General features: G+C 35.9%; 5 protein-coding genes and 1 non-coding gene across 6 annotated transcripts; 3 read left to right on the plus strand and 3 right to left on the minus strand.

Moving 5' to 3' along the window:
• Window positions 1-60,936: 60,936 nt before the first annotated feature.
• LOC120631027 (neuropeptide CCHamide-1 receptor-like) lies at window positions 60,937-174,060 on the plus strand. The gene is made up of 8 exons (XM_039900418.1): window positions 60,937-61,112; window positions 66,917-67,143; window positions 144,775-144,905; window positions 158,225-158,413; window positions 160,995-161,098; window positions 162,791-162,928; window positions 168,855-168,968; window positions 173,724-174,060. Exons 1-8 carry the CDS (start codon window positions 60,937-60,939, stop codon window positions 173,779-173,781), a joined length of 1,137 nt encoding a protein of 378 aa, XP_039756352.1. The 3' UTR covers window positions 173,782-174,060.
• Window positions 122,960-123,031, minus strand: Trnae-uuc. Its single transcript has one exon. It is a non-coding gene; the product is annotated as a tRNA-Glu (tRNA).
• Window positions 174,061-183,174: 9,114 nt separating the features above from the next.
• Window positions 183,175-186,863, plus strand: LOC120631293 (general transcription factor IIH subunit 5). The gene is made up of 2 exons (XM_039900778.1): window positions 183,175-183,372; window positions 186,660-186,863. Exons 1-2 carry the CDS (start codon window positions 183,338-183,340, stop codon window positions 186,844-186,846), a joined length of 222 nt encoding a protein of 73 aa, XP_039756712.1. The 5' UTR covers window positions 183,175-183,337; the 3' UTR covers window positions 186,847-186,863.
• LOC120630914 (meiotic nuclear division protein 1 homolog) lies at window positions 184,059-186,443 on the minus strand. The gene is made up of 5 exons (XM_039900256.1): window positions 186,333-186,443; window positions 186,001-186,137; window positions 185,461-185,566; window positions 185,111-185,257; window positions 184,059-184,199 (listed from the first exon to the last, which is right to left on the minus strand). Exons 1-5 carry the CDS (start codon window positions 186,420-186,422, stop codon window positions 184,059-184,061), a joined length of 621 nt encoding a protein of 206 aa, XP_039756190.1. The 5' UTR covers window positions 186,423-186,443.
• Window positions 186,864-186,936: 73 nt separating the features above from the next.
• Window positions 186,937-188,154, plus strand: LOC120630915 (zinc finger HIT domain-containing protein 1). The gene is made up of 2 exons (XM_039900257.1): window positions 186,937-187,275; window positions 187,945-188,154. Exons 1-2 carry the CDS (start codon window positions 186,950-186,952, stop codon window positions 188,078-188,080), a joined length of 462 nt encoding a protein of 153 aa, XP_039756191.1. The 5' UTR covers window positions 186,937-186,949; the 3' UTR covers window positions 188,081-188,154.
• A 5,608-nt stretch (window positions 188,155-193,762) lies between these two features.
• LOC120631307 (protein atonal homolog 8) lies at window positions 193,763-227,913 on the minus strand. The gene is made up of 2 exons (XM_039900808.1): window positions 227,652-227,913; window positions 193,763-196,556 (listed from the first exon to the last, which is right to left on the minus strand). Exons 1-2 carry the CDS (start codon window positions 227,707-227,709, stop codon window positions 195,847-195,849), a joined length of 768 nt encoding a protein of 255 aa, XP_039756742.1. The 5' UTR covers window positions 227,710-227,913; the 3' UTR covers window positions 193,763-195,846.
• Between the last annotated feature and the right edge of the window lie 60,445 nt (window positions 227,914-288,358).

The following is a 288,358-nucleotide window of genomic DNA, read 5'->3' on the forward strand; positions in this document are numbered from 1 at the left end:
GCATGGTTAAGCAACGAGAAAAACGGTGAAAGAGGCTGTTCCCAACCACATCGACTCCGTCCTTCACCTTCCTCTCACTCTCTTTGACTCATCATGGTGATGTAGTGACGGCATCATATTATGTACAAAGTTTATTGATTAAGGTATGTTAGATGAAATAGTTATGGATGGTTGAGGGAACACAGGGAAGAAAGTTCTCGTCATCAGACGATGAATCATGCTAGAAAATCCATCTCTTCTCTATCGGCATATTGCACGCTTTTTATGATTTTTATAATAACTGCCATATAAATACGTACAACGTTAATAATGAAAGGCTTATTGAAGCTGTAAATAATAAGTAATATATAAAAGCAAAATATAGCCTTTTAGCACCGTCCCATTCAACGTGGGGTTAAAAACGCCCGGGACCCACTTTTAGCACGTATACCGACAAACGTAACATTCGCAGTACTGATCCAATGCTACAAATTGACGCAGCAATATTTAAGCTCCAGTTAATGTAAAGTTCAACATAATTACGGGCATTTCACAAGCTATTTAATGTAATTTTAAAGACTTAGAGTTAAAATGACCCCACTTAGTATGCGAAAGGTTAAATGCAATATACTTATGTAAAAATAGAGTACAGAACTAAAAGGATAGATCCATAATATGACGCGGAAGTGCTACGCAGATAAGCAGGCTGTCGGCGTAGCGAAATGCATTTTGTGGCGTACGTTTTGATTTTTCATAAAAAGATTCAAATTTGACATCACTTTTGACGTTAGGAGTCTGATAAAAGACCTATTAAACGTATAGGTATGAACGCTTCTTAAGTGTCTGTGATAGGCCTACATGAGTAATGAATTGTGTACTACATCTGAGATAAAAGTTATACAATTCAAATTTAATAGCGAAAAATACCCTCAATGCTAGTGACTTGACTTTCATCTCCACGTCAAAATCTGATGAGATTACAGTGAAACTTAGCTGACGTATGCTATCTAGCTTAAGCTAAGCCATGAAAATATAGCGATCCTGTTGGCTGGACCTAAATCCATCCAGAATAAAACAGTCACACAGCTGCGTGCATAAAACAGACTTAAAAGCTACCGCTTTAAACCGAGCTAAAGCTTTAAATCGACTTAAAAATCCCCACAAAAGGCTATCATAGTTAGTCTTCGAAATTTCGCTTTTCCACGAATCGTAAGGTTTACCAAATATGCCATGTAAACAGATCGCTGATGAATACAAACATACAAATAAATTCGAATGAATAACGAATATTTATAATGATTTTCGTGTAGTAAACACAGTCGCTAAATTGTATTCATGTTAATAAATTAATATGAGCATAACGTTGATTTGCTTAATAGTATAAATTATAATACAATAGTACATTTTTATACTTTAAATTATAATAAAACACTGAAAGCTCAAAAATTTCATTAATTTTTGGTTTGTCCAAGTTGCGCAAATTAAATAAAAAACCCATTTTGTCATGGGTACGAAATCATAATCTAAATATCAAAAAAAAAAATATTTAATAATCGCATTACTGACGGCCGATTGGCAGCTCAGTAGTGACCCTGCTTTCTGTGTCTAAGGCCGTGGGTTCGATTCCCACAACTGGAAGATGTTTGTGTTATGAACATGAATGTTTTTCAGTGGTTGGCAGTTTATTTGAATATTATAAATATTATTTCTAAATTTTTATCAGTATCTCAGTATCCATGGCACAAGCTACGGCTACTTTGGGGCTAGAAGGCGATGTGTCTATTTTCGAAATAGTAGTAATCTATTTAATAGTTTATTACTGGTCTTGTGAAGAATTGTTGTCTATGTTACAAAATACATCTATTATAGTTTAAAGTAATAATGCACGGTTTCCCCTGACATATTATGAAATACGTCAGTGACTATTTCGCAGTAATTCCTATCGCTCTTTTTACGTGAGCCAACTTACACCGTTATAGCACTTGACATAACCTTACTGAGGTGCCATATTCCGAATTTATAGCACCACAGTTCTATTTAGATCTATTCGAGAATATTGCTTAGCGCTATTGCAATCACAATTGTTTTCATTTATATGGACATTTTATTTTCAGAGAAAATTGCAAATATTTTCAGTATTTTCTATGTGAGAAAATATCTAAACACATTTCAGATAAGGATTATTAGGGAAAAAGGTTTAATTATAAATAAATAAATATATATAAATAAACTACGAAAATACACACATCGCCATCTAGCCCCAATGTGAGCGTAGCTTGTGTTATGGGTACTAAGATAGCTATTGAAAATTTTGATGAATATAATACACATAAATACTTTGATGAATATAAAATACACAAATACTTTGATGAATAGAAAATTTTGATGAATATAATACACATAAATACTTATAATATACAGATAAACACCCAGACACTGAAAAACAATCATGTTCATTACACAAGCATTTTCCAGTTGTAGGAATCGACCCCACGGCCAAGGATTCAAAAAGCAGGGTCGCTGCTCACTGCGCCAGTCGGCCGTCTAAGTTAGACGTCAGAGTGAAAATTGAAGATATTTATTTATTTATTTATTTATTCCCATCTTACATTTTTATCATTACAGGAAAAAGTTATCCTAATACGACAATGCAGCATGTTATGTAAATTTTAATAATATATATAACTATAGTGTATATGATAAAATCCAAATCGCTATATTTCTGAGTTCACTCAGAGTGCAACAAAATAAATCCGTCTTCTCGGCTATCACATTGAGGGTATGGAGTGCGCGCGTCAGTGGCGCCTCCTTCAGTAGCTTAGTGAAGATTATATATTATTTTAGGGTCAACAATTTTAAATATTATTCCACAGGGCTCAATTGAGAACCCCTTTCTATTTTTTGTGTGTATTTAAAATAATCCATCACACTCTGGTGACATTGTAACAACTGATTGCAGATAATACATCTCCGTTTTTATTTAAGATGCTATTTAACATGTATCTCACTGGTTTTGCTATTCTACGAATCATCTGGTTTATAATAACTCACAGCCGTGTGGCGACGGATCAGAATACAATTGTCACAACTATATTTATACAAAATGGAGAGCGGGCAGCTGAACGGCTATTTGTTATTAAACATCACACACACAAGAAACACCTAAATTATCTAAATTTGAACTTCTAATTGTTCTACGTAAAGGTAATACATATGTTTTCGTATATCCACTTTGATGGATATATTCATATATCTACTTAAATGGTTAATAAGGGTCTTCCCTTATTAACATTATCTATCAACAATATGTTTTATTTTTCTAATGTTTAAAAGTTTCATAATCCCTACAAATATTATAAATGTGAATGTAAGTTTGTTTGTTACGATTTCCCGAGAAAATTACTGAACCGATCTTCATGAAACTATATAGAGAAATAATATAGTATACTTTTCAATGAAAAAAAAGTTACGTAAGATAAAAAAAATGTTTGGGAAAAAATCTCAAAATCTCATATATGACTATAGGAGTAGACTATGTAGCAGTACGCTGCCTCCCAAAATTACGCGGGCGAAGCCACAGGGCACATCTAGTTAAGTTATAAGTTTGTTGACAATTTTGCATTCGTATGATTTTTAGCGGCTACTTAATTGGTGTATGTGTTATTTTCTTTGTACTAATTTTAAGTATTGAGTAAAATGTTTGGGCCTTAATAAATAAAAAAAAACATTGTTCATGAGATACTATTCCACATAATCTTTAGGGAAATCATATATATATTATTTTTTAAGTGTTTCTTTTTCGTTTCAACTTTAATTTTATCTTTACTTTCTGTTTAATTTAATTCCAAGTTGTGTACACATACTTTGGGTTGTAGCTTAGAACAAAACTTGTTATTACTTATATTTAGATCTACTTTTAGTTATAACCTGTTTTGTGTACCTAATAACAATAAATAAACAATAAATAAAAACAGCCTAGTGGCAGACGGACAGACAGACGGACAGACAGCATTGTCTTAGAATGGGTTCCCGTTTTACCCTTTAGGTACAGAATTCTAAAAACCTTCGTGGTAATGAGTATATGCTTTTGTAACATGCTACCGCAGGAAATAATAGGGTTTTCCTTTGCAAACATTTAAACAATGTATCAAAACACATTTAATACAACGAGGTTACTGTGTAATTGAAGAATTTTCTTTTGATGAAATGACAAGGTTGCTTGAAGGCAGACCGTTTGTTTGGCTTTCATTTCACACAAGATAGAAATATGGTTGTTAAATTTTAAAATGAATTGGAAAAGAGCAAGTGCTGAGTTTTTTTGTCAGCTTCTTCTTGGTGGAGGCTGCCTTTCGAACTTTAAAATTAATAGTTTTTGAATTTTAGTTCACTATCAGACTGTCGATTCGGAGAAGCTTATCCCTACAATTAAAAGTAATTAATCCGGCTCGGATTAATTATTTATATTAGACGGGATAAGGTTTCTTTAAGTATATCAAAAGTCTATTCTACTTTGGATTAATCTATTTCCAACTGGTAAACCTAGACTTCAACTGATTGCAAGTGGTCGATGATGCGCAATTTCTCCCTACCTCCCATTTTGCGTCAGTTTAGGTTTGATTCTGACAGTTGACGGCCAAACGATTTGAAAAGCCCCAATTTCGTGGCAATCGCTAGTACCAAATTCATCTAGCTGTAGGTGTATCATCATTGTAGTATGAATTACTGCTTTACAGTGTTCAAAGTATTCTTTGAATTTGATTCGCCGATTGGCGCAGTGGCCAGCGAACCTGCTCTCGGAGCCCAAGGCTGTGGGTTCAATTTCCACAACTGGAAAATAATTGCTTGATATTTTTCAGTGTTTATCTGTAAATTATATGTAGTTATGTATATAAAAATATTCATCAGTTAGCTTCGTACCCATAACACAAGTTGACCCATAACGTTACTTAAAGTAAGTAAGACCTTGGGGCTAGATGGCGATGTATTGTATTGTAGTAGTATATATATTTTATGTTTTTTTTATTTTTATTAAAACGCTGTTATAATTAATACGAAGCTAACTAGGGATAGCCTAGTATTTAGGACTGAGTTGCAAGCACATCTTACTTTTATACTGAGTTATATGCCTTTTAAACAATTAAATATGACTTGCTTTAATGGCGAAGAAAACAATTATTATTATTAATTAAACTAAGTTATTATGAATTACGGGAAAACCTACATGCTTTAAAGGTCTCCAAAATGCCGTTAATTTTACCAAACCACACTCGCTCAGCGTGCGAAGTCCTTCTGACAAAAAGTCTGATGCAAAGAGGAACTTCTCCTAAAGATTCTCGAATGATCTCAATCAAATCTACAACTATCCTAACGGAGATTTATTGATTTTGCTACTGAAAGAAGATACAAAGCTAACTCCTTTACATCGAAAGGTGGCGGCCACCAACAATAAAATTTCCAAGGAAGGTTGACGTCACACAAGCAGTCACACAACATGGAAGGAGACAAGGGTACAATACTAATTTCCTTACTAACTAAAGGAGAATAATGAAACCTGTGCCGATATTTTGACAGTTATTGAATAATATTACCAAAAACATTCTGCATCGAAAGGATAATCTCCTCTCAAAAGGGTTAAAAACCTTTATAATTTAAGGTGCGTTGCGCAAATGCCTTCCTTATTACTGATCGCTCAAAGAAAATGATAATAATTACATAATTAAACATTTTAATACTCTTCCCGATAGATAAAGATAACACTGTGCTACACTACCAATTGATTGGTAGCATAGCATACGTACTTCTGAAAAAAAGTTCTAAAAAGAAGTTTTTATAACAAGTGCGTAAGAGCCTAGAATTAAAAACATGCAGAACAAAAACGTGATAAACGCCCCGCGCAGGTCTTAATTCACACTCGCGGAATCATGGTAGCCCATTGACTTTTCCCATTTTTCGCATTTCATGGTAAACATTTAGAACTTTAGAGGCAAAATATAATATCGATATGCTGCGTGAAAGTAAAACAAACATTAACATTAATTTATAAATTTTTTTTTTATCTTAAAATTCCGTGCAAAAGTAACAGCCGTTTAAATGAAATTCTCCGATAGGGATTCCGTGATATTCGAAATATGTGCATAGTTTTATAGATGAGAAGATGTTTTATAAATTAAAACTGGAAGAAGCAATGGCGTTTTTCTTTGGCGCCAAAACCGTTCAAGCATAAAATTCCTTTGCAATATTGTTTTCGCTAAAACATCTTCGTAGAAATTTTAATAATTGTATCGTCCTGTGGGAGACTTCAACCCTATTGAATTGGAGACCACCCAACCGATAAAGAAGTGCTGCCGCCAAGAAATTCGAGGGTCCAGTACGATGCCGCGTAGAAATCGATGTATTGTGATAGCAGTTCTTGATAGTGATATTCTGTGTATCTCTTGACAGTCGACAAACATATAAAAATAAATCGTCATGACCTTTTGTCGCCACAACATAGACTTATTATAATACAGCGTTGGGGTCGTATAAAGGGGGAGAGGTAAATTTATGACTTTGTGAATTTTTGAATTTCTGAGTTTGTTATACTCTCGAGGTTAATCTGGATCTACTGAACCGATTTTGATAATTCTTTCACAAATATAAAGCCACATTAATTGTGGTTGCTATAAGCTTTATATTAACCTGAAAACTAAAAAAAGTAAGTTAAAGAAAAAACGGTCTAAAGAAAACTTTTCTTACTAACGCTGGCATAACGGTGAGGTTATGTATGACGGAATTTTTTTCTTAACAGTCCGCTACAGCATATGACTGTCTTTTAAAATTGACTTATACGCGGACAAAGTCTCGAGGGACCGCTAGATGATCAAATAAAATGGAATTGATATATTAGTGCACCAGGCGGGTGCAGGAGATAACTTTATATTGCTGACTTGGCAGTTTAGAGATTTGACTGCATACAACAAGCGATCCCTGTCTTCTTCTTTTTCTTGCAGTGCCGACTCCTATCGGAGGTTGGCAACCATTGAGGCTATCTGGACTTTGGACGCAGCTGCACGGAACAACAATCGGGTACTTTTCCTGAACCATTGGCGTAAATTTTTTTTAGGCACGATTTTCTTCTCCGGATAAGGTGGTCTTTTACGGGCTATTTTTCCCTGAATAATTTGCTGAAGGAGGTCATATTCATTGTTTCTCATAAAATGACCAAAATACTCAGTGGCGTGCATAGAGGGTATGCACAGGGTATGCAGATGATATAAAATGAAGAAAAGCTCCGGTACGAGTTATAAAAAACTTAAGGATAGCCATTGTAAGAGTTATAAATGCCTATGTATTTCTTCTTTTTAGGGTGCCCTCTCCTTACGAAGGTTGGCAATAATTAGGGCTATCTCTACTTTGGACACCGCTAATCTAAATAATGATTTCATCTACATTTCACTATATATATTTATTTTGTACACGGGCGTAAGAGTAAATCTAGATGATTTATTTTCAGGCCACAGTCCCATGGAATTCTTTTTAAAGTAGGCATAATAATAATAAAGATAATGCAGGTGTAAAAAATTAAATTTACTTAAACCCTAATATTATTGTTCTCGCACCGGTGGACACAAGACCAACATTTGACTTCTCTGTTCTATGTGTACCTATATGTCTGACGTATTCTAACGTCCTCATTTAAAGTGCAAAGGATGGTATGGGTGCTGCATCTACGCCTTTCTCAGAACGAGGCTGTCCTCGTTCTGAGAATGGCAAAGAAATTGGGAATAAACATAATCTATGTTTGCACTACAAAAACGAGACAGCTTCATTAGGCTGCGAAAAGCGTTATTAGATATATTATATTCTTAGCACGATATAGCTTCGCTTGGTAAACCTTATCCACAGCTGACACGAAAAACATTAATATCTAGTTATAGCCAATAGAATTTATTTGAACCAATAAAATCTATTTGTATCTGTGGGGAGTCATAAATCACTTCGAATACAAACACATTGGAGCAATTTCGAGCAAATAAAACACTATTTTGGTATAAAGTAATTTCATTTTTATAACAATTCACTTTACATCACACGACATAGTGTTTATTTTGTCTACAACCGCGACATGTCAGCAGTGTGTATGAAGACTGTGCGGGAACGATATACTCGTAAGTCGTATGTAATGCACGGGAGGAGATGCGCGGGTAGCCAGGCGAGTCGTCGGGTACATCGCACAATTGTGGCATCGAACAGCACTCGCAAACGGACCAACGACGACGCGATCAACGATTTTGTAGACAATTTAGTTTCCAACGGAAGTTCGTGCGCACACACACGAACACATGAACATACATTTGACGGCCCATTGGCGCAGTTTGCAGCGACCCTGCTTTCTGAGTCAAAGGCCGTGGGTTCGATTCCCACGACTGGAAAGTGTTTGTGTGATAAACATGAAAGTTTTTCAGTGTCTGGGTGTTTATCTGTATATTATAAGTATTTTATGTATATTATTTATAAAAATATTCATCAGTTATCTTAGTACCCATAACACAAGCTACGCTTACTTTGGGACTAGATGGCGGTGTGTGGATTGTCGTAGTATATTTATTTATTTCCACAAAATAACGCCTGCTTCTATCCAAGATTTTATTTAGTTTTACATAGTGTATTGCAGGTTATATTTATAATTAAAAAAATAATTAAATACTAATTAATAAGTAACATGCCCCACTATTAATTTAGATTTTTTTCTATACTACAATATTTTCTATACTTTTATATAATAGCATCAGTGTGATATTTTTGCTATTGTAATTGCCTATTACAATCTAACTTAACTAATGAGTAACTGGATTTTAACTTACACTTCTGGTTTTATTAAGTTACAACAAAAATATCATAGTCCAGTGACTTGACTAAGTCTCTAACTATTATTAACGTTCAGTTTGTTCAAAATTAAAAAAAATCAAAATTCATTTATTTTTAGTAGGCCTAACATAAGCACTTTTGAAACGTCAAGTCTGTCTGTTTGTAGTGACTCTACCGCCGGTTTGTAAGGCAGATTCTACCGAGAAGAAGCCGGCAAGAAACTCAGCAGTTGCTCTTTTCCAACATCAACAATTTTCATTTAACATTTTAACATTCATTTTTCTATCTTGTGAGAGATGAAAGCGGAGCCGGATGCTTCCAAGCAACCTTGTCATTACCGTGACCACTTGTTCACGTGACCTTTATTCAATACAAACAATTTTACTCACTGCACTGATCGCCAATGCACTTTACTAGCTCAAAGGGTCTTTTCCTTTTACTATTCTCACTCCGTTATTGAGAAGCTTCAGAGCTTCTCAATTTAAAATGTGAAACAAATAAACTAGCTATAGAGTAGACTTCATTTCAGCTAGTTTAAATGAAATTTTGCACAAATAGATCCTTTCCTTGATAGAAAATTATTTTCATCTTGCGAAATGACAGGAAATTCTCGCAGGATTTTCGTACCTACAAAGATTTGAACCTACAATCTTTGATGGCGTCCTCACGGCTACTCTGGTGTGTATATAAATAAAACTAAGTGGACTGTATATAAAGCTGACTATAATAAAAATAACAATGCTGGAAACATTGGATAGAAGCAGGCGTTACTTTGCGGAAATCCATGATATATTATCAAAATTAAGCTTAATTTGCTATACTCCGCGAAAAGCAGGAGAATCTGTGTGGTGTAATTTAAAATTTCTTCAATCCTTATACCCCACACCAAACAGATCTTCGGCAATATACCCTCTACGCACGTTTCGCTCCGAAACCGGAGCATCATCAGGAGATGTTGACTTTAAAATGAATAATTGTTAAGACAATTGTAACACATTATAAATTACACCATACAGATTCTCCTGTTTTTCGCGGACTGTAGCAAATAAAGCTAAATTTTTCAAAATAAAATCTAAAACGTTGGCAAGTAACTATATTAGTAAATTAATTATTTAGTGATTCAGTGAATTTTGTCAGTAATATAAAAATTTACATAAAAAACTTAATAATATTCCAAAGGTCTTGGTTCTGGAAGAAATATCTTTTGAGATAAGTAGTCCTTTTTCATGATAATTTAAAAATAAATGACTTTAATGTGGATAATGTAATAACTATGCATAAAATAAGACTTTAGGAAGCACACACATTGAAAATACACACATTGAAATATTTCCCATAGAATTCTTTTGTTCTCTTGTTTCCAAATTCAAAATTAAAAATTCGTAAGTAGGCCTGATATAAGCACTTTTGAAACGTCAAGTCTGTCTGTTTGTAGTGTCTCTATCACCGGTTCGGAAGGCAGATTCTACCGAGAAGAGGCCGGCAAGAAACTCAGCAGTTGCTCTTTTCCAATATCAACAATTTACATTTTACATTTTAACATTCGTTTTTCTGTCTTGTGAGATACGAAAGCGTAGCCGGATGCTTCCAAGCAACTTGTCATTATGATATTTACAACCTTATAGTTTTATTGGCATTTAGGTGTGCAAAATCAGTACATTTTACTTTATCACGTATATTGGAAGATTCACAAAGGGGATTGTGAAAAAAAATGTATATACAAACAAACCCACAATATTATTTAGATTATGTTGTTTGGTCTTAATTGTTTTACACTTTCAATTGATAATGTGATGGGTCGGGCGGAAAGCGAAATAACGAAAAGTCCGGACGGTCCCATATCGTGTAGCGTAAGAGGCCCACTCATAAGTACGGTATGGGTTTAGCCACGCTCGTTACTCTGAGAGCCCATTCACAATGATAATGTACGCATCAAAATATAATGCGTAATTAAACCCATAATACGGCTATTAACAGGTACGCGATTTTGTTGCTATTCCCTTTTATTTTAAAGGTCAATTTGCTGCAACATAGCTTTTTATTTTTATTCCCCATACTTTTATGTGATTACCCTTTATTATAATATTATATTTGCCAACTGGCAATTTATGTGTTCTCCTTTTTTATATTTAATTAATAAAACCGTAAATGTAAAAGGATGTCCTTGTGTTTTAAAAATACACGCCTAACATGCCTATAATAGGATGGTAATAATATGATTGTTCAACTATTTATCTTTTTCTACTTTGAAGAGTGGGAATAGGATGGCACTACTAAATTCAATCTGCCATCGAAACATTATTTGACTGTCAATTTTTTGAGATCACGTCTCGCGGTCAGTTACAGTCAGATAAGTACAGATAGATTTATTTGATAAGTTCTTGTTGTTCATAAGTTCAAAGTTTATATAAAACGTTACCTAATAGAAAAATGATTACATGTTTGATAAAAATGCTTCGGTATGTACTGCTCTAACTTCATAGCTAAACACTCGACTGTGAGATGGTGATAACAAAAAAAAACCTATCTAAGTTTGTTGTTGGCTCCTAGCTTTAGTTTTAAGTTAACGAATGCAGTTATCACCATCACCTAACATTAATAGTAACATGTTAAATGTTTGAATGTTTCATAAGTGCCCGTGATAAGGTCTACATGAATCAAACATTTTTGTTTTTTTTTGTTCAAAATGTAGTTGAACATTATTAAATAAACCGTTAACCTATTTAACTTTTTCATTCAGGAAGTTAAATAGGTATGCAGTAAAACTACACGTAGGTAGCAGGAAACTTTTACTATTAGAATAATATTATGGTATCTGTTTTCAGTCTTGGCCAGTTTATATGTAAATAAATGGGTATCGGTTATACATACATACCGCGTGCGTCAGATGGTTACTGGAAGGTCACTTAGAATCTGTATAAAGGTATTCGCTCATTCGACGATTCGACCATAAAACGGTCCCCCCGAGCTTTTTGTGACAAACTCGTCCAGGGATGTTACCACCATGCTCATTTTTGCCGCTAAGCAGTATTGTTACAACGCTGTGTACTGGTCTGAAGAGCGTGGTTGCCGGTGTCTTTACAAGCACGTGAGGTTTAACACCGACGCCTCAGGTTGATGGACAAAATTCAAAATTCATTTATTTCAAGTAGGCCTAATATAAGCACTTTTGAAACGTCAAGTCTGTCTGTTTGTATTGACTCTACCACCGGTTCGGAAGGCAGATTCTACCGAGAACAAGCCGGCAAGAAACTTAGCAGTTGCTCTTTTCCAACATCAACAAGGGACACTAAGTGGCACATTGCAGGACGTGTTTCTTGCATGTCCTGCGAAGTGTCGCTGTATTTATAGGCGATTGCTACATACCATCAGGTCAACCTTCAGCTTTGTCCGTAAATTATAAGAAAAAAAAAGTTTACAGCTCAAACTATCACCACTACCATATCACCTCACGGACAACGTAGTTTCGACGAGTTGGCAATCCATCGGCAACAAATTGGCATCGCGTCGTCCACGAGATAACATCGCGTAGGTGTAACAAGTGGCGTACACTTCATAAAAGTACTGCCTAACCTAAAATTATATATGCCCTATTTACACCTACAATGCGTGGTGTAAATATATTTTAGGGTTTTGGGAATATTTTATATCAAGCCATCTTGCTTCTTAATCAAAAAAAGCATAAACACTCCATGAAATGACTCGTTGGCCAGGGGAAAGTGGAAGGCAAACGGTCACGTGGTCGATCACCCGCGCGTTGGACAGACATAACAAAAGCTGCAACACAAACCTCCATAATCCAATGTTCCCGAAACTCTGTAGGCCGTAACAAGTGGGCTCGCGGGGGCTGCTGTAGCCAAAGAAAATGGATCATCGTCAAACACGACCATTCTGTCAAGAGTGGACGACTAAGGAGAATTTGAGTGGTGTAGATTGGCGTGCAGTCTCTATGGGAAGATCTAGATGAGAAGATAACAGACAGGTTACTTAACTATGCGACCGTTTTCTTTAAAGCTAAGTGGTGTAGCAGGGGCTAAGATGATCCACTTATCCCCCATCCGTAACCCTCAGCCGTAATTTCCATCCCTAGCTCTTGACCAAAACCTAGCTTCGTTTAACGCATTTCCTGGCATGAAAATAAAAGGTAATTTTTATAGATATTGTAACAATGATTCTTATCACTAGGAGCTTGAAATTCATAATGGACCACCCTGGCCCAACGGTGACCGCTGGGTTCGCAGGTGCCCGACAGTGGCAATTCGGGATTCATAATTTCGAAATTTTCGCTGGTCTGGTGGGAGGCTTTGCCCGTTGCTAGTTTCCATCCTACCGAAAAAGACGTTCCGCTAAGCGATTTAGTGTTCCGGTGCGATTTCGCGTATAAACTAATTAGGGGTATGACTTCTATATTCCGTACCAGGCTAGCCCGCTTACATCTCAGACTACGTCATCACTTACCAGCAGGTGAGATTGCAAACAAGGGCTAACTTGTAGTCTAATAAAAATAAAAATAAATCTCGTATGACATCGCAAAGTGTATACTAAAATTTATATCTACGAAACAACAAAGTAAATCCGAGAATAGTTTTTAATGACGATTTTTCGGGATCATAACTTTCGTTTGCGTTTTCTGAAGGCTTCAGTTACATAAAATGAAGCGTACATCTCGTCTCAATCACTCAACTCTGAGAGCGAAGTGAAGCAAAATCTTAGTGAATCAAGTGATCAAGTGTTATACCTTTTAACGCAAACGATTAACATGCAATTGGAAGTATATCATAGAACTTTGGGATATGAAGCTGATTAAAGTCTTATCAGGGTCATCAGGTGTTCTTATTTCTAATCCTTGAACCCTAGCATGTAACAGTTTCAAACTTATAGAGAAGGCTTTTGCATGCAGTGGGACATAGTATTAGAATAAATAAATAAATAAATATACTACGACAATACACACATCGCCATCTAGCCCCAAAGTAAGCGTAGCTTGTGTTATGGGTACTAAGATGACTGATGAATATTTTTATGAATAACATACATAAATACTTAGAATATAAACACCCAGACACTGAAAAACATTCGTACTCATCACACAAACATTTTCCAGTAGTGGGAATCGAACCCACGGCCTTGGGCTCAGAAAGCAGGGTCGCTGCCCACTGCGCCAATCGGCAGTCAGAATGATGATAACTTTGATAATAAATCACGATAATAGTATTCTAAAATCAGGCTAACTGCTAGTTTGGCTAGTACACGGAGGGTGAAATATGAAACACCACACATAAAATTATTAATATGAGCAAATGAACTAAAACAAACATGATTCTGTTATGATGCACCCCGTTTAATAAAATAAAAACGTGTGAGCCGTCACGGGACGCCTGGCAGATGTGAAACATCGAAATTGTTTTCTGTAAGTTGTTGCAGATATTGCATAATGAAAGGATAAATCATTACAACAAAAAAAAAAATACAACCAAATAAACCACTCCTTTTTGTAAGTCGGTTTATAATGACTTTTTTACTACAAAATTAAAATTAATTTTTATTGTTACATACGAAATACTAAAATTCAATCATATAGCCGCAGCGTGGCGATGCGTCGCCACGGCCTGTGTCGCCACGCCAAAAATCAGGTTTACCCTCCGCCTATATATGTTACACATCAATATGTATATTCTAAGTATTTATGTTTATAATTCATAAAAATATTCTTCAGTCATCTTAGTACCCATAACACAAGCTACGCTTACTTTGGGGCTAGATGGCGATGTGTGTATTGTCGTAGTATAAAAAAAAAAAAAATTGTTGATCGGTGCTCTAATCCACATTAGAGCAACTTGATGGGACTAAGCTCTCGCCCTCTCTTCTTTGACAGAGGTGGTCAATACTAATGTCTTTAAAACATTTTCTAGAGTCGATAAGCTTTTACATTTTAAAGTTGATTGAAAATGAAAGCACTCCTATAAATGCATGATAATATATTCATTGAGTTTCTTTAAGCTTCTCGTGCACTTTAACTTAAGAGTTACTGACCGAATGGGAAATCTATACGTACTTCTAATGAAGCGAACCTGCATAGTGATTACTCTGCACTATGGTCCAATAACGAACCTACCGGTAAAGCCTTACCGCAAATCGCTTTACATTGCGGTGACATGTAATATAGAAAATTGCTAGGGGTAGATATTAATAAAACCTTTCCAGGTTTACTCACCTGACTCCATTTTGGGCGGTCTGGTGATCCTTACTGATATTATAAATGCGAAAACGTGTTGGTTCGTCCTTGCTTTACGCCCTTTTTAATCAAAGAATCAACTTGACTTTTGGCATAGAGTAAGTTGAAAGGACATAGAGAAACATATATTACTTTTTATCCCAGAAGTACAATCGGTTTCCGAGGGATATGTAAAAAGCCGTAATAAACGCGGACTAAGAAAGCGGGCACCAGCTAGTTTACCATATCGTTAAATAGCAGTCGAGTGTTAATAATCTACAATTAAAAACAATAGAGTACGACACGCGTTTGACTGAAAAAATAGATTATTTTTTCAGTACGTCGCAATGCAGGCATAGAATTGAGAACATACAGAATCCATTCCTTTTCCTCATTCAGTCATTATTGCATGAAATGCATTGTGTCCAAAAACGCCCCGCGAACGTCTGACTTGTGTATTATTGTTAAGTCTAAGTCTAATCTTAACAATTATTCATTGTCAACATCACCTGAGGATGCTCCGGTTTCGGAGCGAAACGTGCGTAGAGGGTACATTGTCGAGGATTTTTGGTGTGGAGTAGGTATACATATTGAAGTAATTATAAATTACACCATATAGATTCTACTGCTGTTCGCGGAGTATAGCAAATTAAGCTTAATTTTCATAATATATTATGGATTTCCGCATAGTAACGCCTGCTATTACCCAATACAAAAAGCTACTAAAGCTACTACTGACAAGAAGCCTTTCTTTAATACCCTGCTGTTATTTTATCCGCGATAAATTACGGATAACGAGTAGGTATTTCCGTCGTAATAAACATTCCACAACAGATATTGTCTTTCTCAAAGTGTGTGTATTTCAAAATTGAACGCCTTTGTACATACTCGTAATTCGACGACTCAACGCTTATGTTATAACAAGCCTTTGTACGCGGCTTCTATCAGTTTCTATTTTGATAGATTTGGCACTGAGTTTAATTTGCATCCTGGATAAGGCACAGCGAATCTTAATACCGGAAAATCATCAGTAGGGTTCTATGCGCGCTATGAGAGAGTTATTCCTATATCTCGTCTGTCTCTATAGAAAAAATAACGGTTAGATATAATGATCTCGTGGTGAAACATAAGAAGTAAGAATAAACTTACAGTGCAATATACTAGGTTACATAAAATTCATAAATAATAAAGGAAATCGCATGCAATTCTATAATAAACTACCCATAGACATCTTGGAGAGAACTCTTAAAAATTTTGTATTAAATGTAAGCTTGTAGAAAAGTCCTACTATACGAGTAGTATAAAGGACTACGTAATCGATAAAAAAGCTTTAGTGTGAATTATTGCTCTAACCAGGTTTCTCTTGTAATAATTTTAAATGACAATGTGAGATGGTGATAACTAAAAAAAACACCCGGCTAAGGTAGTTATAGGCTTCTTCTTAGACCAGGACGCGTTTGGAACCCTCGTAGCTTTAGTTTTAAGTTTACGAATGTGGTTATCGCCATCATCTCACTACCGTGTAATTCTCATGTAATGTACGCATCAAAAGTGCCACCTATGGGCCTACTTGAATAAAGATATTTATGACTTTGACTTTTGACTTGCCCCACTGAGCACTGATTTGCAACTGACTGTTTACGAGACATTTGTATCTATACCTACTAATATTATAAAGCTAAATAGTTTGTTCGGTTGGCCGCGCTAATCTCGGGAACGAAACGGTTCGATTTGAGAAATCTTTTTGTGTTGGATAGTCCATTTATAAAACGTAACGCTTAGACTAATAGCGAGCAGACCGGACCGTCAATGAAAAATGTTACAAAACGGGAAAAAAGTATTCGATTTCAGAGCTTTCGATGCATGCTATTACGCAAAAATAATACAGTACGAAATAAATAATCTTCGATGCATGGCATAACCATTATACATCATGGGATATTCATGACGGTTTCCGCGTGATTTTTTAAAATCCGAGAATTAAACAAACTATATGTAGTTTAGGGATCGACTTGTGATTATTACCTCTCGTTAATTTCCCTTCGGAAATGTAAGCAATTACTTTCCTCCAAAACCTTTTCCCAATGCCTATTTTCAATTAATGAAGTAAAGGCCCACTAACTTCGGAGTGAAGTAGCAAAGCTATTATTAAAAGTTAGGTTCAGTTTGCCTCTGGAACTTTACATATTAATTTATTAATCACTATTAACAACTGTTTTCACTGTTATAGATCACCCTGTTTTATTTTTTGGAAAAGTGATACTATTGCATAGAAGCAGGCGTTACTTTGCGGAAATCCATGATATATTATGAAAATTAAGCTTAATTTGCTATATTCCGCGAAAAGCAGGAGCAGCACTATGGTGTCATCTATTATTTTTTCAAAATTGTTAAAATTGTTATCAATTATTCATTGTACAGTCAACATCTCCTGAAGATGCTCCGGTTTTGGAGCAAACGTGCGTAGAGGGCACATTGCCGTAGATCTGTTTGGTGTTGAGTATATGAATTGAAGAAATTTTAAATTACACCATACAGATTCTTCTGCTTTTCGCAAAGTATAGCAAAGTAAGCTTAATTTTCATTATAAAGTGATACTATATTAGTAGTATAGCTTAATATACATTAGTAGTATAGCTATAGTAGTATAGCTTAGTATAGTTCATGATTATGAAAAAGATTTGTTCCATTAGAAATAGCAATGGATTTTATTTGCTGGAATATGAGTACAAAATAGATAATGGAAAACATAGCATCAAAATATTCTGCCATTTCAGCGTTTCAGAATCTGTATGGTGTAATTTGTAATTTCTTCAATATTTATACCAAACAGATCTCCGGCAATGTTTGTATGTGTATATAAAAAAAATACGCGAGAAATATTTATTCAAAGTTGTCATAATAAAAACACAACATTCACAGTGTTCACATTCCAAGTAGTAGAAAAAAGAATTGCTTGATAATGACAATATTCAAACATTCACACACGTACACGCACACGCATGCACACAACAACACACAATGGCCTGTACGTCTTATATCCCGTTGTATGCACACATGTGTAAAATAATATAATGTCAACTTACAGCAATTAATTTGGATTGTCAGTACTAAAATGATCATAATCATAATCATAATCATTTATTTGCAAAAAAAATGTCAAATTATAGATGTTACAAAAAGTTATACGGGTCAATGTTTAGCCCATTTAAATGCATGCAAATCTTAACTTAAAAATAATTAATAACATTCAGAATTTGATTAATGACAATTAATTTCATTAAAGCTATATAATTACAATTAATATTTAATTAGTTATGTTTTAGGTTATTTAGCTTAGTTTATTTTGTTTATGAACTGTAGCAAAATATGACAGATTTTCATATGATAACAAATTCATTATTTAATAAATTAATTAATGAAAATTCAACACAAATACACAAAATATATAAAATGCTTATTTAATGTAATATATTCGGTATTAATATGTCAGTCATTTAAGCTCATAAGCATTGGAACAGCGTTGTGGGTTGTGGCTATATACTTTAAAACCCTCTTTCCATTGAAGAGACGATTGATAAAACAAATTCAAATTCAAATTCAAAATTTCTTTATTCATGTAGGCCTATCACAGGCACTTATGAAGCGTTGATACATGTTTGTTTACATAATTGTAACGGGATGGTGATAACTTCGTTCGCCAACTTAAATCTAAAGCTACGAGGGTTCCAAACGCGCCCTGGTCTTAGACCAGGGCGCGTTTGGAACCCTGGAGCCCACAACAAACTTAGCCGGGTAAATTTATTTTTTTGTTATCACCATCTTCCAGTAAATTTAAATTAAGCTATGTAGCTAGAGCAATTCACACCCAAGCTTTTTTATCGTTTAAATAATCCTTAATATTATAATAGGATTTTTCTGTAAGCTTACGTTTTATATAAACTTTGAACTTATTGAGAGACATCTCAGAGATTTCATTCGGTAATTTGAAACCTAAATAAAATGTTCTAGATTGTCATTGATGATGTCGTCGATAGCTAACTGAACAAATATTAGTTTATTATTGAAAATGGCTGTGAGAGAAAATAATGATCAAGCAATAGAAATTGTGATGAATTTGGCAAAACGAAATTCGACCATTAACTTTGGGCCCGACCTTCAATTCAGTCACGTAAAGCTCTCAGCGATTATTAACTTGAAAACAATTTTTCAAATACTAAAGTTTCAGCTTAATTGACTAACAAAATTTTGAAAGTGATGAATGTAAGTCTTTCATTTCAAATCTTTTGAAACTAATTCAAACCCATGTCTAAATTTAATGACTTTAATAAAAGAGTTAGTTTTCGTAAACAAGCGTTTAACAGTGTTATTTTTCAACATTATGGTGAACACCATTCTTTTCTAAAAAAAAACGTGTGTGTGCACTTGTATGTAGACGCGTTAGAAGTTATACTTCTTTGGCGTAATGAGACAGAAATCTTTTCAAAAATTTTATCTTACGCCTCATACTACGTTTGTGGAGAAAACGACACTGACAATAGAAAAGGTATTTGGTATTGAAAGTTTTATTATAACGCATTATCTAGTTATCTCGTTGTCAGACCACCAGGTTTAACTGAACATTAAAATTTGAGATTTTTGTACACTTGAAACAATTAAATCACCGGAATGAGTCCGAAGACTTTGACAATTGAAAGTGTACACTGTCAAATTTTTAAAAACTTATAGCTAACTTCACGGTGTCGGTTTTTTGTGACGGGGTGCACGCGCATCGTAAAAATGTACTCTCATCGTTTTTCCCTAATGCGCCAAAAGAAGTGTAACTTCAAAAATATTTTCATTGTTAAAAACGCTTTTTAAATTACTGAAAAATGTGAAGACGCTTATAATTTTTAAACGCAAAATAATAAATCGCATACCTACAATCTCAATTATTATAAAACCGCTTATAGTTACTATGGCAACCAATATCGAAGATTCTGAGGGTAGACTTTTAATAATTTATATGTTTACCCATGTGAGTTTAATATGATTGCTGAAACTAATATAAGATCAATATGATTTCTGTAAGTGAATTTATAAAATTATTCTTTGAGAGAAATAAATGATTCTTTAACCTGAAATGTTACACACGTACGCGGAATATTGCTAGCTCTCAATTTTTTTCTTATTTTCCCATTTAATGGTGAAGGTTTAGAACATTAGAAGTAAAATAATTACTGTCAACTGCTAAATAGTAACTAACCGTTTGTTCGAGAAACCACTCTAAAGTGGAGTGGTTTTTGATGCATGAACATTAGTCATGTACACGGTTTTTGTATGTTCTTAATTCTGTGGTAATTAGTGCTACCGTAGGTACCCTTTATTTTGCTGGGAAGTAAAATGAATCTGTGTCCGTCTCCAGGATGCTAACAATCTCTGTGCCGAATTTAATTGCAATTGGCGAAGCGGTGTTAGCGCATTGGGCAAGAGCTCGAATTCCCTCTCTGAGGGCCTAGTTCGAATCCCAGCACGCACCTCTTACTTTTCCAAGTCATGTGCATTTTAATTAATTAAGACAACAATTGCTTCAACAGTGAAGGAAAACCTGAGAGTTCTACAGAATGTTCTCAAAGGTGTGTGGAGTTCACCAATCCGATCAGACGTTCACCTCCTTCTCTAAATTGGACGTACATTTAGCATAGGAGATGAAAAGTAACAAGGTTTCCCTTAATGAATCTGATAAAGGCAATATTAGAGTGTTGTTAAGTAAAAACAAGTCTTATGAAAAAGTAACATTGCTTTATTTATGCATAATTTGGTATTCAAAGACGAGCGTGAACATTAATGTAATTTTTGTGTGAAATTATTTCCGCCTTTCACAAATATGATTACTTTTACGGACCGTGAAGCGTCAAATGTTTTTTTCACTTTCTGCCACTCAGTGTCATCACGTTAATGGAAAAGGTTTAGTTTTTCTAAGTAACGTTTAACATTTCTGTGCAAGCTTTTGCTTGACTATAATCTAAAGTAATGGAATTTTTTTTTTTTTTATTCTACTACAATTAGTAAGTGTCTATAGACATTCACATAACACACATGCATATACACACTCAAACACACACACACTCACACACACTTGCACACACACACACACACACACACACACCCGCACTAAATAAGTCGCTGCATGTTTTTAATGTTTTTTTTTCTTGTATTTGAAACTTAATCATTGTTTATATTTATCTTTGTTTAATTGACTCTTATTCTCTTTTTTTTTATTGGCATTTACTATGTTCTACTTTTGTTTTATTGGTACTATACATTTATTGATGGAGGTGGGCGTTAATTGTTGCGACACAGTTTTTAATACTGCAACAGTTATCGTGGCATCATGTTTATTGTGTCAATTCTGTACCCTTACCAATATTCTGAATAAATGAAATAAATAGGAGTAAGCCCTTGACTTCAACATCACCAGATGGTAAGGGATGATGTAGTCTAAGAAAGTAACGGGCCGTTAAATTTAATCTAGGCGACATCGTACCGGAACACTGAATCGCATAGCGGCACGTCTTTGTCGGTACGGTAAGCCGAAGTCTCCCATAAGCCAAAGAAAATACAGAAATACATAAAATATTCCCGTATTGCCCAGGCCAGGAATCGAACCCGGGTTCTCCCGCTTAATTTCACAGTGCTAACCGCTGCGCCAGGGAGGAGTAATGGACCAAACAAAAGTGAGCATAAAATTTAATGAAGTAAAATAATGAATAAACTTTTATTGTTACGTGTGACGGCTGCGATGACCTCGAGCTAGTGGGGTTCTCGTTTTGGTTGCGGCAGAATATCAGCGCTTATTCAAATATGTTGAGTTGCGACTATTTTTTTCTACGGCTTAAGTTAAATTTCTTTTTTTTTTTACCTTCATCCTCTTTATATTACTTTTGTTTAATATGTATTGTGTAAAATATGTTTTATCTTTCTTTTTTGTACACCGCAGAGGCAAATTCGCAAAAATTTTAATGCAATACAGCGATAAGGTGGAAGGTACTATTTGTCGTCTTATCGCTAAATAGTAGTCTCTTCCAAAGGTGTGTAAGAAATGCCATAGATGTCTGGTAGGTGGTACATTGTTTATATTACTAGTTTCCCGGCAGAGTTTCTGCAGATTAAATAATAGAACAATGGACATTTTAGTATACACACAAAATTTCAATTAAATCGGTCCAGCGGTTTGAAGAGGGGTGGGCTGACAGACACACGTATATACTACACGTGACTCAGAAAGCAGGTTCGCTGCCCACTGCGCCAGTAGGCTGTCCAATGTATATGTAGGTATATGGATAAACAATTCAAATCAAGAGAGAAAAAAAACTTGGTTACTTTGATATAATTCGCAAATACGGTCGTTTTATAGCCGCAATCATCTTTGTACTCCAGCGGGTGTTAACGTCACGTCATATCACGTCATCGTAAGTACGTGTCATAAAATTTCAAACCGCCAAATCGTGAATGGTGTCTTTTACTTTGGCTTAACATGTTAATTTTATTTACATTTAGATACGAAATATATTTCGTTGGTTTTCCTTTGTCTGCCTAGCAATTTTTTTTAAGTATACGTAATCATAGTATATTACGACAATACACACAACGCCATCATGACGGATGAATATTTATATTAATGATATACTTACAAATAAACACCCAGACACTGAAAAGCGTTAAAGTTCATCACACACACAGCTGTTAAACGATATTTTTAGCACATGATATGTTTAACGCGAGACCTGTCAAACTACAGATAATTTAAGCACATATTTAAGATTATAACGGTCGTTAAGTTAAGTGATATAACATAGTTAATATATAGTAAACATAAGGTATATATACATCATATTCATAATCATATTATCCTACCACCGGCCCACTACAGGGCACGCGTGTCCTTCCACAATGAGAAGGGGTTAAGGCCGTAGTCCACCACGCTGGCCCAGTGCTGATTGGTGGAATCCACACACCTTTAAGAACATTACGGAGAACTCTCAGGTATGCAGGTGTAACTTTTTAAAACGCTCATAACTAACAAAAGTTGTGAAAGAGTTGTGTTCTTGGATTCGAACCGGGCCCCCCGAAAATAAAGTCGAAGCCCTACCCACTTAGCTATCACCGCTTCGCGTAAATAATATTTCCAATAAACTTATACTAAGTTGAACGTTAATTGCCGTTTATTCTGCCAATATAAAAGATAATAAAGGTGATATCGAATTTCTGTTATCTACGTGAAACAATTAAAGCCAGATACAAATATATCAGCGGTAACCATTATTGTCTTAACGCTCGACGAATTTAAATCAGCGATGGCGTTAAAGTACTACAATTATTTCAAGTACTCACAGGACGTTCATGGCCAGAGGGTAACACTTTGCAGCATGGTGTCCTCGGAAGTGTTGCTCTGTTTATGCAATTGTTTTCCACTCACCATCAGGTGGGCTATCTCTTTGATGCGTCAATGAATAATAATATTTAAAAAAAAGCCGTGTAGGGTACGACTACACTTTCGTATGCGTGCCTGAGAGTTAGTGGTAAAACCTGTAAGAGGTATAGTTGCAGTATATTGAGCCCATACCCGAAGTTGATGGCATTACACACACACACACACACACACACACACACACACATATATATATATATACACATACACACACACAGATATACACACACAAACACACACGAGCACGAAATATACAGACACACACAGATACACACATACACACACACACACAAACATACACGAGCACGAAATACACACTTATACATACACACATAAACACACACAGCAATGTCAATATAGGTACATTTAACACCGCATCATTTTATAGTCGTGGTTTAAGAAATAAATCAAAATGTCAAGAATTCTATCGATTGACTTCTCACGCCGGCCTGGTTTAGGAATACTTTTGTTACGTTTGTAAACAATGTCTTTGATACGGACTGGAATTTTGTAGAAGAATTTATATCATAATAATTCATTAACTAATGATATTCTATTGCAAACAATAACGTTTGCAAGTTAATCGCTGATTGGCATAAAAACTGCATGAACTAACATGTAGCAAAGTCATCCTTATTCGAATTATATTATAGATTATACGATAAAGTTCCTTGAACTTAATACTCATGATAGAAGGAAACGGCGGCTTCGAAAAATGCTTTTAGTAGGACAAGATAATAAGAGTCTAGGTAAATTAAGTTCGCTTTCGCATGTACAGAAAAAACGTTGTTAAAGTTCTGAGACAACATAAACAAAACGAGTGTAGAATCTCATTTGCGCTCATTCTGTTTACATCGTGCGAATACGGTCGTTTTATAACCGTAATCATCTTTGTACTCCAGCGGTTGTTAACGCGACGTCATATCGTCACCGTAAGCACGCTTCATAAAATACCATTCGACCAAAAAGTAATTGGTCGATTTTATTTTTTTACACCAGGTTTTTATCTACTTCGTTTGTTACTTCTGATAAGCTAAGCGCTTTTGTAGAATTTCATGATCAATCAATAAATTTTTTTTTTTAATGTTTATATATAAATAAATATACTACGACAATACACAAATCGCCACCTAGCCCCAAAGTAAGCATAGCTTGTGTTATGGGTACTAAGATGACTGATAAATATATTTTAATGAATAATATACATAAATACTTAGAATATACATATAAACACCCAGACACTGAAAAACATTCATGCACATCACACAAACAGTTTCCACGGCGTTGGACTCAGAAAGCAGAGTCGCTGCAAACTGCGCCAATCGGCCGTCAAATTAATCTGTTTACACAATTTATATGTTTGTAGTAGTAGATCTTTTTGAGATAGAGCTCGTCCGTGGAAGTACTATCGCCATGCTTATTTCTGCCGCCAAGCAGCATTTTTGCAATGTTGTGTTCAAATCAAATCAAATCGTTTATTTGCAGATTGGTATTACATTGTTGGTAGGTACACAAAATATAGGGACAAACAATCCGCCTTAGATGGCATGCAATCGTACATTACTCTGTTTATTAGCAATGTTTTTCCACTTACATCAAATAGGCCATCTGTCTTCTGGCCATCCGTCAATTAAAACTATAACAAAAAAAAATAAAGACTGAAGAAGTTATAAATCACCGTACAGATTTGCCTCATTTATTTATTTATTAGTAATCCAACAGCGTTAAAATTTATTTTGGTTAAGGGTTTATATTATTACTAAAATAAAACCAAATCTAGATTACATATAAAAACTGTGACAATAAAGCAATAGGTGCAACATATACAAAACAATCAGTTACGATATTCACAACAGCATGAATGAGTGTGAGTGGGTGTGAGTGTGCGTGAGTGTGTGCGTGTATTCATAAGTGTGCAAATGTATGTGCTTGGGTGCGTGTGTATGTCTTCATTTATGTAGAAGTGCAATCTTAAATGAATGATTTCACATCATTTATAATCTCTCTCTCATTATGACAGATTATCGCAAATTGAGCTTAGTATTCGTTGTACAATATAAATAAATAAAAATACCACGACAATGCACACATCGCCATCTAGCCCCAAAGTAAGCGTAGCTTGTGTTATGGGTACTAAGATGACTGTGAATATTTTTATGAATAATATACATAAATACTTAAATGTTCATAACACAAAAAAATTCCATTAGTGGGAATCGAACCCACGGCCTTGGACTCAGAAAGCAGGTTCGCTGCCTACTGCGCCAGTCGGCCGTACAATGTACATGTAGGTATATGGATAAATAATTCAAATCAAGAGAGAAAAATAACTTGGTTACTTTGATATAATTCGCAAATACAGTCGTTTTATAGCCGCAATCATCTTTGTACTCCAGCGGGTGTTAACGTCACGTCATATCACGTCATCGTAAGCACGTGTCATAAAATTTCATTCCGCCAAATCGTGAATGGTGTCTTTTACTTTGGCGTAACGTGTTAATTTTATTTACATTTAGATACGAAATATATTTCGTTGGTTTTCCTTTGTCTGCCTAACAATTTTTTTTAAGTATACCTTACTACGACAATACACACAACGCCATCATGACGGATGAATATTTATATTAATGATATACTTACAAATAAACACCCAGATACTGAAAAGCGTTAATGTTCATCACACAAACATCTTCCAGTTGTGGGAATAGAACCCACGGCCTTGGACTCAGAAATCAGGGTCGCATGCCACTGCGCTGTTATAAAAATTCAATTTCGCATTAAATTTAAGTGTTTTGCTTCACGCGTTTATTGTGAAGTCTAACAATCCGCTCTTGGTTAACGTGTTGGACTACGGCCTAAACTTTTCTCATTGCGAGAACTGTGCTGAGCAGAAGCAGCTAACTGGTTGATACTGATGATGATGAATACATATTTCACAAACATACCAGCTTATATACATACCAATTAAATTTCTATTATTTCTGTGAAATTTAACATCTTAATATATATAAATCTCCTGTCACGATGTTTGTCCGCGATGGACTCCTAAACTGCTTAACCGATTTTAAATTAAATTGGCACACCGTGAGCAGTCTGGACCAACTTAAGAGATAGCATAGCTTAGATCTTTAATTATAGTCGCAATTTCATTTTATTGCAAATTATTTGTCTATAATTAATTGACAGTCACATGTTATATATATATATATACTACTATGGCTATGATATAATATGAGGATTAGCGATACTGAATACATTAAAAACAAAATCAAACGCAGACGAAGTCGCGGGCAACAGCTAGTAACGTATAAATCTCGAGTATCACATTAGCGAAATGATAAACTCAAAAGGTTATTTAGACAGGCCCTGAAATTGCAGTATACGATGCTAAGGTAATTTTGTTGTCACGAGGTTGAACCAATTTCATTTTGCAATTAAGTAAAACTGTTTCAAAAGATAGGTTACTAACCTAAACCAGAAATTTCAGTTGTTTATCTGACAAATGTCTTAAAAGTTTTTCTAAAATTTAACCTTCTTAGTCCCATTCGTGTTAAGCTCGGAATCTTTTTTCATTGAACAGAAATTTTTGAAACTTTCGCCTCAGTTATCTTATCTTCTAACTAACTATGTACCTCAGTTTTACCTGCGTTAACTATATTTAGTAGAATGAATATCGTAGATTCATTATACCTGTCATAGTCCGCCGGTAAATATATTTGTCTGTTTCCTATGTTTAGCTTAAGCACTGTACTTTATGACATTTGGGTACAAAAACAACACATTGGATACTATTAATTACATTTACTTTTTTGCACTAAAATAACTGGTTTTCTAAGTAAACTCCGGATATTCGTTTTGAAACAATATGGATTCATTTATTTGGTCAGGCAGTACGGAACTTCGTTATTATTACGATCTCAGCACTTGAAATGGTTTTGGTTAAGATGACTCTTTATACATTGAAATAAAGAAAGAAAGTAAACTATATTACATATCAAGAACAGAGAAATACATATAACAACAACTTAAAACGACTTCATTAAACTACTAGTACAATTTGCGGCCTTATCGCTCAAAAGCGATCTGTGCCAGGCAACCAAACTGCAGAGGGTAAATAAGTAATAACAAATACAACGTATTAAAAACATACACTTTTAGCTTTTCACAAATTTAATACAAACATGCCCCGGATATACGGAAAATATGTTATACTTAGTACAGACCCGACCGACGTCGTCCTGCCCATTAAAGCAGCGCCAGCGCCAGCGCCATCCAGGTACACATTGAAAAGTAAACCCAAAGTTGCATCAAAATTGTTCCAGCTGTTTGTGAGGAGTTCGGGAACAAACACAAGAAGAACTACGTAGGTTTTCGCCGTTTCAAGTATTTTTCTCATCGTTTAAAGTCTTCCCCAAATATTTCAAAATAAAACTTTATGAGACTAACGAACATCATGTCGTTTTTATAAATACAGATTAATATTAAACCAGCATAAACATTTATTTAAAGTGTCACCAATTTGTTATGAAAATTTATTTTAACATGTTGAATTTTATGGAGGCTTCTCCGCAGAGTGACCACTAAGTTAAAATTGTACAACTAAAATCAAATTTACACACTTAACGCTTAATTTCAAAAGCAATATTTATAATTCACGATATTAATAGGATTTCGAAATAATTTTATTTTTTATTCGTTTTCACATTTGGGTAGATCAGTTTTTCAAGCTCTAAATATGAAACAAAAAAGCATTTTTCAAGGGTAGTTTTTTCGGGGCTTATAAGTATCCTATATCAGTTTCCAGAATGAAACAAGCTACAAGCTAATTTAAAAAAAAATAATGGAACTCGATGGTTTTAAATGGAGAACAATTTAAAAGCTAGACTGTAACCTTCGCCTAAAAGTATTTCAGTATGCCTACATACTCTGAATCTCAACACATACGCTCAATCTGTCTGTGTTCAAATATGCTTATTTCAGTGTTATTTACAAACATCTTTAAAACGTTCATACTACGGATAATAAATACATTCTGAAATTGAACAACGAGTGACGTCATCCTTCAGTTTGAGTATCTCGTGAGTATCGCTAGCAATGCTTTTGTTAATATTGTGAATACATAGTATAATTCATAATTTTAGAATGCAGATGTCCAGTGCTGTACATGAATGCCTTTCTGATAGAGCCTCACTATTTCCGTCCTCATTCTTCTTCACAGATTCAGTTGCTCTCTTGTGATCAATTAAGTGAGTATGCATATAAAATAAACGGCAAACGTTTACGTCCAACTAAATGTCGATTTAAGGGAGATATAAGGCAAAGGTGACTGACTGACTGACTAACTGATCTATCAACGCACAGCTCTAACCACTTGACGGATCGGGCTGAAATTTTGCACACAGATAGATATTACAATGTAGGCATCCGCTAATGTAGGATTTTTTATTTTTCAAGTTAATTCCAAGAAACTTTGATTTTTGGTTTTCGATTAAAAATAAAGAAATACGTGTTTCACATATTTTAAAAATTCCAACTCCAAAGGCATCAAATAGGGGATGAAAATTTATATGAAAGTTTCTGTTTTTTAAATAATTTAAGTTCATATTTTTCTATTAGCAGCAAGACATTTTTTTGTAAACTTTTGTAGTTAAAATTTACCGAATCAAAAATTTAACTTAACGTGAGCGAAGCCGCGGGCTAAAGCTAATGTCCTATGTAACATAAACACGTCCTAAAATAATTTATTTAGCTGGATGACATATAATCATACCTACATTTTCAATAATATTATAAAAACACTTGAAACATTAGATAATATCGTACCTATTCGTATCTGAAGAATATTTCAAAGTTACCAAACGAAACTTTCCCCTTACAAGTATGTAACTTTACTTAGGATGTCGATTGTTTTAGAAGTCCTTTGGTGACCAAAATAAACAGCAATATTTTACTCTTTGTTTAAGGTCTCTTGGCCCGGTTCGAATCAAGTGTTATTGAAGAGCAAGAGGTATAATATTTTGCTAGAGATATCATCATACACATCATCGATGTATATACTCAGTAATGGATGATAATATAAGGGACAATCGAAATCGAATACACTTTATTATACACCAATACAAAGCAATAAATGAAAACACAAAAACAAACACAATTGAAATAAAGAAAGAAAAGCGGCCCTATAAACAATAGGAACAACAATAGGCGGCCTTATCGCTTATCTACCAGGCAACCTACCAAAGAACATGAAGTTAGGAAGGTTTAGGATGTACACAAAATAGTACTTAAATAATAAAAATAAGTTACAAAAATAAATAAATAAAATAAAATATACTTACTTCATATACGTACACATATAATATATTAAAAAGAAGAATGGGTATATAAAATATTTACAATACTACACTAAGTTTGTTGATGTTTGTTGTGTTGTTTCAGAAACCTTTATAGAGGATATATATTATGGGTGCAGATACAGCCTTGTATGCAACTGTTGATAATCAGGTATAAAAACACTCACACTTAGGTACATGTGATAACAATGATATAATAAATAAATCCACCCAAACCATTGTAATAAAACAGTTGCATAAATAACTATTAAATTGTATAGACATCTCTTAAAAACCCCATTAAGCAATACCTATTATTATTATTAATTTATTGCCAAACTGGATAGCTTTTCTGGTAAATGCCACTAGTTTACTGTTCGCACGACGTGCTGTCAAGAGAATTTGCGTTTTATTGGTAAATACCGATCCGACCGATATAATGTTATTGAGTGCGTTGATATATCAATTACTCAGATAGATCGGAATGACTGGTGCATTGGTGAGTTCCGTGGTCTAATGAGTGGGTGGTCCCAGATTAATAGTGGTCCCGGTGTAATGCAAGAGCAATTTTTAATTTCAGAAAGTTCATACAAAAATATATGAACAACTGAATTGATAACCCCCCTCCTTTTTGAAGTCGGTTTAAAAATACACTAACTAAATAGTAACGAAAATTAAGCTTATGTCACCATAAGCTTAATTTTCGTAAATTTATAATTTCTTCAATCCTTATACTCCACACCAAACAGATCTTCGGCAATGTACCCTCTACGCACGTTTCGCTCCGAAACCGGAGCATCCTCAGTTGACTTTATAATTAATAAATGTTAAGTGACTAAATAGTTGAAAAAATCTGAAATTCGCAAAGTAGCTTCCTTGTACAAATCGCCAAAAAAAGTACCCGCTTAACAGAACAAAAAACCGTAACATCATCAATCTTCGGCAAGCGAGCTGTGCATAAACAATGAACGCTTTAAGAATATTCAATGACATTAACTGATTAATTAAAGAGCCCATTTGGATATTACAGGATTTTCACGGGATTTACAAAAATAATAATTTCATCATTAGCCTATAACAGTCCACCGCTGGACCTCTTCCAACGGGAGAGTTTGCGAATAATTACCACGCTGGGCAGACGGTTGTAGTAGCCCGAAGGACGCTGCTTTGGGCTACTACCAATAAAGTCCGCAGCTGAACTAAAGGCCTCTTCCAACGCGAGGGTTTACCAATAATCAGCACGCTGGGCAGACGGTTGTAGTAGCCCGAAGGATGCTGCTTTGGGCTACTACCAATACAGTCCACAGCTGGACTAATGGCCTCTTCCAACGGGAGAGTTTGCGAATAATTACCACGCTGGGCAGACGGTTGTAATAGCCCGAAGGACGCTGCTTTGGGCTACTACAACCGTTTGCTTTTTGGTTTGATTTCTAGGGCGGATTTTATGTTATAGTTTTCTTGCAGACTTTCATTATTTTAATTAACTTTTCGAACAAGTGGTAACCTCGGTATTGATAAACAGGACTTCCTAAGACCACAGTGATACTAATTACAGGAAAATATTGAAGCCGGTAAATAAGATCATCCGATAAGAAGAATAACCTTAAAGGTAATGGCCATACAGCAACTTTACGCTAGCGGTAATAGATTGGTATTTAGAATCAAAATAGAGGGTAGATGGTACTCTACTCTACTTTTCCCACAATTGTATTCGAAAGAGGGGAAGAGGACAACGAAGTCTGATATTCATGGTAAATTCATAATTTCATCATGATTACTGAAGCCACGCAAAGCCAGGAAAGCTTCATCAGACAAAATATAATTGTTTAACAACGTGTCATAATAATCTGATCCATGCACGTGGTGATTCAAGAGCCGGCGTGTATTTTGGTAGTAGTAGAGCTTTTTGTGACAGAGCTCGACCGGGGAAGTGCTACCACCATGCTTATTTCTGCCGCTCAGCAGCATTGTCGCAATGCTGCTAAGCGGCAGGCTTAGTCTGAAGGGCGTGGTTGCTGGTGTACTTCATGCACATGAGGTTTAATATCTACGCCTCAAGTCTATAAACAAAAAAAAATGATTATTAAGCTATACTACGACAATTCACACATCGCCATCTAGCCCCAAAGTAAGCGTAGCTTGTGTTATTGGTAAGTACCAAGATGACTGATGAATATTTTTATTAATAATATACATATAAACACCCAGACACTGGAAAATATTCAAAAAAAAAGTTAAGTGATTATTAAGTTATACTACGACAATTCACACATCGCCATCTAGCCCCAAAGTAAGCGTAGCTTGTGTTATTGGTACTTAGATGACTGATGAATATTTTTATTAATAATATACATATAAACACCCAGACACTGGAAAATATTCAAAAAAAAAGTTAAGTGGTTATTAAGTTATACTACGACAATTCACACATCGCCATCTAGCCCCAAAGTAAGCGTAGCTTGTGTTATTGGTAAGTACCAAGATGACTGATGAATATTTTTATTAATAATATACATATAAACACCCAGACACTGGAAAATACTCAAAAAAAAAGTTAAGTGATTATTAAGTTATACTACGACAATTCACACATCGCCATCTAGCCCCAAAGTAAGCGTAGCTTGTGTTATTGGTACTTAGATGACTGATGAATATTTTTATTAATAATATACATATAAACACCCAGACACTGGAAAATATTCAAAAAAAAAGTTAAGTGGTTATTAAGTTATACTACGACAATTCACACATCGCCATCTAGCCCCAAAGTAAGCGTAGCTTGTGTTATTGGATGACTGATGAATATTTTTATTAATAATATACATATAAACACCCAGACACTGGAAAATATTCATGTTCATCACACGAGCATTTTCCAGTCGTGGGAATCGAACCCAAGTTAAACTATTATGATACATAAATATATAACACTATTATTATAACAGCTTCTTTATTTCCATAACAAACATCAATTATTAATACATTAGAAGTGCATGCATAAAAAAGATATTTATATATGTTATATTAAATTCTTAGTAATAAATAAATTAAAAGTTTTCAATTCTTAAAATACATAATCATGTTTCATTATGGACTCCCATACCCGAATGGATACGGGTGAAGGCCTCCTCCATTTTTCCCCACGACTATCTGTCTGCCTTTTGTTTAATTAACAAAAATTCACTGTCTTTTCTTATTATTTCGTCAAGCCAAATAATGGGTTGACAAAATAACACTATTGAAAAAATTGCTAACAGCGTATTTAGGGATACCGCATTGTATTTTATGCTATAGTTACTGGCCCAAAAAGTAATTTCAACGAACAGCGCTAACCCTTTTTTAACCTTCAATTAGAAAGTGCTTTCTGAAAATCAAATTGTTAGTGAAATTTCACGGGCTTATCGCATATTTTGTTATACATCACGGCAATAAATCTCGAAGGTATCTACTTGCTACATGTAGGAATGTTTGGAACACGTGTTCGGGCTAGGAATGGCTGTTAGAAGTACTCGCATAAATCACGACTCGTAATAATTTATTCGAGTTTCTCAGACAATAGTTTTTTAGAGCCCTTGTTTGTGAAGACGGCGCATTTAGGATCGCTTAGTTATAAAAATAAAGGTAAGGTAACTTTAGTAATAAAAATGTGGAGTTTTAGTTTCTATAATATAAAAAATATAAAGAAAATTAGTTTTAAGATCTCTGTTTGTTTCTCTTTCTCTTCTAGATCGAAGCGGTGATAGCCCAGTGGGCTTGGACTTTACTTTACTTTCGGGGGCCCGAGTTCGAGTCCCAGCACGCACCTCTAACTTTTATAAGTTATGTGCGTTTTAAGCAATTAAAATATCACTTGTTTTAACGGTGAAGGAAAACATCGTGAGGGAACCTGCATAATATTCTCAAAAGTGTGTGGAGTCCACCAATCCGCACTGGGCCAGCGTGGCGGACTACTGCCTTAACCCCTTCTAATTGTGGGAGGAGATCCATCTCCTGTAGTGGTCCAGTAAAGGGCTGATCTGATGATGATGATGACTAGAACGAAGCTAAGAACCTTTATAGTTATAGAGTTTACTTTTAATCTTCGATCCAAGGATTTCGGATTAGATTGACTAACTAATAATACTTAATAGACTAAAATAAAAAAATTTGAGGTCAAATGGTGTCGCGGATTAGTATGGCAGCTTAAAAGTATGAACCTAACATAGGTTTTAAACAAGCAGACACACTTCGCATTTATAATTTTAGTATTCATTTCTCTAAGTTTTTACACACTTCTCAGCGGACATTTTTTTGTTCACTACAAGTTAGCCCTTGGCCGCAATCACACCTGCTGTAAGTGATGATATAGCCTAAGATGGTACCGGGCGAATCTGTTAGGTGTGTGGCAGTTATATTAAACCTAAAACTCTAATCGGTTTCTGCGCAACATCGTACCGGAACGCTAGATATTATTTATCGCTTAGCGGCACGTCTTTTTTGGTAGGATGGTAGCCACGGCCGAAGCCTTCCACCAGACCAGACTCACAAAACTTAAAACCATCATTGCGCCACAGAGGTAGTCTTTAGTTGTGATTCACGTTTGTTTGTTCCGTTTCTGAACTGTGCTTTTGATTCTCAGAAGGGAAGTCATCAAACTTATTAAAAACATTTATATGCTGCCCTAATATGAATCCAAATGTGCTTGGATCCAAATGTAATGCAATAGTAGAGTTTACAAGCTTGCTTGAATATGCTTTGTCCGTCTGCCCTCTGGCTATCAGGGTCCAATAACTTCTGAGTAATGGCAAGTAGTTCGAATTCCTAAAAATTATAGATTTCTTTCGCTCAAAGCAGAAAATATCATTATAAGTTATAAAAGTTTAAATAGTTTTGTACTCTTTTTGAGATATTCTTTTCAGCGATTCACCGCAAGCCACAGTATAAGAAATATGTACCGCTTTTTGCTTCAAACATTTCAAAATTTTATATTTATGTAATACTAGCTGTCCCGGCGAACTTCGTACCGCGCATCATATTTTTTTTGATGAATGTTATTATTTTAATACTTATTATCCTATTCCGGTCTAAGAGGAATCAAAAAAATCAAATATCATAAAAATTGGTCCAGCCGTTCTTGAGTTATAAATGGTGTAACTGACTTTTTATGACAACTCAGACGGGAACGCTGTCGAACGGGATAAACAGTATCCTATGTCCGTCTCCTGGCTCTAAGCTACCCACCTACAAATTTTCAGCCATATCGGTACAGCCGTTCTTGAGTTATAAGTAGTGTAACTAACACGACTTTCTTTTATATATATAGATATATATTAGAAGCGGTGATAGCGCAGTCGGTGGGAGCTCGACTTAACTTTCCCACCCGAAAATGAAGTCGAGCGAGTTCGAATCCCAGCACGTACCTCTCAACTTAAGTTATGTGCGTTAATCAATTAAAATATCACTCGCAACGGTGAATGAAAACATCGTACCGAAACATGCATACCTTAGAGTTCTCCATAATGTTCTCAAAGGTGTGTGATGTCCACCAATGCGCACTGAGCCAGCGTGGTGGACTACGGCCTTAAACCCTGCTCATTGCGGCAGGAGACCTGTGTTCTGTAGTGGGCCAATAATGGTTTGATACGATGATTATGAATATACATGTTATTATAATAACAAAAGTCCGTGGAATAATATACGTAACATTTTTATACGACATACAAAAGGCGAACACCAATTAACAGATTGTCGCGCGCCAAAGTATCCACTCGGGATGCCGTGAGTGTTGTCAAGTTGTAAAATCTGTGTCGAGCACTTCGGTGGAAAACTGTGCATTCAGATTGTGACGTAGCTTTCAGAAGTTCAAAGTAGCTCCAGGAAAAGCTTCAATAACTACTGGTTTTCGTGCAACAAACACGCAAGTGATAAATTATCGATATGAAATAATAGTAGTAGTTACAGTTTCGGCCACCTTTCTAACTTTTCGAAGTTATATATTTATTTAAACAACTTAGTTGCATAATATAGGAAACACACACAGGACACTTACTTAATCATAATTATGTGCAAAAGGCGGCCTTATCACTAAAAGTGATCTCTTCCATGCTACCTTAACTAATGGAATAAGGCAATGCGTGACGGGAAATCGCTATTCTACACAGATTTACACACTAAAAAAATACATAAATAATTGAATTAAATAATATATGTAAATATAAATATTTATATACAATAATAAATACACATACATACACATATAGTATTAACATGTTTATAGTGACAAATAGTGCCTCCTTACACGACTTTTAAAAATCGCAGAAGGCTTAGAGCGTCGAATGTCATCAGGGTGTGCATTCAAAATTCATTTATTTCAAGTAGGCCTAATATAAGCACTTATGAAATGTCAAGTCTGTCTGTTTGTAGTGATTCTACCACCTTTATTTATTATTATCAATAATATAACGTCACTGGCTGTATAAATTCTTCATTAAATAATCCTATATTAACATAAATTATATTTGCTCATAGTTTCCTTTTTGCTCTCGGTTAATGTACACAAACTTCAAAAATTTCCAAAATGGCGGTTTGACGTTTCACGTTGACCGTTTTTCTTACGGCATTCCAGACCAGACCAGAGAAAATTCGGATTTTATTAATTCCCAAATTGCACTTGCCGGGAATCGAACCCGGGACCTCCTACTTAAATTGACAGCGCTCACCGTTGCGCCAGGGAGGTCGTCGAAACCCGTGACTTATAAAGGGCCAGTAGTGGGTTATAATTGATGACGATAATTCGTCCAAAATTCTGACTACCAGTATCCTTTTGTCAATGCATTGAACATTCGCAACCTTATCTATGTTAGAGAAATATCATCAAAGAACATTTAAATACATCCGGTTAGGTGGTACTTCTAAGGTTTGTTTCACTTCGCGTGAGTTATTAAGGCCGAGATATGTGGTGGAAACTTTGACTTTGCTCAGCTAAAGTTAATGGTAAAGCGAGATAGATTTATGTCGGACACTTATGTAATTTTGTCTTGTTTTAACTGTTTTCTATGTCGAAGGTATAGCTTAGCACGATTTCTTAGCCTAAGATCTAGAAGGGTTAAAAAGGCCTATCTAAATTTAAGGCTGATCTTTATTGTCCTGAATTGAAGACGGGTGGACTACCTAACATATGCTAAATATGTTTCTTGACCATATTTAGCACATGTTTCAGTAATCCAGCGGTAGGGTCAAAGAGGCCCGTCTAGATTTAAGACTGATCTTTATTCTTCGGAACTGAAGACAAATGGACCAACTTTAGCAAATGTTTCAGTAATCCAGCGGTAGGGTCAAAGAGACCCTTCTAGATTTAAGACTGATCTTTAGTCTCCTGAACTGAAGACGAGTGGACCAACTTTAGCACATGTTTTAGTAATACAGCGGTAGGGTCACAGAGACCCTTCTAGATTTAAGACTGATCTTTACTCTGCGTATGTGTTTGTGTGTGTGTATGTGTGTTTACAAATTTAAACTAAAGTTCGTAAGGATTCTTCCATCTTCTTGTGATAATGCTAAACAGAATTTTTTTTTTAACCCCAAAAATCAAGTCTCGGAGTCTACTGATGAGCACAGGGCTTTCAATAAGGTAAGCAAGGCGGGTTATAAAAAGCCTACCCTTAAGTGTTTATAACTCTTACTATACTTTTTTTTTAATTTCATACTATCTGCTAGCTGCATAACCTGTGCGTTTTCTGTATGAACACCACAGACATACCAGCACCAAACATGGGCTACCTACCTACCTAATTTAACATAAAACACAAACGCTGGCAACTGGTGTTATCTGAAAAATTAAAGAAAAATCCACGACATAACAACGCAACGGCTGCAATACCAAGTATCCATTAATCTCGCTCCAAACTCCAGACACCTTCATAAAACATTTATTGTTCTATGCAATAACTTGTTGAGGAAGTTAACAACTTATGTAGCGTAGAAGCCCCCGTCTTCCAGGTCCTAGATTCGACGATGTGAGTTCTTTGCATCAGACCACCAACAGGTCTTCTCTTTATTTCTCTACAAGTTAACTCTTGGCTGCAATCCCAAGTGATGATGCAGTCTAAGAAAATAACGGGCTGTAAGGTGTATGGCAGTTATAATAAAGACATCCTCTTAATTGGGTGACATCGTATGGAAACGCTACATTGCTACGCAGTGCGTCTTCGTTGGTAGGGTGGTAAAAAGCCACAGCCGAGGTCTCCACCCAGACCGGACCATAGAAAATTCTGAAATTTTAAATTCCCTTATTGCCTCTGCCAGAGGTCTAACCTGAGATTCCATTCGTAGGTCCACAGCCCTCACTTTTATGCCAGGGAGATAGTTAAAAGGCAAAGGTCAAAAAAACGCTATTCTTTTTTAAATATTATATGCAGTTGATATTTGGCTATTATAACTTAGAAATAATTGCTAAAACTAAAATTCGGGGGAAAAAAAAGATTGAAAAAAAAACCGACTTTCTAAAACAATTTTATACAACATTTCTAAGTCGCTGCTAAGTAAAATGTACAAAATTACAAGATAATTTCAATGTTTTACAAAGCAGGTTTCCTTTTATGAGAGTAGGTTTGAGAGCGTTCAAAAGTCTGTGAGACAAACTGTTACTGGTGAAAATTATTAAATGAAATATCTTTTACGCCCAAAGTTTTCTTTCATATAACATTGAATACTCTGTTCAATAGTCGGTTGTTTGAACTTTAGTACTGGTTAACTGCCTTTTGATGATTACATTCCGTGTAAAGTTAACACTAAAAGCGGTTTTATTAGTGCCTCGAAAATTCAGAAGGAGTTTTATGTTCGAAATTAGGTAAATTTAGATTAAGCTTAAGTGGCTCTCAAACGGGCGATAAAAGTTCATGTAATCAAGTAATAAACTTTTTTTATCAAAATTAAGCTTAATTTGCTATACTCCGCGAAAAGCAGGAGAATCTGTGTGGTGTAATTTATAATTTCTTCAATCCTTATACCCCACACCAAACAGATCTTCGGCAATATACCCTCTACGCACGTTTCGCTCCGAAACCGGAGCATCATCAGGAGATGTTGACTTTACAATGAATAATTGTTAAGACATCATCTTAACAATTATTCATTCAGAGAGTATATTGCCGAAGATCTGTTTGGTGTGGGGTATAAGGATTGAAGAAATTATAAATTACACCACACTGATTCTCCTGCTTTTCGCGGAGTATAGCAAATTAAGCTTAATTTTGATAATATATCATGGATTTCCGCAAAGTAACGCCTGCTTCTATCCAATATAAACTTTTTTGCTTTAATAAACTGAGTACAGAAATACAGACGGCAGCATGTTGCCTACGTAATTATATTCAATAATGTAATATTTGTAAAATGTACCTTATATATATACATTTAACGGCTAGGAGTTATATGTCCCGGTAAGTACTACAGCCATGCTTGTTTCTGCCACAAAGCAGCATTGCTCTGTTCCTGTCTAAAGGGTGTAATATAAGGTTTAATTATATGCACATGAGGCTTTTTACCTACGCCTCAGATGGATGGACACAGACCGACACCTAGTAGGACATGTTTTACTTGCATGCTCTATGAAGTTTTACTCTGTTCTTGGGCGATAGTTTTCCTTTCCTTTCACATTTGGTGCTTTATATATAAGTATATATCGTATGTTATAGTATATATTAGTTTATTATTTTATATATAAATATACTACGACAATACACATATCGCCATGTAGTCCCAAAGTAAGCGTAGCTTGTGTTATGAGTACTACGATGACTGATGAACATTTTTATGAATAATATACATAAAATACTTATAATATACAGATAAACACCCAGACACTGAAAAACATTCATGTTCATTACACAAAGCATTTTCCAGTCGTGGGAATTGAACCCACGGCCTTTGACTTAGAAAGCAGGGTCGCTGCAAACTTCTATTTTACACCTCAGAGAAATTTAACAACGTACATATACAACAGCACAATAAGGTAGAATGGCGTCCTTATCGCTATATAGCGATCTCTTCCAGGAAACCAAAGGCATACGAGAAATTTCTATACGAAATTGTTAGATGGTACAACACACATTGGTGAAATATTAGGATTTAAACTAAATTTACATAAAATAAACATATAACTACAAATTAAAAAAAACATATTATTAAAGATAAGTACAAAAATAAAATATTTATTCTATACTTATATAGATACAAACATAAACTATATAATTATCTACTATAAATGCATAATAAAAAAAATGTATAATCGAATAAATAAATAAATAAAAATAAAAGAACCCTCAAAAAGATATAGAATACGAAATAAACAAAAAAGATTACAGTGATCATTTCCATCAATGCCCGGCCGACACATGCATGTTATAATAATACACCCCACCAATCGGTTTCTCTTGGTTTTCCTAATCCTAAGATTGCCTGTAAGAGATTGCTACTAAACGATAAGGCCACCTTTTGAATCCTTCTTTTAAAATTTCCTCTTATTGTGTCCATTGTTATTTTTCTTTTTGTGGTGTACGAATAAAGTGTAAATAAATAAAATAAATGAAAATTCGTCCTTTATTACTGAAACTCTTCTTATTCTACAGCTAAAAACAGAAAAACTTGTTTATTGTTAAGAGATATTTTTACCCCTGACCGAAAAAGAATAATCGTCAGTTTTAGAAGCTGAGCGAGCGAGCGGATCGCACTAAATCGCGTGCCACTTCGGTACCATTAAATTCCTCCATTTAAACAGCATTTAACTCTACCGGCACGCTTAACACACCAGATCAGCAGGCAGGTTGTACTCGTATTAAAAAGAAACATTAAGTGACTCAGCGTTTCGAACATCATAATTTTACAATTTAACAATCAGTGTTCTATATTGTAAAATATTTCGTCAGTTTTAAGTGTAAATTCAACATCCAAATAATATTTATTTATATATTATATATTCTTGATTTAATAGCAAAGCTATTGTTCATTGATCATTTATAACTTGACTTTACGAAGAAAAGTATTATAACAGAATAACGCATTACAACTTAAACGAAATTAGAATAAGCCCACACAATTTTGTTTCTAGTAATAATTATCAGAATTCAAAACTCAATCCAAAATTCATTTATTTCAAGAAGACCTAAGTATTATGTATTTATGAAGGGGTACAGACTATAAATAAACATAGATGTAGCACTCGCAAAATAACATTTGCATAAATGTGCAATCATGTAGGCTCATCACACACACTAGGTTATGAATGATAGTTTTAATGTGCAAGCCAGCCCCTCAAAGCAAGCGCAATCTGAGTGCGTAATACAATTACTCATACGGACGGAGTATAATAACATCAATCGCCAACCACAGATAATATCATTGTCTATAATTCTAGAAATTATGTCCATGAATGCAATTAGGTAAAGATCCAAATGAAGAATCTTAACACAGACCACGGATGATATGCGTAGATGTATCGCACTACACCGAAAATTATGAGATAGCTGTTGCCAACATTCTTCGTCCGCATTTAGTACAGTTGCTTAAAAATCCCGTGGGAACTGTTTATTTTCTTGGGATAAAAAGTAGCCAAAATTCAAGTTGATTGATAGCTTTAAATAGAGCGCAAAGGTAGGACAAGCAAACAAACAAACATACTTTCACATTTATAAGATTTGTAAAAATAAGAAATTCAATATAAAAACTGTCTATATTTTTCCTATAATGTACGGTTAGAGGATGATACAACCAAGTTAACAAGTTTTGGTAGAGGGTCCATTATCTTCAGCAAAATAGCGGTCCTCCAAGAATTTTCAGTAAAGTTAGATACGTTAAGTTTATTATTTCTGAAAGTTAGGCCTTTACGCAAGGTCATAGAGCCATGATCGGATATAAGTTTCTACCGTTTTTGCTTCAAAACATGAGGTTTGTCATGACAATTTTTTATTTACTTTATTATGCACAACCAAAAAAAACGGTTTAAAAAAGGCGGACTCAATGCTAAAGCATTTTGTACCAGCCAACCTTCGGACGTGTGAGAAAACCGAGGGAGGGTGTAGCCATAAAACTTTAAGAAGTAAAAAAATATATATTTATATATATATATATATATACATGTAAAATATATAAATTTATGTATAATAAACATATTCATATAAACAATATGTTATACCATCTAATATATACAACTATCAGTTGCCAGCACTTCGTCCGCGATGAAATTTAGATTTGGCCCAAAATCAAAAGAATATGCCGCACCCACACCTTTTTCTAGCACCCAAAATCTGTTCCTTGAATAATTTGTTATCAACTCCCAGTCAGAAAGAAGCACATACTGTATAACTCTCTATACTTTAATATTATATCTGATTATTAAAAGCGAAGTTTCGAAAAGTACTGCTTGTTAAAAACCTCTTAACAGGACTTGGCAGGTCTTTGAGAACCTTACGGAATGTCTCGGGTACGCAGGTTTCCATAATGTTGACTGTTGTAAGAAGTGATATTATAATAGCGAAAAACGCACATACCAGTAAAGTTAGAGGTGCGTGCTGGGATTCGATCTCCGCCCTGCGAAAGTGGAGCTAAAGTGCATAACCACTGGGCTATCACCGCTTCAGATAACAATATATTAATTTATGGTCATTACTATGCGTACACATGGCCCAGAGGATAGGAGCCCAACTAGTTTCTATAGGTACGAGTCCTTACACCAGAAGTAATGGTAGTACAGCCTAATCGATTAATTGTTAAAGAATATAACCTTTACTCTAAAGTCATAAAAAACGATACCAGCTCGAAAGTGAATTTATAGTTATAAGATTGCTATTTGCTCGAAATTCTATTAAGCAGAAATCGCTGCAAATTCAATAGAGATTTCAAAATTGTTTGTTCAAAGAAATTGGATTTTCGTTTGCTGTTTGAAACAAAAACATGATCACTGATTGGAAAGGGCTAAACTCAAAGGGCTGATAATGAAGGAGACAGCTTACCGTGCTATTCGAGGTACGGAGAAAATTAAAGTTAAGGCCAAATGGGGTTTTAATTTCCGATCCGTTATTTTACCGGCATTGACCCAAGTCACCTTTACACCACTTAGTTGACCCTGGTCTAAATAAGGCGTGCTAAATAATGCAATTTTCACTGTCGCCACTATGCGATAGACTCCAAATCTACATGCCCATTATAAAAAGTAAAGTAAATCCGTTCAGAACATTTTAATCTCCGAATCGAAAATAAAGTGTAATTATATGCCTTAGTAGTAATATATATCTTATTATATATATTATCCTATTAAAATTTTAGGGATTACTTACACGACAAAAAAGCTTGGGTGTGAATTGCTCTTACTTCATAGCTTAATATTAATTTACTGTGAGATGGTTATAACAAAAAAAAAACCCGGCTAAGGTTGTTGTGGGCTCTTCTTAGACCAGGTCACGTTTGAAACCCTCGTAGCTTTAGGTTTAAGTTGGCGCACGAAGTTATCATCCTACGCTTCAAATTATGTCAAAATAAATGTATGAACGCTTCATAAGTGCCTGTATAGGCCTACGTTTTTTTTTCACAGATTAAAGTTCTGTTATGAAATTTAACGTAATTTGTTAAATATTGATATAATAGCACATTAATTATTACAATTCTGACCACCCCTCCTCTTCCGGCGGGTGTCTCTACGCTACGACTACCATCTACTGATATCACCACCCGTCTGCCCAGCATGGTGATTATGGGCAAACACTCCTGTTGTGTCTGGAAGAAGCCAGTAATCCTTATTACACTGCAATAACGTGGTAAACGGTGTTGACGGCAGAAGATAATACGATTCTGACCACCCCTACTCTTCCGGCGGGTGTCTCTAGTTACGACTACCATCTTCTGACATCACCACCCGTCTGCCCAGCGTGGTGATTATGGACAAACACTCCTGTTGGGTATGGGAGAGGCCCAGCAACGGACTGTTATAGGCTATTTACGATGATGATATTTACGCGCTGCCTAATCGATCATTTATATATGTTGACTAGCGGACCCGCGCGACTTCGTCCGCGAATAAGTCGACTTAAAAAAACCACGTCTATTATTCAAAAAACCACATCAAGTCGTCTAAAACTCCGTTGCGCGGATATTGAAAGACAATTGGGGAAAAAATAGCGAAGCCATCCTGTAGAAGCTGTTCGCTTTCCGGGATAAAAAGAAGCCTATGAGCTATGCCAGACTGTATCGTAGGTATTTCTGCCAAATTTTAGCCAAATCGGTTTATTCGTTGTGGCGTTAAAGCGTAAAAAACATCCATCCATACATAAATCCATCCATCCATACATCTATTCTCACATACTTTCGTATTTATAATATTAGTAGGATGGCACGCATACATTCGATCGTTGTCCCGACTTGATGTTATCTCTGAAGAATTATGTCCTTGATCTCCGACAATATTCATCAGATCTTTATTAAAATTAGACAATACATGCTTGGTAGTACACACTGTCAAATAAAAAATGAATGAATAAAATCGGTCCAAATTTAACGGAGATATGAAGTAAACTTGATAAAAAATTTCATCCCATATCTCGGGGGAAACTTATTGTTTATCGGGATAAAAAGTATCCTATATGTTGATCCGGGATATCAGCTACCACTGTACCAAATTTTATTTAAATCCGTTCAGTAGTTTTCACGTGATGCCCGGACAGACAGACAGACAAAAATTAAATAAAAATCTGTTTCGGACTCATTATCGATTATAAAGCTTCCCCCGGTCAAAATTTTCAAAATATATTTAATGTACAGAAATCTTCCAGTTACAGTTTTTTTATAAGTATAGATGTACCAAGTTTTCAAACAGATATATAATGTCAATGTCCACCGGTCGATACTGAACGTTCAAATCGCTAACGTCATTCGCCCGACGTCATATCACGTCCAATTTTTCCGTACGTGATCAAGACCGATCTCTCGTACAGCGCCCTCGGCGGTAGATTGTGCAGATGTAATTTTTTAATATTTTTTTTACAATACTCGCTTTTACAATGCCTTAGTATAAGACTTTTAATAGTATATATTCACTCTGACGCTAATATTTATTATATGTTAAAAGTATTTAAATTTTAATTATAAATATTTATTTTTATAAAAATTTATTATTTTATGTATTAGTATGTAATTATTCGCTTGTATGTACCTATTTCGAGAAATGTTACCCCCTGTTCTTTCATTTTTTCCTAATTCTAATGTTGCCTGGCAGAGATCGCTATTAAGCGATGAGGGCGTCTTTTGTTTTCTATTTGATTCTCAATTTTGCTGGTTTTATATGTATATTGATGATGTGGTGTACAAATAAAGAGTAATAAATAATTGTTACTATAGGTAGAGTATACCACTACAATAATAAGGCTTATTTATTTATTTATTTAATCCACTTTATTGCATAATAAAGGAAACACACACAGGAACACTTACTTTATCATAAATTATTTGCAAAAGGCGGCCTTATCCCTAAAGGGATCTCTTCCAGGCTACCTTAACTAATGAAATAAGGCAATGAGAGACGGGAAGTCGCTATTCGAATTTTCTCTGGTCTGGTCTGGTGGAAGGTTTTGGCCATGGCTAGTCACAGACCAAAGACGTGCCGATAATCAATTTAGTGTTCCGGTGCGATCTCGTATAGAAACCGATTAGGGGGTATGAGTACCAAACTCTTTAACAGGTAAGCCCCCTACCATCTTAGACTGCTTCATCACTTGCTACCAGGTGAGATTGCAGACAAGGCCTTACCTGTAGTGGAATTTAAATAAAAGGAGTAACTCTGTCAGAGAAAAAGCTCTGCTACTACTAAATTTTAATATAACCATATTCCATATTAATATTGCTTATGGAAAAAAGAAATGCCCTTTTTGGCCAGCAACGGGAATCGATCCCAGTACCTCGTGTTCCGATGACGATACCGTGAATTATTCTCGCTAGGAGCAACATTCCAAGCGAGTGGTACTCGTACAGTTCGAAGGTTCAAAGGTGCTTCAAAAAGTATATACGAATGTACTCGTATATTCCGGGATCAAGGGCAATATTTGTTCTGAATAGAGTATTTGATTTCCACGTCCTTTCTGACACAGTCGAGAGCGATTAAATATTCTTTTACACCCCTACCGTACGCGTTGCTTAGCAACAATGGGTAAATTGGTAGGTATGAAATCACCCAGAGACACCCGTATGACGTACTTCATTAACATACAGCATTTTATATGCCGCCCACCTTGCAGGTTTTATTTTCCCCATTCCTTTGTTAAGTGCAAAATGAAGCATCGATTAAAAAAATGTGTGTGTGTGCCTTCACAAGTTATATGCATAATCCTTGTACACCTTGCTCTGTATTTATATCTCTGTAACTACTTTTTTTTCTTTAGTACAATAAAAGTGTATTCATTCATTCATTCATACAAACCGTCGACCTCTATTATCGCCTTTAAGCAAAGCAACACTGTGTTGCCCTGTTTTGAGGCGACGGTTTCCCACTTAAAAACATCCACCTGCTTTGTCCATCAAGAGAGAGGGGCTAGTTGTAACATTGTTTTCTTTTTTCGATGGGGTGACTAAACTATAGAGTATTTTAATTGAAAAGAGGTTTAAAATCGTCTGCGTTTCTTTTTGTTTTTGATGTGGCATTAAATTTAATTTTAGTTCTAAAAAAATTAAAGTAATCAGTATCGCTAAGCCTTAAATGAGGGGTTTGCTGCTGTCCACTGAGGAGTTCTGTCCTTTATCTCTAACCATAGTTTGGGCAAAATTAAACGCATTTTTTAACCTCTATAGTACAAAAATAATTATTTAAATCGGTTATAATTTGTCGGAGTTATGGTGTAAAATCGTCAAACACTTATCCCCTCTCCCAAAGGAACCGAGCTTATTGTCGGGATAAAAAGTATCCTATATTACTTTTAACACTTCCAAGAAAATGTGTACAAAGTTTTATGAGGATCGGTTAAGTAGTTTTTACAAACAAACTTACATTGACATTTATAATATTAGTAGGGATTATGGTTTTATTAGTTTCATAAAGCGGATATTTTATTTCTTGCGCCTATTTAACTAATAACTAGCTAGCAAGTACTTATCTGATTAAAATTCTAGTTAAAATTGACTAGCTAGATTCGCGCGCGGGCGTTCGTGACAAACTTCTTAACTTGTAAGTGCGCCGATGGCTAAAACAGGGTGAGAACCCCTGATCTATAGAGTGAGAATGGTACCTTGCTATCTAAACTAAGTGTGTCGGCATCATTACACCACAGCGTCTTAAACCATCGCAATCATATAAACGAGTAAACAATAATGAGAGATGTCAAACACGGGATGACTTTTCAAAACGTTCGCCCGGGGCTTCTGTAAAGAATTGCTTTCCTCTCTCATGCCGTGGTATCTTTTATTCATGTTTACGCTCGATGTGGGGAAAATGACAAAGAAATCGGTATACAGTTTCATAAACATCGTCGACATTGAATTTAAAGCATTAAGACCGATGTTTGTCTTCTGAAGCGACTTCTGACTATATCAGTATATATTTATAAATTTAAAATGCACGAACGAACTCAACTCGAAATTAATGTGAATCTGAAAACAACATTAGCAATTTTCTCGTTAGTAGGTAGGTCCCACTGTTTGGCTGTGTCAAGTGTCAGTGCCTCAGACAAACTGAACGAATGTGAATTAAAGTATGGTGGATTTACGACGAAATATAATAAAAATAGAATTGAAATATGCATCTCTATCTGGATATACACTTTCCTTATTTTAAAATCTTTAAATTTATCTCTCAATGTCTCTCTCGGACCCCTTTTTTACATCGAATGAACAGCCCTCTTTTGCAGCATGAAAATAGTGCTTATATCAGCAGCATTATCCCATAGTATTCCATATGACATAATGCTGTGAACGTTACTAAAATAGACCAGCCTAGCAGTTTCTACGTCAGCCATATGACGTATCTTCTTTATCGCATAGGCAGCAGAACTAAGCCTGTTTCATAAATTATTCACTTGAGGGCCCAATTGAAGTTTAATATCTAACGTTATTCCTAGAATTAATGTTGTATCCTCCAGGTTCAGTTCCTCATTATTAAGTAGTACAATAGTTTTTAACATTTGGTATTTTTATTTTATTATTTGTGTATATTTTATTTATGTATTCGTATGTAGTTATTTGAATGTAGGTTTATAATAATTTTACACCACCTATTTGTTCTCGCGTTTTTTGTCGTAATCCTAAGGTTGCCTGGCCTAATCCTAAGAGATCGCTTTTAAGCGATAAGACCGCCTTTTGTATTCTACTCCAGTTTTTGTGTCTCTCTCTATGCGTCCTTTATTCTCCTAACTGTGTAGTGGTGTAAAAAAAAAGTTTAAATAAATAAAGTGGATTTTATACACTTGGTTTTTTGATGATAGTAGATATATATGTTCTACTATGTGTTGCTTAGTTAAGGCGTGAAGGAAGGACTAATAAACAAACAAAGTTTCGCATTCATAATCTGTTTTTAACAGATGATGGTGCCTTCAGTTTCGAAAATTCAGATATGCTTAACTACGGAGGCAGTTTCTCTCCTTATAATGTCATACAGCCTATGACGCCAAACATACTAAACCGTAGTCCCGTAATGAAAGATGGAGATATCCGCTGCACTAAATGATATGTTGGCAAAGTCTCTAGTTAGTTTGCTTGAAGAGACTTTTCAGCGGAACCATGTCGAGTGTGTCATACGATGAATGCGTTATACGAACCGCGTATAAATGATGTCATCCAGAATTGCTTCAGAGAGTGTTCAAAGTAAAACATTTGAATGTGGGTCTTTTTATAAGCCCAAAACAAAACGCTAGGTGTTATAAGTTTAAAGCTTTGTGTGTGTGCTCCTAAGGATGTGCTGTTTTGCTTTTCTGTTTTTAATATGCTGAATATTCCAAAATGAAATCCAAACAAGAACAAGAAGATATTATACCATTATATTAAATCTATCATAGTTAATCCAAAAAAAAATTTTTTGAGTTTCCGTTGATTTCGATTACAGTTTAGTTTGAGTCACAGCCATTATTAAATGCACTGCATAGTGTCAAAGAATAGAGAAAACGCCTCTCGCACGTCTCACTTTTGATTGTCACGTTCTCACACTCGTGGAATGTTGCTGGATCAGATTTTTTCCAGTTTATGGTAAATGCTCAACTGTTAAATGGAATGAAGTGACTAACCGCCTGTTCGAGAAACAGGCGGTTAGAGTTGTTTTGATGCTTCAATATTAGTCGTGTACACGGTTTCTGTATGTTCTTAATTCTGTGGTTTGGGTAAAATTTATATAATTTTTTAGTATTAATTACAAAAATTGGTAAGTTCATTTGCAGTAAGTTTTCGTAAAATTGAAAATAGAGCGACAGGAGCGGTAACGTCGCTTACTTTATTTTAATGATTGACGCAGTGGGGAAAGACTCTGCTTTCGGAGTCCAAGGCTGTGGGTTCGATTCCCACAACTGGAAAATGTTTGTGTGGTGAACAGTAATGTTTTTTAGTGGGTCTGGTCTGGTCTAACATTAATAATTTTATTACACATGTCTGGGTGTATATCTTTGTATTAAAATTATTAATGTTTATTACTCATTAAAATATTCATCAGTTATCTTAGTACCCATATCACAAGTTGCGCTTACTTTAGGGGTCGTAATATTTTTATTTATTTATTTCTAGGTCGCCTTTGGTTTTCGACGTACTGAAATCGAATCCAGTCATATACGCACTTATGCAGCGATTTTACACTTTTTGGACGAAATTTCGCTACATGAGTGAGAAAATTGATATAGCGTACAAAGTAGAAAAGAGGGGGCTATACATTGTTAGCGACTACCACACGTTTGTTTGTATGTAAAACTCCGAAACCTCGGGAGTGGAGCAAAAGAAAGCTACGTATAATAATAATAAAAAACTTTATTTAAATCCATACAAAATGATGACAGATCATTAAAACTAATAATAATGAGAATCTATAAAACATTTGTGATTAAATTTGTCAAATGTATGATAATGTTAAATTGTTATTCTTGTATGGACCCTCTTCGGGTAAAAGCCTTCTCCAAGGCATTCCAATGGTCTCTATTCGAAGCTGTGGCTAGCTATATCCGACCCGCTGTCACTATTATTTCATCTATCCATCTCCCACATAGTCGGTCTCTCGCTCTAGTGCCTCTTATATGCCACGTGACCTGCCCATTTCCATTTCCTTTGTAGCGAAAAAGTTAGTGCGTCTGTTACTTTTGTTTTCTTGCGAATATCCACATCCACATTCTAGCTACTAATACACTCAGCAAAAAGAGTGAATAAAAAGAAAAAGGATGCTTAAGTTTGGCCTTGAAAATAACTATAAAAGTCATCTAGCTCTGAAGTTACGAACTTGAAAACCCTGACCTTGACATGTCGAGAGACGATACGACTTCGCAGGTAATTTCAATCACACCAGCCACGGTGGCGAAGTTATAAACAACTGCAATAAATCAAACGTTGGTGATAGGGATCTATCAATTAATTGATTCCGGTATCAGGTTGATTGATGACCTGTTGCCGCTGCGCTGTCGCTTAGATTAAATTATTCGCGTTATGCTAGTTTCGCATCATTAGAAAAGCTAAGCTTCGAAGTTCGAACCATTGATATCAAGCATCATATTAAAAAACGTTGCCAGAATAGAATAAAGTATTGAAGTGTTTTTGTACCAGAACAACACTAATAGACTTACTTCGGAATAACTTGTCGTTTAACCTAATTATTAATAAGATGTGTCTAGACTGAGCTGAATGTTGAGGATACTAATGTATCCACAACGCTGTCATTCTGTCAGAAATGATATATTAGGGGATAAACAGAATATTTTGAAATGTTAAAGAATGTAGAGCTAGCCTAATAAAATTCTAAATTCTAATTCAAAAGTTCCTTAGGCCTATAATAAGCACAAAAAAATCGTTAATTCATAATAAATAATGGTTCATAGAGCATCGGTTTCCCGTTTTATAATTAATTTTGGGTTTAAATTATCGAGACAGAGAGATCGTGTGGTAAGTACGAGGAGAGAAACGGACCCAAATAGGAGTAGGTAAAAAACTAAATAAAAAATTATTTGATTAAAATAATCTTGTAACATTACAATAAAACGCAATATTGACCCGCTAACACTAGATGGCGTTAGTTGTAGTTGCGTGAAATGTAAATCGCGCTAAAGAGATTTTTTCCCATTAGTATAAGACAGTGCCGCGGCCAACCGGTGTCAATCACTAGCGAGACTTCCCTGTAATGCTTCAGCAAACGCTTTCTTCTCAGAGACACTTGCCGGACGCTGTAGTTAGGAACCTTGCTAGTGAAGCCTACATGACGTGCTTCCAGTTTTTGCTTACACTGCGTGGGAATTTAACCAGGGACACTGTTCTAGACTGTCAAGTAATTCTGTGTGCACTCTAAATATGACTCTGTTCTTCACACTTGTCTCATAATTCCGTCGCCCCGTCGCTTTTGCTCCGTCACGTAGAATTGATTACAATCTTATATTATCTTTTTAATAAGATTGTTTAGAGGTTGCATCAAGGGCATTTCCCGTCTTCGCTTCATCAAATCCAGGGTCTCGGTAGCGATATTGGCCAAAGAACCTTTCTCGCTTTTTGCAAAAAGTTTGCCTCGTGAATCGGCGAGGGAGTGAGGGACGACCTCCAGCCCGATGGACAGATGACCTTAAAAAGGTGGCTGGCAGAGGCTGGATGAGAACGGCGGAAAACAGTGTGTGGTGGCGCGCTCTTGGAAAGGCCTATGTTCAGCAGTGGACGCTTGAGGGCTGTTGATGAATGATGATGATGATGAATTAAAATAATAATGAAAATATCTTAATCCGCTCTCATAATACTCCTTAAACAGTACAGTTATCCATATTTCCGATATAGGTATCGTTTCAAAGTTTGTATTAAACGTAAGCTTATAGAAAAGTCTTATTATAGTATAAAGGACTACGTAATCGATAAAAAAGCTTGGGTGTGAATTATTGATTTAACCAGGTTGCTCTTCTAATAATTTAAAATGACATTGTGAGAGATTGGTGTTAACAAAAAAGACACACCCGGCTAAGTTTATTGTGGGCTTCTTCTTAGACCAGGACGCGGAACCCTCGTAGCTTTAGTTTTAAGTTTACGAATGTGGTTATCGTCATCATCTCACTACCGTGTAATTCTTATGTACGCATCAAAAGTGTCATCTATGGGCCTACTTGAATAAAGATATTTTTGACTTTGACTTTGACTTTGTTTGTGCCATCTGAATACATACGACATATTACTAGCAGTTGCTGCGACTTCATCCGCATTCAAGATCTGAGTGGTATACAAACATTGAAGAATATATTCAAAATGCTAAATTCATTTATTTCAAGTAGGCCTAATATAAGCACTTTTGAAACGTAAAGTCTGTCTGTGTGTAGTGACTCTACCACTTCGGAAGGCAGATTCTACTGAGAAGAAGCCGGCATAAAACTCAGCAGTTGCTCTTTTCCAATATCAACAATTTAGATTTTACATTTTAAAATTTATTTTTCTATCTTGTGAGAGATGAAAGCGGAGCCGGATGCTTGTATAGTAACCTCGCTGTAATCAATGTGTTTTAACACATTTTTTAAACTTATGCATTGTAGGTAGAGCCTATAACTAACGTAGTAGAATAGAATAGAATAGAAAAGAATAGAAGAAGTATTTATTGCACATACAAATAGAAAGCTAGGCTAGCTAGCTAGTAGGTATATGAGCTCACAGAAAGTTTCCCTGCTTGCTGTTTAAGAGTTCATCGGGTTGAGTGCAAAGCCAATCTGAAAAGCCCTTAAGTGAAATACGCTGCCTATGAAAATCGAGTAGAGGCATACAGCTCTCTAAAACTGCCACACTTCTTCCATTCCAGAGTTTCCATCTCGGATTGCATCATTGCTTAGCATCAAATAAGATTACAGGTACCATTTATTCTCCTGAATTGCCCGAGAATAGTATTTTCTCTTAAATTATTTGGCATATATAAGCCAGTGGGAGCGCGTTCGCTTATCTAAAATTCAAATAGGCACGCCTTTTTAATAAGCATTATTCTTCTTACAATTCCAATGCTTGCGTACATCTTCATATGTTTCATTGTTTCGCATTACCACGTTTTAGCATAATATGAAGCGGTGATAGCCCAGTTGGTCGGAATTCGACTTCACTTTCGGAGACGAGTTCGAATCCCAGCACGCACTTCTAACTTTTCAAAGTTATGCGCGTTTTAATCAATTCAAATATCACTTTCTTCAACGGTGAAGGTAAACATCGTGATGGTGTGAAGTCCACCAATCCGCACTGGGCCAGCCACCAACAGGCTACGTTTGTAACCCCTTTGATTACTTTGGCACATGATTATTACACACGGAGACCATATGTTATTATATAAGTATCTATATATAAAAGAGAAAGTGTGTGGGTATGTTCCGTATAGGCTCCGAAACGGCTGGACCGATTTTAATGAAACTTTCAGGGAATTTCCGGATTGACCTGGCGAGTAATCCTGTAAAGTTTGGTGACGTTCGAAGCACTCCTATTTTTTTACTGTCAAATACAGCTTTTATTTAATATGATGATATTCTATTGTTGGGTGTACATGGGTGTAGATAATAATCTTCACCCGCTCGAGAAGAGAATAGAAGAGAATGAATACGGAGAGAAATAAATGATTTAATATATTATGAGACTTAAATAAAAAATTTAATGATGTAAGTTTATTGTTTAAATAAAATAAAGCAAAATCTAGCCCGGCGAAGCGGGCTGGGTACGCTTGTATTATATAAAAAAGCGGTGTTGTTATTGTATTAAGTTACTTTGTTTGAATAAGCAAGTTTGTTAAATTAATCAGTTTTTGTTTAAATAACGATAGATTTTCGGTTAAATATTTTGTGTTCAGTGTTCATTTAACAACAGAAATTTCTGTTGTTAAATGATGCGATACTCTATACGAACTACCGATTGTGAACTTAATTAGCTATACTGATTTGTATTATATGCTAAAGTCAATGTTTGACAACGTAAACTTTCATAATTTAATATTAAACCAGTAATGACCAACTACAGGGCACGGCTCTCGTTTAACGAAGGGCTTAGGACGTACTACTACTGAGAATATTAATATAATTTTTCAGTGTCTGGTTATTTATCTGTATATCAATAGATATGTAATTAATCTTAGTACTCATACCACAAGCTACGCTTACTTGGGTGCTTGATGACGATGTGTTTATTGTCGTAGTATATTTATAATTTTTCCTACATCCTCTTTGGGACACGAGAGGCCTAAACAGGGTGGGAAAATTGGAGGGGCGTAGAGGCCGAGGACGACTTAGGGGTCGGTGGGGTGATAGAGTTGAGAGGGATATGAGGGTTCTCGCCAGCTCCGAACTCTCATAGAGTTCGGAGCTGGCAAGAAGCAGCTTCTGACCTCCTAAAAAGGAGAAATTTGCTTAACCAAGCCAAGGCCCACCCAGGGTTGTAGTATCGCGATCTAGCCCCAAAGTCGTGCCAAGTCAAAAAAAAACATGTTAATCACACACACATTTACAGTTATGGGAATCGAACCCTCAGAAAGTAGGGTCGCTGCCCACTGCGCCAACTATCAGTGTTGTGGAGATGTGTGTACTGTCGTAGAATATTAATTCAATATTATGGAGAACTCTCAGGCATGCAGGTTTCCTCACGATATTTTTCTTCACCGTTAATCATAAATTTAATGTCTTAAAACTCACATAATTCGTAAAAGCTGCGTTCCGGGGATCAAACGCGGGACCCCCGAAAGATAAGCTGAGGCTTATCCACTAGGCCAATCAACGCTTCTTATAATGTAAATAAGCTTTATTTAATATCAAACGAAAAAAATGGCAAAAGCCTAATGAGTATGTAAAAGGACAAGAAAAAAGGAAAATAATATTACATACATTGTATATGAGAATATAAGATTGTAAAAGGGAATGTGTATTCATTTGGTTTCGGTATCTTCTTTTGATCTAGGCAGTATAAGCACGTACTAAGCTATTTAGGTCCGAATGCGTGGGCGATATCTTTCGCATTTAATATCACGTTTATTATTACTATCTTTTTTGCGCATTAGGTATAAGACATTCGTTTAAATCTCGAATACTAAGATATCTGTAAGGTATATTATCCAGACATCTTAAAGTCCAGACTTAGCGAACTCGGGGTCACGAAAATGGTCAAATATGTCAGGGCGATAATGTCTGTTATTTGTCTTTATGTATATCAAGTAAATAGTCGTTATTGCTAGCCAGTGTTTTTGATTTTTTTTCAGAGCTTTACATTCAAATGATGCGTTTCGAGACTGCAAAGATACAGATAAAGACAAATATATGAAATATTTTTCTGTGATATTATATAATAACAAGTATCTCCGGTCTTACTACCATCGTTTAAAGCAGTATTGCTTTAAAATGATCGATAGTTATTCCTTGAGGCAATTTTTAGAAATCTTAAAACTCGAATTCTGCTATATAAAAGGTCAAGCTAAACACCAATTTTAAACCATATAACTTGAAAACTACAGACTTTCATATCAAGTTTCATCCGCATTTAACGGTTAACGAACGACGAAAAGTACTTTTAGTACTTTTTTAAAGTCATAAAGCCTGTAATCTTTCGCAGAAAAAAAATTAATTCCAATAATAATGTTCCAGATACTAGCGCGTTTAAACGAACAACAAAAACACAAAAACTTCAGCTTCATAGAAGTACAGAATGAATAAAGTCATATATTTATAGTCATATATAATAGCGAAAAACAATGATTGCACTAAATGATTGTTTAAAAGAGACCATACTGTTTTTCTAACAGTGTTTCTCGTGCTATGGATAGCACTTATTATATACCTAGACAATTAGGTTTAATTAAGAGATGTGTGTACAGCATAATTGGCTCCAATATCTCTTAAACCCGGCCGAATTTAAATGTAGAAGTGCTACATTTACGTTAAAAGTGGAGTGTGTTGTGAGCAACCTTTATCCCTCTATTTGATTTACGTATCGCCTCAAGACCTAAGCGCGTACTTAGGGCCCTGAGGCTTTTACATTGAAAACGAGAGACTCGCGGTTAAAACGCTTTATTTGGGCTCCATTTGCATTTATTTCTGAGAAGATACCATAATGCTCGCGCTAGGTTGGTTCTTATTTGGTTGTAAACAAATATATGTATATCCTCAATAATCGGTTAGACCAAGGGCCTTATACTGTTGGATGTAGGTCTGTGTGTAAGTGATTTTGCAGTGAGATAAGATACTGCAGTCTAAGATGGTAGGGTCTTACCAGTTAGGGGTATGACATGTTGCTAGCTCACGAACTTTTCCCATTTTCCCGATTTTACGGTAAACGTTTATAACATTTCAGGACTGTCAACTGCTGAACATAAATGAAGTGACTAACAGACACTACTAAAGTGGAGTGGTTTCTGTTGCTTCGATATTAATCGTGTACACGGTTTTTGTATGTCTCAATTCTGTGATAGTTACATTGGTATAAACATACCCTACGTTAAAAAAAATAACCTTTATTACAGATAATAATATAGTAAAGGTATTATCTGTAATCTTAACTTAAAAAAAAATATGAATTCAAAAAGAGCGAATCATCATATCAACCCATTAACGGCCCAATATAGGGCACGGGTCTCCTCCCACACTGAGAAATGTGCAGGCCGCAGTCCAACACGCTGGCCCAGTGCGGATTGGTGGACTTTACACGCCTTTGAGAACATTATGGAGGATTCTCAGGGATGCAAGTTTCCTCACGATGTTTTCCTTCACCATCGAAGCAAATGATATTTTAATTACTTAAATACACATAACTTAGAAAAGTTTGAGGTGCGTGCTGTGTTTTGAACTCGGCCCCCCGAAAGCGAAGCCGAAATCCTACCCACTGGGCTATCACAGCTTGAAACATAAACGTAGCTAAATATACAAAAAAAAACAATTTTCATTTCATTATAACACATTTTGTTTGCATTCCATTAAAACAGAGCATTATAACCCAAGAGTTTTCAATTATTTTTTTGCAGTTTTAGGTAGACATTGTGTGTGGTGGCATACGCATGCCAGATTAGACTACTGGATGGTATTTTGTTTATGAAAAGGTTTATATAAGTTAACATAAAATATAGCTTGAAACTACACCTCATATTCAATTATATCAGGCTTCAATTTGTTTCGATATCTTAGACTGCTTCGCTGGTCTAGTCACGTCTTTTTTTAATCTATAGACTACACTTGACCGTAATCACGCCCGGAAATAAGTGATGATGCCGCTTAAGAGCGCGCTTGCCTAGGAAATGCCTATTCACTCTTGACGGACGGACTCTAGATGGAAGCCGGAAGGGCATTCAGATCTTTTTGGTTCGAATTAGGAACGAGAAAGCAAAACGCTTCGTACGAGTCCAAGGGACATCAACTACATGTTGGTGCAGATCCTTACGATGCCTTGCAGTTTGATGGGAAAAATGTGAAGAAGGAACCAAATTAGTTAGACCTAGTTACACCTGGAATCTATTGGTTAGCATGTTTAATTACAGTGTTTGTGTTAAAAAAATAAATCTTTGGTGGTTTTCCGCCTAGCCCTTGAATGGGAAAAGGAAGATGGCCGTCTTCCTTAGTTGGGGTTCTCCAAGCGGTAATCCATAGGGACCAACTTCTGGGACGACCAGAAAGGCCGCCAGCGGAAGACAGACGGTTATTTTTAATTCTACTACAAGTTTGCCAAGTTGGCATTGATGATGCAGTCTAAGATTGCACCAGGCTATTAATAAATTCTTTAAGGGGTGTATATATATATATATATATATATATATTCTTTAACCTCTGATCAGCTAGCATGCCCTGATAAGGCCTAGGTGCCTGATCCCTTGTTTACGGCTCTCTCCTGTGGAGTAGAGTCGGCGGAGTGATTATCTTTGTCAACGCCTAGAAGATGCCTATGAACGCCTGGAAGTCTTCGAGAAGTTCCTCTTCCCATCATACTTATTTAAATTAGAAGGGAATAGTGAGCTCATCTGCTATGATATAATGCTATTCCAGTTCCACTAATACCGCGCATAATAAGTTTAACATGCAAAAATAAAAAGAGGTTTGTATAAATTTTATGATGAAAAGTCAACAGCTGTCGACAGCATGGAATTAAAATTCTGCCCCAATTTATTAGACTAGATTGTTTCGATCAATACAAATTCCGTGAAATAAATTTAGCCGCATACATGGTACAAACACAGAAAATGCAATTATTTTACGATCAAAACAGCTTCAGCCCGAAATGGATTTGTCCCGAGCACCACACGTATGCACCGCGATGATTTTTAATTGAATTACTGAAATTCGATTGCAGATTCTGGGCACTGATTCCCCTGGCGCTAAAATCATAAACTGAGCACTAAATGCAATTTGAGATGTAAATTTTGACAAACTTTAAATAATGAAATTACTTCCAGCTAATATGAATATTAAAGACCTAATGGAGAACTCTCAGGCATGCAAAGCCGAATTTAGAGAGCTCTTGTAACAGAGCTCGTCCGGGGAAGTATTACGGCTATGCGTATTTCGACATTTTCCAAAGTAAAATTAGTTACTCAAAGCTATATAATTAGGAACATACAGAAAACGCGTACACGACTAATATTGAAGCATCAAAAACCACTCCACTTTAGTATGGTTTCTCGAACACGAAGTCACTTCTTTCCATTTGAAATGAAATGAAATGAAATGAAATGAAATATTTATTTTGCTAAATATGGGTAATATATTACATATTCTGTTAATACATTAACATGCAAAATTTAGACATTAAGATTTGGTTTAGACATTAAGTCATCTTAATATTAATCTTATTTGTTTTCAATTATATAAAATAATGTTCTGAGATTTATAGTGTCATATTAAATCATTGTATTAGTTATTTAATCACAATTCTAAGTTTGAATGTCAAATAAATGCAATTAAAATTAAATTAAATTAAATTAAATAACATGTCAGAAAATTGAGGTCACGCACACATGCAAAATTAAGCAGGAACCACAGATATTTCATGATAACCATAGCAGTTAAGGTATTCTGCGATGGTATAAAATGATTTGTCACACAACCAAAGAAACAGTTTCCTTTTAAAGGTTTTCAAGGGTAGTTTTTTTACATTTATTTCAATTTTATTATATATTTGGCAGCTCATTGCATAAGGCGATTTTAAAGTCAGTGCAAGTCGGTATTTTGGTATTACTAATTTATTTGGATATCGCGTGATACTTTTTGGGTTTAAATCAGTCTTCTTTTCAAAATACTCAATATTTCTATGTACGAATACACATACCTCATATATGTATAAGGAAGGGAAAGTTAGGATTTTATGTTTTTTAAATACAGATCTGCATGATTCAGTAGGATTCATTAGGAGAATGCTTCTGATACATTTTTTCTGTACTATAAAAAGTTTATTTAAATGAATGGATGAGCCCCATATAACTATACCGTAGCGTAAGTTTGACATAACATAACCATGGTATGCAGCAAACGCCGCTTCTACAGAGACGATCTGTCTTAATCGTCGAAGTGGGTATACAAATTTGTTAATTTTATTACAAATGTAGCAGTTGACAGTAATTATTTTACCTCTAATGTTCTAAACGTTTACTACAAAATAGGAAAAATGGGAAATGGTTGTTATCAAAAGTGTGCCGTACCGTTTTCACTGTTTTTGGGCATAATGGCGGAATGAGGTTTCTGTATGTTGTTAATTCTGTGCAAAAGTGTGCGTTCCGGGAATTTAACTTGACCCCTCCGCAATGCACACCAAAGTATAACGAGGCTTTTTTAATGCACCACAAGTTGCCTTTTGACTGCAATGTTATCTGGTGTTATAATGATGAAGTCTTTTTCTTTTTTAAACTTTATTTATTTGGGACTTTTATCCAATGCGTATATGCCACCATTATCCCTTAAGTAAGTAGGTAAAAAACTAAAAACTTAATTATTGCAATAATACCTACTATGAGAGAAATTTAACAGATACAATATGTTATTGCTGCCTACGCAAAAAAATCTCAACAACAGACATTATTATTATGATTAAACTCTTTATTTCTATACCACAACAGTAACATATACAAAATATAATAAAAAACAGAAACATAAAGAAAAGTAGAATACAAAGGGCGGTCTTATCGCTTAACAGCGATCTCTGCCAGGCAACCTTTGAATTAGGAAAAAAACAAGAGGAGAATAGACTGCCGGTGGTACAAATTTTTTAAATATTAAAATACATAAATGCGAATTAATACATAATGCATATTCATACATAAACTAGTGTACACAAATACCTTCCTTCTGTGGTCGGTTGAGAGAGAAGGCTCGTTCGAGCACGTACGTCAAATCTGTTGATGTTTTACCTCCGCAAAACATCTAGATGCCGTCTTAGAATAGAATAACTTAATTGCACTTAGTTGCAATAAAAACTTTATTGCAACACAACACAATAGGAAAAATACAAGGAAGACAATAATAGTACTTACTGCTAGGGTGCAAAGGCGGCCTTATTACTAAAAGTGATCTTTTAAAGGCAACCTGAGCGTACGAAGCCGATAAAAAAGTGAAAAGATAACCGGATAATCCGGAGCATCCTCAGGAGATGTTGACTTTCCAATTTATTAATTATTAACAATTATTCATTGGTTTCAGAGCGAAACGTGCGTAAAGGGTGCATTGCCGAGGATCTGTTTGGTGTGGAGTATACGGATTGAAGTAATTATAAATTACACCATACAGATTCTCCTGCTGTTCGGGTCGTACAGCAAATTAAGCTTCATTTTCATAATATATTATGGATTTCCGCAAAGTGCTGCTTCTGTCCAATAGCCATATCATGGGAATCTCCAGGAACAGACTATCGCCACTTCTCACCGGCCGAATCCTCCAAAAACAAACTAGCACCACTCCTCACTTTTTGTGATACCTTCTCAATAATGATAACTCATTTTCTTGTTCCAGTGAACATGCGCCATGGATTATAACGACACCCTCAACATCTCGGAGACTTACAAGCCCTACTACGAACGCCCGGAGACCTACATCGTACCGCTGTTGTTCGCACTCATTTTCGTCATCGGCGTGGTCGGCAATGGGACCTTGGTGGCAGTGTTTGTGAGGCATAAAGCTATGAGGAATGTGCCTAATACGTGAGTTAATATTTCATTTTAATTTATAAATAACTATGTATTGGCCGAAATTTTACGGCTCTAAACAAATACCTTTTTTTCTGGACGACCTTCCTGGCGCAACGGGTTCGATTTTGGCAGGGGAAATTTGGTAATTTATTCTTGAATTTTCTCTGGTCTGTTCTGGTGGGAGGTTTTGTCCGTAACCACCCTACAGACAAAGACGTACCGCTAAGCGATTTAGTGTTCCGGTGCGATGTCGCGAAGAAACCGATAAGGGCTATGACTACCAAACTCTCTAACAGGTTAACCCGCTATCATCATAGACTGCATCATCACTTACCACCAGGTTCGATTACAATCATGTGGCGTGCATACAGGGTATGCACAGGGTATGCACTAAGCGGAAAGATTTTTTTTTGTATTATGACTATACACACATCGCCATCTAGCCCCAAAGTAAGCGCAGCTTGTGTTATGGGTACTAAGATGACTGTTGAATATTTTTATAAATAATATACATAAATACTTAGAATATACATATAAATACCAAAACACTGAAAAACATTCATGATCATCACCCGAACACTTTCCAGTTGTGGGAATCGAACCCACGGCCTTGGACTCAGAAAGCAGGATCGCTGCAAACTGCGCCAATCGGCCATCGAATGATATAAAATGAAAAAAATCTCCAGTTCGAATTGTAAAAAATTTAGAAAGGCATTGTTAGAGTTATAAGAATTTGATTCCCAACACACGCCATTAGTATGTGCAAAACATCTATCATCACATACATCACAATTGGAAGAATCAAATTTCCTCATTAGATGTTTGAACTTACCTAAATGCATGTACCCAGGTCTAAGTCTAAATGCTAAAACTAAGTTATTCCTACTACTGTTGCCTTTTATGGCGCTTTCAAACTAGACTTGTAAAGCGTGAGCTAACAAGATGCAATATAATTTAACAATTTACAGTCCACGTAGCTGTTAATCGAAGAGAATGCAACGTCGCACAATCTTATTCGCATTTTAACGCCATCGAATAGCGTTGCCACCAAAATAACGCTGTGTAAAACCCTTAAGTTTTTATAACTCGTAATAGAGATTTTCTTGATTTTATAAATTCAAAATTTAAAATTAATTTATTTCAAGCAGACCTAATATAAGCACTTTTGAAACGTCAAGTTTGTCTGTGTGTAGTTACTCTACCACCGGTTCGGAAGTCAAATTCTACCGAGAAGAAGCCGGCAAGAAACTCAGCAGTTGCTCTTTTCCAATATCAACAATTTACATTTTACATTTTAAAATTAATTTTTCTATCTCGTGAGAGATGAAAGCGGAGCCGGATGCATCCAAGCAACCTTGTCATTAAGGAATTCATCAATTGTATAATAACCTCGCTGTAATAAATGTTTTTTAACACATTCTTTAAACTTATTTATTGGCATACGCTGTGCATACCCTCTACACACGCCGCTACAGTCAAGAGCAAACTTGTAGTGGAATAAAAAAATATATATTAAAATAATAAATTTAAAAATATATATTTCAACACGCTACCATTTTGTGCTGCTTGAATCCAAAGACTTCCTGCGACTCGTATATTGCGTGCCTGGTACTATCTACTAATTTAAATTTGTGCCCGCCATCCGTACTTAATAATTTAATTCCACTTTTGTACTTTCCTTGTGGAAAGTTTCTTTGCATCATGGTAACCGTTTTTATGAAATGTTGAAATGTAGGTTAATAGCATTGAAATTAAGTTCGCTTTGAAGAGTCAAGTCTCAGTTAAATAGAAAGATTTTCTAATTAATTTAGAATAGAAAAAGGTTGATAAAACTATTTTGAAGTCATTATAAAAGCACTAGAATGACTTAACTTTCTAGATTGGTGGCCGTAAATAAACTCTAGTAACAAAGTAGATACAAGTTGATTCGGTTTAAATTGTGTAACCTCTTGACAGTGTTCTTGACGCTCCCAGGTTTGAGTCCCTACGAATAAGGTGAGTCACATCTTGCCCGTTTCAAAGCCATAAAGGACCTCGTTCGTTCTACTAAGTAAGCAAAATGCACTAAATGGAAAATCGCGTGCAAGCAGCACATGACCGTTAAAAATAGTACACATACAATATAAATAAAGATTTAGTCACAGAATGAAGAACCTACAGAAACCGCGTACAATACTATTATTGTAGCATCAAAAACCACTCCACTTTAATAGTTTCCCGAACAAGCGGTTACAGTCACTTCACACCATTTAGCATTTTACAGTAATTATTTTACCTTTTATGTTCTAAACGTTTACCATAAAATGGTAAAATGGAAAAAAAGTTTGTGAGCTAGCTTTGGATTGAGAAGTGCGCCAGGCGTTCTTACTTTTTTGGACACAACGCGCTGCATAAAAAAATGGCCTAATGAGGGTTCTGAATGTTCTTAACTCTGTGGATTTAGTTATGATTTATTACTCTATTATTTTATGCGGCTATTTATATTGAAGTTGATTTAATTTCTGTATTCCTTTGGTAATAAGCATTCACGAAGTTACAGTTTACAGTGAATATACAAATACCCAGTCTTTACGAAATAACTGCATATCAAACAACTATCACGTCCAAACGAGAAAACTTAGTTAAAAGCAACATCATATTCTCTCTGTACATTAAACTTGTTTTCATCTTTGTGTTGTGTATCAAAGAGATTCTTTAAGCAAACAGAAGTCTTCGAATAAACTAAGTTTTGTATTTCTAGATAGTTATGATAATATTCGCGACACGTTTACGAGTTCTGTCTGCTACTCGCTTTCTTAAGGCTAGTAGTAATTCTTGTGGACAAATAACTCTACAATGTTGTCGTGAAGAGAATAAAGTATAGTTTTTGTAGTATTAGGTTTTGGCCTGGTGGGAGGCTTTGGCCGTGGCTACCACCCTACCGACAAAGGCTTGCCGCTAAGCGATTTAGTGTTCCGGTGCGAGCGTACCTATAGTAGTCATACTAATACCCCCTAACAAGTTAGCTCGCGACCATCGTAGACTGCATCATCACTTACCACCAGGTGAGTTTGCAGTCAAAGGCTAACTTGTAGTGGAATAAAAAATTAAAAAATTACCGTTTATGTCTGCTTTCCTACGGCCTCCTCCCAATGAAAAGGGGTTAAGGCCGTGGTCCACCATGCTGGCCCAGTGCGGATTGGTGGGTCTCTTGAGAACATTATGTAGAACTCACATGCATGCAGGTTTTCTCACGATGTTTTCCTTCACCGTTGAAGCAAGTGGTATTTTAATTACTTAAAACGCACATAACTTTTAAAGTAGTGCGTGCTGGGATTCTACGAGTAACTCGGCCCCGGAAAAGTGAAGGCGAGCTCCTACCCAATGCGTTATCACCGCTTTAACTTACGTGCTGTGGTTCTCAGTCGAGCCCCCGAGTTTGATCTCCAAAGGGGCAATTTCGGAATTTATTATTGCTGAATTTCTCTGGTCTGATCGTGTAGGAGGCTTCGGCCATCTCTAGTCACCACCCTACCGAAACAGAGTCTTACCAGCTATGCAGCCCTTATATGGAAGCCCGCTACCTTAGACGGCGTCATCGTTTTCCACCAGGAAAGATCAAAGACGAACTTGTAGTAGAAAGTTAATCATCAAATTTTATTATTTATCTTACAAGTCAATAATCGTAATTCACTTATAACAGGGCTCTTTTTCTTGAAGGGCTTTTATAATATATAGATTTTGAAAAGCAAACCGAATTCTTCCTATAAACCATACCGATTTACCCACTTTATCCGATCCGTTAGTCATTTATTTACTTATGGAGTTAAATATTGTACATGTTTATCTGTTATGTTGTATTAATGGAAATGCTATGGCAAACTAACTATAAATAGCCGAGTATCACAATTGAACTATTGTACAGTTAGCAGTGGCGTGCACTTTATACATGCACAAAAGCACTGCATACCCAAATTATTTTATATAACTCGTATTGGAGGGTAATTTTTCCATTTTATGCCATGTACCAGCTTTGCATAACCTGGTCAAAAACCCTGTGCACGCCACTGACAGTTAGGTTGCAGTCCAAACATGAACGATTTTATTTCTACTGTCGCTTCCTGAATTGTACTTAAATTTAAATGATACAACTTTTTATATAAAACATATTAAAAGTAGGTATATCCAAACTCCTTAAGTAAGTTACTATATAAAGTTTTTTATCTCTAATTCAATATTTTATGACATTCATTACTTTTATCGCAAGCAGTGATAGCGCACTGGGTAGAAACTCGACTTCAGTTTCGGGAGCCAACTTATCGCAGCTTTTCTAAGTTATGTACGTTTTAAGTAATTAAAATATCACTTGCTTCAACGGTGAAGGAAACCTGCATGCCTTAGAGTCCTACATAATTTTCTCAAAGGTGTGTGGAGTCCACCAATCCGCACTGGGCCAGCGTGGTGGACTGCGGCCTTCACCCCTTCTCATTGTTGGAGGAGACCCGTGACGGTAATGGTTTGATGTGAAGATGATGATTACTTTTATCGAGGTTACTTCCCATGCGGTGTGACCCATGACGCCAGTTTCCCCGCAAGGCTTACTGTTTTTTGATCTTTGTTAAATTGAAGTTAAATTAAACCATTGATTTTTTTTACAATAATTACCTGATGGGAAATAAAATCATGGAAACACACAATCTCTTTAATAAACAAATCTCACAAAGGTAGTTGGCGTGTCCGCACCCTGGAATAACTATTAATTAATTTGGGATCTAACATACAGTACCTATATACCTACGCGTTTTTTTGTGCTAGTTTATTTAAACAGCATGCTTGCTTAGTTATAGTTGAATTGTACCATACTGTATATAATATATATACATTCTAATCAAAACGATGTGTGGTAGAAGAAAATTTGAAAACACACGCAATCGTGTGAAAACCCTATAACTTTCAGATGTGGTTATCGTGCCCACACACTTGACAAACTAAGCTGCTCTGTGGGACGTGAATAACTGCGTTCTGCCTACTTCGGTAGGATAATAGGGTTTATAGAACTGTATGTTTGTTAAACTGTGCAATGGGTTAATGTTTATAGAAGCTATTTATCAATGCCTGGTTAGGAAGTTAATGTATACTCATCTGAGCCCTGTGATTTAATCCTAGATGTAGTGACGCGGATTCAATTATTAATTAGTTGGTATAACTATCTGATTGCAATATATTATATAACCGACTTCAACAAACGATGATAATCAAGTAAATAATGTTTGTTATGTTATTGGAATTATATACTATTCACTAAAGAATATAAGTGTAGTGCTTCCAAATATATTATGTTCTGTGTGTGTAGTGCTATTAGGCTTACATATTTTTCACAAATATGATACAAACTATTTGAGCTCTCAAACATACATGCAATGTTAGAAGGCCGATTGGCGCAGCGGGCAGTGATCCTGCTTTCTGAGTCTACGGCCGTGAGTTCGATGGAAAATGTTTGGTGTAATGAACATGAATATTTTTCAGTGTCTGGGTGTATATATGTATATTATTCATTAAATATTCATCAGTAATCTTAGTACCCATAACACAAGCTACGCTTACTTTGCGGCTAGATAGCAATGTGTGTATTGTGGTTGTATATTTATTTATTTTATTCTATTTTATACCACACTGGGATGGGATTCGAACTCGGCCCCCCGAAAGGGAAGTCTGCTCAATGCGCTATCGCCGCTTCAAAGTTCTTTACTTAAAAAAACTATAAAACCTCATTTGTGTTTTATCAAAACTGTTTGGCGCGATTTTCAACTATAGCTAACTCAGTCAATCTTTTTCAGATACATTCTCTCGCTCGCACTCGCAGACCTGCTCGTGATCATCACGTGTGTACCATTCACCTCCATCGTGTATACGGTCGAGTCTTGGCCGTGGGGTGAATCTGTGTGCAAGATATCGGAGGCAGCGAAGGACGTCAGTATAGGAGTATCGGTATTCACATTAACTGCGCTGTCTGCAGATCGGTACTTCGCGATCGTTGATCCGTTGAGGAAGCTGCATGCTACTGGTGAGTTACTTTTTTTTTTTTCAGGCCTACGTGACAGATATTTTAACTAATACATTGTGGCATATATTCAAAAAAACATTCGTTATAGCTATCTTTTCGGTGAATGACGAATTATTGTTTACATGATTTGCGCTGCTAGCAGTTCGTTAGTTACTTTGTTACGTGAGTTGACTTCTTTTTTCTCACACTTATGGGACAGATATTAAAACGAATACATTTTGATATTTTTATTGCACTAAAGCACACAGTTTTTGCACAGAGTACAATATTTGCCAAAGACAATTAACAATATGTACTACAGGGTATAGTGTTCATTGTCTATGGCAAATATTTCAATAATTATTCTAAATAATTATTCATTCAATGACATTAGTATATGTGTGTTGGCGTTTACATTAACGGCGTTGGTAGCAGATTCAAACTTTGCGATCCTTGATCCGTAGGACTGACTACTGGTGAAATACCTTAATTTATTATTAACGGTCTTATGTGTCAGAGTCGACGACTTATAAACTTTGAACTGGTCTATACGCTTGAAATCAATATGGCAAAAGCTCAATTTAAACAACTTTTCTGTAATTATTCTACGAAAAACATATTTTATCGGTGTTTAAACTGAACGCGCCATCAGGCTTCATTTGTATCCATTGCTCAACCAACAGTGGTAATGAACTGAACCAATCGTCTCAAATACATCGTCCACAGGCCAGCAATTTTTTCGATTTTTGGATGGACACTTGTCGATAACCACCTGAGGGGTTTACGGTGTCACCGGGGAGTGGGGCCATGACAAGAACCCCAGGGCTCGCCGACATCGGGGGGAGTTCAATGAGGTTAATCCGAGGTGCGATTATTGCTTGAAACTTTATAAACACACCGCCATGTGGACGTGAAACACGACCCTCTTTTATAGGGATTTCCAAACGCTACGGTTTGCTACAAGCTACTGTTACTACGCTACGGTTTTCTTCAAGCTACAGTTGCTACGCTACGGTTTGTCAATAACAACAAAGTTTATTAATAGTGCAATTGTAACTGAATAAAGACTATTGGCTCGTCCAGGAAATTGAACCCTCATTGCCTTCAGTTGTATTCTAGAAAACCAACATCGGGAGTCAAAATAAATTTCATTTTTTTTTTAAAGAGTGTCGCTATACACCGATTGGTAGGTAGCAAAATCCCTCACGAGCAGTATATTCGGTAAAGCTGGGGTTTATCTGACAATGACACGCGTGTCGGCGAAATACGTATGAGTGATTATAGCTGAGTGATAATCTTGATTAATTTTACCCCTAACATTATTATTTTTAAAAACCGTTTTGTCCAAAAATATATATAAACAACAAGTCATTCTCCCGTAATTAGAGGGGTTCTAAATAGGATTCATTTTGAAGCTTTAATTCTCCTCATCTGCTGCATTTAACAAATAAATACGATCTTTTGGATACCTAATTGAGTTTTTGCGGAATTTAGGCCAGGATATGGTGGTCTGAAAATACTAACCACTTAACCAGCAAGTCAGTTGGAATAATGATAATAATTAGCTTCAATGACCACAATGAATTCTTGCAACGACATACAAATAAATATTAAGAAAGAGAAAAAGAAAACTAAATAATTAAAAAATACGTTGCGTCGTTGAGGTAATATAATATATTGGAAAAGTTTATCAAAAAAAATCGTTTATTTCAAGTAGGCCTACTTTATAAGCACTTTTGAATCGTCAAGTATGTATGTTTGAGCAGCAAGCAAGAAACTCAGTAGTTGATCTTTTCATCTTGTATAGAAGAAAATGTGGGTTTCTTGTATAGAATATGCAAACATTGGATAAGATGTTGCCCAAAAAAACTTGTAGCCTATACGCAAAAAACTGTGTTGCTATGCTGATATATCATATCGTAGGCGTGAACAGATCTAATAATATAAGGCTGAAGATGGCCTCATAAAATTTATAGGTAATTTTCTCTTATTAGGTTTTTATATTCATTCGGCCTTCGTTAAACACCAACATAATGAAATATGCTTCCTACTATTTGATAGTCCAATTAATTGTACGCGTAATCTCTCGTATTTTTTAAATTGATAATGAGAAATGTGTTTTTTATAAGGCTCAAAAAAATTAAAATTTTTTGACCAATAAAATGTCTTGCTTTCATCAAAGTATTCACGCTACTTTCAATTTGGATTGGCTCGTTCGTTTCCATTAAAAATAAAAAAGAAGACACCATGTTTTAATATTCGGAAAACCGGGAAGTATTTGGTGATAACATAGAAACTCATTAAGTTTTTTTAATGTATTTAATTTATACGTCCGTGACTTTAAGATGTATGTTACTCAATCATCAATAAACTGCTCAAACGATTTTAATGAAAACTAGAGACAAAGACATACCGCAATAACTGAATCAATACTTTTATCCCAAAGACATTTTTTGAGTCGTGCAGAAAAATGTAGATTTCACGTAGATTACATGTCAAGCAATGGACTCTTTTGCAAGGAGTTCCAAATGTCACATTCTTGCGCTGTTTGGGTCGAGCGACTCCCTGCGACTCGTTTGATGTCATCTTATGACCTCGTCGGGGGTCTACCAATGCTGTGTTTACCGCTGGTCACAATTCCAGGACTTTGGGACCCAAACGTCCATCCACTATAGCTTTGCGATTTGAGCTATATCGGTAACTCTGGTTCTTCTAGGCATCTCCGCATTCCTCAGTTTGACGGCCGATTGACGCAGTTGGCAGCGACCCTGCTTTCTGAGCCCAAGACCGTGGGTTCGATTCCCATTACTGGAAAATGTTTGGGTGATGAGCATGAATGTTTTTCAGTGTCTGGGTGTTTATACGTATATTCTAAGTATTTATTTATATTATTCATAAAAAAATATTCATCAGTCATCTTAGTACCCATAACACAAGCAACGCTTACTTTGGGGCTAGGTGGCGATGTGTGTATTGTGTTAGTATATTTATTTATATTCTTGATTCGATGACGAATAGATACTCCAAGCATAAGTTGCACGCAGTATTATTAATAGTTTATTAATATTGGATAGAAGCAGACGTTACTTTGCGGAAATCCATGATATATTATCAAAATTAACCTTCCGCTTTTCGCGGAGTATAGCAAATTAAGCTTAATTTTGATAAGTTTATTAATAATAATCATGCATCATGAAGCGGTGCTAGCCCCGTGAGTAGTACTTCGATTAAACTTTAACTTTTGTAAGTTACGTGCGTTTCAAGTAATTAAAATATCAATTGCTTCAATGGTGAAGGAAAACAATGTGCGGAAACCTGCTGTTCTCAAAGGTGTGTGGAGTCCACCTATCCGCGCTAGGCCAGTGAAGTTGACTGCAGCCTTAGCCCTTTCTCATTGTGAGAGGAGACCCGTGCCCTGTAGTAAGCCGGTAATGGGTTGATGCGATGATAATAATGATAAATAAACATCATCATAGTCACTTTGACTTTGACTTTGACTTTGACTTTGAAAATTTGAAGAACGCTTTTCTTAGTAACTTATTAAAATATTGGGATAAAATAATAAATACTATAATTATTAATAGATTAACGTAGGTAGGTACTTGGTAAAATAAAACCTAAAATTACTGTAAAATCTAATATTTCGATATCACTGTTTCCACTTTGAGGTTAGGAATGGTTTATCATGAAGTGTGTAGTTTTAAAGTATTTTTCTTCAAAATTATTACCATTGTAGTATAGGCTAATAATAATATTATTATAATGAAACTATTTGTAGACCAGATGGGTTATAATGTCAAATTAGTTGCATCGTTGGTCCGGAAATTCAGTGAAGCGAGTGTCAGTGCCAGATGACTGGTTGGTTTCCTGCCTACATTATCGCTACGTTGGACATTCAATATTTAAAATAATTGCCATTTAATAACTTACGGATAATTAATTTATATACTGGGTGTAGACCGAATTGACGGAAAGAAGGAAATGAAAATTAGTTTTTTCTCAAAATGGGCTGCGATATTCAGATTACATTCGAAAGAAGATAATCTAAATATCACTACTCACGCATTACTGACTGGGAAATAAGAAACAATATTTCGAAAAAAAACCACGACAGAAAATTATAAAAATCCTATAGGAATAGTCTAAAGTCCATTTTTCAAACTTAAACAATATATTAATTACTTTTTAGTTACTAAAATAAGTGGAAATTAATTAAACAAATATTCTTTATGAAAAAAATAGTTTTATTCATTTTTAATTTTCACAAAATTGTCTTTACAATAAAAAATAATGGAAAATTTGTTTACATAATAAGACGCTTAAAAAAATGATGGCCTAGTTTCGAACATACTGGACAACAATGCTGTATGAAAATCTATTTATATCTTCCACCTCTTTTTTGTAATTACTGACCAAACCAGGTTAAAAAAAACGAAAACCTGCTTTTGAATCCTGGTCTGCAAAAGATCGTCCATTGACCATCACCAAACACGCCTTCATGTACTCTCTACAGATTTTGACTTTACTCACAATGAACAATAGTTAAGACCAAAATACCAGATTGGAAGACCTGTTTGGTTGAGTATAAGATTGAAAAAATTATATATTGCACTGTACAGATTCTCCTGTTCTTGCGGAATATAGCAAATTGAGCCAAGTGTTTATTGTTTATCAATAAATTCCGCGAAGTGCGCCTGCCATGATCTCTATATCCCATGATTAAAAAATGTCCTTTTATTACCGGAACATATTTTAGTTACTCGCTCGGTTTTCTTGAATATTGAAATGTAAATTGCGGATAAGGTCAAGTGCCTCCGTCGTTCAGATCATCATGTTCCCTAATTACGTATTCCCTCCAAGCAATTTTCAACGCCCACTTATAATAGCTAGATAGTGAACGGTGTAATTTATATTTTCAAAGAACTCTATTTTTATAAGTTCCGGAAATAATGGATAAAATGAGTTATAGACCCTACCTTTTTCATACTGCTCTTAACTGATATTCGGCAGTTATTAAAATAACATAAATTGACGGGTTAAATAAAATGTTAATAAACACTGCCCCCACCTGGAGTAAAAGTAATTCCAACATAATATAACAGAATAATTAAAATATCTTACATATTTCAACGGTGCGAAAACTTGCATGCCGGAATGCCTGAGTAGCACAATTTTATCAAAGGCGTGTGAAGTCCACCAATCTGCACGGGGCCAGCGTGGTTGACTACGGCTCATTGTGGGAGGAGACCAATACAGGGCACGGGTCTCCTCGGGCGTTAAATGGGTTGAATGCCCAGTGGCTAGGACTTCGGCTTCGCTTTCGGGGGCCGAGTTCTAATCGAGTTCCCAGCACGCACCTCTAACTTTTATAAGTAACGTGCGTTTTAAGTATAGTCGACGTCGCCATCAAATAATGTGTATAACATCATAATGTATTTTTAAAGAAGACGAAACGTAACGTAACAACAACGTAAGTGATAAACACGGATTAGAAAATTGTCAAATTTTATACAAAGCTACTTAGATATGATAACTAAATACTAACTGATGTAGTTTAAATTTATTATCTTCAAGGTTCAAACCATAATTATTACAGAAGAATATGATCTCTTAATATTCTCCTAATGCTTATCTCTATCAATGTCTCAAGAAAAAATACCTTAAGACTCGAAGCTTCCAATTCCTATTTCAGAAATACCAGCTGTGTTAATCTTACACAATCTTCTTGGATTGACGTTTCGTCTTCTTTAAAAATACATTATGAAACTAAAAACACAGTGCTTATATCTTCTGTGCTATAAGCTAAGTTGGAAGCGCCACTACTGCAGACGAATCTAATGTAGTGTTGGTATACTCTTCGGATACGAGGTTATTCTCATGGGAAACAAACTTTGCCATTGCTGTGCCATTTGCGCGCGTAACTTTTGTTTCACTCTTATCTGATTTTCTATACGCGCCAAAAGTTACTATATTTTTAAAAAGCTTTGCGCAAATAAAATAGAATTGTACTCTTTTTATTTTTCAAAAAATATGAAATTGAGTTCGTCGAGAAATTCGAACGACACGAAGTTATCGCCCGATTCAAAAATAGTATTTCTATCGAATCAGGTAACTTGATTTTTACTACCATAGCAGCAGACGATGTAAATGTAATGCCTAACGTTTCAAAGGTACCAAACGTTAGTGTATTTTAGTATTAGTAGCTTTTTTCTGCATTGGTGTATTCCAGACACATGAGGCTTAACAACTACGCCTCTTGTTGATGGACACAGGGACCGTACTTTGTAGGATGTGTTCCTTACATGCTTTGCGACGTGTTGCTCTGTTTATAGACGAAGCTTTTCCAGTAACCATCAGGTGAGCAATCTGCTTAGTATATTAATTACTACTATAAAAAAAAGCCACGTTATAAATAAAATATTATGAATAAATAAGAATATTTATCGTATTCAGAATAAACATTAAATATTTAGTACATTTTAATCTCTAGTATGTATTCTTGCATAAGTCTAAAGGCACACTATAGGGCACGGTGCCCACGATGAGAATGAGTGCGGATTGGTGGACTCCACGCAACTTTGAGAACATTATGGAGAACTCTCAGGCATGCAGTTCCCTCACGATTTTCTTTCACCGTTGAAGCAAGTGATATTTTAAGTACTTAAAACGCATATAACTTTAAAAAGTTAGCACATGCTTTGTTAAGGTGGATAGCCAACACAGCACATCGAAAGTGAAGTCGAGCTTCTACCCCATAGACTATCACCGCTACAATATAATAAAAATCTCAGTTAACTGCCACACGATCGAATAAGAAAACGTAGGTAGAAAATCTCACACTACACACTCGAAGCCGTGCATTATAATTATATAAGAGCACTTCATTGACATGCTTTGTTCGTTTCGAGCTTAATTAATTACTCTACAATTCGTCTACGTCAGTTCAAGTATTGAATTTTAATATATTCACTGATTAATTGAGTAAACCATAAGAGGATTGTTTTCGACGTGAAAAGCCGTTCAAAAGCCAATCAAATTAAATAAGGGGTACCCTTTTGGTACAATTCAGTTAGCCTGATTGTGTGATATTTAAATAACTTCGACTTCGTAATTTGAATAAACACCAAATCTTACAATATATTTATTAAAGATTTTAAACTAAGACTTTCGTGGTTAATCAACATTTCATGAGTGCCGTCGTGACCACGATCCATGCAACTGGTTATATCGACAAATCAAAAAACATTAGCGTGGTATGTACCCGTTGAACTATATTTAAGAAATATATATATTTTTTGAGCCAACAATAACCCGCCAGAATTCACCCAGATCGCGAACTGCGAGGTCGTACAATGATACATATACCTTGGTGCTTTAATTTCGAACAATGGAGGTTGCGTAGAAGAAGTAAAGCGACGTATGGCAATAGCTAGAACTGCGATGGACAGGCTGAAGATAATTTGGAAAAACAGGAACATAACTAAAGCTACTAAGATCCGGCTTGTTCAAACACTTGTTTTCCCCATATGCTGCAGGGACGTGGACTTTGCGACTAGTCGAGAAGAAGAAAATTGATGCTCTGGAGATGTGGTGCTGGAGACGAATGCTTGGAGTGTCATGGACCGAATTTCGTACCAAAATCTCTATACTCCAAGAAATCGGAATTAAAAACGTCTTTCGGCGTTAGTACAGAGTCGTATCTTAAAATTCTTCGGGCACGTCTCCCGGCGTGAGTGTGACTCCATAGAGCGCCTTGTCGTGCAGGGCAAGGTGGAGGGCACTAGAGGGCGAGGAAGGTCACCCATGCGATGGACCGATCAGATTAAGTCTGCTGTGGGTGGACCTTTGCACGAGTGCACCAGGCTTTCGGCCAGCTGAGAGAAGTGGCGTATGCTCGTGGGGCGTGTGACATCTGCCCTCAAAGACGCTTCATGATGACCACGACCACTCTGTCAAGAGTGTAACGACAAAGAAGATATTTTTTTATCTGTCTATCTATTTAGTACTGAAAGTAAAGCTGCAGATTGCTTTTGTTTCTTTGTCGGCGTTGAAACTTCAGAACTACCAAACAAATTTGAAAAATCTTGCTTTTATTTTATAGCTCATTTCTTTTGGAAGGCTTTTATATAACTTTAAGTAAGTCAAATCCCTAAAAGGGATGAAATTTTTTGTGAAAGTCATTTCTCAAGGTGTATCGATAAAAAATCATACATATCAATGTTTTACGTACATACATACATACAATTATGTACATACGTAATTGACTATTTATAGTAGTAAAACATGTTAAAGGATTTAAAAAAAAATCACCCCCATAGGAGCTACATGGGTGAAAGGGTGAAAGTTTATAAGATAGCGAGCGCTAAACTCAGGATTTGTTATGGTTATTAGAGGTTCACTAAAGGGAACAGGCCACCTATCAAATAAATTTTGAAGCATAGACCCACTACGTTGCTCCAACGGATAAGTGGGCTTTTATCACATGTTAGTGATCATTAGTGTTTCCTTAGCACGTGGATTGACACAACTAGCCCCGAGCTAAAGTAAGTAATGAGTATTTCAAAACAGCAAAACATTTTTATACGAGAATTTATTAATAGAAGTAGGTCCTGCAATCAAATGCTGCAATCTAACAACTTCATAGTGATTTAAACAGACTCGCTGTGATCTATTTGTCACGTTCATCCATTAATTTGCCTTTAATGAGTAAATTAAATTATGAGCGTCTGAATAATACACAGGAAACAATAATAAACTTGAATTGAATGAGGAACGTGTTTCGGTTTATACCAAAAATTTGTATAAAAGTACCTATCAAGTAGGTACCGGAAGTCAGAACTTTTTCATTTTTCTCTTGCATTCTTAAACATTGCTTGTTATTAAGTTCCGAAGGAAAGCTCCTGTTGACTTTTCATCGTTCGGAAGAAAAAATACCAACTTCGGGACTCATCGAGCATTACTTGACGAGCCGAGACTTATTGTACCGATTTCCAAAAGGAGTTAAATAAAACACGGTAAACATATATAAACATATATTGTCCTACTATTGTAGATTTGAGTTTAAGTAAATCAATTAGATTATTTGACTTTCTGGACATCTTTAGACTCAAAATGGGAGTTCATTTAACGCGAATTAACTTTTTTTTAAGTGCGTGCGTGTGTGTGTGTGTGTGTGTGTGCGTGAGTGCGTGCATGTTTGTGTGCGAAATGACGGAAAAACCACACACACTACACTGTGTGTCGATGTGCCGCCACCAAAAAAGGGTAGATTTATTTTTCACAACTCCAAACACATAGATGACCGCCATCACAAAACTCCCTCAATATTTATATCAAATGAAAGGCCTTGACTAGCAGAATAATGTTGTAAAAGTTTGTAAATACTGCCTTTTTTGCGATGTTATATATCCAAATCCGTGTTTACTCTAGCCGCATGGATACTATATGCCTTAGTTGTCAAAACATTTCCTTCTCTCAATACCACTACAAATAATCATCACATACCTATCATGCCAATTCGTTGTTTTGCCAGTACATCAAAGTAGTTTAAATTAATGTCAATTGTGTTGAGACGGAAATCGTAAACTTCTCCTATTCCATGTTTAGCAGGTGCTTTAGTGGACACGTTCAGTATATCCCTTGCCAGGGGATATAATCGAGGGATATAACTTTTGTCTCCTGAATGTGTTAGCCCCGCTGGACCAAAAGCCTCTCCCAACGAGAGGTTGTACCCATAATCACCACGCTGGGCAGATGGGTTGCTGATCAGGGCTCAATTATAGTTAAATAAAACAAACTATTAGGTTTACGCATCATTGTTAGCTTTATTACAAATACCTCCAATATCGTAAGAGAGAAAAAGATAGACTATAGATATAGATAAAAACGAAAACAGGGTTGTTACAATTTCATACGAATGGCTTGTTTGAACTACGTGTTTGAAAATTCATATAGATAAATGTTGTTTGCAACTTATATATATGCCAGTGAATGACATATTATATTTCGTATTGAAATTCGTTGGAAATCCGAGGCGAGCTAAATCTGGCTTTAGTAACTTTAAACTGAAATGTTTGCGGATTGCTCTATTAATATACATGTCACAACCTGTATACGGTTTGGTTTGGCTATTTGCGACATTGAAATTCAATGATTTAACGTTGGCTGAGGAACGTTAAATCATTGAATTCGGAACATCTAAGTCGGTAAATCGATATATGTACGACTTAATGGTTTTAGATATGAACTCACCTTTTCCTTCATGAATAAATCGAAAAATGAATGAATGAAAGCCGTACTTATAAACTTAGAGACACGGTGACTTTTGCGAGCCTTCCAACACTGACCCTGTTAATCTGTCAAATGTCTACTATTAATTAGATTAAAAGATTGTTTGGTGTAAAAGAAGCATCATATATCGAGTGTAAGCGGTGCGATGCGGCAGTGGTATCAAATCAATCAATTTCGGTCATTTAATGCAACAGAAAAAAATATTCGAATGAGTAGTTAATTTGATCAACTGCTACCAAATTTCTTAATGCAACGCAAAAGTAAAGTAAAGTCGGTGATAACTAGCCACGGACGAAGCCTCTTAGCAAAAAAATGTAAAAAAATGTGGAAATAAAAAAAACCGAGAGAGCTTCAGAGCATACACCCACCATTCTGTTTCAATGTCGACTGATGGGTTTCAACGATCATCATCGCCATGACAGTGATATAACCGGAACGGCGGATGTGAAGCACGGTATTTATTAAATCACGGTAAAGCAGAAGTGAAGCTTCCGATACCTTCCGCTTCAGTGTGCAAGATAATGGAATCGCAACGGAAGTATAAAGGATGCTTTGTGCAGATATTTTTACTTTTCGCGGGCCCGGAGTAAACACAGATAAGATTTAATTTATTTAGCCTGAGTAAACAAAGCATTCCTCTCTTTAAAACGTCTAAAGACCTTAACAGCTTTGACGGCCGACTGGCGCAGTGGGCACCGACCCTGCTTTCTGAGTCCAAAGCCGTGGGTTCGATTCCCACAACTGGAAAGTGTTTGTGTGATGAACATAAGTGTTTTCCAGTGTCTGGGTGTTTATCTGTATATTATAAGTATTTATCTTAGTACCCATAATACAAGCTACGCTTACGACGGCTAGACGACGATGTGTGTATTGTCGTAATGTATTTATTTATTAATTTAAAAGCTCTCTCTCTGGTCGTTCCTTCATCACTGAAGTTCGTGGTCCTGGTGAGATCTTAACTTCGTGCTGGTAAACTGTCTCCATCGGTTTCTGTTGGAGGGATTTTGGCGATTTGATAGAAGCGGCACGACTTTGATTTTTTCAGCTGGTCTGCCCATCTTGTTGGGGTCCGGCCTGTAGGTCTTTTACCTTTGGTGTTACCCGTAACTATATTTTTTTCCAAGCTATCATTCCCCCGCCTGGTAAGTGATGATGCGAGTCTAAGATGGTATACCTATAACAGGTTAGCCCGTTACCATCTTATATTAAACTCAAGATCTAATCGGTTTATACGCGGCATCGTACTTAGCGGCACGTCTTTGTGGGTAGAGTTGTAACTAGCCATTATGTGCCCGAAATACGAAAGCAAACGTTGCTAACATACAGAGGAAAGTAGAATACCAGCTCCTAGCTGCGCCAGGATAGACACATTTAAAAGCTAGTATTTTTCATAAATTAGCAACAATTTAATATCCAAACGAAGCACAAAATAAGGGGAATTCTTGAGCAATAAATTATATCATGTACCACGCCTCTACGTATTCGCATTTAACCCTACAATGATTTATGGGTCTACGTTTTGTTTGTCACTGACATTAAATATCAAAAGATTCCAGAATATTCTCGATAATTCTAATTGTTCCGTCAGTGTAGTGTGCCTTTCGGTGTAAAGACCTTTTGTCCCCCTTTGATGGAATGCTTTTTTCAAGAGCCATCATAAGGCTAAGAGGGAGGCCTACTCGTTGGACAGATACGGTGAAATCGTTGACTCAGACCGCGGCCCAGATAGCGACCAACCGCAAAAAGTGAAGAAGACTCGCGCGGGAAACTGTGCAATCCAATGATGCCTAACGCCATGCAATTTTTCTCAGCAGCCACGACCACTCTGCCAAGAGTGCAAAACTAAGAATGTCTTAACTAGCCTGAGAATAAATGTCACTACTAGTCACTTGGGATGCTAGGGGGTACGAAGATGTTTTAGGATAAATTTTATTTATTAAAGATGGATACATAGAAGATAGAGTGGTAGCTAAGCTAGTGTTAAGGAGTGGATCTCCCTTTTGGGGAACTCCGAAACCTCGATCCCTTTTTTCGTAGTTATGTTTTCAGCACAGTTCGTGAGGAAACCTCCAAGCCTGGGATTTCTCAAAGTCAAAGTCAAATATATCTTTATTCAAATAGGCACATAGATGGCACTTTTGATGCGTTATTATATACAAAATGTGTACATAGCAGTGAGTAGTGATGGCGATAACTACAATCGTAAACTTAAAACTAAAGCTACGAGGGTTCCAATCGCGCCCTGGTCTAAGAAGAAGCCCACAACAAACTTAGCCGGGTGTTCTTTTTGTTATCACCATCTCACATTGTCATTAGAAAATATTTAAGAAGCAACCTGGTTAGAGCAATTGTTTACACCCAAGCTTTTTTATCGTTTACGTAATCCTTTATACTATAATAGGACTTTTCTATAAGCTTTCGCTTAATACAAACTTTGAACTTCTTTAGTGACATCCCCAAGATATCAACCGGTAATTTATTGTAAAATTGTATACAATTTCCTTTAAATGAATTGCTTATTTTGTGTAGTCTAGTGTACTGCACTGCAAGTTTATTTTTGCTTCTAACGTTCAAATTATTGCAGTCACATTTTCTTTTAAATTTTGATATATTTTTGTGAACATACATTAAATTTTCAAATATGTATTGGCTATAGAGTGTCATTATTTTAACATCTTTAAATTTATCTTTCAATGACTCTCTCGGACCCATTTTATAGATCGCACGAATAGCCTTCTTCTGCAGCACGAAAATAGTGCCAATATCAGCAGCATTACCCCATAGTAAAATTCCATATGACATAATGCTGTGAAAGTAACTAAAATAGACTAGCCTAGCAGTTTCTATGTCTGTCAGGTGGCGTATCTTCTTTACTGCATAGGCAGCAGAACTAAGCCTGTTCGATAAATTATTTACATGAGGGCCCCATTGAAGTTTAGCATCTAACGTTATTCCTAGAACTACTGTTGTATCCACCGGGTTCAATTCCTCATTATTAAGTAGTATAGTGGTTTTTACATGTTTAACATTTGGTAATGTGAATTTTATGCACTTAGTTTTATTTTCATTTAAAACCAAATTATTAGCTTCAAACCATTGTACTACTTTAGCGAGATAGTTGTTTACATCGTCTAAAGCTAATTCACGTCTCTTAATTTTGAACATAAGTGATGTATCATCAGCAAACAATACTATCCCGTGATTGTCCTTAACAAGGTAAGGCAGGTCATTAATGTAAATAAGGAATAGAAAAGGTCCTAATATAGAACCCTGTGGAACACCAATTTTCACAAATGACCCATTAGACCGCTTTCCATTAACGTCTACCATTTGCACCCTATCACGCAAGTAGTAACTAATCAAGTCGAGAGCTACACCCTGAATTCCATAGTGGTGTAGTTTTCTGACTAACGTTTCATGTACAACACAATCAAACGCCTTAGACAAATCACAGAACACACCAAGTGCATCATGTGACTCCTCCCAAGCTTCAAATATATTATGTATTAGCTCAACACCAGCGTCGATAGTTGAGCGACCCCGTGTAAAACCAAATTGTTTAACGTGGAGTAAATCATACTTATGAAAATAGGCAAGTAACTGATTTAAAATAAGTTTTTCAAAAATTTTACTGAAAGTGGGCAGTACTGATATTGGTCTGAAGTTAGTGGGGTCAGAAGTACTACCCGATTTAAACAAAGGAACTATTTTACTATGTTTCATTAAGTCAGTAAACACACCACAATCTATACAGTTATTAAATATTAATGCTAAATCGGGTGCAACGATATCAATTAGTGATTTGAGAACTTCAACGGAAATGCCCCACAAGTCACTTGTTTTTTTATTATTTAATAATTTAAAGGCTTTAATAACGTCAGAGCCACTAACATGGCTGAATTTAAAAGCGTTTTTACACTCGGGCACGTTATTCTTCAATAGAGAGAGAGCAATATCTGGTGAAGAGTTCAATGATTTAGTGGTGGAGATAGGAATGTTAGTAAAAAAGATTTCAAAAGCAGTAGCCACTTCGAAATCAGATGTTAAGTCTTTATTATATACATTAAGTTTAAAGTTATTATGCCGCGGTGGTACTCTTCCCGTCTCCTCATTAATTATTTTCCAAGTAGTTTTGATTACGTTATTGCTATTTTTTATTTTATTCTGTATGTATCGGGACTTTTCCAAGAAGCAATCGCGTTTAAAACTACTGGAACATAATTTAACACAATCTCTAAACTCAGCATCAGTATTGTATTGACGTTCTGCATAAAGTTCGTACATTTTTTGCCTACTCTTATGCAGTTCAATTGATGCCCACTCACTAAAAACTAAAGCATCAGTCACCACAACCGACTTACTAGTGAATATAGAATTAAATAGTCGTTGAAACGTGTTGAAAAAACAGCTGTACATCTCATTCGGACTTGTCCCCGATTGTAAGAACGGGAGGTCTTTGACGAGGCTAGTTCTCATTTTCTCTATGCGGTTTGATGTCACTGGTACAAAAGTAATTTTATGTTTGGAGACATTTTTTCTTCACATTTTCAAATTGAATTAATTGACCACAATGATCAGAATCTAATTTATTAATTATGTGTTTACTTATTGGAATTATATTCGTAAAAATGTTATCCAAACATGTGGCGCTAGTGGCAGTAATTCTTGTTGGTTCCATGAACATATTTGTAAGATTGTATGTTTTAAATAAATTTAATAAATTAACACTTAAACAATTACGTTCTAAGATGTTTACATTAAAGTCTAGTCTCCATAAAGTTATCTAGGAGATATAAAGTCCACAAATCTAAGTACTTTCTTCTTATCTTTTACTGGGCTCGGTTTGTTGTGGGCTTCTTCTTAGACTAGGGCACATTTGGAACCTTCTTAGCTTTAGTTTTAAGTTTACGAATGTGGTCATCGCCATCACTACCCACAACTATGTACACATTTTGTATGTAATGGACGAAGCAAAAGTGCCATCTATATGCTTATTTGAATTAAGACATATTGGACTTTGACTTGTGACTTTGACTTAATCCACACTTGATCACTGCACAGCACTGAGAGGAAGCTACTACCCTGTAGTGAACCGGTAATGGGTTGACAATTTTAATGAATTGAATCGAATCAAAATAGAATCGAATCGAATCTTTAGCACCGAGTTTTGATGTTAACTAACGTAATACTAAGTTCATAATCATAATTTAAACCGGTAGACGTACATTCACAAAAGCACTGCCTACCCTAAAATTGATATATAAAGTAGGAAGATTTTTGGCATTTTCAGCAATCTTCTCACTGTATGCATACCCTGGTAAGAAGCCCAGTGCACGCCACTGACATCCACTGCAAGCCATAGGTCTGTTGTAGATATTTCGATACATACACCACGTGTCTTTATTTATTTATTGAGGACACTAACCGTATACATATTATATACGATACACAGTAATAAACTTATAAAATATTTTACAAATTGACTTATACGTACTCGTATATAGATAGAAAGTGACCACGACATTCACAAAAAAAGTAATAATAATATTGACAAAAAATAACCATAAAGAGTTATATCTTAGGTAATAATATATATAGATAGGTAAGCAATGAGCTTATTTTTAAATACTGGGTAAGTGTTGTGACATATGTTGATGCGATGATGCGCGGTAATAATCGTGTTATTATTGTTTCCCAAGATGCGTCCTAGCGAACGGTAACTGAAAGATTTTTCGTGCTGGAATTGTACAATAACGGGTATATCTACAGTCTGTCTATCTGTGTTTTGTATCTATTGTTGGTATACCTTGTAGAGGTCTACCTATAATGCGTTTTCCAGTCTCTATTCTAACACCTGTTACGGAGTGAGTTTAATCTACTTTTGTGTGTAGTTATAACCGGTTTCCTCGGATTACATGCTCTTAGTAACATGGCGAATGGACGAAACGGGCTCGTTTTCAAGTGAGAAAACTTATTAAACACTAAAACTTTGCAAATTCATGTTTAGTTTCGTAGTTTGTCCCAATCACGAACATAAGGAGTAAGTGAAACTTGAACAATTTAATTTTAGATACGAAGTTTTAGATTCAAAAGATGAATATCACACACAAGACGCACAGAAGTAATAACATACGGAACCCTCATTCAGTCGGCATCGCATGCACTGCGTTGTGTCCGAAAACAGTGATAACGCCCGCGCACGTCTCACTTCACACCCGCTTAATGATGCTAGCTCACAAACTTTTCCCATTATTTCTATTTTATGGTAAACGATTAAAACATCATCATCATCATCATCAACAGCCTATTACAGTCCACTGCTGGACCAAAAGCCTCTCCCAACTGGAGGATTTGCCCATAATCGCCACGCTGGGCAGGCGGGTTGGTGATCGCAGCAGATAGTAGTAGCAGCCCAGAGGACGCTACTACCCACTCTCCGTTTTATTCTCTTAGTCGCCTCGTACGACACCGGGACGCGGGAAGAAGAGGGGTGGTGACAACTGTATTCTAAAATGCCGTCACCACACGGCTTAGAACCTTACAGGTAAATAATTACTGTCAACTGCTAAATGGCTTGAAGAAACTAACTGCCTGTTCAAGAAACACTACTAATATGGAGTTGTTTTTAATGCTGCAGTATTAGTCGTGTACACGGTTTCTGTATGTTCTTAACTCTGGGAATAAACGTTTGTTAACCCAATTAGTTTTGACGAAAGTCCGAAATTTCGGTTGATACAAGTTTGATTCCAAATGTAGGCATAGGTACTGGTAACAATGGAACTGAAGGCCATCGGGATAGCCCAAAAACTTGTCAATTACGTAAATGATTTTATACATAAGAACAAAGTACTTTTGAACTAAGTCTGTACACTTAATCGAAAAATCAACGACGATAGTTATGCACGGAGTATCTCTTAGTTTTAACGAACTCACTGGCAGAGCGATGAGCAGTGCTCTTTTAATAATAATCCCCAGCTGGGGCAATTTAAGAATTTATAACTTCTAAATTTTCTCTGGTTTGGTAGGCCGTAGTACCATCAAAATTCAAAATTCATTTATTTCAAGTAGGCCCAGTTTCTAAGCACTTTTGAAACGTCAAGTCAGTCTGTTTGTAGTGACTCTACCACCGGTTCGGAAGGCAGATTCCACCGAGAAGAGCCGGCAAGCAGCTCAGCAGATCGCTCTTTTTTAACATCATTTTACAGTTACCAATCTTTTAAATTGAGTATCTTGTTATAGATGAGAGCTGAGCCTGCTTCCAAGCAGCCTTGTCGTTAAGAAATTCATCAATAGTAACCACGATTTATTAATTGTGTTTTAACACCGTGTTTAAACTTATGCATTGGCAGGTCCAAAATTACCTTTGGAATCATATTATAAAAGCATAGGTAGGGGTAGGGCATCCCACCGCCAAAGACGTGTCGCCAAGCGATTTAGCGTTTCGATAGAATGTTGCGTAGAAATCAACTAGGTACATGTGCAATATATCCGACATACCCCGTAACAGATAATTCAGTTGCCATCTTATCCTGTATCATCTTTTACCACCAGCATTTCGGACCCTCATAGCTTTTGAGTTCATGATATCAGCGTGACCGGACGGCAAAACAAAAAAAAATAATAAGTTTAAAAATCGCAATAATCTGAACCTTCGAGAAACAATCTATTAAAAGGAAAGCAACGAGATCATAACATTAGTGACTGAACAAAATGAATGAACGAATAAATTATTATACGTTCATTGCACACCACAAAAAGCATAAAAAAGAAAAGTATAAGAATACAACGTATACAATTTGGCGGCCTAATCGCTTCATAGCGATTTCCTTCAGAAATTGGCGAAAAACAAATAAAGCAAATAGGTAGGTGCATATACCCATGAAAATAGATCATTACGTAAATAAATATATATAATAAATATACAACAATACTTACAAAATAATCAAGAAAACTTGTCAAAAATCACAGTACTTAATTATTTTTTTTACTTCGACAATACACACATCGCCATCCAGCCCCAAAGTTAGCGTAGCTCGTGTTATGGGTACTAAGATTACTGATGAATATTTTAATTAATAATATACATAAATACTTATAATAAACAGATAAACACCCAGACACTGAAACACATTCATGTCCATCACACAAACATATTCCAGTTGTGGGAATCGAAACCCACGGCCTTGGACTCAGAAAGCGGGGTCGCTGCCCACTGCGCCAATCGGCCGTCCGAAGTTTTTCCATTTTGTATCACAAATTGAAAAACTTGGTTAAAACAAGCAAACTTATGACGGAAGAGACATCAAATACTAAATTCCAAATACAGAACAATCGGCTGGATAAAATGATTGAGAAAACTTGCCCGTAAGTAGGTACTTTAGTTTAAATAACATAAATTCTAAAACTTGGCCAAGACAAGCAAACTTTTGAAGATATCAAAGCGTAAACTGTACAAATTATCTGTGAATTAGAATTACCATTATTCTGTAATTAAATAATGTAATATAAATGACGAATGTCCAATAATTGACTTACGTCCAACTTATTCCATCTAGATCTTTCTGGAGGTGACCTCCACCTCTTTTTTCCTCTACAAGTTAGCCCCTTTACTGCAATTTCACTTGATGTGAGTGACGATGCAGGGTTTGGCAGTTTTAATAAACCCATGCCACTAATTGATTTCCACGCGGCATCGTTCCTACTGGAACACTGAATCACTTGGTGGCATAGCTTTGATAGTAGAATGACTACAACCCACGTCAAAAGTCTACCAAACCAGACCAGAGAAAATTCAGAGAAAGTTGAAATGGATCTGAGAGTTCATATAAAAAAAAAGTTCATTCCGTCTCCATTGCTGTCTTAGATAGATTGTCCTGAAAGGTACTTATATATTTATTTATTACTATCAGAAATTTCAAAATTAACATAAATAGGACAAGACGTGCACAAGGACAACTTATCTCTTTACTAGCGCTGTAGTCCTGGTACTTTTGAAACTTTTATTTTTATTTTATTTACCTATTTTTTAATTATTTTATACATTTTAATATTATTTTATGTTTAATTATAAATTTAATTTATAGGTTCTGAAATAAGACATTGGTCCTTTGTATTAATATTTAAGTCATGGTCTAGAGGCGTTATGTGCCTAAACATGATTATTATACCTATACCTACCTTATAACGCATTCTCCCATTACTTATAAAAAAAAAAGTATTCTCCCATTATTTTGCCTGTATAGAGTTACCATTAAGACTGAATAATTTAAGCAGGAAATCTTGCTGAAAACAAGCTTAATATCAGATATTGGAACAATCTGGATCGGACGAAGTAAACCCGAAAAGTTGGTTTTTACAATTCCGGTAGAGAACAATCTGAGATTAAATAAATCGAGTTAACAAACTAAGCAAAAGAGAGGTACTATTTCACTGTTTACAACAGTGTCTAAATACTGTTTATCGTCCATTTAATCTAAAACTTAAATCCTATATTATATTGCTATAGGTATTAATCAATATTAATATTATAATTTTTATTAGTGTTTTTACCTACACTCGGAGGAATTATCAATTTTATAATTTTAAAAAGCGTATAAAAAAATTCGGAACCGACACTATTTGAACCTGCGATTCTCTGGCAATCGCGGCCTGAGAGCTTTTTCCAATTAAACTACGGCTCTTCTACCATCGATGCCGAAATTAGTATATGCCTTTTTACATCAGTCTTATAGCGACTGTAGCTTCAATTAGTAGGAAACGTTGCAGATTCGATCCACATTTTCAAAGGTTCATATTACAATGAGACACGTTTGAAACCAGAGATGACACATTGCTTTATTATAATTTTACCTACACTTGGATGAATTATTAATATCTTATTAATTTCGGTCGTTAGTTTAGTTAAGAGATTTATGTGTAACGGAGTAGGCACTATTATCTCAAACTTAACGTTTATTTAACTGAAACAACAGTATTGATATACTCACTATTGTTTTGAATTAACTCGGAGTTGGTATCAGTTGTAAAACTGATTGTTATCACTTGCGGTACGTAATGAATCAGCCTTTGCTACTATGTTATCTCGAACAGTACAGACTTTTCTGCCTAATATTATTTATTATAGAAGTAGTAGTAAAGCTTTTTGTGAAAGAGCTCGTCCGCGGAAGTCCTACCGCGTATATATTACTTTATTCTTTTATATTTACTTATTATGCTATTTTCATTTGTGCAATTACGTTTATGTATTCGTATTTAGCTATTTTAACGTAGTTTTGTAATGATTTTACACCACCTGTTCGTTCTCGCTCATATTTCCCTAATTCAAAGAGCCTGTCAGTGACCGCTACTAAGCGATAAGGAAGCCTTTTCTAATTCCATCTTTATATTTCAATTCTTCTTTTATTTTCCAAAATTCATAGTGGCGTACAAATAAAGAGTTTAAATAAAATAAGAAAATAAATACTGCGATGCTTGTTTCTGCCGCCAAGTAGCATGCAGCCCTGTTTATGACTAGTGCAATAACTAGGTTCAATTTGTGACTATGTATAATCGAATGCCTAACTATTCGGTTTAAGCAACCGTTACTTTGCGGTATTTTGTATATTAGGGATATACAATTAATATTATGCTTAATACATTAGCTATGCAGTTTAATTGCCAGGGATTGCTTTTTAGCGATAAGGCTGCCAATTGTACAGCTTAAATTCAACGTGACGTTTTATACAGTTGTTGTATCTTGGTGCGCAATAAAGTATATTTTCTTTCCTTCTTAATTTGCTATACACCGCAAAAAGCAGTGTGGAGTTGTTAAATCAATTCTTGATCTAACTCCTCTTCTAGCCATCTCAACACTTTTTCCTCTATTCTGTGATCCATATTAGCAACCTGAAACAAAATATCAACGAACACTAAGTTTACAGTACATAAACATAATATTTAATACAAAAATTAATAAAAAAATATAAATTCTTACATCAATTAAAAAAATATATTCCACTCCGCCAGTGCACGCATGGGCTAGAAAGGTAGCCCAACAATTTTAAATCCTTATTTTTCACGCGTGCGCCATCGATCATACGATGTCAGTGGCTCAAATTGGAGCTTAACTAGAGACTCGAAGTTAAATCACGCGATTTCACCAAGTTGTGAACAAAACCAATACCCTGGGTTATATATGTAGCCCACGCGTAAACTCTAGTGTTAATACTGCGCACGTTTCGCTCCGATACCGGAGCATTTTCAGGAGATTTTGACTTTGCAATGAACAATTGCTATTAGTAATTAGAAGCAGTAGGTAGTCTTCAGGTACTATGTTCTTGTTTGTTTGTTTGAAATCTTTATTGCAGACACACATTATATACAAAGTAAACAAATATACAGAAGAAACTTAGAAAAGAAAATAGAGCGTGCCAAGGCGGTCTTATCACTAAAGCTATCTTTTCCAGACAACCTTTGACGTTAGGAAAGACGAAGGAACGGGTTGGTGTAGCAATTTAGGTTTTATATATATATAAATATATTATTTACAATATATATGTATATATAAAAAAAAGATATATAATAAACTACTTACTCATAAATTCTATCCATCAGTTCTTCGAGTTTTACATTATCGGCGGAGCGCATTGTTTTATGGGCGTCTTCACAGAAGTCACTGTTACAAAGCGATTTTGTTGACTGTGGTTTTCCTGCAGATCTTCTAATTACTGATTTGATAACCATAGTAAAGTATGTTTATCGCCCGATGAGCTTGCCAAGAGTCAGTGGGTAATACCGCTTACTAAAAATAGAACTCCCAAAACTCGGTTTACAGTTACTCTTACTAATTGTAAATATAAACGAAGATAAAGCTGTAGAATGCGTTGAAAGGCGTAAGGGTCGAAGGGTCTTCGGCCACTTTGTACCTAAATATTATGATCGTATTACGAATTAGGACGGAGTGGACTGCTATAAGGTATGAGGGATGGATGGATAGCAGATGCTAATTGCTGTAAAAGACCGGTTTTACAAAGCTTGAGGTATAATATAGCATTACAGAATCTCTAACTACAATTAAATGTTTGGAAATATAAAATTATTTACTAATTACTATCATCAATTTTAAGCTTAATAACAAAAACAGAGAGGCAGTGCGGGTGGACAATAAGATTTGTTTATTCACGAGACGAAGAAGGTGATAGCCCAGTGGGTAGGACGTCGACTTTACTTTCGGGGGGCAGAGTTCGAATCCCAGCACGCACCTGTAACTTTTATATTTTAAGTTATATGCGTTTTAAGCAATTAAAATATCATATGGATTTGACGGCCGACTGGCGCAGTGGGCAGCGACCCTGCTTTCTGAGTCCAAGGCCGTGGGTTCGATTCCCACAACTGGAAAATGTTTGTGTGATGAGCATTAGTGTTTTTCAGTGTCTGGGTGCTTATATGTATTTTCTAAGTATTTATGTATATATAATTCATAAAAATATTCATCATCATCGTCATCTTAGTACCCATAACACAAGCTACGCTCACTTTGGGGCTAGGGGGCGATGTGGGTATTGTCGTAGTAAAAAAAAAAAAAAAATATGGAGGAAATCTGAATGCCTGAGAGTTCTTCATAATGATCTCAAAGGTGTGTGGAGTCCACCAATATATAGTATATAGTGGGGCGGTAATGGGTTGATATGATGATGATGACAAATGCTGACTATATATTATAATCTCAATTGATATGAAGGTCGATTGGCGCAGTGGTCAGCGACCATGCTTTCTGAGTCAAAGCTGTCGGTTCGATTCCAACAACTGAAAAATGCTCGTGTGATGAACATGATTGTTCATGATGAGTGTTGTTATTATATATATTAGTTTATTTTTATATTTATTTATTTATTATATTATTTACTTTTTATCTATTTGTGCACACTAGTTTATGTATTGGCATGTAGTTATTTGCATGTATGTATTTTAATATTTGTACCACCAGCAGTCTATTCTCCTCTTCTTTTTTTTTCCTAATTCTAAGGTTGCCTGGCAGAGATCGCTATTAAGCGATAAGGCCGCCTTTTGTATTACTACTTCTTTCAATGTTTCTGTTTTTGTTATATTTTAAATGTTGTGGTATACAAATAAAGAGTTTAATAATAATAATAATGATTTTTTTTCAGTGTCTGGCTGTTTATTTGTATATTATAAGTATTTATGTATGTTATTCATAACAATATTCATCATTTATCTTAGTACCCATAACACAAGCTCCGCTTACTTTGGGTCTAGATGGCGGTGTGTGTATTGTCGTAGTATATTTACGATTTTACTGTACAATTTTAGTACATATTAAGTACATACTTCCACTTGTCTAATCGATTTAATACTTCGAACACTAAAAAGCCTTGAACATCAGACTATGATTGATACATTAAACCTCTTCAGTCATGAAAGAAGGTTATTTAAAGCTTAAACCTTCCACTCTGCTAGAAAGAGAACGGAATATTAATTGGAATAACATACAAAAATAGTTTTCCCTTCGCGTGCTGTTCAAAGACTTGTCCATGCTAGGTGAAAGCGGATTAAAACTGCCTTTTGCTCTTCTACATTTATTTATTTATTGCGTTCAAATATTGAAGATTCAATGACGCCCCCGCACCGAAACATTGTGAAGAGGATAAAGATATTATTTTTTAATTCTATAAAATGATTCCATTGAAAAGAAAAAACCATTTGCAAGAGTTTTATACATCACTAGTAAATATTTCGTGATGTAACCGATATCTGTCTCTACAAATTCTTTGAAATAAATGTGTCTGTTTGTTTTATTATGTGATTGTAAGCCATATTCTTCTCAACAACTGCAAAGACCTGGATGACTAAGTCAAAGTTAAAATTCGCCTCGCATTTTAGGCCCCGCAACCAGTGCATAGAGGGTATGCACAGGGCATGCAGATCATTTAAAATGAAGACAATCTCCAGTACGAGTTTTAATACTTAAGGGTAGGCTTTATATAACGCTTACAATGCCTATCCTTAAGATTTTTATAACTTCATTTTATATCATCTGCATACCCTGTGCATACCCTCTATGCACGCCACTGCTCGCAGCTTACTCCTAGAGACGGGCATAAGATACTTTTCTCCCGGAACAGTAAATGGTACCCGCGGATTTTTAAAATACCAGATAAATGAAGATGAAGAACATAGATGAAGTCAACATTAGTAATGAATACAATAACTTAAAATATCACAGTTTCATTTCCTGACGATTAAAGTGAAAAGCATAGTACTTAAAAAGGTCACAAAACTTACTCACTCTTCGTAAAATGTATTATTATATCCCGGAAAATGATTTTTCCCGCAGAAATTCCTCCTGATAGAGATAGTGGATCAGTTTAAATTCACTTAGAGGCTGGCAAAATGTCTTGCTAGATATAAATCTAGGTAGATATAATACATCCTACTATGTTTCTCGAGGGGTCGGTAAGTCGTAACGACTAGACCGGAGACTTTTCAATTTACGATCCTGCGACCAGGGATTAAACGTGATAGCTAAATTGAATACCAAACCGTCGAGTTTATCAAATTTATCATTATTTATTATGCTGAGAAATCCCAGCGGAAGATATAACAAAATTTAAGAGTTGATGTATAAAAAATGTATGAAACTTGGCATTCCTCGAAATACTTTTGCCCCTTTGCGATTTTGTAAACTTGGCGAGTTTTGATTTAAACACAATATTTTTATAAAGAGTTTTGTGAGTACGATTTTTAATACTTTTATAAGTTATGCAAATACAGTACGCGGGCTTCCTCTCAGAATTAAAATGGTACAGACCATAGTCCAGCATACTGGCCAAATGCGGATTAGCAGACTTCACACACCCTTAAGAAAACTCTGAGGCTTGAAGATTTTCTCACAATAATTTCCTTTACCGTAATAGCAGGTGATATTAATTGCTTAACACGTACAAAGCTCCAAACAGTCAGAGATGCGTGCCGGAGATCCCACTGAAAGAGTAGCCAAATCCTTACCGACTGTGCTATCACCGCTTCGGTGCGTAACAAGATACTTGATCTTGAACATAGTATAGTCGCAGCATAATGCTGTAGTAATCGTTGATTGTTCACTGCTACAGTGCTAATTTCCAGGCAACCTCACTCTCTCCTGGACCGGCCAAGAACTGCTATTTTTATTGTTCCCTGTTCCCTGTATCTCCTCACTACAAATAATTATTGGATAGAAGCAGGCGTTACTTAGCGGAATTCCATGATATATTATGAAAATTAAGCTTAATTTGCTATACTCCGCAAAAAGTAGGAGAATCTGTATGGTGTTATTAACACCAAACAGATTCTTCGGCAATGTACCCCTTTACGCACGTTTCGCTCCGAAACCGGAGTATACTCAGGAGATGTTGACTTTATAATGACAAATTGTTATTCTTAACAATTATTAAGCTTACTATTCAATACAATTAGTTACATAGTTCCAACAGCTAAACTTCATCAAATACAGAAACATCTACAGAATTATTTTATCTATCCTTCAAGAGACAATTTACGACAGGAAATCACCGTAATATATAGTTCACATACATAGATCTCAAATAGCGCATTCATGTAAATAAGATCCGTGACGCAAAGGGTTCATCGGTGCAGACTTTAGTAATCGTACAGTTAAGCAATGATCAGGTAAACATGCGGTACTTGCAGTGCTGCTTCTGCAGATTTCATCATTTTGAAATACTTCTGCATATAATTGATATTTTATGTATTTTAACAATATGTGTATTGATTATGTGTATTGCAGAATTTTCACAGTTACATTTTACTTACATTCAGAGGGTACAATGATAAATATCGATTGGAAAGTAAATCTGTAGAATAACCAGATTTACCTAGCAACATAGCAGCATGTGGTTAAAATAAACTGGTGTGTTCATATCACTACCTAGAAAAGCAGAAAAATTTATAAGCGTGTATGAGGAGGATTTCCCATCTTATGCCACATTCCTGTCTACGCTGGTTGGAAGCTCTGTATTCGCCACTGTGTTATAGTGATCCCTCAAATTGGATGCCACACAACAGCGATACACAAGCCTCACAAGATCTTTGGTTATGAACTTACCAAGTTCGTAACCAAAGATCGATTCGTCTATTTGAAAATCGACGTCTTATTAATATATATGTCTTATATTAATATTGAAAAGGCTGTTTTAATTTCAATTCACCTAAATAATAATTCAATATTATTTAGATGACTTTAATATTATTGCACTTGATTATAAATAAACTGATGATAAGTAATATATGCAATGCATGCGTTAAAAGTGAATTGAGATTACACAGCCTTCGGTCTGCTAACCAATTCTTTACTGTGCTGCCCGCAAGTACTTGCATAGCTCAACTGTATTATTGCTAAACCAACATCAATGTCTGTATTAAGGCAATTCTAAAGATAAAATGACCGTTATCAATACTATCGCGTTACGTTATCGTAGTGAGATTAGGATTTATTGTTATGGCGATACGTTTTGGACGTGATTTGCATTAATTTCTACTACTTGTGACATCAGACAGGTTTTCGATCGAATACTTTCAACCCGCAGGTCGATACCTTATGTCTATCTCTAATCTAAACCTTTATCTAGTTAGTTAGTCTAGCTCTCATCTAGTTCCGTATTCCATAAATCCGAGATAAATTATAATAAGTAGTAATAATAATCTTTAGTCATCAATTTAAAGACCAATACAATAATAAAATAATATAAAATTATTACTTAAAAAATACCTACAAGCTATGTCAGTACTCATACTATTTATAGAAAGTATATCCATACTCAACTCCCTTGAAAGCATTTAAAAGATAACTTAGCAGCTGTTTTCAGAAGCGAGCAAAAAAAATCCTTACAAATAAAAGTTTATTTTTCTTTGTTTAGTGTTATTGTCGAAGTTATTCACACGTAGGTGGGGTAAATGGAAGCTGCTCTAAAACTTTTTAACAACACCTATAAGAGCTCTTTGAAATCCTTCTTTTTAAGCCCCGACGCAAAAACGGGGTGTTACAAGCAATTTAAAGCGTGTGTGTGTGTGTGTTTGTGTGTGTGTGTGTGGTGTGTGTGTGTGTATGTGCGTGTCAGTGGCATCGTACTTCCCGTACGGAAGATCCGATTTTGATTATTTTTGAAAGGTGATTTCAATTTTCTAATCTGTTAAATGCGTACAATTTAAATATTATTATTAGTTGTATGTAGGTTTGTTTTGGCACACATGTATTTTGCATTATCCCGGAAAAGCTGCTGGTTATAGTTACCCGCTGGATTTTAAGAAAGTGCATTTATTACCTGTGGATACCATACGTTACTTTGTCAGGTGGGAGGCTTCGGCTGTGCCTAGTTACAACCCTACCGACATAGACGTGCGACTAAGCTATTTAGCGTTCCGGTACAATGTCGCGTTGAAACTGATTAGGTGGATGGGTTAAAAACCGGCAAACTTCCAAACAGACTAGCCCTCTCTCATCTTAAACTTTATCATCAGTTACCATCTAGTGAGATTGCAGTATAGGGCTAACTTGTAGTGGAATAAAATATAGAAAAATTGCAAGGCCTGAGAAGTGTCTCTGTATATGTTGATGGTTTTATTTTAATATTTTTATTATTATATTTAGTGTAGTGCTTTATCCACAGATTAATTCTATTCGGCTAAGCTAACTTCTTTGAGAAGTGAAGGATTTATTTCGTGTAAATGCCTGCACTTAGACGATAGCTTCTACCACAACAATGTGAGCGACAAGGCATGCTTCATTTTATATTTACCGACGCGACGGAGCAAACTGAAAGAGAAAAACTAAAATCAACCAATAGTGCTATTTTGCCCAATAAGTTGATTATTTAAATCACGATATAGTTAACTAGAACGAAACTCATTATTTTTCTCACACTTACATTAAGTTTAATTCACCCTTGGAGACAAACTTAAGAGGACAGTAGGTTTAGGCGGGATTTTCCATACAATTGCGTTCCCCTACTTCTTCCCCGTATAATCCGTAAACAAATAAGAAAACAAACACTTTAGCTTAACTATTATTACTTATAGTGGCAATAAAATACACATTCTGTAAATATTGCGACTCTCTAACTATAACGGTCAGCAGTACCGCATAGTCGTAATATCTACCCAATACTGGCCCACACCAGGGCACGGGTCTCCTCCCACAATGAGAACGGGTTAAGGCCGTAGTCCACCACGCTGGCTCAGTGCGGATTTGTGGACTCCACACTCTCGAACTGGAACTCTCGAAATGCACGTTACGATGTTTTCTTTAACCGTTGAAGCGAGTGATATAAAAGGTAGGTAGGTAAAAAAATAAGAGGTTCGTGCTGGGATTCGAACGCGGCCCCCCGAACGTAAATTCCAGCTCCTACCCACATCACCATTCACCGCAAACAGACAGTACAGAACCCAAAAATTTAAATAAATATAAAAAAAAAAAATTGCGGTCTCAATCTTATACATATATATTATCACTATCTTATGAAAATTCTCACCAAAGCCCAGCAACCAGCCTAAGAGTAGCGTGCAGGTGGCTATGTTCTAAAACACTTTCTCCTATTAAATTCTTTGTCATTCAATTAAAAGGCTGGTGTTGATGACTTTTAGTTTATAGTTTATTGCAAATATACTTAAGTTTAATTTGAATATTTGATACTCGGATCGGATAAAAAAAAATTGTAAATTACCGAGCTATCTGACATCTTCTCGTACAAAATATCCGAATGGTCGAAGATCAAAATCTTCGCGCAGTGCGTGCGACAGTGATAATTTATAAGTCGAACACGTTCGTGATGCTAACTCCGGGTCTGCTAACGATACCCAGATTCACTCAAAGGTTATCGAGAGTAGCAAATCATGGGTTGTACCAATAAACGATGGATTTATTTATTTATTTATTAACTCATTACACATAATATACATCACAGGTCTTAATTTAAAGGCATAAACTCAAAAGAATTTTTCCGTACACCTAGCCGTTGACAAATTTTGCTTTGTTAGTCTAATAGATTAATATATTAACATTCATAATTAATGCTACAAAATCGTTACTTATTCACATTACCATTTAGAATGTGGGTAGGTAGACAATGATAAATGTAAAAACCTTTTGTTTACGTTCCATAATTTATATAACTCAGTATAGGTAGGAACGAAGTGCGTTCATATTCCTACATGTACAGGATGTTTTTAATTTTTTCTCATATTTTGTCATTATTCCCAAGGTTGAATAGATCTCCAACTATATCTACTAGATAACGAATAGAATGCAATGACGAATGGAGAAAAGCCGTGATTCCAGAGGATTGAATTCGGTCCATCGCATGCAGCCGTCTCTTTTTAGATTTATGTGCGTTTTAAGCAATGAAATATCACTTGCTTTTTTTTTGAAATGAAATGAAATATTTATTTTGCTAAATATGGGTTAATTATTGGTGTTTAGGATATAAAGTTCCAACATATTCTGTTAATACATTAACATGCAAAATTTAGACATTAAGATTTGGTTTAGACATTTTTAAATACTACGACAATACACACATCGCCATCTAGCCCCAAACTAAGCGTAGCTTGTGTTATGGGTACCTAGAGGACTGATGCATATTTTTATGAATAATATACATAAATTCCGTTTAATAAAATAACATCATTCGTGCAACAAAAAATACTAGTCAATAAATATAACCTAAAATAAACTATTTAAAACTAAATTGCGACGTTTTAGATTTTAAAACGTCCTCAAAACCACCGCAGCGAGGCACAGTTCCTAAGATGCTGGCAGCATTGCCCCTTTGGATGGCCAAACTAATCCGTTGGCCAAGGTAACTGCCCGCTCTAGGATCACCGGTAGACTCGATAACCCTTTTCGATAATTCTTTGAAAAGAGCTCTTGCCTCCGGACCCCACGGTCCCAAAGTCTCTACTCCAAAAGGCACAAAAATGAAGCTGCTATCCAAGTTTTCATATTTACGCCTCTTGGCCTGCTCGGCACATAAATACTTAGAATATACATCAACGTACAAAACATACAAAACCTTCAAAGAGCAGCGGCCCTGAAATGGAACTGGGCGGGTCACATATGTCGAAGGGATGACGGGCGGTGGAGCCGAGTGATTCTGGATTGGCAACCGCGCACTGGACACAGAAGTATTGGCCGACCACCAGCTCGATGGAGGGATGATATTGTAAAGGCAGTTTTTTTTTTTTTTGCATGAAGAGTCCTTAGTCCAGCAGTGGACTGAGATAGGCTGATGATGAATTATGATGACATATAAACACCTAGACACTGAAAAACATTCATGCTCATCACACAAACATATTCCAGTAGTGGGAATCGAACCCACGGTCTTGGACTCAGAAAGCTGGGTCCCTGCAAACTGCGCCAATCGGCCGTCAATTTTTTTGGCCTTTAGCGATATAGTAAAATTTTGTGAGGAAATCTACATACTTGAAAGTTCTCCATAATGGGCGCGTGAAAACTTCGGTGCATTTCATTTCGTCAAAGTTTCAGACTATGGCATTAGCTCTTCCTATTCAGAGAAAAGACCCATGCCCGGGTTAATTGAGTTAATAAGAAAGATAAAAGAATAGCAGCCGTTAATTGAGTTAATAATAAAAATAGAGAAAAGATTGGCAAAACATTAACGTCATTCATACTAACTCTAAAGAACGAGGAGACTGGGTAAGTACGTAAGTAGAAATCTATTCTTGAAACAAACAAATCCCTCTAACACTGCTAACGGCGTCTCAATTACTGGCGACGACCAAAGCAAGCACTAAACTGGATTAAGTAAAATAGCTAATTAGGTTAGACGGAATAAAGCTAGTGGATTAGAATCTTAATATAACGAATGCATCGGACTAATATAGTGCTTGAAATGTTTATTCTGTTAAAAGACCTAGAAAGCGCTGAAGAGAAACTTATATAGAGTATGCATAGATCTCCTAATAACTAACTAATATCCTGTATTTCCAAATATATTGTTGTATTTTTATTATGTACATTCTATAAGCTTCATGTCATCTGTCAAACTAAGTCTCTGCTCTCCGCCCAAAAACAAATTGTTCATTTATCTAATTGGCAGTAAGCCTTACATTTTATTAGCAAGATGGAGGGGTTCCATGCGATCTTTTCAAATATATCGAAGATACGAATTGAAGGTTAATCAACGTTGATCCAAGTTGGCAGCTGGGTATATATGGCTTTGGTACATTTGCTCTATGAGTCGGAGAGTACATAAATGCTTCAGGTCATTATAACTAACCTGAATATTCAGACTACGATGATGAAGATGATGATGTGTTATGATATTAAGGCTTAGTAAAACTATATAGCAGTTTCAAAATCAAAGTCAAAGTCAAATATTTCTTTATTCAAGTGGGCCACCCTAATTAGTTTATTTGCTTCTGAGTCATTTTCCTTTGTGTTGTAGGATTATAAATATGATATATAACATTATTTGGTAACGGCTTCTTGTGTACAACCTAACCCTAAAGTCTTAAGTGTTTTTCCCCCTATTCCTTTGTTGGGTTGCCAAGCAGAGATGAGATGTATTTTTGGCGATAAGGCCGTCCATAGTGCCTGAGTTTTATTTTGTGTTTTAATTTCTGTTAGGTATACAATAAAGTGTATTTTCATTTCAGTCACATAGATGGCACTTTTGATGCGTTCATTACATGTAAAATATTACATAGAAGTGAGCGGATGGCGATAGCTAAATTCGTCAACTTAAAACTACAGCTACGAGGGTGCCACTGATATAATTATTGTTTCGCGGAGGTGTGCAAACGTTTGGAAAGTTTCAGTGCCAACATGCTATTTTTTGCGAAAATAAATAAAACATTATCACATACATCATACGAAATTTATACGAGGGGCTAAGCGTAGAGAGGCGTGACAAAAATAATTTATATGTCTGGGATAGTCTTTAACCCTTGTTTGTTCGTGTGGTTATGATAGATTTGGGTACGCTTACTCTCAAAACTAAACCTATTATTTCTTTAATAGACTTATTTTTATATCTAAAAAGGAGGTAAGGTTATATTTATGTTATAGGTACTAACTCAGGCCTGCCACTTCGTCAGAGTAGTAATTACAGTATAGGATCCAAAGAGATGAAAATTCATAGAATAGTAAAAAAATATGATGCAGCAGCGTGAGTAATTCGGCTGAAATACTGCACCGATCTTGATAAAACTTGGCACATATATAGCTTACGTCCCGGACATTGGCATAAAATACTCTTATTACGGAAAAAAACAGGGTAGCGGCATATATTAGCGGCAGAAATAAGCATGGCGATAGTACACCCCGGACGAGCTCTGTCATAAACAGCTCTATTACACAGACAGGTTACATAGGTTGACAGATGATATCAAATGAGTCGCAGAGCAGCTGGACACAAGCGGCGCAAAACTTTCGAAATTGGAACTACAAAAGACCTATGTCCAGCAGTGGGCGTCTTTACTATCATCTTTTCAAGTAAGACAACACCGATTTCTATTAAAAAATTTGATAGAAATAAATCTTCAACTTTAAGACGAGATTCTTTCCAAATCAACACTTAATAAAAACCATTACTTATTCGTTTTATTGTAACGTTTGTGTAAAATAAATTCGGCTGTTTGAGGCGATGTGATGCTAGGCGCGATGTTATCGAATCTGACGGTAATTGCATTCCTCAGAGCTTGCTCACTGATTCGCTGAAATTGGAAATATAACTAGAATAGACTTTGTGAAGTAATTAAATAACACTTGCTTTTACCAGGAAACCAGCATGCTTTAGAGTTCTCCGTTATGTTCTCAACGGCGTGTAAATTCTACCAATCCACACTTGATCAGTGTGGTGGACTACGGTCTATACTCTTCTCATTTATAAGAGTTTACCCGTGCTCTGAGGTGGATCGGTAATGGTGGACAATGGTGATGATGATACTAAGAGACATGCGGGAATACTATTTTGTAGTGGTCACCTACAGATTGTGAAGTCCTGGGCTGGATTCCATTGTTAAGCTGGGGGTTTATTCCGCAAATAAATTCTCAGTTTCAGGGCGGAGTTCTTAAGAGTACTAGCGCTGTAACTACCTTGGCGAGCCCGTTAAACTTTCCGAGCCACTAAACTAACTGAGGCTAACCTAACATATTTATAATATGTAACAAAGTCCCCCGCTACGCCGGGTCTGTCTAACGGTCTGGGCGCGAAAAACTGAAATACAACCAAACGTATTTTTATACAGTTTTCACTAATAAACAGAGTAACTCATAAGGAAGGCTTTAGTGTATAATTTATCGTGGTTTTCTGTAAATTGGCTGAATTATAGCCAAATTTGGAAATGATGTCGGAAAAAATGTTGGACTTGGAAGTTTACTGGCGTGCACTGCGAAAATTATTGATGAACCATCAAAATAATGTACTACATGTTTAAAGTACTCATCATTACCTACAAAAAAATCCGCGAGGTTGTATATCTTACTGTTGACTTGACTGTTATAGTTACGTCACAATAACCGTCTTTTGTTAGAATTTGTCACTTAAAACACGGTTTCAATCGAAAGATGGTGACATTCCTATCATGATAGAAGTAATACTCTCATATTTCGTTAGTAGTAAATACAAATACAAAGAAAATAAATATAATAACATTTTTCATTATGACTTAAGTTTAAATGACTGATTTGCACATAAATCGGCGTCGAAAATTTTTTAATTTCCCGTCTCTTAGTGCTCCAATACATCAGAAACGTGCTGACTGGTTCTATGAATAATTTTCAATAATTTATTTCTTGAAAGAACTTTGGCAAAATTATCTGAGGATTTATTAATTTGTTGCCTTTAAGTACAAGATAAGTAGAAGTTTTTTTATAACCGAATAAACGAGCAGGTCACTTGATGATAACCTTGGGAGATCCGCAAGCTGTCCAAGACGGGCCGAGGGGGGCAACTGTACGTGCGAACTATAAAATGGGTCCGAGAGAGTCGACGGCCAATTGGTGATGTGAGCAGCGACTTGGCTTCGATTCCCACAACTGGAAATTGTTTGTGCGATGAACATGAATGTTTTCAGTGTCTCGTTTTTATCTGTAGGTATATTATATGTATTAATGTATATTATTCATTAAAATATTCATCAGTCATCTTAGTGCCTATAACACAAGCTTACTTTGGGGTAAGATAGCGATGTGTGTATTGTCGTAGTATATTTAATTATTTATTAATTTTATTTTTGAACAATAAATTTAAAAATTTTGAAAATAATGACAACCAGTACATATTTGAAAATTTTGTGTATGTTCACATAAATTAATCTAAATTTAATAGAAAATGTGTCTGCAATCATTTCTACTTTAGAAGCAAAAATAAACTTGCAGTGCAATATATGAGAAAAAATAACATAAGTAATTCATTTAAAGGATCGGTAATTTATTGTATAATTGTCTACAATTATACAATAAATTACCGATTGATATCTTGGAGATGTTTCTTAAAAAGTTCAAAGTTCGTATCAATCTAAAGCTTATAGATAAGTCCTATTATAGTATAAAAGATTACGTTAACGATAAAAAAGCTTGGGTGTGAATTATTGCTCTAACCAGGCTTCTCAAATATTTTCAAATGACAGTGTGAGATGGTGATAAACAAAAATAGCACCCGGCTAAGTTTACTGTGGGCTTCTACTTAGACCAGGGCGCGTTTAGAACCCCCGAAGCTTTAGTTTTAAGTTTACCAATTTAGTTATCACACATTTTGTATTTAATGAACGCGTCACAAATGCCATCTACGTGCTTATTTTAATAAAGAAATATTTGACTTTGACAACAGAGAGGGGTATAGTGGGTAAATATCCCACACGACCCAAGCTTTCAGGCACAGTTTACATGGGCCGGGGACATTTTTCTCCCCGGGGGATGGATACAAATGTATCTTTTCGAGCTTTATCAACTCTCCGGACATTAACGCACGTGTGGAAATAATATCCAAATAATGTACGAGTACGTGTAGTAATAAACGGGGGTGAACTTCTCCTATTCCTTGTTACAGTGATTTGGTAGTGTACATGTATATTTTGACGGGCGACTGGTGCAGTCTGCCCACTGCTTTCTGAGTTCATGGCCGTGGGTTCCATTTCCACAACTGGAACATGTTTCTGTGATGAACATAAATGTTTTTCAGTGTCTGGGTGTTTATCTGTATATTATAAGTATTTATGTATATTATTCATACAAATATTCATCAGTCATCTTAGTATCATCCCATAACATAAGCTAAGCTTAATTTGGGGCTACATGGCGATGTGTGCATTGTCGTAGTATATTTAATATTTATTTATTTTATACCTTGCTAAGGGATCTAGGGTATATGTGGCAGGACCCTGGTTCGATCCGTGCCAGGGACAATTTGGGATTTTATAATTTCCGAATTTTCTCTGGTCTGGTGTTGTGGAAGACTTCGGCTGACCGTAGGAATTAGGCGTGGCAGAATGAAACAATTTTATGGCTTCATCGCTTGATACGTACTGATAGCATATATTAGCCAAATTAACTCAAAGTCAAAGTAAAAAATATCTTTATTTAAGTAGGCCCATAGGTGGCACTTTTGATGCGTACATAAGAATTACACGGTAGTGAGATGATGGCGATAACCACATTCGTAAACTTAAAACTAAAGCTACGAGGGTTCCAAACGCGTCCTGGTCTAAGAAGAAGCCCACAACAAACTTAGCCGGGCGTTTTTTTGTTTTTTTGTTATCACCATCTGTCATTTTAAATTATTAGAAGAGCAACCTCGTTAGAGCAATAATTTACACCCAAGCTTTTTTATCGATTACGTAGTCCTTTATACCATAATTGGACTTTTCTATAATACGTCTTGTTATAATACGTCAGTATCTTAGCAACTTAGAAACTTAGAAAAGAGATGGCCATGTATTGTTACTTTCTAATAATAATACATTTTTTTCAAATAATATTAAAGTTGTTGTCCTAATCCTAAGGCTGCGTGGCAGAGATCGCTTTTAAGCGATAAGGCCGCCTTTTGTATTCTACTTCAGTTTTTGTGTTTCTCTCTATTCGTCCTTTATTTTAATAACTGTGTAGTGTGTTCAAATAAAGAGTTTAAATAAAAAATAAAGTTTAGTCTGCCAAGTCACTCCTACCAACAGGGATGTGCCGCCAAGTCACTCCCACCAACAAAAATGTACCACCAAGTCACTCCTACCAACAAAGATGTACCGCCAAGTCACTTCTACCAACAAGGATGTACCGCAAAGTCACTCCCACCAACAAAAATGTACCGCCAAGTCACTCTCCCCAACAAAAATGTACCGCCAAGTCACTCATACCAACAAAGATGTACCGTCAAGTCACTTAGCGTTCCGGTAAGATGCTGCGTAGAAACCGATTAGGGGCATCTACCACCTTGGAATGTATCATGACTTACCACACGGTGATATTGCACTCAGAGGCCAATTTATAGTCGATTTAAAAAAAACTGTTATTTTATTACTTTCAGTTCAAGTCGAGTGTTCAGCCGCTTAGGGATATGGCCCGACACGTAGACTCTTCTTGAGAAATGAAACTTATCCTTTCAGTTCCACCGGATATTCCAGCAACGTTATAAGTATAAGTCCGTTGGGAGCAATACTTTTGCTACACACACTAACACATCGATATAAATGAATTGATAGACATCATGAATTAATGAATATTTTTTTACTTGTAAAGAGAGCGTTTTTTAGAATTTTAAAGAAGAACAAATTTGTGATACATGATTTTATAGAAACTTTACGCAGCGCGAGCAGCGAAAGCTCTCAAAAGGAAAAAAACCCGATTTTCTCTTCTGAAACATTCTTCATTGATGCTATGCTACGACGAATAATGACGATTACGAAAAATAAATATCCTGTATATGCGTTACCTTTTCGAGTGTACAAGCGTGATATTATGTTGCGGGATTGCGTAAACAATGCTTATTTATTTAGGCGATAGCAGATAGCAGAATCGCGGTTTATTTGCTATAATTTTTTGAAGAGTTCCGTTATCAGTCTCCGAACACTTTATCAGATCTATATGAAAATTAATTGCACTATCGTAGATGGGGTATCTTTTTCAAACAAAAAAATAATTTTACTAATTCGTCTATAAGTATATATGACATTGTTATCTAAGAACATACCTAAAAATAAACAACCAAATTGATAGCCACTTCATTTTATAAGAAAGTCGGTTAAGAAGTCTGAAGCACTAGCGCGAAAAATCCAACTTTCCACACGACATACAAAATAATACCATATAAAAGTCCAAAAAGTAACTAAACTTTTTGTCCAACTTTATTAACTTACAATTACTTGTGAAACCATTACGGCCCACTACAGAGCATAGGTCTCCCCCGACAAAAGTCCACCACGCTGGCCCAGTGCAGATTGGTGGATTCCACACAGCTTTGAGAACATTGTAGAAAAGTCTCAGGCATGCAGGTTTCCTCACGATGTTTTCCTTCGACGATGAAGCAAGAGATATTTACATTGCTTGAAAAGCACATAACTTAGAAAAGTTCGAGTTGCGTAGTTAGATGCTGGGATTTGAACTCGGACCCCCGAAAGTGAAGTCGAACTCACCCACTGGGCTACTTTTCATTGGGCACTGGGAAACATTATTGTATTCAACTGTCGCAAAAAAGAAGTAGGTAAATTGTAATTTTGATAACACGCTTTTTACCGCCTTAAAACTTACCCGTTTCTTACTATAATTGGATGTTATATTTGAACTAGGTAAGTACTTTAATAATTTCCAGTCTGCGCGTGTTCCGAGGAAGCACGTGCAACATCCAATTCATTATGCTTTGTTTAAACAAGCTGTTCAAGTTTGAACTGTCGGAAATCAGTTTGTAAAAAACAACTATGATACGAAATGTTTACGTTTATAAATTAGTTGGCCAAGCGAAGCGGAATCTTCGAGTTTACTTAGTTGAAATTGCACCTTGTCAGGTTGCCTGCATCTTCGTCTCAGATCTATAACGATTCAATAAAGTAACATGAACAATTACGATAATCGAATTTCAACAGTCAATAATTAAATAGTATGGTCAAATAATCACTTAATAAGGCAAGAAAATGGAAGTTAAAGCTTCAGCCAAATCGGTTCAATCATTTTGGGCTAAATAAGTAACAAACATCCAAATGTTTTTCAGTGTATGGGTGTTTATATGTATATTATAAGTATTTATGTGTATTATATTCATAAAAATATTCATCAGCTATCTTAGTGCCCATAACACAAGCTACGCTTACTTTGGGGCTAGATAGCGATGTGTGTCTTGTCGTAGTATATTTATTTATTTATAAAAAAAAACAAATAAACTTTCTGGTCATCATCATCGAAGCTCTACAGCCCTGGGTGGGCCTTGGCTTGGTCAAGCATATTTCTCCATTTGAGGCACTCAGAAGTTGCTTCTTTCCAGCTCTGAACTCCCAAAACCATCATATGCGTCTCAACTCCTTCACTACACCGACCTCTAGGTCGTGCTCGGCCTCTACGCCCCTCTAATGTGCCCTCCATCAACCTCTTTGGGGCTCTCGTGCCTTTCATGCATTGCACATGCCCTGCTCATTGCATTCTTAACAGTTTATTAGTTTTGACGACATTTGGTTCTTTAAATAGTTAGTATAGTTCGTGGTAGTACCGATTGCGCCAAAATCCTGTATAGCAACAAACACTCGTCTCAACATCCTTCGTTCGAAAATGAGCAAACGGTTTTCACCTTTCTTGCTTAAGCACCAACACTCTGCGCCATATGTAAGTATTGGCTGGAATATGGTCTAAACTTTCTGATCAACGTAACTCTTTACTACTTATTACTAAAGCTGAGGAGTTTTTTATAACAATAATTGACGGACCAGCAGGGGGTTTATTTTCCCTGTTGGTAAGTGGAAAATCATCGACTTTAAACATTTTATGCAAGGAGGACGTCCTCCAACATGCCGCCTTTGTCCATCGATTAGAGGCGTAGATGTTAAGTCTCATGGGCCTGTAATTTCACCGGCAACCACACCTCTTAAGACCGGAACAATGCAATGCTGCTTAGCGGCAGAAATAATGCCACAAAAAGCTCTACTGCTGCTAATGGATACAAATTTATTTATTCATAGTGGTAAAAACATTACAAATACCAATTTTACATAATTTATCTAAGATACAGTTTTCTTTTTCAAATGATGCAAAATATAATAAAATAATTTTAAATGGTTGAACCAAAAACTAAGCTAAAATCCTGCGATTTTTTGGTGTAGCTTTTGGATCTCTTCCTGATAGAAGGTATTCGTTATTACATATAATAATTTATAACTAGTAAGTGTTACAATTTCAAATAATATAATTTTATGAAAATTACAAACTATTTTATTTATTTAATCAATTTTTTTTTTTTATTTGAGTTAAGAGAATTGAGATATAATGTATAGATTATTTAATAAGTGTGGCGAACTGGGTGTGTGTAGGTGTGTGTGTGTGTATGTGTGCGGGTGTTTGTGAGTGTGTGTGTTGTGTCTGTGCATGTGTGTGTTTTGCGTGCGTGTGTAAGGATAGGTTTAAATATTGATACGGTTAAATTTTATCTGGTAATTCTTAATAGCTTTTCCGTTTTATCGTAATCTAGTGTCTGAAGCCAGGCCTTAACCTTTATTTTACAATTATGCTTTGACAAGGAATTTATTTTTATTTCCTTGCTGGCTGCATCATATAAGAATCTGCCAAGTATGATATGATATGAATATGATTTGGAACAAATTTACTTATCAGAATTTGTAAACGGACGATAACGCGGACTGGTGCTTGCTTATAATAATTTATAGAAACCGAGAAACGATAGTTTAAAATAATTAAAGACAGAATCAATGAAAAATGAATTAAATTAATGAAAATAACAAAAAAATTGAAAAAGCAACCTAATTTGCTACGGGCCGCTTTGTGCAATTTGCCATTTCCACTTTTGTTTTTTTAACTGTCTGAAGAATAAATATAACAACCATAGTAAATCAGTATTTAATGTAAATAACTTAAAAAACTTAATTGTGTAATTGCGGTAAATTTTTAATTTTTTCCACTCCCGAAAAAGATAATTAATCGTGTTCAACGTATAACCTTTTAATAAGAAAGAAAACAAAGAAAGAAATTTTTTATTTAGAAAAAAATATAGTCAAGAACAATATACCTAAATTTTTTTCGCTGTGAAAACATAATGCTTTTTACAGCAATTTAATGTTGTTGGAACCTCTTTCTAACCCCCCCCCCACGCAAAAACAACGTGAGGCTATGTAATGAGCACAGAATAATTAAGAATCTATGTTTGACATGTCTGTATGACATTCACATTTTCAAATCCAAGATGGCGGCCCCCACAAAATGGCGAATACAATTTTATCTTACAACTCCCTCATTATGGGTATGAAATAAAAACGCTTGATGAGTATACCTACACTATATTGAAACTCGGGATTTTCAATTTTTGTATCGAAATACTCAGCATCTTAATACTTTACTCTAACTAGAATTAAAAACTTCCATTTTAGGTTAGAATATCCACTCGAATCTTATCACGTAACTCACTATAATATTTAAAGGTAAATCTGGCAAACTTTTCAATCATCCAGAATAAGTGTAATCCGCCCTTCGCTCGCAAAACTTATTATCCAAAGGTAGCCTCAGTCCATACCAAATACAGGTGACTCATTCGAGAGAGGTGAACATAATTATATGCTTAGGTCATTTAGAAGTTTCCAAGTTTATATTAAATAATGATACTTTATTAATGATGTCCGAGTTGGATTCGGATCCAACATGGGCTCGGCAACGATCGGGATACTTTTCTTCAAAATTCCTCAGTGGGTACAGACAAAAGTCTTCGAACAGTACGTTATGCCATTGATGACTTGCTGGGTCTCTACACAGAAGGCACAGCGAGCGATAGAGACAGCTATCCGAGATTTAACCAGCGTGGATGTGGACTATCTGTTTCTTTTTTTACTTCTTTTAAATTACCCTTATTTGTGCCGCCAGTTCATCGCTCGTTGAGCATCACCCAGGGGGAACGTGCAGGGAGTTCAAAGGTGTTTAAATAATAATATACAATAAATATACTACGACAGTACACACATCGCCACCTAGCCCCAAAGTAAGCGTAGCTTGTGTTATGGGTACTAAGATGACTGATGAATATTTTTAGGAATTATATATAAATAAATACTTAGAAAATACATATAAACACCCAGACACTGAAAAACAATTATGCTCATCACACAAACATTTTCCAGTTGTGGGAATCGAACCCACGGCCTTGGACTCAGAAAGCAGGGTCGCTGCCCACTGCGCCAGTCGGCCGTCCTGCAGACGTGAGCGATGCGTCACCCAATCAAATCAGGGATGAGGAGATCTTTAGCAGAACAAGAGTTGCCGGCATAGCTGAACGAGCCGTGTAGCTGAAGTGGCAATGGACGGGACACATAGCTCAAAGAACCGATGGACGTTTGGGTCCCAAGGTGCTGGAAACGGGCGCTCTAATAGACCCTCGACGAGGGGCTGAAACGATTCATAGGAAGTTTCTGGACCTAAGAGACACAAGACCGTGGTATTTGCCTACAAAAGACCTGTGTCCAGTCTATCGGTTTATATGATGATGATGATTGCACTGGCTTTTAGCCAGCTAGCCATGGCCGAAGCCCAGACAGACGAAAATTCATATGCTAACTTCGGCGTTGGCAGAGGGAGAGCCGTAGCTTAGTGGTCAAAGCGCTCAGGCCTCAATTGCAAGAGAGTCTCAGGTTCAAATCCTGTCGGCTTCGAAAACGGTTATACGAATGCATGCTTTTCAAATTTCAGTTTTTATATGCATTTTAAATTTATAAAACGGATATAACTTATTAAAATCGACAGAAAGTGTTGAAAGATAAGCTTTGTTATTACAAAAACTAACTGAAATAATTGGATTTTTTATTGTACACAAACACAAAACTTGAGGAAAGAGGATAACAAGCAAAAAGACTTTCTCCTTTTTTGTTGTAGTTTGCTCGCGTAACAGGCAAATTTCTCGGGAATTTCTGAATGGTTAGAATTTTCTCGATAAGCTCGTTGCCTTTTATCGATGAAACGAGAATAAAACTGTCGATAAACAGCGCGCCAACAACTCTGTTATGTTTGGCTTTCATTCAAAGATCGTTTGGTGCCTGTAGGTATTCTATTTTTGATATAATTGCACTGTCAATACAGTCAGCATCAGATTTTTTTTTTCATTTGTTACAACTTAGCAAAGTTGCGATTGCAGTTGTATTTGCTCACGTTTTCATACAAATTGGTAACACCATCTTTGCCTCCCTATATTCTATTCTATATATTACGAATGATACCTTGAAATAGAGCTTTCAGGATGAAAAGTATTTATACTGTAGTCCACCACGCTCGCCAACTTCGTTCAAATTTTCAAAGGCGAGTGAAGCCTTTGAGAATCTTATGGAGAAGTCTCAGGCATGCAGGTTTACTCACGATGTTTTCCTACGCAACATTATTGCTTAAAACACACATAGCTCCAAAAAGTTAGAGGTGCTGTAGGTTCGTAGACATCGTAGAGGCAAGGTAGGTTAGCTTGCCTCTACGATGTCAATAGCTGTAGATAATGTCTTATGAATTTGCCGCGACCTAACCTTGCCTTTGAAGTAAACACACATAACTACTGCATAGTAATTATATTCCGCCAATTTGAACCCTAGTCCTTAGTTGAGACCACAGAATTGAGAACATATTTGACGGCCGATTGGCGCAGTTTGCAGCGACCATGCTTTCTCGGCCAAGGCCGTCGGTTCGATTCCCACTACTGGAAAAAGTTTGTGTGATGACCAGGAATGTTTTTCAGTATCTGGGTGTCTATATGCATATTTTAAGTATTTGTGTATTAGGATTTATAAAAATGTTCATCAGTCATCTTAGTAGCCATATCATAAGTGACGCTTACTTTGGGGCTGGATGGCGATGTGTATATTGTCGTAGTATATTTATTTATTATTTATACAGAATGTAGTAGAAGTACGCGGTGTACACGACTAATATTGAAGCATAAAAACCACTCAACTTTAGCAGTGTTTCTCAAACAGGCGGTGTGGAATGAAGTGACTGACACACTTCATTCCATTTAGCAATTGACAGTCATTATTTTACCTCTAATGTTCATGTTTACCATAAAATGGGAAAAATGGGAAATTTTATGAGCTAGCAATATTCCACATTTGTGACGTGTGACGCGCGCTTTTTCACGGATTTTGGATAATGCACTGCATAAAAAATGAATGCATGAATGAGGGTTCTGTCTGTTCTTAATTCTGTGGTTGACTTCGTGAAATTGTAATTTAATTTGATATGACTTTGGCAGACTGTTTATTTAGGTCCACGACATATTATGTTGCTAAAGGGTAGTTCAAGAATAGTACAAGATTTCGGTAGCACTATCAACTTAGCAGTAGTGGGTAGCCCTATAGAAGCAGTATAAGCCTAGAGTTCATACACCGGGGAGCACCTCTAACTTTTGATATGAGTTTAAAGCGATTAAATAACGTTTGCTTTAACGGAGAAGGAAAACATCGTGGATATCTCATAATCATGATGACAAAGGTACGTAGAGATATTAAAATTTTACTAAAGTGAAATGTTTTTGCTGACGGTACTGAGAACCGTTAGCTACCTTGTGTAAAGCAAGCCAATAATTGTAAGGTATAGAGTTACTCGGTCTAGAAATTTACAGTACGCGCCCGCAGTTAAGAAATTGGCGGTTTCCAGCCTCCTGCCTCGGATATGCCAAGTAAAAAGCAAGATACAAATATTTCTCACAACATTTCTAAAATCTAACTAATACGTAAAATACAAGGTACCATCCTTGCTATTATAATATAATAAAATAATTTAATTAGATATCCATTTCGAAAATATTGTGTTAGCTAAGTATAGTATGTTGATAGATACAAAGACAGTACATAGTACAACTGGAAAATTTTTGTGTGATGAGCATGAATGTTTTTCAGTGTCTGGGTGTTTATATGTATTTTCTAAGTATTTATGTATATATAATCCATAAAAATATTCATCACAGTCATCTTAGTACCCATAACACAAGCTACGCTTACTTTGGGGCTAGGTGGCGATGTGTGTATCGTCGTAGTATATTTATTATTTATTATTATTATAGTGTTAAGGTGCAAAGGCAGCCTTATAGGCAGACAGAACAGGGGATATATATTTTGCTCATATGGTTACGTCTGATGATGAACAGATTTCATTCTTGCACAAAGGTTGATTAAAACTATTGTAAGCTTTTAGTACCTATCTAAGTTGACTTTGATACCCGGGTCGGACCAGTGATACGCCACCTGACAGACATAGAAACTGATAGGCTAGTCTATTTTAGTTACTTTCACAGCATTATGTCATATGGAATTTTACTATGGGGTAATGCTGCTGATATTGGCACTATTTTCGTGCTGCAGAAGAAGGCTGTTCGTGCGATCTATAAAATGGGTCCATACATTAAATTTTCAAATATGTATTGGCTATAGAGTGTCATTATTTTAACATCTTTAAATTTATCTTTCAATGACTCTATTGAAAGATAAATTTAAAGATGTTAAAATAATGACACTCTATAGCCAATACATATTTGAAAATTTAATGTATGTTCACAAAAATATATCAAAATTTAAAAGAAAATGTGACTGCAATAATTTGAACGTTAGAAGCAAAAATAAACTTGCAGTGCAGTACACTAGACTACACAAAATAAGCAATTCATTTAAAGGAAATTGTATACAATTTTACAATAAATTACCGGTTGATATCTTGGGGATGTCACTAAAGAAGTTCAAAGTTTGTATTAAGCGAAAGCTTATAGAAAAGTCCTATTATAGTATAAAGGATTACGTAAACGATAAAAAAGCTTGGGTGTAAACAATTGCTCTAACCAGGTTGCTTCTTAAATATTTTCTAATGACAATGTGAGATGGTGATAACAAAAAGAACACCCGGCTAAGTTTGTTGTGGGCTTCTTCTTAGACCAGGGCGCGATTGGAACCCTCGTAGCTTTAGTTTTAAGTTTACGATTGTAGTTATCGCCATCACTACTCACTGCTATGTACACATTTTGTATATAATAACGCATCAAAAGTGCCATCTATGTGCCTATTTGAATAAAGAAATATTTGACTTTGACTTTGAGTGAATAAGTATTGGGTTATTCTATCAAGAAATTCATAGTTCCGAAGTTTAGAATTGGCTGTGATTCAACCCCGTGCCTCGGAGAGCACGATAAGTTGTCGGTCCTGCGCCTGATACTTACGCGCGGTTTATTCAGATCTGCCGGCCCATCCGACCATGTACACATTTCTCATGTGATATACGCATCTAACTTGCCATGTATGGGCCTACTTCATTAAAGATATTTTTGGCTTTGACTTTAAATGAGAGAGAGAATAGAGTGCACCTGTGTTGCACTTGTGCACGTTGTTGGTAAATGTCTCTGGAGATTGATCACCGTGGCCGAAATCGGTCAGGGAAACTGTGTGTGTGTGCGTGCGGGGTATTTGGTACTATTTTTGCCTCAAGCCTGAACTATATCAATCGAATATCATCTCACGAACGTGTATACATATTATTACGGACGGACATGTTAGTCAACATATTGTAACTCTTATAGACTCATAGATAAATAGCAGATTTGGACTACTTCCAAAAGCTTATTTAGGTATAATATTGCTATAACGAAATTTTTATTTGTGTTACTATTTTTAGGAGGGAGTTCTCAATTCGACCTGTATGTTTTTATATGTTCACTAGCTGTTGCCCGCGACTTCGTCCGCGTTTGATTTTGTTTTTGATGTGGTATTGAATTTAGTTGTAGTTCTAAAAAAATTAAAGTATTCAGTATCGCTAAGACTTAAATGAGGGGTTTGCTGCTGTCCGCTGAGGAGTTCTGTCCTCTATCTCCAACCACATTCATCAGACCTACGCAAAGTTTGGACAACATTAAACACATATTATAACTTCTATATTACAAAAATAATTATTTAAAAAGGTTATAATTTCAAACACTTTCATCCCCTTTCCCAAAGGAACCTAGCTTAACCCTTCAGTAAAAGCTAAGCAAGATAGGTACTCGAGCAAGCAATATAGCTATTATATTCTATTTGTCTCTCACTCCGCCTCGTACGTTGAGCTATTCAGGTTTCCATCCTCATTATTCGTAGAAAATTTCACATTCTACTGTTCGTAGCTCAACGTAGAGTTACAAAGCGGTAGCGTAGCGTACCATAATTATTATCTTCACTTATTGTATTACAAATGGTATTCTGCGTGCACCCGTGCATCCCGAACCCGAATAGTAATATATAAGGTGGTTTTTTTTTCGCGTATACGTTTTTTAAATCTCTGTAACTGTAATTGGACGATTCCCGTACGTTTCATATTTTCTGAAAATACTAATAAACGCTTTAATATTTATAGATCAAAACAAATTTCATTTCATTTTTGACTGTCTGTCTCTATGCGTATCACGCGGAAGCAACTGACAGGATTTAGTATTTTTATAGCTGATATTCATTGGTCAATTATAGAATACTAGCTGATCCGCGCAACTTCGTCTGCATCAAATCGATTATTATCGGATTTAATATCTTTTAGCATTTCTATACCCGTAGTAACGTCTAAACGACAGTTCCGATTTGAATAACTTAAAGAGAAATTATTATTTATTTGGAAATTATTATATATATGCTTTGCGACTCGCTGTTATCTGTGAATAGTTATGTCCTTTATCTCCGACAGTATTTATCCGATCTTCATTAAAATTACACAATACATGCTTGATAGTATACACTTTCAAATAAAAGAATTATTAAAATCGGTTCAAATTTAATGGAGCTATGAAGTAAAATTGATAAAAAATTTCATGTCATTTCCCGGGAGAAGCTTCTTGTTTATCTTATGTATAGCTTATATCCCCCGGTCAAAATTTTCAAAATATATTAAATGTCAGATCAGAAAAATATCAGAAATCTTCCAGTTACAGTTTTATTATAAGTATAGATTCATAACATGATTTACCATTACATACGTTTAAATTTTTTTTATAAAAACACATTTCTTATATCAAATTACTATACTATTGATGAATTTCTTAATAACAGGTTGCCTGGAAGCAAGCCTCTCCACTTTCATCTCACACAAGATAAAACAATGATTGTTTAATTGTAAAATGATGTTGGAAAAGAGCAACTGTTGAGTTTCTTGCTTTCTTCGAACCTGTGCTTAAGTTAGTCACTACAAACGGACATACTTGACGTTTCAAAAGTGCTTATATTAGACCTACTTGAAATAAATGAATTTTGAAATAGATTGGTAAATAGTTTGGTTTATAAGAATCATCCATTATCGAGTGTTAGCGGTGCGGCAGTACCAATTAATTGCGATCGTTCATGCAGTAGAAAAATATAGGATAAATATTATCCTTCGTCCAGATTAGCTACATATTGTATTCTAAATGTCATCAAGATTGCTTCAATAATAAACCCGAAAATAAGTAAATATTAGTGGGCATTAGTATGGACTTATTAGTTAATTTCATGAATCTTCTGATGCTGAATGTACAGTCGAAGATAATATATCAGTGAATGCTTTTAACGTTGGCACTTTGAGGCTTGAGGTGGAATACAAATGCACTCGCAATTCGCATGCCCTTACATTGTCATTTGAACCTTGATTTGATCTAACATTCAGGAGTGTATATTGCTATGGGACTTTTACGATAATTAATGTAAATACACAGCCTTGATATCAATTCTGTTGCATTAGATTTGAATTGAAACTATTTATCACTAGGGTGCCAGATATTACTTACTATCGTTAGTCACCGTATATTGTAAATCTTTAGTTTAAATTAATATTTAAGTTAGGGTCACCTGCGACCAGGCCAGAGACTAATAGCCCTTTTTTTGTTAATTGAGGAAAAATCTCTTGATTACGAGATACCCAAATTCTTGGGTGGGAGAAATGGGGTTATATGGGATTTCTTCCCACTAAAACCTCCTCGGTGGCCGGCCTCAGCTCAAGAATGGAATCTCCTGGATCTCCGGGAAGAACGCACCCGTGCCTATGCGACGCCCTTTGGGCACGTCCCGGGAAAAAACGCTTCCCCAAATTGATTTGGCTGGCTGTGAGCCACAGCAACCTGTGCCTCATCAAACTGCCGTCTTCCCGGGGCCACATAGGAGTGAACGGCAAAATCCCAAACTCTGACCGCTTCTGACCCCAAAATCCCTTTGCCTGGGAAAATCCAGAGCGCGGATCTAGCTGGTTGCTATCGTGACCTCAGCGCTTTCTTCTGCGGGCAGGATCAGCTCTCTCTAGATAATAATAATAATAATAATCATTTATTCAGTCTTTAAATAATGGATACAATATTTACATGAATGCCCAAACCTCTGCGGAAGAAAAACCTGAGCTCCAGAGGATAGGTCCTTCCTGATGTTACAAAATGCGCTTGTTTATTTCAAACCTATGTTTTATGAAATCCACGTATTGTAACAATTTCAAAATAATAAAAAAAAAATTAAATTAAAATTAAACTATAAGTAAATAATAAAGTGTGTGTGTGTGTGTGTGTGTGTGTGTATGTCTGTGTGTGTGTGTGTGTGTGCGCATGTGCGTAACTGCGTATATAAGTGTGTAAGTGGATGTTTGAGTGCGTGCGTGAACAACATTTAAGACATTCATAAAACACTGCTCTGCAGCCTCAATTTTTAACATTCCGACTTCACAGAAGGAGACCCAAAGACACTTTAATATATAAACAGCCCTAGCTAAAACACTGTAATATATAAACAATTATTATAACAATGTTTTACTTATAAATTTGATGAAAATAATTAGAACCTGTTCTATCTTTATATGCTTATATTTCTGATGCTGAATGTACAGTTGTATTAGCATAAAACAAGATAATATATCAGTGAATGCTTTTAACGTTGGCACGTTGAGGCTTGTAGCGGAATGCAAATGCACTCACATGCCTTTACATTGTTATATGAACCTTGACTTGATCTATCATTCAGGAATGTACAATGCCATCGGAATTTAACGATATTTTATGCAATTTTCAATGCAAAACATCGACCACAATACCAATTCAGAAACGACCATTAATTGATACTAGTGATAACGACTTAGACACCGGGAGGTATCTTTGCGTCGTTCGAGTCCATGATCTGAGGTGTATCGAAAATGCAGCCAAATATAATTGTAATTGTTTCTTGGAAACTATTAAAATTATATTTGATTATTAATTGGATGGCTGATTAGCGTTGTGAGCTGCGACCCTGCTTTCGTAGTCAACTGGAAAATGTTGGTGCGATGAACATGAATGTTTTTCAGTGTTTGGGTATTTATATGTTATTTTATAAGTATTTATGTATAATATTCATAAAAATATTCATCAGTCATCTTAGTACCAATAACACAAGCTACGCTCACTTTGGAGGTAGATGGCAATGTGTGTATTGACGCTAACAAATACGCTTATAGTTATTATTTAATTAAAAATTAAAAATAAAATAAACCCCTAATTAGAATATACAGATAAAAAACCAGACCATTCATGCTTATCACACAAACATTTCCCAGTAGTGGGAATAGAACCCAAACTGCGCCAATCGGCCGTCAATCTCACCTCACGTCACCTTTGAAAGTTGGGCTGACAAACGTAAAATAAATATAATATTTTATGAAATTGATAAGGATTTTTACAAACACGCTTATAGTTATTATTTAATTTGAAAAGAATATATATATATATAAATATATATAAAATATAATATACTATAAAATATATTTTTCAAATTAAATAATAACTATAAGCGTGTTTGTAAAAATCCTTATCAATTTCATAAAATATCTGGCCAATATGAACTTATAGTTATCAGAAGTTTAATTATATAATTATATACCCACTTTATAAAATTACTGTGACATTAGTTTGAAAATCTTTTCATTATTTGTTGCTTAGTTTCTATTTTTTTTTTTAATAACTTTAAATACCTAAGTATCACTGAAGTATGAATAAAAAAAATGAACACAAAACCAAATGGTGCTTACAGGTGTCATCGTACCGGAACGCTAAATCGCTTAGCGGGACGTCTTTGTCGGTAACGTGGTAACTAGCCACAGCCGAAACCTCTCGTCAGTCCAGAGAAAATTCAGAAATAATAAATTCCCAAATTGGCCCTTCTTCGAATCGAACCTGTCACACGTCATCGTCACTGGTTGGACGATGACGTGTGTGTATTAAGTAGATATAATCTAAAAATAGAAGAGTGGAATGCAAAAGGTCAAATAAAATTGCACGCTTTGCTAATAAGGAATGCCCTTCCATCTTTTAGCTTCGTTCCGTATTCCGCGAACGAAAATAGTTGCGATCCCGTAACCAGATGCGAAATCAGTTTTCCGTTGGCGAGATTGTTTATTCCTGCTTTAATATCTCCGGTTAACTCAGTGCTCTGAATACATTAATGGCTGAAAGTATAATATATTTACATAGTAGGTAATATAATAGCATGCGGTTATGACGTTGGCATGCGATTGCATCGTATTAAACATGTGCTGGGCAGTGGGTACTCATTTGACGTCCTCACTGGCGCAGCGATGACTGCTGTGGTTTAAAGTGGGTCGGTTCCGGGTTCGAACTCGGCAGAGGCAATTTGTGAAATTTACAATTTCCTGTTTTTAACTGATCTGGGCGGGTAGGAGGCTTCGGCCGTGGCTAATTACCAATTTACCGACAAAGACGAGTCTCGATTTTCTTTTTCGCGTTCCGGTTTAAGAGAGAAGGTTTTACAGCATAGCAGAGTACTCCAATATGGTTTGGAGGGCTTTAACGTCTATGAGAGACGTTAGTCAGCCCAAATTTTAAAGGCAGCCAGTTATGGCCGATTTGCGCAGTTTGCAGCGACCCTGTGTCCATGGCCGGAAAATGGCTGGAAAATGTTTGGGTGATGAGCAATGAATGTTTCTCAGTGTCTGGTTTTTTATCTGCATATTCTAAGTAATAGAAAAATATATATTTATACTTATGTATATTATTCATAAAATATTTATCAGCCATGTAGGTATCCATAACACAAGCTACGCTTACTTTGAGGCTAGGTGTGTGTATTGTCGTAGTAAATTTATTTATTATATAGTTATATATATATATACTAAATCGCACGTATAATATATATTATACGTGCGATTTAGTAATGGTCGTAATAAAAATAGTAATAAACCAGTTGCAAATAGAGCACATAAATACCAATGATTTATGCCCAAGATTTGAAGAAGTCCTGTCTTATTTGCTTTGGCTGGTATTTAGTTTTGCGAGAGTATTTTAAGTTAAAATTGCAATATAAATATAGCATCGTCTTCACAGATGGATGATTACTGCAGTTCGTTGACCTCCCTGGCGGAGTGGTTAGCGCTGTGGCCTTTTAAGTGGGAGGCCCTGGGTTCGATCCCAGTAGGAGCAATTTGGAAATTCATATTGGATAGAAGCAGGCGTTACTTTGTTAAGAAAATTAAGAGAGTACATTGCCGAAGATCTGTTTGGTATGGAGTATAAGGATTGAAGAAATTATAAATTACACCACACAGATTCTCCTGCTTTTCGCGGAGTAGGTATAGCAAATTAAGCTTAATTGTCATAATTGGGTATTCATAATTTCTGAAGTGTCTTCTCTGGTCTAGTCGGAGGCTTTAGAAGTGGCTAGTGTAAAACCTTACCGACATAGATGCATGGGTTTATTATAACTGTCATAAAGCTGAACTTAATTTTTTTTCAAAAATCGGGTTTCATTGACGGATAAATTAGCGATGTTCATTTCCGTGCCTCGGAGACTACGTTAAACCGTTGCTTCCAATTATTGGCACTAACATGTAAATAAATAAATATACTCCGACAGTACACACATCGCCATCTAGCCCCAAAGTAAGCGTAGCTTGTGTTATGGGTACTAAGATGACTGATGGATATACTACACATAAATACTTATTATGTACAGATAAACACCCAGACACTGAAAAACATTATTGTTCAACACACAAGCAATTTTTCCAGTAGTGGGAATCGAATCCACGGCCTTGGACTCCGAAAGCAGGGTCGCTGCCCACTGCGCCAGTCGTGCGCTTGTATATATGATATAATCTTCAAAGGGGTAAGGAATCTATGCTCTAAGGCCTCTCTCCAAAAAGAGAGGAGAGGCGAGGAGATCCCAGCAGCGAAGACGTTGAAGATGATATACTAAAGTACATTCAAATTTAATTTGAACAATACAAAAAACCTGTGCTACTCGCTTACAAAAGCTTAATCCAATTTCTAGTCCAAGGCGTGGCAGACTATTTTCATACGAATTATTGTCCTTTAGTCCGAATAAGCGCCATTAGTACAAATCACTGATAATTAGAATCGTCTATACTGCTGACGGTAGTTAGTTTACAAATATAGGTATATCGGCATCTATATTCTATGTAGATGTATCTCAAAATGTTCGTAGTTACAAACGAAAGCTTTAAAAAAAAAATATTGTTTAAAAGATTACGTAAACGCTAAAAAGGTTGATTATCAACTATTGCTCCAACTAGGTTGATTTTTAAATAATTTTCTATAGCAACTTTTGTTGGTGATGACAAAAAGTAAGTAGATTTTTGTGGTCATCTTCTCAGACCATGACTCATTTAGAACCGACGCAGTCAGACGAGGATGGAGACTTTGTTTTATAATATGTATGGATAACTGGTGTTTAATATATTTAAAAAAAATCTAAATAGGTATAACTTAGCGGTATCTAATATACTTTACAACCTTATACCTACTTACCTAATATACAAATGAAACTCATACAAATCGGTCGAGTAATTTCAGAGGAGAGCTACCTAACCCTATACCTAGTGCAACTTTGTACTTTGAACTTTGAAATCGTTTGATAGCGATAAGGCCGTCTATTTTAACTGCCATTATGATTGATAATTTTAATTCTTATTAAACTATAATATTTATGTTTTGTGTACAATTAGGTATTCTTTCATATAATGTCACCGTGTCACGAAATTTTTATTTAAAGCATCTACTACTTTTGAATTACGAATGAACAATAGGTGCAATGATTTCATTTTACGGCTGTAAAATGTTAAATCGCTCTGAATAAACGAGCCAAATCTAAACTAAGCGTCCAAAGTAAATAGCCACGATTCACTTAATTCTAGACTCACTGTTGTAAATCACCACGAATTACGATTGCTTTCATTGTAGTTTATTTAATGAGCTTGTTTAATCTTTTAGCACATCTTCATCTATACTTATAATAAATCTGTAACTGGAAGATTTCTGTACATTTGATATATTTTGAAAATTTTGACCGGGGGATGCTTTATAATCGATACTGAGTCCAACACAGATTTTTATTGAATTTTTGTTTGTCTGTCTGTCCGGGCATCACGTGAAAACTACTGAACAGATTTAAATAAAATTTGGTATAGTGGTAGCTGGTATTTTGAGTCAACATATAGAATACTTTTTATCCCGATAAACAAGAAGTTTCCTCCGGGAATCGGGATGACATTTTTATCAATTTTACTTCATAGCTCCGTTAAATTTGAACCGATTTTTATAACTCTTTTTTATTTAAATGGCTATACTAACAAGCATGTATTGTGTTATTTTAATGAAGATCTGATAAATATTGTCGGAGTTAAACTCTCCACATATAACAGCACGTCGCAAGGCGTCCGATGCGTGAACGGTAAACGTTACGCCAAACGACGGAAATATGTAGTAAGTATATCGGAACTGTTTCTTTAAAGTTTTATAAAATAGTCCGCGACAGCATACGACTACTTTTTGAAGTTGACTCATTCGCGGACAAAGTCACGCGGGTCCGCTAGTGGGTATATAAAAAGACCGGTCGGTCGACTCGGGAAAATTAGTCCAAAGTAAAAAAAACATATTTTTATATTATGAAATGAAGTTTAATTTTCTAAACTCCCCGAAAAGAAGAATTGTAAAGTCAACATCTCCTGTGGATGCTCCGGTTTCGGAGCAAAACGTGCGTAGATGGTACATTTCCGAGTATAAAGATTGAAGAAATTATAAATTACACCATACAGGTTCTCCTTCTTTTCGCAGAGTATAGCAAATTAAGCTTAATTTTCATAATATATCATGGAAGTCCGCAAAGTAACGCCTTTCTATCCATATTTTTTACTCTTAATAAAACTAAAATTCAAACAGTAAAAATGTTATGAATACATTATTGGTTGTAATGAATACGACAAATCTAAACTAAGCGTTCAAAGTAAAAATTGATCACGATTTACTGAAATATAGAATGGTTGTTGTAAATTGTAACATATTACAATCGTTTTCATTGTAGTCTAGTTACTATGTTTATTCAATTTGTTTTTTTAATATTATAGCGCATCGACATTGGTATATAGAAGGCCGATCGGACACTTTGGGAGAGTTACTCTAAAGTGGAAAATAAAATATAAAAATTATTTCCTAAGCTTAAAGCTAAAAACAAACCGTGCTAATAATCACGCTCATAAAAAGATATTGGGCGTTTACTTAAATAGTTGGCGCACTTTGAAAGGGGCTCCATGCCGAGAGGCAAGCGTCGGCTACTTCAAAGACTGTTCATACGTAATGTGCTGCAATGTACCTATGTTGTTTAATCTGCGTGCGCCGTCTTAGTAGCTGGTCATTCAGAAATACTGTATTAGTATTAGTATTTATATCCAAAAATATTAGTCTTCTAAAAAAATCCACTTAATCATATACTCGCACCATATAACCACATACTTTACCTATCTCTTTTAAATGATAGACAATAACGCATTTTGTGTCGAAAGAATATTAAAATCAAAAAGTTATATTGAAACAATAAATTCAGCATTTTTAAGACCATAAATATGAATTCCTGCAAAAAACCGATAACGCTGTACTAGCCTTTGACAGCATGTTATTTGAACGCATAGTTTGGAAGATAGTAAAAATTCATTATACTGAGGCAAATCAAATATCAACATAGGTATAACATTACTTTAAGACCTTTAGTTATCGCGGGTGAAACTGCGGGGAACAGATAGTTCAATATACTACTGCCGGATTGTGTATCCTTCCGAGTTACCACATCAATCATTCTTGAGCTCACCATCTGACTATCAAACAAGATACACCGACACGATTATCAAATTCAGTAATTGATTTCAATTAGGAGCGGTAATTGAACCAAACCCAGTAGACATTTGATTGTATTTGATTATCGTGATTATTATACTAGCATAATAGTTCCCTGTACATAAATTTAATTAAAAAGCTCACAAGCCCGGTGTTAGAAGGAAGGCACTAGAAGAATGAACAAGAGGCAAGTAAAATGATTGTTGTATAGAAAATAAAAAAAATAAAAATTTAAAAATTTCCCGTACCGGGAATCGAACCCGAGCCTCCTGGGTGAAAGCCAGGTATCCTAGCCACTAGACCATACGGGATGGCATCGATATATTCGAAATTTAAGTAAGGAACGCGAGTTATGCACACTGCAAGTTCAGAACGTCTGGTTCACAAGTCGCGAGTGTTTTTATGCAAGTTACGTCTCGTATACCTACAGATTACAAGTGCCTTTTATGCAAGTTAAGTACGTCTACTGCACAGTAAGTAAGTTTTGTTTATGTATAAGTTTAGTCAGTCTGCTATACAGGTCCTAAGTTTTTTAGTGCAACTTTAATACCTCTCGTACGCAGGTCGTAAATGCAAGTTTAGTACGTCTCGTATACTGGTCACAAGTGTCTGTCGTGCTTGTTTAGTACGTTTCGTATACAGGTCGCAAGTGTCTTTTATGAAAGGTAAGTACGTTTTGTAGATAGGTTGTAAGTGTTTTTCATGCAAGTTTAGTATGTCTCGTATACAGGTCGCAATTTCTTCTATGCAAGTTCAGTATATCCTGTATCTCTCTCTCTATGGTCGTTCCTTCAGCACTGAAGATCGCGGTCCTGGTGAGATCTCAACTTCGCGTTGGTAAACTGTCTCCATCGACTTCTGTTGGAGGCCATTTTTGCGATTTGATAGAAGCGGTCAGAATTTGATTTTTTCAGCTGGTCTGCCCATCTTGTTGGGGACCGGCCTCTAGGTCTTTTGCCTTCTGTGTTGCCCGTAACTATATTTTTTTCCAGGCTATCATTCCCCCGCCGCCGAGAAATATACAGGTCCCAAGTGTCTTTTATGCAAGTTTAGCACGTCTTGTATAAAGGTTGCAAGATCGTAGGTGTCTTTTATGGAACTTTAGTACGTCTCATATACAGGTCACAAGTGTCTTATATGCAATTTTAGTACGTCTCCTATACAGGTCGCAAATGTATTTTATGCAAGTATAGCACGTCTTGTATAAAGGTTGCAAGGTCGTAGGTGTCTTTTATGTAACTTTAGTACGTCTCATATACAGGTCACAAGTGTCTTATATGCAATTTTAGTACGTCTCCTATACAGGTCGCAAATGTATTTTATGCAAGTATAGCACGTCTTGTATAAAGGTTGCAAGGTCGTAGGTGTCTTTTATGGAACTTTAGTACGTCTCATATACAGGTCACAAGTGTCTTATATGCAATTTTAGTACGTCTCCTATACAGGTCGCAAGTGTCTCTTATGCAAGTTTAGTACATCTCATATACAGGTCGCAAGTGTCTTTTATGGAAGTTTAGTACGTCTCGTATACAGGTCGCAAGTGTCTATTATACAACTTTAGTACGAGTATATCTCTTATACAGGCTGCAGGTGTGTTTTATGCAAATTCAGTACGACTCGTATACAGGTCGCAAGTGTCTCTTATGCAAGTTTAGTACGTCTCGTATACAGGTAACAAGTGTCTCTTATGCAACTTTAGTACGTCTCGTATACAGATCACAAGCGTCTTTTATGCAAGTTCAGTACAACTCGTATACAGGTCGCAAGGGTCTTTAGTATGTCTCCTATACAGGTCGCAAGTGTCTCTTATGCTAGTTTAGTACGTCTCGTATATAGGTCACAAGTGTCTTTTATGTAACTTTAGTACGTCTTGTATACAGGTCGCAAGTGTCTTTTATTCAACTTTAGTAAACCTCGTAAACATGTCGCGAGTGTCTTTTTTACAAGTTTAGTACGTCTCGTATATAGGTCGCAAGTGTCTTATATGCAAATTTAGCACGTCTCGTATACATGTTAAAAAATAAATAAAATAACACGCGAACTTCCGAAAAGATACTCCCCAAATTCAGTCATCTAAATCCTGCCAAATTATATATCTCGGATTTCCATTTGTATTGACACCAAGGGAACCTATTTTTACTGCCCTTACAGTTAACGTATAAAAGTAAAATAAAATTACCTTCCAATAAAAATTTATTTCTGAATGCAATAAAAGTTAATCCAACAAAAGATTTACGACTCCAGCCCCGAAGGGAGTGCTATCAAACTAGGTTTATGTCTAGAACGACTACTGTATCAGATACTATATAACTACATAACATACAGTCAATAAATTAAACCAGCATATAACTATTTCGGAAGTGGTAAGTAAAGCGAAGTCTTAAAATATCAGAAACGGGAACTCTGGTAGTGCAAATAAAAAACATGAAACGTCTGTCTGTTATTTCGTAATGACTGCCACTTTATCAAAATTAAAATTACATTGATTTCAAGTAGGCAGAACTACAATTGAAACATCAAGTGGGACTGTTTTTGAGTGGCTCAACCACCCGCTACCGAGTAGAAGTCGGCAAGAAACTCAGTAGTTGCTCTTTACAAACATCAACATTTTAAAATTTTATGTCTTGCGAGAGGTAAAAGGTATGCTTCCAAGCAAACTTCTCTTTAAGAAATTCATCAATTTTATAGTAAACTCGTTGCAATAAATGTATTTTTATTGTTTCAACATATTATTATGTACCTATAAGTAAGTCAATAATGTCCGTTTCTATTAAGTTAATTGTTAATACCAGACTTTTGGCTATAAAGATTAATATTTTTGTTCAACAAAATACTACATTGAATATTACGCAATCATAAGTATTTATTAGTCTTTAATGGGAAACAAGCTTAAACCAATACGCATTATATATGGTGACATAATATAACTGGCATACCCGTAACAAGGGATAAGAAATATTGAGGGAACTCTTCAAATATTATTGGGAAACCTATAGCGATTTGAGTATTTTTTAAAGTAACTCGAGCATTTCCTATCGAAAACCACCATTTGGTCAAGAAAAACTGATGCTGAAGACCACGGATGCCCACCGGAACTATACAATAATAAGTAATACACTGATTGCGTTTCCATTATTGCATATTCCACTAAGCAATTTATGCTCGTCACAATGAAGTAGCTGATGGGGAAGTGCCGGGGAGAACGCCTTAAGCATTAGCAAGCCGGCTTGGGGAGAAGCAATATTTTGTATAAGGTCATGAGCAGTTGACATTCGGCTATACTTAGAAAAGCGTGAAAATAATATTTTTACATTTTACTTGGCACCGACTTAAAAATGCTGTACAAAATATTTATTTCTTGCTTTTTAGTTGTATAACAAAGCCACTTATTTTTGTCATTTTTTTTTAGTTCCCTAACTCTTACAGATCGTTCTTTTGGCTTTACAGTCTTAGATAAGTTATTTTTATATTGATGTATTTATACATTCATTTTTTGTATTTTATTTTTATGTGTTTTTATTTCGGTCTATAAGTAGCCTGAAATAAAAGAATAACTTAAATAAAAAATTTCTGAAACTAGAATATTGTATTGCGAAACTGACCGCTACCAAAGCCAATTTTTTTTCTTTATTCTTTTCCATAGGGAAAAGGCAAAGGTATATCACCGTACAGCCATGTATTCAGTTCCAAAGCCAAACTTCTATTCTTCTTACCTCGGAAAATGGTTCAAGAAATAGTAACAACAATCGGATAATGTAAGAAACGCATCTAGGAACTCTAAATTCCAATACATTATAGTTTGATTCGATTATATTATATAGCTATAGAGGCAAGTTGAAAAATCTGTATTGCCGTATGGAATGAAATGATACCCTGCACAGGAAAAGCCAAACTTCTATTCTTCTTACCTCGGAAAATGGTTCAAGAAATAGTAACAACAATCGGATAATGTAAGAAACGCATCTAGGAACTCTAAATTCCAATACATTATAGTTTGATTCGATTATATTATATAGCTATAGAGGCAAGTTGAAAAATCTGTATTGCCGTATGGAATGAAATGATACCCTGCACAGGAAAATCTATTGTACTATTTCGGCAGTGGTCAGTGAAGCGAAGTCTTGAAATATTAGAGACAGATGAAATCTGTTTCCAGAAATTTTCGAATAAAAAAACATGAAATGGTTGTCTGTATTTCGTAACTAGCTATTGCCCGCGTTCTTCGTTCGCGTTATTAGGTGTTTTTTTACAATTCCCATGGGAACCCTTTTTTTTCTAGAATAAATAGTAGCCTGTGCTACTCTCCGTCCTTTCAACTGCAAGCCAAATTGGTTTCTTAGTTAGAGCTTGAAAGATCGACGAACAAACACACTTTCGCATTTATAATTAATAAGGAAGTTAGGATAAGGTAATTAAGGAATTGAGTTGCGGCTTATCTTTTATTTCACGCTGCAATTGTCACTTTTGTAGCGTCGAGAATTAGAAACACAAGCGCGAAAACCGCAGACTGATCAGGTAAAATATTTTCTTGCACGTATTTAAACTACGTACGTAGCTTGTGTTATGGGGTAGTACCCATAACACAAGCTACGCTAAGCATCTAAGTAGATGACTGATGAATATTTTTAGGAATAATATGTAACATTATACATAAATACTTATAATATACAGATAAACACCCAGACACTGAAAAGCACACAAACATTCTTCCAGTTGTGGGAATCGAACCCACGGCCTTGGACTCAGAAAGCAGGGTTGCTACCCAATGCGCCAGTCGGCCGTCAAACCTTTGAGAACATTATGAAGAACTTTTCAAAATGCTCATAACTACATAACAGCACAGTTTGTTGGTAGTGTAATGGGAATTAAAAAATAACCTTTTACACAAGAGTGGTGCAAATAGTGCACAATAGTGCCAAGGGTCCAAAACGGATTTCTCCCGTGGCCAGTACGTAACAGCAAGCTTTGTCACATAAGAACGTAGGCACCGATGTCTATTTTAGTTCAATTCATTGCACAACCATATTCGTAAATGGATCACATAAAGGGCGCACTCAATGCTGTAAGAAAAATGTTCTACCATTCAACCGTACATACCGTTCTAAATAAACGAGTGTTTGTCTACGCGATATCTGAAATACATGATCCAGAAAGATAGACCGTCCACAAAAACTATATGGCCTCGGAGGGATGACTTATCCCTATTATCAACTGTTCATACAAATCCTCAGAAAGTCTGATAAACTTGGCATGGTGTTAAAATAGATAGCAAATGTCTTTAGCAGGGTTAGAATGTACGTAAAAATCGTGGGCTATCGTTCAAATACGGAATACAGTGGAAAAAAATACCTTTTCCGTCCAGTTTATTCGAACCTTCGAATTCGTCTTAGTAGTATGGCTTTGAGGATTATAGAAGGCAATGTTATCGGTTTTTCAGTCACTGCTCGGAGTCTGGGGTCAAATTAATGTCATTTATGAAAGTGTTTCGCGACTTCCTAGCTTAAAAACATCTCTGGCATAGTGGTGAGCGGTGTGGTCTTATAATTAGAAGTCCCGGGTCCAAACGGCGGCGAAAGCAAAATTTTAATCGTACCTATATTTTATGTTCATATCTATACCAATTAACAAAAGGAGAATGCCGGATGTAGTGTGGGATTTGGTTTCACATAGTTCTTATAAGGTGCCCTCTTGGAATTTATCTAATTTTGAAGTGTTTAATAATTACAATACATTACCAAAAACATTAAAACTCTAGTACGCCGGATTTCAGAGTTACATGCAAATGAAGTTCGTGAATTAAGGTTATTTTTGACGTATGCGATTAATCTACCTACCTATTGATGGTACAGTTCACAATACATTAGAACAACTAATCTATTTCATTAAAAGATTTTTAAACCGTCGAAGTTAAGGCCTGGGATTTGAGAGGTTTTTTAAAAAAATAAAAACTTTCAACAACTTCATAATAACTGCACAACTGCATATCAAATTATAATATCATCAAAATTGGTTACACCATTTAATTCAGCCATCACCATTTATACAAATAGACATACAGACAGAAATCTTAATCACAGTTTTTTTTTTTTTAAGTAACGTTCATTTTAACAAAGAAACTATGATAACAGTTTTTGTATTTACGTCTATTATTTCTGGCTAATCACCAAAATGGCTAGACCGATTTTGATGGACATTACTTAAGCTGCGAATTAGAGTTACATTAAATACGAGCAAACACCCGGGCAATAAAAAGTATTATCGTTCATACAATATGTATTTATGAATAGGGGACTCTTCTCTTTTTTAATATAACAAAAAGTTGGGCAGAGCTAAGCTACGAGTAAGTTCAAAGCTTATAGTATCTCTTAAAGCTTTAATCAAAAAGATCTTCACCCTTGGTTTAAGCTTTTAAGTAGTTTAAAGATCTGACCTCTCTACAACATAAGATTTAAGTATCAAGATTGAAGATTGTCGAAGTTTAAGTACGAAAAAAATGATTATTTTAGAGTTATATGGATTATGTTCTTAATGTTTTCTATATTCTTCGTTTACCAAAACTCATTTACAAATGCAAATTTTTCGGACTAACTCATTCATATCATCATCATGGGTTGATATGATGCATCATATCAACCCATCACCAGCCCACTACAGCACTACTCCCACAATACGAAGGACCATAGTCCACCACACTGGCCCAGTACGGATTGACGGACTCTACACACCTTTGAGAACATTATAGAGAACTCTCAGATATGCAGGTTTCCTAGCGATGTTTTCCTTCACCGTTGAAGCAAGTGATATTTGAATTTTTAAAACACACACATAACTTAGAAAAGGTGCGTGCTGGGATTCGAAGTCGGCCTCCCAAAAGTTAAGTTGAAGTCCTACCCACTGAACTATCACCGCTTACTCATTCATATCCATCCCTTAAAATACAAAATAATTAATAGGTCGACACACATCCCTATCTCTATCCCTATCCCTACTAATATTATAAATGTCAATGTAAGTTTGTTTGTTACGCTTTCACGCAAAAACTACTTAACCGATCCTCATGAAACTTTGTACACATATTCTTGGAAGTGTTAGAAGTAATGTAGAATACTTTTTATCCCGACATTAAGCTCAGTTCTTTTAGGAGAGGGGATGAGTGTTTGACGATTTTACACCATAACTCCGACAAATTATAACCGATTTAAATAATTATTTTTCTACTATAGAGGTTATAATGTGTTTAATTTTACCCAAACTGTGGTTGGAGATAGAGGACAGAACTCTTCAGCGGACAGCAGCAAACCCGTCATTTAAGGCTTAGCGATACTAAACACTTTATTTTTTTTTTGATCTACAACTAAATTTAATGCCACATCAAAAAACAAAATCAAACGCAGACGAAGTCGCGGGCAACAGCTACTCTAATATAATATATATCATCAATAGGTCTTGGTAATTTCCCAAATTGTTTTATAGAAAAAATAAATATTAAGACTCTTTAACAAATAATAATTACCGTCAAATTGGCCTCTTGAAAATAATTGGAATTTAACAATGCAAATAAATGGGAAATATTCGACTTCAATTTTGTACTATGACGTCACTGAGGAATAATATCATAATACGCTGGCGCGTGTGGGAATTCATTTTCTGGTATCGGCACCTACCCGTGAAATGGGATCAGTGGGCGAGGTAGGTGTAAGATAAAACAAGACTATATTATAATACCTACCTGTACCTTATACCGTGAGGAATAATCCAAGCAATACTGTAGCATGAAAAGCTATAAAAAAAAATAAAAAAAAATAAAATCATTTTATTTCAGGTCGGGGACCCATATACAAAATTGAACACAAAATAAATATACATATAAGACAGATTTTAAAAATAAACACAAAATAAATATAAGACCGATTTTAAAAATAAATAAATAAAGAGAAAAAAAAAACAATAATTAATTAAAATCTACAATTAAAAATTACAATAAATTAAATTTCAATTAAAAAATAAATTAAATTTCAATTCAAATTAATATCCAACTATTTTATATCATTTCGTGTTTGGAATCTGGTGCACTTTTCGCCAATGTTTAATAAATACGCTGTCAGGGGATGCCTGAGCGACGACTCTAAGGAGCTTATTGTTGGAATTTACAACGACTTCCCAGAAACTCGCAATTCTCTTACGGAGCACAGCGTAGAAGTCGGGGACTCCGGCATCGGCAAACATTCCCGACGCACTGCAGTACCTCGCCTTTTTTAACAAAACGCGGAGCGCGTCGTTGTACTGGACTCTGAGGGTGTTAAAGGATCTTTTGGTGTAGCTGATCCATAACTGCGAAGTATGATAAGCCAGTAGGAGGCTACGAGGGTAGGAGCTCGACTTCACTTCCGAGGGCCGAGTTCGAATCCCATCCTCTATTTCTAATTTATGGTCATTTTAAGTAATTAAAAATATCACTTGCTTCGACGGTGGAGGAAAACATCGTGAGGAAACCTGCATGCCTGAGAGTTCTACATAATGTTCTCGAACGTGCAGTCCACCAATCCACACTAATCCAGCGTGGACTACGGCCTTAACTGGCCGGTAATGGGTCGATACGAATAATGTAGCATGTATGAATAACGATAGTTGTTCGAAAATTTTTAATCAACCTACTCATAACAATCTCGTGCATCATCAACTTCATGTCAACCAATAGACGTTCACAGATGGTCATGTCTCTTTTTAACTCCTGACGCAATAACGAAGGGGTGTTATAAGTTTGACGTGTCTGTTTGTGTGTGTTTTTTATTTTTATTCCTCTACAGGTTAGCTCTTGTCTGCAATCTCACCTGGGGGTAAGTGAAGATCCAGTCTAAGATGTTAGAGGGCTAACCTATTAGAGAGTATAGTAGTCATACTCCTAATCGGTTTCTACGCGCACCGGAACACTAAATCGCTTAGCGGCACGTCTTTGTCGTTCATCCGATGTATGCGTTCTTAGGTTTAGTGAAAACGGGCGTAAGCCTTCTTAGAAATCCATAGCTATCGACCAGGTTTCGTGACCAAAAGTCATCATTTGCAGTAGTCAACACTTAGCTATTCAGGCACTGATACATTTTGTATCAAAATATTTCACGAAGTTTTCAAACCGAGCCTGTCCAACCGAGCTAAATTCACTGGTTCACCACTTTCTCGAAATTTGACCTAACTCATCTAGATAGGACCTCGATAAACATACTCGTCAACAATTTCAAGTGCTGTGCTCTCAAAGATAACTGGGTCGAACGGGTCATAATTATTAACATAATCTTCGTCTTGCTCAAATTCGTTTCTTAAGCACCAATTGTGAGACTCTGCTGAGATTATTCAACATTGTGGTAAGGTCTCCCAGAGTATCTGCCCTCATGACCACGTCATCAGCAACCCGAACTTGAAATCTACTCGCCGTTAATGTTGACGTTCGAATCTAGGAGCTTAAAGCTGGTATCTTCTAATGCAGTGGTCAAATGCTTCAGGGAGATAACATATCCTCGAACTCCTCGATTCAAACACCGACCCATAAACTAACTTCCAGGATTAACACACAATATTGAGTTTTCGTACTAAGTATACATATATTATATCACTAAATATAGGTTTATTAATCATGCCTATTACACGTGTTTGTAGGTAGACTTGGTACGTGATCTGTGATGCAATCTTAAATGTAAACAAATGCACGCCAAATCAACCTAACGATGTCTTTACTGGTTTTGTGGAGTTGGCTAATACTCTGCCGCAGACATAATTACGCTCACATTTTTGACGACCGATTGGTGCAGTGGGCCCCTGCTTTCGAAGGCGGTGGGTTCGATTCTCACAACTGGAGAATGTTTGTGTGATGATCATGAATATTTTTCAGTTTACCTAGGGGCTAGACGGTTATGTGTGTATTGTCATAGTATATTTATTCATTTTATTTCGACATGTGAGATGATATACTCCTATGATTTTTGAATTAAGAACATCTTTCTGAATTTAGTAAGTACTCCTGATTAATACATTCATACAATATAGTGTTTCAGTTTAACGCTTTTTAAACTCGATTTGCGAATGGTCCTCTGTAGATTTTCACCTTACCACTGCAGTTTAAATGCTCACAATAATGTAAATTGTTAAACACAATGTTTGGGTCGTAAGTGATCTTGTAGGCCATATTTAATTTTGTTGTAAAGTAAAAGGAAAACTTATTTTGAGAGAGTGGCTTTTAGATAAATATCACTTACGACCACAGACCAATTTATTAGTGGTCCGTGCTCGCGACAGTGTAAACTCTGAAACATTAAATTTAAAAGTACCAGGGCGCCAGGTAGCCGTGGAGCTGTATGTTTAGAGACTCTCAAGGAAGCTCCTTGAGTACCGTTGGCGCCTCGCTGATTAACTTTATGATGAAAACAAAGTTCAATTGCCACGACAAACAGAAGCCACTCGTAAAATGGCGTTCTTAATTAAACACGCTGTTATTTTAACGTGTCGTCGTATAAAAGTGTAGTTAAATTAAATGGGCAATTAAAATCAATTGCTTTTGTTTCCTTCCACTCAAAGACAAAGTCAAAAATATGTTATATTCAAGTAGGCCCATAATATATACTTTTGTACGTGGTAGTGTGGTATTAAGATGATGGCGATGATCATATTCGTAAACTAAAGCTACGAGGGTTCCAAACGCGCCCTAGGGCTAGGATGGCGCCACGAGAGATTTATGTCTACCCATTATCACGTCAATCTCTATAGGAAAAATACGAGTAGCGGGTAGAGATAACTATCTCGTGGTGCGCATGCTAGCCCTTTTTTTCTCAGAAGAAGCCCACGACTAAATTGTGCACTAATTATTAATAATAATAATAAGATTTTATAAAAGGCGTAGCTCATTTCATTACGATGCTCAGCCTGTCGGTGTTACATTGCCTTCTTTTTCATAGTATTGCAGGCTGTGTGCGAGCTTAAACTTACCACAATGCTACAAATTATCTTATAGGTATGAGACGATTATTATAATCCCGTCTCAATTATAAAAACCAGTAACTATTTTCGGTGGTACGGAGTAGACTTCTTGTTGCTAGTATCTAAATATAAAGAATTAAAAAAAAATACAATAACCTATCTTCTATTATTACCAACGTTACTCAGCATTCTATGTAATCAAATAATTTTCTAAAGCAGACGGCCATCTTTTTTACTAGTGCGCGCTACAAGGCAAAAGTTTAATAGAGTTAAACTCTTAACTCTGAGATAGAACGGACACAGGAATTATGCTTGTCGACCGCAACGCAAACAATCCGCCCCTCCACCGAGACGTTAAGTCAAATAAATCCTTAGAACAACACCAACATTAAAGTCACAACATGGTGGAACCAGGGTGGGTTTTTGAGACGGACGTCGTTTGCCCGAATGGCTAAAGAAGAGTCATAAGTTAAGATAAGTAAGTTACATATTTTCATACTTCCTAGTATCTGAACGATTTCTGCGAATTGCATTTATTTTATATACATTGAAAAAAGTGTTAACATCAATATAGAGTCATATAATTAACGAGAAATGTTTGCAATTAAAATAAAAATTAAGCTTAAATTGCTCTCTCCGTGGAAAGCTTGAGAATCAGAATCAGCATCAGAATAATAATTTCATCATTCTTTATATTTCGCACCAAACATTGTCTTCTGTTCGCATGTTTCGCTTCGACACCGAAGCAAATTAAGCTTGATTTTTATTGTATATCATGGAATTCCGCAAAAAACGCCTGCTTCCATCCAATTTGCAGGCCAATCTTGGCAGCATGCATATGAGACTATGCAGCATATAAATTTAAATTACTAACACCTATGTAAACATGTTGCATGTACCACATTTTGGAAAAATTAAAAAAAAATATTGATTGATTTAGCACATTTAAGGATGTTTGCATAAAACTAATATTAATGTCGGTAGCTTGTATTTTAAATATTTTATATTATATACACACATAACAAATAATAGTAATATATTATATACAACGAAAATACACACATCGCCATCTATCCCCAAAGTAAGCGTAACTTGTGTTATGGGTACTAAGATGAATGATTAATATATTTTGAATAAAATACATAAATACTTAGAATATACATATAAACACCCAGACACTGAAAAACATTCATGATTATCACACAAACATTTTCCAGTAGAGGGAATCGAACCCACGGCCTTGGGCTCAGAACGCAGGGTCGCTGCGAACTGCGCCAATCGGCCGTCAGGAAATAAGAAGTTATTATTTTGAAAAACGTATGGTTATTATTTTTCCGTTTTTAGATGGCAATAATAATTGTTTTCGTATATATCTTCGAGGATATCGCATTCATAAAATCTAGGTTTTATTAATAAACGTTTGTCCATAATCACTACGCCGCCGTCGCAGTAGATGAACGCTGCTGCGCGTTTTTTGTTATATTCCTTTCGTCGCCTCGTACGACACCTGCGGAATGAGTAGGGGCGGTGATAACTGATAACTGTATTCTGATCTGCCATCACCAAACGGCGGATCCGACGCTATGCCACGTTTATTAATAAAGCCCTAGATGTTCCTGAATTAGAAATGTTAAGATAGATACCGCAGTAAGTCCTATTCAAAAATTCACCCCGTGTACAAACAAGACCGAAAAGAAAATAAAGAAACTGTTCCCTGGTGAATTTAACCATTTTGTTTGTAGAGTTTTCCACCGTATGTTATAGTTAACACGATATATTTATTTAAAGTAATTAATGGGCCGCGTGGTGACGGCCCTTTGGATTTTGTAATTTCTGAATTTTCTTTCGTCTTCTCTAATTAACACATTATCAATACGCCACCAAAATCAGAGAAGACGTCTCTAGCACGTCCCACTTTACACCCGCGGAATGTTGCTAGACAAACTTTTCAACTGGTAAATAAATGAAGTTACTAACCGCCAGCCTGTTCGAGAAACACTACTGAAGTGGAGTGGTTTTGAGGCTTATATTACTCGTGTACACGGATTCTGCTGGTTCTTAATTCTGTGGATGCCGCATAGGAGGATTTCATGTGCTTTTTTCACCTGCATGAATATGTATATGTTGATGAAAAGCCAATGCCCTTTAGCCGACAATTTCTATGGTCTAGTAATCTGATTTTAGTAACATTTTTACCTAATCCGATACTAAAAAGGTGTAAGCGGAAAGAGATCGTAAAGTTCCCGAAATGAGTTTCCTGATTTGAAAATCCTCCAAGATTCGAATCTAAATTGGATGCTCAAAAAATCCCGAAACATTTAAACAGTATTCACGCAAGTCGCAAATCTAATGAAGTTATTTCTGCTCGTTTTCACTACAGGAATCATTTCTTCTTACCTAATGCTAAAACTATTAATTTTAATAAGAACTAATACTACGATACTAATGTAACCGACTTTTGTTTCTACCGATCTAACAATATTTTAGAACACAAAAGTTGTTATTGCGACTTAACTATGATAGTTATATATATACCCTTGTGAACTTTATTGTAGGTAATACTGAGACCTTTAATTATGTGCTACAATTTTTTTTATGTTTCATCAATAGTTTTCTCAGCGTTTTATATATAGGAAATTCTTGACCTACCGATGCATACATTTAAAAAATATGTAAAAATGCATCTAGTACAGCGAGGTTACTGTACATTTGATGAATTCCTCAATGACGAGGTAGATTGGAAGCAGCCAGCCTCGCTCTCATCTCCCGCAAGATAGCAAAATGTTTGTAAATGTTGATGTTGGAAAAGAGCAACTACTGAGTTTCTTGCCGGCTCTTCTCGGTAGAATCTGCTTTTCGAACCGGTGGTAGATTCACTACAAACATTCATACTTGACGTTTCAAAAGTGCGTATAAAGTAGGCCTACTTGAAATAAATGAATTTTGAATGAGATTTGAATTTATAGGAAAATTATGCTACTTTGGGTTACATTACTGCAATTTTCCTAAGGTTCTTCAATTGTTTTGGAAATAAATTATAGCCTTTGTTACTTCGTGATAGTTTAGCTTTCTTTTGGCAAAGATATAGTTAAAATCAGTCCAGTACTTTCGGAGCCTATTGTGTACAAACAAGCAAACAAAAAATCTTTCCTATCTATAATATTAGGTTTAGGTTAAAAGACATTTATTCCCATAAAAAGACCTGAGTTACTTACATAGGAAACTTAGTTTTTGTATAATAAATTTATACACTTCGCCATTAGACTTAACTAAATTCAATTTTACTATTATCTACTCATTCAATGTATTCGTCTTTAAATTTATTGGTATTACTTAATATATAAGAAGCTAATTTAGTTTTGACTATATTAGTATATATATAGACAGATAACGGTGTTGAAAATCATCGTGAGTAAAACGGCATGCCTGAGAGTTCTACATAATGATCTCAAAGGTGTGTGGAGTCCACCAATCCGCACTGGGCCAGCGTGGTGGACTACGGCCTTAACCCCCTTCTCATTGTGGGATAACAACCGGTGCTCTGAAGTGCGCCAGTAATGGAAATTTGATGATGATAGATATATATAAATATCAGTGATTATACCGAGATAGAGAGGACGTTCATAAAGAAAGATTGTCTTGATTTAGCTTAAGAAAAAGCTTCTTTGTAATCACATACTGTCACTTACATTTCTTATATATATAGAAAAGTGTAGACTAGCCAATATGAGAAGCTGACAATAATATGCACAATATTATACTTGCGAGTGTATGTAAACCTACATTAAAAGTGTGTATGGATTAAAGTGTCAATCGCAGCACTTACCTAATCTAGAATCTAGTTCCGTTTGACACTTAAATGGCCTTCGCAAACTATCGACTCAATATCAACTCTACTACAATTGAAATAAAGTATTGTTTAAAGTGAAGTGATAGCTTGGAGAACCAATGGAAGTTGACTCGACTTCAAAGGAGTCGCAGGGTTTCGCTGGATACAAGCAGCACTAAATTGATACACAATCCAGCAAGTGGAAGTCCCTACAAAATACCTTTGGCTAGCAGTCGACGTTGTTTAGTCAATGTGGTCTGCGAAGGCCGATATGGTAAAATCTTAAAAGAACTAGTAATAGGTCGATTTGTGCATACAGTAGATAGTTACGTAAATTACATCTTTTTTTCGCCAGATGATGCACCCAACCAAGTTGGATAGTCTGTTAGCAGCATTATGTAAATATTTCAAAACAATATTAACCTAACCAAAAATTATTTGAGATACATGTATTTGAGATGAATTTCCCCTTTCAGGGGATATAATCGGGGGGACATCATTTTTTTCTCTTGCCTTTGCTAGCCCTGCAGTAGGTCCAAGCGATTTGAAAAATAATGCACTTTGCTTTTGTTGCCATCTCACGACTTTACAGCTAATCTTGTCTTAAGGAGATTATACAAAGAAATAATAGCTTCGGATACTTGTTATCTTAGTAAAATAAAGGTACTAAGTCGCATAGCAGTCGCACGGTAGTGTTTGATGTGATATACTAGCTAGAGTTGTCACGTATCTTTGTATGCGTAGAATCCTGGCCTAATTAAGCCCTGAACTCCTTAGGGAATTTAGTCTCGCTTCTCCGTAAGAAAGTGCCTTCTATTCGTTTCATGTCTTCACATAAATTAGGACCAGTCCTTCATTATGCAAATGATTGTTTTAATTATTATTACCTCTTGGAGGATTTAAATGCGATTCCTTTGTGAAATCCATTATGACTTTACTAATTAGACTTTCTTCAAGAATATTTAATAAATAAACTTCTACCCGCGTAGTGCGTACCTCTATATTTTAAAGATTATCCTAAAGCACCTAGAGACATACCAACTTCCAACTTGTATTGAGTTGGGCGGGTCAGTCGTTTTGCGCACATTTATACAATTACGATAAGTATATAAAAACTTCTTAAACCTCTTTTTATTGTAAATTAGCTGGACAAGTGTTGCTTGGTTTTCAAAGTTTAGAGATTAATAAAATTTAAAATTTTGGTAGCTCATTGTATAGAATAGAATTTCGCAAAGTATCGCCTGCTTCTATCCAATATGTTATTATATTGTTAGTGTCAATCACTGATTAGTAGGCGCTGTTTATGTCAATGTATTATTATGGCGCTCGGTGCATATTAAAAGTATTTTAGGCGTACTTATAATCGTTCGGGGGAAAACAATTATCAAAGAAGTTGAAGATCAGGAAGAAGAGATCGCATAAATAAATCGTAAATGTACCAGTTTAATATAATTTCACAAAAAGGTTTAGTATTCAAATATATATTTTATATATTTTTCACATATCTGTAGTTACGTCTATTGGCTAGTTGACCCAACTCAAACTTAATTTGGCAACGGGTCGACAACCGACTTGTTGGCACATCTGAAGACAAATTAAATCATTAGTTCGCACAGAAAATAAATTGTGTTACAATTAATAGGCCTATTTATAAAGGTGGAGAATAATAAGTCTTGAACAAGCTATGTGCCCTGCTCATTGCCAATCGCGGCTATGCCAGTAACTCTGGTTCTTCTAAAGATCTCCATCGTTTTCTTCCTGAAATAAAGACTTCAAGAAATAAAGACTGCGTAATTCAAGTGATTACCGTGTAATGACGACATAATATTGTTCTCAAATACTGGTGAAGTCTACCAAACCATACAAGGCCAGTGTGGTGGACACTGGCCTAAACTCTTCTTATTTTGGGAGGAATCGTGCGCCGTAGTGGGCCGGTCATGGATTGAAAAAATTTGTTTATTTATATTAAAAAAAGAAAATTATTACATGTATCTTCTGTTTTAAAACTACAAATTACAATGATAGCTAGAAAAAGAATTTAACAATACAAAAATAACCGATGATGATATCATGAAATCGAAAAAGACGGTTGTAAATTAAAAAAAAAAACCCTGTGCAATTTATTCTCACACGGCGGAAGTGTAACTTCTGAAAAGTAGCCTACGAGAGATTGAGGTGGATGCAGAGTATCAGAACTATTAGAATAAATGTTTAGTTGAAAAATTATTTAGTTTCCATGGTAACTAGAATAGGTAAAAAAGTGTGTAATGTTTTCTATCTCACTTTGTCCTATACATCTATGTGTTTGTTTCTTTATATTATTCGGTTTCCTCGGTAACTTAAATAGGAAAAAACCAGAAAAAATAGTTCTGTCTCATTCAAATTCAAAATTTCTTTATTCATGTAGGCCTATCACAGGCACTTATGAAGCGTTCATACATAAATGTTTACATAATTTTAAGGGGATGGTGATAACTTCGTTCGCCAACTTAAACCTAAAGCTAGTAAGGTTCCAAACGCGCCCTGGCCTAAGAAGAGCCCACAACAAACTTAGCAGGGTATTTTTTTTTGTTATCACCATCTCACAGTAAATTTATATTCAGCTATTCTTTGCCGGCTTCATCCTACACATTTTTGTATTTGGGTCTCTTACCTGTCGTTTTTTCCGTTGCATCGGTTTGAAATCAGATTCCAAAGAAGTTTCACTTCAAAAATATTCCCGGCAAAACTGTCAGGCTGTTGTTATAATCTTCATCATCCTATAACAGTTCACTGCCGAACTAAAGGCCTCCCCAAACGGCACGATTTGCCTCTATCACCAAGCTGGGATGGCGGGTTAGTGATCGTAGTAGTAGCACAGAGCTGCAGCCCGTTCTCCGTTTACTCCCTTAGTCGTCGTGCGACACCCGCAGAAAGAAGAGGTGTGGTGAAAATAATTGTATTCTGATAGACTGATCAGCAGAGGCGTGCACTTGGTTCCTTACCAGGGTATGCATATAGCAGAGAAATTGCATAAAACGGCAAAAATCCTCTTGCGAGATATATATAAATTTTAGGGTATGCAGTGCTTTTGTGCATGTATGAAGTGCACGCCACTGCTGATCAGCTGTCACCTCGCGGCTTATAATTGATAAGTATTCTTTAGTTATATTGCTCTCAGCCTAGACTCTGAAAATTGATAAACAATAACGTATTTTGTTTTTTTTTACAATCCTAAAATTATAATATAAACAAGTTACATATTCCACACACTTCAAGAATTTTTATATTTAAAAAAAAAAGAGTCAGGTTTAAAAACTTTTTAACGTAACAAATACAAGTTTATATTCTTGGGATAGTCACTGGATAGTGTAACACATTAATATCATCCGATGGCTTAGGGATAGACTATGTACATTTGATATGTCTGGTCTCAAATTCAATTCCCAGGCTTACAGATCGTACCAAATGCATCATAATCTATCATACCGGAAACAAAGAACAACTTTTAAATCATAGGACTTTGAAGGAGTAATTATAATCATAACGGATACTATAACTTATAAATGTTCTTGTGAAAACGCTTAGAGTTTTGTATAACTAGACTGAAATTAGCCATATCCTTTAATTTCAAAAATTACAGGTTGCCCTTTTTAGATTAGGTAGTATCTAACGTAGCAATTCAGTAGACAAATTAAGAGTTAGAATCGTTTAGTAGACAGATTAAGAACTTCCCCGAGTATGGGAATAATTACAAAGATTTATCCTCCCGAATTGGAAACCATTATAAATTATACCATTAGGCCTCGCAGAGCATTACTAACGTTACAAATGACGGGTCTATTTATAATGGTGAGAAACAATCAGCCATGGGTAATGAACTCATTCTACTTAATGGGAGAGGTTATATTTCGCAAATGTTTTTGTCCAGTAATAAGGCTATTTGTACTAACTGTACAAACATCTGGAGCTAATAATTATAGACTTTATGGACATATCAGGGTCATTTGTTTCGCTCTGTCTGACAGTATATATGTCCATTTATTATTTGCGGACAGTTTTGCCAGGAAGCCTAAGCCTATAAAAGTCCCATTATAGTATAAAGGACTACGTAATAGATAAGCTTGCGTGTGAATTATTGCTCTAACCAGGTTGCTCTTCTAATAATTTTAAATGATATTGTGAGATGGTGATAACAAAAAAAAACACCCGGCTAAGTTTGTTGTGGGCCTGTTCTTAGACCAGGACGCGTTTGGAACCCTCGTAGCTTTAGTTTTAAGTTTACGAATGTGGTTATCGCCATCATCTCACTACCGTGTAATTCTTATGTACGCATCAAAAGTGCCAACTATGGGCCCTACTTGAATAAAGATATTTTTGACTTTGACTTTGATTTCTTTTGTTGATTTCATGACAAAATCATCGTTTATTTTTTTTTATTGTTAAATTTTTCTTCTAGCTGTCATTATAATTTGTAGTTTTGAAACATATGATACGTTTTTTTTTTTTAAATATATAAATAAACAAATTGTCAACCCATAACCGGCCCACTACAGGGCACGGCGCCTCCCAAAATAAAAAGAGTTTAGGCCACTGGCCTAGGATGGATTGGTAGACTTCACCCGTCTTAGAGAAGAATATGTCGTCATCACACGGCAATCACTTGTATTACGCAGTCTTTATTTCTTGTAACTCACGAAAGTTGTAAATAGTTTTTTTCCCTCCACGTGTGCTACGTAGCGGGTAGCTTGCCAGCCGGTGGAAGTCCACAGAGTATATCGCAAATGGTGCGCAGTCACTACCGATTTTCCAGAGACTTTGAAAAAGCATTTTATACCTCCCTAATTTGATTAGATGTTTTTTTTTGCTTCTGTGTCATTTTCCTTTGTTTTATCCTTTGTACGATATAATTCAAAGTTTTTAAAAATTTGGTTTTTTTATTCGTGTTTTTTCAAATTAGGTACTTTTTCTAGTGTACAACCTAACCTTATAATCTAAGTGTTTTTTTTTCGTGTTTCCTTTACGTTGCTGGCTTGAATAGCAGAGGTCGCTTTTGAGCGATAAAGAAATTGTACATGTGTGGTATACAACGTGTAACCGAATTACAAAATACTGTAGAAGGTTGCATAAGGATATTTCGCAACAAACCCACTATGTAAATATATTAAATCAAAAGAAGCATATTTATTTTTTCATAAAAACTAATTCAAAACATTCTAAGTTCTTACTTATGACAACCCTATTGAAGATAAAAGACCGACACGCGCATACTACCTACACTTTTTTTTTTTTTTTTATATGGAGAACTCTCAGGCGTTCAGGTTTCCTCACGATGTTTCCCTTCATTATTAACGTTGATAACTTGAGATAATAAATAAATAAATATACTACGACAATACACACATCGCCATCCAGCACCAAAGTAAGCGTAGCTTGTGTTATGGGTACTAAGATGACTGATTTTTATGAATTATAAACATAAATACTTAGAATAAACATATAAACACCCAGACACTGAAAAACATTCATGCTCATCACACAAATATTTTTTAGTTGTAGGAATCGAACCCACGGCCTTGGACTCAGAAAGCAGGTTCGCTGCAAACTGCGCCAATCGGCCGTCAAGTCACTACGTCAAAACACTACGCGTCGCATACGTAAAAAAGTATCAGGAGTCACTTGGTTTTAATTTTGCATGTTACGTTACGGCTGTATCTGATTTCTCTCAGTAAAAACTATGGCAGTGCAACTAGACAGCACTACTAGTGCAGCACTCAAAGACTATTAGCGTTTCGGTTTCACAGATAATTCTTAGAGACTTAAATGTACTTCTGTATTGTGTTCTTGTTTATGATTTCCTTTATTTAGGTGTACAATAAAGTGTATTTTTATTTCATTTCATTATATCTTCTACCCTCAGTTTGACGTAACAGATATGTTTAGGAATTGTACGAAAAGGAAAGATAAGTGGATTTGTGCAGTAATTGTAATGTACTGTTACCATCAATAACGTATAAGAAGACATTGTTCATCATCTTTTTCTTTACTTTGTCCTACCTAGCAGACGACTTGCAAATGCAAAAGTCCACAGAGTATATCTTCCATCCAAAGAGTATGTGTATGTGCATCTATCCACAGTTGCCGTTACAGATACTTTAGGGTTCATAGGAATATATAAGTGGATTTGTGCAGCAAATGTAATGCAGAATGTTAATTTATTATAATAAACAGTAAGAGTTAGCGCTCACAGGCCCCTTTGAGCTAAAGGCATTATAATATGCAGGAAGTTGGGTGATTCACATGTTAATAGATGATATTGATGAGCAATCAGAAGCAATTACCGTTGTCATCGCGTATTAATTAGGTGCTTGCGGTTTCTGCGACCCAATACATACATAATATCATATGACGTTATAACATAAAAGTTAGAAGCGGTGATAGCCCAGTGGGTAAGGCATCGCTTTCCTTTCGTGGAGGCCGTGTTCGAGTCCTGACACGCACCACAATTTAAACATCATTTGCTTCTGAACGGTGATGGAAAAGGTCGTGAGGAAACCTGAGCCTGAGAGATCTCCATAATGTTCTCAACGGCGTATGAAATCTAACAATCCGCACTTGGCCAGCGTGGTAGACAACGACCTAAACTCTTCTCATTCTGAGAGTAGACCCTGTAGCGGGTAGGTGATAGGTGTGATGATGATGAAAATGAACATAACAGTTGCAACTAAATCATATTATAACTTAACTAGTCCATTAGTACATAAAACTTCTTCTGCACATGTAGTAGGTATGTTATAGATAGATTTTAAGAGCCTCTGACGAGGACTTTCCAGGCACAGTGGTGAGGGCTATGGTCCTTTAAGTGGGAGATCCTGGGTTCGAACCCGGATTAATGCCCAGCGGGGTGACTCCGACTTTACTTTTGGGGGGCCGAGTTGTAATCCCAACACACACCTCTAACTTTTCTATCTTATATGCGTTTTAAGCAATTTAAATATCCCTTGATTCAATGGTTAAGAAAAATACCGTTAAAAAAAGGCATGTGGAGTCCACCTTTCCACTCTGGGCCAGCGTGGTGGACCACAGCCCAAACCCTGCTTATTGTGGGAGGAAACACGTGCCCTTGCAGTAATAGGCTTATAAATAATTATAATGACGAATTAATTATTTTATTTAAGTCAGTCCAGTCCTTTGGGAGCTACGGTACTACATATTGACATACACGTTACAGTAATAACACCCTTCAATTTACTTGGATTAAATAGTTATCTTTGTTCCCAGGTGGAAGCAAGCGAGCCACCCGGCTGACAGTGGCGACAGCAATCGGGATTTGGATATTAGCAGCTGTACTCGCTACCCCCGCCTATATCGGTTCCTACTTGCGAGACTTCGTAGTCAACCCCACTACACAGGTTAGTTTCTACCTTCACACGGAGCTCATTTGTTTTTTTTTTATGAAAACTTCTTTAGCACCTAAGTTCTTTTCAGGTAAAAATAATTCTAAGAACATACTGAATCCTCATTCAGCCATTATTTTATGCAATGCATTGTGTTCAAAACAATGAAAACCGATGGCCGATTGGCGCAGTTTGCAGCGACCGTGCTTTCTGAGTCCAAGGCCGTGGGTTCGATACCCTCTACTGGAAAATCTTTGTGTGATAAGCATGAATGTTTTTGAGTGTCTGGGGGTTTATATGTATATTCTAAGTATTTATGTATATTATTTGTTAAAATATTCATCAACACAAGCTACGCTTACATTGGCGCTAGATGGCGATGTAAGTATCGTCGTAGTATATTTATATATTTATTTATTATTTATTTAGTGAAAACGCCCCACGCTCGTCTGCTCTGTACACCCGTGGAATGTTGCTAGGTCACAATTGTTTTCCCATTTTATGGTGAACGCTTAGAACATTAGAGCTAAAAAAAGTCCTGTCAACTGCTAAATGGTATGAAGTGACTAACCGTTTGTTCGAGAAACCAATCTAAAGTGGAGTGATTTGTGATGCTTCAATATTAGTCGTGTACACGGTTTCTGTGTGTTCTTAATTCTGTGTGCTCAGTTGCTTTCTGGCTTCTTAGTCACAAACAACCAAACTTGACGTTTTAAAAGTGATTATTTTTGGCCTACTTCTAAAAAATTTATTTTGAACTTCATACAACTCGCGTCATCGTCACTATATTATACAGAATGTACTTTAGGGTAAAAAAAAGATGGGACTCATCGTCACAGAAAGCTTTTTGTGAGCTATATGTACAGTGTGTATACTTGAAGTGAAAAGGTTTTGAGCACGTTTTGAGAGAACAAAAATAATGGAACTCCGTCACCAAACGTTTATTTATTTATTTATTAGCTTTTCAAGTGTAACAAACAGTGCTTTACACATAAAAGTAATGCCGCATTTTTATATCACATTAGCCAATGAAGTTTCCACAACTCAGTTATACATAAACGATGGCATTAACCACAATTGCCAAGCGAAAATAAAACAAAAAACTTAAAATCTTAATATCATAATAATTAAATAGTTATCTTGGCAAAATTATTTTCCTAAAAGTGGCAATTTTGACGTGAAAAATGACCGTCTCACAATATATGTAAGTATACAGTAAGTTGGTAAATATCTGTACTTTTTGTTTGAACATTATATTTTTTACAACATTTAAGTCGGTGCCAAGAAGAAATTAGAAAATTACTACGTACAGATCATATACTTCGTACCTCTTTAAGATTAAGGCGATTCCTAGGTTTAGTGAAAACGAGCATTGGGTGCCTAATTCTTAAACAAGATAAAAACTGTTTTCGCCAATGCATCCTATACAAATCCCATTTAAAATAAGTACTGCGTTTATTGTGTGCCGGATTCTGTAGAAAATTCTCGCATGTAGAGAAATAAAACTGTCACGCCCACATGCCTTTCGAAGGCACTTATGCACTGCGTTCATTCTGCAACAGTCTATCTGGACAGATCTTTAATCTAAGCGTGTCACAAAGGGAAAATAACTCTACAATGCTATTTTCACGTAAACCCGATAGTGTAGGCATCAACTTGCAGTTGGAAATTTATATGTGTCATAAAACATCGAGTTTCGAAGCCCTTGGGGGTCACAAAAATGCTCGTACCGCCTCTTACGTAACTTTATCTGCACTGCACTACTATTTTCTATTCGACGGTTATACGACCATAAAGTTTCTGAATTTTATCTGGTCTGGTCTGGCGGGAGGCTTCGGCCGTGACTAGTTACCACTCCATCGACAAAGACATGCCACTAAGTAATTGAGCGTTCCGATACGATGGCGCGTAGAAGTCGTTTATATGGGTTTAATATAATGGGTTAAAGTCAAGTCAGTCAAAGGCCAACTTGTAGTGGAATAATTAAAAAAAGTAAATGACCTGTTTCGACTAAAATCTAGATATCGGACTAGAAAACTTTCATACAGTGCAAAAAGAGCAAAAAATGGTCAGTTATTTTCTGTGAAAGTATTTAAAATCCTGTATTTTCCACGCAAGTGTGATGAAAATCGACGTACATTGGCTTTCTCCTCTTGGCTTTCTTAGCGCATTCGCTTATTTACCTTATGCGCCTAATACCGCCTCAACATTAAAATGCAATGTTTCAAAACCAGATTCAGATTTACCATATCTGTGGTTATTCCTATATTATTTACTTGTGTAAGATAATCATAGATTCTGAAGGCAGCATTGCAAGCTGTAATCCGATTACCCGTAAAGGCCGTTTGATCTGACGGAATTATTTAATCTTCTCACTCGGGAATTTGTACCCAACGTTAACTGAAATGTGTAATTTGTGACATGTCCCTTATTACCGCAATATCCAGCAAACATCGCTCATTCATTAAATATTCATACTCAGCCTATTTAATGTTTCAATAAGGTGGGCACAGTCCTTGCTGATTTTGAAGGCACTGATTTGGAACGCAGATGCGGTAAACTTTTTTTTTTATTCCATTTACTAAAAAAACAGCGGCTGCGCTTCGGTTTTTCAAAGATCCCTCGGGAACCACAAGTTTTCCCGTAATGAAGTGTCCTGTGTTTGTATCTATTTAGATCCATCATTTTGTCAAGACCAGTTTAGCTTTTAAATAAATGAAATAAAATAAATATTGATTTATTTCAGATAGGTATCCATTATTTTTTAAGAGTAAAATTACCAACTTTTTCCTTACGTTTCTATTTTAGGGAAATTACAATTCTTTTTATAGAATAACGCGAGGTCATGACTTCACATTCTTCTAACTTCCGAAATTTTTTATATGCATTTTAAATTTTTTCATATTTTTTAGTAAAACAAAGACATTAATTCTCTATTCCTAAAATTTAATCCATTTGAAATAGCACAGCAGTGACTCATCACCAACAGCATCTTCAGGATGCTGTTCGTGCCCCCTGCAACCTTCGCACCGATACCTTTGCGCATTGTGGCATAAAAACATTCGACTATGCAGTCAGTTATTTACTGTCTGTGACAAAACAAAACTTACGCTTAAAAGGGTCTTGATGAAATAAATGAAATACACTTTATTATTCACCTAACAGAAATTAAATTATAATCAAAAACAACACAATAAAACACTGTTACAATGGGCGGCCTTATCGCTAAGAAGCGATCTCTGCCAGGCAACCCAACAAAGGTAAGGGAAAAAAACACAGACTTAAGGGTTAGGTACACAAGAGCAGAGCAGTTACTAGAACAAAGCAGTTACAGAGTATTAAAAATAAATATATATATATCAATTATTATATCATACAAAGTACAAGCCTGCAACCTAAAAAACAAAGCCTACTTGATGTTAAATGTCGAGGTTTGGCCTTAACTTTAGTAGACTACGTTTTGTACTAAGCACTAAAAGAATTAGGTGCGTCAACAGGAAAACCAGAAAGTTAGTGACGGACGCAAAAGCCATTAAAAATGCTAGTTGCGGTTACTCAGTGGACGAAATTCAACCGTTTTATATAAACTTTAGCTTTCTACACTTCTCCTCCATGTAAACTTACCCTCCAACAAATCTAACACGCTTCCGCGCTCGCTATGCTTAAAAATACAAAAGTTTTCTCCGTTCTAGTTTTGGATTCACGTTCTTAAAACTATCTTTAGTATGTCCGACATTTCGAATAATGAATCTGGGATCCAACCTCAAGTCCCAGCGCGCCATTGCTAGCATAATTTCTCAAGCATTGACATCTTCATTCTGTCTGAACTCTGAAGGTAGCTACAAAAGAACTATTAAAAAAGTTCTTCAAGCTAATTGAAATATTAGTATTATTTTCGAGAACTTAATCAATATTTATTAATATTATTTTCTCTGATTAGTTATTTAGTCTTCTAAGTTAAATGTGTGTTCTCTTTCTTTCCTTTCTTTTATATGAATCAATCAATTATTTTTTCTATTCCTTTGTTGTTTTTTTGTTTTGTATCTTTTTTAGTAGCACTAGAGTTTTTTTTTGGCATTAAGTTAATGCTTATAGCTATGACAGCTAATTTTAATTTTTTATTAGGTACTTTAGGTACCTTAAATTAATATTATCTGTCATAGTAAGTGTTACCTGTATTTACATCGTACTGCTCGCCCTACTGCTCCTTACAATGTTATGTGGATAGTCTTTTTGTTAAATTTAAGAGCTATTGTTGTAATATGTATCTAATTGTTTTCTGCCCCAAATAAATAAATAAAAAAAAAAAAAAAAATTACCTCCAGTAGGAAGGTTGGTTGAATTACATCTCGTTATCTCCATCAACACATCAGTGTTGCCATTTTCAAAAATGATATCTCGCCATTTCCATCAACGGTCATAGATTAGTGATATCAGCATATCGTCTTAGGAAAGTACAGAAAACGTTTGTGGGGCTGAGTATATGCTTTTATAACATAATACCGAAAGTAATATTAGATTTATCATTACATAAGTTTAATGAAATGCTTAAAAACACATTTAATACATCGATTCTTATATTAGGCCTACTTGAAATAAATGAATTTTGAATTTGAATTTGAATTGAATGTCGCCTTCAGTAGTAGCTTTTTGTGACAGAGCTAGTCCGGGGAAGTAGATACGCCATGCTTATTTCTGCCACCAAGGAGCAGTGTTTTGGTCTGGTCGGCGTGGTTGCCGGTGTAATAAAAAAAATAAAAAAATAAAAATAAAAAAAAAAAATAAAAATCCTTTACTTCGACCATAAAGTTGATCATAATTGTTAGTAATAACACACCTTAAAACTAATGTTAGTGATCTTATATCTATCTAATTACTTAATCCTAATACTATATCTAAGACAGGCTTGATTAGTCAGCATGTGCACCATATGACAATGGTTCAGGTACTGACAATCAAACCTGTCAGCAAATGCCCTCAGGATGGCATTGGAACTAGCCCTTACCCTGCGCACCGGGGATGTGCACCGCTTACGCATGGTGGTATAAAAGCAATCCACATGCGCATCCGCGAACATACCCGACGCGCTGCAGCAACGAGGCAGGCCCAATAGCATCCTGAATGCATTATTGTACTGGACACGCAGGGCATTGTACTGTTTCTGCGTGTAGTCCACCCACAGGCTACTCGTGTAAAAAGAAGTGCAGTAAGCTCTAAAGAGCGTTACTTTTACAGGAATAGTACAACGAGCAAACCTGCGAGCGATCATGTTCGCTCTAATAGACAATGCCCTGCGTTCTCTCTCTATGTCAGCATCGTCTTTCAGGTCAAAAGACACCAGATGCCCTAGGTATTTGAACTGAAACACCCTCTTTAAGGGGGTACCGTATAACTTAATGGGTGGTACGTTTGAGGGCACTGGTTTCCCTTTGGCCTGAAAGACCATGCATTCGCTTTTTTTTACATTATACGTTAACCCGTGACTGCGAGCGTAGCTTTCACACATGCTTAACAATTTAGCCAAGCCACAAACAGAAGCACTGAGCAACACCATGTCATCTGCGTAACTGATGTTGTTGAGACATACTCCGTCAATATGGCAACCAACATGCGTAGTGCTAAGCGACTCCATCAGTGCGTTGACATAAAGGTTAAAGAGCTTAGGGGAAGTTAAGCCCCCCTGTCGCACGCCGCACCCTAACCTATATGGCTGCGAATACGATTCAGACCATCTCACGACATTGACCTGGTTTCGATACCAATATTTGAAGATCCTAGTAACTTCTTCGGGCAGACCGGTGTCTTTCAATTTCTGCCATAGGATATCGTAACTTACCAGGTCAAATGCCTTGCTAAGGTCCAGAAAACACGCATAAATAGGCGTTCGTCTGTCCGTATAGTACTTTACAGTTTGCTTTAAACATAATATGGCCGACTCTGTTGATAAACCTGGCCTGAAGCCAAACTGATTGTCGTGTAGGATTATATGTTTATCCAGCTGGATGTCAAGCAAACTGTCAAGCACTTTCGCCACAACCGCGCCAAGTGAGATAGGCCTGTAGTTGGCTTTATCAGATATGTCCCCAGTTTTGTTTTTCACAATTGGCACCACCACAGTTCTCATCAGTGCAGCGGGTAAGTACGAATGCGCAATACATAAGTTGAACAACATGGAAAGTACTCTAGGTAAGTGAGGACCAGCATGCTGCAGATGTTCAATACTCAGCCCGTCATGGCCAGGAGACTTTCCACGCGACATAGAAGTTATAGCATTCTTGACATCCTTAGCTGTAAAACGGATTCCAATCACCTGGCCACACGTACACTCATCACTGACGGACTGTGATGGTCCCAACGGTGAAGTCACTGTGAAATGTTCTTTAAACATGTCTGCTATAAGACTATGCTCATTAATACCATTCATGCTCACTGGTAGACCAGGCCTACCGTTTGATTTATTGGTGGATTTCCAAAAGTTACGAAAATCATTTTTCGCATGCTGTGAAGCCAAGATATTCATCCTTATTTGTTCGCTGTGGTTCTGACACCACCTTAAGCGTGACTTAAATAGACTGCGACTTCGATGCATGTCGACATAGACCCTACCATATTTTGGTTTACCCCACCAGACCCATATTAAAAACTTCGACCTAGCCTCCCTATGTGCATCGCGAACATACCTGTTCCACCCCGCCACAGGACGCTTCCCAACGCGCGATCTTACAGTTTTGGATTCAGTGGCAGCCACAGACAGAACATTTACAATGTCGCTATACAATTTATCAATAAGTAATGTGTGATCGATACGCCCGCAAACACAATCACTACACGAACGAAATTCCTCGGGAAAATCAATATCTTTTAATTTTTCATGACATAGTTTAGTATACATCACTATTTCTTCCGGTTTTCTATCTCCCCATAGAATCTCGCTCGGCATGTTACATACACTCGTCAACTTTGGTTTAACCATATCCAAGTCACACTCAATAATCAACGGATAATGGTCGGACCAATACACATCGTACTTTACATATACATTGGAAATTGACGAATAAGCCGAGTTGGTCGTCACGCAGTGATCAAGCCACCGCCTCGACCCGTGGGCTTCACTCACAAACGTGTATGTGTCCGACCTTATGCCTAAAATCTGTACATCCACACATGACCACTCTTGCTCGTCACAAAAACACGTCAGCTCGTTATAAAAACGTTCATTCGGATGGGCGTTAAAGTCGCCAAGGATGTAAACACATTCTACGTTCATACTGTTAATAATAGCACTCACCGAACTGAGGCAATCAGTGAATTCCGTAAGGTTCACTATTTTATCTGTAGGCATATAAATACTAAACACTAAAATAGACCTATCGCCCATCACTATTTTTATGGCACATATTCGTGGATTATCACAACACACGACCGACACATTTTGGAAAACACTTTTATTCCATAGCAGCGCTACACCTCCATAAGGCCGGCCGCACACCATGCCCGCCGCCGCATCCATAGCAGAAGTGCCCGTGCTGCCGAAACGCTCATCAATCCCGCTAAGAAACTGAATATCATGCCCAAATAACCACGTTTCTTGAAGTGCTATCACACTCGCCGACTGACACAAAAGCCTCACATTGTCAACTGAGCGCTTTATACTTTTACAGTTGAAGCTTACTAAATTACAGGTGAATCTTTTATCCATTAACAGTCGGGGTAGGGCCGTTCACGGTATTCGTCGCCACCCCGTTCGCACCACTGCTGTTATTTCGCTTGAAATTGACGAAACGCCTGAATATTACTCCCTCCGGCCAGAGTGTTGCATCTAAAAATATTTCTATTTTCCGCTCTGATACAAAAAATTTGTACGCGTTATAGTCCTTGTTTCCTCGTAAAAAGGAAATCTTTTCGAGATTGATATGCTCTTTCGTTTTGTTATAGACGTAATCCATAATATCCTTCTCCGTGGTGTCTTTGTGTATCATGGTAATAAAAATTGGGACTTTTCTTTCGACGGCTTTAAAGTTACAATTCTCGTCATTGGAGACCCCCGCGACTCCCTGGTAACGATACGATCTCGTTTTCGGTTTCCGACGCTGTACAACATTCCACTCGCCTTCTGTCTTAGTCACCTCAGCGAACGACAACACACCCGCTGCCCGGATCGGAGCCGTCTCGCTGGCCGTCTGAGCGCTCAGCGCACTCACCGCTGGTTGCGATGACACATCACCCGCGCCGCCCGCGCCCTCGGCGCTCACCTGCTCCGCCGCGCGCGCGCCTTCGCCGCTCCGGATACGTTGAGATTTATAACTATCCGCCGCACTACCTTCCATATAATTTATGCTCCTATAGTTTAAACTAAGATCTCTCGGAGATGACGACTCAACGTTAGGACGATCGCTGTGATTTGTAATGATCGTATCATCGAGTTGCGACAATCCAATGGGCCCACTGTCCCGATATGCGCCTCTTTTCATGTTCACCTTTGCAGCTGAGAAGGGCGGCGATGTATATCGGTAACTTTGGCACTCAGTTCTCACTTTTTCCAGCTGGTCGATAGTTACATATGACGACTTAATATCTTTTATCTCGGCCTGCACAACGGCCAGATCCTTGAGTAGTTTTGAGACGTCAAGGTGGTCAAACGTAATCGGGGGTAACTTATCTAAGTCTCTCGCTACAAACACTGGCAAAACATCAGGGTCAGTGCCCTTAAAAAGACTGATTATGTCGTTTAAAAAACGGTTTTCTTTGCCTTTTCCTCTCCTCGCAGTTTTACGCAGATCCTGCGGTAGGGAATCGACGAGCAATTTATAACTTTCCTCGATCTCCTCCAATGAGAAGGTCGCGGCACAAATCCTCACAATGCTGTCTTCATCAGCCACAGACAATTTTGCTTTTACGTACGTTAATAATTCACATATTACGACCCTACAATTATTGCACGATAACGTCATTTTTCAAAAAACTGCAGCGCCGCCGTACAGCAGGCACACTGCACACGACCGATACGGGGCGCGGCGCTCGCGCAACTGAGGCAATGACAGGCACATTAGACTTAACGTCAAATCCTCAGGTCGATGGACACAGGGCACTTTGAAAGTCATGTTCCTTGCACGCTCAGCGAAGTGTTGCTTTGTTTTAAGGACTTAAAACTTAAAAAAAATATTTTTGGAATACATAGGTGTATAAAAATCTAAATTCCATCAATGCCATCATCAAAAAAAAATTATAACTTGCGTCAGTGCTGCCATCTTTAAAAATCTCCTACTTATGTCTATAATATTATTATTAAGATTTATCTGGTAGACCCTTAAGCAAATTTTATGTGACTTTATGTTATCCTCTTCTTTTGAAAAATATGGCTTAAACTTCATTCGGAAATCCCTTGTCAAAGGACCGTTTTCCTCCCTCGGGGGATATTTGCTTTGTCCCTTCTAGCAACCTTTCAATAAAAACCTTACTTGAAGATAAGAATCGGTGTGGATTAAAGTTGATCGCACACTAAAACACAAAAACTCAACACGATGACAGAGACGGTCTTAATCTTGGTATCTTGGCATTAAAAGTTAAATATTAAGTACAGATAGAGCTTTTTGTGACTGAGCTCGATTATTACTTTAAAAAAATGGTTGTATGGTTTGTAACCATTTCCTGGAAACTTTCATCTTTCTCATCTACTTCCTTTTCTTTCTCACTGAGCCAACTTTATTGTGGCTTAATGCATAGCAAACGCTTCACTTCTTGGCAGGTTCTGAGATTTTTATAAGGCTTAGTTCACTTTGAATTTCATAAATGGATTTTAACTTAGTTGGAAATTACCTATTAGGTGCTTATAATTTATGCGTTTGGTTGAGCTGTATTGCTGAACTCATCCATATTTTCAGGGTAGATTGCAAAGCAAGTAACAAATTTTACACTACTATGTAATGTAGATAGGTATATTGAGTCAGTTATGGCGGCAGTGTACGATGAACTTTATTTTAACCGTTTAGGGTAAATGCTTGGTTATATTGGGAGTTAAAGCTTTGTAGAAAGTTCAGACTTGCTGTCTCCCGACTTTTATAATAATATAATCTACGAGAACAAGTCACAGCTCGTCGCAGCTTTTATAATATTACAACAAAGGAATGTCCGGGATTTCGTCTATAATATGAAATTTGAATTTGAAAACTAATAAATTTCGAATCCTTCTATAATATTCGTGTTTTAAATTAATAAATAAAGTGAGAAATTAGTTATCAGAGGATATTTGAATTTTTATTGAGCTCGGGTTTAGGAAAGTAGTGTCTTGTAGTGTCTTGTAGTGTAAGTTAAACTGTCCGCCATTGAAGATTCGTGGGAGGACAAAGTGTCGATGAAATCATTCAAATCAGTCCAGCCGTTTAGGAGAAGTTCAGTGACATACACACGCTCACAAGAAATATATATATATAAAGATATAAATATTTATACCTATTTAAAAATCAAAGTCAAAGTCAAATATGTTTTGAATTATTCAAATAGGCATATACATAGATGCCACTTTTGATGCGTACGATGTACATTAAAAATAAGTACATTGCCGTAAGATGATGGCGATAACTATTCGTACATTTGAAACCAAAATAGCGAGGGTTCCAAAAGCGCCCTTTAACACCATCTCACAATGTCATTGAGTTAATAGTATTTAAAAGCAACCTGGTTAAAGCAATACTTTACATTCAAGATTTATATTGATTCCAATATTCACTTATATTAATAAACTTATTTTCATAGAGTCTCTCACTATATTTTAACACATGCATGGAGATGGATATAGAATAAGTATGTTATGGCATACGTATCGGGAAGTCAACAGTGATAAGGCAAGGATGCTTATACGTTATAACCGGATGACAAAGTCGCGGACAGAAACTATCTGAGCAATATAGCTGAGAAACTTACACCGAATTATTTTAATAAAGCCTTCCCCAGTTATGCTAATATAATTACACTTTAGACTACAAACCTTCTGCAAATGAGATTTGAGTCCCCGCCTCGGCGGTCAACCAACTTAATAAAGGTTATTACAATCTATTCTAACGACACTTTAGGAAACTAATCTTTCTTATTACATTTCTTATGAAGATTTTCTGAGGTAGAAGTCTGCAAAGGCCAAATATTGTTTGCTATATTAAATTGAAACAGGCTGGGTGAAGTGAGACCGCAAGAGCTATGTTTCAAGATAGAAACTTTGAATGCGACTTAGGGTATTAAATACCACAGACAAAATCGCAAAGTTTTAGAAGTTGAGCTTTTTGTAACAGAGCTTGTTCGGGGTAGTACTGTTGCCATGCTTATGTGTTGCGATCTTAAAAGTGCAAAACAACGATGCTTTCTGAATACTTGTGGGCCTACCGCGGTATTGCAGCGCTTCGACAATGTTCGCCGAATCGAGAGTGCCTGACTTTTATTGTATTGTTAGTGCTTTTGGGAAAGGATAGGGAACTCTATTTTATTTTATAACAAATTACCAAAATAAATTTTTGAGATGTCTCTCAATAAGTTCAAAGTTTATATAAAACGTAAGCTTAAAGAAAAATCCTATTATAATATTAAGGATTACTTAAACGATTAAAAAGCTTGGGTGCGAATTGCTCTAGCTTAATATAAATTTACTGTGAGATGGTGATAACAAATAAAATTTACCCGGCTAAGTTTCTTGTGGGCTCTTCTTAGACCGGGGCGCGTTTGGAACCCTCGAAGCTTTAGGTTTAAGTTGGCGAACGAAGTTATCACCAGCCCCTTACAATTATGTAAACATTTATGTATGAACGCTTAATAAGTGCCTGTGATAGGCCTACATGAATAAAGAAATTTTGAATTTGAATTTAACAATAGAATACTCAAGGTCGTCTGTGAAGGAATGCCGAGTCGTATTTCAGACTATTGGCTGTCTGTTCATCGAGACAGGAACAGAAATTAAACCAAGATCCTTTTCCGTTAGATCTAAGTTTTCATGTATACGTTCAACTATAGCCTTTTATATAAAAGCTGATATTTGGTTTATATGCCTCTAATAAAAAAAAAAATATTATTCAGGGTGGAGTTGCCGGTGTAATTGCAAGCAACAACCGGGACTGACTGCTAAACTCGCTTTTTTCCTCTATAATTTAGCCCCTAATCAGTTTCTACGGGGCATCGTACCGGAACACTAAATCTCTTACTGGCACGTCTTTGACGGTGGGGTGGTGACGGGCCTATAACGGCCCACCAAAACAAACAAAATAAAATTCAGAAATTATATATTACCAAATTGCTTTTTCGGGGATCAAACTCGGGACCTCCCACTTAAAACCACATCGCTCATCGCTGCGCCAGGAAAGTCGTTGAAGTCAGGGGTCGTAAAAAGGGGGATATTCCGAGGGGCTTCGTAATACCTAACATATTTTGACCCAACACGGAATTTGAACCAAGAACCAGTGATAAACATTAAACAACGGAGGCAATTAAAATAAAATTGCTCAGAATAAAATATTCGTTATTCAAGTATACAGGCATTTATGGAGCGTTTATACACATGTTTGTTTACATAATTTTGAGGTGATGGTGATAACTACGTTCGCGAACTTAAACCTAAAACTACGAGGGTCCCTAAAGAACCGATCTAAGAAGAGCCCACAACAAAGTCAGCCGGGTATTTCCACGAAGCCTCGTGGAAATTAGCGTTCATTATTTCATATTCCCTTATTAATTAACACTCTTTAACTTACCTTAATTTCACCTTGACTTACATTATTAGCCCCTTTTCCCCCATTAATCTTAATCTTTAATTACCGGGTTTAGAGACGTCGGAATACTTTTTCCTCAGCTCTTGCGTCTAAATACAATACCAATTAAGTCTGTATCTCGAAGTTTTAATGACTGGAGACGGAGAGGGAAGTTTAATTTCGTGTATTTTTTCTTGGTTTCCGATTCTTTTTTTTTTTATTCCACTTCAAGTTAGCCCTTGACTGCAATCTCACCTGGTAAGTAAAGATGCAGTCTAAGATGACAGCGGGCTAACCTGTTAAGGAGCATGTTAGTGATATCCCTCATAGGTTTCAACGAGACATCGCACCGCTAAGCGGCACGTCTTTGTCGGTAGCGTGGTAACTAGCCACGGCCAAAGCCGGGGACCAGACAGTACGTTATCTTCAATTTGAATAACATTTAGCCAAATGTTATATATTTTATCAAAACATAACGTTTTATTTTAGTTTTATTTTGTTTAATAATAATTATAGGTTTTGAAGGCTGTTTTCCATGAGGATTAATTATGTATATTAAATAAAAATATAAAGAAATATTTGATATATGTATATTTTTTTAATCAACAGTTCCACGTGTGCTATCCCTACCCTCCGGAGTGGGGGGAGTCGTACGCACGAACAATGGTGTTGATGCGGTTTCTACTCTACTACTCGCTGCCGCTGGCCGTGATTGCTCTGTTCTACGTGCTGATGGCACGGCACTTAGTGCTGAGCACACAGAACATGCCAGGGGAGATGCAGGGTACACAGAGACAGGTAAGGGGTCACAGAGACAGGTAAAGGGACACAGAAAGATATATGAAAACATAAAGACAGATAGTGTGGAGATTCAGAGACCAGTAGAAACACACAGAGACAGTAAGGGGCCACACAGAAACCTGTCTGTGTATGGAGATTCAGATGCAGGAACAAGGACTCAGGTATACTTAGGCAATGAGACAAGAAAGCTGGAATGGAATAATGAAATTTATAAACATAAAGACAGGTATTGTAGAGGTTCAGAGAGCGGTGGGGATACACAGAGAAAGTTATGGGGGCACGCAGAAACCTGTCTTTGTATGGAGACTCAGATAACAGCGAGACAATTATCTCCCCGGGGAAAGGATATAGTTTTATCAACTCTCAGAGTATTGGCACACAAGTGGAAATAATAGCCAAACAATATATTGTAACAAACGGGGTATAAATGCAATAATGTATAATAAACGGAGGTAAACCTATGCTCCTCCTCCTTTTCCATGTTCCCGTGCTTTAGCAGGTCATAGGATATAATCGGAAATATAATTTTTGTCTCCTGGCTGTGCTAGCCCTCAGTGCAGGATTAGCCATGTAGCAAGAGTAGCAATTGCTACGGGCCCCGCGCGAAAGGGGGCCCCGCACATTTAATACCACTCATCTCTGCCTGACTGACTGACTGACTGACAGACAGACAGACACGCACACAGACATCGCCTGTAGTAATTTCTTACGCCATTAATTACCCACAAAATTGTAACCTATAGTTAGCAAATACGTATTGTATCTAAGATACGTTTACACGTATTTAAGATACGTATTGAGTATTGAATTGTATTTTTACCACTTTATACTTAAGAACCCATAGCAGATCAAGGGCTCTTTTAAAGAATTTGCTACGGGCCCCGCGGTTCCTTAATCAGGCACTGCTAGCCCTGGTATACTTAGGCATAAAGACAAGCAAGCCGGTACGACGGAGACACAGGGCAACACAAAAGGGTATAGACACAACGGCAGGTTTGGGAACACAGGCATAAAGACAGGTATTGTGGAGATTCAGAGACAGGTATGAATGCATAGATGCAGTTATGGGAGCTATGGTGTATCGATATCCAGCAGGGCTAGCACAGGCAGGACACAATAATTATATCCCCGGATTATATCAGTGGATATTATTAAAGTGCCTGCAAACACGGAATAGGAAAAGTTTATCCCCGTTTATTATCACACATATATTATTTGGATATTATTTCCACTTGTGCGCCAGTGCTCTGAGAGTTGATAAAGCTGTGGGAGAAGATATTTGTATCCTTTCCTCGGAGATATAATTGTCTCCTGCCCATGCTTACCGTGCAGAACCAATACGGGGACTCTGATGTGCTTAGGCATAAAGACTCATAGGCAGGTATGGAGACACGTTGGCGTGTAATATAGAATTACAGACCTAGATATTCTGGGTACACAGACAAATGTTATAGATGTTCAGAGATGCGAACACTCACAATATAAACACAGAGATCCTTACTAATATTATAAATGCGAAGGTGTATTTGTTTGTCCTTGCTTGCTGCCCTAACTAAGCAAGCAATCCACTTGATATTTGGCATAGAGTTAGTTTTAAGGACGGAGAGTAACATGGGCTAATTTTTCCCAGGAAAATCAACAGTTCCCACGGGATTTGTAAAAAACATTCAATAACGCGGACGATGTCGCGGACAACAGCTAGTAGTTTATAAAGACTCAGAGACAAATATTATGAATATTCCGGTTTGGGGACAGGGACAGGGACCCAGAAAAAAAACAATTTGATAAAAACAAATATACTCTTTTTATTAAACACTTGTGCATTTAGCATTACACTCTCGGCCCCGTTATAGCGTACTAAAGCACACTAGTATCAAAATGTACTAAAATTTGTATTTTGCTTATAAGAAAACATAGAAGTTATATTAATTATAACATGAAAGTAGTTTGTAATACAAATTTGTGAAGTCTTCCAGTGTATAACTTGGTTGCAACTTGCAATATGATTTCCTGTAGCTTTGTTGAAACTTCGGAATCTAGAGCAAACCAAAAAGCACAAACAATCGTACACATATATACCATATGTGTACGATTAATAAGTAAGGTGTATTATAATACCAACGAATATTTTTGTGTCATTTCTTAGTTAGTGTCAAAAGTTAAAAATTTTAAGTGTTTATAGTAATTTGTAATATAAACTCTGAATATGTAATCAAATTGCAAGCCAGAAAATGGCAAACTGTTGGAACTATTCCCACTTACAACACCAAAGAAATTTACACAGTTAAAGCAATAAAATTTATTCTATTCTATTCTATTCCATATATATATATATATATATATATATGCTTATTAATGTGCACGTGAATGGAATACTTTGTGAGATAAGTTGTGACATAAAATGTTTTTCATTCCACTACGAGCTAGTCCTTGTATGCAATCTCAGCCGAAAATTCTGAAATAATGAATTTCCATATTGGGGCAATAAACCCAAGGCTTTTACGGACCACTGCACTAGCGATGCAGAAATTTCAGGGTGTTTTTGGGGAAGTAAGGCTTCAATTTTATTTTGTTACAGATGCGAGCCAGAAGAAAAGTGGCCCTGACCGTGCTAGCCTTCGTGCTAGTCTTCGCAGCCTGCTTCCTGCCTTCACATGTATTCATGATGTGGTTCTATTACTGGTGCGTACCATACACATTTATTGTGCTCGTATTTCTTTATTTTTCAACGCGCTTTTATAAGCTTGACGTACTGATTCTTATGCACGCCTCATAAGCAGGCGTTGAGGTGGGTATTACTGTCAGTTTACGCACACCGAGTGATTCTCCAACTTAAAATGACACTTTTTTTATTCTTTATTGCTTTTATAAGTGAATATGAATAGACAAATGTTGAGAAAAAAACACTATTTTTAACAATCATGATATTTTTAAATCTCTTTTATTATTTAAACTAATTAAAAAAAAGTTCTGTCTTGGACGTCCGCGTATCTTGTGGCCACGATAACGAGCGAAATACTTCACTTATCGAGTTGGTTTTTTTATAGGCTTTAATTACTACTTTAATAATTATTACTTTTATTACTTCTCACGGTATAATTAGATGAAGTTTAATTATTATTTACAAATAATCTCAATTTTATTGTAATGAATGAGATTATGAGACTTTTGGATTTTCCAACTATTTTTTCATTGTAAGAATCGAAGGCCCTCGCAGATGGCACACCTGATATTAAGAGGAAAACCATCGCCTATAAACATATATCTTTATATACTCGTATATATTTCTTGTGTGCGTGTGTATGTCACTGAACTCCTCCTAAACGACTGGACCGATTTGAATGAATTATTTGGTATGCGTTTGGGTGGCACCCTGGATGGTTTAGATTCACAAATCAGCCCGACAGATTGCGCTGGGGTCCGCTAGTAACATATATAAGCGGAACAACACTTTGCAGAGCATGCAAAGAACACGTCGTACAAATTGCCGTACAATGTCCGTCGACCTGAGTTGTTAAGCTTTATGTGCATGTACCATGGGGTGATAGCCTAATGGTAAGGACTTCGACTTAACTTTCGGGGGGCCGAGTTCGAATCCCAGCACGCATTTCTGACTTTTCTAAGTTACCTGCGTTTCAAGCATTTAAAATATCACTTGCTTCAACGGTGAATGAAAACATCGTGTGGAAACCTGTCTGAGAGTTCTCCATAATGTTCTCAAAGGTGTGTGGAGTCTACAAATCCGCACTGCCAGCGAGGTGGACTATGGCCTTAACCCCTTCTCTTTGTGGGTGACCCGTGTCCTGTAATGGGCCGGTAATAGGTTGATATGGTGATGTTGGTGAATAACACCAGCAACCACGCCCTTTGGACCGGAACACAGCAATGCTGGAGCACAACAATGCTAATATGTTTATTTACCAGAACAACGCAAACCGACTTACATACGGAGTAACTTACAATTTAATACTTAATTATTAATAGTTTTTGTGTCGTGCCAATAAAAATGTTCTGAATCAGCTTAATGTTCCGGATACTAATATTATATCCACAACGATGGTATTCTCACAGTACCTACTGAGTTGAGGGAAGTCCTCTTATAAAATCAGGTATTAGAAAAAAAAGAGTATGGCGGTACAAAGAGTATAGTACTTACCCGGCTAAGCTCTGTTACAAAAAACTCTACTAGTACTCATTTATATTAAATATTAAACTCAATAAATAATTTATCATCATCATCAACTCATTACTGGCCACTACAGAGCACGGGTCTCCTCCCACACTGAGAAGGGGTTAATGCAGTAGTCCACCACGCTGGCCCAGTGCGGATTGGTGGACTTCGAATATTTAATTAATACTCAATATTTGTTGCAGTCCCACCGCCCAAGAGGACTACAACTCGTGGTGGCACGGGCTTCGCATCGTGGGCTTCTGCTTCTCTTTCCTGAACAGCTGCGTCAACCCCATCGCTCTCTACTGCACCAGCGGCATATTCAGGAAGCATTTTAATAGGTAGGTATGTCACATCATCGATGCTCGAAGCAGGAAATCCGTACAAGAAAATGATAGAAATCGGGGGCTTTATAGTAATAATTGACGGACCGAGAAAATGGCCAACCATTGCCTATGAACAATTCATTCATTGCCGAGGATCTGTTTCGTGTAAAGTATACGGATTGAAGTAATTATAAATTACACCGCACAGATTCTCCTGCTGTTCGCGGAGTATCCCCGAGCCACGAGGCTATCCTCGCTTCTAGGCTTATAATAGTAATAATATTATCATTTAAAAACTGAAACTGACTTGGAAGCTATAGCCCTTCGCTTCAAAAATCAACCTCCAAAATATGACTAGGGTTGCCATAGCTTCTAGGAACCAATACGGGACGTTTTCTCCTTCGATGCCCGAAACCCGACATGCGGCTTTTCAACTAAACCATATATGCATAGCATGCATGTGTAAACGATCTCGACCGTATTGAAAGTATAAAATAAAAAAATTAAGATTATCGTGATTATAAATATATATTTTGGAGTTGTATTTTCTAGAAATATGGGACAGAATTTGGGCATGTGGTACTACAGGAAGGGAAGGTCTAATACCGGGACGGTCCCGTATATACGGGACGTATGGCTATTGTAGATATATACTCAACTCACGTATTTAATTAACGTCAAAACAACCACTAGAAAGGGTTGCTGCTCTACGTAGTTGTAGTCTTTAACTAGATTCAAAACATCACACACTGTTTTAGCTGTGAGAACTCACGTCAAAAGTTTTTGTACCCTAACGAGGCATTATTAACAAAGCTTTCTTCAAAATCGTTGTTGTTTTCCCAACAGTACAAATTATCGTAAAGTATAATTAAATTGTACAGCTTCATACACAAAGCAATATTATTATGTCCTGCGGCTTCGTACATGTGTTCAGTGAGATGTTATTTCGTCTAGAGGACCTTTCTGGTGTGAACTACCGCTAGTATTTCTTTTTTGTTTTATTCCACTACAAGTTTTGCCCATCTTTTGTTTTTATTCGTCTATCAGTTATCCTTTGACTGTAATCTCAACGTGTAAGTGATCGTGCAGTTTAAGATGTTACCGGGCTAACCTGCTAGCGGTAAGGCAGTTATAAGGCCTAATAGGTTTATTCGCGGCAACGTTACAAAACGCTAAAATTACATCAGTACTTCAAAGATTAAAAATCGTATTTCCAAGTTAAAAAATATATATATCCTTCATGGCGTATGCAGTGTTTTTCACGCGATTTTATCATCTATGTGTTCATTAATTTTTTAATAACCTTTTTTTATTAATGTGTCTTTAACTTCATTCTTAAATTATTTATCAGATATGTCTATTATGTCTCTTGGAATCTGTTATAGAAACGTACATAACTTCCGATAAATGATTGAAATGTTTTGGATAGCCTAAATCTCTCAACAACCATCTTGTGCTTATTTATTAAATTAAAATCATAAATATACTCATGACTATTTACTAATTTAAGTCAGAATGTTCTTGTGGCGAACTGCGGACTCTATAGGTAATTACATCTTACTGTAACCCAAAGTCGGGAAGACATCAAAATGTGCTATCATAATATTACTTAATTAGCATCAATATACCAATTACGCCGTTTTGCGTTCAGGAAGTTTCATGAATTTATTCTCGATAAAACATTATTCTCCGTTTTTGAAACGTTTTGTTTATTAATACTTCAAGTACTCTTTATTTGTAGATCACCGTATGTTACCGTAATATTACATTCAGAATATACATGAGCGCTGTGGTTTTAAGTGGGAGGTATCTGGTTCGATACCCAATAGGTGCAATTTAAGAATTTAAGTTTTTTAAATCTCTCTGGTCTGATCTGATGGGATTTGGCCGTGGCACCCTCCCAACAAAGAGCAAGGCGATTTTGGCGTTTTTTATGATGTCGCGTTGTAATAGATTAGGGGTATGTGTTTTATATAACTTCTATACCCCCTACTACCCCCCGCTTTATTTACTTACGTACAAATTTACTAACAAATATATATACTTACTCGCTTTATTTACTAAATCTCTTAGTTCAATTTACGTAATAACATTATGTACTAACTCACTTTATTTACTAAAGTACATTAGTTACTTACATTATTTACTCACTGCCTTATTAGCTTACTTTAATTATTTACAATCGCGCGTTATTTACTTATGCGCGTTATGTACTTTCGTACCTACATTATTTACTTACGTAAATTATTTACTTACAAACATTATTAACTTACTTACATTATTTACTTAATCGCTTTGTTTACTTACATTATATAGTTTACTTGTTTTATTTAATAGGTGTATTATTTGCTTACTTATATATACTTTCTCGCTTTATTTACCTAATCACTTTATTTACTTAGTTCCATTACGTAAAAACGTTATTTACTTACTTACATTATTTACTAAAGTGCATTAGTTAATTATATTATTTACTTACATTATAAACTCACTCTCGATTTTACTTACGTACATTATTAACTTAAGTTCATTATTTATGGAATAAAATTATTCACGTGCTCGCTTTACCTACTAAGTATCACTCCCGGAGCCGTGGTAAGGTATAGGACTATTATCTCATAGGAAAGATAGATTAATAGAGTAAGCTAAGTAAAGTAGAGTAGAGAGCTGAAGCCACTCTTAGTGCAAACCAACCCTAAATCATAAATCTGTTGGGGATCTGACGTTGAATGGTGAACCAGCAATTTTATATTGTGATACGTGCGAACGGAAATGTAGGAGTCAGTGGTATAGTATATTATAGTTACCCGTAAGTAAATGCAACGTGCGTCTCATCGATAATGACTTTTATTGGATCAACATAGTAACCACAGAAAATCCATTTACGTACAACATCAAATTGGCAAGTCAAAACCCATTAAAACTTAATAAGCCAATAGACCTTCCATTTACTTATTAATATTTAATTGGTATTATAACGTCTCAGCTTAACAGCTGAGACGTTATAATACCAATTAGAAATTATGCGACTAATTAGCTAAGTTAATTAAAATCTAAGTAAACTATAGTTACATAAATATGTTCTTAAATCTTATTTTAAATCTTATTTATTGCACCACCTACCTTTTTTCTATGTTTTTTCCTTTTACGCCATTGGTTGCCTGGAAGAAATCGCTATGTAGCGATAAGGCCACCAAATTGTACTCTCTTTATATGTATTTATCTTTGTAACTACTTTTTTTTTCTTTGGTGTACAATAAAAGTGTATTCATTCATTCATTCATTCTTAGTTTTTTTTTTAAATCAGCTTCCAACTTTGGTTCTCGCTGTTTTTCAATTTTTTGCTGAAGAAGCTGTATAGTTACGCATTGGAGCTACAAGTCAACCTGTGGGTCAGTGCACTAAAGCCTTCTCTTCTAGGAGTGAGGCATGTTTTCAGCACTGAGATGGGCACCGAGATAAGAAAGGCTAGTGGGAGGCTTCGGCTCGGTTCCCGTACGATATTGCGATTAGGGGTACGCGTTTAATATAACTTCCATACCCCTAACAGGTTACCCCTTTACCATCTTAGTCTTCATCATCCCTTGCCAACAGTCAAGAGCTAACTTGTAGTTAATAAAAAAAACTGGTTGTCTGTCAAGTCGTTTTACGGATTATAACGTCAACGTTGAAGCTGAACGCTTAGGCCGGTCTAGCCTCTCTATCGCTTGTTTTGCGCTCTCGATTGCACGCTCGGCTCAGGCGGAACGTGACAATGAGTCATGCTTTTACGTGCGTGAAGCCGGCGTTCATCGATTTATAAGACATTATCACGTCAAAAAGGGACTGATGATAAAGAAAAGCTGCATAATATGTATATGTAACGTATGTATGTGACGTATTCACTTGTATTATGCAATTGGTGATTATAATTGGAGTGGAGTCCCCTCCCACCCTCATCTTAATGGACATAGTTGATTTGATATTAATGTTCACCCCCGATTTAATAGATTTATACTGATAAGTTTGTTTAATGTATCTAAGACTAGCTGTTAACCGCTTCTTCGTCAGAGTTTGTTTTTGTTATTAAAGCATTCCATACGAACGGATTATTTGGGAAATTTGTGGCATTCAATTAAGGTGTAGTTCTATAGACATTTTAAAGATAAAATTGGATATGTACTATATAATGAACAATTTTTTCTAGTAGTACATCTAAAAATAACAGTTCTGTTTAGGTGTAATCCTTAAGTCTTAAGTCCTTAAGTCTTTTAACTCACGATAACTCCTTAATTATAGCAGTAAAATACTTTTTAAATCATAAAAATTGGACAATTGTAATGATTTAAAAAGTACCTACCCTTGATGATAAAACTATTTATTTGAATAAGAATTAGTGATGCAATACTAATGTAACACACTTTTGTTTCAACCAACGGTTTAATAAAATTTTAGAAGACAAAGGCTGCTATTGCGTTGAACTATGATAGCTCCTCCCTTGGGGACTTTTTGTAAGTAATTATGATTACTTTAATCATCATGAATAGTTTTATCAGAACACGTCATGTAATGAATTGTATAGGCAAAATTCTCCTACTTTGGATTATATTATTGCAATTGTCTTTAAGATCTCCAACTTTTTTGAAAATAAATTATAGCCTATGTTACTTCGTGCTTTCTTAGCTTTCTTTTGATGAAGAAATAGTTGAAATTGGTCCAGTACTTTTTGAGCCTATTGGGTGCAAGTGAACAAACAATTATAATTATTTTAATTGAACGGTAATTTATTAAATTTTTACTCTTTAAAGCGCAACCAAAAAACGATTTACAAAAGGTTGAGTAAGCACGTTCTACCAGCCAAAACAAAACTTAAATTGATTATATGCTAGGTATATATCGAATATACGTAATAGAAATAGACATATTTATTTAAGTTGAAAAAATATATAAATAATACATTTATATAAATATTATACAACTAAAGCATATAGATATGATAATTTCTATACTTACATAAAAAAAATGCCAAGTTCGTATAAGAGGAGTGTAATAACCATAAAATTGAGGGGGTCTCTCCCAGATGAAAATTATATCCCATGTCAGGGGATATAATCATCCACCTGCTGATGCACGGGAACATGGAATAGGAGAATTTTGTCCTCGTTTTGCACGACTTATGATGCGAAGCATCAGAGAGTGCTTTACGATCGAAAAATTTTTTCGCCTCATTTTGGCGGCTATTTTTATTATTATAGCCTTGTTAGTTCACGGAATCAAGATATTTTGCATACTATTGTCGAGATAATTTAATGGAGATTAATTCCATACTTTTAAAAAATTGATTTACTGCAATAGAATTGGAAAAAATCACCAAAATAGGTCAAAAAATGTTCCTGTCCGTCATGTCTGAAACCCGAAAACACATTGTAGGTCACTGAATGCGAATGATTAATTAATTCAGTGTAGTTTAATTGCAATTAATAAAAAACGAAAACTGCAAGACTGTATATCTATATATATCCATGCAAAATTAACATGGATGGTGATATATCTATATCTATAGATATTATGTCAATTTGGAAAATCCAAAAGTGCACGACTCATAAAGCTCATTTAATTATCAAATATTAAAAAAAAAAAAAAAAAAAAAAAAAAAAAACAGCTGTACTAGGAAAGTGATGCACAGGCGCCCCTGGTGGAATACAATAATATTATTATACAATTATTATTTGGATATTATATCCGCTTGTGTGCCAGTGCTCTGAGAGTTGATAAAGCTGTGGAAGAAGATAAATTTTTATACTTTCCCCGAGGATATATTGTCTCCTGCCCATGCTAGCCGTGAGAGTGTTTAAATCGATCTTTTTATAATGTTAATACTAAATAGTGTAATAAGTCCAACTCGGAGTTAGCCAATTGTAATGATTGTCCAAGGTTCAAGGTTTTCTGTTATTTCTCCAAGGTACCTTCTATGCCGCAGCAGTTCAGCCCACGGACAGCGTGGCTCACTGTCTCTGTCAACTTCGAGACGCCTTCACTCCAGCAGGAAGACCAACATCAGCATGGTGCCTCGAACGTAAGTACTTTTTTTTAAATATTATCTGGTTTGCTCTGCTCCTTAGCCTCCTTTAGATTAAATAGCCCATAACCTACTCGAGAATCGGACAATCGGATGTAAAAGATTTCACGATTGTGAGAGATTCAAAACAACCAAAAAGCTGATCTTTTTCACTCCATGTAATTATGTAAAAAATTACGGTGGTCAATCCCCAGAGACGAAAACGTGGGGATGACGAAAAAAGTGCGCAAACGCAGCTGCACTCTCTATTCCTTCTCTCATAGTCGATGGGACGGCAGATGTGACACGACCGGAAAGAGATCAGGCGCTATCTGACAGCTTAACGTGCTTTCCGAGGCTCGGGGGTGAATCACCGCCAAACTAGTACTAAGAATTCCTTGGTTGAAAACCCCGATAATATTCGGTGGCCCCACCCGGGTATCGATTCCGGGGTTTTTGATCAGGGTAGGCATAAAGCAAGATGATGGCAGAAAATAGAAAAAATCCCCCTCTTCTACGTGTTGTATTTATATTACGGGTAGGCTGAGCTTTTGTGCACGTATGAAGTGCACGACTGTTACCACTCAACGAGGAAGTAATATATTAATCTCCTTTGAAAGCAAAGAAATTCTAAATATTTTATAGACTAGCTATAAATATTATATTATAAGCTCGTGATATTGCCCACCTCGCTCATGAAACCTTATTAGAACTAAAGTAAAAATTCTTTAGAAAAATTAACAATTTTTTAATTTTTGTTATATTTACTTAATATTAGGTATTTTATATTCAATTTTGTTCATTCAGTTTTATGTAAAGGTTTATCATAAGGATTCTGAGGTCGTCGCTTCATCGAACGTGAAAGGCGATGGCAGTTACTAAGCGAAAAACAAAGAGGTTATAATCTGTACCCTTAAAATAAAGACAAGCTGCCTCGGACGAAGAACTGGTTGTTTTGCCGAGATTTTTACGGTTCTTTACAAATCCCGTGGGAACCGCTTGTTTCCCTGAGTAAAATGAAAACTATGTAACCTTTCAACTAACTCTATGCCAAAAATCAAGTTATTCGGTTGCTTAGTTACGAAAGGAAAGACAAACAAACAAAACTTCTTTCGCATTTATTAACTCCTAAACTAAATTCAAAAGTAGCAGTAGAAGTGGGAATAGCTATTGCCTGTTTCCTTAGTCAATTACGGTTTTTTACAAACCCTAAAATTAAAAGTTGGTAGTAAAGTCACTTTACTCTCCGTTTCAGCTAACTCTATGCCAAAAATATGATTTGACGTTTTGGCATGAAGGTAGGACACAAAGGCCAACAAACGAACATACTGTCGTATTTATCGCGATAAGGATAGGTATTGGTTTTGCTAGCAATAACGACGATATTACTTTGTAGTGAAGTTTAATAAAAAATTTCATAGTAGATAAATATTTATAGTCATAAAATATACACTATTATCTAAAGCGCCAGAAATATTATCTAGGTCTCAAGGCTGCAAGCTACTTCAGAGCAAAATTACGTTAAGAAAGGTGCAGATCAAAAAAAAATCTTCATACATTGACGTTTACATAATTATTGCAAAGTGTTGGTGAAAACAACGTTCGCCAACCTTATTCTAAGACAAAGAGAAACTGTTTTTTTTGTTATCACCATCTTATTGTCAATCAATATTTAGCTATGAAGTAAGAGCAATTCAAACCCAGGCTTTTTTATCGTTAAAACAATCCTTAGTATTACATTAGGAATTTTCTATAAGTTTAGTGCTTCAGTCGAATATAGGCAATGGACGCCTTTAGATGTTGTGCTCGGATTAAGTCAGTGGGTAACCTTCAGTGTGTTTTTGTTGTGTGTATATGTGTGTGTATGTGTGTGTATGTGTTTATGTATATGTGAGTGTGTAAGCGCGCGCGCGTGTGTGTGTGTGTGTGTGTGTGTGTGTGTGTGTGTGTTGTGTGTGCGTGTGTTTGTTGTGAGTGTGAGTGATTTTTGAGGCTTGGCCGAGTTCGATCCCCAGCGGCGTGTGAAGGCATCTGGTATCGAATAATCTAGAAACGTACGAGAAATCCTCGTCCCACATCATCTTTTTGTGCGATCAAAGTTTTTTAATTATTTGCAACGGACATTTGGTTATGAGGCTATTGATTGTTGTCGCTCTGACGAGGGTTGCTTTCACAGAGGTTTTGTTTTGAAAAGTTGGAAGTTATGATCTCGTTTTCTGTAGATAAATGAAACGTTTTCAATAACAAAAGGGGTGCCGTTTGATATTATGATTCTTACGTTTGATGAAATGTGAATTTTATTATAATTTCAAACGGTTTGTTGTCGAGCTACAGACATACATAATTTAGTATTTGGTACTTAGAGTAAAATCTATAAGAGACGTTTTGAACCTTTGTATCGCATATGCTTTGTGTCCGGTAGGGTAACTCAACAATATGCGAGCTTATTTAGCACGTTATTAGCACTTAACCATTTTCTTTCCATGACCCATCAAAGGCACTAATCTCCTCTCAGAATGAGAAGGGTTTAGGTCGTCGTTCACCACGCTGGCCAGTTTAGGCTTAACACGCCTTAGAGAATATTATGAAAAACTCGTATGCGGGTTTCCTTACGATCTTTTCCTTCACCGTAAACGTGAATCTCTTGAAACGCATATTACTCCGAAATACCGGGGATCGAACCCGAATCCCCCAAAAAGGGTGCCAAAGTCCAACACACTAAGCTACTGATACAATATCAACAATTAACATCATCAATTAAGAGGAGAGCAATTAAAACTTAAAAATGGCCTCCGGGAACTCAAGTCACTGAAACAGCTGAATTTTAAGTAGAATAAGGAGCAATTATTGTCCAAAATTAAAGTTGAATAGGTTATAGCGCATTGGGTAGGTGCGGGACATCATTTTCGGGGGGCCGAGTACGAACCCCAGCCTCTAACTTTTCGAAGTAGGCGTTTTAAGTAATTAAAATATCACTTACTTGTACTTCAACGGTGAAGGAAAACATCGTGAGGAAACTTGCACGCCTGAGAGTTCTACATAATGTTCTCAAAGATGTGTGGAGTCCACCAATCCACACTGGGCCAGCGTGGTGGACTACGGTTTAACCCCTTCTCATTGTGGGAGGAGACCCGTGCTGTAGTGGGCTGGTAATGGGTTGTTCCATAAATTTCTGAATATAAAGTCTTATTCCTCCCTCACAAGGTAAAATAATTGCTGTTAAATTAAAAAAATATATGTTTGAAAAGAGCAGCTGCTGAGTTTCCTACTGGCTGGCTACTGCCTTTTTTTGCACGCTTTCCAAGTTGTTTTTACAATAAAATATATTTTTTTAATTCACACTATTATTAATTTATATTTATTGAAATTTTTAACACTATTATTAATTTAAATTTACTAAAATTTACTTTCTATTTTTTAGTTCAGTTTTCTACAAAAAGCGTGTTTTTTAGTTTTTTTTTAAATTATTATTTTATAAGTGCAATTTTGTTTATGTATTTGTATTTAGCTATTTGAATATAGGTTTGTAATAATTTTACACCACATGCCCGTTCTCGCTCATGTTGTCCTAATCCAGTTTGTATGGAAGAATAAATATGCGTACTTTATTATAATATTTTTACAGGTTGATTATTTATGAAATATTCTTAACAACAGTATTTCGTAATTTCGATACACGTTGTAGAGTTGAACGGACTGAGAGTACCCTAGGCTAAAAAAATAAACTGTTTCCACGGCATTTAAATAACACCGTTTAAATGCAGATGAAGGACAGTCACAATTAAATCAGCAAAGCAAAGGATCTGTATCCCTACGTTGTTGTTTTACCGCGGACGCGTACGAAGCTCTTTGCATCTCGGTTTCTGATTTGCACCGCATCCTAGAAATGCGAATCAGAAACAAGAGAGGGGAAACTGGAAGCTGGAAGGGTATTCTAGATTCTTCTAGAACGCTGCCAGTTTCCCCAGTACCTACAACATGAGTACCTTCAAATCAAGAGTGAATAGGCATCTTCTAGGCAAGCGCGCTCACCCTTATCATCACTTACCATGCGGTATGATTGCAGTCAAGCGCTTGCCTATAAAAAAACAATTACAAATAAACGAATAATCTAGATCTTAAAATAAATGAGTTTCGAATATTGAGCGAACTATTACCGAATCGATCAAAGCATTTTTGTTTTGTTTCCTAATAATTGATTATATTAAATTATTCATTGTAACTCAGCTTTAAAGGTTTATAAGATTTTTATTAACAGACAAATAATTAACTGTATATCTTAATATATATAAATCTCCTGTCACGATGTTTGTCCGCGATGGACTCCTAAACTACTTAACCGATTTTAAATTAAATTGACACACCGTGAGCAGTCTGGTCCAACTTAAGAGATAGGATAGCTTAGATCTTTAATTATAGTCGCAATTTTATTTTATTGCAAATTATTTGTCTATAATTAATTGACAGTCACATGTTATATATATACTTCTATACTCATTTAAGGCTTAGCGATACTGAATACTTTAAAAACAATATCAAACGCAGACGAAGTCGCGGGAAACAGCTAGTAATTTATACGAATGACATTTTAAATTGTATGCATGCTGCACATAACCTGTAAATAGTTGGTTATTTACTATGTGACTCATTCCAAACAAAAGAGCGAGTTCTAATGTATCTACTAATGTTGGTTGTCCATTATAAATAAATAAGCAAAGCAAACTTACTGTGATACCCAATAATTGTATAATTAAAAGTATTCTTTATTCACAGGACAAGTGTGGGACGTGACAGCAGCATCCGTCTCCTGAACAACGGCTCGAACCTCTGAGGAAGGCATCGACCGCACTTCGCGGCCAACAACAATCAAGAGCGGACCAAAGAAAATTACAAGAAGTGTCTAGTTTTCAAACCGGACAACGTGCCCCCTTTCCCCAGATGTTGTGAAAGTGAAAACGGACTGAAACATGCGGAAACTGATATAGATTCAAAAGACATTAGCACAGAGAGTTTCCTTCTACCGCTAGACAATTTCGGACGGAGTTAGTTACAAAGATAATTTCGGAAAGCCATATAATAAGTGTCCAAGTGAAAATGCTGTAAAAAAATCCTTAACAATGTACTCTACAACATATAGAACCCTCATTCAGACGTTATTGCATGCAGTGCATTGTGTCCCGAAGGAAACGACTCGCGCACGTCTTACTCTACATAATGTTGCTAGCTCACAAACTTTCCCATATTCCGCATTTCATGGTGAACGTTAAGAGCATTAAAGGTAAAATAATTACTGCGAAGTAACTAACCGACTGTTCGAAAAAATATGTTTCCAATTATTTCCTAGTGGAATCCGGGTAATATAAACTCAACAGTGTTAAAACATTCTAGATTAGAACGAAGGCCGAAATTGATTCTTTATATCGATGGAAAATTTTGGACGAAGTTAGTTTGTAGAAGCAAACGTCAAAAAAGTCTTTCAACCGTTAAAAATATCCTCAAATCGTGTCCTTGTGAAAATTTTGCAAAAAACTATACCTATTAGAATTTAAGCAAAAAAAAAGTTATTAAATTTTATCTTACGAATAGTCAATATTCATATATTGAATCATTGCAAATTTAAATTAAATACGTTTGTAGTATAGTGTCGAAGACAAAAATATATGCACTAAAACGTTGCAAAATAACCTTAACGGCGTAATAAACTCTATATTAGGACATAAGCTGAAACGGTTTTCTTTTGGACGAAGTTTAATAAATAAATAAATAAACAATGCATTTATGTCACATTATTATTATATTAACTACACATATAAATATTAAAATAAAGAAATGTAAATAACAACTAGGCCCATGTGTGCCAAAACAACCTCTTGTTTATTATAAACAGTATAATAGGTATACGATCGCAATAGGTCAAAGTTCGAACATGTTAAATTCCAGGAATAAACATCAGTTTTCTGCCACATTTTCCCGTACAATAAAATGTTGCATAATTCATTCGTCCCAAAACATTTCCGACGCGAGAGAACGATAGATATTTTATTACTCGATAAAAATAGACATAAATCCTATATCTAGGGCAGACATTTGATTGAAAATAATTTTCCATTATACGTACGTCGTTCGGAGTCACGTTCGTCGTTCTATAGCAGGGGTACAGAACCTTTTTAAGTCCGCGGTACACTAACAACTTTAGAAATTTGACACTATTTTAGGCAGAAAAGTGATGTTAAAAACTTCACTTTTCTGCCTAACACAGTGATAGTGGTGGTTTTTGTGACTGAGCTCGTCCGGGGAAGTACTATCGCCTTGCTTATTGTTGCCGCTAAGCAGCATTATTGCAAAGCTGTGTTCCGGGCGTGGTTGCCGGTGTAATTACGACACATGATACTTAACACCTAGGCCTCGATTTGATGGGCACTAGGCGGAATGTTGCAGGACGTGTTCCTTGCATGCCCTGTGAAGTGTTGCTTTGTTTGTAGGTCATGGTTTTCCACTTACCATCAGATGGGCCATCTGCATCTGTGGTTAAAAATAAAAACACTTTTCTTAAAAAAACAAATCGTTTAACAAAGAATTAAGAAAGACAAAACTGGTGATCTCCACACAATTTTTCAATTACTCTAAATATGGACTTAGTTGTCAAGCGCAAGCATACTTTTTTAGTATAAAAAAAAATCACTGGATTCGATTTCAAAATAAAGCAAGCCTCTATCCAATATGTACATACGGAAATCTGCCTTTTTGCAAACTCCGGAGATAACGAGGAAAAAGTTATTATTCTTTGTAAATTTTATATGACTGCCTCTAGTAAGTAATTGACTGTTTTATATTAAATAAAAATAAGCCTACTATACAATCTCCATATATTGAGACACTTTCACTTAAATACCGAGCTTTGATCCCAAAAGCCCTTCCTTTCAGTACCTAATCTCGAAAAAGTTTTACATAATCGTCTTTTATCGCGCCCAAGTAGAATTGCGCAATAAAAGGTTTTTTATATTCGTTAAATATCGCTTCGACATCAGTGTAAAGTGTCACGATAAAATTTATAGGCGAATGATTCGACAACCTCCCGTCAGTGGTGAGCAATGTAGTCTCACAAGTGGGAGGTCCCGGGTTTTATTTCCGGCAGGGGAAATTCAGAAATTTATAATTTCAGAAATTCAGAAATTTATAATTTCAGAAATTCAGAAATTTATAATTTCAGAAATTCAGAAATTTATAATTTCAGAAATTCAGAAATTTATAATTTTAGAATTTTCTTTGGACTAGTCTTGTGGGACGCATCGGCCGTGGCAGTTATCAAGCGATTAAGCCGCTACGATGTCCTTTAGAAACCATATTTAACAAAACAATCATATCTCTAACAGGTTAGCCCGCTACCATCTTAAAGTGCATCATCACTTAGCATCAGGTGAGATTGCAGTCAAGGGATGACTTGTAGTGTAATAAAAAAGAGGGAGTTTAAAACTCGACCTTGTATTGAATGATACGTACATTAATTATTACAATAACTTTAAGGTTTACACGTAGACAATCACATAGTTGCTGATTGCTGTACTGTTCTGGATGGATGAAGGCTGTTGTTATACATTTTGACCAAGTTAGTATACTTACAATGTTTGTATTGATGATGATTCTGGTGTTTGATACGTCTCGTTTGTGGTGCGCCGGGTGTTATGTTAGTCAATGGATGAACTGAGGATAAATATTACGGGTACATATTCCAAAATTTTGTCGTGCTTCGCGCAGTGTGTTCCGTAATTGCCTGTCGCAATGACAAGGTTGCTCGGAAACATTCAGCTCCGCTCTACTCCAGCGCAAGATAGAAAAATGATTGTAATCGTGCAATGTTGGAAAAAGGCAACTTTCTCTCGGTGGAAGAGTCAATACAGACAATTTCGACGTCTCAAAAGTGTTTATATAGAAGCATAAATTAAAAAAAAAAATTACTATATGCGAACTTATGTATTATGCTGGCTGGCCAAGGGACAAATCGCGTCGAGCGATTTTTCGCGGGATGCGATGATACAATCGTAGCTATTCGCCTGGCATGCTTACTATTCATTTATATTAGTCAGTAGCCGCTTGTCACGTAAGGCAGATATCACCGGTATTTTAGTTCACCGAAAACCAAGTTTAATAACTACGTTTTGCTTTGACTGCAGCCCAGTTGAAATAGTAAACTTAAATTAGTTTGCTTGATCGTGTTTAGTTTGAACGCTGAGATAAACCATAGAAGGGAACAGAGCAAGCGACCAGGGTGTTATTTTTTGACATCGGTACCCTAAAAATGAGTGGTTTAAAAATAATTATGTAGCAGTTGCCCGTGACTTTGTTACGGTTTTTTTTTTTTATACCTCGGGAATCGTTCATATTCCTGCACTAAAATGTATTCTACGTGTAAATATTATCGAGAGGGCAATTTGTCTCTACAAAAATTTCTACATTCTTTTCACACTTAAAATATGAATATTATTATCGTAGGAAACCTGTGTAAATAGTAGGGTAGATAAAAACCAAAAATTAGTAAGTATGGTCTACGTAATTCGTATACTTAATAAGGTCTTAATACCATCGCTTAAAGCAGTATTATTATAATATTCTTGTCATTTTCTTTTTATTTTTAGAACTTGAAGGTATGCCAAATCAACTCTTATTTTAAAATAATATTGTTCTAAGCGGTTTTAGTAAAACCTTTGATCGTCTATGGCATTGAAGTCTTTACTTTTGTACCTGAAAAGGACTAGAACCCAGACCTATAGAGCAAAAAAAAAAACTTCGCACTAATGCTACGTAATTAATACGGAGACACATTTGTAGCACATCTGCCGATTTGCATAGGTTAACTCTTTTGCCCGCCAATTAAAAAACTAAAAGCATTTTGTGACGTACATTAATATGACACCTCTTCATACAAGCATTGTCAATTTTTGCGTCTTATACTGTAGTTATGAGTGTGTACGCACGGATTTAATGTAATAAAGATTTTAAGGCAAAGTTATAGCTATAATTTACTATATCCAAATATATAATAAATGTTCTTTTTTTTATACATACATTATAGATTAAAGTCGCGATTTTCTAAGCGCAAAGTTATTAATGAAACAACATTAAAATGTTGATGATAAACATTGCAATGTAACTTGTGTAAAAAATTAATATTACTGTTTGTAAATAAAAGGTAAAATTACTTATTTATGATTAGTAATATCCTAGTAACTACTATTTATAAAATGGTTAAATAAGATGTAATTATTGGTTATTAACTAGTAAATACTTATTTATTTGAGCACGAGCACCTAATGATAGTAAAATAGTAAAGATAAACTGCATTTTCGTAATATATTAAATAATATAAGCATTTTCTTTATATTTCTGATTCATTATTTATTCAGAAAACTATATTACAAATAAATGGAAACAACACAAGAAGAAAATATGTATATACTTATATTAAACATGTAGATGGCTACGGGTAGTCTGTGTGTATAAACAGTTGTGTGCAAAGGCGGTCTTATTGCAAAAGCAATCTCTTACAGACCCATGGCGAAAGTATAACAGTAAACACAAGAACAACATAAGAATAACAAGAAAGTGAGACAGCGCAAACAATAAAACGTAAACACGCAGGAAAAGAAGAAAAAGTACAGTATTACAGTGGCCGGATTTAGGAACAGCAAAAGTTTAAATAATTTGTCATTTATTACAACAACTATGTAGGCTTACAACTGAGGAGCTCGACTTTGCTTTCTGGGGCCCGAGTTCGAATCCTAGCACGCACCTCCAACTTTTCCAAGTTATATGCGTTTCAAGTAATTAAAATATCACTTGCTTGAACGGTTAAGGAAAACAACCTGCATGCCTGCCTACATAATGTTCTAAAAGGTATGTGCAGTCCACCAATCCGCACTGGGCCAGCGTGGTGGTCTTAACCTCTTCTCATTGTGGGAGGTCTTAACCCTTATAGTGGGCTGGTAATAGGTTAATATGATGAAAATTCCATAAATTTGTAATTAAAGTTAACTTTTTAAATTAAAAAAATATATATTTTTGAAAACAGCAGCTGCTGAGTTTCTTACTGGCTTCTTCTCAGTAGAATCTGCCTTCCGAATCGGCAGTGGTAGAGTCATTACAAAAAAGCGACCGTTAAACTATCCTTAAAAGGATCGGTCATTACGATATTAATAAATAGAAGCTCCTGTTTTGACGTTTTCCTATATTACCTTAGCCTTCTTTTAAGTGTTTATAAAATAGGCCTAATAAAAAAGACGGTTATTGTTTTTTTTTTCCTCGGGTTGTAAATTCTGAAATTAATTAATCTGTCGTCACAACATGTAGGTGCCTACGGGTCTGTGTCATATAAAATCCCATATCACCCTTTACCCATCTATCGGTACTTCTGTAAAAAACTGTGTTATTTTTGAAATTATACTTCTTTTGGCGCGATGGAGCAAAATGACGAGAGTGAATTTAACGATGCGCGCGCACACCGACACCTGAATTCTACATCGTAAAGTTAGCTTCAGGTGGCATGAAAATCGATAACTATACTCAAGTGGTATATTCTAGTATTTTTATATTTAGAACACGTGTTTCGTAACTGTACAAACAGTGTGAATAAATAAATATTATTACGTTAATAAAACCTTTTTTATTTAAATAAAATCTTTTTGATTAATTTTAATATTTATCGTTAATCACTACTGCATTTTAGTTATTTTTTTTCCATACGCCAAAGAAGTATAACTTCTAACGCGTGTACATAAGTACACATACTCTTTTTTTTTTTAATTATTAGTTTTTATAAAGCTAATATACCTATTAATTTAAGTTACTTACTGTGTAATTAACATTAGATTTCTCACGGCTTAGTGGAATTAATGTAAAATGTAGTGGTCTTAATGTAACTTTATAAATAACTAAGTAAATATAAGAAAATCCTTTTGGGTCTCGTCTTTTATTTATATTTACTATATTTTACGATGCGTTGCCTGAGTTTCTCCATAATGTTCTCAAAGGAGTGTGGAGTCTTCCAGTCCGTACTGAGCCAGATGATGATGAATTCCTGACTCCGGGCTGTCATTGACTTAGATACACTGCACATATAAATTACTAGCGTACAATAAACTTACAACATTAAATTTTTTATTTAAGTCTCAGATATTAAATCATTTGTTTCTCTCCGTATTCATTCTCTTCTATTCTCTTCTCGAGCGGGTGAAGATCATTATCTACACCCATGTACACCCAAGAATAGAATATCATCATAGTAAATAAAAGCTGTATTTGACAGTTTGACAGTTCAAAAACAGGAGTGCTCCGATCGTCACCAAACTTTACAGGATTACTCGCCAGGTCAATCCGGAGATTCCCTGAAAGTTTCATTGAAATCGGTCCAGCCGTTTCGGAGCCGTTTAAGAACTGACGTGCATCTAAGTGCATCCATTAGACGCAGAAGGCTGGAAATAGATAAATGGTGATAACAAAAAAACCGGCTGCGTTTGTTGTAGGCTTCTTTTTAGACTAGGGTGCGTTTGGAACCCTCGTAGCTTTAGTTTTAAGTTAACGAATGTAGTTATCGCTATCAACTCACTTCTATGTACATATTTTACATGTAATGTACGCATCAAAAGTATCATCTAGGTATGTGCCTATTTGAATAAAGAATTTTTTTACTTTGATTTTGACTTTGATGGAGTTTAGAGGCCTATGTACAGCACTGGGTGCATATTGGCTGATGATGATAATGCTACATTTTCCTTAATACTATCCTATAGTTTCTTTATCCCAGTATGAAGGTTGTTTTAAAGTTTCAACGCGAGTGGGTGAAAAGGATAAACACGGGGAGCAATGAGTCATTTAAAACCGTTCCTACATGCCACACTCATCTTAAGTACTGCTAAAGGCTTGTACAGGTGAACGTATTGTTGGATTTAACCAACAGTTATTACTAATTTGACGGTGGTATATTAAACCCATATAATCGGTTTCTACGCGGCATCGTACAGTAACGCTGTACTTTGATTGGTCGACCACTGACTGAGACACAAATTTATTGTAATAGCAGATTTGAGTTCCAGGTAACATTAGGTAAGAATGATGACTAATTACTTATGAAAAACTGCCCATTGATTTTTATAATTATTTTATTAGTGTTTTTACCTACACTTGGAGGAATTATAATTTTTATATAAGATATTTTTTTAGATATAAATAAAAATATCTTATTTTTGCAGATATTAAAGGTTTTGTTGTAATCCATTGCAATTTTTTTTTTTTTTTCGGCGAAAACGGCCGCCGGGTGTCATGGCCGCAATCATGACGTCTCCGCAAATTAGTACTTGCTGGGTGTTATGGCCGCATTCGTTATGTATCATAGGCAAATTAGAGCTTTAGTTAGTTATTGATAGCTTAAAATCACAAAATATACGTAAGATTTTCGAAGTTTATCTGTAAAAAAATATGTTTATATGGACGTGACGTCATTATTCGGCGTTTTATTAATAGAAAACAAATACCCATCTTTCATCGAACATAAATAAAAATACGTTTGTTCTATGGAACATGAATCGTATATCATCAGATAAATACAATATTTTAGCGATTCTTTGTTACTGTTATCATGCTTATTATATAGAAATAAAACAAAAATCTTGAAAATACTAAATAACGTCATCAAAGGATCTTTAAAAAGCTTTAAATAATATTAATTTTAAAAACTGTTTGTCTATGCACAGTGCCGCCCACGCCTTACAATGCAGCTCCATTATGTCAGGCATAAAACAACTGTATTGGCAACGTGAGGCTTTAAAAGCTAAAAGCCACCGCGTAACGCCGCCATTCAAGTGACGATAAGGTTTATCGATGCAATTTTCCATTACCTTTTAACTGCATACTCGTACATATAAACATATATACAGATGATTATATGATGCTGATTGCATACAGCATAATATGCACAGACAATAAGAGTCCGGAATTCAGGCCCAATTGTTTCTAAACCCTGTGGTTTATAAGTGGGAGGTACCGGGTTTGGAAAATTTATAATTTCCAAATTTTCCGGTCTGGTCTTGTTTCGGGCGTGGCTAGTTACCCCCTACCAGCAAAGACGGGCCGCTAAGCGATTTAGCGTTTTGGTACGACGATGCGTGGAAACCGATTAGGCGTATGAGTATAATATACGTAACTGACATATCCAAAGCTCGGTACCATCTTAGATTGCATCATCACTTACCATCAAGTGGGATTGCAGGTAAGGTTTAACGTAGGAATAGTGGGGAAAAAAACTTTGATAGATAATCTTGTTTTGGAGATAAGTTAATAAATAAATGCAATGCTGTGCCATAGAAGGTTTACTACGTCCGCGTCAAGACTCTTGAATGCGAAGCGCTAGTATTAATAGTGAGTAACCAATATTCAAGTCACGGGACCAATTAGATCATAAAATTATTCAGTGATATGCATGCAAATGAGTTTCAGAATAATTGATAGTAATTTGATAAAGTTAGTATTAAAGCCACAGTTATACCAGTGACGCCTTCTGGCCCCGAGACGTAATCATTAAGATCCTGTATAGGTAAGTACATATTCTAAAATGAGGCTTAAAAAACGAAAAAAAGATGTGTTATTCTTAACGAAAAAAAAGTTATTCTTAATCATATTTCTGACAAAATGTTTACCGTTGTAATTTTTTCATCGAAAAAATAATATTCAAAAATAACTTTGTATGCCTACCAAGCTAGCGGCGTGAATACTTTATTGAAGGTACCTAACGCTTCAAATCATACCTACTGTTATAGAGGTACATATTATTACAAAATATACTGTTATGTTATATTAAATTAATTTTCATTACATACAGCCGTTGTGTGTGTTACAGTGGGTTACCGGCGTTAACGGTTTGTTCTTTTTTTTCCTCAAACATAGGTATAACGCCATCTAGTGTCTACTTCAAGAAACAAGAATTTATTTTAAAAGGCAACATTTATATTTTGACCAAAAATATAAATGTTACCTTTTGATATATTTTCTCTTGGCTTTCTCGAAACTTTTACCTGAATTCTGTGAACGCATGGCTTAATGAATTAACCTCCGAGTATAATATTATCTGTTAATGATTGATTTGTCACCGTTATCTCTTTATGTCAAAAGTACTTACACCTAGAGCAGTAAATCTAGTAAATAATACAGACAAGACTGTCAGTGTCAAACTCAAAAACTCATTCTGTCAAATATTGTTCAAAGAGGTTAGCGTACGCTGAGTAGATTTTTCTTAATCGCTGAAGTAATTTTTTATAAATTCCAATATTAAAAAGCCGTGTTGTGTTCTATCTTGTATTCATAATATTGATCTATATAAGAAGTGAATATAATTATGCATCATGGTGAATGTTATGAAAGGCGTTCTTGTGGAATGGTATGTCTAAAGTGTAGAAACACAGTGTTGTATTCATCTTTATGTTTGCACTTGACACTATCCTCATCTGATCACATTTATGCGATGCATGCATACCTCATCATAGTACTGGCAATCTAAATCCTATGTTGGTAGCATGGTGGATATAATGGATGTACAAAACAATAAAAGATCCACAACAACAGGATCAGAATAATCTGTTCTTCCTCTAGTATTAGTAAAAGAACAAAAAACTGTTCTGATTCTAAATTCAATTACCATTCTTGCACCATGTATATGTAGAACGAACCTGGCTCAAATTTATTTTTTCAACCCACCTTTTCTGACATTCTGATAGATGCAGGCTCTTTGTAGATTTAATAATCTTTCGGAGTTATTGCACTTCTTTGTTAAACTACCTTTTAAGCAGGGCCAGTTAGACAAAATAATTTGACCAAAGTTTATTGAGTATTTGCTGTTTGTACCATACCTCATCTTTTTCTCTTTCATGGAATTAACATAAAAGTTTGTTTACTTCCTTCATATTTTGTGTATCCAGTTGGCCTTTGACAGTTGGTAGTTGTCAGTTAGTTTAGGAAAGATTGCAAGATTATATAGCTATATAAAAGCAAGATAATTTACAAAAAAATCAAGTAACTAGGAAGTTTTATTTATTACAAAATATAATCAAACAATACTATTATTAATTAGTTTTCTAGATAATCCATATCTGCAGGTATATTGAAGCTTTGATCAATGGTTTCATTCTCCATTTGAAAAGTGTTTTTAATATATGACTTCATTATGTAGATGTTTTCTGTCCATCTATTTGTTGCTGATTTCAAGTCCTTAAAAAATTTAATACCATGTAGTACAAGATAATGCTAGCTTTGCGTACACAAAAACTAACTATTAATTTACTTGGATTAGTAATAAATCAGCAGTACTGAATTTGGTGTTGTATGTCTCTTAAATATAACATTACTTCTTCATAACAGCCATATTATTAGATATAAGTTGTGAGCTGTAGGAAAAACAAAATAGCCATAAGTTTTTATCTTCTTCTTAGTCGTTTCAGTCTTGACAGACTGGTTGTGGTCGTCATCTGGGTTTTGTGGCTCGCTTGACAATACTTCGCCACTCTTCTCTAAGTTTTTATACTGCCTACTTTATGTTTTGGCTCCTTGCCAGCACTTTTGTCAATCCATTTGCCAGCGCAACTGCTACTATTGAGTCAGCTTTTAACAGTGCATCACCTGTCAATTATGTGTGCACCAGTGGCGTGCATAGAGGGTATGCACAGGGTATGCAGATGATATAAAATGTAGAAAATATCTAGTACAATAGTACTAAAGTTAATACTTAAGTGAGTAATACTTGAGTTTTTTATAACTTGTTTTGGAGGTTTCTAAATTTTTTATCATCTGCATACCCTGTGCATACCCTCTATGCAAGCCACTGGTGTGCACCCCTGCTTGCACTACCTTTACCTGCGATTGTATGCTGGTAGACCAAGCAAATAGTAAACACAGATTGAACAGGCACATACAATACAGGCTTGCCTATACCAATAAATTTTATGCATTTTAAAATTGTGTAATTTTTATTAACCGTTTTTATTAGAATTTTTTGTATGTTGATCAACAAATTTCTCCTCCAATCTTTTTCTCCCATTAGACAAGAGGCCTGTGTGTACTAATTGTCGGTAGGACATTGACATGGTATTCATTTTAAAAATTATTGAGTTTTTCATCCTTACTTCAATCTCCGTTTTCACCTGAGCTATGTACTCAGGGTCACAGTCTCTATATTTCTGCACTTCCTTTGAAAGCACATTTTCTTTTTTCTTAAGTTGCTCCAATGTTTCTAGAAGTTCAGTTCTTTCATCACTTTGCTCACGTCCAATCTATTAAATGGCAATAATGTATTATCAGCACAGAAGCCTGCATTAGACATGGATGACAATGATGAACATAATACTTGTTTTTTATGGCTGATGTGAATTGAATTGCAATATTTTAAAAAATTAACCTTACAAAATAATAAACCAATACTATACAAAGTGTAAACAAAACCATGTCATAAAGCTAGTAAAATATGATTTCTTACTGATTCTGTAACAATAGTATCTTCTATTTTTTTCAATTTTTTTATTGTTTCATCAAGTTCACTTTGTAGCCCTTGAAGTTTCCTTTTCTGAGTATTTTTTGCTTTACTACAAAACAAAAATAAAAAGGTTTTATTAAAATAGAGGTACTATAGGAAGTATTTAATAAAAATTAATTAATTAATTAATAGACATGCAAATATTATAGTAGAACAGGTAAATGTCCAGACAAACTACCAAATTAATTCCAGGTTTGTTTTGGGTACTTGAGGATTTAATTTTTGATTGGAACCAGTTTGTACATCTTGCTGTCTCCAATTTATTTGAGTCTGATATTATCGTACATAATATTAACATATCAAAATGGCCAGCAGAAAATCATAATTCGCTGGTAAAGGCACTTGGTTTGTATAAAAAAATTACATAAACTAAAATGAAAACCTGTAAAATTAATTTCCATACCCCTAGTGACACTTGTACCTATGTATAAAAATCTGGAAAAAAGAGAAGTACCTCATATAATTAAATAGCATTAAAATTACCTTGGAAAAGACCAAAAGTAGATGGATGTGCCTATTTTCTCTGAATCGACAAGGTGGTCATCAACTAAATTTTGCACCACCTCCTTGACAGATTGCATTGTTATACCTTTCTCTTTTGGGGCTATTTTTTCTAATTCCTTAAAAAAATTATACTTTTGAAATAAAAATAGTTTTGTGGTTAGGCTATATAACTTGCACCAATCTGAAGCTAGCCATGCTGGAACAGTGACAAATTGTTTGACACCCTGTTATGTGTAACAGTCCATACAAAATGTCCTGAAGTTAAAGTTAAAGTTATTAGTTACAATAACTTTTTAAATAGAAAAAATTACCTTCAACTGAAAGAAGTCTTTACTCTTATGGAATATTTCCAACATCCTAGTCTTCTTCTCATCAGCACTCAATCCTCTTTTCTTAGACATTTTTCAACAGATCTATTCTGTAATCAATTTAATTTAGGAAATTAAAATTTGCCTTAACGGTTAAGGAAATCATCATTAGGAAACCAGCATGCCTGAAAGTTTGCCATAATGTTATCAAAATGTCTACCAATCTGCACTTGGCCAGCATGGCTAACTACAGCCTAAACCTGATGAGAACTGTGCTGGCTCGGTTGCTAGTGATAATGGTGAATAATTATATTTGTAATATGTTTTCAGTGATCCAGCAATGAAACAATTCTTGCTCCACCTGGACGAAACCCTTGCACTAGGTAGAAAGTTTATCCTTCAAGACCTGGATGAGACACATCTGTTTATTTCATCAGACATTGTTGACACACTGCAGGCTCGTGTGGACGATTTGATGGACCAAATGAGTTTTCCCGTTCATGACAAAGGATTATAATTTATTAAATTTCTAAGGTAATTCTTACTCTATAGGCCCATAACATGTATCCCACTCACTTATAAACTAAGTTTTTTCTATTTTGGCAGATAAAAATACAAAGATGACTACACGAGAGTCTGGGAGAGTTAAGGAAGGAGAGAAAAGGAGAGTTCTAGATGATGCGGCGAGAAAAAGGAGAGCCCGTAAAGCCGTTGAGGCACTCGAACAGGATAATTTCCATGAAGACCCCCACGCAGATCTGGTTATGTCGAAAAAGGTGCCCAAGTTCTCAGATTCTAATGAAAAGCCCACAAGGAAGAAAAAGGCAAAAAGTGCGGAATATTACAAAATGAGATTTAGGAAAACGTTTGCGCAATTGGTTGAAGAAGATGCCAGTTACAGGCCTGAGCCACCTAATTATATGTCAGCCCAAGTTGGGCCATCAAAGTAAATGAATTATTTTATTTGTTTCTAAGATATTTGTCCGTTTTCACTAAACCTACAGATCTTCTAAATAGAGTGCTTATGATTTAGGCGAAAAACGTTTCACCAACTCTTAGGTTATAACTATTGGTGAACAGTTTATGTATGCCTAGGAATCTCCTTTAATTTGGTGTTTATTATTTAGGCATTGCCTTGTTGTCATCGTATAATGTTAACGATACTAGATTCTAGCATAGATCATCATCATCTTATCAACTTATTACCAACCCACTGCATGGCTCGGGTGTCCTCTCACATTGAGAAGAGGCTAAAACCTTAGTCCAACACACTAGCCCTGTGTGGATTGCCGGACTTGCATAGATACTATGATATTATTATCATCTTTAGTTTTTGTTTCTATTATTGGCTTATTTGACCATGACCTTACATAAAAATTTAAAGATTAAAAATTTACTTAATATGTATATTTTTACTACCATTTTATTGAGAGATATATTTTAGTCGTTTAGCTAAACTTTTTTTTTAAATGTCAATGTGTTTAGCTAATTTATAAGCTTTCAAAAGTTATTAAGGCACAAAAGTTGTGTTCCCAACTAACTAAAGTTTCGCATAGTATTAATATACAAAAAAAAAAAATTAAAAAGATAATAATATAATTCTCTTTTTTTTTAGATTTCCTGATCGCCATTTCTGCGCCGTTTGTGGATTTTTATCGAACTACACCTGCATATCCTGTGGGGCGAGATACTGCTCCGTAAGATGTCTCGGGACACATTTAGACACGAGATGCCTCAAATGGACTGCTTAAAATACTTACGTTTTAACAATTCCGCGCACTTATCACTTCTCGTATAAAGACAATAAAGTTTATTTTGTCAATAAGAATGATTTTATTTCGCGCCAAATCTAGGCATAGACAATATTTTATTATTAAGTCAAATTAAATAAAAGTAGAAATATCATCCAGTAGAGTTTGGCTACAGCGCCATCTAGTAGTAATATTTGGTATTACGCAGTATTGATAGTGTTTACATTATTTAGCGCCATCTTGTGATCAGAAGTATTTTATTAGTGCTTCTACTCAATAATAGATGACGCTGCTAGGCAACACTTTAATTATTTTACAACTATGGTAAAGTAAAGTCTTACAAGAAAAAAAGAACTTACCGACCTGTTAAAAATAGAATCCTCTGTAGATTAATTCTAAACCAGAACTAACATCATCATCATCATCACTTCAACCGATTGACAACTGCTCAACATAGGTCTTTTGTAGGAAGTTCCAAAATCCACGGTCTTGGGCCGCTTGTTTCGAGCGGCTCCGAGCGACTCGTTTGATTTCGTCTGTCCAACTCGTTGGGAACCGACCAACGCTGCGTTTACCGATGCGGGGCTGCCATTCCGGCACCAGAAATAAGTTAGACCTAACATTCAAAATTGTTCTCCGTTAGAAATTGAATCTGTGACCTTTTGCGCGCAAAGCTTGCGCGCAAAAGGTCACAGGTCGTAATACTTGTATATAAAATGTAAAGCTGAATTACACTAATATATAAATATGTAGAGTTTGTTTATTAGTAATAATAATAAAGTTTTATTAAAGACAAAATACCCAGTATACTTAGATAAAATTCACAAAAAATATGATTTATAATAAAATTCGATATAATTAATAATCATGAAACTTAAGTAGTTTTTGACGACATCCCGGGTGCGATTCCCGGGCAATTCTAAATAATTATAATTTCTGAATTTTCTCTGGTCTGGTGTGGGTGGCATTGGCTGTGGCTAGTTACCACCCTACCGACAAAGACGTGCCGCTAAGCTATTCAGTGTTCTGGAGCAATGTCGTGTAGAAACCGATTAGGGGTGTGACTATCATACTCCGTAACAGGTTAACCCGCTACCATCTTAAACTGAATCATAACTTACCACCCTGTGAGATTGCATTCAAGGCCTAACTTGTAATGGAATAAAAAAAAGTACTAACCGTGAAGGTTAAAATAACTCCTCCGAGGCTTCATGGTTGCATATTTATCTCTTATTTCTACTCTGTGCACCGTTAGACAATACGTAAAGATAAGACTAGGCGTAACAAAGTATACATACTGTTTCATGATGACCTGATCCTCTTCCAAAAGTTGTTCAAAACGCATGTTCTTATAACATCATAAAAGTTAGGCTACCTTGATTCAGCAATCATGCCAGTGGCACTGCAATATCTAGGCAAAGGGTTTGTTTGTTGGTCTGCTTGAACGCAATGAACCCAGGAACTACTGGTCCTAATTGAAAAATTATTTCGGTTTTGGATAGCCCATTTATCGAGGACCGCTAAAGGCAGACGCTAATCAGAGCTTCCGCTGCGTAAACGGTCAAAGTTTCAATAAAATCCTATAACACAAAGTTGTTCGGTGTTCCCCTTTAAAAGTTCAAAATAAAGTATACGCCAGCATATACCCTTTAAGGTTGAGTTATACGCGGACGTAGTCGCGCTAGTAAATAATGAATTTTGACAAAAATTAGGCTTGATGGCTGAGCTTGGTGTTCTCCTCACAATTTTTCAACGTGTGGGACAAGACGTGACACTACTGTACAAGAACTATCATAAATTAAAAAAAAAAAAAGAAAAAAAACTTAATTTTTTTTTATGTAATATACTCTAATATAGTTTTATATATACATATATATATATATATATACATATATTTTTTTTTTTTTGTTTCAACTTTAGTTTTATCTTTACTTTTTGTTTAATTTAATTCCAAGTTGTGTACACATACTTTGGGCTGTTGCTTAGAACCAAACTTGTTATTACTAATATATAAAGATCTACCTTTAGTTATTATCTGTTTTGTGTACCTAATAACAATATCCAATAATAAACAAATATTTTTCTTGATTTTTTTAAGTAAGGAGTGCCTCGAGGTGCCTCTGTACTTTCTACGGCGCCCCAGGGCGCCGCGGTGGCTAGGGTGGGCAAAGGACGTGCGTCAAAGGTCGTTATAAATTTAAAACGTAGTTACATGTTGTGTATGCGGTTCATTAAATACGTAATCATTTATGCACCTAATCGATCCCCCTCCCATAGCTAGCGAGGAGGTTGGGGCGATCGGACACATTTGCGATAATTTAACATTTGTGACAACAGCTGTCACCGTATCGTTACAAACACGTTACTAATAAAGGGCAGATTGTTTGTAAACGTGCGCGTAACAAATGGGGATAAAGTACAGCAAGGCTTTCTTAATAATTCAAGCTCGATATCGAAGCTCACTCAAGTAAGAAAGATCGCTTCGAAAGCGATCTCACATAACCTTGATATGATATTCTCTAAACACCCGGCACGCACTTGTGAAGTGAAGTGAGTTTCGAATTCGAAGCTCGAACAAATAGAGATGGCCTTAGTTGTAATAAATGAATCGGTAAAATATGATATCCTTCTTTTATAAAAACAGGTAGACATTTTCTATTAATTCTATGATTTAGTGTGTTATTAGTTTGAAATGTAGGCTATAAAAAAACCATGCCTTTGTTGTTCGGATGGTGGCACTTTGATATACGCTTGCATGACCTGGACGCATTGCTATGTTTTTAGGCGATAGTTTTCCATTTAAAATCAGGTTGGCCAATATATGGGTCCGTCAGTTATAAAGGAACAAAATAATACTACAGTGGAAGTGACCATTAAACATTTAGCTATATATATTTTTCCAAAGCTATGCTGCGCTATGCTCTATCCAGATCTGATTTAGCCCAAAGCAATATTAAGGCGTTGTCTCGAAAGGCACCTGCGCGAAAAAAAAAGCTCTTTATGCGTTTTCTTGGATGAAAGTTTTTACTCAGTAGAAAATTTATCCGCCGAAAAATCGCTAGTAACCGTTGATTTAAAAAAGATATACACTATTTAAATGAATGGATCTTATTATTTCTAATTGTAAGAGACAGTCTTACCTAAGTGATTCAATAATCAAAGAGGGAGAGAGAGACCTAGATTTATATCTTACCGTTCGTAAAAGCTACCCACATAAAATCTCAGGCTAATCGCGCCCTCCCCCTTCTTTTTTTAAATATCCCACAGTACTAATAGATAAGGGGCAATAGAGTATTGACTCGCAGCCACGTGCCGCCTTATCTACCACCCCGGGCAGCTGTGCCATGAGAGAGTTTATTGTGAACCAACAGATGCCAGCTACTTCCTATTTAGGTAAATGTCGGCGTAAATTGTCTGAATATTAGCTGCGCGTAAAAAACTTATTTGAAAGACGTTACAAATTGTTGTTTAGTTAAGCTGTTGGAAACATGTTCTTTGCCCTTTATGGCCAGCAAAAAATTAAAAAACAGTTATTGTCTATGTCCAGTTGTGAACTTTCAGCTCACGCTGCTTCCGTTCTGTGCTTCCGTTACAAAGAAAAGCTCACTACTTAAATATTGCCTAAGTAGTGTATTTAAATTTTTTTTAATTGTAAAAATTGACGGACCAATCTGTCCGTCTAATGTTAAATGGAAAGCCCGCGCCAGTAAACACAGTAACACTTCGCAGCGCATGCAATGAACCAGTCCTGCAAATTGCCTAACTGTGTCCGCCAACCTGAGTTGTAGATGATGAAGCCTTATGTTCCACTGTACACCGGTTCGGTGTATGTAACACCGAAGGCAAAAGACCTAGAGGCCGGTCCCCAACAAGATGGGCAGACCAGTTTAATTCGGACCGCTTCAAATCGCCAAAATGGCCTCCAACGGAAGCCTACGAAGACAGTTTACCAACGCGTAGTTGAGATCTCACCAGGACCACGATCTTCAGTGATGAAGGAACGACCAGAGAGAGAGAGATGTATTTAGGCAAGAAAGCAGTGCTGCTTGGCCGCAGAAATAAACAGCAGTAATAGTTCCCCTCATAATGTGCCTGATTTACATATATTGTTAGTCTGTGTTTTAGGTAGGTATGTCTTTGTTCCTATTCATCTCAGACGCGATTCATGAAGAAAATGTCTGCTTTAAATGTTATTCCGTTATTTATTACAGCGAGTTTACTATACAATTGATGAATTTCTTAATGACAAGGTTGCTTGGAAGCATCCGGCTCCGCTTTCATATCTCACAAGATAGAAAAATGAATGTTAAAATGTAAAATGTAAATTGTTTATGATGGAAAAGAGCAACTGCTGAGTTTCTTGCCGGCTTCTTCTCGGTAGAATCTGCCTTCCGAACCGGTGGTAGAGTTACTACAAAGAGACAGACTGGACGTTTCAAAAGTACATATTTATATTAGGCCTACTTGAAAAAAATGAATTTTGAATTTTAAATTTACTAAATAAATACAAGGTAAATAAATGGTTTATCCCTACAATACCGACAATCAGTTAATTCGATTTTCATCAGCGATTCCTATCGTCTTTAAGTATTCAGGAAGTCGTTTTGAGAGTGATTTATTAACGTGGATTAACACAGCCACTGACCTCTATTATTACCACTGAACCGGCTGTCCTTACACAGATGACAGCTGAAATCTGGTCCCCATTATACTTACTTAGCACTATGGAACTAATTCACATCACAGTGTATTTAGTAATTCACTGTAATTGATTAAAACTTAATTCAAATTCGCTGTTAAACTCCGCCATTATAGTGGTCCGTGCCGCCAGTGGCGACTTGCAACCACTGATCGTATACAGCTTTTGTGCAGCTTGGCATAAACGGTGGAATTAGAAAAAATCTGATAAAGCAGCCTAAAGATAGCCTGCTTTTTTTTGGTCATCTTTATTTTAATTTTATTTATTTAAACCACTTTATTGCATAATAAAGAAAACACACACACTTACTTTAACAAAAATTATATGCAAAAGGCGGCCTTTATACTAAAAGTGATCTCTTCCAGGCTACATTAACTAATGGAATAAGGCAATGAGAGAAGGGAAATCTTTAGTAAATAATCATTAGAAAAATAGCTACGATTTGATGAATTCATTGTTTTATTATATACTTATTTGTGTCTCTACCATTTATTTTCATAAAGCGATTTAATGTTAAAAAAAAGTCATTGTTAAAACTCATTGTAATCGTTACAACATTGAAAGATAATTTTTCGATTCCGTGAGAAAAGTATTGCACCTGTTATATTTTTTATTAAGTTCTAATCTCTCCTAATTAGGATTGGGTTCTAGCATATTAAGCCAATTCTCTAACTTGCAGCCATTGTTCCTGGCTCAATTACTATGAAAATGTTCTTTTTTTGGTCTGTCAGGGTAGGTATGGTAAAATAAAACATCAAAATATAGTTTAAGTATTCTTTTCTTTATTTCCGTTTATGCGTTAGATCTAAACTTTGCACCAAAAATGACATCTTTTATTTTTCTTTTAAAGTCGTGTTACAATTCATGTTTCATTATTTAACATTGGAATAACATCTTTATAAATAAAAAAAACTGAGACTAGTTTTACAAAGAATATATTTATGAACTAAGAAATGACTTTAAAAGAAAAATAAACCTTTACATACAGTCGACTGAATCCCTCAATAAATTAAGTTGCAATGCCACAAAAGTCACAGTCACAAATAACGCAATAACTATTCTACAGAAATATATTATCACAATTAGGTACATATATTTAAGGCATTCAAATAATGACTTATTATTCAACATTGTATATTTTAGGATAATATTTATGTATTACCTACCAACCGTACCGTACGCGGATTAGCCTTTTTCAGTACATACAGCATTATGAAAAAAACTGTCACTGTCATATCCTGTGTTTTGTTTGGTAAGGATCGGTTGGAAATGACGTGGCATTCATTATCATAACAGACCGTCAGTTTCAGAACGCCCGATCAAATCATAGGCTAGCCATACCGAAAAGCATTTGTAGTTGGCGTACAGTAAACTTGACTGTTTTGCAGAAACGCCGATTATAATTTAAACTTTGATAGATTTACTAATTTGTGGCTATCAAATCGTAAATATCATAAATTCTTAATATGCAGACTGGTTATTTGTATCATTGATCACCGTTCAGAAACTGGAGGTGAGTTTTCTTACACTACCAAACCGTACGCCTCGCTCACACAAGTCTAGAATATAAAATTTTCGTAGAATTTTACTTTCTTGGTTCTTCTGTGTTACACGTCATCCAGATCCAGGCGGTATTGGCCCGCTAATGTTACGGCCTAGACACGACATATCCTAGCATAAATTCTCCATTAGGTTAATAATTGAACTGTCTTTATATCATAACTAAAGTTTTTTTAGTCTTACACCATTTTACAAAAATGCCCTTAGTTATAGGTATAAAGAAGTTTAACTATTCAAATTCACTGTTCACGTCATCTTAAATTACTATTTACATATGATACAAAACTTACACACTAACTAAATAAAATATACAATTCTGCCTTAAAACTACTGACTCGATTTGTAAAATTGTAATAAATATAAAGTATTAAAGCCAAAAATACATTACTTTACACAGTTTTGTCATTTATGTTTGTCTATTCTTTTTAATACTGCGCTTTTGGAAATGGATTCAACGATAAACTAAACTATTGTAGTCAATAGATTTTCTTTGAATGGTTTTGCCACTAAATAAATCATAAATCCCGTTGCACTTAACTAACACAACCAAAAGAACAATTGCTCTTTAAATGCGATTACACTCAATGGAACCAATTTGATTTTAAACTAAACAGGAAGGCCTAAAAAATAGTATTATCAATTTCCTCAAAGCAGAAGAATGTTCATTTAATAAATTCAATTTAGTGTCCGTAATTAATATATACAACAGAATTGCCACCAATATCATACTTTGTAGACACAGTTAGTGTTTGCAGTTGTTAAGTTACTGTTATAACTGTAGTTAAACTTTAGAAAAAAAAAGTAAGATTCTATCTCTGTTCATGATTTGGGCCGCACTTGGCTATGATTTCGGTGGTATCTCTAGCAGGAGCGCAGCAGTGACCTATAAACAACTAATCTAAGGATTTTGTCTTTATTACGAAATGTTATGTTAACGATCGATCATTAATTGATAATAATAAAATTTCATTGCAAAACAAGGTTATTCGTCTTAACAACACCAGAACTTCGAAGTTAAATTATTTAAAAACGGGAACAATTATTTTGTATGAGGGCTCTGATTCTCTATGATATTCAAGTTTTAACAAACTGTTAACCATAGATTTAGGATGTGTCAGTGTTTGTATCCTCTTTGGCCTAACCGAATTAACGTGTACAGATGTAGAATTACCTACAAAATCTATACTTATATCCACAACAAATGAATTATGCGCATAGTTAATACTTTCATGACATTCACATAAGTCAGTATATCGTCATCAGTCAGTGTATCGTCATCAGTCGAATGAGATTCAGCCCAAAAATTTGAAATACAAAAAAACTTCCGCTTTCTTAAAATCCTTATTAATCTATCGCGTTTCTCGAATAAATAATTTTCAACAACAAATAATTATTTAGGTAAGTATTATTTATTGTCGTTTTTGTACTCAATGACTTCGAAGGCTTCAAAGGACGGTATAAAGATTCAAGGAACCATTGCTAAAGTCCTCCATTAGCGAGTTTTCCTTCAAGGCTCGTCTTTCTTTTTCCTGAGTTTTCCTTCCGTGTGTATTGTTTGCGTGACTTTTTCCACTGCCTCTGCGAGGTCGGCGTCAGGTTCCGTCGCTGCGGACAAGGCTGCAATGTACGCGCACGCTATCCGAAGTACGGAAAGTTTTGACAATTTTTGGTTATGACTATAGGAGGGTACTGCTTTTCGTAAGGTATCGAATGCCGCACTGATTGTATGAACTCTCGTCCGTTCTCTAGCATTAGCTTCTATTCTCCGCTCTCTCGTCATGTTTTTGTAATTCCTCTGCTCTCTAGGTTTGATTTTCTCCGTGAATCCAGGGTCTGTTACTCCTGGATGTGGTGGTACTCTGGGAGGGCCGGGAGTGTCGGGTATGGGGGTGGGCGTAAGTGGTGGGGGCGGTTCTAATGGCCTCCGCCTTTGTCTTAGTAGACTAGTTTCGCTTTTCTTCACTAATGATAAAGGTTCTATTTGTGGTTCTTCAACGTAAGACCAAGGCCTGAATCTTGGGGCTTCGCATAGATCTTCTGTGGAATCGAGGCGGATTCTTTTCTTTGGGGGCTGGCGGGTCGGGGAGTGGACTCGTTTGACTCGCGAGTCGGACTCGGTGAGTCTGACTCCGGAGTCGTCAGAATGGGCTGGACCGGAACACGAGTCGTCATCTTCCCCACCTGATACGAAGCCTGCGTCTCGTTCTAAGATTCGATCTGTAACAAAGGAAAAACTCTATAAATTTTTTGTAATAAATTATAATTATTATTATTTAAAATAAATTTAAAAACCATCAAAAACAGGAATCATCATTATCATCATCAACCCTTTACCGGCCCACTACAGAGCACGGGTCTCCTCCCACAGTGAGATTTAATGCCGTACTCCACCGAGCTGGTTCAGTGCGAAGTTGTGGACTCCACACACCTTTGTCGAGCATGCAGGTTTCCCCACGATATTTTCCTTCACCGTTGTAGAAAGTAATATTTTAATTACTTAAAATGCACATAACTTAGAAAAGTTAGAAGTGCGTGCTGGTTCGAAATCGGAGCCCCGAAAGTGAAGTCGAGCTCCCAACACCCAATTCGCTATCACCGCTTCTTACAATATAGGTTCATTCCTGATTTATAGTTTAGGCTCTTAGAATATCGAAACTTTAAGATTCGTTATCAGGCAAAAAGTTCCAACCCCTGGCTATAGAAGTTTGAATCCTACTTCCATATTAGAAATAATGCATTTGTCCAGCAGTGGGATTTTAATAGGCATATGATATTGATATCAATAAATAAAGCCATAGCCAAGAAACACGATCGATAAAATAGCAATTATGAATATATTTCAAATAACTAATTCGTTACCCGCAGTGTGCGAAATACGATCGAAATTGTCGAAAAAACCCCAATTCTTAATTTTATGATTGCATAAGTTATTTGAAAGTTGTTTTGCGGGCAATATGCGCGGAAAAATTCCTACTAACTTATTCGTGTATATTTTATTAAATGTATCAGCTCCAATCTCAGTTCATAATACCTATTAAATTACACAATGGCGCTTAAAAATACGGTATTCCGGTTTGAAGTGATCGAACAGCCACAGCCGGAGGCAGGAATCATCTCTGCTTTAATACGTTATGCAGTACTATACCGAGTTACTTGTTAGATTGTGTGTGTGTGTATGCCTTACATACCAAAGACAATGATAGTTTGTATGATTGCCATTTAAAGTTGTCTTTGGTTTATTAGGCTGGTAGTATGTTCACTGATCATTGTCTAAAGTGAAAAAAAAGCAAAACCTTTATGATACCTGATTTAATTATGATTATTCTTCGATCTCATATTTTTTCCTATTGGTCTTCTTTATAAACCCACATAAGCTAAGTTTAGGTTCCTGTCTATGTTTAAGGCCGATATTGAGCACCTGTTCTTTCGTTGATGTAGTTTATTAATAACGTGTGTAGCCAAAATCTTCAAATGACATATTGAATTATGTAGTTTAGTTATACCTACTCTTGCCTGTTGATAGATAAGGATAGCACTACTAAATTTAAACTTTAACATTTAAAGTTATTCTTTGTAATAAAAAATTTTGTCTCAGTCAAAAGTTAGGTATTATTAATGTTCTGAGCTTTTGTAATCCAAGTCGATTACAAACGATACATTTTACTTTGATCTTACGTTTTATGAAATGTATCGTTTCAAGTAGCATTTAAAAAAAACATAGATTTCATTTTAACATAGCCACCTAACTTCACCTTTAAAGGCAAGAGGTTCATTAGTCAGCACTTCGTATTAATTCAATTATTCAACATATCTCGGGGCATGGGAACAAGCGGCGGCGGCGAAGCGCCGGCGCCTGTGCGTGACGTCACAGCGCGCACGAGATGCTCTTTATGTTGTCGCCGCTCGTGGAATGCTAAGTTTGCGAACAGGATATTATTAAATATAGTGTGTTTGTATCCTCATTGGTCTAGTTGTTAAGAGAGTCTAGTTGTCACAGCAAGATGTCTTGATTTCGGTCTCCAAGTTTCACCAAGATTCAGATATATTAATATAATAAAAAAAATGATAAACTAAAGATCCGTATCAATAAACCGAGTTAGAAATTTGTTCTCCAGTTCGGTCATAAGCACAGATTGATTTTTAATATGCGTAAGACAAAGATTTGGTTAAAGTCGATTCTTTAAAAAAAAAACTTAGAGCTTTTTTTTTAACTCAAAAGGTCATCAATGTAGACTAGAGATGAGTATGTAGAGATGTAGAAGAGATGATGGGTCACTGCTACTTTTTGAAGCATCACCTACTAAATAATACTGCAACACTGATTTTAAGTAAATTTAAGTGATAGTGTGTGATTTTCAGTTCTCGAGGGGATGCAGAGCCAGCGTCATAGTCTAACGTAGCTTGTATACTCATCGGCCTAGTTGATCGATAAATCTAAAGATAATACAAACACTATTGAACTCGTAAGACGTAAAGAATAATCGTATCAATTTTCATGCTGGGTCCCATAAACCTTGCGTATAACACGCTCCATGTCCTATCAAATTGACTCGTCCTTTACATAATTCATCGCTGATAAATCTGTAGATAGATTATCTCGTGTGCAGTGGCATTGTACTGGAGTTTATCGCATACAGGTTCGATACGAACTGGTTTGCGGCAGGCGCCCATATGGCCGGCTCGTCTTTGATAGGCGAGGGCCACACTGGTGCTTATTCTGTTCAAAACAAATCCTTAAGGCTCTAGAGATTATCTGAATCGCCAGAAGGCATATTTTGTATTGAATTACGTTAGAAACTGTAGAAAGTGCCCTTAGTTGCCAACCGAGATATCAAAATCTCATCTCAGTACCTACGAATATTACTGAATGCAAAGTAAGAGTTTGTTAAGAGTAGGTTGTAACTTGTAACCATATCAAAGATAGTCTTTTTGTTCAGTGTCTTAACCAAACGAAAACGACAGTTTTAAAAGTAATGCTTACAATAATTTTCCATGGAAACTGAACTTCACAATTTAGTTTGGTTTTGATCTTTTACAAAATAATTGATAACCATTTTGCAATTAGTCAACATTAACGACGACTTGACGAGACTAGCAGCATAAAAACTTTGCTTTGTGTTTTTATTTGCTATTGAAACCGTTCCAGTGTACATCGAGCCTTATTTATAATATCATTTTACTTCTAGAACAAGAGATTGTCCGCATTCTTTGGCTTTTTGTTGCCATAGAGATAATTGGTTTGTAATAATTTAGGTATCTATATATTTTTTTCGCGCCTTTTTGTCCTGTTATTGTGGAAATTCAATAAATACGCACGCAATTAAATTTATTTTATGTTTCGATCTATAATTAATAAATTACTTTTAGTATAAAAAATATGTTTGCCATACCGTTGCCGTTGGTCATATGTTTTTAGTTTTCAAGAGATCGCCGCTAAGATAGTTTCTTCTTATTCTGTCTTTAATGTTGTTATGTATTGTACAAATAATAATAAAAACGTTTTAGGGTGCTAATGAAATACTTTATTTTTTTTAAATGATTCTAAGACTAATTTTAAGACTTGTTCGGGATCTGCAAAATGAGAAAATGAACTTTTTTTTTGGAAACTGGAAACGGAAAAACGGTGGAGCACCTTTTGCAGATGTCAAGACTTGCAGGGTTAACTCAGTTTAAGCTATATTAAAAAAACAGTGTTTTGATCAGGATGGCAGTGAGGTCTACCAGTTTTTCGTCTTATTTCGATAAGATAAGACGATAAAATCGCTAGACATAATTATCTAACAACGCGTGCGTTATCACCGCAAGACGCGTTTGGAACCCTCGAAGCTTTAGTTTCAAGTCAACGAATGTAAATATCATCAGTAATTATCTCACTACAATGTAAATTTTGTACGTATTAAAAGTAGCTTCTTGTGCCATTTGAATAAAAACCGTTTTGATTTTGACTTTTGACATCAACTAGCGACCAATTTGGCTAAAATAAATTCCCAATGAAGACTTGATTTTATCCTGCGTAATGTAACAAAGCTTTTATCATTCAGACAAAAATCACTAACGTCTTATATCAAACCGCGCGAAGATATATACCTAGGTACATAGGGCGCGAGTGTATATTTAAGAATTAATTTAAAATATTCAGAACCGACAGGATTTCAACCTGCGACTCTCTAGCTATCGTGACCTGAGCGCTTTACCACTAAGCTAAGGTACTAAATATAACGTCAATTGTTTTAGCGGTTCAAATCCTGTCCGAAATTTTTATATGCATTTTTAAATTAATTTAATATCAAAGCTTATTAAATTTGTTTTTGTTAAATAGTCAATTAAATGCAATTAAATTTCATACATTTACAGTAATAAAGCGTTTCCGGTATATAAAAAAGAACCTACTTAAAAGCTTCCTTTAAGCTGGTAGAGGAAACGAAAATAAGTTTTATAAAAATATCCATTCGATGTTTCCCTTGTTGGTTTAAATGAGAATGCCTATACCCTGCGAACTTACTGAATATATACATATAGGTACATATATACGGTTTAAGATGAACTGAAGTGAATAGCAAGTGGGTGCGTCATAGTAGATTGTACAACCAGGGGGTGAACCAATGTGTTACGTTACGGGCGCCGGGATAAATCCCAAGCAAACGAGGGATTTTAGAGTTACTCCCGAGCTTAGAGAGAGTGTTACAACTAGAAATGCTGAGTGAAGCGAGTGTTTCTCAAGGGCGCCCAAAATGTAGGCAGAGTTAATTACTACGCATCTCGCGAGGCAATTTAATCAAGTTTTGAAGGGTTATTTTTTACAATGTAGGTACTCTTTTTGTTTTTTAATCTGTGCAAGAACCAGTTTATCGATTTACTTAAGGGATACAGATAATACTCCACTTTTTATAAGCATATTAACGTGACGCAGAGACCTCAGCTCTTATAGCAGAGTCTTAAAGATGGGTTTTGTTTTAGAGCGCAGACCAACCACGCTGCTGCAAAACGGGTTGGTGGGTGAAATAATGAACATTAAATAAATGATAATGATGACTAACGAAGTTATAAAAATGGCTAATTTTAAAGAGTAAAATAAAGAAAATTGAAATGATATTTAACTGAGTTGGACAATAATTATTTGAATAAATAATTAACTAATTAGTTAAAGGTGATTATGAAAACTATCAAGAGAAATCGTGCGATAAATACAAGATAAATCTGAGGTCCGTAATAGTTGAGCTACCGGAATTGGTTTATGGCTCATAATCGAGCTTACGTGGCGCCGCGAAGGCGTTCCGATTGGAAAAGCAAAATAAGAGCCTTCAAAATGAGCGCCATTCCATATTAGGCTTTAACACAATAGCATAGGAACGTGTTAATGTTTTGTGGCCATAAAAAATACTTTGCCGTCCTCGCCTAAGCCACGGACATCGTAGACGTAGAAATTTCAGACATGCAGTTGTTTAAATTTAATTGAATCTAATACAATTATCTACAAATCTACACGTAATTAAGAACATAATGAATTACGAAATACAGAATTTATTGTTTTTTTACTTACTTTTTTTGGCGTGTTATAAATATCCTGTAAAACAGGATGAATTTAAACTTCAAAGAGAATATTTATATAATAACTTGCTGTTGCTTTGTCCGAATTTTTTTTGTTTTTTTTTTTTTAAATTCCATTGACAACGGGTGTTTTCATGGAATAAAAATTAGCTCTTTGCCCAAAGATTGGTCGCTTAGTTAGGGCGTAAAGAAGGGATTGATTTTCATTGTGAATTTTTTGTTTAGTTGGATCCATTATGCAAAATACTAAGAAAAAACCAAACCAACTTACACATCTTGTTTACGATGTCATAATAATATAATTAATTTTTGTAAAAAATAAAAATAAGCTTTAATAAAACTAATCTTTCTAAGTTGTATGCAATACAAAGTCTATAACTTTCTATATCCACGGTGGACAACGTACCTTCTCACACTACAGGTGTTTTTTTTTAAAGATAGAACGGTCAGACGGCCGACCGGGCTCCGCCTACGTTTGATTGAGGTTTTAATTGCTTAGTGGTATTATGTAGAATTCCTTTGCCTTTCTGATGAACGCTATGAGAATGATGGTGACTCGTAAAACCTCTCAACGACATCTGCATTCCTGGTACATTGAATAGACCTTGATATTAACTAAAAAGTTAAAAGGGGCGAAAGAATAATTACTAATGTATGACTTTAATCGTAAAATGAACAATTCAACCACTCCCTCCATCTTGCCATATAAAAGGCGTTTTTTTGTATAGGAACAAAATATAATTTCTCCAAAATTAAATTTTTCCAAAATTAAATTTTTCGCTCTCCAGATTTGTTGGGATAATTATTTGAAAAGTAGGAAATAAAAGAAATCGATTTTTTACGATATAAATCTGTGTTTGGTTATTTAACTCTGTTAATATAATTATGTACGTATACAAAATTTCAACTACTTATGTATGCCCAGTAATTCAAAGAAAATACGGTAATAGAGACAGAGAGATGCGCGAGTGATCCTTTAAGGTTACTCTAATTTCTATTATGAGCCATCAAACATTAAAAAAACTTTTACCCCCAACAAATCTCTCGAGGACGATAGCAGTACCAAAAATTCTGAAGCAAGCAACTAAAGGATTCAAAAGAGCCGGCGCCATGGACCCTTCAATAGTCCTGAATGGTGTCGATCTCTCCACTAGATAAAACAGCTCCTGCAGGGCTAGCATGGGCGGGGGACACTTCTCCACGGGGAAAGGATATAACGTTTATCCCCTCACGCATTTATATCCACCCCCCGAGCATGGGCACACGGGTGGACAATATATCCACGGTGGATATAATAGGGGAAAGACGAACCCCCGGTAAATGTCACAAATTAATTATTCTAATCTGTGCTCATGGTTTTGACAAATAAATTTTTCGTTTTCTGTTTTGTTTTAGTTGTCTAAGTTTTTTATTGTTTTTTTTATCTATAAATGTTCCTCGTCTGCGGCTGTTTGTTTATATTATTTATTCTGGATTTTTCAAAGTGGTATAAAACCTACCTTTCGAGAAAATAAAATGAGTGCTAAAAAGTAAGTCTTCTATTATAAAATGTTTGAAAAAGTGACTACCTATTGATTTAGAAGCGTACCTAATGAATGAATGTTTTACAGTGAAAGTAAACAGAGACGTTAATCATCAAGATCCAATCCTGTTTACATATCAAATTATTGATCTTGTACTATTTTATTTAAAGTTGTGCTTGCCTTTTTCTATGGCCCATTAGTTGACAAATTTGTGTTTATTCAGATCAAGAAGTAATAAAATACAATTGCAAATGTTGGTAGATTTCATGCCAACCCACAACCACCTTGCCACTGGGGAATTCACAGGAACTCTTAGGAGCCAAAAGGGCAGACTCCCAGTGGCAAATCTTAGTCATTACTGAAGGAGCATGGGCCAGACGGGACGGTCAATCAGTGGAAACAGTTAAGTCAATTTTGCGGTAAAGTAAGCAAGTGCAAAAAATTTAAATTATTTATTAGTGTTGTTGGCATCAAACAAGTCTTGCATAATTTTTCTTTTATTTGCAGACGTGGCAGGACATTAAAAAAGCTGCAACAGCACGGGGACGCAGCACCACAGGCAACATATACATGTTGCTGTAAAGTCAACCAAGTGAAGAATTTATTTATTTTCCAGAGTAGGTATAGATGGAAGAATGCAGGATGCTCATTTATCACACAAAAATAAATTAAAAAGGATGAAAAGGTTAATTTAGAAATTTTATTAATTAAAATATGTATTTATAAATCTTTCTCTTTTTTGTCGAGCAACTGTTAACAATCTTGTTTGATCCATATTTGATGTCTGATGTCGTTCTTCGCTCGTATTTACAAAATTTACTGTCATTTGCTCCATTAGAGTTCTGAAATATACAAATTATATTATGCTCAATACTGTTGACCCAAATTAGTAGGGCAAATTGTATGTGAAAATGCAGGATCAATGATTTATAAGGAACCATTATTATAAGATATAATTTTATAATATTACCAAACATTAATGTGCCCAATAATAATAAGTTATGGGAACTTAAATATTATTTAAAGTATATATTTACAATACACGCCTATAATGATGCATAATGTTATAAAGTGTTATGCAGGCATATATAAGTGGAGATGCTTTTTCGGGACTGTAATGAAGCACCCAGTCAATCCCCAAGCTGCGAAATGTGTCTTTGAGGTACCTGTTGGCCCTTTCCACACAGTTTCTTACTTGGCAGTGCCAGTTTGTGTACTTCTCTGCAGAACTATTTGGTGCAGCTTCTAAATCCGGAGTCATCATCCAAGGCTCTAGAGCATAGCCTGAGTCCCCAATAAAATTCTACTTTGTTATTTAAACATGTAAATTAATTCCTACTTGTTTTGCTTTTTCAGATTTTCTCCAAGATTTTAATAAAATGTTGAATAGAAATTTATGCACAATCCTACATTGTAATTTGGACGTGATGATTAACCCATGCCCATGTTAAATAATTTATCAGACATTTTTTTTTGTATTTTCTTATATTTCATTACTAAATACAGTATCTACTGCCAAGTTTTTGTACTAATTCCTCAAATAAACAATTTTATTATAATGAGACATTGTTTTTTGTATATTCATATAAATAATTTACCAGACTAGTCGTATACAACATATGCAGCAGAATCCTAGGCATGTAATTTCTAGGTAATTATGAGGAGTATAATAAAATGATATAGGTAGGTGTGTAACTTTTTTTGATTTGCATTGTTTCCCTTTTATACTAGTAAATGGCAACAATAAGTAAAGTTTTGAAAGTTTGCACATTTTATTTAAAACATACATAAGATGTAGTACTGTCCGATTCTACTTTCATACAGCTGTATCTTTTCATATTTTACTTTAGAGTTAATAAATATGAATTGGTCATGGACACACACCACAATCTGTAAAACATATTTTAAAATTATTAACTTACTTGATTGTTTAAGTTTTTGATAAACTCTAGATCTAAATAATTTGTCTTTACCAGTTGAACATCTATCGTGGATCTCCAGAGTCTGTTCCCGGGAATAATATCTACTTTGGCATTAGTCTAAAATGAAATGAAAAATAATTAAAGTACCTAGCATTGAATATCTTTGCTATGTACTTATACTGAAGTACTAAGTACTGACTAATAATTTTATTATTAAAGTAAGTATATCTATATTTGATGAGGGGATGTCTGCCATTGCCAGACGGGTGATCAGTCCTATGTAAGGACCATTCCACCCTATTCCCCATGTTTGAGACAGGTTTTACTGGTGTCCCGGCAGGGTCCCCCCTGAAACCTACCAGTCTCTGTGGTGAACCTAACAATATCCCCTAAGGTGAGGTTTGCTAGGTCTTCTTCACTTATTCTATCCTTACCTTGTAGTTCCCATCTTACCAACACGTACAAGGGGCACTCGGCTATAAAGTGAAAACTAGTTATCACATCACTGCACTTTGAACAGGATGGGATTTATATTTACTAAAGAGAATTATTAGGAAGTAAGTACCCATATATACTCACATACTGACAATAGCTCCAGTAATTTGGGTCAGTTATTTGCTGACTGTTGTTTGAGCAACAGCCATGGTCTTGACCTGTCCCCGCTGATAACTACCGTCCGCTAATAGCCTTAAAGATGTGAGAACCTAGACAAAAAGTGATTAGCCATGCTTTTTTTTAAACCTACGTTCATATATAGATGATGTCTTTGCACAAGATGATTTTAGGTACTTAATAACAACTTACTTTTATGTGCACTGGTAGTCCATCGACAGCATTTAGTGGTTAGTGCCTCTTTAAGGTCCTCCCACGAGTACAGCACACAATTTTTACCCATCCGAAACAAGTGTTGGAACTCTGCATCGGGAAATTCGAACGGATTACTGGAGTCACGTATAGATCGCCGGTGTAATTTTCGTTCAGATTTCTCCATTTCACTTGAATTATAAGAGCCCCAGAAAGCACGAGACATGTTTTTTTTCGACTTTAATTCGTTAACAGAATTTTAAACCCACGTCTAAGGACGGGGATAAAATTGTCTCTTTCAAATGTCAAAAAAGGATAGTCTTTCCCCTTTCATTTCTTCCCATGCTATGGGCGGGGGATATATATCCACGAGAAATGTCAAACGGGGATAAATTTATCCTCTCCCCTGTTGCCGTGCTCTGGCAAGGGGAAAAGATAATTATATCCCTTGATAGAGGATATAATCGGGGGATATAATTTATATCTCCTGCCCGTGCTAGCCCTGCTGAGAGGTGATACCAATCTGGCGCCAAATTTCACAGAAACAAAACGCGCCCTTAAAAAAAGTAAAACCTTTTCAAACAAGTTATGTGTTCTATTTCGCTTTTTTTTAAGCTTCGAGCACGGGTCAAGTGTTACCTTTTTGTTTCTTATTTTGAAAAAAGAGCTCGGCTTCGCCTCAGTCTCTACAAAGAAAAAGTTACAATACAAACTCAGTTTACTTTTGAAAAAAGGAGTACGTACTCGTATCTTAACGATTCCTGTGGGTGATGATAAATTTATATAAATGTTAATTATTGTTATGAAACCAAAACCAGGATTTCAGAGCCATTAGTTTGATAAAAACAGACTGGTACTTTTGATCTTTCTTTTTCAAATAGAGTTAACAAGAAAGTTAACATATAAAAAATCGTTGTTCTGACAACATGTTCTTGTTCAAATAATTCAAAACAATATAAATATCACCAAAAGCGTATCACACAAATACAACAACCGTTACCGCCATTTGCAGAGGAATTTTTTGGAGAGATTTAAATTTAAACATGGAACTGTCAAAACGTAGTGATGTATAAATGATTGCAGCCGTAATTACGGGAGTGTACCTTGATGGTTCATACCGAAAGAAATGAGAAAATGATGACTACCAGTTATTATTAAAATGATTTAAACTGACCGCACAATGGTTGAATGCCAATTCGGTTGTTATTTTAACAAACGGCACTAAAGGTAGAGTCGTCCTTTTCCATAGTTATCTGTTGAAAATAATAATGGGTTTTAAATTTAGTTAAGATTACTACCGCCGCTTATAGACGCTAAAATTATTTATATCGTTCGGTCATCAAACACTTAGTCAATAATTAATAGTAGAAAACTGTAGTTAGAATTGCACTACTTTTAGACTGTCATTATATTTAATATGTGATGTCTGAAACATGATAAGTCTAAAATTCCGTGATGGAGAAACAGAAAGTTTGCAGTTTCGTTACTCCCTGCCCCGTGGTGTAAAATGAAAGCGTTTTCATTCATCCATTTACTGTGCGGTCAGCCGTAGTTTAGACAAATATGCCGCTTCCGCGGTTATTGGTCCATTCGCACGGTCGCCAAAGCTTTGCTTAATGTATGGGAAGTCGTGCTGTCGACTTAAAAAAAATAGAATTCTTTATTTGAATGTTGTTTTCATTCATCCATTTACTGTGCGGTCAGCCATAGTTTAGACTAATATGTCGCCTCTGCGGTTATAGGTCCATTCGCACGGTCGCCAAAGCTTTGCCTAATGTATGGGAAGTCGTGCTGTCGACTTTCACCGGCAAACATTGCTGGCGCCACGGTACAATATTGTTTAATCTAATTGACCAAGGGAATTGCGGTCCCCGACTTTACTTGGATGAATTTACACTTTTTCCGTCCGTCTGTTTGTCTTAGACCAATGATTTGCCACACTTGCTTATAAATTAAAAATACATATATCTATAAATAAACAACAAAATCTGATGCAAGCTATTTCGAACACGACTATACCTAATACCAATTATTATAAATTTTATAGAAATAGAATAGAATAGATTTGTTTATAGAATTCCGAAATTCCAAACGAAAAAGGAGCAAGCTGGCGATGCGATGAAGTTGGTCGAGGTATAATGTGTTGTGTGTAGCATAGCGGATGAACGTTTCGTGGCTAGTTGCCACCCTACTGACAAATATATGACTTTACCGTAACTTTTCATAGGGGTAGTCAAAGAATTAAAAACATACAGAATCATCATTCATACATTATTACAGGCAGTGCATTGTGCCCAAAAACAGAGAAGACTCCCCGAGCCCTTCACAACCGCGGAATGTGTCATTTTATGGTAAATGTTTAGAACATTACAGGTATCAACCACAACGGTACAAGATGGCACGGGTCTCCTCTCAGATTGAGCAGGGCTTAGGCCGTAGTCCGTACGCTGGCGAAGTACGGATTGGTAGACTTCAAATTTTGAGAACTTTATGGAGAACTCTCAGACATGCCGGTCTCCACACGATGTTTTCTTCTACTTTAACAGTAGGGAAGCGAGAGGCAAGTGAGACTAGAGCTTTCTGCAATCACACCATTATGCGGCCTACGATTTAGCGCGCTTGCCTAGTAGACGCCTATTCACTCTTGATTTGCAGCTACATATAACACTTGTTTATGTAGCGAAAACTATGACTAGGTCAACTACTAAATTAATGAAGTAACCAACCGCCTGTTCGAGAAACACTACCAAAGTGGAGTGGTTTCAATGCTTCAATATTAGTCGTGTACACGGATTCTGTATATTCTTAATTCTGTAGAGGTAGTTTGTATGGGTTTAATATGACTTACCCGCTACCGTCATAGACTGTTTTATCACTTGCTAACTGATAGTCGAATTTAAAAAGAAAACAGGCAACTTTTATGCAAGGCTTCAAATTCGTAGTTGCTTTAAAATATGTAGGTACATATCTTCATATTTTAAGTGGTTTAAAATATTTAGCTACTATTACTAATTTAGAGAACGTAAAAAATTCAAAAAATTCAAAATTCATTTATTTCAAGTTGACCTAGGATAAGCACTTTTGAAACGTCAAGTCAGCTGTGTGTAGAGACAGACGTAGAAGTTCTATTTATTTTGGAAACTCAGTGCCATTTGGGTGGAACCTTATCCCGCAATCCCAATTCCGGGATCCGATTAGTCATGTATGCGGCGCGCGACTCCGCGGCGACTGTGGGGCGCCGAGCGGTCGGCGTCGTTGCCCAAGTACTAAACAATCTGTATAAGGCACGGCTGTTATTCTTTGTTAATCGCGCATTACATTCGGACAAACGTCCGCAGTAAAATTAATTATTATTGAATCTTACTGCGGACGTTAAAGTGTGACAAAACACATACCTAACCCTTCCGACGTTACGACACGTATATTAAGTAAGGCCCAAGAGCCGAGAAAATGGATAATGTATGTCCATTTCCCTCGCCCAATTTCTATAAATTCGGCGAGGAAATTGTAAAGATAATTCAAATTCAAATTCAAAAGTTCTTTATTCATGTAGGCCTATCACAGGCACTTATGAAGCGTTCATACATATATGTTTACATAATTGTAAGGGGATGGTGATAACTTTATTCGCCAACTTAAATAGGTTTACGTTGGCGAATAAGTGGTAGCTTAGGAGCTACAAGAGTTCAAACACGCCCTGGTTTATTTTATGTTATTCTTATTTGTTATGCTTACGACACGACTATCAAGAGTTAAAAATTCAAAATTCAAAATTCATTTATTTCAAGTAGGCCTAATACAAGCACTTTTGAAACGTCAAGTCTGTCCGTGTGTAGTGACTCTACCACCGGTTCGGAAGGCAGATTCTACCGAGAAGAAGCCGGCAAGAAACTCAGCAGTTGCTCTTTTCCAACATCAAAAATGAGCAACTGCTGAGTTTCTTGCCGGCGGAGTTATTAGGAATATCATATTTTTATTCCTATGCCTTTCAAACCGGTAGTAGAGTCGCTAAAAACAGACAATTTTTGACGACTATAGACGCTCTTCTCTACTAATGTAAACGGAACAACTGAACTAGAGATTTGGCGAGGGTGATCAGTTGAAATCAAATGAAATACTAATTGCGACGTATATGTTTAATAAACGCGCGTTAACGTTGCTGCCTGTGAGACACTGTGTAGTTACACTCAATGCAAAAAGACTTATGTATGATACAAGATTTGCTTACGCAGTAGTCCCCAGACGAACTCCCTGGCGCAACGGTGAGCGCTGTGAATTTATTTAGGAGGTTACGGATTCGATTTACGGCAGTTTGGGAATTTATAATTTCTGAATTTTCTCTGGTCAGGTCTGGTGGGAGGCTTTGGCCGTGGCTAGCTACCACCCTACCGATACGTACCGCTGAGCGATTTCGCGTAAAAACCGATTAGGGGTATGACTACCATACTCCCTAACAGGGTATCCCGCTACCATTTAAATTGCATCATCACTTACTACCAGGTGATAATGTAGTCAAGGGCTAACTTGAAATGGAATTTAAAAAAAAACCAGTCTTGATATTTCAAAAGTACTTTCACACTACAGGTGCTATGTAGAGACAAATTGTTGAGGCTACCGTAAAGAAACAATAGATATTTTGACTCCAGCTTGTGTTGGTTTTGTACCTACCGCTCTCCTTATTAAAACAGAGTCAAGCTGTAACAATGAGTTCATTTAACCAGTCAGTATCAAACAAAAGTAAGGAGCAATGACCGGTATTTAAAATTGGAAATTATTACTTTTGATTTAATTTAACCAGTCAGTACCAAACAAAGTTAGAAACTTGGAATTTGACCTATTAGGTTTGATATGATTCAAGTACACTTTTTATAGTTATAATTGCCAAAGCATATGGCCAAGCTGATGGCAAAACCATTGCCTATAAACAGAGCAACACCTCGCAGTTCATGCAAGGAACTATTTGTTTTTACTGTGAGATGGTGATAACAAAAAAAAAATACCCGGCTAAGTTTGTTGTGTGCTCTTCTTAGACCAGGGCGCGTTTGGAATCCTCGTAGCTTTAGGTTTAAGTTGGCGAACGAAATTATCACCATCCCCTTACAGTTATGTAAACATATATGTATTATGTATGAACGCTTCATAAGTGCCTGTGATAGGCCTACATGAATAAAGAAATTTTGAATTTGAAATTTGAACACGTCTACAAAGTGCTGCCCTGTAATGAACTAAAGACGAACAGCGATATGTTTAAAATAAGGTTTTCACCTACGACCTTTTTCTACTTAACATAGAAACTATAAAAAAAATATTAATTAAGATTAATTAATTGAATAACAGAAGCGTAATTTTAAAACAACATCAAATATAATCTCTTGTTAATATATGTTTAGTTTTTAGTTACAAATTTTTTTTTATCAGTTTTTTATTTTAAAATAGTTAAAATAATTAATGTACTAAACTTACAGTTATTGTAATCGACGTTATGCCGATGCTAGCAACAAAGGTGTTACCTTTTGCTCCAAATAAAAAAAAAACGAAAAAAAAATCCAGCTCCAGTAACGTTTTTTACGCTCATATCGAATACGATGCATTATGTATAAAACCAACTGGTTCGACGAGAAATATTGCATCTCCGTGACACTTTGGCAGCATCATTTGTTAGTGTCCCTATTTGAATAAAACCTAGGACTTAAAGCATAGATTTTTGTAGACACATTAGAATATTATGCGTATCTATGGCAGATACGGCGAAGTTGGGCGCAAAAAAAACGTAAAAAAACCTTTTGACTTTATGGATTTCTCTGTGGCACAGCTGCACGCATTAAATTTTGCCGTTTGATTGACAGCTAGGATCCATGGTATCGCCTGGACACACGATTTTATGCAACTGGGGGCCAAACGTATGGTGATTTTTGCTTGTAATGATTTCTTAAATAAACACATTAATTTAATAGTTGTTTTGTCTTGTGACAGCATATTAAATTTTTGTTTCTAGATATGTTTGTTATGTTCTGGGAACCGAATCAATTAATTATTTATGTAGAGTCCGAATTTTCTGGCCGCCACGTACCTACCTACATTTGCGCGGAGTTCAGGGTGGCCAAAAAGATTGCAGATTACTTTACCTACTGTAATGTATATCTGTTCTGTTCCAGGGCCTGTCTCCGGACTTGGTTGGCCTGAACCGCCCTTTGTACTTGACCGTAATGTAATATGTATATTACGCTTACTAAAATAAAGCCTTAAATCTCTTTTTAAAGAGCTTTGTGGCATGCATGGTCTTAATAATTTAATTTTTTTTTGCATCTACCGACCTTTTTTTTTTTTCTTATAAATGCTTAAATCTTAAAACTTTTTTATAATAATATAACTTTCCTCCAAAGTGAAGTTTGTTACTTTAAAAATTTTCTTTACCCCGCACTTATTACTTCCTCTTAGTGCCTAATCGGAGCTCCATACTGTTTTACTCCGGTTTTCCTTTTGCCATCAGATTCTAGTTTATCTATACTTAATAATTTACGAACCAACGCATAAAATGCCATTCAAGTCATCTAACACACAATATAAGCAAGAACTTTAAGTGCATGAGAATGAGAAGTGAAAAATAATAATAATGAAACGGCAATTGACCGGCGTACAGTGTAACCTTGTACTTACGTCCTGGCGTTGAGCAAATAAATCACATCGATAAATAAATAAGTTAATTTCGCATGCCGCTAAGCTCCAACCCGTACCAGATGGCGGTACCCGGTGTTTTACCGCACATCTGGCACGGAAAAATGTAATTGTAACATTGATTATTGCCATTTTTTTATCTGTTGACTGCGGGCCAAAATTACCATTGCCAGCGACTTTATCCGAGTATCTCCGCTACTACTCTGATAAATAAAATGTTCTCATGGGCCCAAAAGTGGGTTATTATAGGCAGATGCTGATTCGTCATCATCATCGCTTTGATTTTTTTGAATCGATTGACGTCAAACGCTGGATACATGTTTTTAAGGAGGTCATAAATCCACGGTTCTTGGCCGCTTATTTCCAGCGGCTCCCAGCAATTCGCTTAATGTTGTCTTTCCACCTCGTTGGCCGATCGAACGTTTCGTATACCGGTGCGGAATCGCCATTCCAGCACCTTGGGACCTCAACGTCTATCGGTTCTCAGAGCTACGAGTATGTGTCCCAACCATTGCCACTTCCGCTTCGCGACTCGCTGAGTTATGTCGGTAACTCTAGTCGTTCTAGGGATCTCCTCATTTCTGATCAACTCATCCCTCACTGCAACGCCCTTATTTAGGTAGAAAAGCGTAATAAATTATGAATGAATGAATACACTTTTATTGTACACCACATAAACATAACAAATTATAAGTAAAAATTTAACAAAAACTAAACAATTGAAACGCTTTTCTACCTAAATTAGGCTATGAAATCTCAATGTTAAGGAAATTTTAAAAACGTATGGTTATCGTTAATATATTTTTGACGGCTGACTGGCACAGTGGGCAGAAACCCTGCTTTCTGTGTCCTAGGCCGTGGGTTCGATTCCCACAACTGGAAAATGTTTGTGTGATGAACATAATTGTTTTTCAGTGTCTGGGTGTTTATATTATAAGTATTTATGTGTATTATATGAATATAAATATTCAACAGCTATCTTAGTACCCATAACACAAGCTACGCTTACTTTGGGGCTAGATGGCGATGTGTGTATTGTCGAAGTATATTTATTTATTTATTTATTATTGTTTTATATTTATTATTAGAATGTAAAACGTAAGATATGATTTTGATTTATATTCGGCTTCACTAAAGATTCACTAGAGATCACAGGTTTTTATCGAAATTTTTACGTCATAAAAATAAATTTTCTAAGCGCGTAAGTTTTAACAGTTATATAAAATAAGCGTGCAAGCAATAAAAAGATGCAAATAAAAAAAAACAATTCAAATATTTTCCCGGATGTTATTCGAAAACCGAAGCTAGCGCCAGCGCCATTTAAATCAGACGCCAATTTATCTTTAGAGGATATTTGTTAAAAGATCTTTACACCTACCAACCTCCAACTGTTACGATCGAATCTCTATTTGAAATAATAAGTATTGTGGGTAGTACATAAACATAAGCAATCTTGATAAAAACTAAAATAACATATTTTTTTCTAAAATATACAGTAATCAAAAAACATATTTTGATGACAGTGAATAGAACACAATGTCCGCAAAATATATAAGTTCATTTCATCCGTAATTTAGTATATTTTTCTATGCATTTAGATAAAACATGTCACAGATTTTTAACCTATAGTAAATGCCATAAAAATACTAAAATAACGTATGTAATTGCTAAACCTTTATTATCAGTAGATTATATTAATTCATTATTCCCTTTCGTCACAAAAACAACAAAATGGTCAAAATTTGAAAATGTATACACAAATACATAGACTGCTACATGTATAAGTAACAAACCTATTGTAGTTGGTTAAAAATAGATTGGATCGTAAGTTGGTACGTGTGTAGCTGTTATTTAGAATTCTTTCGGTACCAGTTGGCAAATTAATGCAAATAGCCAGATCGGCGCGCGTGGAATTTTATAACGTGACCATCTTGACAACATTTAAAGTAAACAAATCGTTGTTGTTGCTTTCTAAAACAATGGTGCTAATAATTATCCACTGACAAACAAAAGGAACAAAATTATGCAGTCTAGTTTTTTTTTAATATTTAATTTCGATAGAGCTTCATCTAGTTACAATATGGTGTCCCAGTATTATAGCTATATGGCGCTCCTTTGATACCATATAACTCGTAGTTAACTATCACGCGATCGAATACGTAAACTTAGGTAGAAAATCTTACATTTAAAAACATAAATATTAGTTTCGATTTCATCAAAATCCTGCATGGACCCCGTGTTTTCCGAGCTAAAAAATATATTATGTCACCAGATTGCCATATTTCGCAAAATGAATCTAGCGCTGTTTGAAATTTATCTTACAAAATCGTACCTACTGTAAACTTACATAACGCGGCAAGATATAAAATATACCGATTATATAAATACCCGCTAACATTAGCTTTTAAACTTAGATGTGTTATAAATCAAAAAACGTAAAGATCAGGAATAGAATAACTTAGTATAATATAATACAATAAAATATGTATTTATATAAATAGATATTGTAGGAATATTAGAAAACGTTTTTGATTGGTAGATAGGTTCATAGATTTAGAAGACTTGAATCCTTAGTATTCTTACTAATTTTATGAATGTGTGTTTGTTTGTTTGTCCTGCCTATACGTCCTAACTTGGCAACCAATCAACTTGGTTTTTTACATAGAGTTAATTTAAAGGTCGAAGTAGGTGCTCTCCGTCCTTTCAATTAACTATTCCAAAAACCAAACAAACAAACATACCTAAGAAGGCTTTTTATCCCAGGAAAATAAATGATTCCTACGGGATTTGTAAAAAAAGTAATAAACGCGGAAGAAAGACGCGGGCAACTGATAGTATTCATATACCTTTTTAAATGATTTTTACCGTAAATATCATATGTATGCAGATGATTTGCAACTCTACTACCATTTCAAGGCAGAAAACCTCGATGACGCTGTTCGTTTTGTTAATGCAGACTTGGGCCGAATAGGGGCTTGGGCAGACCGTAATTCTCTTGTACTTAATCCGTCAAAGTCGAAGTATATACTATTCGGTTCTGCAAAGCAACTATATAAGCTTCGTTCCGGTGTTAGTATAGATATTGAGGGCTGCGCCATAGAGAGAGTCTGCAAAGCTCGAAATTTGGGATTGCTCATGGATGCAGATTTGAGGTTCGAGGAACACTTAGCAGAAGTAGTTCGCAATTGTTTCTACAGACTAAAGATACTCTACAAGGTCCGTCAGTATCTTTCAGTAGAAGTGCGCTTACAGCTAGTAGAGGCTTTGGTGCTGTCTAAACTAAACTACGCGGATGTTGTGTTCGGTCCTCGATTGCTGTGCCGTACGAAGCGTCTCATCCAGAGAGTGCAGAATGCATGTGCGAGGTTTTGTTTCGACATACCTCCTAGAACCCATGTAACTCCTTTCTTAAACAATCATCACTTGTTAAAAATGGGTTCTAGAAGGAAGTTGCATCTTGCAGGTCTTCTCTATGGCGTAATAAAGCAAGGTAAGCCTTTGTATTTAATAAATAAACTGAATTGGGTTAGTGACGATGAAAGGAAGCTTCGAAGCAGTCGGAACCAGCTTCGCATCCCACTTCATCGTACTGCTGCGTTTAGGGGCTCGTTCACGTACTCCGCCACGAAGTGTTGGAATAATATTCCTCCGCCAATCAAGAACTTTAAAAGTAAGTTTGGATTTAAGAACCAAATTAAACAATATTTATTGGCCAAACAGGTGGAATTCCAAGAACATGTGGCGGAGTCATCTTTTCTCTAGAGACAGTCTGTATACTTTACTATACTTTACTTTACCACTTAATAATTTTATCACTATTATATTACACTGTGTATCTTAATAAGTTTATGATATATGTACGTTTTTATTTTCAAGTTTATATAAATATATGTTACTTTAGTTTATTATTATTATTGTTGTGGATTTATTTAGTTAGTTTTTTTTTTTTAAACTAAGCTTAAAATGTGGTCAGTAGATGGCTACGTATTTCCGTGGTGTTACCTGGTACAAGGTGCCAACTGAAAATCAGCGCTGTATGCTCCCACTGGCGCATGCAGCACAATGCTGAGCTGGCACCTTTTTTCTAGGTTGTGCCACACATAACATATGTGGTGTTGTGAATATTGTAATGTGTGGCGCAATGTAAAAAATAAATGTTTCTTTCTTTCTTTCTTTCTTTCTTAAGGTTTGGTACTTTTACTACTATGTTAAGTCGCTGCAAAGCTGTTTAGTTATTTAATGTTAAAAAACTATAAATACGTTTACTATTCGTATAATTTTTATAAGCATTCAAGATAAATTCGAATAAACAATTTAAGAAAAACGTTAAAATAAAACGTACCGGTCGACCTAACAAGGCCACTCAGTGTCATTCCCCGGGCAACGTGATGCGTTTGATACGATCGACCACAGATATCAACGATGCAACATTGTTGATTAACTATTTTTAAACTTCAATTAAAAGGAACGCAATATAATAACTCATTTACATTCTGTATTCCTAGTACAAAGACATCTCATCATCATTCATCATTCAAATCAATGCTGAGATAACCCCCTTATTCATAGGTTTTAGAGTATAGACCCACCACGCTGGTCTAATACGGGTTGGCGGGCTGGTAGCAACGGATGGTTGAAGCTTCATACGCCGCTCTTTTTAAAATAATGACATAAATAGGATACGGTTCGTAATTTTTGTCCAAAATAAAAGCATAAATCAAAATCAAAATCAAAACAAGCACCTACCTAACCTTTAAAATTTACGTGTATTTGACTAATACGTGTATTGAAGTTTAAGTGGATTTAAGTAATTGATATTTACGTAGTTTCCTGCCCGCTATCAGAAACTCACTAACGGAATTTTAGAGATTGAAAGGATTTCCACGTACTGAACTAATTTTGATTAAATATTACGTAGTAAAAAAATCTGATCAGTGAAACCTATCTATGGACGTTGAATTCTTAAGTCTTCCATTAAAAACTTGGCACTTTTTGTACATTGTAGACTTTTTCTGTATCCGCGAGTGAAGCCTTTTACATCTCACGACGTGAAACGGAAAGTGCCGTATTATAGATAACTTTATAAAGTAAGTTTAGGTAGTAACTAAACTCCATTGGCAATCACACAGATTCAAAAAAAAAAAAAAAAAGACATGAATTAAGAAAGAATACTTGATGTATTCTTTTTTCTTTCCAGCATTTTTTTTAATTAAACCGGTAAAAACGTAACTAATTAAAAAGAGATATATTTAATACATAAAAAAGGCTCGCATTTTTCGATCTTGCTTTCTTTACAGATTTCATTAGTTGCGCGATATGGTATATTTATTACATTCCTGGTGTTAGCCAAGTGGGTAGGACTTCGACTTCACTTTCCGGGGGCCGGGTCGACTCCGAGAACCTCTGTTTTAAGTAATTAAAATATCACTTTCTTCACATTGTGAGGAAACCTGCAGGTCTGATAATTCTCCATGTTCTCAAACTTGTGTGGAGTCCACCATTCCGCACTGAACACAAATGCCTTAATGAACTGCGGCCTTAACCCCTTCTCGTTGTGGGAGGAAACCCGTGCCCCGTACCCGTGGGCCGGTAATTGGTTGATATGATGATGATGATGATGACATACCGTGTGGAGACGGAAAATCAGATTATAGTTGTCACCATCCCTCCTCTTCCCGCAAGTTCCGTACGAGGGTACTAGGAGAACATATCGGATAACGGGCAGAACGAACCTCACAACCATATTCTACTGTGATCACCAACCCGTCTGTCTAGCGTGGTGATGGGCTAACCATCCCGTTGGGAGAGGCGTTTGTTCCAGCATTAAATTGTTATGTCGTCGATGATAATATTTTTTTAATTTTACAATTAATTTAATACTTAAATTATATCGTATGACCATCGCACCGACGTATCGAAGTCGAATCGTAACCGAATATTTAAAAAATATTTATATAATATTGCATCTATCAGTTATCAGTGGAAGGATGGGGCGATCCTTTGTTTTTGTGTGCCCACCCGCACGCTTCCTCCCTTTGTCCTTTTCGATGAATTTCGGGCTTCCCGTCAACCCTCCGATAATGCATATGCATGCAGATTTCATAATTCGATTTCCACCCCGACTACTATGCATCGACATTTTTTTATTGAATGCGATTTTAAAGAAAAAATAAATAAATAAATATACTACGACAATACACACATCGCAATCTAGCCCCGTAGTAAGCGTAGCTTGTGTGATGGGTACTACAACGACTGAATAATAATGTTATGAATAATATACATAAATACTTATAATACACAGATAAAAAACCATGTGTGTCCACCAATCCGCAATGGGCCAGCGTGGTGGAACTGGACTTAACTCCTTCTCATTGCGGGAGGAGACCCGATCACTATTATAGGTCGGCAATGGGTTGATGTGAGAATGATGATGATGATCGTAGCCCCAGTGGCGTGCACGGGTTTTTGAACAGGGCATAAAGCAGGAAGATGCCACAAAAGGAAAAATTCCTCTGCATTTATGGGTTATACAAAAATTTTCGGGTAGGCAATGCTTTTGTGCATGTATGAAGTGCATAGCCCATATATATAGGACCGTTCCTTTTTTTTCATTTTTACAGTTCCAGTAGTGAGTAGGTAGCTACAGAAATACTAACAAACACATCAAAGCACCAGATGTCAAGCATGGTTACAGCGTATAAAACAATGTTAGTGTCATAAGGCGGACAGATGGACGAACAATCGACAATATGTAGTCGCTACAAACAGATGTGGAACACTGGGAAGCGTTTCGTAATCTTTCCTTTGTTGGGAGGAAACAGGAGTGTTTCAAAACCGATTTGTAGTGTGAACTGATTCCCGCGATGTCGCCAACTTTCCGGCACAATTATGGAGGGTAGAGGTAAGGAGAGTCATCTGTGTATATGAAAAAGTGTCGTCAAAATGTATTAAATTAGGATGGCGCCACATTTTCATCAGGGTAACTCTTAAAAGAAGCGCCAAATATAAATATTGTTAGAGTAGGCTTGAAAAATAAACAAGGAAGTAAGGTTATATTTACCACAATATTTTGTACAACGTAAGTTGTTGAAATTCTCAATAATTAACTACTTTAGTCGATAATGACATTAAATTTTTTAACTCGGCATACTTCAATTCATCTACGATTGCTACATTCATACCATACCCTGTGCATCCACCAGCGCCATTGTGGAGGATTTTTGAACTGTTATTTAGCGCATACACTGGACACTTTTTCAACTTTTCTCCCATATAAGATGACTCTCCTTACCTCTACCCTCCATAGGCACAATAGAAAAAATTAGCAATCTGTGTGTGTTTTTTTTAATAATAAATAAATATTCTACCTCAATACAAACATCGCCATCTATCCCTGAGGTAAGCGTAGCTTGCGTTATGAGTACTAATATGACCGTTGAATATTTTTATGAATAATATACATAAATACTTATAATATACACATAAACACCCAGGCACTGAAAAACATTCATGTTCACCATACAAATTTCCCAGTTGTGGGAAACTAACCCAAAGCGTTGGACTCAAAAAGCAGAGTCGCTGCCCACTGCGCCAATCGGCCACGTTCTGAAGAACTGTCAGGTACAACGTTAAAGCGAGCGATATTTAAATTACTGAAAACGCACATAACTCACAAAAGTTAGAAGTGCGCGCTGGGATTCGAACTCGGCCCCCCAAAAATGAAGCCGAAGTCAAGTGTATTGTTAATGAAGCATATTTAGAAAAATTAATATTTTATGGTTAAAAACGACGACTGAAATTAATATACAATTTTTTTTATCGTTATAAAATGCATTATTGTGGTTTTTTTAGATCTTCTAAAAACCAGTAGGTACTTTTTAATGCATAGTTATTTTTGTATGACAAGCCATTTAATCAGCGCACGCATGCGTACTTAGCTCGGTAACGTTTTCATGGCTTTAGAAGTAGAGCACAAGCTCCTAAAAAGTTGACACAAAAGCTCTCTCACACTCTGATAACTAATCAGACGGTAACCCAGATTTAAAATAATTAAAAAGTGTATGCAAAAGTCTGTGAATTGAATTAAGATTATCAGTATTGATTAATTTAATTATTAGCGATTTCGCGTCACAAAACTATGACTAAAACACGTACAATTAGCATTATAGTATCTTGTTTCTATGCCCATATATATAAAGAGATAAGAGATATCGACGTAATTTCTACGTAAATATTTTAGTTTATCTTTCACTACGATAAAACTCAATTACTTCAGTTTCATTGTTTAGTCTTTATTTGATATCTGCAATGTTTTTACATGATCACTATGTCACCTAGTAGGTAGGTCGCATTTTATTTGGAACAACATCTTTCCAAGTAAACTTAAATATCAAACGTGAATCGATTTTACCTGTAAGGGAAGTTCGATTCAAATAATGCGAGCAAGCGTCATTCTGCCGGCCGATTGGCGCAGTGGGCAGCGACCCTGCTTTCTGAGTCCAAAGCCGTGGGTTCGATTCCCACAACTGGAAAATGTTTATGTGATGAAAATGATTTTTTTCATTCTCTTGGTGTTTATATGTACATTATAAGTATTTATGTATATTATTCATAAAAATATTCATCAGTTATCTTAGTATCCATAACACAAGCTACGCTTACTTTGGGAATAGATGGCGGTGTGTGTATTGTCGTAGTGTATTTATTTTATTTCGACGATATTTTGTGTTTACATTATGAATAAAAAAATAAGAACAGATTTACCGTCAAAAAGTATAAATCATTACATTTCTTCTTTGACAAACAGAATAAATAGAACTGTAGATTTCGTATGGCTTTAGAAGGATTTCAATTCTATTTCTATTTTACTATTTTATGAACGTAGAGATGTATCAATGTTCTAAATCTGTGCAAATATTAAATGTTAGATTTTTAACCTCTTATTAAAAACGTTGCGTGACGTCGGAATATTAAAGGTTGCTTGGTTGTATCAGTCTAAAACTTCCTCTCACAAGATAGGAAAAATAATGTTAAGTTGCAAATTGTTAATGTTATAAAAGAGCATCTTCTTCTTCTCTGCAGAGTCAGAATCCCGAACTGATGATGGTAGAGTCACTACAAACAGACTGACCATATTGTTTCAAAAGTGCCTGTAGAGTAAGCTTACTTGCGATTTTTTTTTAAACACATTTAAATTAATGGAAAATAAATGAATTTTGAATTTGGTAGTCGTTCAATAGGTATTTAAAAATGGGAAATCTCAGTTCAATTTTCTGTTGATATCGCTTTATCGTGCATTTTACGGGCGGTATTTTGAAACAGCGGCAATAGCTGTACACGTGATTACCGTCACGTGTAATACGCAATAGCTTGTTTTCAAATCAACACGAACCGTTTCCTAGGATTATTACATTTTCAAATGCAATTTTCCATAGGTACCTACTGAAATTAGGAACCTGCCTGTCTATGACAATTTTATTTTAAGGCTTTTATGTCGAACTCCGTGGCGCAACAGCGAGTGCTGTGAATTTAATCAGGATGTACCGGGTTCGATTCCCGACAGAGGCAATTTGGGAATTTATAATTTCAGAATTTCCTCTGGTCTGGTCTGGTGGGACGCTTTGGTCGTGGCTAGTTACCAACCTACCGACAAAGACGTGCCGCTAAGCGATTTAGTGTTCCGGTGTGATATCGCGTAGAAACCGATTAGGGGTATGACTACCATACTCCCTAACAGGTAAGCCCATTACCTCTTAGACTACGTAATCATTTACCACCAGGTGAGATTGCAGTCAAGGACTATCTTGTAGAAGTAGAATAAAATATGGATACAAAACGTCTAGAACCCACAAAGGAGAGTCCACAAGAACTTTCCATTAATAAAATCTCTCCAGATTATATTTACGCTGAGGTTATGATTAATTACTGAGGTTAAAATTTAAATTTTCAGCACCCTGTCTTCTATTTGGAATATTCAGTCAGTCAGTAATCAGCCACAGAGTAATTTCTGAACAGGCCTAAAATCAATAGAACAATTCAATAGCATGATAAATTACCTAGATACTTTTGAATAATCCTGATTTTTGCTTCTTTAATATGGCTAGGCAGTAATTTAAGTACTGGACTTTTTAAACTCACGAATTTGAATTATTCCTAAAAATGGAACACGTTAATTTGAATTTTAAATCGGCAGAGACCAGCATTTGTCTCGCATTGCCGATGATATCGTTAAATGTACAAAAAACTGCTAAAACATCACTTTTTTTGTCGCGATGCCTAGCGCATTACGCAACTGGGAAATCCCATATTATTTCGATGCCACAAACAAGATCCTGAACGCCTTCGTCTCATGCAAGCGAACAGAAATTATTTCACAAAAGAAGGATCCATTAAGGAACAGTCAAATATCAATTTAGAAATGGAACATTCGTGATACCTGTATTTTTTTATTTAGAAAAGGCAAAGGTATATCACCGTACAACCATTGATACCTATTATATTATATTATATTCTTTAAAGGTAACTCGTTAACAGAGAGATTTTCTTTATTGAACATTTTACTTGTTAGGTTTTCAGCCCATGTCAACCATGCTGTTAAGCAGGGGTTACACAATGTTGACAGATGAAGAATGAAAGATTAAACAATAATCGGGCCGGCAATAAAACTGAACGGTTGTCGCCACATGTCAAAGCCATGACGTCAAGCCGCTTGGTCACCAGATGCGGCATCCAGATGTGGGACATAATAGCTGTAATAATGCGCACTGACTGTCGGCTGTTTGACATCTGTATCTGTGTTAGGCTTAATTAAAGGGTGACTCCCGCTAAAAAATGTACAGCGAAATCTTTCGTTTCAAAAAAAGTTTTGTCTTTTTAATGATTTTTGCTTTTGTTTTACGGTTTAGCATATAGATAACTCAAATTTTGACTTACCACAGAGCAAATTGTACGTACCACTAGTATCCTACAAGCCTTTCTATGTAATAGATACCTATCTTAAAGAGTTTATATAAATTAGATGCTTAAGTAAGCAGGTATAAGACCTCCACAATTAAAACTCAGGCATATGTTAACAATGTATTTTATGAAGTACCTAATTCTTATTCGAATTATTTACCTTTTGTATTTATTGTGTAAAAGGTATGCATGAAGTAAAGGTTGTTCGAAATTTGATCATCGACTAACAACTGAATAACAATGAAGAAAGCGATGCTATCAAATGAAAATTAGATTTTCATTTGAGAACATGGATTCAAATTTCTTGTACACTTTTGTGCTTTAGTGCTTGTATACTCATTGGTAGATGCCATAAAAAATCGTGTATATTTTCATTTTCCTACATACCTAGGGGGCTTGAAGATGTTGCCCTGCCATAGATCTTGCGAGCAAATTATATTGCCATACATGTGACGTTATATTGTATAAATAAATAATGAAAAAAAATTACGAAAAAATATATGATATAATTTTTCGCTTCCGCTGTATATACAAATAGGTACGTAAATAGGCAAATAACCGTTAAAATATTAATCGATAGCAATTTATTTATCGCCCGCTAAAACAGAAGGGGTGCCACAAAAAAAAATCCAATGCACATGTTACAAAGGGTGGGCAACCCCTGAGCGAAACAAGTGTATGTTTCACTGGAACTAATTTATTCTCGTTAACCTGTTCACTGTTTTAACTCTTATGACGTTATAAATAAGAGCGTTTTTAAGTTTCCCTCTAATTTGTTTGTTCACATGTCGCGTAGCGGGGGTCGCGGGAGATTTAGAGTCAAGTTTATTTATTTTACTTTTTTTTAGAATTAGGTCGTTAGTGTTGCCAACTGTTCCGTAAACATAAACAGTACTATTTTTTTAAATGTACCTTAATTTTTTTCAGATTCAAAAAAGTTAAAATGTAGTCAATTTTTCAAAAACCTAGTTTAGTGTGAAAATACGTAGGTACATTTCTTTGATATTCTATCCTAAAGTAATTACATTTTTACCTACCTACTTTTTTTTTTTTTATATTCTGTTTTTTAATGTTAACTTTTAACGCTAAACAATAACGGCGAACGAAATTATGCTTAAAAATAAAAAAAAAAAACAGTGTAAGAAGAAAAAATATTAAAAATTAGCAAACTTAAATAATCAGAATAAAACGCATTCAAAGTGGTAATTCGTACCTTATCATCATCAAAAAAAATGTCCTCAACTATTTATCTGAATAACATCCTTAATAACGTCATAGCTCGTAGGTGTAAAATTTTATATGACCGCCGGAAGTCTTAGATTTATGTACGAACGGACGGAATGACAAATTCGGGTGCCATATTAAGCGGGTCCTAACTCATAAATACAGCAAGCTCTATAAAAGGATCCGATTAATTTATATAGCAAATTGTTCTACGCCTACAAATAGTAATGTCGGTATTGAATCGAGTGTAATGTATTATTAAAATTATACAAGTTACAATTAGCAAGTCGCATAGTTATTAAGGAACATACAAGTATAGGATACGAAGGTAGAATCAATTTTTTCTAACCTTTTTTTTATAGTTATAATTGACGGAGCAAGCTAATATGTTAAGTGAAAAATCATCGCCTATACACATATATATACTATACATGTGCCTGTACACCGGCAACTACATCCTTCAGACCAGAGCACAGTATTGCGACAATGCTGCTTAGCGGCAGAAATACGCATGTTGGGAGTACTTCCCCGAAAAAGCTCTAGCTACTACGTATTAAATTGTAAAAAAAAAAATCATGATTTTTTTTAGTCCAAATTGTTTAAGGTATTATTAGTATATTTTGAAAATATTAAAAAAATAAAGCAAAGGATGTACAGATTTTTGTTGGTAACCTAAATATGTATATCTTTTTTTTTCAATTAAATAAACAACCTAGTTTTTTTAACGTAACCATTGTTTCTTCCCGTTTTTAAAACAAGCGTTATTCGCAAAGCTGTGATAGCCTCGTATGTAAGGCTTCAGCTTCCCTTTCGGAAAACCGAGTTCAATTCCCGGCACGCACCTCTTACTTTTACCCAGACGGTATTTAAAAATTATTTTTATCGGCAATATTTGGGGAAAATCTCTACTTATAACAATACTTATTGCTTCTTTTTTTAAATTGTCTATTCGAACAATAGATAAATACGAATTTTTTTTTTATTTATACAATTAAATATCACTTGCTTTAACGGTGAGGAAAAACATCTTGAGGAAACATGCAAGCCGGAGAGTTTTCTATAATGTTCTCGATGGCGTGTGTACTTGGTCAGTGCGGTAGAGTTTTTTCCCTTCCTATTCTGAGAGGAGACCCGTGCCCTGTACGGCTAGCAAAGGCAGGAGACAATTATATCCCAGGGAAAAGGATATAAATTTATCCCACAGCTTTATAAACTCTCAGAGCACTGATGCACAAGTGGAAATAATATCCAAATAATAATATGTGTATTAAAAGAAGGGGGTAAACTTCTCCTATTCCATATTCCACTGGAATTTAGCAGGTAGGCACGTTTATTATATCCCTCGTCAGGGGATGTAATCGGGGGATATAATTTTATCTCCCGCCCTGCTGTAGTGGGCCGGTGGTGGGTTGATGATGATTGTGATGAATAGTACTCAAGCACTCCTATTGTTTTTATTATGTACTGTTCTTCTTGTAAAGTATTTAAAATTAGTCCATATACGTAGGTATAATACAGACTTAACTTTATATAGCACAACTGGTCGAGTGCTAGCAATCACCGGTTTGATTAGTCATCAATACCCTTACCGGCCCACTACTGGTCACGGGTCTCCTCAAATTGTTTAGGCCGAAGTTCACTACACAGATTTGTAGACTTGACATTCCTTTGAGAACATAACTCTCAGGCGGGCAGGTTTCCCCACGATATTTTCCTTTACCGTTAATACAAGTATTATTCAATAGCATAAATTAAAAAAAAATCCAGTAACTATTATTACAATAGATACAAAAAAAAAACATAATTTAAAAAAGAAGAAATAAAAAGTAATATGTAGAGATGGGCGCATCTTACCCAAGTGTTATCGATAAAAACAATTAGTAAATAATGTCTATCATAGGCTATCTATGAGGTAATAATGATATCGGTGAAAATATTTTCCTATTAAGTTCACTTTAATGATAACAATTTTTCACATCACATATAAACAGTTATGTAACACTTTTTACAAACCAAAATAAGAATAGATAATCCCTTATCTCCTATTCAAGTTCGACTAAAATCATAGATAACACTGTTTAGTATAAGGTATTTTTAATGAAAATTAGCTAGATATAGGTAGCTACATTATGTTATGCATGTGTTTATTTTAGATAAGTAATTATTATTACGATAAACTAGGTTCACTTAAGAATCTTTCTTCCTTTGCAAATTTGTTCCTAAGTAAAAGTTGCTCATGTCACTTTCCAGGTCTTTATTACCTACTCTTTGTACCTACTAAAATTTGCGTTCATCTATTTTGTTAGAAGCAAAAAAATGCTTTTTTTGTTTTTTAATGCATTTTTTTTTCGTTATTTAATGAATGGTTAGATTAAAGTCGATCCTTTGATGATCACGGTAAGGACTAGCCCTTTATTGTTTTGTAAGTGAGTAAATAAAGTTATTGTTTTACAAAAAAAAAAAAAAAATATTAAGTCATGTAAAGCAAAATTTACAGAGAGAGATGTTCATTCATATGAAGAGCACCCGAAGAAATAAGGGTTGTAATTAAATCTGATTTCATACATTTTTAAATACCAAAAATAAAAACGAAATAGGTATATTAGGTGAGTTATAAAAAAAAAGAATATAGGTAAGTACTTTTGGAAAATAATTACCTTTAGCATCAGCCACTGCAACATCCTCAGATGCCGAAATAAAAGTATTTGTTGACATTTTCCTTCGCGCTCGCTCATTCAAAATCCAATTAACTTAAAAACAATCCTCACTGAAAAATTCATAGACCAAATAATCACTCAATAAAACAACTTCGCTATATTGGCACGTTATAACACAGTTTCATTTAGGAAAACAAACACTGAATTGTCGTTGTATCGTGTTACGTTTACGTGATAGATGCCGGGCAACGGTGGACACACAACCTCTCCCCACGACAGTCTGTATTCAACTGAAACGCCAACGGCGTCAGAAGTTTAGTTGGCGCGGTGGACCCGTGGCGGGGTAAAAAAGCGCGGCGCCAGCCTAGTCTCGCCCTTAGAGATGCACCGACCGTCACATGCTTGGAATTTATCGTATTGCTGTATCAGTATTTCATTTTATTCGATATAGGTATAATAAAAACTACTATTAGTCAAGCTTACACCTAGAACCCAAAGCTGTGAAGTCAATTGATAGAAACCTATAAAAGCAAATATTATAGAAAACACAATCTATGTTTCACTTTGTATTGGGGTTAGTGGAAGCGATTTTTTCACTAAAATTGCCTATGTAGTAAAAATTACATCATGTATGTAAAATTTTATGTTATATTCGATGCAGGTTTTTAGGAGTTTTAAAATAAGCACCAATTCCTCCACATCTTCCGCTTTCCATTTGATTGTTGTTTTTTTCCTATTCTACAAGTAAACCTTTGACTGCAATCTCGTTAGGTCTCGGCGTAAGTGATTATGTAAGATGAGAGCTAACCCTAGGTACCTATACGGCAGTTATATCAAACCAAAACAACAAATCAGTTCATCTCATCAAAAATATAAACAGCCAAATTCTTCGCTGCTGGACTACAAACCCGAGATCTTCCACATCTTAGATCACAACGTTTACCACTGTCAATGTCTATTCTCAGTAGGCAATTTTTTAGCAACTCCTCAGTAGACAATAATTTGGTATACATAATTTTTCTATACCTACCTCTTTAGTTATGATTGTCAACTACGAGCTAATGCTGGCACTGGTAAAATAATTTTTAGGTAACAGGCATGAAGTAGTTATATTTTTTGTCACAATTTTAGTAATTCGGAGTAATAGCAAACACACCAAATAAATCAAAAGTGCTTTTTAGTGGCCTTTCATTCAGCCAAGCGACATTAATAGTCCGATATGATAGAAATAAGTCTAAATCTAACGTTAGTTAGTTACAATATGAGTATTATTTCAAAAAAATACTTTATAAAATAGGCATCAAAAATATGCTGATACACGATTACACGGCCATTTTCCATACGTTTGTATCAATGCAAATCGAGAAATGTTTAAAAAGGTATTCGTCGACTTATCGAAAACCAACCGTTCCAAAGATAATGTGGAAATTTTAAATAATCTATTAGCGGTTAGTGCAGTGATCGTTTATCGATAATACGGCAACACTGGCGCGCCAGCCGGTCGCATACTCCGGCCGGCGGCGCGGCGGCGACTTGTCGTGTGAGGATCGCCATTGGGTCATTGATGTAAAGAACCCAAGATACAACCAATTCCTCCACCTCTTTTGATTTGTATTTGATTCCAATTTTTTTTCTTACTCTACAAGTTAACCCTTGACTGCAATCTCACCTGGTTGTAAGTGATTATGTAGTCTAATTTGGTTACGGGCCTGCCGATTTTAACTATGTAAGTAAGAAATACAATTTTTATTTGAAATATACAACTGTATTCATAGTTCTAGAAAGACACGTATTAAAAAACAATCAACTCATAAGAGTCCCGTAGCTCTACAGAAAAATTGAGGTCAATATTGTGATTTCTACCAGATATCTGCTGAGAACGGGATTTAGGTGTGTGATCACAATAATTATAGTCGCGAGAAATAAATATGCAGTTTTTAATTAAGCTTCAACTTAACTAAATTTATAGGTCTAAAAGTAGGGTTGTCCATTTCACAATATACCCTGTTGAACATAATCGCACTATATTGTCACCTGTCAATATTGTTAAGTTTGAGGTTTATTTTTGATGGCATTGGCACGAATGATACATAATAATCTATTGCATAGGTTGCAGCTATGTTGATGGTCAAACGTGTACGGACAAATTATCATACTTTACGATCTCTAATTCGTGACTCTTTCTAGGTGCGTCTTAGTTTACTATATCGACGCGTTCACTGCGAACATTTATTCAAGTTGCAGCAATTTCCATGTCCACATGTGCAAGTGTCCCGTGACTTATTCAAGCATTATATTCCTTGTCGATCACTAATTCGTGACTCTTTCTAGGTATATTTTGGTTTACAATATCGAGGAGTTCAATGCGAACATTTATTCAAATTGCAGCTATTTCCATGTCCACATGTGCAAGTGTGCCGTGACTTATGCACGCATTATTTTACTTCACGATCCCTAATTCGTGACTCTTTGTAGGTGTGTCTCGGCTTACTATATCGACGTGTTCGATGCGAACATTTGTTCAAGTTGCAGCTATTTCCATGTCCACATGTGCAAGTGTACCGTGACTTATGCACGCATTATATTACTTCACGATCACTAATTCTTGACTCTTTGTAGGTGTGTCTCGGTTTACTATATCGACGTGTTCGATGCGAACATTTGTTCAAGTTGCAGCTATGTATTTCCATGTCCACATGTGCAAGTGTGCCGTGACTTATGCACGCATTATATTAAGTACTTCACGATCACAAATTCGTGACTCTTTGTAGGTGTGTCTCGGTTTACTATATCGACGTGTTCGATGCGAACATTTGTTCAAGTTGCAGCTATTTCCATGTCCACATGTGCAAGTGCGCCGTGACTCACGCACGCATACGCATTACGATACTTTACGATCACTTATTCGCAGCGAGTACCGACGCTCCCGCATTTGGATCAAATTAGAATTTAATAACCATTTCATTATGGCGCCTCCGCTTAATTTCTCACGGAGTTCATATAACTATTGTAAAAGCTAACATATGGTGGTGTTTACCCAGTAAAAGAATAACCAGCCAATCTTACGGGCCGTATTCATAAACGTGTCATAACGACGAAATAGTAATGCACACGCTCACACACATACACACACACACACACACACACACACACACACACACACACACACACACACACACATACACTTACAAATACACACACACTTAAACTGCTGGCAGATTTTAAAGGTCAGAGTGAGAAAACCAATGTAGAACTGTTTCAACGTTTTGCCATTTTTAATAATAATGTGCTAATAGATAGATTGCAGGGTGCATTTGGTACTCTAGTAGCTCCAGTTGTATGTAAACTAATAACTAATTGATTTGAGAGGAATTAAAATAGTGAGTCTTTATCCTTCTCATTACTGTAGTAGACAGGAAGATTTGGTGAAGTTAATGAATCATGAAATCTATGAGAAGTAAACTTTATTGATAATTCCTTAAAATAGAATTAACGATAACTCATGTTAATTATAATACAACATAATTATTGATTAAAATACTAGTTAAGCTTCTTACTATCATAAATTTCAGATTATAAACCAGATTGAAATTGTCAAATCATTATTACAATACATATTTATTATTTACATTAATACAATGCCCGGGTGCTATTTCAAGAAGAGTATAAAAAGACACTGTCAGAGAAGAGAATAGTTTTAAAAGGTGATATTTTTTTCATAATAGAAGGGTAAAGTATTAGGTATTATATTATTTCAAAATACGCAATAAACATTCTTTCCTTAACCTTTGCCCATTTTAATACCTTCAGGGTCATGCAATGGAAAAGCGGTGTTAGGCTGATTTACAAAAAAAAACTCACTCACTCGAGTTCGAGTCACTTCGTGATGCCACACCAGCAATTTTGGGTTCTATAAATTCTATGCGTGAGAAAACGATCTGCCTTTAAAATATTAATTCAATATTAGCGATAAAGTTACCTTTAAACTTGCAGGGAAAGATTACTACTATTTTCACTCGATTCGTTACGTACGCACTGTGTTCGAAACGCTCCAACATTTCGCGCGCTCTCGTTTCTCAATAATATTATGATTGCTCAGCACCAACAAATTGACATATTTAGTATAAGTTTATATTTTTGTAATGTACATCTGCAACTGACTTAGTATACGTTTTGGCTAGCTGTAAGTATACTAAGGATATACATAAATAAATAAATAAATGTAAACTTTTGTATTTATGTGTACCATTTGAACTTTTACTTGTACTTGTACGTGTATTCAAAGTCAAAGTCAAATATTTGGCACTTTTGATGCGTACATTAGTAAAATATGACATAGGAGTGAGTTGATGGCAATTAATAAATTCGTCAACATAAAACTAAAGCTACGAGGGTTCCAAACGCGCCTTTGTCTAAGAAGAAGCCCACAACAAACTTAGCCGGTTGTTATTTATTTTTTCGTTATCACCATCTCACATTTTCATTTAAAAACTATTAAAGAAGCAACCTGGTTAGAGCAATAATTTACACCCAAGCTTTTTTATCGTTAACGTAGTCCTTAATACTATAATAGGACTTTTCTATAAGCGTACGTTTAATACGTAACATGACATTTTATTATAATGTCATTTAAATAAATTTTTTTGTTTTGTTTCGCAGTGATGCCTCCAGTGCCAGATTTAAGTCTGCGGTGGCGGCATCCCCTTTAACATCTTTTAACGCGCCCAGATTTGGCAACGTTGATACGAAATCCTGTTCCGTCGGCTTTTTGCTCGGACATTTCCTCAGATTCGAGGAACGGGGCACGCAAAAAAACCAAGTTTCGCCTGCAGCCGCTTATACAGGTTTTGTCATGAATTTTTATGTGCTCAAACAGGGTAACAACATCAAATCGAGTCAAGAGCGTGGCGAAAATAAATATGCCTTTCTTCCTGATTTACGTTGATTGTGGCGTCGAAAATTTTATAAGCTAAGGAGTTGCTATTAAGTAAAACTTCTTTAGGCGCAACTAGGGAGTAACTCTGACGGAAGTAACGCTTACTTAAGACGTCTGTACTACACAGACGTCTTAAGTAAGCGTTACTTCCGCTATTTAAAAATAATAATATCGTTTGGTCGTTCTTCGCTTCTTGACTTATACGCCACCTGGTGGCAAATATCATAATCAATTAGGATTATTTATTTGCAATAATATCATTTTTTATTTATGTCCTTTAGCTACCTAGACTACTATGTGTTCGAACTCTACTGTGCCGAGGGTATCGCTAAAGAAGTTGTCTCTAGAAAAAAAGCAGTTGTTTATGTTTATTAAAATGTCTTAATCATATTTTTCTATAAGTCATTTAGAAACCTTCAAAAGACATTATGCCTGTAAGCTCCACAATATTTTAAAAGGAATTGTGTGCTGTTGCAGTTCATTTGGTTTCCGGATAAAAGTTCAATTGAAGAATTCATAATTTTACAGTTAAGAAGGTTTGGCTGCAGTAAATTTCTACCAACACAGAATAAAGTAATTCATAAAATGATATGGTGTAGAAACCTATTAGACCCTCATTTTAATAAAGTCCTATTCTGTCTATACTCTTTCCGGTTCATGTCAGTATAGGAACATCTTTTAAACTGCATTGTCATCTACTTATTTGTATCTAATAAATAATTTAAAAAATCTTAAAGGCATATGCAAAATAGGAACTTGAAATTTCTTTTTCTTCCAGATTTATACGCACCATAATTCTGCTATCGTATTTTTTTTATTGTAATTAATTTAAAAACTCTTCTGATTTTTTTACGTATCCGTTTCTAATATGTGGTGAATTGTAACTAAAATATCTTGTGATTCAAATTTTACTATCTCTAGTATTATAGCTTATTTAATTATTTCAGAAACTGTAACCTTTCTTAGAAATTATCTTTCCGATACAGGTTCAGTGGGAAATTTAATTACCCATAAGTTTATGTTTGCACGTTTGTGGTACCTAATGTTTGCGTTTGGCTGATTTTTCTTTCCCCTCTATTACTTCTGAATATTCTAAACAAAAGGGGGCTATCCATCAAAATTACTTTATTTAAAACAGTTAAATAAGAATAAAGAAGTTGGGGTTACGGTTTAGTAACAGTTACGAGTAAGATAATCCCAAAGGTACGAGTCAATTAATACTGTATTGCAGGTTGGCGTAGAACCGAAAAGAAACCACCGTTGTTGTTACTTTTGATTGGCTGACGAATGAATCACTCAAACACAGCATATTTTAACCAATATTGCACTTGTATGCATATAATTGCAAACTTAGTTTGTTTTTCTTTGAATATTATAATATTTTAAAGATTTCATTGTTTATTTGTAGTAAGATTTATTTCAAACAAAAATGCACTTTGCTGAAGCATTCACACGGCTATTGAAAAAATACAGCCATTGCTAATATAAAAATTGCGATGTTCAAAACGTGATAAACACGAGTTCAGCGAAACTCTAAACCTGTCCAAACTAAAAAAAAACCATTGCACTAATCGTACGTGTCAATCCACGGGAATATTTTACCTTATTTAAACAATAATTTGAGTAGCCTATATGGGGGTGTGAACCTGCGAAGGGATAACTCCCGAACAAACAGAACGAGTATATTTCGGACCAATATAAACTTGTCGTGTGTAGGCGTGAAATGGTCAGGTAAGGCTTTTGACACCTAGCTATGACCGTATGGCGTGAACTTCGCCGCGTCGTGTTTAACATGTAGTTTTTTGGCTGTTTTATCACGAATATCAGACCCTCGGAGAAATATCGACGTCATGAGCACATTCAGTAAGGCTAATGTTGACAATGCTTACAAAACTGCTTTTTGTTCTCTTATTTTACCTCGAATTACCAGACGCCTGTTAATTCTTCATGAATAAAAACTATATTCGCTCATTTCTAACAATTATTGAATTGCTTTTCCCTTGTCTTGGAAAATAATTTTGCAGTGCTGAGATAAACGAATCTAAATCATCTGGAATTTTAAAGTAAGCGATCTAAAGAGGAAATGACCAAACTGCAACAAAATTTCACGAAATATAAGAATAAGAAAACCTCGGATAGAAACCAGTAGTGCAACTGGTCCGAAAGGACTTGCAATTACACTAAGACCACGATCTTCAGCAATGAAGAAGTGAATAAAGAGAGAGATAGAGAGAGAGAAAACGAGATTCCAAATAATTCCTATCTAGAATAGGGCATGAAGATATAGCGAAAAAAAATTCATACAAATAAGTAATATGAATTAAACTGAAACTATCATATATTGGAATTTATTTATTTATTTGTGAACAATAACATATCTTAACCACTAATGAATGAAACGATTATCACTGTAAAAGTATGAAACTGCGTAACAGTGATCACGCCCACCTCCAAAACTTAAAATTTACCACTGTTCACTTGATAGGAATGTATAGAGAATCAATTTCATTTTTAATTTCGTAAGATGTGTTTTAACTTTTATCGTATACAGAGAAGGTCAATCTTTTACCAATTGAAACTATAACCGATTCAAGAATTCCAAGATAACGAACCGTCTCTGAGCATGAAGGTGAACAAACGGCATTGCCCAATGATATGATAATGAAAACGATTTCAGATGTAATTGACTCGATGCCAAACGAAGATCCCATATCGTTTGATAAGATTTATCGGTAATGTAACGATGCGAAAGAGCAGCCACCTGGCAATGCAAGTGGCGCCAAATATAAACTCAGTAACCGTGCCTATTAATAGCCGCTGTGTCATTTAAATCATTTGTTTTGTTATGTGACCGAAAGACATAAATGAGTAAGGTTTTCTCATAACCCCGAAAGCTTTAGGGTAGCGCTTTTTCATCTTTGGCTGATTCACCAACGATAACTTTAATCTTCATTCTCATCGAATAAAATAAGTTCCTATAGTTATGTAAATATTTCACAAAGTAATTTTTTTTGCTCTCGCTTAGTACTTCTACTTAATTATCAGATTTGGTTTTCTCCAATATTATTTAAAATCTCTTAATAAACCCAATCAAGGAACCAGTTCAGCCGATCTATAAAGTTTATTCGGATATAGCTTTAGAGAAATATACATATTTGACATATACATGCACGTTGGAATACAAAAACGTAATTTAATTACAACAATTAAGTAGAAATGCTATTTTTGAATACAAACGTAGATAAGGTACCTAGTTGTTCATCGTCTTGAAGCTCCAAGATTTACTTAGGTAACATTAATAACAAATAAAATTCAATACGAAAAGCTCATGCTTCCTAAAAAGTAGCTTTCTTTTTCTTGGCGTTCGGAATTCAAAATCAAGAAACGGATTCAAGACATTACATAATAAAAAACGGAAACCTAACTTTATTGTTATAGAGATACGGAGGATATTCCGTTGCAGTGGGGGAATACAGCTGATGAGTACAAGTTTGTTGGATTTTGAGTCTTAATCTTATAACTAAAGGTTGGAATTGGGGTGAATGGGGGTAAAATGTAGTTGGCAGGATAGTAGGCGCCGCGTTTGCCGCCGTGGCGCCGGCTAGCCGCCGACACCTCTTGTATTATGAACTAGCCCCGTGACCTGGCGTCGATCAACTAGTACTTGACTCAGCAAATGAACTAATACAGAGTTTCTAAGCAATTGAAGCTTACATATATGGGTATTGTTTAATATTAATGAAGCGTTGAATTGTTTTGTTGTATTCTTGATTGGAGCATATTTGTTTTTTAATGCAATAATAAATGTACCTACCTACCTAGGTATCAGACGTTTTCTTATGATTAACACATAAAGGTAACTATATAGTATTAATGACACACTTATTGATAAAATTAATTTTAGTGTAGCCTTTACCTATTTTGGATAGATGTTAATATGTTTATGGTTTTCAGTTTTAATGTATGCCTTTGTTTTTTTTTAATAAGCTGGACTAATACAAAACTAAAAGCATCAAAAGAATCACCTATGGCCTAGTTGAATAAGGATATTTTTGACCTTGTTTTTGAATTTCAAAAGAATTAGGTTATTTTTGAATAAAAAAAACTTGAAATTTATTATTTAGCTATGGAAAATTTACCAATTGATAAATTGGCCAGTAATTAAGATACCTACTTGTTACCATCTTACTTACTAGTACAGTTTTAACCTTAAACGAATCCTAAAAACTAAATTTAAATAATGCATTCAAAAAATAGCCATACATAATTATGTCCTTTTTTTGTGAACACAACATATCTATGTGAGAACGGATATGTCAGTGTTTTGCATCGGGAAACCTCGGCCGCGGTCTCACCAAACATTCTACGAACCGCGACGAAACAAAAACAAGTGTTTAGAAAGAGACAGACACATGCCACACTCCTACCACAGAGCGAAACATCGATAATTTATGCGAACATCCCTAACAAGAATGCAGCGGATTCATGCACAACGCAATTTCAACCATAACATAAACATGTTAAATTGTATAATTGCTTGTCGCTAAATAAAATAAACGCTGTGGTTGAAACAGGTGTTCCGGGCCAAGAGTGTTTAATTCCTCTCCCACAAATTTAAACTTTACCTGTATCACATACAGTGTATTTTACCTTGTATGTAAAAGTTGTTGTGTCGTTCTGTGTTTGCTTTGTATTTAATTCCTCCCAGATGTGCATTCGAGGCTTGAAAACGCCTCGATGTATTTGAGGCGCGGACTCTGTAATGGAACGCGATGTTGGCAATTAACAAACGCTTATAAATCGATGACGATTAATGGTGCATATCAATATTCAATTCACACGTAGGTTATATTGAAAAAATAATTTATTAAAAAAGAAACCCGCCCGAGCGAAAGCCTGTTCAATTTATATTGATGCATAAAGTTAAAAATAGAATAACGACTTACTCTAAAGTTCAATAAAACTATAATATTGAGAACTATATGAAATTCATCACGACTTTTCCGCGTACAACTTCTGATAAGTAATTTGCCACGTACTAACTTTTATGCTACGACCCACCGCTTCGCATCGTCCGCCCATCTTTGACCTTTGTTCAACTTATAATGATGGATAAGTATAACCACTTACTTTACAGTTGAAGTAGACTATAATATTTTGAAGAACTAAATGGGATTCTTGTACTACCACCAACTTTTAATATAAGGATTAAAATTATGGTATAAATTTATATTAATGCATAAGCTTCAAAATAGAATAACGAGTTAGATAAACTACTTTAAAAAACTACTTAAAGAACAAGTAACCCTAAAAACCCTTTCATTCTACGACCATCCACGTCGCATTGGCCGCCCTGTGCTCGACTCCTTAAGAAACGTAGCGTGATTTTGATTAATAACATCCCTCAGAGTTGTGCTATCAAATGCAATAATAGATTTTGTAACTGTGATAATGTTATCCTATTTTGAGCTTAAGAGTTTGTTTGTTTACTTGAACACGATTATCTCAGGAACTACTGGTCGGATTTGAGAAATTCTTTCAGTGCTAGATAGCCCATTTCTCCAAGAAGGCTGAATGTAGGGTATATTGTTGAGGTTTTGTGTCTCAGAAGTAATAGATACAACAAAGAAATAGTCCTCATTTGCGAAATGTAAAAAGCCTAACTGAAGCCGGACGAGCCGGGCGCAATCAAAAACCCTAACTGTGTCTGGCTTTATCCGGACGTCTGGCAACGCTACTTCCAGGCAGCGAAATTGTAGTTATTAAAAAAAAAGTAAAGCAAATCTCTTATCAGTCTTAGCGTGAAGATATATAAGAGTGGTAAGAAAGAGTGGTAAGAAGAGTTAGTGGTAAGAAAGAGCAAAGCAAAGCAAATCGGCGATTTCCTTTTGAGAGCCTCCGCTGCTTGCACTGCGTAAATTTAAGTTTAAAAAGGTTTCGCTAAAATCAAGTACGAAAAGTTCTAAAAAAGCTCCGCGACTGCATAAGTCTATCTTGACTTATGTGCGGATGAAGTCGCGACGGATCGCTAGTAATGTTTTAAACCGCCAACCCAAGATTACGCAGCGTGGTGATTTAAATCATAAGTGGGCTGAGCAATACAAGATGACTAAAGGAACCTATGTAATTTTTGAAAAAGTAAAATAGAACTGCATACAAATAAAGATTGCTTAACTATTTCGACGTTATATCACGTTTATAAGGGGCAGAGCCGTCAACAAGTCCTGTCCAATATCCAACGCCTCAGAAAAACTTTGATGGTATCGGAAGCGCATTAAACTGATACCATCTCCACAATACTATAGTACACTGAGCCACAGATAACAGACGTAAAAACTAAAATAACAGGTCCCTTTGTAGCGGACGAAGCGCCGCTGCGCCGGCGCACCCCAGCCACGAAACTGACAGTGACAGGTAGCTTATTGTTCAAAAACTATCTATGTAACTCTAGAAATTATTTCACAAAAGTGTTTTTTTATCAGTATAAAGTATCACCCTTGATACCAAATGTATATTTGTAATTGTATTTTAAGAGTGGTAGAGCTTTTTGTGACAGAGCTCGTCCGGAAAAATACTACCACCAAGCTTATTTCCAATAAATAAATTAATTAATAAATATACTATGACAATACACACATCGCCATCTAGCCCCAAAGTAAGCGTAGCTTGTTTTTTGGGTACTGTGAATGTGATGACTGATGAATAATTTTATGAATAATATGCATCAACACTTATAAAATACAGATAAAAATCTAACACTGAAAAATAATCATGTTCATCACACAAACATTTTCCAGTTTTGGGAATCGAAGGCACGGCCTTGGACTCAGAAAGCAGGGTTGCTGCCCACTGCGCCAATCAGTTTATAGAAATTAAATTTTTTAATTGGTAGATTTTTTTTAAGTTACTTTGTGTGGTCAAATTAATATTTTAAAAAACATTTTGACGTTCACATAAAAATAAATTGAGTGTGTAGAATAAGTACAGCTGTTTGCATATTCATATTTAGATAAAATATTTTTTCTAAATTTCTATTGTGCCAGTAACGTTATGTCCATAATGCACATATTGGCTTCGTAAATGGCATTTACTTATATTAGTTTACCGTGTCCTGTTTTTTAATTACTCCATTTTTTTTTCCACGTAAAACCTAAAAGTGACAGGTATCTCTGTAACCGCATAAGCGCCGGCGCACCCCTGTCACTTGACTGACAGTTACAGGTAGCTTATTGTTTGAAAACTTTATATTAATAAGTCATCATCCGCATCCCGCTGCTGAGCCTACTGACCTAGTCTCATATTCGAGAGAAGGTTTTAGACCATAGACCCACAACGCTGCTCCAGTATGGGTTGGTGGGTTATTATCACAAATTATCATGATAACATAGGGTTGAAACCACCAATTTAGCATATCGCTAGACGTGTACCTGGCATGCGCAGTAGCGTGAACTGGGTTTCATTAAACGGCAAAAATTCTCCTCCTATACGAGTTATATATCAATTTTAGGGTAGGCAGTGCTTTTGTGCATCTATGAAGTGCACGTTACTGGTGACCAATATTTTTATGAATAATATACATGAATACTTATAATTTACATATAAACACCCAGACACTGAAACGAACAAACATTTTCTAGTTGTAGGCAGCACCCACGGCCTTGCACTCAGAAATAAGGACCGATTGGCCCGCTGCGCCAATCGGCCGTCGTCGTTAAAGGTTTCTCTGTTTATAGTCGATGGCTTTCCACTTAGGTGGATCGTCGTTCTGTGGAAAGTTAAGTCGAGCTACCGCTAGCACCGCTTCTTCTGCATCGTCGTTCTGGATCATCTGTTTGGTAAATCTCATATGTATAAAAGGAAGTTGTGTAAGTGAGAACGGCTGAACCAATTTTTGTGATTTTTTTGGATTTCTCTTAGTCCGGAATAGGATAATAAGTATCTAAGTATTAAAATATAACATTCATCAAAAAAAAGATCCGAATACGAATTTCGCGGGGACAGCTAGTATTCATATAAACAAGAGGAGGTCTGTGGCCAACAGTGGGATAGTAATGTGAGGATACATACTGATGTAAAGAAATCAAATTACTAAAAATCCACTCAAGCTGTAAAAAGTGGGCCGGAGATTACAAAGGCGCTCCACCTGATAGCCCGCCCGATACATTTATTAGTTTTTCTAACATAAGTCACTGTAACCTACATCCCGGCGACGCACCTGCGTGAATCCTTTCGTTTTTTGTGCCTCCACCTGCAACACTGCGCCATTATGCAATGTAGAGCGCGGCGTACAGAAGTGGCAACGGATAATTTGTTTAGCTTCAGAAGCTTGTTGTAAAATAATTACTTAAGATTGCATGGATAGTTAATAATAAATTACTTAAGATTTCATGGATGATTAATAAATAAATAAATATACTACGACAATACACACATCGCCATCTAGCCCCAAAGTAAGCGTAGCTTGTGTTATGAGTACTAAGATGACTGATCAACGTGCGTGCACAGGGTTTTTTGACCAGGGTATGCATAAAGAAGGAAAATAGCATAAAATGGAAAAATCCTTTCCCTTTATGAGTTATACAAATATTTAAGGGTACGCAGTGCTTTTGTGCATCTATGAAGTGCACGCCACTGCTGACCAATATTTTTATGAATAATATACATGAATACTTATAATTTACAAATAAACACCCAGACACTGAAAAACATTAATGTTCATCACACAAACATTTTCTAGATGTGGGAATCGAACCCACGGCTGCCCGTTGCGCCAATCGGCCGTCGTCGTTAAAGGTTTGATCTCATAGGTCTCTTCATGTAATTTTGTAGTCTAAGTATCGAATAATTCTTCTAAATTGAACAAAGAACAGAACGAAGTTACTAATAATTGTTGTACTAATTAAAGTTATTTATGCCGTATCTGCCCATATGTAGCTCTGTAGACCATAATCTTTTTCGAGCAGTGTGTGAAGGTCGATACTCGAATTTTTTTCATCAAAGGTGTGATTCCAGAGCCGATTAAGGAGCTTTTTAAAAACACAAATTACCTATGCATATTTTATTAACTAAATTTAGAAACGATATGTATTTTAATCCAGGTGATATTCAAATTTAATCATTCGATACGCATTGGACCAGCATGGTGGACTATGGGAAAACCTTGCTCATTCTGACCCGTGCCTCATAGTTGGTGAGGATGAAATATAATTTCAGGTAACTGTCTGAATCTAAAGCGCTTTAAATCTTCTTTTTCTTTTGATTTATGGCTTTTCGTTGTGCCAAAACAGCACAATGTACTTTGCCAGTGTCAAGTAGCTTGGAAATGGCACGAACTAGAGTAAAGAAAAAGAAATGTCTATTTCATAACTTCGTCCTGCAATAGTAGTTGTTAGTGAAATGAACTGAGTACGCATGAATTTAACAATCATTCGAAGATGAAATAAAATTAAAAATTTATATCCAAAATATAAAAATCATAGTTTTAATTTTTTAATTTTAATAAATTTACATAGATATTTAACATACCGACTATACACTGACATTAACACACACTCGACATTTAAGGGACGAGGAATTTTAGAAGGAAGTATATCATACTGATTAAAGGGCAATTTCGGACAGGAAAAAAGGATATGTGAGACTGATCCTTCGTTCAGGCCACACTCACACTTCGAGAACGATCTCGAACTCTTAATTTTGCCAAATGTACTGGGGTACAAGCATGTCCAATCCGTAGACGACTGATAGTTGACGTGACCCGCTTTTTAAATCACGTCTAAGGAAATATTAGGAGCTTTGGGCCCCTAATGACATTGTGTTATGTCACGGTGGTTTTAATTTTATTACGTAGAAAAACAATTATCTTTCAAAATTCTGCAAACTATTTCGATTTATTCACCCAGTTTTAAGAGAAATCTTTGTTTAAGTTGCTGAAATTGAGGTTATAACTTATTATATCTATGATGTACTTAAACAAAAATAACTTGCCGTTACTTGCCGAATGTTTATATATGGTGTTGCTAGATATAACTATTTTGATACTCGATTTTTGAAGTCGTTTTTATTATTATATAATATCGTAATTAGTATTCATTATTACAATATTTTTTAAAGAAAAATGATATTTGAATGATTGTAGCTTTCTTTGATTAGAAAAAGGTTAGTCTAGTACGTTATTATTTAAGCAATTTTCACGATATTCGTTCAACCAAGTAGTTAAATATTTTATTATTATTTTGAAGTTTGAATAAATGTAGGTAATCATTTTAATTAGTCAAAAATTATTGTCATTTTAGAATCGATTTCTAATAAATAATTGTTTGAAATACAGCTTCGATATCTGGCAACATTTAGGTTCTATTTTGTAGGTTGGCGGATGTGCAAAATAGTTTAGTCAATTAATCAATTATTTATTGAGTTTTTTAATGGTAGGGTAAAAGAAATTTTGATAAAAAACAAATAACCATAAAGAAATCAGACATTTTTTTTGGATTAAATATACATGTGTCACGATCAAGTCAATGTCCTTTTAAAAACAAAAATTGAGCGGTGATAGCCCTAAGCCCAGGGTAGGAGCTCGACTTCAATTAGTAGCAGTCCACCACGCTGGCCCAGTGCGGATTGGTGGACTCCACACACCTTTGAGGGTATTATGTAGAACGCTCAGGCAGGTTTCCTCGAGATGTTTTCTTTCACCGTTGAAGCAAGTGATAATTTAACTCAACACGCGCTTAACTTAGAAAGTTAGAGGTGCGTGTTGAAATTCAAACTTGGCCCCTCGAGAGTGAAGCCGCTAATAACTAGGCTATCACTGCTTTACCACATATAATGCTTTATGCACCTATAATTGGTGGTTCGATGGCAGAAAGGGAATATAACGGAGAACGGACAGCAGCTTCCTCTGTGCTACTACCATCTTCTGCGGTCACCGATCCGTCTGCCCAGCGTGGTGAATATGGGCAAACCCTCCCGTTGGGAGGTTTAGTTTAGTCCCGCAGTGGACTGTTAAAGCCTATTGAAGTATGGCACTAGACAGAACATTTAATTTGTACTCTTTTAAACTGTTAAATGTTGGTTGGTTGTAATTATCTATATATATAAAAGAGAAAGTGTGTGGGTATGTTCCGTATAGGCTCCGAAACCACTGGACCGATTTCAATGAAACTTTCAGAGAATCTCCGGATTGACCTGGCGAGTATTCCTGTAAAGTTTGGTGACGATCAAAGCACTCCTATTTTTGAACTGTCAAACTGTCAAATATAGCTTTTATTTACTATGATGATATTCTATTGTTGGGTGTACATGGGTGTAGATAATGATCTTCACCCGCTCGAGAAAAGAACAGAAGAGAATGAATACGGAGATAAATAAATAAATGATTTAATATTTTATGAGACTTAAATTAAAAATTTAATGATGTAAGTTTATTGTTTAAATAAAATAAGGAAAATCTAGCCCGGCGAAGCGGGCTGGGTACGCTAGTGCTGTTTATTTTAATAGGTGCTTTAGCCTTTGAGTAATGTTTTACTATTTCTGGCTCATGTATGCATATACGGTTCTAAAATAATAATATAATGTTGGTACAAGGCATTGCTGATGTCTGGCATTGTGGTGCTAAGTACGTACTACCACAATACTTTATTCTGCCGCTAAGCAGCGTTGTTGCAATTCTGTGTACCGGTCTGAAGTGTATCGTTGCCGGTGTTGACGGTGTGTTTGGTAATTACAGGCACATGAGCCTTAACAATACTTTATTCTGCCACAATACTTTATTCTGCCGCTAAGAAGCATTGTTGAAATTCTGTGTTCCGGTCTGAAGTGTATGGTTGCCGGTGTTGCCGGTGTTTTTAGTAATTACAGGCACATGAGCATTAACAATACTTTATTCTGCCGCTAAGCAGCATTGTTGCAATTCTGTGTTCCGGTCTGAAGTATATGGTTGCCGGTGTTGCCGGTGTCTTTAGTTGACGTTCACATGGCGGCAAGTTGCATGCCCTGTGAAGTGTTGCCCTGTTTAAAGGCTCTGGTTTTCACTTACCATCAGGTAGGCCACCTGCTTGGTCAGTCAATAATTATACATAATTTAAAAAAATGGAAAAAAAAATTAAGTGTTATATAAGCCTTTATTGCGGATAGTGCTAAGGTTAAAAAATTTCCTAAAGTCGGCAAAGCGATGTTTTGTGGTCGGTGGTCGCCGCTGCAGATGTTCATGGGCGGTCACTTAACATCAGGTGACCCGCTCGCTCGTTTGCCCGCAATTTATATAAAGAAAAACAAAAGCCGGAACAGAACTTTCCCCAGAAGTGGCGAATGCAAAAAATATAAATAATATGACTGTTTGCGTGTGGCGGACGCAACGTCCTCGCCAACCGCACTTCAAATCACGAGTCCTGTGAGGTCCAAACGCACAAAAAGGCCCGGCCCATTTGACTAATGATCTCATCAATTTCTCGGCAAATTCCTTCCGAGAGCGACACATGCAACACATGTCATCGTATGATATAACGACTTGTGTTTCCGGTGCGAATTGCTACCATGGTTGGTGTGAATGGGGATATGACTTCAGTGCCAAATGGTATTCCAAGATGACTTCGACAGTTCTATGTATTTATTTTATGTATGAATTAATGAATGGATACACTTTTATTGTACAACAAAGAAAAAAGTAGTTACAGAGATATAAACAGAACAAGATAGTACAATTTGGTGGCCTTATCGCTACAAAGCGATTTCTTCCAGGCAACCCAAGGTGTAAAGTAAAGAACATAAAAAATAACCGCTATTGCAACAAAATAACTTTTTTACTTAAGTTTCACAATTATTTTTCTGAAAGTGTTGGAAAGGCTCCAACTTATACAAAATCAAACTCGTATCAAAAGCCTTATCCATACAAAGCAGTCGTTGGATCCTCAACTTAGTTCCCAGTTCCCACTAAGCTGTAACATATCTGTTTACACCGTACACCGGCGGCGGCGTTCGGAAAAAAATTAAAATACGACAATTTGACAGCCAATGAGCCGGATGCCGCCTTTAATTAGTTCAAATTGCTAGCATTTTATCTCTCTTTTACTTGGAGCGATAGAAATTAAGCAGCCGGTGAAAAAATACACATAAGTAAGTTAGCGTTAATTTCGAATGATTTGTGTTAATTGTCTGTAATTATCTACATAAATAAAATTGAACTTATGTGTGTTATGTTTCGAAATAACTGACTACGATTATGCTCATATCTTATTGTCCCCGTAGTGCTTCGAATATGCTCAAATTACGGGGACAGTAGGGCTGGAATCATCAATATCGGCCCACTATAGAGCACGGTGCGGTGATAGGAGCCCAGTGTGTAGGAGCTCAACTTCACTTTCGGGGGGCCGAGTTCGAATCCCGGCACCTCTAAATTTTCAAAGTTTTCTGCGTTTTTAGTCATTAAATCATCACTTGCTTCAACGGTGAAAGAAAACATTGTGAGGATACCTGCATGCCTGAGAGTTCTCCATGATGTTCTCAAAGGTGTGTGGAGTCCACCAAAACGCACTGGGCCAGCGTGGTGTACTATGATCTTAACTCCTTTTCAATGTGGGAGGAAACCAGTGCTCTGTAGTGGGTTGATGTGACGATGATGAGACAAAAAACATATTTCCTAACGTCAAAGGTTGTCAACGTCAAACAAACATACATATTTTAGCAGGTGAGTTGCATGGCACATATTTGCCATGTAGCTCACCTGCTAAAATGTGTAGCTAATATGACACGACTCGCAAATACGCGGTAACACAGACGTTATCGTAGGTGGTCTCATAGACTTTCTTGTAAATAGGTCACACAGACACATTGCTGACACGGTATGATTAATAGCACAATCACCACTTTTGCCAAAAGATTAGTTGACAATCTTTAAAGATGTCCAAAGTCTGAAAAACAATAGTCACTAAGAACAATCGTCATTTCAGCTGACAGTCAAATCCAACAAGTTCACCACTTGGGCTAGACTTTTGTATCGTACCACTTCTGACTGATAAACGACTAAGACATCGGGAGGTATCTTTGCATCGTTCGAGTCCATGTGGGACTGCGGTATTTTTCTGAAAGTGTTGGAAAGGCTCCAACTTATACAAAAACAAACTCGTATCAAAAGCCTTATCCATACAATGCAGTCGTTGGATCCTCAACTTAGTTCCCAGTTCCCACTAAGCTTATTAGAACGTGAGTTGCGAACGTTATCGTAGATGGTCACATAGACTTTCTTGTAAATAGGTCACACAGACACATTGCTGACACCGTATGATTAATAGCACAATCACCACTTTTACACCTTAAACACTAAACACTTAAACACCCGCCCTGGGCCAGCGTGAACGGCGTACGGACTACGGCCTTAACCCCTTCTCATTGTGGGTGAAGACCCGTGCCTAGTGGGACTTAGCATGGATCGCCTCACCGTTTAGACACTGTCCAACTGCATATTGGAAGACTTAAAACGACTTTGAGTTAACTACAGAGAGTTCTAAGGCATGCAAGTTTTCCCACGATGTTTTCGATAGGTATTTAATAGCTTAACTCCGGAAAGTGAGGGATGCTTGCCGGCGATCAAACTCGGCCAACCGGTAAGGTTGTCGGATAAGTATTGGTTTGCTTACTGGTTAGCGGTCAACACTCGAAAACATGTCTGCCTCAACGGCTAGCGGGCAAAGGTAAGCTTTGTCAGTGTCTTTGATTCTCCTACGGGCTTCGTACAATGTTTCCGCTATAGAAAAAAGATTGCGCAATCTTTAGATCGAAACTGTGATAGATAGATAGGTGATAACGGGGTTGGAACATCAGATTCACTTTCGAGGGGCCGAACTCTCAGGCATGCAGCCTCACGATGTTTTCCTGCACCGTTGAGGCAAGTGATATTTTAAATTCTTAAAAAGCACATAACTTAGAAAAGCTAGAGACGCTACTGGGATTCGAACTCGGCTCCACGAAAGTGCAGTCGAGTTCCAACCCACTGAGCTATCACCGCCGCACTAAATGAAAATGGAGACATTTACAGTAGTTACTTCTGTAAGGAAGTGTGTAATCTCGGGGTTTATTAATACTTGCGAGGCGTTTACACGTTTATAAATAAATAACTCCAGACCAGATGGCCGAGGATATCCTGCACGGCAGATTGCCGGGTCATTACGTCGGTAAGAGGCGCGTGCGCAGGCGCAGGCGACTAGGGGGTGGGTACAGAGCTGTTGAAATTTTATACAAATAATTAACTTTAAATGCTACCCCGTTCAACTTTTGGTTTGCAAGCTTGGCCACGCAGTACTAGGTCCTGGTTTCGGACCAACTATTGTGTAGTTTGGATCTGATTTCGGTCAAGAAATTTTCAGTCAGGAAACTCCATTAAGTTGAGTGATTAGAGTTCTCTTGTCAATGCACACGGGCGATAAACTTTTATGGATTTTGTCTTAAATATATATGGCAGGAGGAGGAGGTATGGAGGTCATGAAAAAATCATTAAATTGTTAAAATAAAATGTTGCTATGCACCGAGCTTAATATTAACACGAACAAATTCGGAGCTCGCGTGTGGCTTCCGTTGGCCGCTAATAGTAGGTAAGACTCGCCAGTGGTTACAAACATTCGTAAAAAATATACGAGCGCACAAGAAACCATTTTATTACCAATTTCCTATTTCAGGAAGGCCTACTTTATATATTGCTAATCCAACCAAACATTGAAATACTGCTAAGAATACAAGAGCTTTCCCAATTCTTTATTTTTAAATCTTTTTTGTATATTATTTTAATATAATATATAATACAGCAATTTGGAAATACAGAAATACAGCATCGTTAGATATTTAACACTCTCACCGCCATACGGTCCGCCGGCGGGACGTATCTTTTCGAGTAGAGTACGCCATCTATATGTTGCACTTGGCAAGATCAGCAGGCCATACGGGCCGCCGGCGTACCGAATCTTTCGCGCCAAAATCTAACAAAATTTCCGTTATAACTTAAAACAATTATCGACTCTGTCACGCCACACTAGTAAACAATCATTAGCCCGCCGGCCGCCCGCACGGCTTGTAACGGTCGCATTTTGGCGCGCGTTTTGTGGAATTTCATCGTTTTATTGTGAATTTCTTCCATTTAATTATTATGTCGGACTCAGAAGATGACCCAGACTACCAGCCACCTACAGACGAAGAATCGGAAAGCATGTGCACGTATTCTGATGCAACTTCATCTGAAGAAAGCGTAGAATTATCCACCAGTCACCAACATCAACATTCTTCAGAAGCCATACCATGTCGGAGCATACCGAATTCGAGCTGGAATATACCGTTATCAGATGGTTCAAGAAAAAAACAGTTTCCGTTTACTGTTGACCCAGGCATGAAAAACATTGGTTCAGATTGTCAAACTGAATTAGACTTTTTATTTTTATTTTTGGATAATGAGATTATTGATTTAATGGTACGAATGACTAATTCATACGCAATAAAAACACAAATACTCAAACGTGTAACACGAAACAGTCGGTTGTCTAAGTGGAACGATTGTGATGCTGCCGAAATGAAGAAATTTCTCGGGCTACTGATTTGGATGGGGCTCAAAAAACTGCCAAAAATTAGTGATTATTGGAGTACAGACGTATTATATGAAAACAATGTTGCAAAAAGAGTAATGAGTAGAAACCGATTCGAATTATTACTTCGATGTTGGCATTTCGAAGATGCTTATTATATTGGCATGACGGGAACAGATCGACTCATAAAAATAAGACGCTTCGTCGAGATCCTTTCAAAAAAATTTGGCCAATACAAAACACCTGGAGAGTTTCTTACCGTTGATGAAACAATGGTAGCTTTTCGTGGCCGGATCGCTTTTATGCAATACATACCTGGAAAACGACATAAGTATGGCATAAAATTATTTAAAATTTGCGACGACGATGGATATACCTATGACTTGATTGTATATGAAGGCAAAAGGACCACTTCAACCACACAAAACGTATCCAGTGAAATAGTCATGAAACTCAGTGATCAATATCTGAATGCTGGAAGAAGTATCGTTACTGATAATTACTATACAAGTGTCACTTTGGCTAATAGTTTACTCCAAAAAAGCACCCATTTGTTGGGGACTCTAAGAAAAAATAGAAAAGGGCTACCAAAAGAATTATTGAAAGAGAAACTAAAGAAAGGCGAGACCTGTGTTATGGAAAATAATGACGGAGTGTTAATTCTACGATGGAAAGACAAGCGTGATGTGTTGGCTCTATCAACTCGGCATACACCTAGTTTTGTCAGCGTGCGCAGCAAGAGAAACCGCAATAAAGTGACTATGAAACCAACGCTGATAGCGGACTATAATCGTCATAAATGTGCTATTGACTACTCAGATCAGATGGGTAGTTATTGTAACCCTGCAAGGAGAAGCTTGCGTTGGTTTCAGAAATTGGCCATAGAGCTTTTATTTAGCACATCACTAATCAATGCCTTTATTTTGTTCAAAAATTCGAAAAACCTAACATCTAAAAAATATACCATAACCACATTCAAAGAAAATATTTGCCGTACATTGATGGGTCTTGATCAACAAAGAAGACAAGGTCGAATTAACCAGGACTGCTCAGCTGGACACCGATTTGGAAAGTCAACGTTGGTCGATCAGCGTAACAGAATAGTAAGAAGAAGATGCATCCACTGCTATGAAAAGAAGAGAGAAGAAGGTTTGACCAGTGTAGAAGCATGTAAAGTAACAAAGAAAGTAAATACAGTGTGCTTACTTTGTCCTTCAAATCCTAGTGTGTGCTCTGAATGCTTTGCTAACTTCCATAGCGCTATTGTAAGGCAGTAATAATGTAATAAAACATTTTTCTTTCATTTAAAATAGCTTTTTTATTTCTGTAATAAACCCCCAGAAATCCTATAAATTTTAAGATAGAGCAATTTTTTTTTTTTTAAATTGTAGGTATAAAAGTAAATTTTGTGTCTGGTTGCTTCACTTTTCTGTAATAGCAGGCCACGCACTACAAAATTAATATGAAATCACGAGGTCGTAGCGGACCGCACGGCCTGCTAGTAAAAATACATTGTGAGCCCGCCAGCCGCCCGTACGGCCTGGTAAACTCGTTAAACATTTTTCACCGCGGCCTGCACTGGTGGGCAAAGATGCGGCCGCCGGTAGACCGCATGGCCTGTAACGCTGAAAAAATCTATATATGGATGGCGGTGAGAGTGTTAAGAATGTTTTAACCTTGACAGTTACTTATTTAAATATCATTGTTATTTATTTTTATCTAATTTTGTTTTAATTTTAGCCCACCAATCCATATTGGAGCATTGTGATGGGTCTATGCTCTAAAACAGTCTCTCCTATGACAAACGAGGCCCGTGCCCAGCAAGTGGGACATTAACAGGCTCCGGATTATGATTATTATTTATTTTTTTAATTTATATTCTTAGTATTATTATGAGCAAAATCATTGGAGGGAAGGTTGTGTACCCCTGCAGCCAAGTTCAGGATGTCGAGTTCCCGAACAACTGTTCAAGTTTACAAGACAATGAGTGACGGCGTATGTTATATTTGTTTGCGTTAAAAATAACGCACGGTCGTGCAGCGTGCGTGAACCGATGCGACTTAGCGGTTGTCAGTTTATTTGTGCTCTGTGCGCTTGAGTGAGTTATTTGATGTATGAAGTGGACTCGGGTATGCCAGATTTCTTATCTGTATCTAGAGAAATAAATAAAATTCAAGTGTCTGATTGTAATTTCGAAATAACTGCCTCTTTGGATCCCATACGATATTTGGATTGGATTTGGTTTAATGTCTAGTCGTTAGCATGGTTAACTACTGATGGCGAGCTCCTGAGCTCGATTTCCGGGTCGGGCGGGTATCAGCCCGGAGGACTACGACAAAGACGTGCTGCCAAGAGATTTAGCGTTCCGGTACGTATCGCGTATAAGCAAGTAGGGGTTAGGCGGGAATAATAAAACTGCCCCCTAACAGATTGGCCCGTTACCATGGCGCAATTTAGTCGAGGGCTAACTTGTAGTGGAATAAACAAATCGAACCTTAAACCTCTTGATCTTAACTCGACCATGCTAGCCACTAGACCAAAGAATCAGTTTGCTTATATTATTTAAAAATGAATATGTCGTTAAAATTTCACAACAAATATTTTTTAAAAACTCAAAGTAATGAGCACATAACAACAATAGATGGCGCCACGTGTCAGCCACGCGTCGTCCACGCGTCAGTTGTGCGCTGACCTCCGGGGGGGCAACTTCTATTATATTTAACTCCCGCAGCGCTCTATACCAAAGGGTGCAATAATTCATTACATATGCATCGTCACACTGTTTCGACGGCTTTGCAAGAGTAAATGTGCGTGAATTAAATACTCTCAGACCATCTCTCATTTTATCCTACCCCTACTCCTACTATGAATGGGATTGTTGGTTAGGATGGATAGCCAAAAGAAAGTCTGCGACAACGTAATAAGTCTATCTTTTAAAGTTGACTCTCTATAACCTTTTAAATGGTAATCAAATTCATTTTTAATTAATGCATTATTATGCAAGGGTGTTTCTGTAAACATCCTAATTATCTTCATCCGAACAAATATTTGTTATAAATCACAACTATTTAATTTTGAACCAAATAGTTCTGGACATCATTTCATTTCGATGAATATCTTAGGAGATTTAATATAACTCCGCAACGCGAATGCGGGGAATCCGTCACCCGTTGTAGATAAGTCCTCGGGTTGGAAGGTGTACCCTGTGTACCTCAGGCGATTTGTAGAGTCATATTTTTAGGGTCTCGAAGGAGGGTCTGCCACGGCGGGCGCCGCTAGCTGGGTCGCGGTTGTGTGCGAAAGCGTTCCCGTGGCCCTGCCACCAGGCGACTTGTTGGAACACCGTGGGGTTTTAGCCGGTACGAGTCCGACATAACCACTGTGCCTCCCCGTGGTGCGGTGGTATCCATAAGGATATCCCCACGAAAAAAAAGGTACAAACCTGTGTATAGCAGTAGACTGTTATAGGCTATTGATGACGTAGATGAGCGTTTTGAATTTAAGCAATGAAATATCACTTGCTATAATGATGAAGGAAAACGTCGTGAGGAAACTAGCATACCTAAGAGTTCTCCATAATGTTCTCAAAGGCTAGTAATATCTACCAACCACACGACGGCGTTGTTCGTCACGCATAAAGGCAATAACGACTTTAGATGAATAAACTAAAAAGCAAACTTTTAGTTCCATTATAAGTAAATATATATGAGTATACTCATAGATAGATATTGCAAAAAAAACATTAAACCTTTCAAAAACGGTTTACAAACAGTCTATTCCTAAACTGCACTAGGTATATGTATTGCATCTGGGTCACCTTTACACGTGTTATCAATTTGCCATGATTATGTTAAAGTATGGATGCTCATAACCTTCTTCCAGAATTATGGAAATGGAGTAATGCTGGCACCCAGACACCTGTTTGTTATTCTGATATATGAGATGCATTAAAGATGCTACGTGGTTCCTGCAATTTCCATAGAATTTTGAATTTTGAAAAACAAATAGGTACAACAACTATATTCTTTAGTCCACACATCCTATGATTCTTCAATCCACCAATGGACTGGTCCAGCGCGCCAGCGAGGTGGACCACGGTCTTAACACCTTCTCTTTCTCTCTCTATTCTCCGAAATGGGTTGATGTGGTGATGATAATGACGATTATTTACGAATAGCACAGCTGAAGATTTTTGTTTATTTGAACGCGTTCATCTCAGGAAAATCTACTCGTTATTGAAAAATCTTCTTTGTCATTTGATAACACAGTGCTTGTGGAAACTTATATGTCTATAATGATATATCTTTGAACGAGCAATTCTTGTATATATATATATATATATATATATAATTGGAATCTCGGAATCGGCTCCAACGATTTTCATGAAATTTAGTATACGGGGGGTTTCGGAGGCGATAAATCGATCTAGCTAGGATTCATTTTTAGAAAATGTCATTTTATTCGTATTTTCCGGTAATAACTGATTTGGTGCAGACGAAGTTGCACGGGTCAGCTAGTGTTTGTTTATATGCACCCCCTACCTCTTTTCTTGGGCTGTGTTTTACGCCTTTGGTTGCCTGGAAGAGATCACTATGTAGCGATAAGGCAGCGAAATTGTATACTTTTCGTTAAATTTTTATTTACAATTTTTCTATATGTTTCTCTTGTGTACAATAAAAGTGTATTCATTCATTCATTCATTTAATTTTATAAATGCGAAAGTGTGTATGATTTTTGTTTGTATGTATTTTCTTTACACCCGCACAAAACAACCAATCGACTTGGCATAGAGTTAGTTGAACATCCTCACTACAGGACACTGGTATCCTCTCAGAATGAGAAGAGTATAGGCCGTAGTCCACCACGCTGGCCGAGTGCGGATTGGTAGACTTCACACTCCATTGAGAACATTATGGAGACCTCTCATGCCCGTTTTCTCTAACGACGAACAAGCGGTTGGGAATGCTTAAATAGGTAACGTTTATCTAAGAAGATTCGTAGACATACATCTCCAACTCAGCAATAGTTATCACCTAAGCGTTGGTGAAGCGTTTAATTCGTATAGAAATAACCTAAATCATTAGACACCCGATTAAAGCGATTCCTCACGACTAAAAGTTAGTGAAAATAGGCATCAGGCTCTTAGGACTTCACGATGTTTTCCTTCATCGTTAAAGAAAGTGTTTTTTTATTCCACTACATGTTAGCCCTTGACTGCAGACACGCCTGGTGTTAAGTGATAATGTAGTCTAAGATAGTAGCGGGCTAACCTGTTAGGGCGTATGGTAGACATGCCCCTCTTCTAATCGGTTTCTACGCGACATCGCACCGGAAAACTAAACCGCTTAGCGGCACGTCTTTGTCGGTAGGGTGGTAACTAGCCACGGCCGAAGACCAGACCAGAGAAAATTCAGAAATTATAAATTCCCAAGTTTCCCCTGCCGGAAATAGACCCGGGACTTCCCACTCGAATTAAAAGCGCTCACCGTTGCGCCAGGAAGTTTGTCAAAATTATAATAAGGTTATATTGTAACTCCTTAAATTAATAACGCACATAACTACGAAAAGTTAAAGACGCGTGTCGGGAATCGAACTCTGCTTGCCCTACGAAGACCGAAGCTCTAACCACTAGGATAAAAGATAAACATAGCACACTCTTATCATAATGTACCTACTATCACTACTGTAACTGATACATACCTTCCGTTGTGATACATTCACGTTAACTGCTATCTATGTAGCGCATTCAATTTGCATTGACTAAGCCCATTTTAATGAAGCATATCTCAGTGTTATCACTGACCTTGATGTTTTCAGTAGTCTTTCTCCGGGAAAGTACCTAGGGAGATAGCTGAAAATAATCAGTAATATAATAGTAATAAGTTAATTGTGTATCTTAATAGTCAAATAATTTTTATAACGATCCTCGGCAGAGACAATGTGGAATTTTATAATGTAGGATTTTTCTTTGGTGTGGTCTGGTAAGAACCTTCGGTCTCCTCCCACAATGAGAAGGGGTTAAGGCCGTAGTCCACCACGCTGGCCCAGTGCGGATTGGTGGACTTCACACACGGTTGAGAAAATTATGAAGAACTCTCGGTCAAGCATGTTTCCCTTCACCGTTGATGAAAGTGACATTTGATTTTTTTTAAACGCACATAACTTACAAAAGTTGGAGGTGCGTGCTTGGATTTGAACTCGGCCCCCCGAAAGTGAAGTCGAAGTACTACCCACTGAGCTATCACCGTTCCGATACGATGCCGATAAAACCGATTAGGTTAATTTACCGATTTAGGTTATATATAACAGCCACTTACCGACACTTGGAGTATCTCTCAAATCTCTCAAAGGAGTGAGAGTAGAGGTTAATCGACCCCCCCAGAAATGTCCTAACCATTTGGCAGTCACTTCTTTTCTTTGTGAAATCATAAGGATAAATTGACGGCCGATTGGCGCAGTGGGCAGCGGCCCTGCTTTCCGAGTCCAAGGCCGTGGGTTCGATTCCCACAACTGTTAAATGTTTGTATGATGAACATGAATGTTTTTCAGTGTCTGGGCGTTTATATGTTTATTATAAGTATTTGTGTATATTATTCATAAAAAAATATTCATCTTAGCATCCATAACACAAGCTACGCTTACTTTGGTGCTAGATGGTGATGTGTGTATCGTAGTATATTTATTTATTCATTTATAATAATCAATTTCAGTGCAACCAGACCCGCTGTTTTAACATGATAATCGATTCATTCAAATCGACTTTGTATCAACCGATGCGGCATGGAACCGATGGTCAGGTGAATCGCTGATCATTTCGCATCCATCAAGATGTTTGTGACGTTCCCGGTGACACGAATAAGATCAACAAGAGTATCGCATTTGAATTGCAGACCTCTGTCATAGATGTATGAGAATATCAAATAGGTATGATCGTAGTGAGTTGCAGTCAATACAAATGATTTTATTTCAAATAGACTTTTTTAACTTCCCGTTAAGAAAAATAAAAAATTTCAAAAGTTGGGACGTAATAGGTTTCACCCCGTTTTTCGAAAATCGAGTTTTCATCAGATGTTTTGAGGCCTAGAAAGCTTTCCTGACTATATCATCGATGGTGTCATCATGTCTGTATGTATGTTTTTGTGTGTGTGTGTGTGTGTGTGTGTGTGTATGAATGAACGAATGAGTATACTTTTATTGCACACCACAAAAAGTACATAGCAAAAAAGGAAAAGTATAACAAAACAACGTATACAATATGGCGTATATAATGTATTTATTTATTTATTTAAACAACTAAAAGGAAACACACACAGGAACAATTACATTAACATAAATTATATGCAAACGGCGGCCTTATCACTAAAAGTGATCTCTTCCAGGCTACCTTAACTAATGGAATAAGGCAATGAGAGACGGTAAAAAAAAATATACATAAATAATTAAATAAAATAGTAAATGTAATAATATATATATATAAAATAATATATGTATGAATTAAATATAATATATATTAATATATATGCATAAATACACATATAATATTAACATGTTTATAGTGACAAATAGTGCCTCCTTACACGACTTTTAAAAAACGCAAGGGTACAATGTATCAATCAATCAATCAAAAATACTTTATTGCACACAAGAAAAAAATAAATAAAAGACACAAAAACAACAAAGGTACAATTAAATTTGTGTAACAAAGGCGGCCTTATCACTTATAGTGATTTCTTACAGGCAACCATTATGAGGAATTGACTCACATATGAATCATACATATACATATTAATAATTACAAAAATTACAAAAACACACACATATAAAATTAAAAAAAATACTATATGGTAAAATAAATAATACTAAAACTATATATAATAATGTTATCGGTACAGAAAGTTAATGTTGAATATAATAATCATACTTACAGTGTTAAATAATAATTCATTAGACAAGTCTTAAAAATACTGTGTGATTTAGCGTAACGAATGTCACGTGGAAGATCATTCCACAATTTAACTGCCTTGATAGTAAATGACTCATTGTAACAGTGCGTACGGCTGATTGGCACTTCCAGCTTATTGTGTATGTATGTAAACCTCTCATAACTTTTGAAAGGCTTGTTCGATTGGATCGCGATTGGCGGCATTCGAACAAGCTTCACTAAACTTAGATTTTCTACAATTTCGAGATCGATTCGGACGGATTCCGAGAAATCTCAAAAATAAAAATTTTGAAACTGTTTTTTTGAACAAAATAAGTATGGAATTAGCGGGAAGTTTCAGGGATGGCCTTTCAACCGATTTCCTAATTTTTATGCAGAGAAACGGTGATGGCCTGGTGGTTCGGACTTCGGCTTCCGTATTTGAGGGGCGAGTTTGATCACACGCAGCTCCAAGTTTTGTTGCGCACTAATGAGCGCTGTGGTTTTAAGCTGGAGGTTCTAAGTTCGATCCCGGCAGGGCGATTTGGTAATTCATAATTTCAGAATTTTCTATGTTCTAGTCTGGTGAGAAGCTTCGGCCATGGCTAGTTACCACCCTACCGATACAGATGTGCTAAGCGATTGCGCGTTCCGGTGCAATGTCGCGTAGAAACCGATTAGGGGTTTAAATATAACTGGCATACCAACTACCTAAAAGGTCAGCCCGCTATCTTAGACTACATGAAGGCAATAACTCGTAGTGGATTAAAAAAAATAGCTTTAATAAACCTGGCGTAAGACCGCGCTGCCTGCTCATAGGCTATTGTTTTTTTTTAAGAGTCATCCAAATATTTTTTTGTCTTGACGTACCTGTTATGAAAATTAAGCTTAATTTGCTATACTTTAATGTACCCTCTACGCACGTTTCGCTCCGAAACCGGAGCATCCTCAGGAGGAGTTGACTTTTTACAATCGTTTTTACAATTTACAATTTACAATTGTCTTAACAATTATTCATTGTAAAGTCAACATCTCCTGAGGATGCTCCGGTTTCGAAGCGAAACGTTCGTAGAGGGTACATTGCCACAGATCTGTTTGGTGTGAAGTATAAGGATTGACGAAATTATAAATTACACCATACAGATTCTCCTGCTTTTCGCGGAGTATAGCAAATTAAGCTTAATTTTCCTAATAAATCATGGATTTCCACAAAGTAACGCCTTCTTCTATCCAATTGTCATACCTATGTAAATTCTTAAATAAAACTTTCCATACAAAATAGTTTTGATGTTAGACATTAAATAATGAGGATATAATATATTTGGTTTTAACATAGAGATGTTCAAATCCAAATAAAACCATCTACCTACTATTGATAAAAAAAGATATACCTTGCAAATTGCTACTTATTCTACCCTCATTAAACGTTATTTACTTAATAACACTATAGCTGATAATAATAAGGTATTTATCGAGACCGGCATAATAAAGAAACAAACAAATAAATAAAATTACAAACGAGCAGATGTTTCTGTTTATCTTATCAAAGCTGTGGCAGATTAATTAGTAAATGGAGACAGATAAAAAAAAGTTTATCGTCCACAGACTATATTGATTGATTGTCGCCGCCAATCATTGACCTTTGCGACTGATTATGGTACACGTGTAACTCAGGTAATTAATTCATCATCGTCATCGGCCTATCTGACGTGTCTGTGACTACTGGGCACAGACAACATCAGTCATATTGAATAGTTCCTGAGCAGACTCTCCGAATTATATCTTTAAAATAAAAAAGGATATATTAGATAGTATCAGGCGTTACTTTACGGAAATCGATGATACATTAAGAAAATTAAGCTTAATTTGCTATACTCCGCGAAAAGCAGGAGAATCTGTATGGTGTAATTTAATTTTTTTTCAATCCAACACAACAACAATTATTTATTGAAAAGTCAACAAATTCAAAAGTCAATTCGGAGCGAAACGTGCGTAGAGGGTACATTGCCGAAGATCTGTTTGGTGTGGAGTACAAGATTCAAAGAAATTATAAATTACACCATACAGATTCTCCTGCTTTTCGCGGAGTATAGCAAATTAAGCTTAATTTTCATACTATAATAAAGGACAGGCGACTTTGCGACGGTGTCCCAAACTCTAAATCTACTGACTGATGATGAATCTCCTAGCACGGCGATCCACCGTATCCAAACAATCAAGCTGGTACATGACAGAGCCTTCCCTCAAATAGGTGCAGTACTCAAGCACGACCAAACCAAGCCAAGCATATCTAAAAGCTGTTAATGGGTTAGAAGCTTTTACTGCTGGCGCTATTGGCGCTAAGTTCCGCTTGACCTTTTTGAGGACTAGTTAAATTTTAGTATAGTAACAATTTTTAGTATCTGAACAATTAAAAGAAGAAAGTAAAATATCATCGCTCAAAAATCTACGACAATGGTTTGGAAAGAGCACCAAGAGAGGGGACGAAAGTGTTTGACCACCATAACGCCGTCAAATGATAACCGACTTAAATATGATGTGGTTGGGGATAAAGGCCAGAACTCCTCAGCGGACAGCAGCAAACCCCTCATTTAAGGCTTAGCGATACTGAATACTTTAAATTTTTTTAGAACTACAACTAAATTGAATGCCACATCAAAAAACAAGATCAAACGCAGATTAAGTCGCGGGCAACAGCTAGTCCACTATAAACAGAGCGACACTTCGCGGGGCATGCAAGTAACACGTCCTCTAAAGTTCCGCCCTGTGTCAATCAACCTGAGGCGTAGATGTGAAGCTATACGTGCCTGTACTTACACCCGCAACCCAACCATTAAGATCATAATCATCATCATAACAACCCAGTATCAACCCACACAAGGCATGGGTCTCATCCCACAATTAAAAGGTTGTCCATCAAGCTTGTCCAGTGCGGATTGGTGATCTCCACACACCTTTGAGAACATTATGGAGAACTCTCACGCATGCTGGTTTCCTCATAATATTTTCCTTCACCGTTGAAGCAAGTGGTATTTTAACTTAAAACGCACATAACTTATTATGAAAATTTAGCTTAATTTGCTATACTGTTCGCGGAGTATAGCAAATTAAGCTTGATTTTCATAATATATTATGGATTTCCGCAAAGTAACGCCTGCTTCTATCCGCACATAACTTAGAAAAGTTAGAGGTGAAAGTGAAACCAAAGCCTTAACTTCTAGGTTATCACCGCTTCGTCCATTCAGATCGGAACGAAGCCATTCTTGGCAGCAAAAATAAGCATTGCGGTAATAGGTACTTCAACAAACGAGCTCTAGGTATTACAACTCAAGCCAGGTTTAATGGTTTTATGTGTCATGGTGTGATGTACGCTACTACCGCAAATAACAAACATCGGAAGCTGGACAATGCTCTCGTCAGGTGTTTACGAATCGGCAAACAATCTGCATATGGACGATGATATCACGCGGCCGGCGGGCGCACGTTTGTTTTTTGCTTAGCGCACCAAATGCCGCACGGGCATTGCTCGGATTCACAGAGAACTACATTGCAGAAGTCACATTGCTTTTCATACCTACTACTTACAGCTCTTTATCTTTTCATACCCTTGAAATGGTCATTGCCTAGTCGTTAAGAGGTCAGTCTCCCACTCGGGGTGTTACAAGTTTCTGTGTGTGTGTTTGTCTGTGTTGATTTTGTTCTTTTGATTTGAAAAATTAATTACTCGGGAGTGTTCCATCCAAGATGGCTGCTGCCACAAAATGGTGAATTGCTTTTTTTTCACAACTCCCTCACGTTGCTTTTTGTACGTAATGCAGCTCTTTATCTTTCCATCCCTTTGAAATGGTGATTGCCTAGTCGTTAAGAGGTCAGTCTCCCTTTCAGGAGGGCCCGAGTAATATCGTTATCATCAACCCATTTACCAGCCCACTAAAGACCATGGGACTCCTCTCAGTGTGAGAAGGGTTCAGGCCGTAGTCTACAACGCTGGCCCAGTACGAATTGGAAGACTTCACACGCCCTCGAGAATGAATGAATGAATGAATACACTTTTATTGTACACCAAAGAAACAAAAAGTAGTTACAAAGATATAAATACAAATCAAGAGATTACAATTTGGTGGCCTTATCGCTACATAGCGATTTCTTCCAGGCAACCAATGGCGTAAAAGGAAAAAACATAGAAAAAGAGGTAGGTGGTGCAATAAATAAGATTTAAAAATTATACAAATATATAAATATAAATAAAATATATATATTTATATAAATATAACTATAATATATAACAGAGAACATTGTGGAGATCTCATTTATTTGCAAGAATGTTTATACAATATCAATATGCAGGATTCCTCACGATGTTTTCCTTCAATGGTTGCCTGGATGAGAGTACTCTTCCAGTCATAGGGCCGCCATTACACCCTTATTTAGTTTATAAGTTGTTTTTGTACTATGTTTAGTTTTGGTGTGTAGTTAAGATTTTTTTTTGTGTGAATTTTATTATTATTCAGTTTTGTTTGTTTTCTTTTTATTGTTGTTATTATTTTTATTATAACTTACTCTCATTTGTTTTGTACCCACATTTTAGATATTCAGCTGTTGTTCGTGCAGTTTTTAAGTATAATAAAAATAATAATGTAATTGTCCGTACGAATAAATAAATAGATATTAACTCCAAAAAGTTGACTTGCTAACCCCAATTTTTTATCATATTATTCTACTCTGTGGTAAACCTACTCTATACGAACATACTGGTGTTAGCTTAACCGAATAAAGCGATATGATCATATAATGGACAATGAGTCTCACAGTTCACTTGTTAAAAGAGCTGCATAAACCAAACATCCACACAACCTACGCTTATTAACACAACATATGTATTAGAATGTACCATACAAGTAACAGTTTTAGCCGAAAATGAGTAATTTTTCTACCGATACAAAAAATAATGGACTTGCGTATATATGATTACGACGGGTTGTTAAAAGTGCCTGTGTGTGTGTTTGTGTGTGTGTGTGTGTGTGTGTGTGTGTGTGTGTATGTTTGATTTTATTCTTATGCTTTCAAAGATCTGTTACTCGGGAGTGTTCTTAGCTATGTTGATGAAAATCTATCCAAGATGGCCGCTGCCACAAAATGGTGAATTGATTTTTTTCACAACTCCCTCAAGGAAGCTTGCCTAGTAAAATAATGTACACTCTATACAAAGTCGGGATTTTTTTATATTATTTTATACCACAACAGTATAAAGAAGAAGAGATACCTACTACTGAAGCCAGTAAAGGTTCTTCCTGACCCCCTACTTACTGCACTTTATATACTTCTTTATTATTAATTTCTAGGTATTACTATATGCGTGTAATCTGTTTGTTAGTATGTATGTCGCCATTCTAGAATGCCGACCTCGCACCGGTAGCCGCTGTGTAAGCCCCCTACGATCTAAGTACTATATAATAAACAAATTTTTTTACATAATTAATCGCGATCCTGCGCGTCGATTGATGGTTCACAATACACCGCAGCGATATCACCGCGCCATTTCGGACGCAGCTTTAAACACTGTGTAATTACGGAAAGGAAATTCCGTAACGAAAAGACAAGGTGTTCCGGAATTACTCGTATAGGCGAAGAGATGACCGGGAACCTTTTTTCTTTTGAATAAAAGATCGTTTTTCGTATGACGGCAGATCTCTCTCTCAATCGAAAAGTCGTTTTTGAGTGTGTAAACACTTGAACATTAGAGTAAAATGGATCTTATTTGCATTGCGTTAAAGCTTCAATTTGCCTATAACTCTTTAGATCGGGCTTTTCACAAACGTCACAAGTGCAGGATTTGTGACTCTAAAACGAGTGACATTAGATCCATTTTACTTTGATGAAATAGAGTTTAATAGTCTAAAATGTCTCCTCGATTGCCAGCGAGCAAATCTTGTACTAAGGCTACAGTTGTCACCACACCTTCTCTTTCCGCGGGCGTTGAACAAGGCGATTAAGAGAATAGAACGAAGAAAGGGCGGCGGCGTCTGTGCTACTACTGTGAGAGGCCTATAGTCCAGCATTGAACTGTTATAGGCTATTGATAATGATGTGCGACAAATAACAAGACTCGAGAATGGATATTCGAAATAAGAAAAAAACTTAAAGCGAACATACTAGGCTACATAAAATTAGTTTATGTTTTAAATGAAATTGCAATACAATTTTGAATAAACCCCTAAAAAGTTTACAGTTTGTATTTAATGTAAGCTTAGAATATAAATCTTTACATTATAAAAACCCGTTATCGTCCCACTACAGCGCAATGGTCTCCTCCCACAATCAGAAGGATTTAGGCCGTAGCCCGCCACACTGGCCCAGTGGCGGGTACGAATAAAAAAGATGAAAAATTTGTTTGTGAATTAAGTATTGCTGATGGTGGTAATAAAAGGAAGACCCGGCTAAGTTTGTTGTGGGCTTCTTCTTAGACCGGGCTCGTTAGGAACCTTCTTAGCATTAGCTTTAAGTTTACGAATGAAGTATCGCTATCATATACACATTTTTATGTAATCTTCGCATCAAAAGTGTTTTTGACTTTGACTTCGACTTTGAATTGAACGCATCGTTTATTAAATTTTACCGCGACCGCGAACGCGTGTTGGACGCTTCGGTTTGGTTTCAGCTTTTAGAGTGTTTCGCTCGCAGGACATAAACTTCCACAAACGCCACAAAGAAAGTTCTTTAATACGGGCGGCACATTGCCAACAGCAGAGCCGTCGACGCGTCGACATCTGCCGACATTACGCTGCCAGCGAACAGTCTACGCATGCAGTTGTTTGTGTTTGTGCCGATACAAACATAAACTGCACGCGTCGCTATAGGTCGATGCTGTCGATGCGTTGTCAGCTACCGTTGAAGGCAGACGACGGCAACATTTACCCCTGCACTTGGCTATTCGCCACTCATGTTTTTATATGCCCTTAGTAGTTCGATAGTAGGAAGTCCCTCGAGACTTCTTGCGACCGTCTCACGGCCTATAAGTCTATCCTCATCAGGTGCCAATGTAATGACTCAGGTGGTCGAATTTTGATCGCCGCAAAGGTGTGCGGACGCGACCTAATGAAAACTGTACATAACGATTAACATTCATCGCTATGTACATCTAATTAGCGGAAACAGACGGTAGCATTTACATTTATATACATGCTTTGTTTATGAATAACGATCAATAATATCACCATCATCATACAGGCCCACTACAGGACACGGGTTCATCAACAATGAGAAGGGCTAAAGGACATAGTCCACCTCGCTGGCCCAGTATGGTTTAGTCATGCAGGTTTCCTCACGTTGTTTCCTTTACGGTTAAAGCAAGTGATATTTAAAATGCTTAAATTAAAATGCACATAACTCCGAAAATTCAGTGAGGCGAGCCGGGGATCGAACTCTGTCTCTATGAAAGGAAAGCCGAAGCCTTAAGCACTATTTACATCGGTATTTGTGTAGTTAATATGTAAATGTAGTATATATGTTCATGTAAGTTTATTTTATTTTTTTGTAACATACTTTATGCACCATCCACTTTCCACTTTTTTATCGGCTTCGTAAACTCAGGTTGCCTTTAAAATATAACTTTTCGTGATAAGGCCGCCTTTGCACCCTAGCACTAAGTACTATTACTGTTTTCCTTGTATTTTTCCTATTGTGTTGTGTTGCAATAAAGTTGTTCTATTCTAAGTTATCACTGCTTTAATAATATCATCATATAGATCCATTACCGGCCCACTATGGGGCATGGATCTCCTCCCACAGTAATGGGTTGATATATATGATTCCGAATATATATTAAACAAAGGCCAATTAAAAAAAAATTGGTTGCCTGTAAAGTCGGTATACGGGCGAAAGTTTTACGTGACAACGACTTTGAGTGGTAAAATAATTTTAATGTGAATATTCATTCGTATAGTAGGAAGAAGGATGAAATAATAGTAACAATTTAAAACATTTATTTATACAAAGAATTATATTTAAAACATTAATTTATACAAAGAATCTCGCACTGAATTTCATATTAACAAAATTTTATTTTTACCTTTACACATACATACGTATTTATATACAAATATACATGCAATAACTTGCAATACATTTGCGTACAATGAAACAGCGTTTACTACAAAGGGACGCGTGCACTTTTTATGTCTGTCTCTCTCGCTCTTAGGCTGGCTAACCATGCCCGAGTGGAAGGGACGCGTGCCTCTCACTCGCTCTCATTGTGAGCGCATAACGTGAGCGGAGCGTAACGCAGTTTCTTGAAGTGTCACCCGGCAAACCAATTTATAAGACGTTGTCACGTCAAAACAATTAATATAAACAAACTTTGCCGTTCGGCTGCTATTTGCATGCTAGAAGAAAAAACATGTTAGAACTTGGGCTCTCTCAATTTTTTTTTTTTATATACAACTAAACTTTTATCTTTTAAATTTTTATCTTTTTGTGTACTACACTAGTTTATTTATTAGCATGTAGTTATTCGCATGTATGTATTTTAATATTTGTACCACCAGCAGTCTATTCTCCTCTTCTTTTTTTTTTCTAATTCTAAGGTTGCCTGGCAGAGATCGCTATTAAGCGATAAGGCCGCCTTTTGTATTACTACTTCTTTCGATATGTTTCTGTTTTTGTTATATTTTAAATATGTTAATGTTGTGGTATACAAATAAAGAGTTTAATAATAATAATAAACTGATTTGTCTGGTGGGAGGCTTTGGCCCTGGCTAGTTACCACCCTGCCGATTGAGACATGCCGTTAAGCGATTTAGTGTTCCGGCGCGATGTCGCGTAGAAATCGATGAGGAGTTTGACTATCATCCTCCCTAACAGGTTAGCCCGCTACCATCTTAGACTGCATCATCACTTACCACCAGGTGAGATTGCAGTCAAGGCCTAACTTGTAGAGGAATAACAAAAAATACTCCCAAAGATTAGCGCGTTGTAACAAAGAGACAGATATTTAAACTATTTAATAAGTTATGTAAAAAAAATTATCAACTATGTATTTCTTTTTTGATCCATTACAACTTAACTGCAGGCCCACCTAGTGGTACTGTTGGCGTCTTTACGAACGCTTTGATGTGTATATAAATGAAACTAAGTGTTATAATGAGAATAACAACTAACCAAAGACCACACTCCATTGCGAACGCCTTATTTTGGAGTACTAAGATTTATAAAAAGTATAGTGCTACAGTTATATAATGTTTGCCTTTTGACAATCACCTTTGTGGATCTTCCATGTAAACGTGACATTGGCGAAGTAGAACGTGCCGATTTGGCACACCTAAAAGCCAAAAAAGCAAAAGAAGAAGAAGATGAGAAAAACAACGCTGGTAACAATTGTCTATAATATTGTCGATCGCGTCGTCAGTGGTCCGCGCGCGTCTCGTTCCGTGCGTTACAAACGAGTAGGTATATCGTTCCCGCGCAGGTACGGATGATGCTGTCTAAGATGGCAGCGCAGTAACCTGTTGATGGGTAAGGTATTAAACCCTTACTCCTGATCAGTTACTACGCGGTACGATTTTCTAAAGAGAAAAGAGAGTATCGATTCACTCCTGTACATGAACGACCTGTGATGACCTGACGCCACGGCATACGTACGTAATTTGGTACCACAGAGGATGGTACCTAATTTAACCAAACAAACTTATCCTAGAACACATTTTAAAAACAATAAACATATGGCACTCTTTAAACGATCTATAACTAGAATTATCTACTGTTTAATAATTTAGTAGGCTCTTCGATTTTTATTACTATAAATTGTAGATCAAATTTTTTTCTTCGAAACTAAAATTGATATGATAGCAGATAACTAAAAGAAAGTAAACGTGCAAATGCTTATAGATAGTGTTAACCTGTTGTTACTGTGTTTTATTAATAACTAGCTGACCCCAGCGCCATCTGTCGGGCTGATTTGTGAATCTAAACCATCCAGGGTACCACCCAAACGCATACCGAAAAATTCATTGAAATCGGTCCGGCCGTCTAGGAGGAGTTCAGTGACATACACACGCACACAAGAAATATATATATAAAGATAATAAAATATTAAATATAATGTGAATGTTTGCGTACGTTAATTAAACAATACTATGCTTACCATGCACTGTCTACAGTTTTACTAGCGTGATACGCTCAGGTTGCCTGGAATCTATAATGATCTAGGCTGGGTGATTTACATACAATAAATACAAAAGTGACGTTTGACAGCAGTGATTGCGTGATTTACGCCTGTCGCAAGCCTGTCCCGAGATATGCTCGCAAGACACCGACTTTTTTACACGATTGCCCAAAAAAGGTGTGTAATATTTTCAGGCTTATGTATGTGTTACCTTATTCTGCGATATTACATCTATGTTCAGTTTTCTTTGTTTGTTATATCCTACGAATTATTGCTAGTGGCACTGGCTGTAATTTTTTTGAAAAACGCAAAAAGGGCTGTACGACGCCGAATTCGTAGAGTGTATTAATTCTTTTGTTTGATTACGTAATTGTGTTTCATTTTTATTGTTGTTTCGTTTCAATAAAGCTATTATATATCCATCTATTTACACATATAATGGTGTGTGTAAGTGGATCTGCTATGAATTAATAGGTCATTCCATTATTATGCAGACGTAAGTAATACGCACATGATGCGCAAGTTGGAAGAGTGTCAAATGTCAGTTGTTGCCACGCTAAAAAACGGGAACGTTGGGCCCAGCTGGCTGGCAATAAAGCGCCACGTGCGCGCGAAAAAAATAAAGAATAGAGGGGGACAAGATGGCGTCGCTCCTCGTGCACTTGACATTTCCAATTAATTTGCGGGGGACATCTGTGCCGTTAGCAGCTGAACGATCGGCTATTTGGGCCACAATGCGGATTACGTTTATACGCATAAAGCTTTCCCCACACATAGACGGCGGAGGTCGCGGTCTACTAGCACTACCTCGGTTTTTTTTACAAGTGAGCCCTCGACTTCAATCTAGCCTGATGATAAGTGTTGTGTAAAGGAGTATGTCAGTTATATTAAATCCATACTCCTATAATCGCTCGGTAGATTGTTTTTATTGGTAGAGTGGTAACTAGTCGTGGTCCAAGGCTCCAAGCGACCAGGGAGACGAGACCTCCCAATTATTAGACTACAACGCTGTGAGGTCGTCAACTCGTAAATTCTTTATTGGAAGTAAAGAAAAAAAGCATGTACGAGTACATAGGTTAGCAAAAAATAATGCCTTGAGGTATTTTCTACCAGTCTCACCTTTACTAAAGTTATACTGCCTAGATAAAGTAAAAAGGACAAACAATCAGTGCAGAAATAAGTTAAACAGAGATAAAAAACCGGCCTGATGGCGAGTTGGTTTGAAACTATTTTTACATTAGGATTACAAGACCTTTGCAACGCTATGGGCTTCACGAGATAATTGTCTTCCCATTTTCTCGTCTCATTTCATAGTGATAGAGTATAGAAGCGACGCGATTAAGTGTGAAACTAAAAAATATTCGTCTTAAAAATCTTTTTTTTTTAAAAACAAGCGTCGACACACGAAATTAGACGAAAGTGAGCTATCGCTGTTCCGCCCGCGCGTATTCGAAGTTCGAACTTCTCCAAATACTAACTCCAGTCACACAGATTGCGGCTGCGACCGACTCCCTAAAACTTATTGTTATTATGGGGTACTCTTAGCGAAACTTAAGCACTAAGCACCCTTAGCGTAAGATTTGCATTCGCAATCATTAAATCTTGTTCGAATATCCAAGAAGTACACGTACATTTTTTAGTAATGTTTGTGTGATGATCATTATTTTTTTCAGTGTCTTGGTGTTTATCTGTATGTTATACCTATTTATGTTTATGACTTATAAAAATATTCTTCAGTTATCTCAGTGCCCATAACACAAGCTACGCTTACCTATTTTGGGGATAGATGACTATGTGTGTATTATCGTAATATATCATTTAATTAAACATAGTATACCTAGCAAAAAAACTAAGACATATATCTTTCCTATTCTTATTATTATTTCCTATATACAGACATTCTCCTTTCCAAAATAAATCTATATTTGTCTTTCTAATAGCTCCCTAGAGGCATAGACTAGAATGTCGAGTGTAGACAAATAGGCCTTTGTTGGCCACATACGCCGGTTAGCGGCCCAGAGTATAGGAGAGAAACGGAGTTAATTAATAACTTCCGCTTCCTGTTCCATGTTTGTCTTATTGGTTACTTACTAATGGCGCTTTTACACGCTGACCAGAATACAGGATTTACCACCGGGTAAGAGCATAACGGCGTAAGATAAAAAAAAAACAATGTTCCGGAATTAACGCTCTCTGAAAATATGATTCATCATCATCATCATCATATCAACCCATTACCGGCCCACTACAGGGCACGGGTCTCCTCCCACAATGAGAAGGGGTTAAGGCCGTAGTCCACTAAGCTGGCCCAGTGCGGATTGGTGGAAGATATGACTATTATAGTTTTTTCATGAAAGTAGCCCTCAGTAGCCGCGCCGCCGCCAGTTCGATGACCATAGGATAACAGCTGTTAGCTTTCGTAGGTTTACCACAATTATTTGTATCAAAGTTCTAATCTGTTGTAATCGTTAAAATCGGTATTCTTGATTAAAATATAAAAATAAAAATTACTTGTCGCAATTTGATTATGACATGACATATAAAATATAACTCACGGGAAAAAAAATTTGATAAGCTTATGGTGTAACGTACATACTTACCCGTAATTAATACGGTTGGAAGTTCGTTTAGTACATGCTTACTTACGTTTCAGGCAAATAAGCAGCCGTTAAATATCTGCTTATTTCTTTAGTGTGGACAAAATTGCAGATACATTTTAAGAAAAAAAATGGAATTAGAATGAATGGTTTTGAAAATCCCGAGAAGTTCTCGCCAACGTCTGGTATCAGGTTAGTGGGCACCAACCCTCTTGTGACATATTGGCGACGCTTTCGTTAAAATCTATGGCACATAAGTAGCTAGCCAACGTGTACAGGTGCCATAAACATTCGATTAGACAGTTCCAATTTTCACTGTTAAAAAAATTGTATTTTATCTTTCTGTTTTTATTGAGGTTTTAAACATAGCTAGTTGCCACACTACTTGACTCAGCTAGGCTGAAACTTGAAAAAAAGGGAATGAGGAATGAAGCAATATTCTTAAGGTACAAAAGAAAGTTCATTTTTTATTTTTTATTCCACTACAAGATAGCCCTTGACTGCAATCTCACCTGGTGGTAAATTATGTGAAGGAGGTAGTCTAAGAATGTAGCTGGCTAACCTGTTAGGGCGTAGTCATACGGTTTGTCGGTTTCTACGCGACATCGCACCGGAACACTAGGTCGCTTAGCGGCACGCATTTGTCGGTAGGGTGGTAACTAGCCACGGCCAAAGCCTGCCACCTGGGAGATTATAGCCTAGTGAGTGGAATTTTTGTTTCATTCTCGGGGGGTCGAGTACGCACCCCGGCGCACACCTCCAACTTTTCTAAGTTATGTGCGTTTTATGAATTGATTATATTATACACTTGCTTTAGCGGTGAAGGAAAACTTCCTGAGGAAACCTGCACGCCTGAGTGTTATCCATAGTGATCTCAAAGATGTGTGAAGTCCATCAATCTGAGTTTGGCGATATTTGACCGCCGATTGGTGCAGTGGGCAGCGACCCTGCTTTCTAAGTCAAAGGCTCTGGGTCCACAATAGGACAATATTTGTGTGAGGAACATGAATGTTTTTCAGTGTCTGTGTGTTTATCTGTATATTATAAATATTTATGTATATTATTTATAAAAAATTTTCATCAGTCATCTTAGTACCCATAACACAAGCTACGCTTACTTTGGGTCTAGATGGAGTTGTGTGCATTGTCGTAATATATTTATTTATTTATTGGGTGGACTACGGCCTGAACCCTTATTATTCTGGACGAATCCTTGCCCTAAACTGGGCTGGTAATGGGTTGACGACGATGATGATAACTGGAGCTTAAGAAGGTACTTGTACCAAACGTTGTATTGCATTTTGTATTCTTACATTTGGCGATTAGGCAAAAGTTTACGAAACAAGCAATGAGTAAACACTGCGATCAAAGTATCCTTATATTCCAAAAGTGGAGCTCACGTATCGCACTTACGTCAATCCCTAAAGGCGGCATTGTTGGCTTGGTATTGCCAATTAACGTTCAATTATTTTGAGCGTTCCGCAAATGAGGCTCAGTCTACCCTGTAAAGGCGAGGCTAAACTGCGGCCATCAAACTTGCTCCTTCCAATAGCCTATACAGTATACACGTGTATTGCTGGACTAATGGCCTCTCCCAACGGTTACGCTGTGGGCTTCTTCTTAGACCAGGATGCGTTTGGAATCTTCATTACCCTCAGTTTTAAGTTACGAATGTAGTTATTGTGGGGGGTTTCTGGTCTTTGTAAACCCCCACGTTTCTTCGTATAGCGCGGTGTTCCGTATCAAGGTTTCCGGAGATTGAATAAGGTTCAACAGTGACTTTAAATATTTAATAACTTTACAATTAAACCAACGTACAAGGTGGACTAGTGTGAGCGGCGGGCGAGGGACAACTGACTGACGTCGATAACAAACGTTTCTACAAGCCTTTCGGCGAAACCGCTGACGCCAGCAGGCTCGCTACAGTTACGAGGAAAATAAATATTTTTACTAACGTCAATAAATTACAACATACTACTCAGAGAAAAGAGAAAAAAATAAAATAAAAAATAAATACTGATGATAATAATAATAATAAATCAGCCTGCATCGTTGCGGTCAACGGGTCGCCTACTCAGCTCTGAGACGCAGTACCAAGACAGTAAGTAGCTGCCAAGGTATACAGCAACGCTGATTTTCAGTAAGGTTATCGCCATTATATCACTACTATGTACACATTTTGTATGAAATGCATCAAAAGCCATTTACTCGTACATGTTTGTTTGTATGAAGAAGTATTTGACTTTGACCTTGACACCCCGCTTGGCAGACGTGTTGGTGACCACAGTAGATGGTAATAGTAGCACAGAGGACGCTGCTACCAATTCTCTGTTGTTTATAGTCGCCTTGTACGACATCTAGCTTTGACTTATCTGCTTCTCCTGCAATTATTACCAATCCTTTATAATCAATTATACTACATATATACCTTCAATTATAATCAATTATATAAAATCACAAAAAAATATATAAACTGCTTTAGTGATTATATTATTGAGAATGGGTAACCAACCTAAACGAATGTATCCATAAATAAGTGCAATGTTATTCGTGTGCCAAAACACAGGTAGGGCGGCGTCCCTTGAGCGCGCGAGTTGCGCCGGCGCAGCATATACACGCGTCAGGGCTGCCTGACTGACAGTGACCGATTATTTCTTATTCGAGGTTATCTTATTTTTACAAATCCCTTGGGAACCGTTAGATTTCCTGCGATAAATAGTAGCCCATGTCACGCTCCACCCATTCAACTCTACTCTACTCTACTCTATCCCAAAGATCAAGGTAATTGGCAGCTTAATTAGGGCGTGACGCCCAAAAAAAAAAAAAAAAAATAATAAATAGTAGTTTTTAATTAGTTGTAACATTTAAAATATAAGTAAGGATTCTAAATTAATTTATCTGCCATCAGCATTCTAACAACAATTACTCTTTCTTGGGGGAGATAACAGTGGAGCGGTATGATTCCTAGCTATTTTTTTATAAAGATTCAATAAGTACCGTATAAGAAGTTGATTGATGACAAATATACCCACACAATTCTTTTATTTTAACGAATGTTAAATCTCGTGGCACTGATAGTACAATAACTACCATTCGTCTTGACTCCTAGAATAATAAACCCACATAAAGAATTGCGTACCAACGCAATAACGTTAAGTTTAATATTTCGGATATGCTTACGTGTACCTTGTGTGTATTTCTTTATTAAACAATCGATGTTTGTTTAGGAGCGAAGTGTCAGCCCTACGCACAATAGCTTCGTTTACACTAAGAATTGTATTGCGATTCGACTGCCTTGATACTTTAAGGGCCTTGTTAATATACGCGACGTTTGTCGGATAGGTAATGTAGTTTTCTTTTACTCTCTAACATTGTTGTGACTGTGACAAAACAATAACTATTCCCACGTTACGTCAGTTATGTTTGTAAGGCCCTTCGACCTTCATTTTTGAAGTAAAACTTCTTTAGGCGTAACTAGGGAGTGACTCAGATTTTTTCTGACGGAGGTAACGCTTACGTCAGACTTCTGTGTAGTTTCCGCTATTTAAAAATAATAATTTGGATTGGTCGTAAGTACATGTCTTATAATCCACGCTTCTTGACTTATACGCCAGCTAGTGGCAAATATCATAATATAGGATTATTTATTTCCAATATTTTCAAACGGATCAATTGTGAATAGCAAAGTGAATAAAAATTCAAAAGTTTAAAAAAAATATTTTAAATTGCAAAGTTGTTTGAAAATCTCTAAATATACTTGTTTATATTTCTCTACTATTTCTTTTTGTAATAAATATATTATTAATAAATTTTCTGACAATTGCGACATTGTATAATATTAAATGACAAGGTTACATTGGCATGTACTGATCTAACCTTCAATTTTCTACTCTCAACTATAATATTTAACAAATGAAATATTTATAAAGTGATATAGCGAATATTAAATGAAATGGCTGAGTCCCAGGAACATTTTACATTTTCATCAATAAATAATAATAAAAGTTTTACTTCATTTTTTGACTTTTTATGATCATGTCAATCAATAGACGCGCATTGTTGGACGTAGGTATTGATATTGAAGAGGTTTCCGAATTCCACGGGCTTGTGCCACTTGCATCTAGCAGTTTAGCGTTGTGCAATTTAATTGCCGGTGCGAAGTTTCAATACCCCTGTAATGTCATGTCTCTAGCATCATTAAAGCGCACTACACAATATTTCTCGCTGTCAGGCGGCGCTATACACCAGTTTATTTGTGAGTTCACGCGAGACAAGTATTTGTCCGCACGAAGCTGAGGGGGTGAAACTGATCCGGGTAACGAGTTCTCACTGTGTATGGGAGTTTGATCTGTTATTCGGCTTTACACTATTTCGTCTCCCGCTGCCTCTTTCAGTATCAATTACTAAATTGTTTCATCTATTTATGTGCTTAGGCATATTTTTTCTTTTATTACTGTGTTTTGTCTATTTAAATTTGCATCTGATACTAGTTACATGCGACATAGTCCCAATTTATTTTTGGTTTTTATTATTACCGTTAGTTTGTTTTTTGGGATTCAAAATTTCGCCAAGCACGTTTCAGCTGAAGCGGTGCATAAGTAGCAAAGCCTATTTTTGAAAATTCCCAGGGAATCTTGGTGCTGTGCAAGGATAAAAAGTACTTCGTCAAGCTATATCTATCGCTGGGGGATGAAAGAAAATTCGTTGTTATACACAGAATAGGTAAAAACTGTAGGTCGGTCGAATGTATTTTTAATAATAAAGTTTTGTTCCATGCTAAAACTCAAAGTGTGAGTACGCAACTTAGAATTAAATTAAACAAGAAGTAAAAATTAAATGAAATAAATGAAAGTTAAAACAAGAATAAATTCCTAAAATTACGTGTAATATATAGTGGTTAGTTCTCGTAATTTGATTCTTAAAAATTACTATTAGACTTAACGATTAGACTTAATATTAATAATTTGATTTTTAAAAATATTTTTCTTTTTGGTAAATTATCAATATTACGATTAGACTTAATATTAGTTAATACTAGGTCCATTATAAGGCGACACATGGGATGGGATGGGATTTTAAAAGGAACTATTGATTATGAATCGTGTTTATGAGAAATCATACGCTATAGTTACTTACAAAATAACCGCGAAAAGTTAAATCTATAATATCTTAGCCTAAGTAAAAGCCACCAATAAACTTAGTACAAACTTAGCCGCTTAAGGTACGATGACGTGTATTTTTTCCACCTGTGCAAGTGTTAGTTAACCTTATTGGAATGGGCCGCATTCAATAGAAATGCTAAACTAACTGGCATTACATAGGAACCGTTATAATCTTGTGTTTTTTACCGCAACGGCTGGACGCGACGTTTCTATGGGGTAGTGTGGTGCTGCACCTGTGAATAATAACGATTTTTATCTGTCCATCGGTTTTTTTATACCGTGTGGCGAACAGCAGACAGATGCATGCGCTGAGATCTTGTAAAACGAGTGCAAACAGGCAAAAGGAGACTAAGACCTAAAGGGAAAGCTCTGTGTGGTCCCTGGAAGATTGACCAAGGTGAGGTTTTTTAGTACATAGACCGTAGGGCAATATACTCAATGGAGTCAGACATACATGCGACATACACAAGGATTTTTCCTACTCCAGGAAAAAAAAGGTCAGAATACCGTCACTGTCAGTAGTTGTCACTACCTATACCACTCCACTTCCTGCAGGTGTCGTATACGAGGAGGCTAAGGTAATTTTTATTTTTATTTTTGCATAGAGTGTCCCATACACTATCTCTATGCAAAAATTCACATCAATCCGTTGGTCTGTTGATGCGTTATCGATGTACAAACAAAAACATTTTCGCATTTATAATATAACTAGCTGACCCGCGCAACTTCGTCTGCACCAAATCGTTTTAATATCTTAAAAAAGCTTAGAAACTAATTGCAGCGCTACCTACCAGGTCCAGTTTTATTTCCAAACTATGTTATTCGCGGCCCGTCGTCGCCGTACGTGTTATTCTTTACCCGTCGCAACTTCTAAGCGATAGGTTCAATTTGAATTATTAAAAAATAAATTTGCAGGTATATAATCAAACTTAATATTTATATTATTTTATTTCTTTCGCATTTACAATATTAGCAGGATGGTAAGCATGCATTCGGTCGTTGTCTTATATGCCTTGCGACTTGCTGTTATCTGTGTAGAGTTATGTCCTTTATCTCCGACAATATTTATCGGATTTATATTAAAATTAGACAATATGTTTGATAGTATACGCTTTCAAATAAAAATTGGTAAAAAAGAATTATTAAAATTGGTTCAAATTTAGAGGATTTATGAAGTAAAATTGACAAAAATTATCCTATATGTTGACCCGGAGTACCAGCTACCACTATGCCAAATTTTATTCAAATCCGTAGTAGTTTTCACGTGATGCCCGGACAGACAGACAAAAATTAAATAAAAATCTGTTTTGGACTCAGTATCGATTATAAAGCATCCCCCGGTTAAAATTTTCAAAATATATTAAATGTACAGAAATCTTCCAGTTACAGTTTTATCATAAGTATAGATAATCATAGTTTTTATTTGATAATTACCCTGGACCCCCAAACTAGGATATCCCTGGTCTCGGGGGTCAGTCTCGAGGATATTAGTATGGAAGTATGGGTTTGTTGTTCACCACCAGAGCACAAAACAAATACGCATAGGTAGTAGAGTGTACGATTGGAGAAACTCCCAGGGCCGCTGTAGGTGCTTATCGCGAAATACATAGGCGAGTGATAGTCAATAAAGCAACAGATTAAAAAATAAAACAATGAATGGTTGATTTTAATGGTGCAAACGGCGCCAGCGCATTATTGATGGCCAGTCACACTTGAAGCGCCGTCATAAAACCTTTTTTATCCCTCCATAGGGTTCCTATGAGAGATTTTGTAAATCGGCTGGGCAGTAAAAGCTCATCATTTAAGGTAACGAATGTATACAACGTGTAAATGAAAATTTAGAGGTCCAGTACTTTACTGTAATTACTGTCTTTTAGACTTATCTGGGAAACCGAAAATCAGATACAGCCCTAATCACATGCAAAGTTAAAATCAAATGACTCCCGCTATTTTACGAGGTAGCGTAGCATAGGTACTGTGCGCGTGTCGGTCTTTCATCTTATCTATAGGGTTGTCAAAAATAAACACGTATAATGTTTTGAATTCGTTCGAATGGAAAAATAAATTTATGCTTCTTTTGATTTAATATTTTTAAACAAAATAATCTTTTTTATGAAATATGCTTGTGCACCCTTCAACAGTATTTCGTAATTTGGTTACACCTTGTATATTTTATTTGAATTTTATATATGTATATAGGTTTTTCTCACGCATTGTTTTTCAGTGTCTGGGTGTTTATCTGTATATTATAAGTATTTATGCGTATTATATTCATAAAAATATTCAGCAGCTATCTCAGTACCCATAACACAAGCTACGCTTAATTTGGGGCTAGATGGCGATGTGTGTATAGTCGTTGTTTATTTATTTATATATATTTTATATATATACTAACTTATTATTAATACAAATATATACATTCATAAATATATTAGGACCAAACCTAGGAAAAGAAAAGCAATCTAATGTGTTTTCAACAGGTTTAACTGTAGTTAAGCACTGGTCTGAAAGTATAATTCCCTAACCAACCCCGCCAACCTAGATTAAAACAGTGCAGTGAATTGAAGCACGATGTCCTTCCTAGAGAGAAAGAAAATAGATCCAAGCACAGTGGAACGTAAGTTAGTAACTGAAGATGAAAATCACACTGAACCCCCTATAGCCAAATCATTTCCCGCTTGACCGTTTTTTTAACAAGCCTTTTCACAAACCATTTTTTGCACATTTTGCACCTGCAAAGGGCAAAAAGGTCCAAAAGCATGCGCCCGCGCCGGTGTTTTGACAGGTACCTTTATGTAACGCGATTAGTGTGGTAAGTCGAGCGTTGCGAAATAATAAGTCGTGAATGGATTTTACAACTTTTAACGGAGATTAAAGTATTTATTAATGTCACTCTCACAAAAAAGGTTATTATTATTAGTATATATTTAAGTAATGAAATATTGTATATGCACCACCTATATATTTTCTAAACCTGTTTTTTATCTTCGCCATTGGTTGCCTGGAAGAAATCGCTATGAATCGATAAGGCCAAATTGTATACGTTGTTTTGTTATACTTTTCTTTTCTTTCTATGTACTTTTTGTGGTGTGCAATAAAAGTATATTCATTCATTCATTCATTCAAAAGGTTTAAAAAAGTATGTATGTACTTTAACGTCTCGTGTGCTAGGTGGCCTGATAATTAGCATTGCTGAAGAGAGTGGTTGCCGGTGTAATTACAGGCACAAATGGCTTAAAACCTACTCCTCAGATTGATGGGAACAGGGCAACCCGCAAAGTTTTGCTCTTTTTATTCAGACAATTTTAAGAATATTGGTCATATTAAGTCTGTGACGAACCAAAACGTTTCTTTTAATACCATTTTTGTACATAACCCAATTATACCCAAACCATAGACAATCAAGACCGTGTCGGACTTGACTTTTTAAAAGTGCATAAAGAATTAAAGTATACTATATCATATACAAAGAGTTATACTATAACGCCACCCCGAGTTTTGATACTGATGATGATATTACGATTGCGACGAACCTTACTAAAAGTTCCTTTTCAAAAATTTTGATATGTGACCCTAAATTATACTCAAACCATAGACAACGACCGTGAGCCTAAAATAGATATAACCGTAGACTACTGAGACCGTGTGAAAGTGAGTGTTTAGAGGCGTGTCTGTCGTGATACGTATCTCACATTTCGATGATTGCCGGCTCGGAAACTGCTCATTGTTATCACAAACATCTCACGTTCTGAAACATTTCGGTGATGCGATCAAATCGAGGGATAGATTAGCTATATTTTATAACTTGAGAAAATACACAAATCACTCTTTCGTTTTCATAAATTTTTTACGGTTCACGACCTCAATTACATAATATCTTAATTATTATTAATAGTGTAACATTAAATCCTAGTTCTATAATTATTGTAAATCGAAATTATTCTTATGTTATAAGTTGACAAATTCTAATATTTTTTTTTAGTTTTAAGTTGACATATTTTAATATATAAACCAATTGAAATAATAATTTAATTTGGACATAATAATTAAAATAAAGTAATAAAAATAATTTCGACAAATTTTATTGCAGTGCCCCGGCGGCGGGCTTCGTGTCTCTTATGTATGTACGCGAAACAATTAATAAACAATAAACAATAAAAGTTAACTCAATGGATCAATTTTAATTAAGAACAAAAGCAGGATCTTTTTGTACATAATTTTCTATGGCACTTTCGTTCAAAATTCGATACACAAAAGAGATTGATAAAAGAGGTTTAATTTCTCTAATTCTTTGTTGCTAGAATTAAAAATACAATAAGCAGCTTCCCCGCTCGTTTTGCGAAATCCATTACAAAAGAATTTAGTAATCGGTAGCATTCGGCGGCACGCAATTTTCCAAATTTGAATTTGAACGTCGGCTTCGAATTCTAATTTATTCGGAATGCCGATTGGCAGCTACTTGAGACAGATCAATGTCCTATTACTAATATTTAAATTATGAGTCGTTTGAGTAATTTTAAAACAATGGAATCAATGCTATGTCTAAAATTATCACGGCCTTATTAGGTACATGTATTATTGTTCTCTACAAATCCCGTGGAAAAAGTTTGTTTCCCTAGAATAAACAGTACTCCTCTAAACTAACTCTATGCCAAAATATCAAATTGATTGATTGTTGACTTAGTTAGGGCATGAAGGTAGGTACAAAGTAACAAAAAGTTTTTGCATTTATAATAGAAGATTGATCAATGACTCGTGTTACATTTGTATATCAGAGTAATTATGATCTTTATGTGTCATACAAATCTTATCGAAAAGAACAGTGGTATTGTTCATGAGATACATTTCGAGCTTTGTTAATTAACAAGACATAACGTTGGAATAGTTACTCTGGGTTTTGTCACGCTACAACTGACAGCACCTTTCAAATGCCAGAGCGTAAAAAAACAGCAAACAAACATAGCAAAACTAAGTATTTCGACGTTATGACACTTTTATTGATAAAACAATGAAGTGAAATCTCATGCCCGTGAAGATATGAAGTATCGAATGAAGGAACGTTAGTCTTTGGTTACAAAGAGTTTCCTGCAATCTGTGAGGAATGCTCGCACGGCAGCCGGGGGCAGTTCACACAAGACCAAACGACCGCTATAGCGGGTGGTACCTAATGAATTAGTGTGTCCATTCGGAATTTGGATCTCTGAATAATTTGTCACGAATTACTTTTCCCATGCACGTTTACCTACTTGTAAAGGGGTCCATACACTAGACAATTTTTCCTTTTTTTTGACCTGTGGAAATCTTATGAAAAGATACCCTACTTTCAGGGTTGGTCGGATTTTTACCCACTCACTTAAAAAAAAAATCAATAATCGGTGAACGTGGTTTACATGTCTTTATTACTTTTTTTTAAACGATAAAAAAATTTGTTATCGATATTCATATTTGTGAATGTGTAAAATATTGTACAAGTTTATTACTGTATATGGTATATAATATGTATATTATTAGTGTCCTTGATAAATAAATAAAAAAAAAAATTAAGAAGTTTCCACTTCAAAAAATCTTTTTACACGTGGTAGGTACATGGATTACGTTTTTTACTATGCAAATAAAAAACATTAAATAAATTAATAATCAATAAATATACCACGACAATACACACATCGACATTTAGCCGCAAAGTAAGCGTAGCTTGTGTTATGGGTACTAAGATTACTGATGAATATTTTTTATGAATAATTTACATAAATACTTATTACATACGGATAAACACCCAGACACTGAAAACATGTTCATCATAAACACATTTTTCAGCTGAGAGAATCGAACCCACAGCCTTGGACTCGGAAAGCCGGTTCGCTGGCCACTGCGCCAATCGGCCGTCAAATAACCAAAACAGTAGCGTTGTTCAATTATGCCGGCAACGCTAAACATCCCAAGATACACGGCCGGCGTACATAAGCCGATTAACGATTGGTAAACCGACAATAAAACACCGTAACTGTGATTTGTGCTTCCGCTAGGCTTGGCACAAATCGAATCACACCTATTTGTATCGATCTAAATAACAGTTATTAATATTATCAATTTATTAACTTATTGTAGAGTTCCCTAGTTGAAATCTATACAACGTGTAATCGAATTACGAAATACTGTTGAAGGCTGCATAAGTATATTTCATAAGGAATCGCCCTGTAAAAATATTATCAAAGAAGCATATTTAATTTTCCATACAAAGTAATTAAAACATTATAAGTGTTCACTAATGACAACCCTATTGAGGACAAAACACCGACACGCGCATAGAACCTACGCTACGCGACGCGTATCTACCTAATGAAGTGACAGAAGACACTTGATTTTAATAATGCATTTGATGTTAGGGCTGCATCTAATTTATTTTAGTAAAAACGATTAGCTTTTGGTTTACAGACAAGTCTACGTAGTCTACGTACTTATTATACTGTACTGATTTTAATTTAACAAACTATCTGCCAGTCTCGCGGCCTCCTTGGCGCAACTCCCTGGTGAATTTAAGTAGGTTGTTCCGGGTTCGATTCCCGGCAGGGGAACTTCTGAATTTTCCTTGGTTTGATCTGGGAGGCTTGGGCCGTGGCTAGCTACTACCCTACCGATAAAGACGTGCCGCAAAGAGAAACCGATTAGGGATATACTCCCTAACGGATTAGCACTTAGCCCGCTACCACCTTAGACTGCACCATTACTTACCTCCAGGCTCCAGCACAGCACGTGGGATATAATTGTCAGGGGACAATTATATACCCGGGGAAACTTGTACTGAAAAAAAAAACACCTTCTGTTGGGAATGGGAAATATGAGCCGAGTTATATTGCTTTGAAATTCGAAAACTATGAATGAATGAATGAATGAATACACTTTTATTGTACACCAAAGAAAAAAAGTAGTAACACAGATATAAATATTTCTTTATTGTTTTATGAACTATGTTTCGATCCGAGCGAACAAATCTCTAACTAAGGGTACTGTAAATCTAAAATGCTGCTAACTATTGCCATACAGAATTACGCATACTAAATTATCTATATCGATGCCACAGTATCGATTTACAACCGATATTGAATGGTCGTCGAATGATTTGTGCTTCCGGTGCGAGCAGCTACTGTAGCTGACTACCTAGTCATTAGATGTAACATTTGGTCAAATTTTACTTTATATTCGGTGTTGTGATGTATTGAAATGATATGTGTAAGTTGAACAGCTACCATAAATTGATTGGATAGACGCAGGCGTTTCTTTAAGGAATTTGTATATACCTAATCTATATCTATACTTATAATAAAACTGTAACTGGAACATTTCTGTACGTTTAATATTTTTTGAAAAACTAGACTTGGTAGATGGTGCTGCAATTATTTCTAGGTTTTTTTTAAGATATTAAAACCTGTAATTAATGTCATTTGGTGCAGACGAAGTTGCGCGGGTCAACTAGTAATAATATATTATAAAGAGGAAATATTTTGTTGTATGTTTGTGCCGAATCGACTCCGTTATTACTGTACCGATTTTAGCCATTTCGTCGCCAAAAGAAAGCTTTCACGAAGTAAAAGATTTAATTTTCAAATATTTGAAATGGTTCCGTACTACATAATTAAAGTACCTACTCATTATTACCTATCCCCGCGGGATATGTAAAAAGCCGTAGTTAAAGCGGACGAAGTCGCAGGCAACTGCTAGTACATATCAAACTAAAAATGAAGCTTAATTCGCTATAATCTGCGAAATACAAGTACAATTTATAACTTCTTAAATATTTATGCTCCAAACAGATGTCAGTAAAAATAACTTGAAGACATACTCTAGAAGCGGTGATAGCCTAGTGGTTAAGGCTTCGGCTCCCTTTCGGGGGACCGAGTTTGATTCCCGGCACCTCTAACTTTTTTAAGTTACGTATATTTTTAATTGAAGCAATTACTTAAATATCATTTTAAGCATTGGATAGAAGTAGTCGTTACTTTGCGGATACAACAACTTATTCATTGTAAAGTCAACATTTCCTGAGGATGCTCCGGTTACGGAGCGAAACGTGCGTAGAGGGTACGTTGCCGAAGATCTGTTTGGCGTGGAGTAAAAGGATTGAAGAAATTATAAATTACACATACAGATTCTCCTGCTTTTTCATAATATACTGGCTGTCCCAGCAAACTTCATACCGCGGATAATTTTTATTTATGAATGTTATATTTTATTACTTATATCCTATTCCGGTCTTAGAGGAATCCAAACAATCAAATATCGTATAAATTGGTCCAGCCGTTCTTGAGTTATAAATGGTGTAACTAACACAACTTTCTTTTATATATATTAGATATCATTTTAAGCGTTAACGCTGAAGGAAAACATCGTGACAAAACCTGTATATAGGAGAGTTTTCCGCAATGTTCCCAAGGGCCTGTGAAGTCTACCAATCCGCTATTGGCCGGCGTGGTGGACTAAGGTCTATACCCTTCGGGTTGTTAATGATGATACTGTAGGATCACAAGTTGAGCTCGTTATGACTTAAGCCACGGAAATTGAGGAAAAAACCCAACTCCTCAGTAGTTTCCAAAGAGCGGGCCGACCATTTGCCGGGGGGGTTTCTCACGGGTTCACGGTCGTAAAGGCCGATGCACGCACATATTCGTGTGAACCAATAAAGTGATCAAATCTTCGTTAATAGTACATACAATATAGGTATTGCATGTACTGTTTACGAATATTTGATCACTTTAGTGGACCGTTAATAGCACTATTATTTATTCTAATAAAAGAAGTGGCGAACTGATGAAATCCTCGTTAATAGTACACACAATACCTAGTCAATAGCAGACTACTATTATTTATTCCATTAAAACAAGTGGCGAACTGATCAAATCTTCGTTGATAGTACACACAATACCTCGTCAATAGCAGACTACTATTATTTATTCTATAAAAAGAAGTGGCGAATGGATCAAATCCTTGTTAATAGTACACACAATACCTAGTCAATAGCAGAATACTATTATTTATTCTATTAAAAGAAGTGACGTGCAAATGTTATGCAGATGATATAAAATGAAGAAAATCCCCAGTACGACTTACAAAAACTTAAGGGTAGGCTTTACAAATAGGTATAGCTCTTACGAAATCTATCCTTAAGCTTTTTATAACTGGTACTGGAGATTTTTTTTCATTTTATATTATCTACCCGCTTAGTACATACACTGTATGCACGGCACTGAATTTATAAGGATTATATATGTGCCAGTCTAAAACCAGTAAACCAAGAAGGTACAGTTTTTTATTAAAAATGTCGTTAAAAGAAATAATATCGATGTTCACTACTGTTTTAATATTATCCAATTTAATATTAAATACGAATAGATAAACGCGAAATCCGTTTTGGATTATTTATTATTTTACACAGAATTCCAAAAACTAGACCTATTTTTCAATGTTGATTTTATAGGCCAAACTAAAGAAGAGGCATTGGCGGCCGGCGGTAGGCTTAGGCTATGTTTTTTGTCTCTTTCTAGCGACAACTTGATTGGTTGATTTGTCATAGTTGCCACAAAATATAAGCATTATATTTTTTTTTTGTAACATTTTGAAGTTATGCATCTTTTGGCGCGATGGAGAAAAATGATGAGAGTGAATTATTACTATGCGCGCGCACACCGACACTTGAATTCTACATCGAAAAGTTAGTTATAGGTGGCATGAAAATCGATAACTATGTTCAAGTTGTATATTCTAGTATTTTTATATTTAGAACTCGTGTTTCGTAACAGTACACAAACAGTGTGAATAAATAAATATTATTACGTTAATAAAACCTTTTTTAAATAAATAAAATCTCTCACTCTCTCTCTCTCACTCTTTTTTTAAGTTGGTGCTAAGTAAATAGATCATATGCCTACTAAGTATTCCTTTTCATATAGTAGCAAGGAAAAAACCAGTTATTTGCTATATTTTACTTGGCACTGACTTAAAAATGTTGTTGAAAATATTTATTTCTTGCTTTATAGTTCTATAACAAAGTCCGTTCTTTTTGGTCAAAGAATTTTTCAAGACTTACCAATGAATTATTCACATAGTAAATTTCTACAAACTTTATGGTAGCATTTACAAGTTGTAGGTACGTTTATAACATCATAAATTTGTAAAGGTCCGAATAAGCGCTTAAGCAAAATAAAGCAACAAATATCTAAAGTATGATAGTAACTTTAAACCGTAGATCGCGTGTATAAAACAGCGAACATAGCGATTCGTTCAGAATGCAAATCGAATGGTAACATATTTAAAAGAAACATTTGATTCTTTACTATCTGTAAACACCTGACTAAGGACAAATGCGACTCGAAGTAATTTTAATAAGTAATCCACGTTATTTTTATTCAATTTCAAATATGCCTTACATAACAAATGCCTGTATTTTGTTCACGCTCGGCTCTGAGCGAGCGGTCATAAAATATGTACCAACAAACAGCTTACAGGCATTTTATTTAATGCAATTTTATACAAGCACATAAATATGTGCACGCCTTTACAGTAATACTATTTTTTTCAAGCATTTTTAACATTCTATACATTTCAGACTACATACATCGTATATACACAGCTTACGACTTACGACCAATTTATTTATGTAATGCAAGTATTATACATGTTGAAAGATATGTGCACGCTTTAGCGATCATTTACAATTTACCAACGTCAGAGTTTTTTTTTAATTCCATTATAAGATAGCCCTTAGCTGCAATCTCACCTGGTGGTAAGTGTTTAAGCAATCAAAGATGGTAACGGGTAAGGGGCAGTGGCGTGCACAGGGTATGCATAAAGCATGTAGATGGCATCTTAATATATTTTGCTCAAAAAGTTGGCTTTCCATGCGTGTTTGTCACTTTATCAAATTAGTGCTTTTTGTTTTTCTCCTGCCTATAACATCCAAATGCTGCAATGCATGCATGAAAGAGGTTTTAAGCAAAATGTTTTCTTTACAAAACTTTTGCATAAAGACTATTTCATACTAAATCATCATATAAACCGATTACCGGCATCCTACCTTTTCATCACAATGAGAAAGGTTTACGCCGCAGTCCTTCCACAACTACTATATACACGAATTTGATTTAACCCAAATATTTTTTAATGTAAGTATACCTACGTTAGGTACGTAGCTACGTGAGGTTAAGAAATAAGTAATATTTTTTTTCGAAAAATTTTCCCTGATTCGTAGATACTTCATAGAGCGTAGTCTTCGCTGAGAATATATTTCATTTTATTTTTATAATACATATACTACGACAATACACATCACCATCTAGCCCCAAAGTTAGCGTAGCTTGTGTTATGGGTACTAAGATGACTGATTAATAAATTTATGAATAAATACTTTTAATATACAGATAAACACCCAGGCACTGGAAAATACTTATTTTCATCACAAAACATTTTCCAGTTGTTGGAATCGAACCTACGGCCTTGGACTCAGAAAGACGGTTCGCTGCCCACTGCGCCAGTCGGTCGTCAAAAAAGTTTAAAAACGTCTGTCTGTGATTTTTTGGGTTCTTTTATCAAATTGGTAAAACCGAAACCTTGGTCTCATCATAAGGCGCTAAACGCTTCAAAAATTTCAATGCACTTAAAACATTTCTGAATTCTTTACTACTCTTAGTACTTTTTTATATTAATACTAGCATACCCAGCCCGCTACGCGGGGCTAGATATTGCTTTATTTTATTAAAACAATAAACTTACATCATTAAATTTTTAATTTAAGTCTCATAATATATTAAATCATTTATTTCTCTCCGTATTCATTCTCTTCTATTCTCTTCTCGAGCGGGTGAAGATCATTATCTACACCCATGTACAACCCAACAATAGAATATCATCATTGTAAATAAAAGCTGTATTTGACAGTTTGACAGTTCAAAAATAGGAGTGCTCCGATCGTCACCAAACTTTACAGGATAACTCGCCAGGTCAATACTAGTGTTGCCCAAATTCAGTCTTGGTCTTGCAGTCTTGGTCTTGTTCTTGCGTTTTTGCAAGACCAAGACCAAGAACAAGACCGCGTATTTTTAGCAAGACCAAGACCAAGACTGACCGTGCAAGACTTGAGCAAGAACAAGACATAGCCTGCAAGACTCTTGCGTCTTGCAGCTAGGACTTAGCGCTATTTCACGGAGTAGTTAGGTGTAACAGTTCGGTGTATAGGTAGGTAGGTACGCTTAGGAATTCTATGAGACGCAAAAAACTATATCAAAGAATATGAAAAACTGGACCTATGCGCATTACGACTAATACCATAAACATAGCGAATAAAAAAATATCTATTAAAATCAAACTGAGTGCATGCATAGTTATGTTTTAACCATCGGCACTTTGATAATGCGGCATCAAAGGTTTTGTACTTACTTCTCAAAGAAATTTGCCGCTTTTCGGAAGTACATGGTTATGATACACGCGCCGGCGGCTTCTTTTGAAATCTAAAACAATCGTTGCCGCCGCGCCGAAATCATAACATTTGACACTATTCATGCAAAATAATTTCGAATTTTAAGAGTACCTACAGGTGTTCCAAAGAATAAATAAGTTTCAGATTGGTGATTTTAGATTGGTGGAGGACGCATGAGACATAGTATCCGATTTTATCGAAAATGGCCCGTGATTTTCTCTCAATACCTGCAACTTCAGTACCTGCTGAGAGGTTATTTTATAAAGCATCATTAGTAATTAGAAAACATAGAAATAGGTTAAGTGATGAGTCAGCCAGATGGTTACTTTGTATTAATTCTTGGTCAAAAGAATTGATATAAAGTATCATAACCTAATGATAAAGCTGTTGATTTGTGTTGTATTTTATTTTTTATTCAAATAAATGATAAATCGTAAAACTCTTTTATTAAATTTCTTATAAGTTGAGGGTTCAATCTCTTTCTAGACAGATAAGTATTGTTCTTTAAAATACAGTCAAGTTATTGTAATTAATTTGTTTTTTTACATGTTTTAGCAAATGTAAGCTTATAAATCATAAATGTTTATTAAGAAACAGTTACTTCCATGGAAAACGACATATAGGTCAGTTGATTTTTCGAATTTCTTATCAAATCTTCAGTTATTTATTAATCTGCTTGATCTTTACTATGGCTATGTTAATTCAAGCTCACAATGTTCCAATTCTAATACGTTTTTCTAAGATTTAAAGTAAACTTTAATAAATAGTAATAGACTAATAGGTAATTGCAAGACTTGCAAGACTCTTGCTGCAAGACCAAGACCAAGACCAAGACTGGGAGCGCAAGACCAAGACCAAGACCAAGACCAGGTGTATTGGCGCAAGACCAAGACCAAGACTGGCT

The sequence above is a fragment of the Pararge aegeria genome, chromosome 17, assembly GCF_905163445.1.
Source record: "Pararge aegeria chromosome 17, ilParAegt1.1, whole genome shotgun sequence".
Classification (NCBI taxonomy): domain Eukaryota; kingdom Metazoa; phylum Arthropoda; class Insecta; order Lepidoptera; family Nymphalidae; genus Pararge; species Pararge aegeria.

Bases quoted from the DNA above. Each gene is read 5' to 3' on its own strand.
- LOC120631027 (XM_039900418.1), top strand. From the start codon at position 60,937: ATGGATTATAACGACACCCTCAACATCTCGGAGACTTACAAGCCCTAC. The intron at 67,144-144,774 runs GTGAGTTACTTT...CTTTGTTCCCAG, and splicing joins GAGGAAGCTGCATGCTACTG to GTGGAAGCAAGCGAGCCACC. The intron at 162,929-168,854 runs GTAGGTATGTCA...TATTTCTCCAAG, and splicing joins TTCAGGAAGCATTTTAATAG to GTACCTTCTATGCCGCAGCA.
- LOC120631293 (XM_039900778.1), top strand. From the start codon at position 183,338: ATGGTGAATGTTATGAAAGGCGTTCTTGTGGAATG. The intron at 183,373-186,659 runs GTATGTCTAAAG...ATATGTTTTCAG, and splicing joins AAAGGCGTTCTTGTGGAATG to TGATCCAGCAATGAAACAAT.
- LOC120630914 (XM_039900256.1), bottom strand. From the start codon at position 186,422: ATGTCTAAGAAAAGAGGATTGAGTGCTGATGAGAAGAAGACTAGGATG. The intron at 185,258-185,460 runs GTAAGAAATCAT...GCCATTTAATAG, and splicing joins ATACTATTGTTACAGAATCA to ATTGGACGTGAGCAAAGTGA. The intron at 184,200-185,110 runs GTAAGGATGAAA...AAATTTTTTAAG, and splicing joins AGGTGAAAACGGAGATTGAA to GACTTGAAATCAGCAACAAA.
- LOC120630915 (XM_039900257.1), top strand. From the start codon at position 186,950: ATGACTACACGAGAGTCTGGGAGAGTTAAGGAAGGAGAGAAAAGGAGA. The intron at 187,276-187,944 runs GTAAATGAATTA...CTTTTTTTTTAG, and splicing joins GCCCAAGTTGGGCCATCAAA to ATTTCCTGATCGCCATTTCT.
- LOC120631307 (XM_039900808.1), bottom strand. From the start codon at position 227,709: ATGTCAACAAATACTTTTATTTCGGCATCTGAGGATGTTGCAGTGGCT. The intron at 196,557-227,651 runs GTAATTATTTTC...CCTTTGTTACAG, and splicing joins TGCAGTGGCTGATGCTAAAG to ATCGAATCTTAGAACGAGAC.